Consider the following 283,557-nt stretch of genomic DNA (forward strand, 5'->3'; position numbering starts at 1 on the left):
TGGGGAAAAATAAAGCTTCTTACTTGGTCTGGCTGCTTCTCCCACCTCCTCTGTCCCCAGCCCTCCCCTCCTCCTGTCTCACTCTGCGTCAGCCAGGGGGGACCTCCTGAACTCCGTGCCCCAGTCATGCACCTCTGCCCAGTATGACTCGTGGCTCGCTTCCTCTTATCCTTCGGGTCTCAGTTCTAGTGTCACCGCTCAGAGAGGCCGGGGCCGGCCCCTCATCTAAAAAGCATCCCCTTCCCCCCATTATCCCCTGTCTCAGTGCCCCCGAAAGCCTTAATCGTATTTCGTCACTATGTAAATCTGTTTGTGGACTCTGCCGTCTCCTCCGCTCGATGATGAGCTTGGAGACCACCAGGGAGGACCCATGTCTGCTTCTATCACTGCTGTATGCCCGGAGCCTGGTATATTGTAGGTGCTCAATAAGTGAATGAATAATGAAATGAATGAATCAGATACGAAAGGATCTATAAATGCTTTCTTGGACTAGACGCATCTCTTGGCCAGAGCTAGAAGATCCTGGTTATGGGGAAGCAGCCTCCCACCTCCCGGGTCTTGGACCTCTCCAGCAACCCCCCCTCCTTACGGCAGGGAGGCCGGGGGTACCGGTCTAAGGTGCTCAGAGACAGCCCCGAGTGGTTTTCTGGGAGGGGTGGGGGGGTGGAAAAGCCAATGGAGAGTGAGATGTCCACCTTTCTCTTTGAGGGCTGGGAACCTAGAGCATCAGAGAGGGCTAGGGTTATACCTAAAGACACACAGGAAGTCAGGACAGAGAGCCCCGCCAGGAACACAGGTGAAGAGACAAATGGGGGTTCTCTTGATTAAATGGACTGCGCTGCCCAGGGAGCTGTTGTTGAGAGCAGGGGTGCTGTCACCTGGGCTGGGCCTCTGTGAGGGGTAGGGCTAAGGCCCGACTTCACCCTCTCTGGGTACAAGAGTCTGTGCTCATATGATCCTCTTGGGACGTCCCCACAGCCTGGTCAGGGAGACACGGACACAGGGTGGCTCAGAGACTGGTCTGAGCTCACACAGGTAGTGAACAGCGGAGCTGGGATCACACCGGGGTCTCTCCTGCACAAGGAGAGCTCTTCTGCCCTCCCCCTGCTTCCCTCTCCTTCCCCTCCCCTGTTCCCCCTCCCCACACCTCCCCGCAGGTCCCCCCTGCTTCAGCAGCCCTGAGGCAATCTGCAGAGCGGTCCCCTTGTGATTAGCCGGCACACAGGGAAGCAATCACCAGTCTCACCGGGTGTCTCACCAAGTGTCTGCAGGTGTGGCCGCTTGTGGCCACCGCCCGGCCTCTCCTGCTCAGTGCCTGTTTCCGAAATGTGACCCTGTGGGAAAAGACTGGAGAGCAAGCGGGAGAAAATATCTCCTTTGCAGAAAGGGGCCCAAAGGGACCCTTGTTTTACTAGATTCCTTGACGGTGAAGGTGTTTTTAATATATTTTTAAGGAAAACTGAAGCCCGGGAGAATGGACCTCTCCAGCCCCCCTTACAGCAGGGAGGCCGGGGGTACCTGTCTCAGGTGCTCAGAGACAGCCCCGAGTGGTTTTCCGGGGGATGGAGATGGGAGGAGATGGTGGGGACCGTTTCTAAACGCCCTTCCCTCTTTGGGTCACAGTTACGTCTTTACAGTGAAGGGATCGAGCCTAAGCCAGCAGTGGACGGGCCTCCCAATCAGGAGGCTTAGGCTCTGCGGATGGGCTACAAGATTTCCAGAAGGTGGGTGCTTGGTCTGGGTCTTGGCAGGAAGAAGGATAGGAGCAGCCAGGGTGGCTTGGGGGGGGGCGGGGGGGGGGGGCGGCACTGGCCAGGGCCAAGGCCAGGGAAGCAGGCTGAGAAGGGAGGAGAAGGAGGCCGTTCCGAGGGGAGGGAGGCAGGGGGTGTCGTGGGAAGAGCCCCAGGGCACCAGGGACACCTGGACACCTCCCAGCTCTGTCACTGACTTGCTGGCTGATGTGAGGTCTCTACCCCTTCCTAGGCCTCAGTTTCCCCATCGGCAAAATGGATGGGAAGGGTTTAGACAGGGTGGCCCCTGAGCTCCCGGGGCTCCTTCAGCACCTTCCTTCCCCCCTGGGCAGTGGCCGTCCTGGCTCCAGCGGAGGTTGCTGGTACCACCACATTTCTCAGGGCCCTCCCGCTGCTTGCTGTTCTCTTGGGCCCACTAATCCCCTTAAACCGGTTTCTTCCTGGCTGCTGTCACCATGAGAGTCTTGTGGGGTCCTCCTCTCCCAGGAACAGGGACTTGGCATGGGGCAGGGGGGGTGGGGGGGACGGTCTGGCCTCCTTCGGCCCCCTCACCTGCCAGCGGCCCCCAGGCCATCTGTTCCAGGCTGGGTCCCAACAGAGAGGCCATTCAGCACTCCCTGCCTGTGCCTACCCCCTGCCCCCACCCCCGTCTGAGCAGATGGCCCGGTGGCCACCCCTCCATGCAGACTGGGGAGTCCTGAGGCCCAGCTGGAAGCTGGGGATGGCGGGGTCTGCCCTTCTCTTACAGAATTGGTCAGCACCCTCACGGGGCCCCTGTTGCTACGCACAGCACCCTCCCACCTCACGCTGCCCGGCCCAACCCTCCTCCAACCATTCAGAGAGGGCTAGGCCCTCAGACGGCACCAAGCCAGTCCTCTGGGCCCAGGCTGAGTCACCAGACCCCAGCCTGAGGCCTCACAGCTCCACAGAGGACAAGCGTGACTGGGACCCATATCGCCGGCTCCCGGTGAGTGCCCACTGAGTCTCCACGTTGTAAGAGCACAGGGGTCTCTTGAGGGGCTGGGTGGGGGGTGGTTAGATTCTGGCCCAGGAGGTCTGGGGAAGGGCCCCGGAATCTGCATTCTCGGTCAACCTTCCAGGAAATGCCCAGGTCTCCCAGGGGCTGCCATTCTGTCCTATGCTTTGAGCCTGAATGGCAGTTCAAGGTCTGAGACTCAGGCAAGACAGGACTAATTATCCCCATTCTACCGGTGACGACACTGAGGACCCAAAAGCGTGCAATTTCGCCAGGTAAATTTCACAGACAGCCGGGCCTGGTGCTGAGTACGCATGGCTCCTTAGTTGGTGGCTTCCAGACAACAGTCCCCTGCCATCTCCCCAGGGGAGGGCAGGAATGGCCCTGAGATCATCTCCGCCTCCCCCGCCCCCCAGTTATAACACTTAAAGGCCCCCAGTCCTGGAGAGATGATGATGTCTCCCCTTGTCCCCAGCGCAACCCTAAATAAAATCAGCACTAGACGCTAAAATAACCGTGAGGAAATCTGATAATGACAACAGCCCTTCGGTGCATTTAAAAAAAGATTGCATTCTTGGAATTCATTTGATTTGTGGCCCTGCTTCTGTGGTGCCCAGAGCAATATCCCCATTTCCTGAGATAGCTCTGTGTCCCTGTGCCCCACCCAGTGTGGAGTCTGGGCCAGGAGCCCGTTGGCTGCTGAGAGTCCCCTCTCTTCCCTGGGCCTGGGCCCACCCTGGCTCCTTCTGTGCCTCCAGATTTCCTCCCTCAAAGCTGGAAGGCACCCGCCGGGGGGGTGGGGGGTGGGGGGGTGGGGGACTGCATTTCCAGGAGGGGCCCTAGAGAGGCAGACTTGTGAACGGGGACTTGAAATGTGTACCTCTTCTCTCCTTGACCGCACGGCTTCCCTTCCTGGAAGTGGGGGGTTGCTTTGAAGAAAAGCCCAAGCCTCCCTCCTCACCCCTCTGGGGAAGGGGCCCCTGCCTAGCCCTCTTTAGAGAGGAGAGAGAAACACAGGCCACCCGGCGATGCAGCGCAGAAGCCATTCTCTGCTCTGGGGACACTGGTGTTAGATGGTGCTGAAAAACAGAAGCCGAGAAGCCGGGCGGGACTGCAGAGGCTACAAAAAGCCAGCCACGCTGGGTGCCTTGTAAGGCATTTAACCTCCCTGGACCTCACTCAGGTAAAACAGGAACTAGATCCTAATCTCCCTTTATCCAGGATTATCCAACGAGGAAAAGAAACAGCATATACACGAGTAAGGCATTTAGCACAGAGCCTGACTCTCAGGCAGAATTCAACACCCCGTCCGTATTGTCGCTATGAGCTAGTTTGACATCATAAGAAAGAGCACTGGGACAGGAATCGAGCCACTCAGATTCCAATTCGGGCTCTGCGACTGATGTGTGTGGGTGGCTTTGAACAAATCCGGTAGCCCTCTGGGAGCCTCAGTTTCCCTACGTGTAAAATGAGAGGCTGGGACCAGATGACGCCTCTGACTTTCCATCACTCCATCACTTTCCATAGCTCCTATGCGCGTCCTTCCTGACTCAGTGAAATGTCAGCGTTTCTAGGAAGACTTTCCTGAGACCACCCCCACCCCCACTAAGCTGTGAACCTACTGGTCACCCCTCCAGGCCCACCTCTGGGACTGCATTCCTCCCACTGGCCCCACACAGGAAGAACATGTCCCGGGAGGGGCCCCACACAGGTCGTATCACCTCCACCTCTGGTTTGCAGCCCCAGGGAGAACCGTGAGACTAAGGTGACACTTGGTCAGTTCTCTTGGGCTGATGGTACTCCCTCCACTTTACAGATGGAGACACTGAGGTCCTGGCTATTAAACAACCCACACAACACAGCTCGGGGAGCCTGGGAGTCTCAGAGCCTCAGCCTGATTTTCTGCAGTGATGAGGGCTCCGACAATCATTACAGCAGTGATTACTCCTTAAATTGGTTATTGTTCACTGTTGATGGTGCCAAGTGGCCTTTTTTTTTTTTTCCCCCCTCTTCGCGGTTGGCATTCACCAGCTTGGGGGAGGGGACTGAGCTTGAGGCAAAGTAGAAGGAAAAGACAGCAAAGGAGAGGGAGCAGGAAGGCTGGACAGAGGAGAGGCCAGGGTGGCTGTGGGATTTCTCGCCATCTTCCAGGCAGCCCTGGACCTCTGATGGGGCAGGGAAAGCAGGGTGGGGGCAGGAGGCAGGAGGGTGGTGGTGGGGGGGGGGAGTAGTTCAGAGGTTAGAGGCATGGGGGGAGGGGTTCTAATTCAGGGCCAGGGCAGCCACGCCCACCTCTGCTCTCAGTCTCTCCCTGACTCCCCCACACTTCTAGACTCCCACCACGGGCCAGCACTGTGCTAGGCACAAAGATACAGCCAACAGACACAGTCTTGTCTGGAAGTAACTCTCAGCCAGCCCTGGGCACTTGGAACCTAGCTGCCCAATCCAAATCCGCCATAATGTCCTGAAGGGCACTGCTGGGGTCAGCTGGCTGGGAAGGGGTGGGGGGTTCTGTGTGGCCCAGCCTTGAGTTAGAGATGGGGGGGGAGGCACGTAGGGCGGTTGGGAAAGGTTTCGAGACGAAATGAACCGAGGTGGGAAAAGCATAAGAGAGAGCCAGCACATGAGGATTGGGGCATGATAGGGGGAGAAAGTCCTGGAAGAGGCAACAGCACACAGGACAAGCCCAGGTAGGGGACAGAGTGATGCACAAGAAGGCAACTGGGAGTAGAATCTGGCTCGGTCTGTCTTCTCCACCAGATGGCAAGTTTCTCTGAGGCAAAAATGGAGTTCCGCTTTTCACTCGTTTTATGTGTGTATGTGCATCTGCATGCATTCATTCCTTCATTGTTGTTGGCTGCAACAATTTAAAGTTTATTACGAATCTTGCAAAATAAAGTGGCAGATCTAGGATGGCCTTTACCCTTGGCCGCCATGGACTGTTGCACAGGCTGTGTACTGCAAGGCTCCCTCTGAAATAGGAGTGGCCCTGCTCTACATGTCATTAGTTAGCAGTAATTATTCTGCCCCTGCCTCAGCTTCTGCAATACGCCTGGAGTAAGGTGCTGGGAATACAGTGGTGAGTGAGATAGATAAAGTCTCTGCCCTCAAGGGGCAGGCGGGTAGAAATGTTCAGGGGATACAAGGACTAGGAAGGTGGACTCGGTGCGGCCAGAGCACCAGGAGAAAAGGGAGAGCCAGCACAAGCAGGGCCACACCATCTACAGCGACGAGTCTGGATTTTATCCTAAGCGAGCTCCTAAGCCACGTTTCCCAATCAGCGGTCAACTTTTTCAAAGCTCTCCTGGAAAGACTGACTTGCAGGGGGCACAGCAGAGAGCTGGGGGGACCAGTAAGGAGGAAGGACGGCTGTCCCCGGGGGAGGTGACAATGGCTTGGGTTAGGTTGGCTGGGTGGCATGTTAGGGCAGGTGGCAGCAGCCGAGGGGAAGAGGTCCAGGAGGGGCAAAATGGAGTGCGGTGCTCTTCCCGCCCTCAAGATCCAGAATGATGACAACAAATGTTATTATTGTCGGTGCGAAGCATTTCCGCAGCACCGTTTCTCACCGTGTGAAGCAGACAGGGCGCTGGTAATCCGCCCAGCGTCAGCGGTGTAAACTGAGGCACAGAGAGGCGAGGCGTCCCGCTGAGTTCCCATGGCCTGGAGGAAGCCCGCGGGAACTCTGTCCCTGCCTCAGCCTCCCCACTGGCCCCTACTCTGGCCGGGTCGGAGGCCCTTCCCCACCGCGGGCGGCGGGAGCAGCCCGGCACAGTGGGCTTCTGTTTACTGCCTGGGGCTGAAAACACATGTCAGCAATTGGCAAAACACAGGGAAGCCGCAGCCTAACATGCTTAGATTGGCAAACGCACACTGTACCCTTTTCTTATATGAGGACGTAAAACAATAATTTATTTACGCTCAGAAGCCAGCGCGTTGTCTTCTGCCAAGGCTTCCTGCAAGCCCCTCCTCCGGCCCCACCCCCTCCCCCAGCGAGGGGCTCCCAGAATGCCCTGGGGTCTGAGGATGGTGGAGGGGGGGTGGGGCACTGAGGGGCCAAAGGAGAGCTGCCCTGGGACCCTGCAAGCGAAGGTGCAGAGATATCCTTGAGCGCCTACTGTATGCCGGTCCTTAATTATTTCTCATCGAATCGTCAGACTAATCCCGTGAATTGGAGATGAGAAACCTAGGAGATATGGACCAGGGTTTGAATCCAGGCTCTGCCCCTTATCAGCTAGCCGTTTGGTGAGAGCTCATCTCTAAAGCGGAGACGGTAACAGCCCCTACGTCCTCATGGCTGCTGTGTACTGTGCACGAAGTCTCTTGCGTATAGCAGGTGCTCAATAAATGCTACCGAACCTGGCGAGCCTGGGGTTGCTGTTACCCCTGTGACGAACGGGCAAACAGAGGCCCAGAGAGGCTCTGAAAGTTAATTAAGACCACACAGCTAGGAGTTCACAGAGCCACTGGCAGATGTGTGGCGTTCTGTGGTCTGGGTCCGAAGACTGTCACCAAGCAGTAAATGTACCTGAGGGCTGTACTCGTCATCTCAAATTTACCTAGTGCTGGGAGAGGCCCAGTGTGTCCTAGGCCTGGTGGGGCGAGTTCTAGGATGAGCAGACACAGAGCCGCCATCCCAAAGGACATGGCCTAATGGGGGCAGACAGGTAACAAGAGCCCCCATAACGCAATGTGTTAGGAGCTGTCACCAGGTGCTCCGAGGGCTGGAAGAGACAGCCTTGAGGGGTCACTGATGTAGGGGGCGGGGTGGAGTGGGGGTGCCGGGACAGACTTCCCAGAGTTGGCACACTGCACGGTGGGTGGGAGGAGGGCATTTCTGGCAGACGGCCCAGCCTGGGCAAAGTCTACGAGGGCTGAGCACCCAAGCGTGTGGGGTGTGGCACGGGCTGGTTCTCAGGGTCTGGGCATGGTGGGGAATGTGGAGGCCAGGCCTGGCATGCTGACCCCCACCAACCCAAACAGCCGTGGCATGTCCTTGGCACCGTGTGCTCGGCCGACTCCAGCTCCAGTGCTGCCTGAGCCAAACCCCTTCTCCCAGCCCTGAGGCCAAGGACGCACACAGTCCTTTCCACCCCGTCAATAGCATCCTGGCACTGGGACCCCAGATGGAAAAGGCGAGGCACCAACCGACCCACGGAGGTTACAAAGATCTGGTGTGGGGTGCGAGGGAGGGCCGAAACGTGGGCTTTGGGGCCGACACCCTCGTGGGCTGGAATTCTTGGCGCCTGAAGCCAACCCTTTCGGAGCCTCAAAGCTCCATCTGTAAAATGGGTCACCTCGCAGAGGTGAGCTGGATGCGCAAACCAGGCGTCTTGCACCCACAGGCCGCCCTACGTGTCGGCCTTTTTCCCTCTCTCAGCTCAGAGTGAGCGTGGGACGAGGGGGAGGCGGTGGTGACTGGGGGAGGGGAAGCCCTGGCTCAACCTCCGGGCGGCGGGGCGGGGGAGGGGGGGGGAATCCCCGAGGACAGGGGATCCGCCTCTGAGAGCCCCTCCACCGGGAGCGGAGGGCTGCGGCCAGCCACGCAGGGGTTAACGCACCGCGGGCGCGGGAGAAGGGGCGCGCTGGGTGCGGACTCCGCGGCAGGTGCTTCCTCCGCCCGCCCGGAACCCCCAGCCCGCCTTAGCTCGCGGCCAGGCGCCTGCCCTGCGCCGCTCCCCGGAGCGGTTACGTAACGATGCCGCGCGGCCGCCAGGCTGCTGCGATCCGCCTCGGCAGCGGCCCCGCGAGTATGAATAAACCGATCACTCAAAATGGCAGGCCGGGCTTTATTCGCGTAGCTTGGGGCTGGGGCCCTTCCCGGGGAACAATACACACGGCCCGCCCCTTTGGCCCAACCCCCACCCCACCCGGCCCCGCCCCGCCCCGCCCCCGCAGCCCCTCAGCTCAGAGCCCCTCCGTCGCCCCCCCCAGGTTGGGCGCTCTGGCCCCAAGGACGCCGGCAAAATTGTTCCCGAACCGACCGCCGTGGGTTCCGGGCCCATCTCGTCCGCTTCCCGGATGCGAACTCTGGCAAAGGGAGACTCGTTAGTTCGCTCTACCTGGACAAGCCGAACACTCCCGAAGCGTCGGTTTCTGAGAATACACTTTGCAAACTCTAGAGCCTTGGTTCTCAGACTTTAGCTCCGGTCGGTCGGTCGGTCGGTCGGAATCCACCTGCGGGAATGCAGATTGCCGCCCCGGGGACTCCCTCCCTCCGGAGTTTGCTGTCCGAGGTGGGACCGAGAAGTTGCGTTTCTAACACGTTCCTTGTAGCCCTGCTTTGAGAACCATTTCTCCGGAGGGATTTTTATGAATTAGAACCCGTTGGCCCTTGATGCCCTGGTCCCAAACTTGAAGGACTGCATTGGGGATGGGGTGGCGCACTGCTTTGCAGGAGTCCGGGGGCCATCCTTGCCCGCCCCGGTCAGCAGCAAGGTCAGAGCCATTTGGGGCGCTGGGCTGGACTACCTGGGGTTCTAATCCTGACCTCAGCGCTTTCTAAGGTGTGGCCTCGGGCAAATTATGTAGCTCAGTGGGCCTCAGTTTCCTCATCTAAAATGGGGCTAATAATGGTGCCAACCTCCTGAGATTTATTAAGTACATATAATGTGCCCAGACCAGTGCCTGGCACACAGTCAGTGCTCAAAAGGCTATCTATTGAGATGATGATAAAGCCTTCTGGGGGTATGCAACCCAGGTGGCCCAGCATCCCCTTGGGCTGCAGGCAGGGGAGGCGCTGGCCCCAGCCCTAGCTAGACACCCAAGGCCCTGACCTTCCAGCCCAGAGTGGCTGCTGTAGATTCTCACTGCGACAGTCCTGGGGTCTCCAATCTGCTGCCCCCTATCCACAGAGCAGTTCTTTTTTCCGGCAGGGCTCAGCACTTTGAGAGTCTGACCCGGCCTGAAGCTCTCCTTTGGCTTGCAAAAGTGTCGGCTGTGCCCGCAAGGGATAGTCCCTCCTGAGTTTTTGGGTGTCCTGGGCCTAGGAGACAAGGCCCCCGGACATCCCCCTCACTCCCCCAGCTGGTGGAGGATGACTTTCCTGCAGACAGCCACATGTACCGCCCCCCACTCCAGCCCCCCGCCATTTCCACGTGTTCATTCAGTGCTTATGTCCATGAGCATTTATTGAGCACTTACTGTGAACCAGGCCCTGAGCTCAGGACTTAACACGTAGACGCTCACCTAATCCTCCAAGTACCCTGAAGGTCGTCGTGATTTTCCTCTTTCCGTCTGACAGATGAAGACACGGAAGCTCAGAGAAGCCAAGAAACTTGCATAAGACCCCAGAGCTAGTTAGCAGAGGACCAGGGTCTTGTGCCTACATCTAGGATGGTGTAACTCCCAAGTCCTGCTCAGACCTGGCCTCTGGAGCCTCGGCCCCCTGGAAGCAGGAGAGGGCTGGCTGTGGTCCTCGGGGCCCCCAAGCGGTCCCACCCTTACTTTAGGCCCCATCGCTGAATCCCATCGCTTCCACCCCCATCCTGAAGGGCTGTCTCTCCCACAGGTGAGGAGCTGCCACAGCCAACGGTGTGGCTGGTGGCTGTGAGGATGATTCATAGGAGGGAGGGCGGCCTCCAGGGAATGGGGTGGAGGGAAGGAGGCCTGGCCAGTCTCCCCAGGCTGGGGGCGGGGGGCAGGCAGTGTGGGGGAGGCCTGCCTGATCCCGCAGCTGCTCCTCACGGTCCCCAAAGGGGCGCTCAGCCGGCGACCAGCAGCGGAGAGGAAGCCCCCGGAGGTCTTCTTGCCAGACAGGCTCTGTAACCAGGAAGGAAAATCTGGAGGAAGTGAGGGGAACCAGGAAGGGAAACCGGTAGGCGTTACGAAAGCCTAACTCCTCTGCCTCACTCCCTGGGACAACGGCCCTCCCATCTTGGACCAAAATGGCGCTCCTCATGGCAGCTTTAGCTAACCGTGGCTCGACAGTTTTCGTATCTCAGAGCTCCCTTTTACAGTTTACAAAACACCAGCACCTGCAGAGGCCCTCTCCCTCTCTTCTGCTGGGCTGCTACCAATAATATCAACAATAATGCCTAGTCCTTGCCAAGGGGCTTAACTCCCAGAAACCCCTAGGAAGTAGGCTCTACCCTGGTCTCTATTTTACACACCAGGGAACTGAGGCTCACAGAAATGAAAGCACTGGCCAGTGACCCATACCTAGGATTTGAACCCAGGTCTGTCAGCTCTAACACCCCTGTCCTCAACCACAAGGGCCTCTGACGACAGTCTCTTCCTCTCTGTACCCCGCCCGCTGTCCCCAGGGAGGGGGATCACTGTGAACCCAGTCGCCAGGCCTCGGCCCCAAAGACTAGGCCCAGTGGGCATTCCCCTAGCCCCTCTCCTCCTCTTCCTCCCCGGATGCCCGCCCTAGTCCCTCTGCCGAGTCTTTGAAATCCAGTTGCCTGCACGTTCCTCCCGAGGGATTCACAATCCACAAGTGATTTCTGGCCGCAGGTACAGGCATTTCCTGTGCCCACGCCACCCTCCAGGCACACCCTCACCCACGTGCCACCCAGCTGCACGGGTCACAGTGCGTGTACCTACACGGACACAGGCACCATGAAGGTGCTGTCACCCCTGCTGAGGGTGACCGGGGCAGGCAACCTGAGACCCAGCTGCGCCCAGGCTCCAGTGGGAGGCTGGAGGGGAGTGACCCTCCCCCAGCTGGCTCTCCCCCCCTATCCCCCCGGCCTCCCGGGGGGGGGGGAGGGTGGGGGTTCCACCTTCACGCACACCCTCCCCCACCCTCCTGGGGCTCTGAGGGACAGTTTCACAATGAAAATCACAGTAAGCATGAGAGTAATAGGAATCAGCATTTCCAGCCTGCAAACCTTTCTCCTCTAATGCCACACTTGATGAGCTCCTAGAGGCGGGTATTTTTATGTCCCCGCTTCTCAGGTGCCGCAGAGGGTCAGACAGCTAGGTAGGAGTAGAGCCAGGGCCCTAACCCCCTTTTCTCATCCTCTCTGGCAATGCTCCTCCTCCTGCACTGCGAATAAAGAGGACACCTCCTTGTCAGCAGGCCAAAGCACCTGTTCGTGCCTAGATTTGGGGAGCACTTTACGAACGTTCAGTTCCTGTCTCACAACAGCCCAGCAAAGTGAATTGTGTTTTACGCCCAGTGTAAAGATGAGGTGACAGAGAAGTTAAGAGCAGAATGCCAGTCGAAGGGAACATTCCTGAACTAGATGCAAGTCACTTTAGTAGGAAGGAAGACAGCAAGAGTTTCTAATGGGCGCTTTAAGGACTGCAGATGCCTGGGGTCATGGATAGCTTCTTCTTTCTCCTCCTGCCCATCAAGCCCTTTGCTGGTCACTGTGAACTGTCTCCGTTGCTGCTGTGTGTGCGTCTGACTCCCGAGAGCTATGAGCTCCCCAAGGACAGTGACTGGGTCCTGGTTACCCCCAGAGCCCCAGCACCCGGCACCTTGCCCGGCACACAGGAAGAGCCCAGTCAACACTGCCCCCTTCGTGAGGATGGGGGGACAGCCTGTGCTCCTAGGCTCCCCACTGATGGGCTTGGGAATCGGAAGACAGAATCAAGACACCCAGGGCTCAAAGGTTATCCACATCCTGTGCCACCGAAGGTGCGAATCCCTTCCCTAGCACCCCTCATTAATCCTTCCCTGGCTTCTGCTTGTATGCTTCCAGTGACGGGGTGCTCACTACCACTCAGGCAGCACCTTCCATGTTGGAGATCTTGGGTGATTGTTACAAAATCTCCTATTGATGTAAGGCCCTTGGATATAACAGTGATCACACCAAGGGCAGCACTGGTAGTGTCTCCGTGTCAAGGGGGGGACAATCAGAGGTGACACTGCACACTAGCAAGGCGGGTACCCTCCCTGTGGCGACCCAGAGCCTTGCATGCTGGGAAGACAGAAGAGGCAACAAATGAATTCATCATCCCAGCTTCAGCCAGCTCTGTTAAGGCAGCGAGTTGAGACTGAGTTGTTGGAAAGACGCCTGTCGAGCCTCAAGTCGGGTGGACCTTGGGTCTGTACTTCACCCAACACACTTAGGAACAATCTCGATCTGTAGTTCTGTCCATTCGTTCACTCACTTACCTATTCATTATTGGCCATCACCGGCTGGGTGCAGGGATGGTGGCACCGTGGGCCACAAAGGTGGCTCCGGATCAGAGTCGTTCCCTTGGTAATCAGGACAGCTCACTGTCACTGGGAGCTCTCTATAAACCAGGCCCCGTTCCATTTACTTCCGTGCAAAGGGCACAGCCTCTCCCGCCCATTCCCAGCTCCGGGGAGACAGGTGAGAGTCTGCTTGGCAAACAGTTGGCGCTCAATAAGTGTGTGCTGTTGCTGTTCCACAACAACCCGGGCAGTGCCCGGTATTGGTCACCCCCATTTCGGAGGCGGAGGAAATAAGCCATGTAGAGGTTGAATAACTTGCCAGATGGCTGAGCCAGGGTTTGAACCCCGGCAGGGTACTCCCAGGGCCTGCCTGATTAACCCTTCAGGACCTGGTGCAGAAAGAGCTCAGACCTGGAGTCAAAATGCCCACCTAGCTAGAGACCTGAGGCAACCACTCACCTCTGCCTGCTCTATTTACTTATCTCATGAAATGGAATGTGTCATCAACCTTGCCTTTCTGTTCCCACCCCCACTCCCATCAGATTAAAATGAAGAGATCCAGGCATTTTTCTTAGAAGGCTGCAGGGTGGTGAGACCTGGGGTGGGAGGCACATTACTGGTCACAGGGGGTTGAAATGAGCCAGAAATTGGGGTGGGGGGGAGCGTTGTTTGTAGGAGCCTGGTTCTTTTAAGCTGACAGGCTCCCACAGACCCCAAACCACCCCCCTCACCCTCCCTTACCCCCCACAGGATGCGCAGAGATACAAGGTCTGACAACTGTGCCCCCCAGGACGGGTCCAGGAGCCCCAGATAAGATCTTAGTCCTGTGACAGTGCGGCTTACAGCGACATGGCTGAGGCCGGGCTTTAGGATGAAAAAGGTAGAGGTATATGTGGAGGGGTGGGTGTCATTTGGGGGGGGGGGTCTAGGCTGGAAGCCCAAATCCGAAGTCAATGATCATCATCTGTAAAATGGGATGAATCACGCGGCTGGTATAGGCTGTTGTGAGCATCAACTGAGTTAAGGCTTGTAACTCCTTGCGCACACGGTGCCTGGCAGGGAGCGGGCGCTCAGCAGATGGTGACCATTGTTGTCACTGTGTTCCCTACACACTTGGGTATCTACCAGACAAAGCAGTCCCTTCCATTTTAGACACTGGCCTAGGCCCCAGGGGATACCCCAAGGATATTTAAGACAGCGTGGTCTGCCAACCCGTGGGGGTGTTGATAGTCTCACGAAAGGGGCGCCGGCTTCAGAAACTTGCCAGAAAAGTCTTCCTGGGCGCCGCGGGCCCTCCGCTTTCATTCTCCGGCGCCTTCTCCCGGGGCGTGAGCGCGCCCCCCGCAGGCAGTCCCTAGGAAAGCCTCGGCTGGGGAGCCCCGGAGCCCAGTCGCCCCAACCCCTCTCCCCCTCCCGCCCGGCGGCCACCCTCGGGGGCGAGGCAGCCGGCGCGTGGGAGGGGACGGCGCGCCATTGGCTTGCGCGCGGGACCGAGAGGAGGGACCAGCGCGGGCCGCCAGACTCGGGCAAACCCCGGCCGCGCAGGACGCCGCGCGCAGTCCCGCCCGGCCCTGCCCTGCCCTGCCCTGCCCCGCGCGGGCGGCGCGATGTGAGGCTCCCGAGGGCCCAAGCGTCCCCTGGCTCGCCAGCCCCGCGCAGCGCCGGCGCCAGCATGCGCTAGGAACGTAAGTTCTGTCCCCCGCCGCCGCCTCCGAGCCTGGCACGTTCCCCTCCCGCCGCCGGCCGGTACCTGCGCAGCGCAGCCCAGCCCAGCCCAGCCCAGCGGGGCTTCTGCGGCCGCAGGGTCATGGGGGCCCCGGGCGCGCGACCTGGACGCCCCAGGACCTCTCGGCCCCGGCAGATTCTGCCGCGACTCCAGGGATCCCCTCCCGCCCCCCCCCCCCCCACGAGGCGCAGTCCTCCAGCCCCTTCGGTTCCTTCCCTCTGCCTCGGTTTCCCTGTCTCCCCTGGTTTTCTCCCTCCGCTGTGTCTGCTCCGTTGGACTGTGTATTTCGCCCTTACCTCCCTCCTGTGCTTCGGAGCAAGAGAGAAAGAGCGAAAAGCAGTTTCTGTCTCCCTGAGGTCTGACTGTTGTCCCCGCGCTCGGTTCTCTGTCCCCTCCCCCCCATCGCCATTGTTCCCCGGTCCGAGGAGTGCGCGGCACAAACTTGCGAGTGCCCCTCCTTCTGTCTTCGCCCCCGCAGGGCCGCTGATCGCGGTGGCGGAGTTCCCGCTGGCGGGTCCTACTGGTTCGGCCGGCCGTGGGGACGCCCAACAGCCCGGAGCTCCCCGCCTGGGGTCCCCAGCTCTCAGGCCCGGGTCTCCGAAAGTGGGTGAGTGTCTGGAGCCGGAGATAAAGGACACGTTGGAGGAGGAAGGAGCCAGACCGGGAGAGACCCCCGACTCCCGGCCGGGGAGGTAGGTAGGGGGAGGGGGGAGGGGGAGGAGGCCGAAACCGAAGCCGCGCCTAAGCCCCAGTGGTTGGGTGGGAGGGTCAGGAAAGCACAGGTGGAGACGTCGCCCCCCCCCCCCCCCCCCGGTCTCCCCTAAGTCGCGCGCTCAGCAGGAAGGGGGCACTGTGGGGCCATCGGCCTGGCTCTGCGTGGGCTGGGGCTCCTGCCGCGGACAAAATACTCGCACCCATCCAGGGGGTCTGTCGAGGAACCGCCAGAATCCCGCGCGCATCCCCGGCGCGCCCCGCAGTATCCGGCGCCTGCTTTGCGTCCCCTCGCTCCGCCCTCCCCGCCCCCACCCAGTCCCGGGCTCCCGCCGCCCCCTCGCGGCCCCGGGGGAGCCAGTTTCTCCGCCGCCGCCGGAGCTAGGTGGGCGGGGGCAGGAGCAGGGCGGAGGCCGGGAACCCCGCGGCTCCTCCAGAGCCCAGCGCCCATGGCCAAGGCCGAGTCGGCGGTCCCACCACCGCCCCGCGCTTCCTGGTTGATTTCCTTCAGACAAACTTTTCCTGGTGGGACAGTCCTGCGGGGAGAACGCATCAGGGCCGCAGGGATGCCCACCCCAACTGTGCGGCCTCTTGGACCTACACGTCTGGTGGCCTGTGTGGAGAAGGCCACGGCCCTCTGCAGACCCTCTCTTCCTGCCGCCCAAAGAGCGCAGGGACGGAGAGTGGGTTGGGGTGGGGGGCGTTGGTGGAGTGCCAGGAGGGGACACTGTGCCTTCCTCAGCGGAAGCCTCACCCTCAGCCCAGGAGGAGGAAAGGTGTTTCTCCTTGGGCTGTTAGGAAATAAGGCACTGTGTGTTCTCCAGGTCTCTGTTATCCCATCTATAAAAGGGGCCGTCCGGTCCCTGAGGTCCCCTCTGGCTCCAGTACCCTGGGGATCAGCAGCCCTGGCGTCTTTTTTTCCCGCCCACATGCTGTAGGTTTTATCAATCCTTCCAGATTTGGAGTGGAGGGCTGAGACCCAAAGTCCCTCACCATTGTCTAGCTGTCAACACTTTTGCTGGATCCCTGCCCCCAGGCCCCGCAGTAACTTCTCCAACTCTATACTCAGCCACGGACAACCCTCCTGCCCCTCTGGAGAAAGGCCCTCCCCCTCGCCGGTGTGCCGGGTAGGAGAGCCATGAAATTAGCAGTGACCCCTAGACATACACAGTTCTAGACTCTTCCGTGCTTTCACTTACTGAACAAATTGTGGGCCTGACACCAACGGTGATTTAGTGAACGAAGTGCCAGACACAGTCCCAGGCACTAAGAGGTAGCTGAGAACAAAATGAAGATTCTTTCCCTCACAGAGCTGACACTTAAAGGGTAGAGGAACAAATGATAAAATAAATTAGACGGCGTATTGGGAGGTGAAGGGGGAAAAGTTGAGTGTCAGGGGGTGTCGAGGCGAGGGGTGGGGGTGCTGTTTTACATAAAGGTGGTCAAGGAGGCCTCCCTGAGGAGGTGACTTGTGAGTCAAGGCTTTGAAAGAGTGAACTGTGGGAATAGCTTGGGTAAATAAAGATCCTGCAGAGATCAGCCTGTGCAAAGGCCCTGAGGCAGGAATGTATCTGCCGTATTTGAGAAACCATAAGGAGCCAGCGTGACTGGGGTGGAGAGAGCGGGGTGGGGAAGAGATAGGAGGCAAGGCTGGCTGAAAAGGAATGACGCCTGTCCATTTCGCAGAGGAGGGAAGTGATGCTCAGATGGCTCTGAAGTTACCCCAGGACATGTAGCGGTGGCAGCAGGGCGGGGTGCCCGATGTTCTGACTCCCGGCCTATAATATTTTCACTTCATCCTGCAGCTCAGCTACTCATTGGCCACACTGGTTTGTGTCCCGGCCAGGGTCAGGCCTGGCCAAGAGCTGGAAACATGGAGGGGAGCCACCCAGGCTTAGTAGCTCAAGGGGCTCCATATCCCTGCAATCCATTGCCAAACCCTCTCCAGATTCTCCCTGCTCGTCTGTCGTGAGTGCCTCCGGGCCGCATCTGCCTCCGGACCCAGAGGGAGTCCCTGTTCCCTTCCAATTTCCTTCTTTGGCCGTCCCTTGTAAACACCCCATTCTGTATCCACATGTAGCCCCTTGAAGGGGACTGTTCTGAAGCTGGTATGGTGAAGGGAGAAACTGAGGCAAAGAAGCTGAGTCTCCTAGTCTCAAAATAACAGCAGCAACATTACTAAGCGCTCACTATGGAACAGGTACTGTTCTGGGTGTTTTTGTGCGCCTCCCCATCAGTGGATGGTAGGTGGCCTGATTACACCCATTTAACAGATGAGGAAACGGAGGCCTAGAGAGGTAGTGTCACTGGCCCAACGCCATGCAGGTACACAAGCCTTTTGAGTCTTAACCCACTCCTTTGACACTAAGCCAGAGCCCCCAAACCTGGGGGAGATGGGCAGTCCTGGCTGGCCCATCCGCATCCCGGGAAAAGTACAGGGACCCTTCTGCCTGCCTCCCCCAAGCCACCCAGAGGGCAAATCACCTCTCGCTTCTGGAAAAGTTGGCATCCCTGCAGGGAAGTTACTTTTGCCTCTGTTGTCCTCCCCTCGTAGAGGTTTGGAGAGGGGTGGGAGGGGCGGTGGGGTATTGACGTATGTCCACTGCCCCCTCTCAAGAGCTCTGGCCCCATGGCAGCCGGAAGCCAGGCCGTCCCTAGGATCATGGTCCCGTGGGATCCAGAAGCACTAGCTGCCTTTGAGGGCCCTGACGCGGTCGCCAGGCTGTGGGGGAGGCAGGCCCATTCCCGGCTTGAGAGGACAGAAATTCCCCACGTGCTCTGCCCTTTGTGAGTGACGGTAGGGACAGGGAAGACCCTCTCAGCGACTTCTGAGTGACGATGGGTGGCCGGATGGATGGCCGGCAAGGGCTGAATCCCGCTTGCACACAGCAGCCCTCTCAGGCCCTGGGGTGAGGCCCAGGGATGCCCCCTCCCTGTCCTCTGCTCTCCCACCCTTTCCGACACTGCGGGGAATGTCTATTACTTTTTTCGTCCCTGACGATTTGCAGATGTTTGTTTATGATGAAAGTTGGGGCTTTCCTCTATAATTCTGGAAATCAGGCACCTTCAAAACAAAGAGAACTCGTGGATAAAATATGCGTGTCCCCAAGAGGCCCCCAGGCAGCGGGAGCTCGGGCCTCGTGTGCCGCTGGAGTGTGGATTTAGAAGCCAAATCATGACTGTCACAGCCGGGAGGGCCCCAGAGACCACGCTCCCTTTTTTTTTTGAATGAATTAACCGAATCTCACAGTTGGGCCCTGGTTTTCCCGCGGTGGCACAGTCTTTGGTGACCTCAGCTGTCCTGTCTCCCCGCCAGTGACTCAGGGCTCCGTTGGCAGCTCCCACGTTCCTGGAGGTTCTTGGAAATGGGACGTGGAATCCCTTTCTTGACTCAGGATCTAGGCCTGTCACCGTGGCGGGATTTGCATCATGCTCCCCACCCCCACCCCACCCCCCCCCCCACCGGTTCTACCTGTCACCCTGCTCCCTTGCATCCGCGCTGAGCCCAGTGCTGAGCCCAGGGGTGATGTGGGACATGCGCCAGAGAGATGATACGGCCCTGCCCTCGAATGGCTCACCAGCCACTTGACAGGCGAGGCTGACTGCCTCAGGCCGGCTCGGCCTTTAGAATAACTACACCCTCAAGGGACGCGCTGCCCGTAGTCGGCTTGGCTTTGTGCCTTAGCCCAAAGGCCCCGAGACCCACGAGGACCGCACCTGCACCTTAGCAGTCACTGTGATGATGTCCGTAGGACAGCCGGCATTAGCCAAGCCCCCTTTGTGTCCTGGGGCTTCTTAGTTTTGCTGTAACTTTGCGGACAAGCTGGTAAGTCGGGCCTCATGACCCCCATATCCAGTGCAGGAGAGGTTAATCTGCCCAAAGGCGTAGGGGCTAGTAAGGAACATGGGTCCCTTCATCCCCAAGCCTCTCCCGTACGGCCCTTGAGATGTGAGATTCACTCCGCCTGAAGACCCAGGCTGGGGGCTCTGGGTTGGGGGGTCTTTCGACCCCATCTTGGCCAAGGGGCTGGTGGACTGTCCCAGGAAGGGACGATGGGGTGGATGAATGGGCTCTTTGCTGGGGCTCCCTCCTCACCTCCGCTTCTCTCTGAGCAGGGCCTGGAGGCTCCGCCTCTCACTGCCCCCTCCCCTGGCACTGCCCTGTCCCAGCCCCTGTTTCCAGCTATTTTGCACCCGTGTGATAACAGAACAATGGGCCTCCCCGCGGCCCTGCCCCGGTCCCGCCAGAGCCACAGCGCCTTCACCCAGGGGAGGCTGGACCCCAGGAAGGAAGGAGTTCGGATGCTGGCAACCTGCCAGAGACTTTCAAAGGGAGGTGTGAGGAGGAAGATGGCTTACAGCGTAGTTCTTCCTGGAGGTCAGGTTCTCCAGACATCACCACTGGCCCTGCCCACACACCCCAGCTCCTCGCGACTCGCGGGATGTCTGTTTGAAGTGCGGTTACCTCGGTTCAAGTTTCAACTCTGCCACTTACCCCGAGACGCTTGAATAAGTCACTTGGTTTCCTCGTCTGTAGAATGGGGGTGACGATACAGCCGTCCTCCTAGGGTTGTCATGGGGATTGCAGAGAATTCCTGGTCTGGAAGTCCTCGTCCCCTGCCTCCAGCCCTGGGGTGGGTGCTCTCCGGGGCAGTTCCTCCCAGATGGGGGAGGGACAGGTGTACTGTCTCTTTAGCAGAGGGTCTTGTTCGAAAAGGAAGTGGTTCTTGGCTCTGAGACTCAGCAGCAACTGCCCCGAATCAGCCGGTGGGTGTTCCGGGCCCCAGGCGCCCTTCCTCTCCTCTCCTCTCCCCTCCCCCTGCCGGTCAGGTTTCTAAGCCAGCCCTCATGGGCACAGTCTCCACGCCAGGGACAGCTCTGCAGTCCGGCCGTTTCTATGGAAACCAGGCAGGCTTCTTGGGGAGGCCGTAGGGGGGTTGGGAGAGGTCCTTTTGGACCAGCACGGGAGTGACGCCCCAGGCCCGTCTGACCTGCCGCCAGGGCAGGGCCTTGGCAGCCGCCCCATAAGCAATGTCATTAATTGCTGTCCTGTATGGAGCTCACAGCAGGTGCCAGGCCCCTTGAGTGCCTGTGCTCAGCGTCTCCTCACAACCCTGTGAGCTCAGAAGTAGCAGTGTGGTTTCACCAAGGACGAGATGAAAGCTCAGCGGGGTTGGGAAAGTTTCCTGAGGTCACAGACAAGTAAGAGAAAGAGTTGAGGTTTGAGCCCAAGTTGGCCTAATCGTGCCGTATATTCCCCGCCCCCCCTCCCATTCTCCCCTGGCACTTTGTACCCCTGACAGACCTCTCCCTTCCCGGCCTCCGTGTAGTCATGACCTCTCTGTCTTACCGCCACTGGGAGCTCTTAGGGATGTTCTTCCTGGCCTCAAGACGTCCCTGCACTTGATGCGTGGGGGTGTGTGTGTTCTGCAGGGAGTCAGAGCTTGGCCAGCAGTGGGGGTCTCTCAAACCCTTCCCCAGCTCACTACTCGGTCGCAAATATTTGCGGAGCCCCTCCCATGCCCGGAAGTGTCCCAAGCCCCGCGAGCCAGACCTACAGAAAGCCCCGGCCCGCGGCGCTGGCCGTCTAGCGGTGGCTGCAGCTTTCGTGGAGGTGGAGGCGGCCATCGTGAGGTCTCCCCGCCTGTCCTGACCCCCGCCGCTTCCCGGGCACCCCATGGGCCGGGCCCTTCGCCGAGACATTGGCACCCACTCTCCTGTGTCCTCGGCACCCTGGACCCGCTTGTCCGAGACCACCAGCCAGGAGGAGGTGTCAGATTCAAACCCAGCCCTGCCTGACCGCGAAACCCCTTTCCTGTACTCCTCTGCCACCAGCTCCTGTGTGGCCCGAGGCAGACCCTGCCGTCTCTGGGCCTCAGCTTTCTGCCCTGTCCAGTGTGTGTTTGGAACAGAGCCCCCGCTTGGGCCCTGCCACGTCTAACATAGCGTGATCTTGGGTGTTCTGGGTGGGGTTCGGGAGGCCTGCTTCCCGCAGCCCAACTGTCACTCCTGTGCCGATGAAGGGCCTGCCCGCGTGCCGAGGCCTAGCGGGAAGATGCTTGGACGAGATAACAACCCTGCCTTCAGATCACCGGCTCTCCAGGAGCCCAGGTGCCCATGACGTGACTAGGCCTATGGGCTGGAAGTGACCAGGGGCCGCCCACACTGAGACCCACGGAAGTCGGGAGGGGCTGTGTCCCAGAAAGCTGCCCGGAGGGAGGGGCCGTGCGGCTTTAAAGAACCAGGAGTGTCGGGGTGGGGGGACCGAGAGCAGGGGGGACCCTCCCGGGGGCAGTGGTTCAGAAATGGGAACCACTGTTCAGAAGGACAGCGACTTGCTGGCTTTATTGGGAACTGAGGTCAGAGAGGCCAGCCAGGGGTAGAATGTAGAGGGTCCTGAACTCAGGCTCTAGGGGACTGCAGGCTGCAATGTCCCTGCACCTGTTCCTTGCTTGGCTGGTTGTTCTCCACGCTGCCCCTTCCCTCAGCCTCCCTCGGGCAGCTGGCCTCACCTGGGGGAAGCCCTGGGGGCCCTTCAAAGGCAGCTGGCCCTGGGAAGGAAGCAACCGCCCTATGGGGCAGGCTTTTTCCATTGTGCACGGCTGAATGGCTGAAGGAAGAGAGCGAAGTGGGAGTGTGGGCGGGCAGGGCACTTTGCCCCAGGCCCCCAGGGACTCAGAGGGGTCTGAGTTCCCTTGCCCTATCCTCCAGCGCATGCACGGAGCCAGTGTTCTCATGGCCCCCATTTCCCAGGGGCAGACACTGAGGCTGGGAGAGCTGCAGTGAGCCAGCTGCCCCAAGCCCTACAGCAGGTAAGAGGGCAGAATCGGGATTCGAACGCACATCTGGTTCAGACGCGATGCAGGGGGTACGGCAAAGGAAGGTGCCTTCTGTCCTCACTTAGGTTAAAATGAGACCAGGCTGGGGGCGCCTGGGTGGCTCGGTCGGTTAAGCCTCCGACTCTTGATTTTGGCTCAGGTCATGGTCTCACGGTTCGTGGGATCGAGCCCCATGTCGGGCACCATGCTGACCGCACGGAGCGTGCTTGGGATTTTCTCTCTCTCCCTCTCGCTCTGCCTCTCTCTCTTTTTCTTCCTCTGTCTGTCTCAAAATAAATAAAATCAACATTTAAAAAAAAAGGTGAGGCCAGGCTGAAAAACACCTGGAGTGGGAAGGGAAGCAAGTTCAAGGGCAGATCTGAGGGGGCCGTGTACGTGGCTTGCCTTGGGGGGGTAGGGCCTGTGGAGGGGCTGGCGGGTGTATGGGAGTGATACAGCCCCCCACCTGCCCTCCCCAGGCAGGGCCCTGTGCTGTGGGTGAAGAAGGAACAGAACTTAGTGCTCAGAGGAGTTAGCTGTGCAGAGGCAGGTGCAGGGGATTCTTCTCCCTGGAGATTTCCCTGTCCCTGGGAGGCCCTAGGGCCCTTTGTTGGTGATGAGCTCCTTGCTGGGGGCTGGGCTGGGGGGAGGCCACAGCGGGTCCCACCAGCCCGGGTACCTGATGGCGGTGCCTGTGGATAAAGCCGGCCCCCCCCAAGAGCGGTGCTGATGTCAAATGGAGCCCGGGACACCACGGTCCCCTTTCTGTACCCAGTCCCTGCGGGCTGGCCCCGCCACGCTCCACGGCCCCTGCCTCACAGGTTCAGGCCTGCCGCGCGGAGGGGAGCGTCGTGCACGCTTTGGTGGTGAGGGGTCACCGGGCGGAGGAAGGCAGCTGTCGCTCTGAGCTGGGGTCACTGATGCAGCCCAGGCCTGGTGGGCTTGGCCCGAGGGCCGGCCCTATGGCGCGGGACTGAGGTCCGTTCATAATTGTCAGACTCTGCGAACGGCCCGGCGGTCCTTCAGCAAATGGCTGGCTTGCCAAGCCGGCACGTCTATCCCATGGAATATTACTCTGCCATAAAGAGGAGAAGACCGTTGACTGGCCCAGCAGCTTGGATGGACCTCAAAGGCATCTCATTCATTATGCTGAATGAAAGGGGCCGGTCTCAAATGGTTCTAGTTGCTACGATTCTACGTATATAACACACTGGGAAAAAGAAGAACAGAGCCGGGGTGACGGCCAACAACGGATCCGTGGTGGCCAGGGGCTAGGGGGTGAGGGGAGAGCATGACGCGGGCAGGGGTCCTGACTTCCCGGTGGTAGATGTGTGAATCGACACACGTCCTAAAAATCTATGGAACTGCAAACGACAAAAAATGTCAGTTCTGCAGTATGTAAAGTGAAGAAAGAAAGGCCAGAGGGGAGGCCGGAAGGCAAAGAAGGGGTGAGGGCGGGGCCCCCCGGTGCTTCCTGGGCCGAGGACGGGTGAGGGGGGGGCGAGCCCCGGCTGCCACCAGCGGCGGCTGGCCGGCCCTTGCAGGCTGTCTCGAGCGGGTCCACCTGGCAGCGGGAGGGACACCGGGCTGATTGTAGCCTCTGGGGTCACGAGAAGTGGTGGCCAGCGTTGAGGTGTGGGGACAGTGCCCGGCCCCTGAGGAGCAGTGTGGCTAAACCCTGCTTTCTCGGGCGGGGCTGGTCACCTCTCCGCCAGAGGGCCTTCCTGGCCACCAGCGGCCACCTCCGCGCCCCTCCCCTGCCCCAGGGTGAGTGTGGAGGGAGGGGACGGCATAGCTGTAAGGCCGGGGGGTTGGGCGGGCCCTTGGCCTTGAATGTCACTCACCGGAGGCCATCGGTACCAACTTGTGTGGTTAGCTCCAAACTTGAGGTACTCTGCCATTTCCCTCCTTTACCCGAGTCTGAAGCCACGATATCCACACGCCCCACACTTGGATTCCGTTCTGATGTTGCTTTGTCCGGGTGCTTTATTTTAGGACGCTGAGGACGGCTCTGCCCCTGGCGGCCCCGACCGGGGCCGGGAGGGGGAGACTTGGCTGGTCCCACACACACACCCCTCCGCTGGCAGCCAGACTGGGACCCAGGTCTGAGGCCTGGTCAGGGAGGTCCAGCAAGCCCAGCAGAGGGGCAGGCAACATCTGTGAGAGTGGTTTTGCGGCCTTGCCAGAGGGTAGTTGTGGGCTGGAATAAGGTGGGGTGGGGGGTGGGGGGGGGTGCTGAAGTCACTCAGCCTGTCTCTGTTGAACTTTGCTGAGCTCGAGCTCCTCATCTGTAGAATGGGCGTAAGCAGCCCCCATTGCACGCTGGCGGTTCCCAGCCCAGTGCCAGCCTTCGGAGGCCTTTGCCTCACCGGGGTCTACACCTCTATCTCCTTTGCATAGGTGTGGTGCTGATTGAACCGGAGGACCGGCGGCCAAGTCATCTCCGTGTCTCCCGGACCAGCGCCTGGTAGACGGTAGGCGCTCAAGACCTGGCCGGGGGCGGGGGCGGGGGGGGGCCGTGGAGGATGGCGAGCAGACACGGGGAGGGGAAGAGGCTGGCAGTGCGTGCCCCTGGCAGGGAGGCACACGGGCTTCCACCAGCAATCCCGGCCGTCCTTCCCCTGGCGCCGCTGGGTCCCGGGGTCACCCCACTCCCCTTCTTTCAGCCCTGGCGGCTTGAAGGAGGTCGTGTGGGAGACAGGGAGGGAGTCTGGCTAGGCGGAGGGGTTGTCTGGGCCACAGTTCCGTGGGGGACCTGGACCCCAGGACTCGGGCAGATCACCCCTCGTCTGGCAAGACTGACCCAGACTCCCGATGGCCCCCCACCTCCCGGATGTGGTCTCATCTGGGCCCGAACGCCTTTCCCGGGCGCACACGCTCTGAAAGGCTCCGTCCGGCCTGGTGACCTGGGGTGTACCGTGTGCCTTTAGGCCCGAGAGGCTCACAGAGCGGGAAGGGCTTTAGGAACATCCTCCCCCGCCCATTTTATGAACGAGGAAGCCGAGGCCAGGAAAGGGAGACACTTGCCCCTTTCCTCACGCAGCCGGGTAGTTAAGGAGCCGACTACCAAGCCTGGGCCCTCAGATTTCTTGTTGGTGCTCCCCCTGCTGCCCCACGCTGACGGGGAGGCCTGGCCAGGCCCCGAGGTCCGAACTGGGTGCCCCTGACGTCTGGGGGCCGGGCAGGACCTGTGGCTGAGGCTGGTGTCTCCCCTGGGCCTCCGTAGACAGCGGCTCCAGGACGAGATGGCGGCCAAGCAGCCCCCGCCTCTCATGAAGAAGCACAGCCAGACGGACCTCGTGAGCCGCCTGAAGACCCGCAAGATCCTCGGCGTGGGCGGGGAGGACGACGACGGGGAGGTGCACCGCTCCAAGGTGGGCCGGGGTGGGGGGGCCTTCGGCTGGCCACACCCGGGGGCCCACCTCAACACCCCTTTGGGGAGGCGGGTCCGGCCTGCCATCTGGGAGAAGAGTAGCTGTGGCTACCCCAGGACTTAGCTCATTTTCTCTAGGAACGTAACGGAGATGTCCGGGGAATCGTAACAAAAATGAAGACAGATCGCTAGAATGAATTTCGCACTTATTATGTGCCAGCTACTGCACCGATCGCTTTATAAGCATTATTTAATCTCACTAAAGGGCTGGGGGATGGTTATTAATCCATTTGATAGAGGAGGAAACTGAGGCCCAGAGAGGGCCAGGACTTGCCCAAGGCCATTACCAGTAAGTGGCAGAGCCAGGCTTCAAGCCCGTGTCTAGCCGACCGCTGAGCTTTTGTTCTCACCCACCGTATTTTCAGCTTCCTGTGTAAGCCCCGGTGTCAAGGAGAGGCAGAGGGGGGGTGGCTTCAGTGTGACCTTCCCAGCCTGGGTGACCTTCTGGCTGAGCAGAAGTACCCCGGTGGGTGCCCGGACACACCAGGGGGCTCCGGGAGGGGAGTGAGTGGGCTGGGCATGGCCCTGACCCCTGTTTGTCCACAGATCAGCCAGGTCTTGGGCAATGAAATCAAGTTTGCTGTTCGGGAGCCTCTGGGGCTGAGGTGAGCACTTGAGCGTGAGCTTGGGCCGGGGGCAGGGTTATGGGGAAGGGCCGTGCAAGACCCTGCCGCATCAGCTCTGCCCCGGTGCCCTCGTGCCTGTGGTTCCATCCCGTCTCGTTCCCTCCCCCTAACGCCAGCCATCCCTGGACATCTTGGCTGGAGAGGGGAGGGTCCCCTGGGGCCTGGGCGCAGCAGCAAGGGGCCTGCCTGTGACCCGTCTCTCCCCGTCTCTGCCAGGGTCTGGCAGTTTGCTTCTGCTGTGCTCTTCTCCGGCATCGCCATCATGGTGAGCCCCACCCCCCCGCCCCCGGCCCTGGGTCCGGCTCCCTGTGTCCTGCCTCTGAACCTCTGCTGGGGTTTCCTCCTCTACCCTGGGGGCCCCGCTGCCTCTACCCACATGGTCATCATGCTGAAGCCCTCTAGCTCCCTCCACAGTCCCAGCTCCCGACACTCATTCCCACCTGTACCCGCCTGCTCTGGCACATCCTAGATCCCGTGGTCCACATTCCTGACTCGTTGCCCCTAGAAACCCAGAGCCTTCTGTCCTGACACGGAAGGCTTGGGGCCAATCAAGGTTCTGACAGTGGACTGCCCCAGGGATCTCAGCCCTGCTTCTGGGGGGAAGGAGGGACATGTCCAGAGGATGTTTCAACAGCGACCCCCACCAACTTTGCCCATGAACTTCCCACCAATGTCCACAGGCCCTCGCCTTCCCTGACCAGCTCTATGATGCGGTCTTTGATGGAGCCCAGGTGACCAGCAAGACCCCCATCCGCCTCTATGGCGGTGCCCTCCTCAGTGAGTATTGCTAGGGCAGACTCCGAGGGACGTGATGGGCAGCCGGGGACCAACGGGGACTGAGAGGAGCACGGGGAAGCCTTTCTTTGTGCGTGGGCTCCCCCTCTAAGCACCTGCTGTCCCTCCCTTCAGCTGAGTCTGTCTCTGCTGGGTGTGTGCCGCCATCTCGTGGCCACTGCTGGAATGCACCCGGTGGACACGGGCAAACACCGAATACTTACTGTGTGTAGCTCCCCACCTGGTCATCCAGGTACAGAGGTGAATGAGGCTCGGGCCCTGCCCTCCAGGACCTCACGGCCTAGCGCGGGAGACCAAATCGACACGGGTCTGCAAAACCCCTCCCACCCTCGGGCCTCTCCTTAGAACCATTCTGTTTCCGAATTTGTCACACCCCGTGCCTGGCCGGAAGCTGAGTTAACAGCCTTTAAAGCCTAGCACAGGAGCGTCCCTCCTCTTCTCTAAAACATCCCGCGGTCCCTTTTACCTGCAGAATAGAGGCCCAGCCCCTCCACCTGGCATTCGGGGTGGTCCGCGGGGTGGATCCAGCCTACCTTCCCAGACCCGCCTCCCCCATATCCCACCGTGGGCCCTGGGCTCCGGCCGCATCTCGCGATGCCCAGTCCCCCGTTTCAGAAAGCCTCCGTGCCTTTGCACATGCAGTTTCCCCCAACCTTGTGCTGATTGCACTTGTAGTCATCCTTCAAGGGTCTGCACCAGTGCCAGGGGGCAGGGGCAGGGGCTGGTGGAGGTCGGGGTGGCTTCAAGGACATCACCCATGCAGTGGGAGAGCTAGGGTTATGGGGTTCGGTGGGATGGCGGATGGCTTTAATTTGGGGAGTGTGAATGGGGGTGGGGAAAGTGGAAGTCTGGGTTCCTGGCAAGTCTGCCCAATGGAGGAGGAACGGACCCCTGCCCCAAGGGGCTAGGGCTCAAGACGCCTTCCCCAGTCTGCTCTTTGTCCCCTCTGCCCCAGGCATCTCCCTGATCATGTGGAATGCTCTCTACACGGCTGAGAAAGTGATCATCCGATGGACTCTGCTCACCGAAGCCTGTTACTTTGGGGTCCAGTTCTTGGGTGAGTCTGGAGGTGGGCAGTGAGACAGGGAGGCTGACGGGGTGGGAGGTGTGGGCAGGGTGGCGTGGCCCCTGGCTTTCCAGCTCTTGCTGCCTGGTTTCCAGGAAGTGACAAAATCCATCCGAGGGGGAGGGGCTCACGTGGCCGTGTCTACCTGTGTGTCTGTGCCCCTGTGCTCACCTACCCACACACACCTGTACCTTCTTGAATACACACACACACACACACACACACACAGAGCCACAGCCTCCCCCGTGTACGTGCACCTGCCGCCTCCCATAACCCATCGCTCACTTGTGTACCCAGAGCAGGTGTGATGGCATGTTTGCCCTTGCCCCAGTACCTGCCACGTGGGGGACATCACAACAGACATGTCCGTGAGGGCCAGCAGCTGGAAGGACCCCCCCCAGCTCAGCATGCCATCTTTTTCCTTTTTTAAGTTTATGTATTTATTCTGAGAGCGAGCGTGGGAGGGGGAGAGAGAGAGAGAGAGAGAGAGAGAGAGAGAGAGAGAGAATCCCAAGCAGGCTCTGCACCGGCAGCACAGAGCCCAGTTCGGGGATCGAACTCATGAACGGTGAGATCACGACCTGAGCCGAAACCAAGGGTTGGCCACTTGACTGAGCCGCCTGGGCGCCCGTCAGTATGTCGCCCCGGGTTGAGGGTGAGGCACACCCCTCCGCTGACGTCTGTCCCTTCCCGGTCTTTCTCCCACAGTGATCAGTGCCACGCTCGCAGAGACCGGCCTCGCGTCCCTGGGGATCCTGCTGCTCTTGGCCAGCCGCCTCCTTTTTGTCGTCATCAGCATTTACTACTATTACCAAGTGGGCCGAAAACCCAAGAAAGTCTAGCCACTCGCTGGGCCAGGGGCCCCTGTGTGGCGGGGAGGCCCCGGGGCCTCAGTTTCCCTCTGGCTGCTGGAAGGCAGGAAGGAGCCTGCCCTGTGCCGGGCCTGCCCCCAGGCAGGCGGGGCTGACCGCCTTCCTTTCCTCCCGGGCACCCCCAAATGCTGTGATCTCCTGGGCTTGTTTGGGGAGGGACGGGGCCTCTTGAACCTCTGGCCCTCGCCCCACACAGGAACGCCTCCTTTTCGTGGGTCTCTTGGCCTCCGGATCCCCTGGACAGACACTCACTGGAGAGCTTGAGTCGTGGGGTTTTGGCCTGAGATGGGGCTCTCGCCCCTTCTGCCGGGAGGCCCTTCTCTGGTTTGAGACAGGCTGAGCACTGTCCCCCGGTCCTCCCTACACCCCCGGCCACTCTAGTGCCCGTGTGACTGACCTTGGCTTCCGTGTATGCCTGGAAAAATCCAAGAATTTGACCCCGTGCCCCTATCCCTCCCCACCCATGGGAGCTGCCCCTGCCCCCTAACCGCACACGCCTGCCCTTCCCACAGCCCAGCTACGGGCGGACCGGCAGGGGTGGTGGTCTCTGAGCCGGTGCCTCCCTTCAGCCTCCCTCTGCAGTGGGCCACCTGTCGCCAGAGCCCGGTCCCCAGCCCCAAGCCCGGCCACCGCAGGCTCTCCTAGGGCCTTACTCTAGGCTGCCGTGCCTCCACCCGGCTCCCGGACGCCCCTAGGAGTCCCCTTCCCCCAACTGGCCTGGGTCCAGCCTCACCCCCAGGCCGGCCCTGACAGTGGACGCAGAGAGAGGTGGAACCCCCGTGATGGGGTTTGGAGGTGAAGAAGAGAGAGACGCAGTGGCGTTTCCTCGTCCCTTCGGTCTGCCCAGTTCAGTCCCTTCGCGCACCCTCGCCTTCTCCCCGGGGTGCTGCCCCCAAGACCCAGCGGGGTAGGACTGGGTGCCCTTCAAACTCAGCAGGGGAAATAAATAGAAATATTTCAGCAGGCCACTCCTCTAATGTCGTCCCCACCCCAAGTGCCCTGGAGGAGGCTAACACGCGGTTCCCTCAGAGCTGAGGACACCCTCCCTGCCCCTGCTCGTGTGCCCCCCTTTAGCCCTCACTCCCAGTGCTCTCCTTCCCTGTAGGCCGCAAATGTGCACAGAAGTGGTGGCCCTCACGGTCTGGGGACAGGGGTAGAGAAAGGCAGCCCAGGCCCCAGACACGTTTCTCGTCTTGGGATAGTGTTGGGTAGGACGGGGGGGCGGGCAGGTGCAGCCCAGCTCTGGCTGCTTCCAAGTGAACCTCTGCCTGGGCCCCCTGCCCTGCCCACACCGGGCCCGGCTGTCCCCGAAGCCCAGCTGTAACTACTGTTCCACGCGGAGGGGAGGGGCCTGACGGGTTGGACGCCCACCGCCACCTTGGGGAGTCAGGTGGATGGCCAGTGGGCAGTGCCCTCAGTGCCCTGGGGCCCTGTCGCGTCCTGTATCTGACCCAGGCCTTTTAAGGCTGGGCTGATCCTCTGGAGGGTGATGGGTGGTTTGTCCTAGTCACCGGTGGGTGTGGTGGATCAGTGCTCCTCCCCCCACCCAGGGGCACAGGGGAATAGAAAGCATGGGCTTTGCAGCCTGGGTGAGGCACCTGCCGGGCTGGCCAAGCTGCCTCAGCCTCAGCCGGGGTGGGGGTGGGGCGAGCCGGAGGGCGGCCTGGCCTTGTCCCTTGGGTGGTAATGAGGGCCTGCTGGGATGGTGCTGTCGTGAAATTCTGTGCTGCTTGGACATCGGAGCTGGGCCCAGAGGGACCTAGCAGAGCCCGGCAGACCCGGTCCGGGGATGTAGCGGGGGGATTAAGGCAAGGAGCCATCGCTGGGAGGGAGGCAGTGACAAACAGGGAGGGGGACCCACACATCTCCTGAAGAAGGCCCAGTGTCGGCCCGGCTCCCCATCCTAAAGGTTTGGGAAGACACCCCCCGCCCCCGCTCCACCCACCACCCTTTACCTTTGCCCCTGGAGCCCCGCGCCCTCCGTGCCTCAGCTCCCCCCTTCTGCCCCACCCCCACCCAAGCAAGACCACCTTCTTCACAGCCACTATTTATTCTTCGTTCCTTTTTCTTTTTGTAAGAAACAGTCACAAAAACCAGTGCAAAACCATCAGTGTGGGCGTCCTGTTTTATATTACAAAAACTCCTCTTGATATAGAATATAAAAGGGGGGGTTCACAGGAAATAAACATGATAAATTAGCTCTGCTATCTACTGGAAGGAACATTTACAGGTTTCAAAATAGACTTTCGACACGGGACCCATGGGGAAAGGGAAGAGGGGGCTTCTGGGAGATGGGGGTGCCGGGGCCTCAGCTGGTTCAGGGTATCCTGGCCGGGTCCCTTAGGTATGGAAAGGAGGGACAAGAGCTTCGTAACCCCTCAGATGGGTTCCCTTTTCTAAGAGGCGGCAGCTTCGGAGCCGGAAGGTGGCTTTCAGTCTGGGGTTGTGTGACCAACAGGGTAGGGTTTATCGGCCGTACGTGGACCAGCCCAGTTAGACCTCAGTGCCTGGGAAAGGCTCGGTCGAGCCAGACTGGCACGGACCTTGCCTTTTCATGCTTCAGAATGGCTGCAGGCAGCCTTGCAAATAACGACCAGCCTGGGTCAATGCTACGGACTGCCTGCTTTGTCTTTCCGGCCCCAGTGTGGGCAGTAGACAGATAAGGGGCTCCTTGGCCCCCTTCTGGAAAGCCGTTAGGGATGAGTCTCATATCCGCCCTTGAACCTGCCTCAGCCAGATGTTCCTCCAGGACCCACCCTTCCTCCCCCTGAGGGGATGGACTGGACAGGAGGAGGGGGGTGAGTGCCAGATAGATGCCAGGCCCTCCTTACCTTGAAGGCCCCGGATTCTCCTGGGTGCTGCGGACCAGATGGGGCCCGGAAGTCTGGGATGCCCCTGGCCTAGAGCCGCACAGTTGCCCAGTCAGACCCCGAGTCCCGCCCAGCCAGCTCTTTTTGTCAACCTTAGACAGGCCATTTGCCTCTGCTGGAGCCAAGCACGTGGGTGGGCGGGGCTGGAGAGGGGCATGCCCAAGGCCCCCCTCGGGCTGGGCTGGGGTTCCAGCTGCAGGGTCCCGGGGACGCCCATCGCTAGGGAGCCCACGGCATCATGTGTGGAATTGCCAGGACAGGCTGCTACAGGGACTCTATGGCAAGCCCCAGCTCGGAGACCACGAGGGGGACCTGGGACTAGAGGGGACAGCAGGAGGATGGGAGGGGGAAGGGGAGAGACAAGAGGAGGATCAAAGCCAATCTTTACAGCAGGCACAGAACTGGGGCTGCATCTCTGAAGGGGGCAGGTGGCAGAGCAGAGAAGCACAGGGCTCCAGGCCACAGCTGTCTCTCTCCCACTGGCTGGAAAGCTGGAAGGGAGGCTGGAAGCTGACGCAGGGCCTGGGAGTCAGAACAGGCCCTTCCCAGACCCTGAAGAGGGACGTGGAGAGGAGGTCAGGCGCCACGCCGCCCCTCCCCTTGCCAAGCCCGCGGCAGACATCACCAATCAAGCGTAAGTTGTCGGGCAGACACCAACTAGGATTACGCTGTCCTTTCCCTCGGACCCCAGGCCAAACCCCAGATCCTCTGACCAGCCTCCGGCGGTCACTCCTGATTCACTGGGGTCGAGGGATCTTGTAATACGGTCGCCGACAGCGGTCTAGGATGTAAGGCCTGTATGCGAGGAACTGATCGGTGGGCGCCTGAGTAGGCGTGAGTGAGTCTAGGGGACAACCTCTCCCTGCCCAAGCCTGGAAGAAACACACAGAAATGTGCTACGGACAGTGAAGGGACAGGAAAGCATGTCACAGCTGGAACGAGATGCCTTGGAGCTCTGTAGCCTGCAGAAAACGCATCTGGGGGAAGACGATGTGTGGCCTTAACACTTTGGGAAGGAGAAAGAGAACGTGGGATGCCATGGATGCAGCCAAAGAGAAACAGAGAACCCTAATGTGCAGTGAGCTGATGCTAAAAAGGCAGAGCAGTCCAAAGGCAGAAGGCTGTCTTGGGAGGTAGTAAGCTCCCCGTCCTTGGAGGTATGCAAGAAGACGGTGGCAAAGTCTTGGCAGAGAGCTTGGGGAAGACGTCCAAGCCTCAGTTCTGGGTGGGGAGAGGAGAACCAGATGATCCTGGGGGTTCCTTCCAGCCGGGGAACCACAGAGTTGGTGAACAGGGAAGGGGTTAGGCTTGTGGGCAGAGGTGGGCAGTGTGGCAAAGGGACGGTAGTGTGTGTTTGTGTGTGTGTGTGTCCCTGCAGGCTTAGAAAGAAGTATGGGGGGTGGGGTGGGAGGAGAGCAGGGGCAATAGTCCGTAATTTTCTCAGCTGTGGGCCTGGGAAGTTCCTGACCAGTCTGCTCTCTCTGTCTCGGGAAACCAGGACGCTGAGACTGACAGAGCCCTGGAAGCGGCGAGAGGCAGCCTAGGGATGAGTGGGTTCCAGTTCACAATTGTCACGCACGTGCTGTGTGACTGTGAATGACAAACTGCCCCTCTCTGGGCTTTCCGGATTATTCGATCCAACAGATGGGGGAAGCGAGGACCCTGCCAGCTAGGCCATTTTCAGATCCAGCGTCTGTAGCCCACTCTTGGCCCCAGCCCGAGGCAGGGGCAACTCCATCCTCAGAAGACCAGGGCTTCAGTGTAGGTTCCAAGTCCTCGGGGACACGGTGCCCGAGTCTCCCAGGGGGCCCCTGGGCTTTGTCGATCTGAGAGTTGCTTCTGCCTCTTTGTTGCCTCGATCCTCCCGTTCTTGGCACCTGGAGCTGAGGAGAAGGCCCAGGCCCGGGGCTGCTAGGGGCTGGCGGGGCTGAGGAGGGAACCTGGGCTTGGGGTTCCTTTGGTCTCTAGTCCAGAGTGCTCCCTGGGTTCAAGCGCCGGGGCCCTCGCAGAGAGCCCGGAGTCCAGGCGGGGTACGTCAGTCCATTTTCTTGTCTTCATTTTGTTTTGTTAAAAAAATAGCTATTTTCCTCTGCCCCTTCCTCTGGCCACTCAGGATGGCTTCACCTCCTCCCCTGGGGGCAAGAGGGCAAGGACACCGGGGAGGGGAGGGTGTTGGGTGCCGGGCAGTGGTGGCGGGTGAGGCTTCAGGCTCCAGGTCACGCCCTCTACTGGATGCCCCGGAAGAGACACATGGCAAAGATCATGGCGAAAAGCTGCAGAGGAAGTCGAAGTTGGCTTGTCAGGCTGGCCTCCCAGCCCTGCGCTGGGCTGTCCCACCCCGACGGGAAGCAGCCATCGGCCGTGGGACAGGAAGGGGGCCCACCCATCACTCAGCACCCTCCCGCAGTAGGGGTTCCTGACACTCCTTGGGGGCAAGCCCTCTGCATGGTCCCCTTTGTGCAGTGTAGTCACGGAAAGAAGGGAGCTTTGGACATGGGTTCAAATCCAGCTCCCCTATTTGCCAGCAGCAACCTTGGGCCCAACATGTCCCTTCTCTGGCCTGAGCATGTACTGGAGCTTACCACGTGCCGGGCACATTTCCAAGTGCTTTCCCAAACACCTTTTACAGAGCAGGAGGCAAGACACAGAGAGGTCATGCAACTCACCTAAGGTCACACAGCTGCAAGTGAGGGAGCTGGGGTTTGAGTCTAGGCATTCTGACCCCACAGCCTATGCTCCCAAGTCCCACACACTCCACCTTCTAGCTTACAGGAGGGTGGTAAGATGAAATAGAAGGTGATCAATGACCCAACGAGGCCTGTTCTCTAGTAGATGATTAGTAGAAAGTTACCAGGATCATTATTAATAGGCAAGGGCGATGTAGCCCTTCCCAGAATTGAGAGCACAGTCACGGAACACCTACCTAAGGGCCCTGGGGTGTTGGGGGCAGGCAGAGACCCAGATTCAGGGATGCCCCTCTGACCAGAATGGCCGATGCCCCCACGGTCAGGGCTCTTGCAAGTTGCACAAGGGACAGTCCCTAGAGCCCAGGCTCATGGCCAGATCTCCGGGAGGGGAAGCGAGGCTGGGACAGGGATACAGTTAAGGTCCCTCCTCCCGGAGCAGGGTCCTGCCTCCCATAGGGGGTCACAGCTGGGCTTGGGGGCTGGGGATGAGGAGGACGGCGGATCAAGAATGCAGACATTGTCTAACGAGCCCCCCGCACCCCCCCCCCAGGCAAGCAGTCCCCATCCTCCGCAACCTCCACAACGCCAGGAGCAAGGAGGAAGGACGGCCCGGGGGGGGGGGGGGGGGGGGGGGACGGGGACACGGTTAGCAGCGCCATCTTGCAGAGAAGTAATCTGTGGCTCAGAGGCCCTGTGTGGGGAGAGGCAGAGCCGGGAGTTGAAAAGAGTCCTTCCTGCGCGGGGCACACCCCCGCCATTTCCGCAGTCCCAGCGCAGATTTATCTGCTTCTCGCTCACTGTGTCCTCCCGCGAGAGAACTTCCCCTGGAGCGCTGCTGGCAAGCAGGGGCTCAATCTAGGCTTGCTGAATGAACGGATGAATGAATGAAGGACCCCTCCCGCTCCCCCATCCCCCACCCTGGAAGCTGCTCATGGTGCCGGGCATTCGAGACGTCCCCGAAAGGAGGGACGGGGAGGCTGGGGCTCCGGCCGCCTGACTTCGTTTCCCCGCTGGCCGAGGCCCGGGAGCGGTCCTTCCTGCAGATGGCCAAGCGTGGGCTATACGCGGTCAGTCCAAACTCCAGCAGTATCGTGGGCTTGAGACCCAGGAAGGGGGCGGGGAGAAGGGAGGGGCAGCTCCGCTCCTCGGCTGAGGTGCCCCCTGGTGGCGGCGGCCGGAGTCTGCAGCTGCCTGCCTTTTGACGGGGGTTCCGGGACTGGCGCGAAGGGGTTAATCAAGACCGCCCTTGGGAGGTGGACAAGGCCTCACAGGTCCCGAACCCCCCCCCCCCCCAACAAAGAGCCTGATCTAGAAGCACAAGCCGCAGCCCTTTCCTCAAGGCAGCGGTGTTGATTCTCAGTTACGAGTTCACTCTGGACCTTGGGGGACCTTGGGGGAGGATTAGGCAGAGAGGAACCGCGAGGGGGGCAGTGGGAGGAGGATGGGGGGGGGGTGACTCTCGGAGCCTGCCCACTCACTGCTGGAGACTTGCCAGAGTCCAACAGCGACTCGGGCAGCAGACAGGCACAGCGGGGCCTATACTGTCCCTACAGCAGGGAGCCAATTTGGTCCCAGATTTAGGATGTGGAGGCAGAGGTAGGCTGGGGGGGGGGGGGCGGTGCAGGGCACGGGGGATCTCCCCAAGACCCCGCGTGTGCCTTGCTTCCGGGGGACCCGCGGAAGTGGGGGCCTCTACTTACCTCTATGGCCAGCACCCCTATGGCGAGGGCTCCAGCCAGGTAGACGTAGGTTTCAAAGGTGTTGAGGATCACGGTGTAACAGCCCTGGGAGGGAAGGACCAGAGGTGAAGCCACAGCCGGAGAGACAGTGCAGAATCAGGACCGAGGTACGAAGCCTGGGAACTGGCACGTGACCGGCCCCACGGCTCAGGCAGCAGCAATCCACCGTTTGGTGGGGGTGGGGGGTGGGAGGGGGTGGGAGGCAGGAGGCCTCCCAACAGCAATCTGGCAGCAATACACCGGAGACCCTCGCGACCCTCGAGGTCCCCTCTAAACGGATGAATGCTTTCGCAAGCAGTCCTGGGCATACACGAACTGGGATAGAGGTGGATACAGACACACGGAGAACGTGGGTGTGGTCCTGCTGACGCCCTCGCCTCGGGTCCTCACTGTGCTCCAGCCCACCCCAGGGCCTTTGCACGTGCTGCTCTCACTCTCTGGCTTGGAACACTTTTCCCATGCCAGGAGGATGAGGGTGTAGCACTTTATGTCAAGAGTCACAGCAGCACCCACACTCACAACCTGCCAGGAAGCAGGTAGGGAGCGCTGGGGATAAAGCAGAGAAACAGTGATGCTGTGAGGAGAGAAGACTTAGTATCACCCCGACAGATGGGGAGTATGTACGACTTCCTATTGGTGGTCACCACTCTGGCCTGGAGTCGCGTTCTAGCAAGGTCATCATCTACTGGGAAGCCCCCCAATTTGTTTCCAGCAGGGGAACACGTTCTTGACTTGCTTGGGGGGCCATCTTGACCCAGGGGAGGCTGAGGAATGAGCTGGAGAAGCCGCCTTGGAGGGTCTGACTCATCCCAGTGGGGGAATCTGAGCACTCCTCACAGGTCACCTTCTTTCGGGATTTCTTCATTTCTTTTCATTGGAGCTCAATGGTCAATGGCGGTTGGCTAATTCAACGTCCACAGACAGGGGCCTTCTGCCTTGGCCTCTGGTGGCCACGTAACTGAGTCCCGGCCATCAAGATCTATGCAGATGTCTACCGGGGCTTTCTGGAAGGATGGCGTGCCCCACTTTCCCCTGCTCTGTGTCTTAAACATGGGTGGGGTACCTGGAGCTATGACAGCCATTTTGCCACCGTGGACTGATATGTACAAAGAAAGGCCACAAAGATCACAGAGACCAGGCTTTGACTGACACGACAAAGCCACCAACTTCCAGAACTCTTGCTGTGTGTAAAACACAAAGGGAATTTGCATAAGCCTCTTTAGTTGGGATTTCAAGTCCGTGCATTCAGACGTTTTGCTCACCGACTGTGATGGGGTGCAAGGCAAAGTCAGAAATGCACACCGGGCTTTACGAAGGAGTCCTTCCACAGAGGCTTTTGAAAGGAAGAATGCCCAGGAGGGATATGAGCATCTCAGAAAAGGATCCCAGAAGTCAATCTCGGGGGATCCTTATGAAGCACAGAGAAGAGTCAACATAAAGGGCTAATGCAGCTGCACAGGGACCTCCCCGATGAGCTGATTCCAAAGCCATGCCCAGGAGATGGAAGAAGGTGTCATGATCAAGGATGAGTCCACAAATGGGCAGCCTCTGAGGATAAAGCCCGAAAGGAACAGGCCCCAGCAAAAGCCTCCCTGAATAACTGACAAGTGGCCTTAGGACACAGGTTTGGCTGTGGGCACCAGGAGGCCCAAACAGCAGTGCCTTCAACCGGCCAGAAGTTCATTTGCCTTTCATATTAAATCCCAAGCTCTGGTGGCCCGTCTGCTCCACGGAGTGGTCAGGGGCCCGGGCTCCTCTTGTGATGCTCTGACATCCTGGGGGGCCACCCTCTGCTGCCAGGTCCCAGATGGCTGTCACCAGAGCTCCATTCCAGCCAGAGGGGAGTAGGGGTGGGCACAGTGCCTCCTCTTAAGGACCTAACACAAGATGTACACATCACTTCTGCTCGCCTGCCCTTGGCTGCTGCGAGGTCCCTTGGCCCAGCTGCAGGGCAGTAGGATGTGCTGCCTTTCCCTGGTGGTTATGGGGTCTAATAGACCCCGTCTTTCCGGGGAGAAGGGCCAGCAGTGTGTGCCACAGCATGAGGAATCTGAGGTCCAGAGAGGGTGTCACAGCAGGCGGCAATCCAGGCCCGCCTGACATCAAAGCCTGAAAACCTCCCCCAGGCCCCCCTCCACATCCTAAAGCCTCCCCTCGAGGCTGAGACCCAGCCTCTCGGGGGCCCTCGCTACTCCAAGCTCACAGTGGCCTGACCCCCAGGGCCCTTGTGAATCCTCTGACATGGCACAGGCATGTGCAGGGGACAGGAGCTGAGGTGCTGAGCTCCAAGCTGAATGGCCTCCTGGGTCGGCCAGGGTCAGGCCTCAGTCAGGCCCCTTCGTTGAGGCTCTAAGAAGCTTGCCCTGAGGCCCCCACCCCAGTCCCTTCTAGCTCCTGTCTAGGTTTTATTTTCTTTATAGCAATCATTACCATGTGAAAGTACGACTTAGTTTGCTAGACTGTGAGCCCCACAGGGACAGGGGCCTTGTCTCCTGTACCCTGCTGTGTCCCCTGCATCTGCAACTCTCCCAGGAGATCCTCATCAAAAGCCTAACCAAGGGAGGGGCATGGGGCAGGCACCTGGTTCGTCCCTGCTCCCGTCTCCCACCCCCACCCCACCCCTGCCTTGCCTGGTCTCACACACACACCCCAGGGGCTGGGGGCCCGGTGGGGGGAGAGCACTCGGAGGGAAGGAGGAATCAAGTACAAGGGCACTGTCCGTCTCACAGTGCGGGGGGGGGGGGGGGGGGGGGGGGCAGGGGGAGGTGGGGCAAAGCGGGGCCAGAGAAGCCTCTTCTTCCTGGAAGAAGAGGAAAGGGTTTCTTCCCAGACTGAGATCAAGTCCTTGGGTTGCAAGAGAAGCAGAGTCTGGTAGTTTCCCTGACCTTGGGGATGGGGGGGGGGGAGGAGCCTTGCTCTCTCGGGGTCGGGAGGTGCTTCTAGACAGCACATGTGAGTTTCCCCCAGAATCAGGGCTAAGGAGGGGCCCCCACTATGTAATTCAGGGGCTGACTCCCGACCTGCATTATCGGAAGCTCGGGGAGTGCTCTGCCTAGAACACTGGAAAATTCCTACTCACCCTTTAACCCCAGACAAAACGCCCACCCCTCCGGCCTCTGCTATCGCTGGCCCATCTGTTCCCCTCGTCGTCCTTCCTCTACTTTGGTTGGGCCCCAGGGGCTTGGATGGAGCTTCATCAGCCCCCATTCGGGAGTTGCACATGGCAGCCGACACTTCCAGAGGATTTCTGGGACGACTTCAGACCCTCTGTGCCGATGCGGCCACCTGCCCGGCTCTGGCCATCGCAGCCCCTGCCTCGGGGAGCAGGGCCCGGTACCTGCTTGTTCAGGAACAGGTCTCTTCCCAGAAGGCACTCCTCCCTGCTCAGCAGGACCCCGTCCCGAGTCTGGGGCTCTCTCCGGCAGCAGGCCTCCGGGACCTCGGCACTGTCCAAAGTCAGCAGTCGGAAAACCGATGCGAACCTGAAATCTTCAGGCCCGTTGACCCCACAGCAACCAAACTAGGAGGAGAGCACAGGGACAGGTCTGGTGGGTGGGGGCTGGATCCAGGGGCAGAGATGGGCAGACAGCCACTCCCAAGGCCACCATCAGGCAGGGCGGTAGAGAGGGTCAAGACCAGCTTGGGTTCTATCTGCTCCTCCTGTGTGACCCTGGGAAAGTCACTCGACTTCTCTGAGCCTTCAGCGCCCTCATGTGTCAAGCAGAGGTGGAGGTGGCAATAACAACCCCTACCTCACGAGGCATCAGCACCCAATAAACTCCTGCTGCGATTACCGTCTCTGACAATTACAGTTGTCTGAGGACTCAGGTCAGGGGTAGCAAACAGGTTTCAGCCGGAGCCTGGACTGCATTTGCTGGGCCGTTAGTAAGGGCCCAGAATGCTGTACGGATGCTGAGTCCCAGGCCAAGCCGGGCTCAGTGGGCCGGCCCTGACTGATCACGGATGCAGGCACTTGAGCAAAGTGGGCTCTGGAGGCCAGACACTGGCCGCCCTGGGCATCGTGGCTCTGAATGCTCACGGCATCCCTGGGGGAGTCACTCACCGTGATCATGACGGAGTTCCAGGTGGCAGAGAAGACGTCTGTGTCGTTGTTGCCCTGGTAGTGCTTGGTGAGCTCCTTGGTGAAGAACTCTCGGGTGAGCTGGGGGAAGAGGCAGAGGGCAGGCTAAGACCCCCGCCCAGCAGCGCAGTGCAGCCCCACCCGTTCAGGTCTCTTCAGCTGCTTCCGGAGGGGAGGGAAGGCCTGAGGGCCCAGTGCAGGGGATTCTCCTAACTTGGGGTGGCCCCTTAGTCCCCACTCCAGGGCCTGTGGCCTCCCCGTATCGGCTCACTGGCACGAAAGGGAAGCCTCCCCACACACCCCTCAGCGAGCCCGAGGCCAGGGCATGCTGGGAACCTCTCTCAGCCCTGCGGTCATTTCTCAGATGCAGAGTTTATCCACGATGGGCAGCTTGCCATCCTGAGCTGTCCCCCAGAGCCGGGGGATCCCCTGGGTCCCAGCCCCGGGGTCCCAGCCCCTGAAGACACCACAGTGTGGAGCAGGGAGTCTGCAAATCCAGTTTCCAGAGGTGTCCTTGGAAGTTGCTCCTGCCCTCAAAATATTCTCCTGGGGTCTAACTACCCTCCTTCTTGCTGCAGTGAAGGGGCAGGGCCCTGCGTGGTGCCCAGTCGGAGGCTCCCTTCCCTGCCCACATGGCTGCCTCCTCCTCCTGTCTGTCCCCTGCTTGCCTCCTCCCCTCCCCCAGGCCGGCTTGCGTCTCTTAGCCCCTAACCCCCTCCTTTCCAGGCCCCCTTTGGCTGCAGTGGCTGGTCCTATAGACTCAGGGGAGGGAGCTGGTGCCCCTGGTGGTTGGAGTCCCTGGAATAAGGTGGCTGGTGGGGGCAGTTTGTCCAAACTGGATACTGGCCAGGCCTCCAGCGAAAGTGCTCTGTTCTCCTGCACATCACTGGACCTGGGGGACAGCCTCTCTGACTGTCCTCAGACTGTCAAATGACTACTGCTGGGTACGGTGTGGAATGGAAGGTTCCAGAATCAGGTGTGGGGTTGTATCAGGTGCTTCGGAAGGGCGGAGACTCTTAAGGACCCTCCGATTCTTCCCTCTGGAAAAACTCTTGCAGGAAGAGGGTCACTGGGGTTGTGGGGCCGCGAAGCAGGGCCGGGGCACGTGGGCCCGGACGTACGTTTTCCCTGAAGATGAAGGCCAGGATGGCCGCCGAGAGCTCCGCCAAGAAGATGATGAGGATGAACAGGAAGAACTGCAAAGACAAGAGGCAGGCTCGTGAGCCCTGAGGGCCGTGGGGAGGGGCCCCGGCGGCCGCTGGCGGATGCCCCCTTCCGCTTGTTACACAACTGACGAAATGCACCGGTTTTATAAGACTAAGGAACTTCACCGCCATAGGTGCGACATTTTTTCGTAATAAGCATGCCCACAATCCATCTTTGGGGTCAGCAAGGCTGCAACACAAATACCGAAAAGTAAGCAAACAAATATGCCTTCTGCGCCAACAGCACCGCTTCGACGATATCCCTTGTTCAGCGTTCAGTGTGAGCGATGGCACCGGGTAGCCCCGGAAGGCGGTCCGTGCTGACCTGGTGGGGCCCTGTACCACCCACATGGTACACGCTGTGGAAACCCTGGGTTCCCGGGGGACCCCGGACCGGCTCTCCACACCCTGCCAGCCCCAGCACCCCCTCTCCCTGCCTTGCGGTCTCTCGTTCCCAGGGGCAGAGGGGAGGTGATAGGGATCTTCAGCCATGATAAAGGAGCGAGATGGGAGGCGAGGTGATGCGTCCGTCAACATCCGAGAACCCAGAGCGGGAGGTGGAAGTCTGACGGACCCTTCTCTGCTCTACTCCTTGTATTTCTCGATGTTCCCCAAAGTATCCATAATGCCTCTTGTCTCGGGCCCTCACCCCCTGCACTCCCTGTCCCGGGAAGGCCCCTCCCTTCCTCGCCCACCAGCTCCTCATTTTCCAGACCAGGTGGAGCCCAGCCCCTCGCCGGTGAGAAGCCTCCCCTGTCTCCTGCCTCCCTGACATCACAGGGCCCCGTGGACGTATGTGCACAGCAGCGGCCACCCCCACCCCCCACCCCTCCACTAACATCAGCAGCACAGGCTGTGACTTCGCGTGTTGCGTTCCCGATGCCCGCCAGCACAGGTGTGGGAGCATGGCTATCGGATGAACGAACACGTCCGTGAGTGACCCACTCACCATAATGACCTTGTTATCTGCTACATCTCAGACCCCGGCCATTACGGGCACCGTTTTGGCAGAAGGCTGCTGGCGGAAGAAACGGGAAATGACTTTGCCTCCGTTGCTCGGCATTGCTGGCACCCTTGGCATTTCCAGTCTGTGATCACACAGTGTAGTCCTGCCGTTGTCAACCCACCTAGAGGCCACCAGCAGAGGACCCAGCCCCCAGTGCCCACGGAGACTCAGCTCGAGAATGCCAGAGCAAACCCTTCCTCTTCACTCAGCTGTGCCTTCTGGGCACCACACGACGTCTTCTCTCTCTGCTGGAGGGCATGCTTCAGGACTGGCCTGAGGGATTCTCCCGAACCCTGGGGGTCTGCTTCCGGAAGGTCAGCGGCAGGCTTGCTGGGGTCTGGGGGGCAGAGTTCCCTAACCGGAGGGGAGAGTCACAGAGGGCCTCTTGTGCCCCAGGCTGCGACAGCCACGGTCCATTCTGCAGCCCCACAGCCCCCACTTCCACCAGAGGCTCTGCAGCCCCGTGACAGTGACAGAGGGCCCTGGCGGGGCTCCTGGCACTTCCATTTGGCTGGAGACGCACGGCCATCCGGCTCTATTTCTCGTGGCCACCGCGAGAGCCCCTGCCCTCTTGGTGGAGTTGCTGGAAGTTCTCAAGCTGGCAAGAAGTAGCCCCAGAAACGGTTTCCATCCTCGGCGAGGCGACTGAGCTGGCCCTGGCTATCGATCACAGCTTAGACAGTTATAAAGTATGGATGAGACCGAGCTCGAGCATCGCGCATGCCGTGTGCCCATCGCGCTGGGAGTGTGCTGCCTTCCCGGATGACTTAGCAGGACCTTGCTTAGCTGGTGCAGGCACAGCGTACGGATGCTCAGATGGTGGCTCAGAACCAAGAGGCAGGCACGGCCTTCCTGAGGACACGTGTGGGCGAGTTCTGAAAAAATAATAGTCGCTACCACCTATTGACAGCTCACCGCCTAGGCGCCGCGGATCTTACGTGACTCATTTCTTTGGATGCTCTCGGCAGCCTGGGGAAGCAGATGCTGTGACTGTCCACACCTCCGGCTTACCGAGGGGGGAGACTGGGACCCCGAGGGGGTAGTACTGTGACCAAGCTGGCCCAGCTGGTAGGCGGTGCACCTGGATAAGCGTGGGAACTCTGATTCTAGAACACAGCCTCTGAACACCGTGTCACCACAGACCCTGTAAGAGCCTCTAGGTCTTAAGACTTGACAGATTGCTGGGGCGCCTGGGTGACTCAGTTGGTCGAGCATCCGGCTTCGGCTCAGGTCATGATCTCGCAGTTTGTGGGTTCGAGTCCCGCATCGGGCTCTGTGCTGACAGCTCGGAGCCTGGAGCCTGTTTCTTGATTCTGCGTCTCCCTCTCTCTCTGCCCCTCCCCTGCTTGCACTCTCTCTCCCTCTCAAAAATACACAGCAAAAAAAATTTTTAGGACTTTTCAGATTGCCTGTAGGGTCTCTTGTGGACAACCCAATTCTTTGAGTTTCACATTTATCCAGTGGTTGCGTGTGCTGGGAACAGAGTGAAGCAAGATGCTCATTTTCACAACACCATGGCTGGGAAAGAGGTACCCTCCCCTTCATGTTACATAGGAGGAGTCTAGGTTCAGAGACGTTAAGTAACTGCCCTCAGGTCACACAGCCAGGAAGTAGCAGAGCAGACACTGGAAGGTAGACTTTTCTGACTCCAAAGCCCATGCTCTTATCAGACCTCTAAGACCACTTCCTCTCTGTCCCTTCATTCCGGGGCTATTCACTGAGCACCTGCTTTGTGCCAGGCACGATGCGAGGTACTAGCAAACCACTATGCAGAAGGCAGATGTGGCCCCCAACTTCCTGCAGTGAACGTTGAGCCAAGGTTCATGACTCATGAGATGGAATTTAAGAATGAACCTAGTAACTTGAAGGAGGAAGGGGGCCTGCATATCTCCTTGCCTGGAGCAGGGTTTCATCAAGCGCAGGGACCGAGGGGTGATTTGAGTGTGTGTGAGCAGGTCACCTGAAGCAAAGCAAGGGCTGTGGTGCCACTTCTGCCACTCTGCCTTCCCCGGCATGAAGTAGCTTCCTCTTGCTGAATAGAGTTCCCATCTGGAGGGCCTTCCCCTGGACCTGGCCACGGGGCTTGTCCTGACGCCTCTCCGGGGCTTCCCATCTGGGGGCGAGGCCTTTCCCAGGGCTTCTGAGTTAATCTCACCTCATCCCATTTGCCTAAAGACACATTTGCCAGTAATTCCTGAGCATCAAATGTACACCACTTTGCTTAGGATTTTGGAAACACTAACCGAGGGACGGAAGTGGCAATTTTGCCTACCCGCGAGCACTGCCGGGGTTTTCTAGCCCATCTGCCTACTGGCCCGTCTACTCTCAGTTATGCTGACCAAATTTACACGCTTGATGTGCCATTCAGCTCATTTATCTCTTCTAAATACACTGATTTCTTTTCGCTGTGCTCCTTTCCTAAAATTTAGCAAGCCTTGGTCAGAAAATATTTTAAAAAATTTCTGAATCATTAAATAAATTGGTGAAGAACCGTCCGCAAACGACTCCTAGGTAAGCCACTACGGAAAAGGGATGCCACAAGATGTCCATTACAGGCGGAAACTGTCCCGTTGTATGTGGAAATGCTGTGGAATTGATCAACGGGAGCGACTGGAAACTGTATCTTTAGAGAAATTGATCAGTGGGTGACGCCGTCATTAGGTTCGTGGGTCGGCCGGGGGGGGGGGGTGATGGGGCCCTGGGGTTTCAGACTCAGAGCAGTGGGGGAGGGGCAGCTCAGTTACCCCCACCCCCGGCCTCCTCCTCTGCTGTGGTGGCTGACATCACTTCCTCTTGGTCCTGTTCGTGACAAGTCTTGCCTCCCTTCCTGAAGGTGGAGGAGCGGGGGTCTCAGGATTCTCGAGGGACCCGAGTGGCTACCTGTAGAGAGACTCTGTGCCCCTCTTCAGCGGGAGCCACCGCATGGCCGGTCCAGGTTAGAAAACAGAAGTGGCTCTTCTTAATTTTTAGGTCATGAGGTCGTCAATCTATTTGAAAACCTTCCTGAAGCTGTGGGGTCTGTCCCCAGAAACATGCATGTGCATACAACACACACACACACACACACACACACGGCACATATGTACACGCACACAAAGCCCTAACCTAATATTTTGTACATAATTTTTGGTGAATTTCAGACATGGGAGTCCATTTTAGGTGAGGGGCCCTTCGACTAGCCCTGGTCTGAGAGACAGGGGACCTCCCCCATGGGTCCAAGAGGACCCTGCTTCTTTTGGGGTGCCTGGGTGGCTCAGTCGGTTAAGCGTCCGATTTCGGCTCAGGTTGTGATCTCATGCTTCATGGGTTCGAGCCCTGTGTCGGGCCCTGTGCTGACAGCGCGGAGCCTGGAGCCCGTTTTGGATTCTGTGTCTCCTTCGTCTTTTGCCTCTCCCCCGCTAGCACTCTGTCTCTTTGGGGGTAGGGGGAAGAGTATCCTGCTTCTGACTTGCACTGTGGCCTCAAGCTAATAGGTGCTGGGCTTCAGAGAGAGGAGGAGGAGGGGGGATGGGAAGGGAGGGGGAGTGGGGAAGAAGGGAGGGGAGGGGAGGATTGGAAGATAGGAGGGAAGGGAAGGGGACACAGGGGAAGTAAGGAGAGAGGGGCAGAGACTAGGAGAGGGATAAGGAAAGGCAGCAGGAATAGAAAGCAAGAGATTAAGAAGCAGAGAGACGGAGGCAGAGAAAGATCAAGAAAAGAAAGAGAGGAATGTAGACAGAAAAGGAAGGAAGGAGAAGGTGGCAGAGGAGAGGGGTGGAAGGGGCTAATTTAAGGTTCCAAAGACCAGGCTCTGGCCACAGCTAGGACTCAGCTCTTCCTTGGGGGACTTGGAGTGCACCTCAGTTGGTCTCTGGGCTTGGTCTTCCCCCTTAAGCGCCGGGGACTGATGTATCCATTCACTGGCAGGCTCAGAGGCTGCCACTTCATGGGAGGACTTTTGAGGGCCCCAGCCTGCTCCAGTCCAGCACCCTGGCCTGGTCCCCTGTCTTGAGGTCAAGGATGAGCCCCAGGGGCTGAGGTGAGGGGGGAAAGGGAGGTGGGCCTCACCAGGCACCCATATCCCAGCTCCTTTTAAAGTCCCCTTGGGCTAACCAAGCCAACATTGGCCCCGGCTGGCACTGGAGAAGGTGGCCCGCCAGGGGGCGCCCGCAGGTTTCTTTGTTTCTCTCCAAACGAAAAGTTTGCGGTGTTCAGGCTGCTGTAGGCCAAAGGGACCCAGGGCTCCCAAATCACACATTTCACTGCTGATTTCACTTCCTGTCTGGGATATGGGGAATGTCACCGTGACATGAATAGAGGCCACCCCATCTGTTCTGGTCTGGAGAGGAGGCATTGTGGCAAATCTCTGCTCGCCAAAGCGGCAGGAGCAGATAACCTTGCAAGGAAGCCCTTCTGCCGACCAGCCGCGCCTCCCCGTCGCCGGACTCCTGACCCCTCCATCCACTCACCCACGAGGGGCACCTGCACGCTGACCCATCCACACACAAGCCTCATGGAGAAGGACTGGGCTCAAACTAGAAGCTCTCCAGGCCTGGGCGCCCACTGGACTTCACCGGGGAGGAAGGCCAGGAAAGTAGGTGCAGGCCCAAAGGACCCCCCGCCCACGGGAACACGGAAGGTCAGAGAAACAGAACGTCCACTGCTCGCCTCATTTGGCTCCAACCTATAGCTAAGCCGCCCCCTGATGAGCAAGCGAAGGCATTAAAGCTCAGAGAGGCTTAGAAACTAGGCCCGAGTCACATCATTAGTGAGGGGTCTGAGCAGGGTGTGCGCTCAAACCCAGGCCCGCCGCACGGCCGGCCACATGCCTGCCTGCCTGCCTGCCCCTGTGTGGCCTGCAATAGCCGTTCAGGGACCATTTATTTAACGAATAAAGAGACTTCAGAGATCATATCACCTCTGTTTTAAAAGCGGAAATGCAAACGGCAAGAGACTCATCCAGTAGGTATCTCTCCTCTTTCACCAAGGAGTTATATATGTGAGTTCTCGGAAGCATCATGGTTAATGTTCTCAGTTGACTATGCCTTGGAGAAACCTGGCTGTTCAGACCTGGAGGCCAAGGCCACGCTCCATCTGAGGACAGCCGGCCCACACGGCAGGCATGGGCCCGTCGCAAGGACCAGGCTCCGAAAGCTGGGGCCACCAGTGCGAACAGAACAGGTTGGTGGCCTTCCCACTCCTGGAGGACAGCCTCCTAGGCTCGGACCTGGGTGTGACCTCCGAGTCCTCTGCAGTGTAGACACAGGGCCCCCCACGCTCTGCCCCAGGGCACCCGCGGGTGGGGTGGGGGATGGGGCTACTCACAAACAGCAGCAGACACTTGTTCTCACGGACGGCCCCGCAGCAGCCCAGGAAGCCGAGCAGAAAAAGCAGGCCCCCCATGGCCAGGAGGATGTAGGCGCCCGTGATTAGCAGGGGGTTGGCGGCCACGATCTCCCGGAAGCCGGTGGGGTCCACCATGACCCAGATGCCGATGCCCAGCAGGCAGGCCCCACCCAGCTGCCCTCAGGGCCAGTCAGGAGGGAAGAGAAGAAACAGGCAGACACGGAGGTTAGACACTCCAAACATACACCATCCCTCTGAGCCAGGCCCCAGGGTGGAGCCGGTGAGCCCCAGTGAGCCCCAGAGAACCAGGCGGGAGCCCCATTTGCTGCGCGAACCAGTGTCCCAGCAATGCCTTTCTCTCGTTTGCGTTTTCCTGGATGACCAGACCGTTAGTACATCCTCTAAACCCAATCTCTGACCCACGCCCCGACACAGGCTGCTGAGGACCATGTCACATAGAATTTATTTGCCACTTTTTACATTGCCCTTGAATGTCAGAACTGCTGGATAACGAGGTCCTCTAGTCCAACCCTCTGATTCCAAGAGGGCACCTTGTAGCCCCGCCCACCTGCTGGCAGCCCCCCAGGGCTCTGCTCAGGCCTCTGGCTTCTCCCAAGAGCAGAGCCACACCCTGAGCCCCCGCAGGTTGTCCTAACCCTGCCAAGACCCGGATGAGTGAAAGTCCACTGGTGCCGTCCAGGGCAGGGTCACTGTGAAAGAGAGCTTCCTTTCCGGTCAAGTCTGACTCTTTCTCTCCTCTCTCTCCATTTTGTAGCCATGTCAGCAACTCTCCTGGGTTCCCTCCCTTGCCCATAATCCTGAGGAGCAGGAAACAAGCCTACAGACTTGAATTCCGGGCCCACCTTCCAAGCTCACACGTGGCTCTGGGGAACCTCTGGTCCCAGGGTGTGGCTCTGCTCCTGGGAGAAGCCAGAGGCCTGAGCGCAGCCCTGGGGGGCTGCCAGCAGGTGGGCGGGGCTACAAGGTGCTGGGTTGGCCACCTGAGCACTCCGGGCCTCTCTGTGCCTTAAAGTAGAGAATCCATAGGCTGGATGCTAAGGACGGAGCTAAGCTATGGAGCGCTGGCACATTCCAGGCACTTTCTAAACTAATCGTGCTTAATTTTCACCAAACGCCTGTTGGGGCAGGGAATTAAGATACTGAAGTTCAGAGAGGTGAAGTGTGCTTCTGACCCCACAGCTGGTAAGATGCGGAGCCAGCTTGGAACCCCAGGCCCAGAGAGGTTTCAAATTACATCAGGTGGTTACATCAGCCCAGCGCATCCAGCCCGGATGTCCGCCACTGAGCCTTTGGGGGTCAGGGTGGAGCGGGGGCTCTCTGGCCTGCCCTCTGATCACCCCCATCTCCTCCTTCTCCCTGACTCTCCACAGGGGTCGGATCCCAGGGCGGGAGTCAGGGCTGAGGCCCCAAGCCTTTGTCAGAGACCTGAACCATCCCGGGGGTCATGGGCACAACATCCCTCCTGGGCCGGTGGGCTCTTTGCAGTGGGGTGGGCACTACTGGGGGCTTCTCAGCCAGGAAGTTCTGGCTGGGCAGGTAGATTTGCTTCCAGCACTGGCCCCTGTGCCTGCCCCCAGGACTCAGTCCCGTGTGACTACTTCAAATCAGTCGTCTGTTCCTTCCATCCAGCAGAGGCCCAGGGAGATCCCAGGCATGTTCTAGCAATACTTACAAATATGAAGAAATTGAAAACAAACATCAGATACTTCATGCAGCTCAGACAGTCGCCTTCCATGGTGTTCTACCTACAAAACAGCAAGGCCCCTCAGTTTTCCCACTGGGGGAACCCACCCCTGTCCCTTCCCCATGGGGGTTTCCAGTGGTCAGCCCTGCCCTTGCAGCAGGTGGAGGAAGAGGGAGACTGGTAACGACTTCCTCTCTCAGAGGCTGCTGGGGCCAGAGTTAGGAGTGAGACCTTGGAGAAGCCAGCCCGCCTGGGCTTAAGCCTGATGCCACCATTTATTTGCTCTGTGGTCTTGGGCAAATCACTCTACCTTTCTGAGTCTTGTTCTTTCCAACCTGACAACGGAGATTAAAACCAGAAGCTTCCTCCCAGCAGTATTGTGAGCAGGATACAAATCCAGGCCGCATAAACCTCCTACCACCCCATACACCCTCCAGCCCGAAGGACTGCCCAGGGCTGTTTCATGGTGCCAGTGAGGAGGGGTATCACAGGGGCAAAGGGATGTGGGCACATACCTGGGGGCCCAAGCCCTGTTCCTGGGGCCAAACCCTCCCCACACCCTGACTATTTCCAACCCGACACCTACAGCATCCCACCTACCTAAGGAGCCTTCCCTAGCCCTACCTAAAGGTATGGCCCTGGCAGCGAGTCTCTGAGTACAATTCTGTTCAGCCAGCATTAATTGTGCATCGACTGTGTGCCAGGCACTGGGGCTTGAAAGCCACAAGATGTAGCCCTTCCACATCCCCGAGGGGAGAAGCATCTGCTGTCATGGGTCAGACCTGTATTCAATATTGCCACACTTTCTTCACGACAGCCCCAGGGAGAGACTCTGATTCCCCCGGGGCAGGGATTAGAGGTCCAAGTGACAGGTGAGGAAACTAGGCTCGCAATGGAAATAGCAGGTCCAACGTCCCCCAGCTGGTAAGGGGCAGGGCTGGAGCTGAGCCAGTCCAGAGTCCCTGTTCAGGTGACCCCGGCAGGCGGTCTGTGCTTGTACAACATGACTTGGTGCAAAGGATCCTGGGAGTATGTGTTGGACGTGGACGAATACGGGGAAGATGGTGCTTCGTTACTTTCAACGGTTTCCCATCTTCCCTGCGGAGAGAGCCAGGGTCACTTTTCCTCACCCACAAAGTAAGGTTGACAATTCCTGTCTTAAGTGGTTACTGCGAGGTCTATGATGAATCATATTAATAATAGTAATCACCATTGGGGAGCGCCCGCTGTGTGCTAATATGGCCAAGCGTTTCACATATATTATCTCATTTAATTCTTGTAACAACCAATGAGGTGTGCGCATTGGTTAGGGCAAACTTTCACATTACCTGGCAAGGTGTATGTATGTAATTATCAGAGAGATTAAGGGATTTGCCCAAGGCCACGCAGCTTGTAGGAGGCAATGCTAAGATCTAACGCCAGAGCCCGTGCATGGTGCCTGGCGCACGGTGGGCGCCCAGCAAACCTGCCCCCTCGCTGCCCCAGACCACAATCCAACGCCCTCCCCAGCAAGGAAGGCCAACACCCTCACAGTCCAAGGAACAAAGTGGCCAGGGCCATGCGGCCCATTCCTCTTGGTGACCACAAGACCATGCCCCAAGCTGCATTTTGCTTTAGGCCAGAGGGTTTTTAAAGTGCATTTGAATCCATGGAGACCAAAGCACAGGGGGAACCCTCTGCTGGGGAAGGGCATACAGGAAAGGGTGGCGCCTCGCCTCTCTTCTCGTGGTTTCTGCTGACGTGCCAAGTGTTTGATCTCGGCTGAGCAGTGGCCATGGCACCACTCAGGCACCTGGGAGCCCGTGAGGAAGGTGCTGGATTGGGCGGGCATGAGCCCTGGAGCCCTACGGCTTCCCGGCTGAAATGGCCCACCTCCTGCTGGCTGAACTGCTCGGCCTATTGTGCCAGATAAAAGACAGAACTGAGCAGGGGACACACAGGCAGGGCACTGAGCATCAGAACCAGACGTGCCTTCTTACTTTACTGGGCGGCAGAAACCAACACATCAGGTCACACAACGATAAGCCCATGGCCACTCCAAGAGAAAAATCAGGGAGTGAACCTCCAGGCTCAAAGCCTTTGTCCTTCCAAAGGCGCTCCAAGGGCTTTTCTTAGATTGGGTGAGAGGAAAAGGGAAACACAGGGTTCCTGGGGTCACCTGGCCAGTCTCTACCGCTGCGAATAATGACATTACTGAGCATTTAGTATGTGCAAAGCTCCACCCTAAGCACTGGACGTGTATGAACTCACAACAACGTACGAAACAAGTACGATCATCACCCTAATGATGGGAAACTGAGAGAGGGAAACTGAGAGCATAGAGAGGCTAGGTGACTTGCCTGAGATTGCAGCTAGTGAGTGGTGAAGCCAAGATTTGAACCCCGGCAGTCCAATTTGGATGGAGTGTGTGTGTGCATGTGCGTGGGAGGGGGGATGATTCTTCTTTACTTCACTGAGCTGTGGCCTGAGTTTATGCAGTGTCATCTGCCTCCCAAGCTGGAATCCGGTGACACCATCCACTCTATTCTGTGCATCTTTCAAGTGCCTCCAGCGTCAGTCCTACTCCTGGCCTCATCCTCTCTCAGTCAGATGCTGTCAGTCTTGGCCCCGGCTCCCTACCTCCAGCCACTCCCCTTCCAGCCAGTTGCCTCCAGAGGGACCTTTCCACAAGGCACATCTAGCCACACCACGCCCCTGCGAAGGACCTGGCCTCTCCAGGAGACCAGCCACCCCCTAACTACGGACTGCAAGGTCCTCCAAGGCTCCCAAGGCCACTTTTGGTTCTCCCTTGACTGCCCCGTCGCCAACAATCAAAGGAGCGTCCCCAAAGCTCACTTAGTGCCTCCACTCACGCCGATCTCTTCTGTTGGAACCGCTTTTCCACCTTGTCCCTTCCCGCTTAATCCCTGTTCATCTCTCAAGGCATCACCTCCTTTAGGAAGCCTTCCCTGATTCTCCCCATCCTGTCCCTGCTTTCGCAGGAGCTCCCATGGTCTCTGCTGACCTCCACCCCTGCCCCCACCATGCTGTGTGCCATCATGTCATCAGCCAATGTTCCTGTGAGCTCCCAGAGGCATGGGACAGCAGCCGTGCCCTCCTCCTGGGACACAGCAGGGATTGGTACATGGTTTGGACTGCATGAAAACCCGCCACAGAGCAAACGTTGATTAAACAGCACGTGCAGGAAGCTTGGTGCTGGGCTAAGGGCTTTGCGTGCGTGGGGTCGCTGTGTCCTCTCTACCCCCGATATTTAGAAAGAGGGGGCGTGAGGACTCACACAGCAGCGGGCTCCCAACTCCTGCACCTCCTTTCCTCTCTCTGCTGTGCCCTCTCCAGAGTGAGGACAGTCCCCATGTGACTTCTTTTGATGCCCCATTTGCTCGCCTTTCTCTCTAGATCTTCTTGAGGCCAGAAAGCCCAGAAGGCTGCTTAGCCAGCCTGCCTTCTGACCGGTCCATGCCAGTGCCTGCCAGCTGCCGAAGGTCTTGATCATCATCCTTGACTGTGGGTCGTTTTTGTCACTTCCATCATCCCTGCCTCCAGAGCAGTTCTCCAGGATGCCATCTCCAGGCCAACTCACCAGCCACGCCCCTCCTCCATCTCCAGCCGTCTAGAAGCAGCATCTAACCCGCATCTAAACATAGTGGCCTCTGGAGTCAAACACACCTGGGCTCCAGTCCTGGCTCTTCATCTTTCTACCTCTGTGTCTCTGGTAAGTGACCTACCCTCCGGGAGCCTCAGTTTCCTCATCTGCAAAAATGGGCATGTAGGACCTGCATCGTGGCATGTTGTGAGAGTTAAGTGAGAAGTCCCGTGAAAGGGCTCCCCACTGCACCTGGCCCGGGGCAGAGTGGACTGCTCTCACCATGACCACCCCAGCTCTGCAGCTGGACGTGACCACCGGGCCGCTGTTACTCCTGACCCCAGGATCCCCGGGACAATGACCTGAACCCTAGGCACTGCGGTCCAACCCCCTCTCCCTTCGGCACTAGGCTGACTCAACCCTGCACATGTGCTGAGACCCTGTGCTCTTTGAAAAGGGGCAAGGGGACAGAAAATAGTATTTGTTCAGCACTGACTCCTTGCCAGCCACATGCCACGTCCACGCGGTGGCTGCCCTGACTCAACAGCCCCGTGATGCGGGGAGCGCAAAGACGAGGGCACCGGGGCTCAGGGAAGTGAAGTGACCTGCCCGACATCCCAGAGCTTATACGCACGCCACTCAGCCCACTCCAGATCCTGTGTTCCGCCTGGTCCAGGGGCAGCTTTCAGATAGGGAGAGGGGCAGAAGGAGCCCTGGACTAGGAGTCCAGAGTCCCAATCTCCTGTTCTGCAAGTCACTTCCTTTCTCTGGCCTCAGCATCTTCCTCTGCGAAACGATGGAACAGGAGGTTGATGACTCATCAGTTCCCTCCGTCAGGCTTGAACTGGATGGGCCTTTGGAGGGCAGAAGGAGCGATCCCACTAAAATGCTGAAAGTCTGCAGGAGGCCAGGTTCCAGCAGCCCCTCCCTGGCCCACCCAGGCAACGCTGCTCTCCAGGGCGGGATCTGGCTTCGGCTGGCTCTGGCTTTTTAGCAATTAAGGGGCATAATAAATATGGCAGCTCATAAACAGACTACCTGTATTTATTACGTACGACATTTGGTACAGATCACGTCTACTGGGTAGCTTGCGGAGTGCAGGGCTCCCAAACAAATGCAATGAAGGGAGCGTGTCTCCTGGGAAGAGCCTCTGACAACCTTGAAGGTGAGGCAGGTAGGAAAATAGATGACGTGCGCCGGAGAGCAGACAGAGATACAGAGACCCAGGTCCAGGGCAGGGTATGTGGCCGGAGAGACGGCCTTGGTGCCTGACCAAGGATCAGAAGCCCGGCCCTGCCAGGCTTAGCGGGTGCCCCGGGGCAAGTTCCTAAACTGCATGCATCTAAATTCCCTCGTCTTTAAAATCAGTATAGGGGCGCCTGGGTGGCGCAGTCGGTTAAGCGTCCGACTTCAGCCAGGTCACGATCTCGCGGTCCGTGAGTTCGAGCCCCACGTCAGGCTCTGGGCTGATGGCTCGGAGCCTGGAGCCTGTTTCCGATTCCGTGTCTCCCTCTCTCTCTGCCCCTCCCCCGTTCATGCTCTGTCTCTCTCTGTCCCAAAAATAAATAAACATTTAAAAAAATAAATAAATAAATAAAATCAGTATAAACACAATGCTTCCCTCACAACACATGGAAAATGCTGAGTGCAGGATTCGACACATGGGGGCTAAGATAGCAGGGGCTGGTAACAGCTGGAGCAGCTCAAATTCTTAGCGTGTGCCAAGGACCACGCACAGTCTCAAGCCTCGGGAAGCTCCAGGACAGAGGTAATGCCATCTCCATTTATCAGGTGAGGGAGCTGAGGCTCAGACGGGTGCCATCACTCATCCAAGGTCACAAAGCGCACAAGCGCCCGAGCCAGGACGCGGACCCAGGTCCCTCTTTAATCTGGAGCCACAACTCTCCAACATCATTTCACACCTCCTGCGCCACCTCAGGTCCTACCGCTCAGGGCAATCAGCCTTTGGGGCCATCATCCGCCGCCAGGCTGAAGTCAAAAGGCCACTGCCTGCCAGCTCCACCTGCCACGAGGGGTTTCTGAATGTGGGACACACCTCCTTAGCCAACTGGCCGGACACGAGGGGCGGACCAGGGAGCCTCCAGTCCCCGCCCGGACCTGGCTGTTAGCTCCACTCACCCACAGAGCCTTTTGGAAGTTAAGCGCATCATAGCCCAGTTCCCTAACTTGCCTCAAAGGAGGGTGGGGCACATAGTTTCTAGAAGGGGGGGGGGGGCTGAGAAGAATCTTGAGCCTATGAAGTCCCAGGGCTTAACTGATGTTCAAAAGGCACTTATGAAGGAGACCGGGGGTCCCTCTGCTGAAGGGAAATGACGCACCCTCCCTGGGGCCAGGGCTGACAGGCCCACTGACGTTTCCCCATTCCACGGAGGGGACGGGGACCGGGAGGGCAGAGCACCAGTGTGGGTGGGGGCTGTGGGGTCAGACCGGGCTTGGTCCTTCCGCTTTCCAGCCTCATGGACCTCGGACACGTCGCGTAACTTCTCTGGGCCTTTGCGTTCACGTCGGCAAAATGGGGCCAGAAATGCTGACGTCGTCAAGAAACTGCGCGGCCTGAAGACTGAACGGTATTCTAGAGAGAGCTCTTTATGCCATGCCTGACGCTCCGTGGCTCTGCCCCTTATCTCCTCCCTGCTGCGCAGCCGCGAGGCGGCTCCTCTCGCTGACCCTCCCAGACGCCAATACACCGAGTTCTCAGGACACGGGAGGGTCCTGATGCGGAGGGTTTCTGAACGGGGAGAACGGTTCCCAAACTGGGTTCCCCGGGGCTAGCACTCTCTTAAAGCTATTTTCAGGGTTTCCATGAACACCTCAGGAATCACCCCTCACCCCGGGGCCGGCTCAGGGGTCTGCCCCCAGGGTGAGCATGGGTGGGGAGCCTGCTGCCCTGGATCTCAGGTCACGGTGGCGCCTGTCACGGTGCCCCCTCGCCTGGCCAGCTGAGGGCTCTGGGCTTACAGACAGGCGTGTTATCATTCAACACGACCCCCAGAGGCAACCGACTGTTTCCTGTGCGACGAAACCTGGTGTGTCAGACCTTTCCGACCGGTCGGAAACTTTGCTCCGAGACTCCCCCTTGTGTCACCACTGCTTTAGAATCTGGGGCTGGAATAATTTATGTCACCGGCATTTCCATAAAGAAGTGCTCGGTCATGGGGCGCCTGGGTGGCGCAGTCGGTTAAGCGTCCGACTTCAGCCAGGTCACGATCTCGCGGTCCGTGAGTTCGAGCCCCGCGTCGGGCTCTGGGCTGATGGCTCAGAGCCTGGAGCCTGTTTCCGATTCTGTGTCTCCCTCTCTCTCTCTGCCCCTCCCCTGTTCATGCTCTGTCTCTCTCTATCCCAAAAATAAATAAACGTTGAAAAAAAAAATTTAAAAAAAAAATAAATAAATGTTAAAAAATATATATATAAAGGCTTAGGCTTGTTTTGTTCACTGCCATATTCCTAGTATCCAGAGCTGGGCCTGGCCTGGCGCATAGTGGGGCCTCAATTAGTACGTCGGAAGGAATGAATAGAGGGAAAAAGAAAAGGCAGAGACCGGTACAGATCTGCAAATCAGAGAAGCAGACCAAGACGAGTCAGAAAGAGGGAAAGATGGAGAAAGACAGCGAGAAGTGACACAGGAAGAGACAGACTGAGGAAGAGCTGGAGGGGGGACAGACGGGGGCCAGTGTCGGGGGGACAGGGCAGAGGTGCCCACAGAGGGAGCATCAGGTACTGACTTGTCACCTGGGCAGGTCTTTCGGCGTCAGCAGGTCAGAGTCTCCGGTCAGAGGGGTTCTGGTGTGTTCTTTTATTGGCCCAGCTCGTCCTAGAAGAGAAAATATTCAATTACTATAGGAAGTCAATAAGCAGCAGCCGCGTTCAAGAAGCTGTTTATGAAAACCTGCCCTAAGGACGCACACAGGGCGAGCGCCTTGCTAATCCGGGCCCATCAGCGCTAATGAAAAGCTCTCGGCATCCGGGCCCACTCCAGCTGGGGAGGCCCGCACGGGGTGCCCGCCCTCTGCCCAGACGGCAGCTCCCGGGTCCCCACAGGAGCTGTATGGGGGACCACATCTTTAAGAGCCTTTCAGTTTCCGGCATGGGCTTCGTCTATGCGGATGTACTGCGTGTGGCTGATGAGCTGAGAGGAGGCAGTGGGTGTGGTGGCCCACACGCCTGGATGCCACACGGATGCCACCTGGGCACCTGCGGTGATGTCTCAGCAGAGACTGCCGGCAGGGCCCTGTTCATCAAACTCCCTCCCCAGAAATCCGAACTCCCGAGAGAGAAATCTGATGCCGGAAAGAGTACCTTAGCCTCACATAAGGATTTGCCAGAAGGCTCCTTTAGAGAGCCACATCCCAGCAGTGGAAACGAGGGTTTGGTTTCAGTAGCCAAATGGGCCCGGATGGAGGCTCGTGTTCTACCACACCTGTGGGCACCTCCCCGGCCGGGTCCTGCCCAAGGAGGATGCAGAAAAACGAGGCCGGGGAAGCTTGGGCCTCGGTGGGCGTTCTCGCGGGGAGGAAGGGGGAGATTCGGGGGGGGGGGTCTCAGGCGCCAGTTCAGATTCCATCCCGTTCATATGGGGTGGTGGTTGCAAGATTCCTCTCCATCCATCCGTGCACCTGCTCAGGAGACACGGATTGGCACCTACCACGTGCTGGGTGCCGTGTTAGGAAACGGGGTTGCAGGTAAGCTCACCCTCATCACGGGATGGCGTTAGGGAATGGAGAGACTGGTAAGCTCGCCCCTGTGTTCGGAGGAGGAGATCAGAGGACACAGAGAAAGGGATGACGATGGGGCTGGGGACCCGCAGGAAGGTGAGCTAACTGCCCATTGGCATAACTCCACTGGGGGCAGTAGGGAGGTTTCACGGGGAAAGGGTGGCGCGGGTGAGCAAGTCTTGAGGAAGTGTGGAGGTGAGGCTGGGCAGACGGAGGAAAGGCAAGAGGAGGGGCCTCCCTCCCGAGAGCCCCCTGGTGCCCCTGTTTGGCCTAAACACACACCCACGCGGCAGGCTCATCCACTGCCTGCCTCTGTGTCTGCCGCGAAGCTGTGGGCTACACGCTCACATGCATGAGCTCACTGGGTGCTCCCAACACCCGGAAGGAGCGATCACACCAGCATCGCCATTTGCCGAGAGGAAGCCAAGGCCTGGAGAAGAAACGGCTTGTCCAGCATCACACAGCTAGGAAGGGAGGGAGCCCGCATGCAGACCCAGGAGTCAGGATCGGACCCAGGGCTGGGAGAAAGTACTGTATCCGCCCACGTGTGAGAACACTGAAGCCTCATAGCAGCCGTGCTAAGAGGACTACTGGCCCATTTACAGAAGGAAACTGAGATGTACAGACGTAAGTGGCAAAGCTGAGCATCCTCCCGAGATCCCAGGAGATTCCAGGCAAGATGTCAGAAAAGCCGTGCGGGGGGGCCAGGGAGGGGAGGGGCAGAAGCCCAGCCCCATCTGGCCTAAACGGTGATGAATCCCCTGAAATCGGCCATGGGGGTGAGGGAAGGTTCTGTGTACTCTGCCCCCTAGCCGGCAGGACGCTACCAGCAGGGTGGACACAAGAGGGCTGGCAGGGGGCAGGGAGAAGCCCCCCAAGGCCAGGCAAGGTCCAAGAAGCTCTGGAACTTTGTGGAGGGATGGGTCACTGGGCAAGATAAAGCCAACGCAGGCTCCTTTCTAGAGCTAGGGTCTCTGCGGTCCTGGGGAGAGGGGCTATAATGCAGGCCTGGCCCTGGGGCTCAGGGACATGGGGGAGGAGTCAATCTTCCCCTCCCCTTGTTTCTCCCCTGCCCCAGACCAGCCCTGGTCCCCCACCATCACCATTCCTGCCCAGCCTCCCAGGCTGGCAGCTGCCCTGAGCTCATCTTCCTCTGGACACTGAGGCTGGGACGAGACCCCCGGCTGACACACAAGGCCCACCCAGCGACAAGGAGGAGGCACTGAACTCCGTTTGGCATCTCCCCACCTCTTCTCCACTGGATATCCCCACCCATCGTACGCCGGCTCCTGGGCTGAAACGGGCTTACCCCTCTTTCGAGTTCCAACCGCTCTGAACAACCTCCTGTCTTTGTCCTTCTTGCTCCCCCAGCCCCTGGCCTGGCTCCTGTTTTCGGACACAGCAACGAGCTGCATTAAGGGGAAGCTGGCAAAGGGCAGCCGAGGCGATGACTTCCACACGCACCCCATCGCTGCCGGGACGGCACCTGCCTTGGACAGCTCCCTTGAGACCTTCAGAAAGTCACTACCCTCGCTGAGACGCCAGGCTCTCCTCTGAAAACCGCGCTCCTCAAGTTTGAAGCCAAAGGTGGTTGTAAGAATTCATGATATGAAGTGCATGAAATTAATTGATAGGATTTGGAAACCTGCAAAGCGCTCTTCCCACGGGGGGCTGTTATTATCGGCAGCATCACATATTGGAAATAAGAGGATGCCCAAACCACATCCCCCAGTTATCAGTGGGGGTGGGCATGGGGGAGAACCATGGGCATATGGCTCGGTCAGGACGGATATAAACATCTCTCCCCTAAGTGGCCTCAAATTCAAAATAACTGCTACAATTTTGTGATGACCGACCTAACAATAACTAATATTGAGTGTTATCCATGTAGCAGGCTCTGTTCAGCATTTCTCCTGCATTTTCTTGTGTACCCCCATCTAGGGGGAGGCACCACTATGTTTCTTTTTTTTCTTTCTTTCTTTCTTTCTTTCTTTCTTTCTTTCTTTCTTTCTTTCTTTCTTTCTTTCTTTTTCTTTCTTTCTTTCTTTCCTTTTCTTCCTCCCTCCCTTTCTTCCTGCTTTTTCTTTCTTTCTTTCCTTCCTTTTCTTTCTTTCTTTCTTTCTTTCTTTCTTTCTTTCTTTCTTTTCTTTCCTCCTTTCTTTCTCTTTCCTTCCTTCCTTCCTTCCTCCCCTCCTCCTTCCTTCCTTCTCTTTCTTTCTTTCCTTCCTCCCTCCCTCCTTTCTTCTTTCTTTCTTTCTTTTCTTTCTTTCTTCCCTTTCTTTCTTTCCTTTTCTTCCTCCCTCCCTTTCTTCCTGCTTTTTCTTTCTTTCTTTTTCTTTCTTTCCTTCCTTTTCTTTCTTTCTTTCTTTCTTTCTTTCTTTCTTTCTTTCTTTCTTTCTTTCTTTCTTTCCTTTTCTTCCTCCCTCCCTTTCTTCCTGCTTTTTCTTTCTTTCTTTCCTTCCTTTTCTTTCTTTCTTTCTTTCTTTCTTTCTTTCTTTCTTTCTTTCTTTCTTTCTTTTCTTTCCTCCTTTCTTTCTCTTTCCTTCCTTCCTTCCTTCTCTTTCTTTCTTTCCTTCCTCCCTCCCTCCTTTCTTCTTTCTTTCTTTCTTTTCTTTCTTTCTTCCCTTTCTTTCTTTCCTTTTCTTCCTCCCTCCCTTTCTTCCTGCTTTTTCTTTCTTTCTTTTTCTTTCTTTCCTTCCTTTTCTTTCTTTCTTTCTTTCTTTCTTTCTTTCTTTCTTTCTTTCTTTCTTTCTTTCTTTCTTTCTTTCCTTTTCTTCCTCCCTCCCTTTCTTCCTGCTTTTTCTTTCTTTCTTTTTCTTTCTTTCCTTCCTTTTCTTTCTTTCTTTCTTTCTTTCTTTTTCTTTCTTTCTTTCTTTCTTTCTTTCTTTCTTTCTTTCTTTCTTTCTTCCCTCCTTTCTTTCTTTCTCTTTCCTTCCTTCCTTCCTTCCTTCCTCCCCTCCTCCTTCCTTCCTTCTCTTTCTTTCTTTCCTTCCTCCCTCCCTCCTTTCTTCTCTTTCTCTTTCCTCCTTTCTTCTTTCTTTCTCTTTCCTTCTTTCCTCCCTTCCTCCTTTCTTTCTTCCTTCCTTCCCTTTCTTTTTTTCTTTCCTTCCTCCCTCCCTCCTTTCTTTCTTTCTCTTTCCTCCTTTCTTACTTCTTTCTTTCTCTCTTTCCTTCCTTCCTCCCTTCCTCCTTTTATTCCTTCCTTCTCTCTTTCTTTGTTTTCTTTCTTTCGTTATTTCTTTCCTCCCCCTCCCTTCCTTTCTTTCTTTCTTTCTTTCTTTCCTTCCTCCTTCTTTCCTTCTCTTTCTTTCCCTCTTTCTTCCTCTCTTTCTTTCCTTCCTCCCTCCTTTCTTTCTTTTCTTTCTTTCTTTCTTTCTTTCTTTCTTTCTTTCTTTCTTTCTTTCAGAGAGAAAGAGGAGGAGGGGCAGAGAGACAGAAGGAGAGAGAGAGTCCCAAGCAGGCTCCACGCTGTCAGCACAGAGGCTCCATCTTGAACAGTGAGATCATGACCTGAGTCAAAACCAAGTGTCGGTTGCTTAACTGACTGAGCCACCCAGGTGCCCTGGTAGGTACCATTATTATCCCATTTTATATATGAGGAAGCTGAGACCCAGAATATAAATAACCGGCTTGAGTTTCTTCACATGGCTAGTAAGACATGGCCATGATTCAGGTCCAAGCTGGACTCCAAATCAGAGCTCCTGACAAGGTACCAGCCCATGGAGAGAACACCAGGAAGAGGAAGTTCTATGCCTTAGGCTCCAAAATTTCCAATCCAGGGCTGCTCTATCCTGAATCAGGCAACCAGGCAGACTCCCGGGGAGCCAGCTAGCACCCTCCCCTGTGCCAGCTGGAAGCCTCCTGGGGACGACCCAATCCTGCCATCTCTTGACAGATGGAGGCCCTGAGGCCCAGAGAGGGGCAGAGACGGGTGAGGTCACCCAGCGCCTCGGGGTTCTCCTGTGCAGGCCCCTGCCTGGGCCAGACAGCTTTATTAACCTTGTCCCTCCCACCGCCCCAGATGGCAGCTCAATTCCATCTGCACAGAGCGGGCGGGCCTGGGAGGGGCTCTCTGATTAAGAACAGCTCAGTTCATAAATCACTTTTACTTTCACTGCCCCCAGCCCCCGGGCATACTTTCTGGAGAGAGAGGAGGAGGCAGGTGGAACGGAGGGAAGCCCCACGGGAGGAGGCACAGGCGGGTCCGGGCTGGTGTAGAGCCGAGAAATGTCATCGTGCAAGCACCCCGGCCAGGTGAGGGCTCTGTGGTCCAGGGCGGAGCCTCAGGGTCCCCCGGGAGCCACCGCACCTCCAGCAGCCTGGCTTCCAACCAGCAGGGCTCTGCTGAGGGCTCACCTCCCGAGCCTCCCCGGCTCCTCACCCGTAAGATGGGGGTCCTCAGAGCCATGGCGACCATGTTGGGGGTGGGGGGTGGGCGGGGGAGGGGACTGCTGGAGCTGAAGCACTTTGGTGGCTGTACAACCAGTCCCTTCCTGCAGGCCGGGCCCCTGCCAGTGCCAGCCCTGGGCTGGGTCCAAGGCACAGACACCGGTGGCTCTCCTCCCTCCAGGACCCACTCAAATCTAGTGCCAACCAATAACCCCGCCCTCGGAGAGGCGTGTTCACAGCCGCACCAAGTGCTCTGGGCGGGGAGCACAGGGCAGCGGTGATGCGCTGTGTCATTTGTTCACCTACAGCGATCTCACCTGACCCACACACACCCCATCACGAAAAGCCCTGCAAAACAGACAACCCTGCCGTCAGTCCCCTTTCACGGACGGGCAAACTGAGGCTCCAAGGGGCCTCAGGAAGGTCCCAGAGCCAGAACCGGCACCACGTCTGCCCGACTCTAAGACCCGTGTTTGTTTTCCTTCATCAGGACGTGGGGCAGAGGCTTGTCAGGATAATGACGATTCTTGCCATCAGGTTCAAAGCCGAGGGGGGAGGATTTATTTGCTCGCTGGCTGGGCCTGCTGGGCCTCCTCCCAAGACAGACGGTCTCATAAACAAGCAATTGGCCCGCAATCCTGGCGTGCCTGGTGATGGCACGGACGTGGGGACATGGACACAGCTGAGCGGGGGATAAAATCTAATTAGGCTCCTGGGGGCGGCACCGCGAAGGTTAACCAGGCCGAGCCTGCCATGGATGCAGAGGGATTCTATATAACAGCCTTCCCTGCCCCCAGACTCACTGAATCTGTAAATGCCGAGGGGACGGAGCGTCTGATCTGCACCGTCTGGGAAGGCCCCGTCTCCAGGGTGTGAGTCGAACCAGCTCTGGTCTGGACGCCTGGTCCCTGCCACAACCCCTTCCTCTGTCCCGGACCTCCCGCGGGGCTGTTTCCATCAGAGACCCTTCACAGACCGAAGTGCCTCAGTAAGCGTTACCTCCAAATCCCTCTTTTCACATTGGATGCTGAAGCCCAGAGCAGGGCAGGGTCTTGCCCAAAGTCACACAGCACAGCTGGAGGAGGCAGGAGCTCCCGATTTTAAGCTCTTCCCCCACGCGGGCAGCCTCCTAAGACCGACATGTTAACTTATTTTGGCTTCGGAAAGGATGGGGCACACACTACCTCCTGAACCCTCCCAACCCCCCGGGAGATGGGCACTCCTGCTCTACAAAAGAGGAAACTGAGGCTTAGAGAGATGAAATCGCTGGCCCAAAGTCACACGGTAGGTTGGAGGAATCGTTAGGACAAAGCAAGATTCCTTGTCCTTCTGCGCAGGCTGGCTTCCAGAGGTGTGGCCCTGGGAGCTTTGGGCTGCGGCCACCCAGAGTGACCCTTGCCACAATGCATGCCTCCCATTCCTTCCATGGGCCCCGGCTGGACTGAAGGTGCTCACCCCAGACCCAGGCCTACGGCCCCATCCTCCCGCCTTTGCCCGGAGACCACCTGTTTGCAAAGGCCTCCGGGGACACAGGCTCTGTACTCTCCCACAGGGACTTTCATTTGCCACCGTCAAGGTGCTGAAGGCAAGGCAACCAATTTGAACTTGGGCATGAGCAGAGAGAAGTGGCTACTCTGTATCAGGCCCAGGATTTGGCCTCAGGACACCAGAGTCCAAAGGCTGGGAGGGAGTAGGGCAGGGCAGAGTGAGGACACCGGCCCTCCCCCCAGAGCTCCCGTGTCCTCAGGTCCCTCTGAGCCCCCGGCAAAGTTTCTCTGACAGCCAGCCACTGGCAGTGATCCAGTGATCCAGTGATCCAGGCAAAGGTAGGCGTATGAGGAGGAAAGGAGAGGGTAAGACTTTCCGAGCCAACAAGGAGGTTCCCGGTCCTTGGGCTGCATGCACAACCTTCCGGGTTGTGGCAGGGATACTCAGGTTCTAGGAGATGGTGTGGCTACCAAGGGGATGAGGAAGAAAGCCAGCCTTCCAGCGGTGAGCAGACAGGAGATTTTAACTCTCTGGAAACCTCCTGCCTTTGGAGAGAGCCTGGGGCTGGGGTGGGGGTGGGGGCAGCATCTTTTCTGCCTCCCTTGGAGGTCGGAGATGAAAACTGAATCCAGGAGAGGATGAGCCCCGGTGTCCCCTTGTCAGGAGCGGGCGCTCTGGGTCCTTCGCCACCCACCCCAGCCCTGAGTCACCTTCCAGGACCAGAGAGACCAGGAGGGGCCTGCAGGTCTGGGGTCCTCCCATTGGGCTCACTTCTTGAGGGGCACCCACAGGACAGTGTTGGGGGAAGAACCCATCCTTAGGGTTTTTTTTCTTTTTTTTAGTTTATTTATTTTGAGAGAGAGAAAGAGAGAGAGAGAGAGAGAACGAGTGAGGGAGGGGCAGAGAGAGAGAGAGAGAGAGAGAGAGAGAGAATCCCAAGCAGGCTCCACACCACCAGCAGAGAGCCTAATGTGGGGCTCGAACTCACGAACCTTGAGATCATGACCGGAACTGAAATCAAGAGTCAGACACTTAACCGACTGGGTCACCCAGGCGCCCCACCATCCTTATGGTTTTCTAGCACATCTGTGCCATCGGGAGAGGGAGGGCTCTACACAAAGGAGGTCACCCCCATCTAATAGCCAAAGACACTAGCATCCAGGGGAAGAGGTCCCCCCAAGGGCACACAGCACAGTCAGGGCTGCATGACATCATCCAGACCCCCAGCCTGGGTGCTCCCTGCCACACTGGGGGGCAGCCTGGGCATATGCTGGGGGTGGCCTCAAAACCCCACCTGGGGAAAGCCTACGGGAAGGGTGAATGTGGAGATGGCAGGAGCCACACGACACTGCCTCCATGACTGGAAGGGACAGCGAAGTGGAGCACTGGATGTGTCCTATGAACGTACCGTTGTTGTTGGACCTTTCCCCCCAGACATAAGGCCTCAGTGGCCGGAGCTGTGTCTCCCACTTCCCTTGAGTCCTTTCAGGGGACAAGAGGATACTGGATGGAACACTGTCGACATAATAACTGCTCCTGCTTCACATGCACCAGAGACCATGCTGAGCACTGTTCCAACATCATGTACGATGGGGGAACTATTCCTGAATTACACCAAGGCTCAGAAAAAGTGAGTGAGCTTCCCACAGTGGCCCGGCTGGCAAGGGGCAGAACCGGCTTCAGACCCCAGAAGGCACAGTGCTAAGTGCTAGGGCATCTTCTGTTTGACTACACAAGGCAGAGCGAGTGGCAAAGAGAAGGAACCGGCAGGCAAGAGTCCTGGGTTCAAGTCCAGAAAACTCTGCACAGCCTGCCCTCTCTCTAACCCTGGTATCCTTCCTGTTTCCCAAGGCCACTGCATCTCTAAGCCAAGTGGGGGGGCGTGAGCCCTCATCCCTCCCTTCCCACATTTCATCGCCCCTCAGGGCTGGGAGCTGCAAGAGACCCTTTGAAAGACTTGGAAATCGATCCCAAAATATGCAGGGCTGTTGCTGGGGCAACCTGGCTTGCCACGCTGCCAGATTTAAATATTTAATGGCTTCTCGGGTATTAAGGGGGCCTGGGAACCGGGCGGGAAAGGGCACAGGTCTGAGCTGGGGTGAAGGGGTGGGGGAACCCTGGCAACTCCTGTCAGAGAAGCCCCCCTACGCCTCCCCCCCTCCCCCCTCCCGTGCAGAGAAGGGTGCTGAGGGCTCCTGGCTCTGTAGCTGTCTTTAGTGTCCGACAGGATAGGGCAGATTGTGGCTGGGACCCAAGTAGTGGGTGAGACCCAGAATTCCACTGCTGGGGTGAAGAGGGTAGGTGCCGGAGTGGGGGTTCTCTTTTGCAGGTGGACAAGAGAAACTGACTTTTTTTGCATACTATGCGGTTGGCACTGTGTAAAGTCCTTGCCTTCTCTCCTTTGAGCCTCACTGTAATCCTAGGGGGCAGCCTGTTATTATTCCCAATACAGCTGAGACAGCTGGGATCAGAAAGACGCAGTGACTTGCCCAAGGCCACACAGCTATTAAGTGGCGGACTTGAACCCAAGGCCGTGGGCTCCAAAGCCACTGCTTTCTTCTGCTACATCTACCAGAAGCCAGGCCAGAAACAGTAACAGCTCTCATGTATGAAGCCCATTCTATGGGCCAGGCACTGTGCTAAGGGCTTTACATCTTCTTTTTTTTAATTATTTTTTTAATGTTTATTTATTTTTGAGAGAGAGAGAGAGAGAGAGAGAGAGAGAGAGAGAGAGAGAGAAAATGAGTGGGGGAGGGGCAGAGAGAGAGGGAGACACAGAATCTGAAGCAGGCTCCAGGCTCTGAGCTGTCAGCACAGAGCCCGACGCGGGTCTCAAACCCACAGACCACAAGATCATGACCTGAACTGAAGCTGGATGCTCAACCGACTGAGCCACGCAGGTGCCCCAGGGCTTTACATCTTCTAGCTCACTTAACCCTTCCAACGGCACTGGAAGGCCGGCACTGTTACCCCCATTTTGCAGATGTGACAACTGAGGCCCCAAGAGGGGAAGTAAGTAAGACACCAGGACCACAGGTAAGCAAGCAGAGGAGCCCGGATTCAGGCCTCCACAATCCACTCCGGAGCTGATACTCTTCATCCAGGTCTCCTTACCCCGCATTTAGAAGGGTGTGTAACAAAAACAACAAATTAGTTCGTTAAGATCAAACTTAAGATCTTTTTACCCTGGTGCTCTGTCCACACCCTCCAAAGCTGGCTAGGATGGCAAGAGGAAATTCTCCCAACAACTTAGTGATAAAGATGAGTCAGCTTGAGGTCTGCCTCCACTGGCTTGCTCTACACACAAGACACATGTACACAAACCCACACAGACAGCAAACGCAGACAGAGGCACGCACACATACACTCACGCACAGACACGTGCACACAAATGTACTGACATATACAGACACACACACACATACACACTCATAGATATGGCCACTGGTCACTTTCCTGCCTAATTGAATTAGCCATAGTGTCATGAAAAAGACATCCAAAGTCATCTGGCCCACACCTCTGCCCACGTCAAGAATACTGGAAAGGGGCAAACCAATTTGATCTTCCTCTTAAAGTTCTTCAGTAAGGAGGCTAAATAAACCCCGCCATTTCATTCTGATGTCTCCTCAAGTAGGGAAGTTCCTCCTGGCATCTCAGCAAATTCCATCCTGCTTTACATTAACCACAACACAATTCTTTCCATTAATACCCTGCTTTACAGCTCCCTTCTGTTTTCACACTCTTGCTTAATCCCCACAACCATCCAGCCAGGCAGGCAGGGCAGAGATGATTTGAATTTATCAGGAGTAGGGCCCAGAGTCGTCAAGGAGCTTGCCTGGGACGACACAGCTACTGTTTAAGGCGGGCTTCCCACCTAGGTGTTGTGCCTTCTATTTGGCTGCCGATTTGACCCTTGTTTCAAGGAGGCCAGGCTGCTATCAATGTCCTGTCAATTTCACTGTGCTCCTCTCTGCATTGAGATAAGCTCAGCCTGTGTTCAGTGAGGGGACTTCTCTGGCCCTGGCTCACCTCCCTGCTGTCTACATGATGCCTGGTATAGCATGGAGGGGAGGTCCCTCAAAGCTGGGTTACCCCAAAACCCCACACCCTGAGATGTGCTGGGGCAGATGGGTGAGGCTTACCCCTCCTCACCCACCAGGGTGGGATCCCTGAACTACCCCTCCCCTCTCCACCGCCCCCCTCGCCGCCCCCAGGGCCCAGGAACTGTTGCTGGAGCAGAAACCATGCCTGCCTCCTCCCCGCCAACCTCCTGTCTTTGGGGGTCACTGCCCAAGTTACATTTGCTTGGTAATAAATATTAGAGGCACTGGGTCTTCCCAGGGCAACTGCAACTGATTCCAGTCACCTGGCCCGAATTAAAGAGGCCACAACCCCTTCCCATAAGAGGAATGACTACAGGTATTTGCAGCTCAAGTTCTGGAGGGCCAAGAAAAGACAGAGCTCCTGCCTGACTGAGAAAAGCCTGTGAGGAAATGAATCAAAGGAAAATCTGGGGCAGGGCCTGAGCAGACAGGCAGGAGTCAGAGAGCCCTGTTTTCTTCCCTCCCCATAAAAAAATCAACCCAGCGGCTCCTAGGAGCCCTAAAGAAAGATGCGGGTCAGGGGTGGGGGAGGGAAAGGGCTGGGCTAGAGTGGAGACAGGTAGGGGGGTGGGGGAGGTGCTCAGACAAAGGGGAATGAAGACATAGTCCATCCCTCCACAGAAGCCTGGCCACCAATTCCCACCAAACATCATGATTTCCAGGCCAGAAAAGGTGCTGGCAGTCCTGGCCGGAAGCCTTGGGGATGAGCAAGTATTCAATCTTAGAGCGTGCCAGGAGAAAATTTCTACTTCCTCCTGACAGTATGGTAATCATAAAAAAACAAAACGTCAGGTCCTGGTTTCTCCATCTGTGCAATGGGACAGAAGTCCCCACCTTGCCCTTCCCATGAGCTGGTGCTGGGCAGGATGGGAGGAACCAAGGGAAGGATCTGCCAGGTGCTCACCTAGAGCGGAGGTGGCTACTTTTCCCTTAGAGGGCCAGGCAGTAAATATTTTAGGCTTTGCAGACCTATTGTGTCTGTCACAATGATTCAACCCTGCTTTGTTCGAGAAAGCAGCCACAGAGAGCATGGAAAGGAATGGACATGGCTGTGGGCCAATACAAGTTTATTTACAAAAAAAAAAAAAAAAAAAAAAAAGACCAGGCAGGATTTGGCTCACCAACTGTGGTTTGCGGAGCCCTGACTGACCCTAAGGAATATTTAGGGACTCACCTTGGGTTAAAGCTGCAGATTACAAGTCGATGTGGTTCCCCTGTGGCTCAGGGGGCAGAGAATGGGAGAGAGAACAGAACCAGGTCCCAGAGAACTGGCTTCTAGCCCTGGGTGCAGGCTGTGCAGCCCCTGCCAACTCCCAGCACCTCTCTGAGCCTCAGCAGCTTCTCTGTGCCCGCAAGGACAAAGACGGAAGCACCTCCCCAGGTTATCGAGAGGGTCTGAGGAGCCCCGTGGGGGGTGGTGGGCAGTGCCCTCCGCAATTAGCAAAGCCCGGCTGGGAGACTAACTTCACTGCAGCAGGCAGGGCTCCGGCTGTGGCCCTGGCAGCGGGTGAGGCCCACTTAAGAGTTCCGAGTGGGGCATGCAAGGGTCTGAACAGCACTGGGGGGAGCTTTCCAGCAGGAGGCGCTGAAGGAGCTGGAGCTGGTCCCCCTCTGATACCACGGCCGGACCCTACTGCAACTCATTTAATTTTTGCAATAAGCTATGAAGCGGGCACGATTAGTATGGGGAAATGGAGGCACAGAGATGTGAAGTAACTTGCCCAGAGCTGCACAGCTACTAGGCCGGCATTTAGAACCCAAGCAGTTAGTTCCAGCATCTGGGCTCAGAGGGTGTCTAAAAGGTCTCAGAGCTAGTGGGGCAGACCATGGAATTCTCCAGAATTAAGAAATACACCAGAAAAGAGGGTATGGCATGGGGGGGGGGGGTGGCGGGGGGGAGGCTTGGGAACTAGTCTTTGCTTTGCCAACAGCCAACAGCATGACCTTGAACAAGTTTCTTGTCCTCCTTGGGCTGCTCTGGGGAGGCAGCATGGGGAGTGGCCAAACGCATCAGAGTGACCATCTCTCCCGCTCACTACCTGTGTGGCTTCGGCTTCTCTGAGCCTCTGTGTACCTTGTCATCTTGTGTATGTGAACATCGAAGAGACCACTCTGCCCAAGACACGGGAAAGCATTCAAGAAGCTGGAGCTGCACCATCATCCATTCGGAAGCCATACCTTTTGCTCATCCATCCCGGGCCCTGAGCCAGGCTCACGGCTCCCACTGCCAACACTGAGCAAACCTCCAGGTGTCCTCGGTTCCATTTCTGGGTGGAAAGGATTCAGGTATTGTCCTTTCAGGAATGGAAATGGTGGTCTGAATATTTGACGAGCAGACGCCATCCTTTAAACGTGTAAACACAGCTCAATCTGTAGCCTCCAGAGCTAACAAATGCCCAGGGAATAAAGAAGTCAGGGCTCCAGAAGGCTCAATGAAACAAGAACTCTGGGGGCAAAGGAAGGTGGGTCTCACCCCGGCGGGCACTGGATCACAAGGTGCATGGAGTGTACCTGAGTTTGGCAGTGAAGGCCACGCACCCACTCGAGGACACTGGAATTGCCCCGCAGAGCACAGACAGGAGAGGTGCCAGCCACCCATGTGTCCCCTGCGAGGCCGGGGTGACAATACTCAGAAAAGGGCTATGGGAAAGGGCTTCGGGCCTGGCTCAAGTCAAAGGCACACTGGCACCTTTTTTGCAATTCCTGAGACGTAAGGATAAAAGGTATTGTCTTTAGTCCGGTGATCAGGGTTCAGATTGCAACTTTATGGCCAGCCTGTGCCTCTCCATCCTCCATCTTAGAGTCTTGTCTCTGCCACTGTCTGCTCTCTCTCCCGTCTAGAAGTGACCTCATGTGCACGCGCGCACACACACACACACACACACACACACACACAGCCCATTTCCTGGGGAGGCGGAAGGCTACCTGCTTACGTCAGCTGAAACGCTTCTTTGAAAGCACACCTCGCTGGGGGCCTGGACATAAATCCCTTAGCCCAGCCCTGGAACTGTGACCCCCAGCAGGCGGTGGCCGCAGTTAATTTAGAGGCTCCGCATGTGTGAGCCCTTCTACAAAGCTGGCTTGCCCAAGGCAACCTCAGGTCTGCCCGGGCCCTGCTGGGAGGAGGGGGTCCTGGGGCGCCTCCTTGCTGGGAAAAGGAAGAACCTGGCAGGTGTTTCATTTCCCCCTGGCTGCCCGGTAATTATGAAAGGAAGACTCAGCCAGTTCATGGGGCAGTGACCACATGGGGATTGGGGGTGGGGGGGACACAGAGCAGGCTTTAGAAGGAGGCTGTCCTAGGCTCCAGCGTGACCTTGAGCAAGTCACTTCGTGTCTGAGCCACCAGGCCCTGACCACGTGTGTAGAGCTGGGTCACGTCCAGGGGGACGCACGCAGCAGGGCTATGCTGTAGCTATCACGTGTGTTGGGGGAATGACTCTGAACTTTGCTTGAGGCCATTAACCTCCCCCATCCTCCCCACCACCAGGTGCTTCCTTCCTTGGTGTAATTCTGAATAGCAAATGCTGTTGGAGAAGAGACTCCGTGGGAAACAGTCTTACGTGAGGCATCATATCAGACTTTCTAGGGTAGATAGATGTTCCAGTAAGAGACAAACCCCAAAGAGAACCTGGATCCCGTTATGTGAGTGAGCAGGGGCGAGAGGGGTGGGGCCGAACCACCTCCTCGCTGTGTACCGTGGGGCCGCAGCGCCTCCCCAGTGATGGGTAATCGGGGTGATGCAACGTGGGTGCACCCAGAACCAGGCTCGGCATATAGCGGGGGCTCCGGGAAGGTCCACTCGCATTGCTGGGCTCCAGGCGGCCGGAAATGTCTGCCTGTTCACATGTACCCCAGTGAAGCCTTCCACAACCTTCTGGGTTCCCAGACCACGAAACTAGGACAAAGCCCTTCAACGGTGAGAGAGCCTTACAGGATTACAGCTGACCTGTGTGAACTGGAAATCCCCAGGCTTTTTTCTTTTCCACCCTTCTCTCTGCTACTTTTCAATGACCTCACACCATTTTAAGGTCATGTCTCTCTCTGAAACATGGATTTAGGGATCCTTGGCCCAATTTCACCAGTGATGCTCACAGAAATCTTTCTTCCCAGGTCGCCCTGTCCTGGTCATGCGGTTACAGATGACCGGCTACTCCCAGAGGGGACTGGCCCTCCCCGGCAGTGGCAAGGGTTCAAGTTCATCCCCAAGAACGGTAGGCTGCTTCTCCCTCTACCGCCCATCTTTTTCCCAGCTTCTCCCCCATCAGCGAGGCTCGGCTGACTGGGCCAGGATGGAGGGGGAGGCGGTCAGCTGTTGTCCAGTCAGAGGAGACACAGAGCTAGGTGACAAGCCATCCCTTACCAATAGTAGAGAGCCTGGGCCTGAGGCTGCCACTCGTCCCTTGCCCAGAGACAACTTGACCCAGAGTCAAGAGCTGTGGCTGAAGGAATCCTCTACCCCCTTGTTTACTTATTCCCGTCAACATTTTTTTTTTTTTTTTAAATTTTTTTTTTTTTCAGCGTTTATTTTTTTTATTTTTGGGACAGAGAGAGACAGAGCATGAACGGGGGAGGGGCAGAGAGAGAGGGAGACACAGAATCGGAAACAGGCTCCAGGCTCCGAGCCATCCGCCCAGAGCCTGACGCGGGGCTCGAACTCACGGACCGCGAGATCGTGACCTGGCTGAAGTCGGACGCTTAACCGACTGCGCCACCCAGGCGCCCCTCCCGTCAACATTTATAAGCCCCCTCCCCCATCACTGAGCTCATCTCCACCCACCCTCCTTCTCCCTCAACCCACTACAGCCATACTGGTCTCTTCCACACGGCAAGCACATTCCTACCTCAGGGCCTTTGCACCTACTGGTCCTTCTGCCTGGGACTCTCTTTTCCACATGGCATAATCCCTCATTTCATTCAGGTCTCCGATCAGATTCCTTAGGACGTCCATCGCTGACCACTCCCACCCCCACCTCCCCACCAGCCTAAAATAGTCTCTCCCTCTAGTCACTATCCGACCCTTTGTTGTTGACGCTTATCTCCAACAATGTTTTCTTCCTGTTATTTATCTTCTCTCCCCTTCCTCTGAATGCGGGGGGCGGGGGGGGGGGGGCAGTGACTTTGTTCTGCCTGGTTCATTGCTGAATCCCAATGTCCGGTACAGCACCTGCCACAGTGTGAGTTCTCAGTGGATATTTGGGGAAGGAAGGAAAGAAGGGAGAGAAGAATGAATCTCTGTGTGGGCCTCTTATAAATTTCTGATTTAACCCTTGTTAAAATCTATCGAAAGATGAAGCACCAGCTATAATTTGTGGGACCCAGTAAAAATGAGGAATCTCTTATTCAAAAGTGAAGAATTTCAAGACGGTGGGGCACCTGGGTGGCTCAGTTGGTTAAGCATCCAACTCTTGATTTCGGCTCAGGTCATGATCTTGAGGTTCATGAGTTCAAGCCCCACATCAGGCTCTGCACTCTCAGTGCAGAGTCTGCTTCAGATCCTTTGTCTCCCTCTCTCTCTCTGCCCCTCCCTCACACGCTCTCTCATAAAAATTAAAAAAAAATTTTTTTCAAGATGGCAACAGCAGAGCATTAAGCCAAGTGTGGGGTCTTTTTAAGTATAGCCCCTTCCCCCAGCAACTGCCCAGATTGCATACTGTGACCCTGGCCTTGGGGATGTGTTATTACCATTGCCACTGTGCCATTCAGAGATAAGAGGATCACAATGGTGTAGGGTTTGTCCAACATCACACAGCATTATGCTACGGCTTAGGACCTCACACAAACTCCTGCTTCTCTGTTCTTGCATTGGCTGCAGAAGAAATCTTATTATCCACACACACCTGGAAATCTGGGGACCCAGCCCAGAGAAGAAAGTGAGAGAGCAAAATTGCCTAGAAATCTGTTACCTCACAGGTTCATGATATATATATATCATATACATATATATGTCATATCACATACATATATATGTCATTTTATTTCAAAATATTTCCACAGTTGTTTTTTTAAAAATTTTTTAACATTTTATTTATTTTTGAGACAGAGAGAGAGAGCGCATGAGCAGGGGAGGGGCAGAGAGAGAGCGAGACACAGAATCCGAAGCAGGCTCCAGGCTCTGAGCCGTCAGCACAGAGCCCGACGCGGGGCTCGAACTCACAAACCGCGAGATCATGACCTGAGCTGAAGTCAGACGCTCAACCGACTGAGCCACCCAGGCGCCCCTCCACAGTTGTTTTAATATGAAAATAAGGTATTGTTCTCCAAGTCTTTGAGGAGTATTGGTATTCTCTTAGGACATACTGGGCTGATCCTGAGAGTCTGGGTACCCCCGACTCGGGGAAGAATGCCCCAGGCCCTGCAGGTACCTACCACTCAGTCGAAAGAGCATCATCCAAAGTAGAAGACCCCAGCACAGGCTCGACACCCAGTACCGCCCCAAAAATGCTAGCTTCGTGCCTTCATTCATTCCCTCCCTCCTGCTTGGTCCAAGGGAAACCTCCTGGGGGTGGCCACAGACCCAGATGGCAGGGAGCCTCCCACAGGCCTGCACGGAGACGCCGGACCTCATTATTCCAACAGAGACAGAGGGGAACCCGGGCGAGGCTCGCTCCTCCTGGGGAAATGGGCCTCGGCCTGTTAGCGGGAGGGGAGCGTGTTATGAGCCTGCTCAGCCAGCCAGGTTCACTTGCCACGCTAACTGGAACACGTAATGCTTTGTTAATATAGTCTAATTTGGGGAGGCTGGCGCACTGGGGTCTCTGGGGTCGGGGTACGGTGTGGGGGAGGGGAGCCCCTAATGGTATTGGCAAAGAGGGCTGGGAGAGTGGCTGAAACGCACTTTGGTGTTCGGCACCTGCCTTGCAAAATGACATCTTAATCCAGCATCCAAAGGCTTGAAGTCCATTGTGCGGCTGTGTGTGCGCATGTGTGTTTCTACGTGTATGTGTGTGTATGAGGGTGTATGTGTGTGCATGTGTGTGTGAGCGGTGAATACGGTGGCCAGCGGATATGGGCAACCGTGTGCGTGGGATAGGGGTGTGCAGGGGTGCAGGACTGTGCGGAGGCGGGGAGGGAAGGGAACGCAGCAGCTCTATCACACCTAAAGGCAGAACACAGCGGTCTAATTTCGAGAACGCAAACAAAGACATCTATTTTCCCAGGAATGGCTCACCCAGCCCCTATTAACACTAATTAGGAGGCCTGGGAATTCCCCATAACTTCATAATTACTGTTAACAGACTTCACAGGGGCCGCGAAGGAAATGGAACACCCCTGTCCTGTTTTCACAGCCAAGGTGATGATGGTTCAGGTGGGCACCCCCCCACCACCACCCACAAGGCACGGGGATTCCCCCAGGGGGTGCTGGGTGTTCAGACTGCCCGGGAGGCAGAGGTGGGGGGGGAAGGGGCGCCCTTGTGGGGAAAACTCACTCTGTGGGGGCTGGGGAAATAGAGTTAGGAGCCCAAGGAGGGCATGGACACATGCCACATGAGCCTTAAGCTTTGAGTCTGGAGGTCAAGGAGCAGACAGACCACTCCAGGCCTCAGGCCACCCTCTTAGCCCCTGTCCGTTAAGATGAGCCGTATTTTAAAGGTGGCACCAAAGAGCTGGCAAGACCGCAGCAGTGACTTCACGGTGTCATCAGCAACCCCCCCCCCCCCCCAGCCTGCTGCACCCTGAAGCCAGACGCCTTAGGAAACCACAGTTAAGCCATCATGAGGATCCCTCAGCTGCTCGCCAGCGAGATGGCCACTTCTGCCAGCTGACAGGCGCAGGGACTTCCCAGAAGCAGCCCTGCGGCCCTTCCCGAGAGGCCTCATTCACGCCTACAAAGACCCTCCCCCTGGGCCACCCCCCTCAGCTCTGGCGGTCCTGCCGCAGGCTCTGCAAAGGCCTGTGGGGAAGCAGGCGCCAGCGCTGTCCCGGCGGTCCCCTGCGTCTGCCCCCACTGGCGTGATCTCCCAGCCCCCACCCCCAGGAAGCGCTGTCCGTCCGTCTAGCACTTGGGGCCTGGCTCTGCTTCCAGAAGACAGCTCTTTGTTCTTTGCTGTCTGCCCAGAATCTGAGATTCTCCATGTATTACAGAGCTGAAAGGCTATTTTCTTAATCATGTTAAAAAGGGCTCAAATGGTTTCAAATGCTGACTTTGGGTGCTGTTTCTTTTATGCTTTATACTCAGCTGACTTCTATCCTTTTTCTCATAAGGAACATGCATTATTTGGTATTATTCATTCACAAAGCATCGCGAAAGGGCCACTCAGGCCCTCCCACTCTGATGCCACCAGGTCTCTGCAGGTGCTGCAAGGTGGGGCCGGAATACCTTTGCCCCTGTGGTCAGCCTAGAGTACTTCTTCTCACCCTTCAATGCCCAGCTTCAGATTTCCTCAGCCGTGAAGCCCTCCCTGATTTCTCCAGCCGAGGCAGTGTTTCCTTCTGCTTAGTTCCTCAGTTTGGAGATCAGAAAACAAGGCCCAGGGAGGGGGCAAGGGCCTCGCCAGGCCTCACAGCTAGGTCATGGGTGGTGAGGGCTACGGTGGAATCCAGAAGGGCTTTTCTTTACAGCCTCCAGGGGTTGGGGGGAGGTTGGCACACACCCCGCCCCCCTTGATTCTCAATACCCCCTTCCTTCCCTGGAGCCAGCGCCTGCCCTGTCGGGAGACAGCCTTGACCTCCATCTTTGTTCTCCTCAGGAATGAGCCAGGATGCTCCTCTCTGTGTGCCCCCAGGGGCACAAATCAGTGAGGCATGGGATGAACAGAGAATGGCCTGGTTGTTGTTCCACAAAGGGACGTGTGGACAGGAAGCACTTGGGACCCTTCCTCCCTCTCTGGAGCTCAAGGCTGTCTGAATGGCCACCCCTGCAAGGGCCAGGCCTCCCTGCCCACCCAGCCCCTGCCCTGGCCTCTCCCTGGCTGAGCCGCTGGAGGCCACGCCCCCTGAGCCTGACTCTCAGCTGTGCCCCTGAAGAGCGGCCGTTTCACATACCCGAGCCTTACAGATTACCAGAAATACTAGTATTTCATAAGACAACCTACCATGTATTCAGCATTATTCGGAGCCAGGGCACTGGTTAGGTGTTGTTGTTGTTAAGTTTATTTATTTATTTTGAGAGAGAGAGAGAGACGGTGTAGGAGGGGCAGAGAGAGAGGGAGAGAGAGAATCCCAAGCAGGCTCCACACTTTCATCGCAGAGCCCGATGCAGCACTTGAACTCATGAACCGTGAGATCATGACCTGGGCTGAAGCCAAGAGTCGGATGCTTAACCGACTGAGCTCCCCGCCCCCCCCCCCCCCCCCAGCATCCCTGGTCAGGGGCTTTATATACCCCATGGCTCATCCGCATGACTGCTTACCCTTTCAGTCACCTGTTACCACTCCCATTTCCCATGGGAAATGTGAGGCTCATGGGAAATGAGGCCACTCCCCCAGGGTCAAGAGCTTGAGGTGACTGAGCTGGGACTTAAGTCTGGACCTATGTGGGGGTTATAAGCCTGGCTCCCAAGATAGTTATATGGATTGGATGAGATAATTGCACAGGCTAAGCGTTCCACAGATAATAACGCGTCGAACATTACAGCTTGCCTCATTTTCATTTCATAATGAGAGCCAGCACTGCGGTGACCTGGCCCGGCCAAGAGTCGATAGGCAGGCAGGGCAGACCCCCTCCCCCAACAACCCCCCGCCCTGCCCCGCCCCAGCAGATCCTACCCCTGGAAACCCCAGGGCCCAGATTGCTCCTAGCCAGAGAGTATTATTTGAGAGTAAATATTATTTTACCCTCCAGCTTAATCCAGACCAAGCTTATCTTTCCCACCGAAAAGCCCACAGCCCGCAGCAAGTTAAGCCCTTCGCTGCTTTCCTAACTGCAGGTTTGCAGCTTTGCCGGGGGAACCACCAGATCTCTGGGAAAGCCCGATAAGTGGTCTGGTATTTGGCAGTGGCATCAGAGAGGCTGGCTCTGGGCTGGGCCGTCCGGCTTTCCAAGCCCACGCTGGGTTGGCCGGGCGGGGGGGGGGGGGGGGGGGGTGTCCAAGGGAGAGAAGGCAGCCTGGGGCACATTCCCCTTCTGCGCCCCAGGGCAGATCGAGCTACAGTGCGGGTAGGGGAAGTGAATCGTGGCCTCCTGTTTCATGCTGAGTCCCATTTGGCTAGAAAAGTAACACGGGGATCGGTGGGCTGCCAGGCCCATCCTTCTCCTCCAGTTACACCACGTCTGTTTCTTCCTGCCTCTTCCTTTGAAGCATGGGAAGAACTCATTCAGACCAGAGGCCCTGAGCCTCCCCGTGCCCCAGGTTTCTCTAAGGGGGGGCCCTCTAGATGGCGAGAAGTTCCAGCAGACTCCATGCTGCTGCAGGCTGTTGAAGGGATCCTCAAAAGGTCCAAGGAGCCAGCCTGGGTCAGATCGGCCCCTGGCCAACCCCTGTCTCGCATCCTCCCCACGTGGCTGTCCACCGAAAAGCGCTGGTCGGGCGGACGTAGACCCGAAGGACCCACGTCCAGGCGGGTGGTCTGCGTGGGTCTTGTTGGCAAAACTAGAAACAATGGGTGCAAGTTACAGGAATACGAAGTTTGCCCCGATTACAAAGGGGTGCCACGCAGCTCAGTTGGTTGAGCGTCTGACTTCGGCTCAGGTCATGATCTCACGGTGTGTGGGTTCAAGCCCTGCATCGGGCTCCGTGCTGACAGCTCAGAGCCTGGAGCCTGCTTCGGATTCTGTTTCCCTCTCTGCCCCTCTCCCACTCATGCTCTCTCTCTCTCTCTCTCTCTCTCAAAAAATAAATAAACATTTAAAAAAAAGTTTTTTTTAAGTTGGATTTGAAATCAGACAGGCCCAGGGTTTAAATCTGGCTTCACCCACTTCCTACCTGTGTGACCCGGGGTAAGCGCCTCAACCCCTCTGAACTACAATTTCGTCGGCTGTAAAATGATTCCATCTTGGAGGACGAACCCAAGGATCAAATGACATCAGCAAGCCTGGCACTTACCATGTGATCAGGACAAGCAAGTTTCTTTTAGTCCCGGGGTTAGCGAGCTGGCTGTCGCCACTCGTATTCAAGCAGATGTCAGAGGGTCCTCGTGTAACGTTGGGCACACAGGATTTCCTTCCTGCACTAGACTAAAGATTGCACTCAGTGTCTCCAGGAGATCTCCCAGCTCTAAGAAAACGCACCAGGACGTGGCCTCAGCCGGCTGTGGAAAGGTGGGCGTATCAGTGAGTGGGCACCGTCTCCTCGCGCCTCTGCCAGGATATAAAAAACAGGCATCCACACGTGGTATGTGCTTCCATTTATATGAGATGTCCAGAAACGGCAAAATCTCCAGAGGCAGAGAGGAAACGGCGCGAGCCTGGGGCTGGGGGTGGGAACAGGATCTGATGGCAAGTGAGATACCAGGTTTCTTTTTCGGGGGGTGATGGAAATACTCTCAAAGGACCTTGTAGCGATGTTGCACAACTTCTTACGGTTACTACAAGTCAGTGAATCATGCCTTTAAAATGAGCGAATTTCACAGCAGTGAAAATTATACTTCCGTAAACCTGTTAAGAAACCCCAAACAGTGACACCAGCAACAAAGTCCAGAGGGGCCGACGCACGGTTGGGGGTGATGCCCACACCCTGTGGGAAGCAGTGGCAGCTGAGGCCTGAGGTCACCGCCGGTCTGGGGACTCCTTCTCCACCGGTGGGTTCACAGTGGCGCCCTCTGGTTATTCCTTACCCCGTGGGAGAAACTACTACCCACCCACCAGCTGGCCTCACTAACACCCCGAAGTGAAGCCCCAGTGATACGGGGAGGCAGCTTCTGCAGAAGGATGGGGAACCTGGAAGGGGGCAGCATGAGGGAGGAGGCCTCCAGGAGACAGGCCTCCCAGAAGCCTCCGCAGATCAGTGCTGGAGGGCGGCTCGGGGCATCTTAAAGTTTGGGGTCTCTAAGTTAGGAGGAAAGCCGAAGGCGTGGCTTGGCCTGGTCTGTAAGGCACTGGTGGGTCCACTTGAGGGACGTGGGGACAGAACCAATCACGTGCTGGGCACTGCTATCTGCCGGGGAAGGGCTGACATCTCTCCTGGGGATGTGACACCCTCGGGCCTGCAGATGAGCAGAGAAGACCGGTCTCCGCTCGGGGTCCGCACACTGAGGAGAGATCCGACTTGCTCACGGTTGCTCCTGTGCAAAGCAGGAAAACAACTTTCAAGGCCATCTGAGCACTGCTGTCTGCACTGATAGCGAGCTCTCCGTCGCCAGTAGTATGTAAGCAGAATTCAATGAACACCTCTCAAGGAGTCGAAACAGAGGACTTTGAAACCCCTCCTGGTCCGGCAAGTTGGGGAGGCCAGGAATCCTTGCCGGTCGCTTCCCTCAAGAGTTAAATCTGCACTCAGAGCGAAGCGGAAAGGCCTGAGCCATCCTGAGGGAGGGGGCCTGGCACCTCCTCTACCAGGACCGCACCTCCTCCCAGCGCTCACCACACACCCGCACTGATTGCTGGTTTGGGCTAACGTGATCCTTGAATACACACAGGCCAGGCCAGGCAGCTCAGGGCTCCAAGCGAATGCACTGGGGCCTGAACTACGCCAGAGGCGGGGGCAAGGGAAGCAGAGGCTGCCGGCCCAGAGCTGCTGGTAAGCCGGTCGAATGGGGCCCTGTCTGGCCCTCCAGCCAGACGCGGGTTTCATACTTGCCCACCGTCAGGCATGCAGGGGCCTTGCCTCTCCCCACTTCTGGCCTCCCCAGGGACTCAGGATCCTGGCGGCAGTCTGCAGGTTCCCCCCGCTCAGCCCCAGACTCACCGCAGGATGAGCTCATCAGAGGCCCCTTCCCAAAGGGGAGCCCCAGGCCTGGGAGAGGCCCCGGCTCCCTTTCCTGTGCCTGCCTGGCCTGGCCCTAGGAAGGCAGTGAGGGAGGCTGGGCCTCCAAGGAGAAGGCCGGGCTGGGGGTTTCTCCCGCCACCTCCTCTCCAAGGTGCTGGCACGCCAGCCCTGAGGGGCGGAGGCCAGGCGCCTCCTGACCCAGCCCACCATCGGCCTGGGCCCCTCTCAGGCGCTCCCAGCCTCCACCCAGCTCCACCGTCAGAGGGGCTCTAGGCATGCTGCTGCGTTTCTTGGTGCGGCCACCAGGTCTGGGACCTAGCCGTGCGGACAGAACCGTGGTCTCCTCTCCCTCAGAGATGGCAAACGGACACTCTGGAGTGGAAGGCATGAAGCCCAGACTAATCACAGTGCAAGACAGAGTGTTCCCGAGGTACAAAGAGACGGACAGAAGAGGGCCACCCGGGCTCCAGCATTCAGTAGTGGCTCCCCGGTGTTCGTGTTCTGGCAACAGGGCAGGACTCCTCCAGGACCCAGGGTATCCCCGCCCCACCCTGCTTCCTACTCCCCATCCACCACAGGCTCATCCCTGCCCTCCAGAAGACAGCCCGATACCTGCTGTGGTCCAGAGACCCTTCACCTCAACCACCTGTCTTCCCAGGGTGCAAGTCTTCCCTCCCCCCTGCATAAACCTTTTCACGGCTCTCCAGCACTCCTGGGGAAAACCCAACTCAGAGCACAAGAAGCCCATTGCTGAGCCCTCCCCTCCCCCCCATGCTCCTCCCCCACTCTGCCCCAGCAATACCACTTACAGGTCCTGAACGCTTCTGTTCTATCATGCCTCAGGGACTTTGCATGTGCTGATCCCTCCGCCGGGAATCCACTCCCCTCCCCCAAGTCACACACAGATTTCTTTGTCCACCTCTAAGTAAGTCATTCATAATCCCTATCTACGTGGACTGTGTCACCGTGGGCTGTGTCACCCTGTCTACGTGCCACTGCATCACAGGGCCCTGGACCACTTGCCACCTGCCTGTTGCTCAGTGAGCCTTGAACTTCAGCTTGCATCTCCAGCCCCGGGGGAGCCTGTCAAAGTCTAGACTGCTGGATCTCACCCGCAAATCTCTGATTCATGAGGTCTGGGGAGGGCGTCTGAGATCTGCATTCTAGCAAGTCCCCAGGCAATGCTGAGCTTGCTTGTCTGAGGACCACATCTGAGCCCTCTGAGCTCGATCTTGTCTGATTTTTCTTTCATTTCCAGTCTCTGAACCAATCTGGTTTAGAGTTGGCGTTCGGTACCCAAATGCACGAAAGGTCCCGGTCTATCTGTGGTAGCCAGTGTGGACGGCAGGAGAATTTACTGAGACAAATTTTCCTGATTTGTTTGCTCTGCTGTGGGAGCTCTCTCTCTCTCTCCCTTTTCCCAAGATGGCGGCCAAGTCTTTGGATCCCATGTCTTGGGGGCTGCTGGCTCCCAAGGCCAGGCACAGAGGTTGCTGGGCTAGGAAGACCGTCCACCCTCTGGGCCCTGGAAACTTCTCGGCGGGGCATAGGCTGGAGCCTATGAAGGTGGAGGCGTGTAAGCCTGGGCAGGGGGGCAGGCAGAGGCAGCAGGCCCGGGGAGAGGGTTGTTGAGCATCTCTGGATATCAGCAAGAAGTGGGGGGATCCGAGAACGACAGGCCCGAGTGCTGGAAGAGCCCTCCCACCAGGTGGCAGGACTTCCACGGGGCCACCCTGAGAAGCCCGGGCAAGGCTGGAAGGCTATACACCCAAACTCACCGCTTGGAGTTGCAGCCAAACTCCACTCTTGGGCCCAGGATGGCGTGGAAATGGCCACGGCCCGCTCGCCCTCCCTGGACCTCAAGGCTCGCCAAAGGAGCCTACCCTAAGTGTTCTGGGCCACACAGGCGCCACCAAGACCCCTACAGGACGCTATTAGCGCTATCGTTTTCTAAATGACAACACTGAATTTGACAGAGGCTAAGTAACATGCCCTGGGGGCAAGAATCCTCCCTCCCCAATATGCCTGGGATGGAATGTCCTTCAAATGGGTAGCGGGGGCTCCGTGGCAGATGGTCAGAGCTAAAGAAGTAAAGGCACATGACACATTTGGCACCATCGTGATGCTAAAATTCAAACCTGCTGTGGGTCCACTTAGTGCCAGTGATGCACCAGGCCCCATGCTAGGTCCGGGGCTGTTCCTGATGGAGGGAAGGAGTGTGGCACCAGAGGGCAAGCTGCGGACGTGCAGACTCTCAGGAGGCGGACAGGAATGAGCGAATGTCTTGCCAGGAGCATGTAAGCTCGGGTTGGACTGAGCCTGGGGCTCCCTGACAGAAGAGGGAGCCAGGCCTGCATGCGGCCAGACACAGTGTCGGTGAGTCTGTCCCTCCAAGCCTGGCCTGAAGGTGGCCTGCCCCAGGCCACCTGCCAGGACTCCAGGACCCGGAACGCTGGAGACCCTCAAGACAGAGAGCAAACTGCAGCCAGGATGCCAGGCTATCCCCTGCTCCAGTGGGACCACTGAGGCCTGGACTTCTGGCCTGGACGGCAATTCAACACAACAGCCACCTGATGGCTGTCCTCACCTGACTGCACACTTGTCCCCTGCTCCTGGGGAGAAAAAAAAGGGAGGAGAGTTCCAGACTTGGGAAGCTGCACACTAGGCAAGGGAAGGAACTGGCTGGCGGTGGATGAGGCATTTGCTTTTTAATTTAAATCCTCCTGGATCATTTGAATTTTTAAGGAGCACATATTACTTCTGTAACGATAGCTTTTAAAAATAATTTTTTGTCTGAAAAATGCAAAGCAGTATGCAAAAATCGGTTTGGAAGAGAGAAGTCTATGCAACAAATAGCCTAAGGGGTCATTAAATACATCACCATCATCCTTCTGGTACATTTACCATGTGCCCAGAGCTCGGCTCTGTGTTTTTATCCCCATTATTTAATCTAAGCTCATCACAGCCCTCTGTGTTGGATGCTATTAGTGCTATCATTTTCTAGATGAGGACACTGAATTTGCGAGAGACTAAGTAACATGCCCGAGGTCACCCAGCCCTGGAGCAGGGCTCTAAACTCTCGAGTGTCAGGGAGCAAGCTCCACCCTAGATCAGGGTGCGCGCGCCGTGCTGCCTCCTGAAACTGCAACTGAGAGATTGACAAGCTCAAAAACCATTTGTTTGGAGTCCACTCTGTGACTTGAAAACCACTGCGACTGCCCAGGAACCAAAATCAAAAACAAAGCCAGAGCCTGGTGTCTCCAACCACCTTGGAAACTTGGACCGAGGCTAAGAAAGCATGTATGACGGGGAGCCCACTGCCGCCTGTCCATCTGTCCGTCCACTCACCAGCCACTGACTGAAGGCGCTGCGTGCCCGGCTCTCTGCCGGATCCTGGCAACCGAGGACCCACGTGGGCGAGAGGCCCACGACCACCCAGAAAGGACCAGGTGAGCACAGGGCAGATTGGACCCCTCAGGGCCTTCCAATCTGTAGGCTCTGCTTCCTCTGCAAATTTCCAAAAGCTCTTGCAGTCGGAGATCCAAACAGACATCAACAGGGGAATGAATGAGACACAACCCTGCAATCCGTGCCTGGTGGCAAGCCACTCTTCTTCTCCAAAGCACTTAGTTTGCATAACGCTGAACCAGGGCTTGGCAATCCCAGCGGTCTCTCCGGTCCACGTGTGTTACCAGGCCAGTTAACTGCACTGGGTTCTCTGGCGTTTCACCCAAGCCTTTGCCCCAAGATGGAAAGGGAGAAGGTAGGAAAGATCCGGGAGCCGGGGAGACAGGTGGGATCTCTCCCAGGGTTCCAGCCTGCAGAGCTGAGGGCACCATGCTCGGCGTGAGGTCCCTTGGCCAACGGTGTCGGCGGGGCCAGCTGGAGGTGCGGCAGCCTGAGCTGCTGAGAGCAGGGAGCTTGGGTGTCCCGTTCAGCTCTCAGAGGCCCAGGCACACAGCAGGTGTTCAGGAAATATTTGAGTGAATAAATGTAATTTTGAGGAAGGCAGCTCTCCCCTACGGGAGGGGTGTGACTTGTCCTGATCACTGTATCTGGGGGACATGGACTTAAGCTGCCCAAAGGCACCTACATACCAAAGACTCTACTGAGGATTCCTCCCAGAGTCATAAAACTGAAAATCTAAATAATAAGAACACCCACAGCATGAGTGCTATCACTCAGTACTGACCCTCTGGTGGACAAGCTGGTGAGCGCTTTATCTCCTTTAGTGACCTCATGGAATCTCCACATCCGTCCTGTGAGATGCGTAGTGTCATTATCCCCAATTTACAGATGAGAAAACCGAGGCTCAGAGGGCCAAGGCCATACTACTGGCAGAGCTGGGATCTGCACCGAGGTCTGACTTAGAATTAAAGGTCTAAGGCTGGGAGCCCCCCCCCCCCCCCCCACGCATTTCACAAACGACAAAGTACAGGACAGGGAAGCTGAGGACATCCGTGGCAGGGCTGGGACAGGAACCCAAGTCTTCTGACTTCCAGCCCAGGCTCTGTCGTGACTTGAGAAGTTACAGGTGAATGGGGCGCCTGGGTGGCGCAGTCGGTTAAGCGTCTGACTTCAGCCAGGTCACGATCTCACGGTCCGTGAGTTCGAGCCCCGCGTCAGGCTCTGGGCTGATGGCTCGGAGCCTGGAGCCTGTTTCCGATTCTGTGTCTCCCTCTCTCTCTGCCCCTCCCCCGTTCATGCTCTGTCTCTGTCTGTCCCATAAATAAATAAAAACGTTGAGAAGTTACAGGTGAACACGGTTTCTCTGTTCCATTAAGAACCTTGGAGTTGGGGGGATTCATTACTTTGGGTCCCTTCTTCTGAACGGCCCCTCCGCAACTCCCCTTCCTGAGGATGGAGGGGAAAAAAGGAAAATGGAAGAGCCACTTGACTCCAAACCCGGGCTGTCGTTTAAAGGCGGATTTGAGGATGGCCACGGACCTGCACGCAGCCAAGCCTGGAGGCCAGCAGGGAAGAAGCTGTCCGCGTCCATCCTGTTTCCTGCCTGGCACAGTCTTCCAAGCCCTAGGCTCCCACCTCCAGGCTTTCGCTCTCACTGTTTGCTCCTTCCTGGCATCCTTGCCTGTCCGGTACCCCAATTTTCGAAGCCCAGCTGGAATGCTCTGCATTCCCGGACTCCTCACCACCGTCCCCACCCGGAAGTGACCTCTGGATCACTGGCCTTGGAACCTACAAGCCTTCTTTTATAATTCTGCTCTGGACTCTCTTATTCTCTACTTTGAATGTCTTTGCTCTCATGTCTCTCTCCTTATGACTGGCCGGGAGCCCCTTGAGAGGCTGAATGAGCAAGGTACAACCAGAGTGAAGGCTGGCCAATTCCTTCCGGTTACTTGTGCACCTCCCCCCACTGGGTCTGCACACAGATCTCTAACCGTCACCCCTGTCCCTCTCCAGGACCTATGGCAAGCTGTGTCTTGTAAGTCCTACCGGGTGAGGACCAAGCCATTCTAGAATCTCTGCAGCGTCGGTGGGGGCTTTGGAAAATAGCGTGGAAAATAATTCAACTCGTAGACTTTCACCAAGTTCAACTATGGCTCAGCACTGAACGAAACCCTGGACAAGGGGTGTGGGGGGGATGGGGGGGAAGATACCGGGAGGAAGGGTCCTGCCCTCAGGGGCTCTCCCAGAGGGGAGGGCGGGGACCTTTCAGCTTTGCTCAGTCTCTATCCCTGGCAAGTAGAGCAGGTCCGGCACATGATGAGAACACAATAGTCACTGGCTGAAGAAATGAATTAACACTCATTGACCCAGCAGCACTGAGCACACCATATAAGGCAGGATAGTGCTGAACACTGAGCTGGTCTATGTGGTGAGTCAGAGCTGCAGAATCCACAGGCAAGAGACGGAGAAGAGAGAGAGAGAGAGAGAGACACACACACACACACACACACACACACACACACACACACACACACACACACTGGTGAAGGGCAAGGAGGTTTGTGGTTGACCAAAATCAAGCAAAGGATAGAACACAAAAAGCACTTGGCCACAGTTGTCTGGGAGGCGGCATCATATGCTGTGGTTTTCAATCTTTTTCCTACAGAACAATCTTCTTTCAAATGAGATCATACACCGCACCCTAAATGCATAACAGAGCTGCCACGGTGGACGTCAGCGAAAGCCAAGAGGCCGGCCTGCTCCCATGTTCCCTGGAGCCCCACGGAGGCCCCTGGGTTCCACAGAGATGGGGTCCTTGCTCAGTCAGCCCTGCCTCTCCGCTGAGACGCCTCAGTGCATCTGAGGGCTGGGCTGCAGTTGTTCTGAGAAGGGGGTCTTCATAGGCCCAGGGCTTCTGGGAGCCCATTTGGGGCAAATAAACCCTAAAGTGGCTCAAGAAACTTTCCCCAGCCACGAGGGAGTCGGGGGAGGAAGGAAAAGGTCCTCCCAGCAAGTAGAGGGGAAACCAAGGCAGCAAGATATGGGGTGGCTGAAAGAGTGGGGTGGCTTCTCCAGTGCACAGCAACTCCATATGGGAGGGATGTTCGGGGCCAATCCTTCTGGAACACGAAGCATCACCTGGAAGTACACTGTGTATGTGAGTGCGTGTGAGTGTGGGACTGCAGGTGCATAAATCAGGCTTTCAGATACCAGATCCACAGAAACCCAGGTGCACCTGTCAGAGCAAGGCCACCCTCCTCCTGTAAACTACAGGAGGGACCATTTGGGACAAATCAGCATTCCTGTTTCCTCCATGTCCCCCAGGCCCTGCCATGGCACCAGTAGGCTCACCTCTTGTTTTGTCCCCCTAGCATTCCTTCCTCCTTCTGAAAACAGCACCCGGGTTTTCCCTTTGGGGTTCCAGCCCTCTCCCAATTTCAGGCCAAGGCCCGCCACCCACCCACCCCCCCCCCCGCCCCCCCAACTGATAACACATGCTGCCCCACCGGCCATCGACTCTGACCTAGTCTGGCCAATCAGCACATTCTCTCTTCCCACCCGCCCCCACCCCGGTTTCAGTAATTGGTCAGAGACGGGCACGTGACCTGAGACCAGCCAATAAGCTTCAACTCTGGAACTTCGGCTGGACATCCTGGGAAAAAGAAACTCTCCTTCCACAGCTTGGAAATGAGTGGGATGTCAGTCCTGAGCTGTCTGTTCATCACTGCCCTGCCACCCCACCGGGCCCGGGTGCCAGGGATGGAAACCCACAAGGAAGAAAGCAGAAGGCACAGACATGGGCATCATTTGAACCTTGGATTTGGCTCTGCCTTGGACACCCATAAACACGCCCCAAACTGTCAATATATTGGAAACCAATAAAAAGCTAATAAATCGCTCTGTCTCGCCTAATCAGGTTTGGAGTTGAGGATTGGCTCCCAACTGATGTGGCATCTGACCTCGGTTCAGCCTTTGCCCTGGTCTCCCCTGCAGCCAACCATCATTTCTGGCCCATCACTGGTTCTTGCTGACCTGGGCAGCAGCTCCCACCTTCCCCAGTTGAGCTCATGGGCCCTCAGACGGCCACAGGCCGTCTGCACCCCAGCCTCTCCAGCCCCCTGACTCCCCCTTGGGCTGTGTTTTGGCTGATCTAACGTTGGCCCAGATCCACTCGCTTTGTCCCCTCTCCTCATTGTTCTGCCTCGCTGACCTTGGGTTCTTGTAGGGGAGACACACCCTACACGATGAATGAGGGTCCCGGAATGCAGCCACCCCTGATCTTGGAGCAGGAAGAGTCACCCCGGGGCTTTGGTCCACAGTCTCAGGGAGACCTGCCCTGGGCAGAGGCTGCGGGGAATGCGAAATGCTGCAGCCACTTTGGAAGGCAGTTTGGTGGTCTTTTAAAAAGCCACATATGTTCTCAACCATACAGTTCAGCCAACATGCTCCTAGGTGTTTACCCAACTGGGTACAGCTTAGGCCCATACAAAAACCTGCATATGAATGTATAGCACCTTTGTTCATAATTGCCTAAAATCAGAAGCAACCGGGACAACCTTCAGTAAGTGAATGCATATACAAACTAGGGTACATTCAATGGAATGTTATTCAGCAATAAAAACAAACGAGCCATCAAATCATGAAAAGACATGGAGGAAATTCAAATGCATATTGCTAAGTGAAAGAAGCCAATCTGAAAAGCTACCTTATGATTCCGATTCTATGATGTTCCGGAAAAGGCAAAAGTCTGGGGATGCTCAAAAGATCACCGGTTGCCAGAGGGAGGGAGCAGAGAGGAAGGGGGAAAAAAGGGGTGGGTCATCTTATCGGGCAAGGTGGAGGGTCCCCCAGTATCCATGTTGCCCTTCTTCCTTCGAAATAGAATGGCAATTGGGCAGATGGCCACCCAGAATGAAGCCTGTAATTCCCAGCCTCCTTTGCAGCAAAGCGTGCTGTAGAATGACTGCACTCCGGCCGATGGGGCGTGAATGGAAGCGACATGGGCACCCTCTTAAAGGAAGTGGCACCCTCTCCTTCTGTGGTTTCCTCCTTCTTGCTGAGTAGAACAAAGAAGCTGTCATGGGCCATCGTGGATTACATAGACCAGCAATGGTGAAACCACAAGACAGAGGAAGCTGGGCCTCTAACAATTTTGTGTGGAAAAATCTTCTTAGCTCAGAATTTCACTTAGACGGGGTGCCTGGGTGGTTCAGGTTGTTGAGCATCTGACTTCAGATCAGATCATGATCTCACAGTTCATGAGTTCGAGACTGCTTCGGGCTCTGTGCTGACAGCTCAGAGCCTGGAGCCTGCTTCGGTTTCTGTGTCTCCCTCTCTCTCCACCCATCCCCTGCTCTTGGTCTGTCCCTCTCTCTCTCAAAAATAAATAGGCATTTAAAAAAATGAAAAAAAAAAAACAAACAATTTTACTCAGAGGAAAATCAACCTCTTTCTCATTGAAGGAACTATCATTAGGGGTTTTGTCACACACAACCAAACTCATATCCAGACTAATGCAAGGACCTTCAAGGACTTGTCCTGTGGGTTCTGTATAAAACAGGCAAAACACCTTCATACATTCATCCATTCAACAAATAAAGGCCAGGGATGCCTGGGTGGCTCAGTCGGTTAAGCATCTGACTCTTGATTTTGGCTCAGGTCATGATCTCAGGGTTCATGAGTTTGAGCCCCGCGTTGGGCTCCACATGGACAGTGTGGAGCCTGCTTGGGATTCTCTCTCTGCTTCTCTATTTCTCTCTTAAAAATAAATAAACTTGAAAAAAAGCGGGGGGCAGTTTACAGTGCTGGGACCTGGGGATTCAATTAAGAATGAGGCAGACAAACCCCTGCCCTCATGGACTCCACCTTCTGGCAGGAGACAGACGATAACGAACTCTTTACGGATCGTCATGAGCACAGGAGTACCCTTAGGAACAGTTACCGTCTCTTGAATTCGGAGCTTACTCTGTGTCCATCCTGTTCTAGGCCCTTTTCCTATATTTCATCTTCACAAACCCAGAATGTGGGTGCTCTTCCTTCCTGGTTTGACCGATGGGGAAACTGAGACACAGAAAGGTTGGCGAGACACCTGCCCAAGGTCCACGCAGCCAGTAATTGGTGGTGTCAGAATTCGAACCCAGGTCTGCTGGACTTTAGAGCCTGAGCCACTGGGCTCTCCTGCTCTGGAAGGGTATAAAAGAGGACACTGGTGATAAAGAATGACCAGGTGCCCCTGCTCATGGTTTCTATTAGCGACGACAACAGGCGCAGCGTAGAACCCGGTGCTGAGCAAGCCTGAACTCCCTTACCTGGGTGGCAGGCGTTGGGAGGCCTGGAAAAGTACTGGGCCCGTGTCTAGACGCCAAAGTCAAGGGTTTCAAGTTGCTCTGATGACGGTGTCAGAAGCCCCGGCCACTGCAAGCTCGGGCTGTCCAGGAGATGCCCACCTGTCAGAGACAAGCACATCAATCCTAACTGCCTGGTCCGGGGAGATCTCATCAGCTCCCACTGCCGGACGTGTCTTTTTGTTTGAGATGCTCTCTGGATCCCAAGGGGGCTGTGGGATGGGGCAAAGACAGCAGGAACCTGGGGTCATGCGTCAGGATAGAGGTCCCAGCTGAACTTGCCTGGAAGCGAGACTGAGACACAAAGATATGCATATGCCTGTGTGTGTATGCCCTGCATAAAAATACATAAGCATCACACCCACTGTGTCTAGCACCGTGCCCTTTGCAGAGTGGGGAAGCTCGACAAATGTTTCGCGGTTTGCTTTGATGTGAAACATAAATGTATATGCTGGAGTGAGTGGGTGGGAACTCCACAAGAGTGTGAGTGCATTGGAGGCAAGATCCTTCCTCATGTGAAAATGCATTCTTGGGATGCTCCATCCAGCCAGACCAATGGCCTCATTTTACCAACGAGGAGACTGACATCCAGAGAAGGGCGGGGACTAGTGCAGGGTCACATGGCAAGTTGGTGGCAGAGTGGGGCCTAAACCCTGCGTCTCTCCTGACTCGCCGCTGGGTGTTCTCTGCAAGGATCCACCCTCCTTTGTCGCGGTCAGACTTGCAGCCCGGGTACAGGGCAGGGATCGGCCACATGCCGTCAGGCGGATGCTGGTCACAGGCCAGGGCAGAGAATTGTTTCCTGGCTGTGTTCAAACCCCGACAAGGTGCAAGAGTCAATGCCCACAGTGGTCAGAAGCATGGTCTTTGGAGGCAGGTAGATCATCGCCACATGCTGGGGCAATCTTTTTCCAGAAGTGGACCCTGGGTAAGTTAGGTGTCCACTCAGAGCATCAGTCTCCTCGCCTATAAAACAGGGATAATAATAGCATCTCTCTCCGAGGATTGCAGGCAGTTAACAAGTCTGTGAAGGCCATGCAGAGCATTCGCTCAACAAATGCTAGGGATGTGATGCAGAGGAGAATATTGTCAGGGGCTGCACAGCAAGGTGGAGCACCGGACTGGGGCTTGCTCTGTCCCCCTGGCGAGTCTTCAGACAAAACTCTCAGTTACACCCGGTCATTCATTCCTTCTGTCCCCACCTTCCTCCCTCTTCACTGCCTCTCACAGAGCAGCTCGGGGCCCCAGCCCCGCATATCTGCCTCTCCGGGTGGGCTGCAAGCTCCCCGCGTGCCCCCGGGGGATCCCCACCACCCAGCCCACATTTCAACAGCGAGCAAAATGCAAATGTCATTAGCGCTCTGCAAGCTGGTGAGTGCTAACGCCCCCGGCGGCAGCCCGCTCTGCTCTCGAGAGAACTGGGGAGCGTTCAGGGGTGGGGGAGCGAACTCCCCAGGAGGGGTGGCGTCCCGGCTTTCTCCAAAAGGGGTACGGTAAAGAAACAAATAACTGGCCTCAAGAAACAACGGAGACTGTTTTAGCAGCATGAGGCGCAGCGAGGTCTTCCTCGTGGACTCACGTGGCGCCTGCGGGCCCTGCTTCAGTCCCCATCGGGATGATCGGTGTGTCCCAGCCTCTCTGGGCCTCTTCGCCACACATACTTGAGGACGAGGCTCATCTGGGGGACCCCCAGCCTCTACGTTTCATTTCCACCCCAACCCACCCCCCCTCAAACGTGTTGAAAGAAGCAGACCACCCACCCAATGAACAGACCCCTGGTGGGGCGGGGTGGGGGGGGCGGTCTTCACCCCCAGGAGGACGCAGCTGCAGTGGACCCTCCACCCCCCTGCCCTGAGTCTTGCAGGCAGGGTTCCTGGGCTCCGGTTCCAATGCCACACTAGCTACGCCCAGGCACATGCTCCCCTTTGTGGGGCCTTGGTTTCCCCATCTGTGAAACGGGCTGTTGGGCCCACTGGCAGTCCCTACAATCTCTCACGGTCAGCTGGAAAGCCCGGCTCTAGTAACTTCTGGGCGGAGCTGCCAAAGTAAGGCTGCTCCTCTAATGTCCTGACGACAATGCACGGACGACTCCAGCAGGCACATGAAGCCTTCCTGGAGGAGGGGGCAGGTGTGTGTGTGTGTGTGTGTGTGTGTGTGTGTGGAATTGAGAACAGGGTGCTGTGGGCAGTGGGGCGGGGTGAGCAAGGGCGTCGAGATACCCAAGTGGGGAGCCTTGAGCCAGCGCTGCCTGTCAGGGCGGAACGGGAGATGAGACGGAAAAGTCCTGGGGTCTGGGGTCATTGCTTCCTGTGCATGTCCCCATTTGATCCTAACTGCGCTCTCATTCGCATTTTACCGTTTCACCGGTGAGCGGTTCAGTACCTTGGCAGACACATGACTGTTAAATAGCACAGATTAGATTTGAACCCACAGCTAATTTCAGAGCAGCTCATTTTGACGGCTTGTGGCAGATCCCTGACCTGCACCCGGGCTGCAAGTCTGACCGCGACAAAGGAGGGTGGATCCTTGATCGCCGCGGGCCGCCACCCGCCGTCTAGACCGTTTAAAATGGAATGTGAACTAGAGAAATGTAGGATCATGGGTGTCGTGAACCCATGCAGACGAGCTCGCGGTGGCACCCGCGGGGGAGCAATATTGTGGCTGGGGCGAGGGGAAGGAAGCTCCGTGTATGAACGTGCACACGCTGTCCTTGTGTGTGTCTTTGTTAAGTGATGCTCCAGCCCTGAGTCCAGGCCCAGAAATGCCAGAGGGGCGGGACGTGGCAGAGGGGCCATCGGGGCTGGGGAATGGGTAACTCGAAGGCCCAGGCCATCCCACAGCAGCCCAGGAAGCCCTGCTCTCCAGGCTGTGAGCTGGGCCTGACCTGCATCACTTCCCCTGGCTTCCACAGGCCCAGAGGCCGACCCCCTGCCGCCACGGACAGTGGTACATCCGGCCCTTGGCTGCCTCTCCCTTGGCTCAGGCTGCCTGCTCGGGCCGGGGGCACAGGGCCTACAGATGGAGCCCGGGATACACAAGGGGCTGCCGCCAGCAGGTAGGGAAGCCGGCAACCACACCAGCTGACAGCAGGTCAGCCCTGTTTTCCAGCCCTGGCCCTGTCACTAGCCACTGGCCTTGTGATTGGGACATGTGGCCTGCCTCTCTGAGCCTCAGGGAAATTCCGCTGAGCTGCAGAGATGACCACCTACGGGCAGGTGCATGCAAACGGTAAAGTGCTGTGCCCACCAATGGGGTTGTGGTTCTAAGCCCAGTGGCCAAGATAACCCAGGAAGTAATAGAGAGTCCCTAAGGGAGGCTTGACTGAGAATCCAGCCAACGCCTTTGTGTAACTCCCCTTCTTTCCTCTCCTGGGCCTCAGTTTCCTCACATGTAAAACTGAGGGTCCTGCAGCTCAGATACGGAGTGGTCTACAGCCCCCTGGGGTCTAGCCTCCTTTGCCACGATTGCAATTAACAGCGTATCCGGATTTCATTTGCCAGAAGCCAGAAGGCCATTCACGCAGCAGTCAGCTGAGTACGCGGGGCCCGGGACGGGTACATTTTGATGGAAGGGAAGGGTGACCTGGAAGGAATGGAACAAATCTGGGAAGACAGAAGGAAGCTTGTGGGAAGGAAGGGAGGCGGAGCTGTCGACAGGTGATAGAAACTGGGCAGAGTCTTTCCCTCAGTTTGCGCTGGGCTGGCCCCGGAAGTCACAGAGAAGACGCAAGGATTGTCTTTCCTGAGGCCACAAGCAACAGGAGCATTCACTCATTTGGTGAGCATTAAGGAACACCTGCCGTGTACCTGGGACTCCAGGGGTGCCAGAGATGACTGAGGCACAGACTACACCTTCAAAGAGGCTCACGGTTATCAGGAAGAGAAGTCAATGCCCTTGTCTTCATGGTTCAAGGTGACAAGGAGGGCTCATCACATAGCTCTGAGTTCAGAGGCAGGAGAGGTCCCTCCCTACGTGGGCCCCAGGGAAGGCTTCCTGGAGGAGGGGGCAGATTTAAATATAAGATGACAGGAGGGTGCTGTGGGCAAAGGGGTCAGGGTGAGCAAAGGCATGGGGGTACCCAAGCGTGGGCTGGGTATTCAGGACCATGAGCCAAGGCTTCCTGTTGGGCCAGAGTGGGAAATGAAGCGGGAAGGGAAAGCAGGGGCTCCACGGGTAAGGTCTTTGAACGCCAGGCCAAAGAAGGTGAAATTTGTCCACAGGCAATGGGGAGCCACTGATGGTCATAGAGCAGAGGTGTGCTTCAGGTAGATGAAAAGCAGGAAGGGGCCCAGGCAGTGGAAACAGATGGTGAGGCGATGGACGGACGACGGGCAGAGACCTGTAGAGGTGGTGGGAGGGTAAAGGTATGAGGGAGGTGCGGTTGGGGGCCCCGAAGCTGACAGGCCAGGGAGACAGGTGTGGGAGGAAAGGCGGATCTCCACCCGTAGGGTTTGTCTCCCAGCTCTACCACTGCCACCAACTTGTGGCCTCAGGCAGGTCATTTAACCTCTCGGGGCCTGCTTCCTTCTCTATAAAGTAAAAAACATCGAGCCACTTCACAGAGACGTAGGATTCAACTTGATAACATGAGAAGCGCTTTAGGCACAGAAAGTGATGGTGGGACGCATGCTTTCTAAAACTTAAGCATTTGTGGCTTTTGTTAATGAGTGGTGCCTCTCCCCTGTAAGGACGCTGAAGCTCAAAGTCCAATGGTTGGCTAGAATCGACAGTACTGGGCCTTGAATCACAGGAGAAGCAAGTTATGAGCAAATAAACCTGGGTGACTCAGAGAAGAGTCTTGATTTTAAAATATTGCTAAAGAAAAGGGCCGCTTTATGACTTCTGCACCGTGCGCTTATTAAACCCAAGCTATAAACGTGAACTAATAAGTGAAATGAGTTAAGTTAATGAAAAAAATCAACCTTCAGGACGAATCCATATTACCTAATGGCAGTCCATAAACATAAACATAAAATTTTAAAATACAAGAATGAATTGCAATGCCCAGCAGCTCAAGGAAGCGGCAATTTCTCTCTCTGGAAAATAAAAGCTATTGATTTTAGCTTGGGTTCTCATTGCTCATGAGTGAGTCTTTGAAAAGTCATAAAGGAAGGAATTATTTCAAATTGTTTACTCACTAAGGATCATATGTATTGAATTTAAATCATCTCCGATTCCTAATTAGTACAAACCAAATTAGAATCTAAGTACAGAAGAACTGAAAAGGCCCTTGGAGGCCTCTGAGCTCAGTTTTTTTTTGTTTTACAGACCTGGAATCCAAGGGACAGAGGAGAAGTGACTTGTCCAAGATAACGCAGCAAGTGGGGTAGGAGCCAAGTTAGAATCAGGACTCCTGGTACCCCGGTCAGCATCCTGCTCTGGTCCCTGCAGTCTCTGGGATCAGATCATTAAATCCAGACCTTTCAGGTGTGCTGGGTGTTACCATGGCCTCAGCCCAGGGGGCTCCTACCATAAGAACTTTCTCCCGGCTGCTGGAGTAAAGGACCCTCAAACCCAGGCTAACACTGACAGCAATGTAAGTGCTAAGGCACTGTGAGTATTGACACGTACAGAACCCTCGAGCCCCTGTGCCAACCCAGCTTCAGCAGGGAAGCAGACACATACTGGGGGCCTCGGGTTCTGTCTCGAGAGGGGCCACAGAGCCTCAGGCCCACGGCAGTTCCCCACTATGTCGAGGGGAGGCCGGGGCACAAAGATCTCACTGTATGGTGGGGACAGGAGGGGTCTCTTAACCTAGCCTGGCTCTCTGCCTCTCTCTCTTTCTCACACACACAGACACACACACACACGTGAATGAGCACAACCAGAACCAGGGACTTTCACACACACACACACACACACGCGCGCGCGCGCGCGCGAATGAGCACAACCAGAACCAGGGAGCTTTGCCTGTGGCTCGGGCATGTGTGCATGTGTGTGTGCGCGTGTGTGTTAAGCTTCAGCCCGCACACAATTATGAAGCAGATGTTTAATTACTACCTGGGTGTTATTAATCAACACGATTAATACACAACCCATACCACATAATTACTTTGCAATTACACCAAAACGAAATATTTTATTGCTGAGGGTTTGCTAATTACCTGGCCTTGCCAAAGGACAGGTATAACGGGCAGCAATTTTTCTTCCTTCCTTCCCTCCCTTCTCTGCCTCCCCTGCCCTCACGTTAATCTCCCGGGCTGATGTCCACGGAACAGGGAGCTGAGGCAGGTTGCGGCAATCACGTTCATTTTAATGGGAACCCTAAATCGTCCTGGTCCTTTCCTCTCAGCGCCCCCAGCATGGAAATGCGTATCCTTTCCAGAAATGGCGATGGCCTCCTGCAGGCCTGCAGCCGGGGCGGGGGTTACCTGGGGATAACCTGGGGGGTAGGGGCTCTGCAGGCAGCTGCCTAGAGTTGAATCCTAGTTCGACCAGTTAGCTACCGGCTGTGTGACCCCATCACATTAACTGTGCCTCAGTTTCCCTACATGTAAGGTGGAGAGGGTAACAGTAATTACCTTGGGGTTTGAGTACTGAATGTGATACAGGCATAAAGCACTTAGCACAGCACCTGCCAGAGGAAGACTTTGGTAACACCCATTATTGTTATCATTTACCCAGAAATGGGCCCTCCACAAATCTTCCCAATCACAGGGTCCCCCAAACATTCAGAGTTTTGGATTCCACTCTCTCTCCCTCCCCTCCCCCAACAGCTCAGTCCAAGCTACCTAGACACAGCTCCTCACATTGGCCCTTTCCCACTACTGCTACCTCGAGGGACTTCACTTCCTTAATCCAATCCTTGGTTCTCTCATCTGGCCTGCAGCCATAGCCTCCACAAGGTCTCCCTGCTGCCCCCACCCCATTCCATCCTCCCCTGGGGAGGGAGACAGATCTTCAGAGGTGGAGCTCAGACCAGGCCACTCTCCCACTCAACAGCCTTCTATAGCTCCCCATTGCCTATGCAGCAAGGTCCACTTCCTCCTCTGGCGTTTTAGGACCCAGAAGATCACTAACGACCCAAATTCCCCCTTCATTTCTTAGGGCGTTAGCACAGCATAGCACCTAAATTTCTGATGAAGAATGAATGAATGTCTTGCTAGATTTTAGAGGTACCTGTGTCCACTAAGCTGGGATGTCCTAGAACATTTTGTAAGCCTGCGTTATCTCCACAGACTCCACAGCCTTCACTGTTCATTTCTACACCATCCTGGTCTCCTACTTGCCTTGACAAATGTCCTCCCTAAACCCAGCTGCATTTAGAAACGGTTGATCTCTTAGGACACAGTAACGGCATGTCTCGCTAAGCAAAAAGACTATGTAAGGACCCGCGATGCAGGACTAGCGTGCGGTCCATTTGAGAGATGAGCGTAAGGGGGGATGGTGATAGCCCTGATCATGGATGGCGCACGTTGGAGGAAGAGACAAGGGAGGTGTGCGTGTGTGTGTGCGTGTGTGGGCGTGTTGTGTACATGGTGGCACAAGTGGGGCTGGTGTAGCTACTTCTGAGTGTGCATCGACTCTTTCAGTTACCAAAATATTAAATACGTGGGTCATTCCCTCAATCACTCAATAAACGTAGGATACTGGGTTCTGGAGTCCGAACACTGGTGACAGAATCCTGTCTCTGACTAAGCTGCGTGACTCTGGGCGAATGCCTTCACTTCTTTGAGACCTCAGTTCTTAATCATACAATGGGGCTATTCTAGGGGTGCCTGGGTGGCTCAGTCGGTTAAGCATCCGACTTTGGCTCAGGTCATAGTCTCACCGTTCATGAGTTCGAGCCCTGCATGGGGCTCCGTGCTGACAGCTCGGAGTCTGAAGCCTGCTTCTAATTCTGTGTCTCCTCTCTCTCTGCAACTCCCCTGCTTGCACTGTCTCTCTCTCTCAAAAATAAATAAACATTAAAAAAAATTAGAATGGGGCTATCCTAGCTCCTACTGATAGCATTGCTGTAGATGTAAGGCACACTTTGCTCAGTGCCTGGCATACAGGAAGAGCCAGACCAATGTTAGCCATTTTGTCATTATTATTAATAAGAATAATAAACCCCGGGGGTATAAAAACTCCATTCCCAAAGCAGAATATGGCATCAGAGTACGCGATCAGCAGGTGGAGGAAGGCCTGCAGAAACATTTCAATGGAAGGCAGTAAAGTGATATTTGTTTATCATTCATTCATTCATTCATTCACTCAGCCAACACTCACTGAATGCCTACCGTGTAAGTTGCTGTGTTAGGCACTGGGGAAGGCAGAGGGACTCTGGCGAGGCTGAGTGCGGCTCTGCCCTGGGAGAGGGCAGAGGCGGGGAAAGATCTAACCCACTCCCGGCTATATGCCCGAAGCCTCAGTTGCCTGTCACACCTGGATGCTGGACGAATGGGCAGCGGGTGGAGATGGGGGAGGGGGAGGTAGCACCTGGATGGGAGGGATCAGTTTCACGAGTGGTGGAGACGAGGAGGAAAGGCGCTCCAAACCGAGGGCACAGCCAAGGCATTGGCACGGGGACTTCCACGAGCGTGGCAGGTGTGGGCCACAGCAAACGGGCTATGCTCGGCCCTGGCGGGAAGAGAGAGTGGAGGCGGGTGTGCACCCAGGTGCCACGACAGAAGCCTGGGCCAACAGGGAGCCGACGGAAATTCATGGAGGGGGCAATGGGGACCATCCAAGTCCCGGGTTTTCCTCCTCTGTCTGAAGTTCAAGCCTTGGTATTGGGAGTCTGAAGGCCCCTCCTGGGAAGCTGATGAAAAGGTTTCCAGGGAGTGTGGCATCATCTATTTCTCTTGCCCGGGATTTACATAAAGGTCCCTGCTCAGCCACAAGGCAAAGGCACAGGCACAGCGGTCTAGCCACCAACCTCTGGGTGGCACTGGATGCAGGACCAGCCCAGACGGAAGACAGGCAGCCTGCCCGTTCCAGGTAGACGCAGGGAGGGGCGCACTGCCAGGACGCAGCTGTTTTCCCGCCGAGGCCACCAAGGTGCCGCCTCTCCTCTGCCGGCGGGCACGCGGGCGGTCTGTGATGAAGGCAACAGGGGAGAGAAGCTTCCTTCCACGTTCCGTGGGCCTCCCACGCCCGCTCCCCCTGCCACGATCTGGCCCTTCACTCACACACGTGCACGAACTCATGCTCTCGACAGGGAAGGCTGAATTCGAACGCCACTCATTACGTGACCTTGACGCCTTGTGTGAACATCTCTGAGCCTCAGTTTCCTCATCTGTACAGTGGGGACAGTGACAGTTGTCACTCCCAGAGTGAATCGAGAAGACACAAGGAGATTGCCCAGCACGGCGTCTGGGGCCGAGCGAGCCCTGAGAAGGTATTATTAGTATTACGATTTTAGCTCCAACCACATCCTGGGGAACCCCCAGCCAGGCGGTTTCTTCGGTCCTCTGTGCCATCCCATTGGCAGGGACCCTGGGAAGTGGCTGACCTTCATCCTGGTCCTCACCGAGATGGTGTGACGCCCTCCCCGGGCCCTAGCAACAGCCCCAGCCGTGAAGGGGGACTTTTCTGACCACCCCTGAGCCACACACAGACATAGCTGTGGAGTTGACATTAGTTTTCTGGACAAGCAAGAGATGAGTGATGCTTGCCTCGTGCCATCAGGACCCTCTCCTACATCCCCAGCCTGGAGGCTCTCTCCCTCTCAAATGATTCTCATTGCCGCTGGCTCATCCCGCGTCCCCCACCCCCAAGTCCCATTATGTCCCAGGCTTTGCGGCTCAGCCAGGCGGGGATGGGGAGTTTTACCTGTTAATTTGATTCCTGAGCCCCTGCTGTTTGCCAAGCCTAAGCAGCCCCACAGCAGGCTCAGAAAGGAGGAGGGGAGACAGGAATACGCAGCAAATGGGGAAAACCACATAAGCAGTTGCTAGGGGGCTTCCCTGGGGGGGCGGTGGTCCAATGGGGCCAGGGGAGCCAACCTGGCTGGACCCCAAAGCAGGAAGGGCATCTGGTTCCCAGGGCACCAGCCACCTGCTCACTCTACCCCATTCTTGGTGGGGAAAGGGCAGAACATGTCAAAGATCCCGCTGCTCAGGAGAAGAGCTGAGCCCAGCCAGGTGCGGGTGACCCCTGCTCCCTCAGCCTTCCTTCCCACAGCCGTCAGCCTTTCTTAACACGGCCTCTCCCTAATGAATCTGGAGGCCCCGCTTCCCTGGGCACTGTGTGCCATTTAACCCTCCAATCCTTTCCCATCCTCCCTGCAAGAGGAATTATCATTATCATCCCCATTCCACAGATGTCAAAACTGAGTTTCAAAGAGGTGATGTATCCTCGACACGTCCAACATGGCATGACCATATGACCCCGCAATCCGACTCCTAGGTACGTGCCCAAAAGAATGAAGACGGACTGATCAGACCTGTCGTATACGTTCACAGCAGCCTGAAGGTGGAAAAAGCCCGACTGTTCATCAACGGATGAATGGATAAACAGGCAAATGTGGTATATCCATCTAGTGGAATAGTATTCAGCCAGAAAAAGGAATGCAAAGTATTGATGCGTGTTATTATGGTGTAAATGTACCTCCGGAACACGACGCTAAGTGAAAGAACCCAGACACAAAAGGGCAAATACTACGTGATTCCATTTATATGAAGTATCTAGAATAGGTAAACCCAGATGGACAGAAAGCAAGTGAGTGGTTGCCAAGGGCTGGGACGAGGGGTCCCAGTGTTTACTTTTGGGCTCGAAAGCTCCTTGGGTTCTCGAGCTAGACAGAAATGGTGGCTGCACGACAATGTGAGTGGGCTAAATACTACTGAAGGGTTCACTCTAGTTAATTCTACATTATGTGAATTTCACCTTAATTGAAAAAAACAAAAAGGAAAGTGGGGGGAGAGAGGATGTAACGCGCCAGGGTCACGAGCTGGTTAGTGCGAGTCCAGATTCACACTTGGGTCTTTGTGACTGCAGGCCCTGTGCCCTCAGCCGCCATCTTCCCTTGCCTGCCATGCACTTTTCTACCCCTGGGCCTTTGCTTCTTTGTTGTTGCCTCAGCCAGGAAGGCCCTCCCTCCCCGTTTTTGCTGTCTATACCCTACCCTTGTTCAGTGGCCTTGATTAAAAGCCACTCCTGTACCCGAAACCCTTCCCGATCTCCTTGGACCTCTCTCCACCTTGGAGCCCCGCAGCCCTGTTCCCCTCCCGCCGCAAGCTCCCCCTTCGGCCCCCTGCTAGACTTAGCACCGCACAGGCCTTTCCTTCGCCCCCCCCCCCCCAGCCTCAGAGAGTAACCACACTCACAGGGTCCTTGTCAGGGTTCAACAACATTAATGCCCACAGAGTTCTGCGCTCTGTGCTCGGCGTGCAGTAAGCACTCAATAAACGGGGGGTTGTTAATGGGCCGGGCTCCCTCCTGAGGGGCTGGGGCCTGCTCATTCATCTCTGCTTCGCCGGCCCAGACCCTGCTCCCGAGGGAACTCCTCAAATGACTGGAATGGAAGAGGAGAGGCAGACAAACCCCTCTGACGAGAGGGCCCTTTCCTAACTGTTTTCCAGCAGGGCAGGCAGCCCGTCTTGTTTCACAGTTTATAATAAACACAACCCCATCTCCCCTTGGCCAGGCTGGCTGTGGCACACACCCAGAGCCGGCTGTTCCTGTTAAATGTCTGAGGCTCCTTGGACCAGCCAAGCCCTGACTGAGCCGTGGTGGTTTCCTCCACGAGGCACCTCCATCAGCAGGTTCGGCAGGTCCAGAAAAATCAGAAGTTCCAGCCTCCCGGGACACAGGCCCCTGCCACAGGCTCTCCCCATCAAATCACAGGTCGGTTGCCAAAATTCCAGCTGGCAGGGACACGGACATTCATTAGCCACATACTCGTCAGGCACCTGAGCTGGGGTTGGGGCCGCAGGTGTGAACAGGAGAGCCGCGAGCTTTGAGCCGGAATGCGGGAGTCACGGAGTCACGCAGAACCAGGAGGGATGCGGATCCTGCTGCTCCCTGGCTTTGTGATGCGCTGGACAGGTCGTGTAATCCCTCTGAACCTCAGTTTCCTCATCTGTAAAATGGGAACACTAAGAGGACCTACACCCCTGGCACAAAGTAAAGGCTGCCTCAGCGTAGCGGTTCTAGTTTGTGTTATCATTTCCATTTCACAGACGCAACAACCGAGGCACAGGAAGACCAGGAGGAGTCTGCGAGAGTCACAGAACCCCCGGGCGGAGGCTTTACTCTTCCTAGCAAGTGTGTGTTCCAGATGAGACACACTCAGAACAGCCACTGCTTGGCAAACTGCCCCCGGGTGTGGCACTGGTGAGGGCTCAGCCTGACAGGTGGAAATGCCACCGGCTATGGTTACTCACTCACTTCTGTGTGGACCGTGAGCCCCGCAGAGGGTCAAGGGGGACAGCATGGTGGACGGAAAGAGCACAGGGCTGAGAAGTAAAAGCCCTGGGTTCAGACAGAGGCTCACCCATCTCCTGGCCAGGGGACCCTGGGTAAGTCACGGATCCAGGCTTCTGTCCGTGCAGTTGTCTTGCTTTGAAATGCCATATCCTGCCTCACGAACTCCTATTCATCCTTCAAGACCCAATTCCCATGCTGCCCCCTATACGAAGCCTCCGGCCCCCCTGGGGCAAGGTGGCCGCTACTGGGCTGTGCTCCCACTGCATTTACTCTATCTCTGCAACCTCTCTGAGGGCAGGGAATGCGTCTGGTTTGTTCTCTGCAATGTCCACGCAGCACAGTGCCTGGCATGTAGGAAGAACTCACCTAGTTAGGAATGAGTCTCTATTCCTGCACCCCCTGCACTGGACACTGACCTGAGGCTTATGCATTATTCACTAGGCTTAGAATGCCCAAGCATACAACTCATTCAACTGTGGCTGCCTGCCCAGGACTGGGTCAGTCTTCCGCAAACTTCAACTAAACACGATCTGTCTTGTAATTGGTGCCCTGCTGACCTCCCTGGCTTCAACTAATGAATATGTAATAAGACAAGCATCACGGAAGCACTTTATCAACTAAGGGAATTATACATTTAAGGTATGAGCAGTAAGAATAATTCCACGCACCAGACAGCGCCAACATTTTTAGCACGTTTTGGAAGCTCCTTCGAATCTGCAGTGGAATGTGAATTCGTCGAAGATGGAATGTGAATTCGTCGAAGATGCCAAGAAATTCACTTCAAAGAAAAAAACTAGGTGGCCAAATGAGGAAGTCCCCACACCAGGGAAGGCAAAGAGATGTGGACTTCCCAGATCTCGCCTCTCTGCTTGGCTGTAGAGGGTGGGCCATGGTAAGGATGGGAAGCCCTTCTCCCGCTGACACCCAGAGTGGAAAGAGGGGGCTCTGGGATCAGAGGAATCCAGTCTGGTCATTTGCCAACCCTGAGATCGTGGGCCAGGTCCTTAGACCCCTTACTGTCAGGTGTGGGGGCACAGAGACGTGGAGGGTGATGACGCCCGCCCCACTGCGCGGTGATGACCATCATGTAAGGTGAGGTGGTCAGGCGTGAGGACCGGGCGGGGCACGAGGTCTCAATAAACACTCATTCTCTTCCTTCCCAAAGGATGGAAAGAGGGCGCTTTGGGACCAGTGAAAAAGCACACCACAGACTGGGAGAAGTACTTGCAATGCAAATGTATGATAAAAGACTTGTATCCAGGATATGTAAAGAACTCATACAAATCAATACGAAAACAATAAAACAACCCAGTTGTAAACTGGGCAAGAGAGAGGACAGTTCCCGACAGAAGGCCCCCAGATAGCCAATAAGCATATGGAGAGGTTCCGGCATAATTAGTCACCAGAGAAATGCAAATTAAAAACACACTAAGATGTCACTATCGAGGGGTGCCCGGGTGGCTCAGTCAGTTAAGCGTCTGACTTTTGAGTCCAGCTCAGGTCATGCGCTCACGGGTCTTGAGCCTGGGTCCCAAGTCGGGCTTGGGATTCTCCCTCTCCCTCTCTCTCTGCCCCTCCCCTGCTCACGTGTGCGTGCACACACACTCACTCACACACACACACACACTCTCTCTCTCTCAAAATAAGTATCTTTTAAAAATAATAATAAAAAAAAAAATGAAACGTCACTATTGAGCTATCAGTTGACCAAAATCAGACAGACGGGTGATACCAACTGTGGGGAGGAGGCGGAGCAACTAGAATGTTCCTACGCTGCGGGCAGGACCATCGGATGGCACGGCCACGCCAGGCGGCAGCATCCACAGAGCTAAACTGGTGCCCGCCCGATGCCACTTCAGCACATCCACTCTGTCACGCACCCACGTACCTACAAAAAGATGTGGCCCCTGGGGCGCCTGGGTGGTGCAGTCGGTTAAGCGTCTGACTTCAGCCAGGTCACGATCTTGCGGTCCGTGAGTTCGAGCCCCGCGTCAGGCTCTGGGCTGATGGCTCGGAGCCTGGAGCCTGTTTCCGATTCTGTGTCTCCCTCTCTCTCTGCCCCTCCCCCGTTCATGCTCTGTCTCTCTCTGTCCCAAAAATAAATAAACGTTGGAAAAAAAAAATAATAAAAAAAAAACAAAAAGATGTGGCCCCAAAAGTGTGTCGTAGCCTTATTCATAAGCACCCAGAGTGGGAAACCACTCAGTGCTCGTCCACGTAGGAATGGATAAAAAAAAACTAATCTAGACGGTGGTCACTCAGTGTCATAAGGAAACCACCGAGCTGGGGAGCCTGGGTGGCTCAGTACCTTGAGCGTCCAACTCTTGATTTCTGCCCAAGTCATGATTCCAGGGTCGTGGGATCGAGCCCCACGTTGGGCTCTGCACTGAGAATGGAGGCTGCTTGAGATTCTCTCTCTCTCAACGGGCACCTGGGTGGCTCAGTCGGTTGAAGGTCCGACTTAGGCTTGGGTCATGATCTTGCCGCTCGTGGGTTCGAGCCCCGCGTCCGGCTCTGTGCTGACAGCTCGGAGCCTGGAGCCCGCTTCGGATTCTGTGTCTCCCTCTCTCTCTGCCCCTTGGCCGCTTGCACTTTGTCTCTGTCTCTGTCTCTCTCTCAAAAATAAATAAACATTAAAAAAAGATTCTCTCCCTCTTCTGCTCCCTCCCTGGCTCATGCTCTCTCTAAAAACTTTAAAAAAATTTTTTTAAAAAGAAGAAAACCATTCAGCTGTACTGTCCTTTCTCTTCCCCTCACAGTCATCTGGCTTGCCTGTATGAGTCAGTCAGCCACTCCTGGCCTCATCACCCCATCTGCAAAAAAAAAAAAAAAAAAAAAAAGGGAGGGGGGGGTCATGCTGCCTGGACTCCCCTCCAAGTAGAGAAACATGGTCATACACGGAAAATGCTCTGTGCATCACAGAGCAAACATGCTAAATGCATTCCCAGAATTGCTAGCAGATGTATCTTTGCAAATCAGGCAGAATTGTAGTTACAATGGCGAGGGTGTGGTTTACAAATCAGACTTGGCCCCGGTGCGTTTCTTTGGCGTGAAAGGATCTAAGACAGTGGCCATCGAGCAGAAGTCATCATGGGAAAGGGACAGCCCTGAGTTTGACCTGGGAAGGCACGGAAGCTGGCGTGGTACCTCAGGCTGTCAGGCCAGAGCCGTGCAGGGCTCATTCTTGAAGGAGACAGAGGCGGTGCCTAGCCTGGGGTTTCTGCCAGCCCTTCAAAGGAAGGAGCATTGAAGCTGGAGTCTAAGATCCTGGGCTGGAGGCTGCTTTTGCCCTCATGTGCTGTGACAATGGCCACCTGCTTCCCACCTCTGGGTCTCACTTTCCCCATTTCACAATCGAGGGGAGGGCTAGATCATACTGAGAAACCTTCCAACTCTATCTGTTTATGAACTTACAAATTGCTTAATTCTTTTTTTCTATTTAAAACGAATTTTTTTAATGTTTTACTTAGTTTTGAAGGAGAGAGAGAGACAGAGCACGAGCAGGGGAGGGGCAGAGAGAGAGGGAGACACAGAATCCGAAGCAGGCTCCAGGCTCCGAGCTGTCAGCACAGAGCCCGACACGGGGCTCGAACTCACAGACCACGAGATCATGACCTGAGCCGAAGCCAGACGCTCAACCAGCTGAGCCACCCAGGCGCCCTTCTTAAATTGCTTACTTCTTAAAGTCATCGCATCATGTGGGGGCACCTGGGTGGCTCAGCTGGTTGAGCGTCTGGCTTCGGCTCAGGTCATGATCTCGCGGTCTGTGAGTTCGAGCCCCGTGTCAGGCTCTGGGCTGATGGCTCGGAGCCTGGAGCCTGTTTCCGATTTTGTGTCTCCCTCTCTCTCTGCCCCTCCCCCGTTCATGCTCTGTCTCTCTCTGTCCCCAAAATAAATAAACGTTGAAAAAAAAATTAAAAAAAAAAAATAAATGAAATGTAAAAAAAAAATATTAAAAAAAAAATCGCATCATGTGTCTCCCTGCTTACAACCTTATCTACGGCTTCACATTAGAGTTAGAACAAAATCCAAACTCATGACCGAGCCCTCCTCTCTCTGTCCTTCGACACATGAACCCATTTGTGCCCCAGGGCCTTTGCACACTTTGCCCTCTCAACTCGGATCCCTCCTCTCCCCAGCTCTGCTTGGCCAGCCTTTCCCTGCTTTGTGGCACCAGCTCAGAGGCCCCTCCTCAGATGCCTTCCTTGACCAGATAAAGCAAGCCTCTCTCCCCTGCTATTTCCTCTTCCACCTTCCTACTCATTACAACGTGCAGTCATTTGATGAATTTGTGGCTCCCTTCTAAGTTGCGTGCAGGCGGCTACGGTGTCTGTCACCATTAAACCCTCTGGCCCATACACAGTAGATGCTCGATAAATGTCTGCGCAGTTTCCTAATCCGCCGAGGCAGCGCTCCAGAGCTCCTGCGGCCCTCAGGGGCTCGTGTCAGTTCCCCAAAGGGAAGAGAACGCTTAGGTACTCGGGGCCCCTCAGGAACCGTGGGGCATACCAGGCTCTCTGCAGTCTCGTGTCACTTAATTCTCACTGCAACCCTCGAGACAGAACGAGTAGGGAAACCGAGGCTCCGAGCGGTGCAGAGATGTGCCCGCGGTCACACACCGGGACCCCGGAGGCCTGGGCTTGGAGACAGCCGGCCGTGGGCCACCTGCTGGCATGTGACTCTATCTCTCCAGGCTGTGCTTTCCTTGTCTGTAAAGTGGGGCTAAGATCTCCTGCCCCAAATGCAAGCTGTGGCCTGACCAGGCAGGATAATTAACGTCAAGAGGCGCGAAACGGTCGGCTTCTTCCACCGGAGTCTCTGCCTGCCCCTCGGGGAGGCGGCCAAGGAGTGAACCGGCGCCTTCCGGAGCCAGCTGCCCTGGGCTGGGATCCTGCTCCCCACCCCCCCCCACCCCCCCACCCCCCCACCCCCCATCTCGGAGCTGGGAGCCCTCAGGCGCACACATTATTTCTTTCCTTATTTCACTCCTTTGAACTTCAGTGTTTCCCTCTACAAACTGAGAAGGAAGACTCCCCTCCCCCCAGGACTGTTATGAGCGTTAAGCAAGATCATCGAGAAACAGGGCTTTATTCCATCCAAAGCACTGCGCAAATGCTGCCCGTCTTTTGACGTCTGAGGACACCTAGCTATCGTTCTATCAACCACTCTGGTGAAAACAGAGGCACCCCCCAGGCGAACCCGGCAAGGACACTCAAGGCAGCACTACCCCCCCCCCCCCAGCCCGCAGAGGGAGCCCCCACCACAGGCCAGGCACAGCAGGACGCCCTCTGCAGGCAGGCTAGCACTGAGTCCTGTTTCACTATCAGCCCACTTGATAGACAGGGAGACTGAGTAACCTTGCTCGACGGTCCCTGGCTGTGGAGGCATAATTTTCTTCCCTTGGAGGACTTGCCAAGGCAGCACCTTTGTTTCCTATAGAGTAAACCCCTGCTGACTTGGGACTACACTCACTTTCTTCTTCTTTTTTTTCATGTTTATTTTTGAGAGAGAAAGCGAAAGGGAGAGTGAGAGAGAGAGAGCGAGAGCGAGCGCAGGGGAGGGGCAGAGAGAGAGGGAGACACAGAATCTGAAGCAGGCTCCAGGCTCTGAGCTGTCAGCACAGAGTCCGACGCGGGGCTCGAACCCACAAACCGTGAGATCATGACCTGAGCTGGAGTCGGATGCTTAGCCCACTGAGCCACCCAAGTGCCCCCCGCCCCTCCTTTTTTTAAAGGATTACACTCACTTTTGAGGTAGCCATGCACTCCGGGCAGGTCCTGGCCAGAGGTTCCGGTCCCAGCTTTGCGAGGGGCCGAGGATGGCCACTGTCCCTGAGTGTGGCACCCAGGAGCAGGCACACAGAACAGGGAGGGTGCTTGGGAGGACAGGAGCCAACTCTCGGCCCAGGAGAACCATCCTGACTAGAGATCACCGAGGAAGAAACGAATCATACCCACCTGGCCCCCCCAGACAGACAGTCACCGGCCTGGCCTGCCCTCTGGCTGCTTCCCCCCCCCCGGTAAAGGTCCCCCTAACCTGGAAATGACTCCCCATCACCCTGTCACCCCTTTCCCTGCATGCTCAGTTCTGTGGCTGTGCTGGTCGTGACACTTAGACAAAATTAGCGGGACGGAGAGAAGGCAGGTGGTGGAGGGGTAACAGAAGGGGACTCTCGGGGCAGAGAGACCCCAGGGGATGGGGACAGAGGGAGGCTGGGAGAGGCAGAAGCAGGCTGAATGAGAGGGAGGAAGGGTAAAGGGATTTGCATCCAAGAGAAGACGTGCGGGGGAGACAGAGACTCTGGGACACACGTGGGAGGTCACATGGGAGGGAAAGAGATGGGCCAGAGACCCCAGGAGAAGGGAAATAGGTCCCGTATTTGGCCTTATTCCAGCGAGCGGCTGGGAAGTGGTTTCTCCTCGAAGGAGGCAAGGGAGGCAGCCTTCACGGAGAGGGGACAGGACAGGGAGCCGGGACACCGGGGTCTGAGGTGCTACCGCTCTGCACAGCAGGGCAGCTCCTTAGCGAGGGAAAATGAACAACCGTATCTGTGTGTCCACCAAAAGGTTCACGGCGGTACTGTTCCTAGCAGCCAAAAGCACTGGGAGCCACCCGTCGTCCCGGGTTCTCCGGACCAACAGACCAACGAGAGATACATGTATATGTATATCAAGAGATCTCTTTTAAGGGACCGGCGGACGCGATCGTTGGGCGGGCGAGTCTGGAATCAGGCCAATGGGCTGAAGACTCAGGCAGGAGTCGATGCTGCAGTCTGGAGGCAGGATCCTTTCTTTTCTGGAAAACCTCAGTTTTTGCTCTGAAGGCCCTTCAACGGATTGGACAAGGCCCTCCTCCACACTGAAAGCCAACCGATTGAAAAGGACGTTAGCCACGTCCACAAACACCCGCACAGCAGTGCCTGGGTTGGTGGTTGGGCCGACAACTGGGTGCCGTAGCCTAGCTAAGCGGACACATCAGGTCACCTAATACGATTGCCTGTGGCTGCTGTAGAGAATTACCACCAATTTCGTGGCTTAAAGCAACACGCCCGTATTATCTTACAGTTCGAGAAGACTCTAGGGAGATTCCTTTTCTCTGCCTCCTCCAGAGCCGAGAGGCTACCTGTGTGCCTCACGGCCCATCCCTCCTTGAAGGTCAGCAGTGGCCCCTCCACTCTTTCTCAGGCTGGATCACCCTGACACTTCTGTTCTGTCACCAAATCTCCCGTTGCGTCTTTTTTTTCAACGTTTTTTTTTTGTTTGTTTTTTGATTTTTTTTTTATTTTTGGGACAGAGAGAGACAGAGCACGAACGGGGGAGGGGCAGAGAGAGAGGGAGACACAGAATCGGAAACAGGCTCCAGGCTCCGAGCCATCAGCCCAGAGCCTGACACGGGGCTCGAACTCACGGACTGCGAGATCGTGACCCGGCTGAAGTCGGACGCTTAACCGACTGCGCCACCCAGGCGCCCCTGCACAAAATGATTTTTTTTTTAAATTTTTTTTCAACGTTTTATTTATTTTTGGGACAGAGAGAGACAGAGCATGAACAGGGGAGGGGCAGAGAGAGAGGGAGACACAGGATCGGAAACAGGCTCCAGGCTCCGAGCCATCAGCCCAGAGCCCAACGCGGGGCTCGAACTCACGGACCGCGAGATCGTGACCTGGCTGAAGTCGGACGCTTAACCGACGGCGCCACTCAGGCGCCCCTCCCGTTGCCTCTTTTAAGGACCCATGGGATTAGACCGGCCCACCCGCACGATCTCCCCACTCAAGTTCTTTCACTCCATCCTGTCCACAAAGTCCCTTTGGCCACGTGAGAAAATACATTCCCAGGGCCCAGGGATGAGGACGTAGACATCTTTGGGGGACCTGTTACTCTGCCCACGAGGCCACCCAAATGCGCATCGGTAGTGAGGTGGACGCATTTCGGTGCCGCCACCACCCGGGGGAGTGTGACGCAGCCACAAGAAGAGACGAGACGGCCTGACCCCACCCGGGCTACAGAGTACTCTCCCAGCAGCATCAGGTCCCTGAGAGCGGGCCGGACCCTCCCAGGGAAAGCACGAGAACAACTTGCAGGAAAGAATAAAAAGAATGCAGCTTAGAACTCCAAAGAATGGCGACATCTGACAGAGAATCGGGCTACTCCAGCCCGGACGCTGTGCGCACTGGGCACCTGCAGGCCCGGGTCCTAACTTCCCCGTGATTCTCACCTTCCCGAGTGATCTTCGTGAACGGACCCTGAGACTAGGCGCCACGTGCCGCACACCTACTGCGCGCTAGCTAGGGCCTTCACATACGGCAGTGGCACTGTCGGGGCTCCGCCCGGGGTCCCCTTCTTCCTCGGAAGGCCCGCACCTACCACCCCCACGGGAGCCCTCCGTCCCGCGCACCGGGCGCCAGAAGTGCCTGGAAGCTCACACCTCTCTCCCGGCCACACTCGCGTGGCCCTTAGCCAGTGTCAGAGGGTGTGGGAAGATGAAAAGCCCTTTTGTCAAGTCGAGGCAACTTACGCCCCCGAGTTCCCCTGAGCGGTCAGGCCGGTGCAGCCTCCACAGGACTGCGCCTGGCATTGATGCCTTTCCTGGCTTCCTTTCCTTCCTCATCTGCCCCCACGCCCCAACCCTCTTACCGGCTTCCTCTGGAACTCAGCCCTCCTAATAAACCCTTAATCCACGAATGCTTGGCTCAGTCTTCTTCTGGGGCATCTGGACCATGATACCTATGCTATCCCGTTTAACAGCAACCCTGTGAGGCGAGTGCTGTGATTATTCTCATTTCTCGGATGAGGAAACCGAGGCCGGAGACGGTCAGCAATATGCCCGAGTTACACAGTACATAAGCAGCTGAGCAGGATTTGAACCCACACCAAGCCTGCGTGTCCGAACTCCTCTCTCCATGACATCCCCAACTCTTTGGAGAAAATGAAGGAAGGGGTGCTGGGGAGACGCATTTACTAAAGAATGATGGGTGAAAACACCCTGTGGGGCCTTGGATCTCATGAAAGTTTAAAAAAAAAAAAAAAAAAAAGGATTCATCATCTGCCAACTCGGGCACATACTGTGTGATCTGAAAACCAATCTGTGGGCCTCCCCCCGGGGCTGCTTCCTCCCCTCCCAAGAAGGAACTCGGTGCCTCTCTCCCTCGGAGCTCAGGCAGGGTTCTGTTTTCTCCGGGGAGGAGGGAGGCTCCAGGGGCCGCTGGGGCTGGCGGGTCTTTGTGCCAGAGCAGTGAAGTATAGGCTGGAGATGAGCCAACGGCTCTCAGTTCTGTGCCCCAACCCACCCTGCACCCCCACCTCCCCAAGGGCCCTACTGAAAAGGAGGAAAAGGAATCATAAAAAGCCACCACCCCCCCTTCCCTGTGCTCCTGGCATCTCACAGTTCCTGTCTGGGTTTAAGCTTTGGAAACAAAGGCCGACCCCTGGGCCGCACGTGGCCAGGCAGAGGGGACAGCAGGAGTGAGTGGCCTCCCAGCCGCCACCATAAATTCCTTTTCTGCCCGGTTACTTACCTGCCCAGCAGGCTCCATCTGGGCCGGTCATGGGCAAGCAGCCTCCCTCCTACACGGGTGTGAGCACTTCACTGCGGCTGATCAGGAACGGGGGGAGGTGCGACTTTATTCCCCTGCACGTCCCCAGATCTCCCCAGAGACCCACAGGGTGACTTCGAGGAAGGAGAAACAGAGGCCCAAGTGAGGCGTGTCACAGACCCGGGGTTTGCACGCAGGCCGGAGATGCCAGCACCTCCCAGCTGGGCTGACAATGACCCACAGTGAATTTAGCCATTGCAGGCCAGCTCCTTGAGGTAAGATGATGCTATTCAGCCTTAGGAGCCCAGTCCAGCACAGAAGAGACGATCATTCAACAACTGCTCCCAGGAGTCAAAAGCGGTCATTAAGGAAGGACCGCTGGTGGTGAAGGAAGGGGGGACGAAGGCCCGGAGGTCAGGGAGGGCTTCCTGGAGAAGGAAGGTAACCCCCTTGGCATCAAGGCTGCTAGAGGCGGGGAAGAGTAATTATCCACCCCCCATCGTTTGCTGCCTGCCAGCATGGACCCAGGGGCCTTTGTCTCGAATCTCGAAATGAATCCAGCAAGGTAGTCCTATTATTTCGCTCTACGGATGAAGGAATGGGGCTCAGAGAGGTTAAGTTACTTGCCCAAGGTCACTAAGCCAATAGGAAAGAATGTTAAGATTTGAACCCAGGTCCACGTGTCCAGCCCGGAGCCCGCCCCGTCCCCTGAGTCATGGACAGCCAGGCACAGAAATGAACACAAAGGAACACGCAACATGCTATACAGAATTCAAAGTTGGGAGAGAGTGTTTCTCTTGGAGCAGGAGAGGCAGGCTTCCTGGAGGAGGCACCTTCCAAACACGGAAGCGTTGGGAGGCAGAAAATGGTGGAAGGTCATTCCTGGTAGAGTGGACTGTGTAGGTGAAGGCACAGAGTGGGAGTGCAGAATGGTGTTGGGGAACAGCTTCACTGGATAGATGTCAAAGGGGGCATTGCTGGAAAGCAAAATCCTAAGATTATCCAGGATATTCAGGCCGATGCTCTGCAGAAGGTCTCGAAATAGCCATGAAGACTGGCACTGGGAAGCCCCCGAGGTTCTTAGGATAAGTGAGCGTCTCTGAAGCCAGTGAGGTGGTGTGGAGGCTGTCCACTGAAAGAGGAGACGGGCCGCAGGCTGCCGCAGGGCCGGGGAAAAGCAGGTGCGACCAGGACCCGAGGCAGCGGGGACGGTGAGGGAGCACAGCTCCGGGAGGCCTGGCCACAGCAGACCAACAGCCTCGGGCTGGGGGGCCAGAGGACGGGGTCCCTGAGAGAAAGAGGATGCTACAGAGAGAAACAGAGCTTTCTGGGACAGTGTGGTTTGGGGGAATATGACAGGCATGTTCCAGGCGTATCCAGCCATCGATGTGGACAGAGCAGCTCAGGGGTGGGGAGACTCTTTTGGCACTGGAGGTTGGTCACACTCGAGATGTGGACTTTGACAATCCCTTGGGTAGAGAACTGGAAATAAAAGCTGGGCGGGGGAGGGACAGCAGGAACAGAAGGCAGGGAGGGAAAAAGAAAGAGAGAAAGGGAATGAAGGAACCATCCATCCACCCATCCATCCATTCGTAACACTCGTAACACAGAGGTGCTAAGAGTTGTGCTGGGTACGTAGAGTTGACAGAAGGCCGAAAATATGTGGAGGGAAAGGGGGAAGCTCTGAGGCAGGCTGCCGGACTTCAAATCCCTTGTGCTGGCCACTGAAGGTGGGTGCTAACTTGGGGCACGTGACTTGACCTCTCTGTGCCTCGCTTCCCACCACGGAAGAAGTGAGTATAACGACACATGCGTCGTAAAGTGGGAAGTCGAGCAAGAATACATGTGACACAAGTCAAGCGCTTGGTTGGACAGGTGGCGGGCATCCACCAAACTCAGTAAGGGGAGCGAGCTCCTCCTGCTCTCCTCCTCCCTCACCCCCTTTGATCAGTGGGCTTTTCCCGGCCGCTCCGCCTCACGTGGCCTGGGCAGCCTGGGCACTGGCTCTCCCTCTGCTTTGAATCTCTTATCCCGGATCTTCACTCAGCTCACTCCCTCTTTCCTACAGATCCCTGCTCAGATGTCACTCCTCCCAGACGCCTGCCCAGACTGTCCCAGGCACTGCTGGGACAAGCTCCACGACAACAGAAACGCGGTTCGCCGTTTCCCCAGCACAGAAAATATTGCCCAGCACATAGCGGACATCCACATGCATTCGTGCATGAACGAATAAGTGAGTCAACGAATGACCCAGACACTCGGACTACCCAGATTTCTCCACCAGGACAGGGGGACAGTCAACGGGCTGTGTAAATCAGCGAGCTGACGTCCAGCTCTAGCTCTGTGGGCCTGCTTGTCCCAAAGCCAAGTTCCCCAGGTCTGTCAGGGCTCGGGGCGGGGAGGGGGGACGCTGAAAGCAAAGGGCAAAGAAACGTAACAACACTCAGCAGCTCTAGCGTTCCATGAAGCCCTGACATCTCTCTCCTCTGGGCCACATCTTTTGTCTGAGTCCAGAGCCCTGAGCACACATTATCTTTTCATCAGGTCCTGAGGTAGGAGACAGCCTTTCAACAGGTCTGATGGGGCGGGACAGATCAGGATTCCCAGATGACCTCTCCTGCTTTTCTGCTTCAGCTCTAAGCCAGCGCTCAAACCGGCGTCAGTAGGCCACAGCTCTGTTACCCTAACACGGCAACAGTATGGTGGCATTTATTTTTTTTTTTTTTTTTTAATTTTTTTTTCAACGTTTTTTATTTATTTTTGGGACAGAGAGAGACAGAGCATGAACGGGGGAGGGGCAGAGAGAGAGGGAGACACAGAATCGGAAACAGGCTCCAGGCTCCGAGCCATCAGCCCAGAGCCCGACGCGGGGCTCGAACTCACGGACCGCGAGATCGTGACCTGGCTGAAGTCGGCCGCTTAACCGACTGCGCCACCCAGGCGCCCCGGGTATGGTGGCATTTAACAACAACGACAAACAACTTAATTGTGAGTTAGCTGGCAACATTTAACAAATGGGAAGCATCTCTTTAAAAATCTGAGTCTTCAGGGGCGTCCGGGTGGCTCAGTCGGTTAAGTGTCCAACTTCGGCTCAGGTCATGATTTCGTGGTTCTCTGCTAACATCAAAGAAGGTGATGAACATGAATGTGACTGCAGACCATGGCTGGTATCTCTAACTGGTGCTCAGTCAATATTTCCCCTTCCCTTTCCTGTCTAGCTAAATTGGCCCAGCCACGTACTCTCCAATCAGTAAATAAATGTTGAGTAACACCTTTATGCCAAGTGCCATTCGAGACAGCGGGATGCGGTGGTAAATAAACGGACATGGTCCCGCCCCCCCGTGGCAGTCGCAAACTATTATTAAAGAAGGAATCCGGCAAATCAATTCTGTAATTCCAGTTTGAAATACGTGCCGTGAAGGCAATAAATGGAGTGGAATGAGTGAGGGGAGAAAGGTGTCCCCAGGGAGGTGGGTCTGAGTTAAACACTGAGGGATGAGAGGGGCAGGTGCAGAGGCTGGATAAGTGCTCTAAACAGAAGAACAGCTGGTGCGTGGCCCCCATGCAGAAAAGGGCTCCCACTATTCTAGGAAAATGGGGGATGATATGACCTGGTGAAGAGAAAAGAGGCAGATCATCGAAGGAGTAGAGATTTTTATTCTTAGTGCCGTGGGAGCACAAAATGTGGGGAGAAGCATGGTTGATTCAAACCGCCTTTTTCAAAATGTCTGGGCTATACAACAATAATAAGATACTGCTATAAACTTATGAAAATGGCTAAAATACAAAAAAAAAAAAAAACAAAAAAAAACCCTGATAATACCAAATGCTGGCGAGGATGTAGGGCAACAGAGACTCCCAGCCATTGCTGATGGGAATGCAAACTGGTACAGCCACTTTCGAAGATGGCTTGGTTGTGTCTTACAAAACTGAACCTATTCGGGGGCGCCTGGGTGGCTCAGTCCGTTAAGTGGCCGACTTCGGCTCAGGTCATGATCTCGTGGTTTGTGAGTTTGAGCCCCGCGTCGGGCTCTGTGCTGCAGCTCAGAGCCTGAAGCCTGCTTCAGATTCTCTCTCTCTCTCTCTCTCTCTCTCTGCCTTTCCCCTGTTCACACACTCTCTCTCTCTCAAAAATAAATAAACATTAAAAAAAATTAAAAAAAAAAAACCTTAAACGAAACCTATTCTTACCATACAATCCAGAAATCACGTTCCTTGGTGTTTCTCAAATGACTTAAAATGTGTGTCCCCACAAAAATGGGCACACAAATGTTTACAGGAGCTTTATCCAAGATCATCACCACCGAAAAAAAATGGAAGCAGCCACGATGTCCTTCCATAGGACAAACAAAGATAAACTGTAGCACTCCCATACAATGGAATATTATTCAGCAATTAAAAAAAAAAAAAAAAAAACCAGCTATGAAGCCAGAAAGAGACAGGCAAGAACCTTGAATGCCTATCACTGAGTCAAAGTAGCCAGTCTAAAGAGGCCACATAATGTGTGATTCCAGCTATACAACATTCTGGAAAAGGAAACACCATGGAGATAGAGAAACGATCAGAGGTTAGGTTGGCTGGAAAGACAGGGAGAAATGAAAAGCAGAGGAGCACAAGGAAATTTTAGGGCAGTGAAACTACTCTGTGTGATACAGCAATGATGGACACGTGTCAGCATCCACTCGTCAAAACCATACGATGTACAAGACCAGGAGTGAACTTTAACGTAAACTGTGGATGCTAATTAACGTATCAATTCTGGTTCATCAATCATGACAAATGCTCCACAATAATGTGAGACGGAAGTAACAGGACCAACTGTGTGTGCATATTTTAGGAACGCTCTCTCCTTTTTTTTTTTTTTTTTTTTGATTAAGTTTTTACCCACGTAACGGCTGAGGTGGAGAGCCTGGGTTAGTGGGAGGGGCTGAATGGAAGGAGGAGAGCAGGTGTCCACAGGGGAGATCGAGGTGGCCTCCGGGAGGGTGGTGATGGAGAGGAGGGGGTGGATCCGAGAGTTATTTAGGAGGTAAAATGCACAAAGATCTGATGACGGGCTGCCTGAGGGGATAAAGAAGGGAGCCAGTCAAGGAAGATTCCCTGGCAACGACCTTGACGGTGGGTGGACTGAGGCTCCATCCACGGCGGTTGGGCTGCCGAAGGGGGAACAGGATTGGCGGACGGAAGCTTCGAAGCCAGCAAAGAGCCCGTGGAAAAATCCAGACACTGGGGATGCGGGTCTGGAGTTTCGGCAATAGGTCTAGCTGGAAAGTCGGGGAATCTCCCTCCTATGGAAGTGAGCTCCTGTTTGTGAGTTCAATGCGGCCAGCCTTTCTGGGGCCCCTCCTCAGCGCCGTGGCACTTGACATCTACCCCTGGCGACCTCAGCCCTGCCAAGGCCTCACGGATCTCCCCAGCCCTCCACAGATAGGAGACGACGTCCCAGGCAAATCAGAATTGCCAAAGGCCCTCCAGCCAGCCCACGGCAGGGCCGTCGCGGGGCTCCCAGCTCTTTGCCACCTTCTTTTGCAGGAGCCCACATGCCCTTTCCTCCGTGCACCTGTCTCCAAGTCCCCCGCACACCGGGTCTCACGCACACATGTGAGTTTTCTAGCTGGCGAGGTACCTTTTGTCTTGCTGTGAAACATGGAGATGGGCGTCTAGGGGAATATTCTGAATCACATGCGGTCTAGTAGACCAGGTTTTGAAAGGTGGGTCATTTGACTCCAGGTTCAGGCTGAGGCCGTGATAAAGATGAACAAAGGTGACAAAGGAACCCCTTCCTTTGTTCCAGCGCAGACATGCGAGTCCAGGACTTGGGAGGGACCGCAGGACCAGGGGAGGCTATGACCCAGGGGGTGGGACAGAGATTGGACAGGTCGAATGCAGTGGAAGACAAGCTGAGTGGGGGTCCCGGATGGGGGTGAACCTTTAGCCAAGCTATCAGGAACCCATTCTTTCCAGAAGCTGGCACGCTGGCCAGGCGACAGAGGCAGGGCCGGACAGAGAGCAGGGTGGGTTAACGCCTCCTCTATCCTCATTCCTTGTCTGTTTCCCGCTGACTAAATTATCCCACATCCCCAGAAGACTGGGCCTAGTTTCTGCCTCAGTTCATTTCCCCTTACTTCCCCTTGAGGAGTCTGTCCCCCAAATTCTGGAGATTCCGAGCAGGGCACACCGAAGGCACATAAGACATTCACCATCTAATTCAACCTCCCACCCCATCTCTCCATTTCACAGATGAGGCGACTGAGGCTCAGGGGGCAGTAAGGCACGTTAGGGTCACACAGCTTCCCTGTCAGAACAGAGTCGAGGGCCAAATCTCAGATACCAACTCACTGCTCCCTTCTCTCCCCAGCACTGTCCCCCCCAACGTGAGCTCAGCATCAGAAGTCATTCAAGACAGGAGCCCTCCAAGGGTGAGGCCCCTCCTGAGTCCTCAGATCACTTGACAATGATGCCCGAGGCCTGCTGCTGGTCCTGGTCAGTCTATGGGCTTTCCACACTGGGATCCCTGTCATGTGTTATGTTATCTCGGGGATCTGGAAAAGCAGCCCCGGAGGCTGGAGGTCCCAGGATGGGGGCCTGAGGTCAGATGATGGCAGGCAGCCGGGGAAAGCATCAGGTTGACAGGTAAGATTAAGTGGGAGCAATGCCCTGCGGGGAGGAGTCTCACCGGGCCCACGGGGCCGGTCACCCAGGCAGGGCCCTCACCAAATAAAGGCTCCTGGGCGGGCCAGACAGGGTGCACCCTAGAGTCCAAGCATCTTCAGGTGTGGAAGAAAGAACCTCCCAACCAGGTAAGGCTTGGGCCAGCTGGGCATAGGAGCCTAAGGGATAGGGAGGGGAAAAGGCATCCCGGAGGCACGACACTATGCAGAGAGTAAAATCGCGCCCTTCCCCTGGACCCCCAGGGCAACTCCTCCTGCTCCAGCTGACTCCGGCTCTGCTCAGCATACGAGGACCTGTGTGTGTCCAGCCACAGGCCACGCAGACATGAAGAGGCAGACCTGTGGCACGAAGAAGAGCGAGCTCCGGCTTTCGGAGTCAGGCATTTCTGGTTTAAATCCTGGCTCTACCGCCTGCTTAGCTGTGTGACCTTGGGTAAGTTACTTAACCACTCTGTGCGTCAGTTTCCTCATCTCTAAACAGAGTGAGAGATGAGGCAGGCAAAGCTCTGAGCACACCGTTGGGCACACAGCAAGCTTAGGGGCCAATACTGGGGATTCTCGCAGGCAACAGACACACGGGCAAATCCGAATGCCTGCAATTCGTGTACCAGTGGAGGCAAACTTTCCCTTTCTTCTTCCTTCCTTCCTTCCTTCCTTCCTTCCTTCCTTCCTTCCTTCCTTCCTTTTTCTTTCTTTCTTTCTTTCTTTCTTTCTTTCTTTCTTTCTTTCTTTCTTTCTTTCTTTCTCTCTTTTCTTTCTTTCTTTCTTCTTTCTTTCTCTTTCTTTCTTTCTTTCTTTCTTTCTTTCTTTCTTTCTTTCTTTCTTTCTTTCTTTTTCTTCCTTACTTCCTTCCCTTTCTTTCTTTTTCTTTCTTTCTTTCCTTCTTTCTCTTTCTCTCTCTCTCTCTCTCTCTTTCTCTCTTTCTGTTTTCCCTGCTCCAGAATGAAAACACCCTGATTTCCAAGGCCACCTTGCCTTGTGTGTACTATATGACAGGCCAAGCAAGCACCCCATGCTAGGCTTATTACTGGAAAAACAAGCCTCAGGGTCTCTGTTGTATAAACCAGGGAAGTCTGGGGGTCCATAAAATGGCCTCGTAAAAGAAGCCAAGAGTCCAGGCCCCCGGTGATATGCAAACCCAGACAACGAACTCTGACGTATTTCTCTCAGGCTCAAGTGCCCATCCAGAGATGTTCCGGAAACCTTTAACGAGACAGCCAGCCCCTGACTCCTGTTTCCTGTTCACGTACATCAGGAGGCCCCCACATGTGTGCCCGCATCAGGTCACGCAAGACCAGCCTTGCGCTGGGAGGGGTTCGGCCTCTGCTGGTGCCTGAGAACTCAGCAGTATGGCAAGGGTGACGAGAGGCAACAGGACCCAGAGAGAGGAGTGCGGGGAGGTGATGGAGTCCTGCAGTCCTCCACATAAAACTCCGTTTCCTGGCACGTGGAAGGTGCTGGAAAAACATCAGCACCTACCTGGCTACCTTGAAAGACTCCTTTGGTTTGGAGTCAGAGACTTAAAACCAGGGAACTCTTGGCCCACCTTTGATACTCAGGAGGCACCAAGGGCGCTCAGGTCACAACACCTCTGGCCTGCCAGCGTGGGGCCCGACCGGGGGCCCCCTCAGCACCACTTCTCGAGCTTGGGCACACTCTGCTGTTTCCCTGGCCTTGCTGAACGGCGACAGGTGCTTGGTGCCTGTCTCTAGGACCAGAAAAGATGTCATTAAGGACAGGGGCAGGCAGATGTTGATGTTTCTTTTTTTTTTTTATACATTTTTTTTTTAATGTTTACTTATTTTTAAGACAGAGAGACAGAGCATGAACAGGGGAGGGTCAGAGAGAGAGGGAGACACAGAATCCGAAGCAGGCTCCAGGCTCTGAGCTGTCAGCGCAGAGCCCGACGTGGGGCTTGAACTCATGGACCGCGAGATCACGACCTGAGCAGAAGTCGGACGCTTAACCAACTGAGCCACCCAGGCGCCCCCAATGTTGATTTTTCTATTCCTAGCACCACGAATAGCCTTTGGCACCAGGTGGTCTGTGGCATGAACGAACGAACGAACGAATGAATGAATGAATGAATGAATGATAGCAGTGTCCCCATTGAAACATCAGATGCACAGTTCGCCCCTGAGCAGGCTTCTCCTGAGAGGAAGCAATCATCTCAAGAATCACAGCACAATAAAAACTACCCTACAGGAAGCCTAGCCCGTGTTTACACTGAAGCCTCCTCTCAGTGGGTGCGAGGAGCCGGCCTCCAAATCCCAGGCACAGACCCTTGGGCCCTGGGCTTTATCTCAGGGCTTTCTCCTTCCTCCCATTGTCCCTCCTGGCTTCCCACAGCCCCAGGCCAGAGGCTGGCTTTGTTTGGAGGTCACAGAGCCGCCAGGACTGCCCCAAGACACAAGGTAGAGTAGAATGACCCATTCCCCTCCTGGGGGAACATTCTTTTCAGATCTTTCCCAGGGACCCGCCCCTCACAGCTTGGTTTCTTCAGAGCCACATAGCTCCTGTCCCTGCCCCCTTTCCCAGCTGGCTGGTGGTCAGAGGCTCCCCCCCAGAGGCCAAAAGCTAAGCCAAAGTGGGGAGTAGGCAACACATTTCCACACCGAATAAGTCACCACGACCACAAATTTTGAATGCTAAATAATGACAGCTAGAGGGGGCAAGGAAGGAGGGGCTCTGATCCAACCCTCCCTAGCAGAGGGGGAAGGCCACAAATGAGAGAACGCACAAGCACCCAGAGCCTAGAGATTTCTTAGAACTCAGCTAAACTCAAAGAAACCCAGAGGCCTTAACTCCAGACTCCCACCTGTTGAAGGTGAGGCAGGTTTGACACTGAGGGAAGACCCTGGAAAGGTGGTGGTGGGGTCAGTACCAAACTTAGTGTTTCAGCTCATTCATAGCGGCTCGCCACAGAGCAGAATTCCAGACTGTGTTCTTAGAGCCAGGAAAGAAACGAGCCCCATCGATCCTGGTCTCCCCATGTGAGAAAGATCCAGAGTGGCTGACTCCTTTCTCGTCCTCCTTTCCAGCTACGTGGCCCGAATGGGCTCCTCTAATGGTCACAGAGAGCGAAATAAAATGCTGAAGACAGGGGCACCTGGGTGGCTCAGTTGGTTGAGTGTCCAACTTCGGCTCAGGTCATGATCTCACGGTTCACGAGTTTGAGCCCCATATGGGGCTCTGTGCTGACAGCTCAGAGCCTGGAGCCTGCTTCAGATTCCGGGTTTCCCTCTCTCTCTGCCCCTCCCCCGCTCATGCCCCCCCCCCCAAAAATAAACATTTACAAAAATGCTGAAGACAAAAATATCTCACAGCAATATCAATTCTATTCATCTTGCCCTTAAACCTAAGTTGTGACCTTCCATTTCTGATGACGTAATGAAGGGGGAGAGGATACTAACAGTAGAAGTTCACGTTTCCTGGGGGCCAATGCTACGCCACGATCTCTCGCTAACCCAAACAGCAACTCGTGGAGGATTTCACAGAGATTCAGAAAGGTGAGACACCTGCCCGATGTCACACAGCTAGGGGGTGAAAGAGTGGGTGCTCACACTCAGTTCTGCCTGCTCATGCCCACCCTTAGCTCTTTCCACCCCCTCAACGTGGTCTGGCTGGACATAGTATATATAACCAGTGGGGGAAACCGAGGCCCTGACCAATGATTTCTCTCTCTGCTCTCGGGAGCAGGGTCCTGGTCTTCATTTCGGGCCTGACATTTTCCCAGTTGGGCTGTGTCTCCTCAGGCTGCTGGGAGGTACTCCTCAGACAGCCGAGAAGGTAGCTGTCCCTCACACACTCCTGCTCCCCTTCCAGAGTGAAGGGCTGCGGCTAGGAAGGGGCTGGCCAGCCAAGAACTACATTTCCCATACTGCTTTGCCCTATGTGCCATGTGACTCCTCACCAGTAAGAGTGGGAGTTATTTGAGGAGGAAGCAGATGAGCCGTCTCATGCTTCTCTTCTTCCTTCCCTGGTGATCTTGGAAGACACATGTTGAAGATGGAAAGAAGTAGGGGCCCTAAACACTGTGTGGAAACTGCCCTCCACTTTCACTGAAAAGTTGCTGGGTGACAAATAAATGTGCACTGGGTTAAGCTGAAGAAATTCGTGGTTTACCTCCTGTGACACCCAGCAATACCCCAGCTAATACACTAGTCTCGGGCTCTCAGTTATTACCAACCGTCTCATCCACGACTGTCATTGAGAATGCTGGGGAAGACTCTGGCAACCCCCAGAGCTCAGACAGAAGTTCATTTCATCCGGAAGGCATTTACCGAGTACCTCTTCTACCTGGCCCTGTCTCATCAACATGCCAAAGTTCCCTGGTATCCCCAGCACTCGATACCCCCTGCAACACACAGCTGTGACTTTGTGTCTTCCCTGCCTTTCACAACCAGACTTCTCTAAAAAAAACAAAGGTCATCTCCTCTGCTTGTCACCATTTCCACATCTTCCACTCACTTCTGAACTCCATTTCTCTATTACAGTTGCAGACTGGAGTCTCTTGATTTCTCAGAACCTTGGTTCCTGTATCAAATGGTCTCACCTTTCAGGAGCACAGCCATCCGGACAGCCCGTCTATACCCACCTGACTTATTCTGACCCTCACTACTACCTCGAGGGGATCATTAGTCACCTCATTTCTAGAAATTTCTGCAGACACCTACTGTGTGCTAGACAACATTCCAGAAGAAGATGGGGCAAAGAAGAAACCATTCCTGCCCTTGAGAAGCACTCAGTCCAGTAGGGTAGTATATCCCATTTTTTGGATGACGAAACCAAGGCTCAGAGAAGCTAAGGGTCCAAAACAACACAGCTGAGTGGTGATGCTGGCCCACTGACCCAATACGCAGGAATCATCTGAAAAAGACGATCAATGAAGATAATGTGCTTCAAAAGGTTAAAGCCTTAATATGTGCCTAACTCAGAATTTCCATATGGGGACAGAGAAAAGAAAGAAAACAACCTAGGTTCATTTTCCCTTCCACCTTATTGTATTATCTGTAATGTTCTAATTAAAAGTCAAGTGATCTTAATAATCCCCAATGAGACCTAAGGAAATATCTTGGTCTTAATTTTAGCTCCATGCCGAATAGTCCAACATCATATTAGTCAAAGTTATTCGACCTTCAAAAGTTACAGCCCCTCTCTGGGTGTACAATTAGAGGGCTAACCTAGATGAGCGCTTGGGCTCACTGCAGTCCTCACTGTCTGTAACCCTAGGATATTCTTATTCTCACTTGCTTACCATACATTGGGAGCGGCCTCACCCCTTCACTTGACCCTACCACAAAGTTACCACGTTACGGAGTGCGTCACAAGGTTGAAGTCGTTGATCTTTCATCACAGCCTTATGGAGCACATGTTATCATCTTATAGATGAGGATACCAAGGCACAGAAAGTTTAAGTACTTTGCCCAAAGATGCCCAGCAAGTGAGTGGCCGAACCAGGATTCAAACCAAGCATGTAGCTCTCCAGGGGACTGTGGCCCCTCCCACAGGTGCATCTGTCCATAGCTCCTGTGGAGCGGACATCGGACACATGACCTTGCCCGTTCGCCACAGCTGATTGGACCAGAAAGGACACCTGCACCCAGGGCAGCCAGCCCGACGCTTGACCTCTGGAGGGTAAGGCATGGCCTGGCGTGGAGGGCATTCAGGCTTGCGTGGGGAGGTTCGGGGGGCTGGCGTGTGGAGCTGAACTGAAACCCATGAGGACTCCGGGGTCCCCTCACCTGATGGTTATGGGCAATAAATTAGCAGACGATGCTAGTCAAAGCAGAGAGCAATGAGCCACCTGGAGGGGTCCGGACCAGACAGAGAATTCCACGGATGCTCTTCTGGCTGCAGGAGCTCAGAGATACCCCATTTTTGCCCCTTGGAGTTCCTGTAACCCTGACTGTCTCCCGACAGCAAGCTCAGGTGGCCCTTTGTCCCACGTAGTCCCAAGGAACTTGCTGAAACCAGAACCTCTGAGCAAATCGATTTGCCTTCTCCTTCCAGACACCTTTGCTGGGTCTGAGTGTGCCTTTACAAAACCAATACGCTCATAATAAGTACGCCATTGGCTCAGGCTCTGGACTTTTCTGTAATACAGAGATTTGTGCTGTCACAATATTTACTGTGACAGGATTTGACAAATAGAACAGTGGTGTGAGAGACAGTGTGTATAAAGGGGGTGGGGGGAGATAGAAGGTTAAAAACAACAACAGCAAAAAAAACCTTCCCAGCTCAAGAAAATGGAAAAGGCAGAGTGCATAACAGAGGGGAGAAAAGTCAATTAAATCATGATAATTACTTCCGCTGCCATACCCAAGAGCAGCATGAACGTCTATTAATTAGGATTTCCATGTTGACTGCGGCCATTTGACTTCAATGAGGCTGTCAGTATGCTCAGTAATAACGTTCTCCTGGAGAGAAAATGTGTGAAAATATTTTTACCCTGACAATTAACGGTTTTAAAGAACCCTACACACACACACACACACACACACACACACACACACACACACAGCCAGTTCCCTGAGCCCCTGTGGGGGACATGAAATGTAGCAGGTCTCTGCAGCCCCACCCCCACTCCCGGAAGTCCAGATACCCTAACCTCACTCCTTATAGTTACCAGCTCCTCCCAGGTCTCTAATGAGCCCTAAGACGCTTGATGGGGTGCAAATTCCTACCCAGAAGCAGAGAACAGGAGCCTGAAGGGTAATCTTGTCCAGCCCCTGCTTCTGGAAAGATCGGCCCAAACTACTCAAGAGAAGAGTCTGTCTTAAGGCGACACTGAAGGATGAGGGTTCAGGACAAGTGGACTCCACTCTCAGAACCAGATTCACATCTAGAAGCCAGAAGCATCGGTGGCTTGGATACCAGTGAGTGTTCTGAACAATCCATAAACCTTGGGTCTGAGATGATGATTCTTCCTGTTCAGACAGGCAAAGGAAGGCCTGCAGTGTTTCCTTAACTGTCAGGCCCAACTGTGGACTATCAGGGTCATGAGTGGTGTAAGAGATCAACTGGGCTACTTGGCATATGGGGAGACTTGAGGCTCAGGGTAGGCGGGCAGCGTGCTTTTAGCGGCAGGGCCAGGACTCAGGTCTAGGGCCCAAGCCCTAGTCAGGGCTCTTCTAGTGATCTTATAGGCCAAATAAGGACACAGTATATAGATAAAATAACTACTGTTATATAGTACCTGGCACATGAAAGAAAGTCAGTAAAGAACAGTTAATTTCCTCCTCCCTTCCCCTGCGAGGATGAGAGGTGGACATTGGCTGCCGTGTTCCCCAGCCCCGCGGGATCAGAGAAGGATGGAGGGTGGAGGCGGAGGGTGGATTCTCCAGTTCTGCCCCCGCCAAAGCTCCCTCAAGCCCCTTAGCTTGGTCTGGCTTAATATCATACAGGTGGGGAAAGTGAGGCCCGGATCAATGATTTATCTTTTTTGCCTTCAGGAGCAGGGTCCTCCTTCCTCTGTTGCTTCTCAGAGGAGAGAAGCAGGGAGCGAGGACGGAGATAAACACGGAACGTGGGGCCAGTCACCTTTCAACAGAATCAGTGCCAACCTCCATGCCCGCCCTGATCTGCTGGAAACAGAGAACCCGGGCTGGGGTGTGGGCCCCACTGAATGCTCCGTGGCCAGCTGGTGGGGCTGAGTCAGGAAATCCTCCGGCCCTCAGGCCCCAGGCTCTCCCTGGCCTCAGGGCCGGGGCTGGAGGAAGGTCAGGGTCAGGGCCCAGGAGGGCCTCGTCCTGGAGGATGTATAGAAATAGCGTCTCCTGCACGGGCAGGGCGGCACGGGCCAGGCTCTCGGAGGGAAACGGGCTTTCCTGTCATTCACCATCAGTCCCGTAGCAGCCAAGTTAAACAAGAGACATTGCCCACATCACACACCTAGCCAGAGGCAAAATTTGGATATCCTGACTTGCAGACTAGTGCTCTCCGCTCTCCTAGCCTAATAGATGTTGGAGGCTGAAGAGAGCGACTACGGGCACTCAGCATGGAAACAAGCAGACGTCTGCAGCCAGACTCTCCAGCTGCCCGGATGGGTGATCTCAGCCATGGGACGTCCCTCTCTGGCCTCAGACTTTCCAACTACATAGCAGGAGTGACTGCTGGCACCCCGGGCACCGTTGTCGGGCTGGATGTAAGGAAGCCGCCCCGGGCAAGTGCCGGGACCGTGGCGGCTAAGGGTTCGGACACAGGGCCAGTGGCCTGGGTAGACTAGAGCGCCCGCACCTCATTGCCCAACTGTGAAGTAGATGGGGGCAGGGAACGGCCGCCCCACAGGGGCCGCGCCTGAAGCACCTTGCATGGCCTCTAGCACAGAGTGCCGCGCTGTGGTTGGTGTGGGAGTCCTTCCAAACCTCAGCGGTAGCCTTAGACTGCCCGAGTCTTCCCTCCCCTGTTAGAATTATTCATCCACATCCGCAGGCAGTGACTGCCTGCCCCTGACTTTAGGTCTGACAGGGTGACCCGCTTTGGCCAATGGGATGTCAGAACAGAGGCAGGACTGTCCCTGTGTGGTTGGGAGGGCCCTCTTAAACGCCCTGTTCAACTGCCGTGAGGACGTGTGTCAGTAGCCGCTGACCCTTTAGCCTGGGCCCCAGAATAGCCACACGGCGAGGAGACCACAGGCCCCAGCAGCTGCTGTTCCAAAGAGGAAGAGAGACACGTATGGAGTAGATTCAGACTCAACCTGCAGCCGGAGCCCGGAGCCTGGAGACCGGGCCAGCCCAGCCAAGGTGCAGTTGACCCGCGGCTCTAGAACACGTGGATAAGCATTGCTTTAGGCCACTGAGCTCGGGGTCTTTTGTTCTGTGGCACTATTTTGGTGATAAGTAATACAAATCCCATTTTACTACGAGAGGGACAGAGGTGACGGGACTTGCTCAAGCTCACACTGCTGGGAGACAGCAGAGCCAGGGTGGAAACCTGGGACGGCCCCCTTGGGCGTGCCCTTAGCTGCCTCTCCAGTATGCTGAGACAGTGAGGTTCACCAGGTGCCCCGAGTGTTGCCACGCAGGCCCCGACACCTGCCCGTCTGGCCTCACACCTCCCTCAGAGGGACCTTCCTGAAAGTGACCCCTCAGACTGTGCCCGGGACTGCTAACCACAGCTCTGGCACCAGCATCCCTGCCCCAAACGTCACCCACACCAGAGCCCGGGCACTCTCATGCTTCCCGGGCAGGGACAGAACCGAGGAGAAATGGGAGAAGAGGACAGCTGTGGAAAGGGAAGGCTGCCAGGCTCTGGCTGGCCCGGCCCAGCCCCTGCACCCAGACAGCAAGGCAGCCTGAGAGCCAGATCCTTCCAGTAAATCTACGCTCACTTTGACTTGGAGGCAGAATTCACTGGAGACGGCAGGCTCAGGGAGAGCAGGAAGGGACAGGAGAAGCAGGCAGTCAGCATCGATTTCTCATAGACTCATTCCCCAAGTGATTCTCTGTCAGGGCTGAGTCTCCGAATGTGTGCGGGGCCCTCACCCTCTCTGAGAAGGCAGCTGTTGCCACAGAAAGAACGGGGGGGTTGGCAGTCAGATGGGTTCCAGTCCTGGCCCTGCCTCTTGCTGGCTGCAGGACCGTGAATGAGTTCTTTGGGCCTCAAAATCAAGAGAAAGGACTTAAGATCCATCCCCAGAGTTGCTATGAAGGCTTCATGGGTTATGAGCACCAGGGCCTGGCATAAACTTCAAGGTGGTGGAACACGTCACCTACTATTATTCTCTGGTGTTGGGCTGTGCCAGGGGGCACACACCGCCCTCAACTCCGATGAACTAGAGGATAAGATACACAAGCGCCGAAGACAGGTACAAGCCCAAACATACCCAGCATGGTCTCTTGCCAATTTCGGTCTGGGAAATGCAGGGCATGCACGGAACCCTTCTTAGTCTCACCCACGGCAGACATCACTAATCAATTACAGCACTCTTTGCTGATCAACCCAGAAGGGAGGCTGTGAGCCCAGTGCATTAGCAGGTGCGATCACGGGTTGGAGTCGGCACTAACAGGGAATCCTATTTGCCATTCCTGCTCTAGTCCAGCCCTTTTTTCTCTGCTGCAGCCGCCTGTCTCCTTGATGGTCCTGGGACATGCCATCCCATTCCCACCTGGGTGCCTCTGCTGGCCCATCTGCCTGGCGCACTCCCCCTCCTCCTGATCCATGGCTGGCGGCTCTCACGCTCCACTCTCAACTGTGCCTCCTCAAGGAGAAGTCCTCCCTGATGACTCGGTCTGAAGCGGCTGCACACCCCTCCCTCCACCATGCTGCTCTGTCATCAATCTCTATTTTCCTCAGCACACCTCCCATGAGCTGTGTTCATCTAAGGTATGTATTTATCATCACCCCAGCACCCTCAGGCCTCGAACGATCTCCAGCATCGAGGAGGTGCTCGGTAAATATTTGTGGAGGGACTCCCATCCATCCTCAACAGACCAGACCCCCTTTCACTCACACACACACAGGCACACCAATGACAGCAGAGGTGATGCCTCAGCTGGGCAGGCCTCTGGACCCCACACCCTAGTTCTGAGGGTGCTCCCTCCAGCCCAGCAGCCCCTGGGGAGGGGTGAGGCGGCAGTGCTGCTGGGGAATTACGCCTTTGGGTTTTCCATCTCTTCATTCACTGTCACCTTCTGGAAACGGGGATGGGATTCACCTGTTTTCAGACCTGAGGTGGGTTGAGAAGGACACCGAGCTGACAGAAGGCATGCTCCCGGGCCTTGGCTCACCCTGGTCTGTGCACCCAGTTCGTGTGTCAGGGTAGAAGGTGCGTCCTAGCCGGGCACCTGGAAACCCCCCGCTGTGACATCACAGGCCAGGGTCCAGGTGGGTTTCCATTTCCACACTGGCCCAACCTCAGGCAGACCCCAGTGTGAGGCCCGCTGAGCACTTCTGGCCCTGGGCCTCCTCCCCTCAGGGTCCGCAGAGGAAGTCTCTGCGCCTGCTCTCACCTCCTCTCTCCCCTTCACTCCCTACTCACCGAACCTCCGCACGAGTGACTGCTCCCCCACGACCAGGCCCTGTTCCACCCCAGACCTGATTTCCTGTCTGGAATGTTCTTCTGCCAGCTCTCTGCACGGCCAGGTTCTTGTCATGGTTCAGGCCTTCACACAACCATCACCTCATCAGAGATGCACCTGACCACCCCCCTTACCTCCTGTTATCTTGTTTCATTACCCTTGTATCACTTTCACTTCCTGAAATCTTCCTGCTTAGTCGCTTCCTTTAATTTTCCTCTTTTGTTTCTGCCCATCAGACTTTAAACTCCATCGGGCGGTACCTTGCAAGCCCTCTTCATAGTCTATATCGCCAGTTGGCGGGTGCACGGTAGTCGCTCTGACGAGTGAATGAATGAACGAACGAACGAACGAATGAACGAACAAATGATACTACCCACGACTCCCTGTGGGATCTGGTCCTCGTAGGCGGAACTTCTCTCGGAGGCTGCAGTGCTAACCCAGGCCTGGTGAATGGCATGGGGAACAGACACGTAAGAAGTATCATTCAATGAATGAGCTGTCTTGTCTTCAGGGCCTCAGTTTCCACACTCGTAAAAGGAGGCGTTGGAAGAAATCAATGCTTTTCCACCCCTGTGACTGGAAACCCTCTGGAAGGGGCTCCCACCTGCTCCTTTCCCGCTGTGGGTTTCAAATCGGCAAATGAGCACACTCAAGACGAGGGAACGGAGTTTTCGTGAAGCCGGGTGTCCTCCTGGTAAAGCTCTGTCCCTCCTGTCCTGTCCCGCCCGAGAAAGGGGCAAATCTTTATCCTATGAAATAATGGGATGGGAGATGGTTGCTGTCTTTTCTTTTCTTTCTTTCTTTTTTTTTTTTTTTTAACATCCTCACTCTCCAACAGGAAGAGGCCATCAACCAGATGCAGATGTCAGTCCTGACTTAAAAAAAATTTTTTTTATTGGTAAAGGAAATGAAGTCTGGGACCCTCCACCCTGGTGCTCTGCTGATTGCCACAAACAATGAGGCATTTTCCACCACACAAAGAAGAATTAAACCGCCCGAGGACTTGCTTTTGCTTTTGTCTGTTTCCTATTTTGGGCTTCCTTTGAAAAAGTGGTTTTGCTGCTTTATAAAGTTTGATGATCTCTGAAGGATCTGTCTCCGAGGCCCCATCCCATCTCAGCCTCTGCTCTGCTCAGACCCTTCTCCAGGTCTGGGTGTGCCTGCGCCCCGGGTATGCGGAGCTGGGCTGACGGATCCTGAGGACCCCGGATGGCTCTGCCCTGCGGGGCCTTCCGTGGTGGCCTGTCAGGGGCCACCGTGCCCTCACCCACACGCTCCTTCCTGAGCCTCTCGGTGCCAGGTTTCGCACGTTTTGCAAAAAAGAAAAAAAAAAAAGGGCAAAATAAAAGCACTAAGGCCTGTGCTGGGAGCAGTTGTACAAGCCCCACGTTTAGCCTCATTCAGAAAGACCCAGTGTCTTGTTCAAGGTCACACAGCAAGCAAAGCTAGTTCTTAGAGGTCTTTTCTCCCGGCAGTGCCTGCTGGGTAGAAAGTTCAAGAACCCTCCGGCAGCCTGCCTGGGATGTGAGAAGCCTAAACCTGTCTCCAGTTTACTCACCCTGCGCTCCTGATCCCTGGGTGTCGAGCACTGGGGCAACCCCACAAATGCAAGCGTGTGTGATGATCCCCACATTCCCCTGTGGAAACTGAGGCTCAGAGAGCTTATGTGAGTGCCCGTGATCACGCAGGGAGTCCTGGGCAGACAAGACGGGCAAGGTGCCCACATCCACCCCAAGTGCAGCCTCTTTCCTTTGTGTAGGCCCCCCAGTCACGGCCATTGGGTCCCTGCCCACAGGGCATTCAGCTGGCCTTTCTCTACTCAGGGTCACCTCTCGGGAAACAGTTTGACTGAGCCCGTCTTGCAGAAGAAGAAAGCATCAGGCTGCGGAGGCCAGGAGCGGGCTGGAGGGGCTGCAGAAAACCTGCAAATCTCAGGGCCACTCAGAGAGTAAGGGGACAGCAGCTGCTATGAGGTGAGGGGTTTGTGGGGTATCTGAGAGGGCAGGCCTGGTGCTGGGGGGCTAGGCGGCCGCCTGGCCGTGCTGTCATTTCACTGATTAACCCCCACACACGGAGGACTTATCTCCGTCACAGAGCAAAATAAGGTATTTGTGTCCTGTGTGTGTGCTGACAGGTTCTGGCGCTCCTGGGAACCCCAGAGGCCCCATGGTGCCCGGAGCAGCACGATCACCGGGCTGGGGGCCGCCTGCACCTCTCTCCCTCCCTTAGATCTATCAGTCCCTCCTCCAGCCCGGTGAGGCTACTGTATGAACCTGGCACCTGCCCAATGATAATGCCGCCTGCCTTCCTTCGAGGGATGGGCTTGGTGGGCAGGCCGCGGGAGAAGCCATTCTGCTCCCTGCCGAGCTCCGCAGGCCCCGCGGGGCTTCCTTCTGGGAGCTCCTTCCGTGACCTGGGATTGGCTAGTTCTGAAGGGGGACGAAAGCCAAAGTAACTGCTACCCCACCAAAGACAGATCCTAACTTCCAACCCTAACTTATGACTCACCTTAGGCTGTATGTAGGCTTCAGATGCCACCTTAAACACACACACACACACACACACACACACACACACACACACACACACGCGCACACACGCACCCCTGCCTTCAGGACACCTCATGTCAGGCCACGCTGCTCACCTCCTATGAAGCACGTCCCATTCTGGGCCCCCACTGGGAACCTTTTCCACCAGATCTGCTCTCCACCCTCCAGGAACCAGATTAGGGCGTCACCGTGAAGGCAGTCCACACACCCCCCCCCCCCCGGCCCCACCCTGTGTCCCAGCAGCATGTGACATGCCTTTTATTTCACCTGCATGTTTACCGTCTCCACTGGACTGTCTGCCCTGAGAGCGGAGGAGGCCTCTAGCTTCACCACGGCTTTTACTGTACGTCAGAAACAGAAAATGCCCAGCAAGGAAGGAGAGGACGTAGTAACAGCGATCACAGAACTGAGCCCCCGATATGAGCCAGGCATCTGGCGAAGCCCCTTACAAGCTGGAGCTCATTCCATGGTTACCGTTACCTCCTGGGGGCACTGAGGCCCAGAGAGGTGACGCCACCTGTCTAAAGTCACCCGGCCAGGAAGTGGCCAGCTCTGAACGCAAGCCTGCAGATCTGCAAAAGGACATGCTGGTGAGGCCTGCCTGGTCACAGGGGACAGAAGCCGTCCCAGCCTGGAGGCCTGCCTGGTGGAGACCTGCGACGTTTGTTTTGATTAATATGGGAGAGCAGGGGACTCATCTCCAAGCACGGCCCCGAGCAGTGGCCCCGAGCAGGAGGCTGATGGCAACACATGCTGTTGACGGCCTGCCCACTCACGGGCTCCACTGCGACAGCTGTCATCCGAGGAAGCCAGCTGACCCTCCTATGCTCTTCTGGGGGTTCCAGATTTTACCAACGGCAGCGTCTTCACTAAAGAGCCTGTCACCACACCCACACAGTCCTGTGACCCCGTCACTCAGCACACCTTTGCAGATCCCCAACTTTACTCTGAACTAAAGGGAATGTGGTTTGTTTTTTTAAGTCCATTGATTTATTTTTGAGAGAGAGCCAGTGGGGAAGGGGCAGAGAGAGACAGGGAGAGAGAGAATCCCAAGCAGGCTCCAGGCTGTCAGTACAGAGCCAGACGTGGGGCTTGATCCCATGAACTGTGAGATCAAGAGCGGAGCCCAAACCAAGAATTGGACGCTTACCCGACTGAGCCACCCAGGCGCCCCAAGGAAATGTCTTTTAAAAAGCATAAAATATCGGGGCGCCTGGGTGGCTTGGTTAGCGTCCGACTTCGGCTCAGGTCATGATCTCACGGTCCGTGAGTTCGAGCCCCGCGTCGGGCTCTGTGCTGACAGCTCAGAGCCTGGAGCCTGTTTCAGATTCTGTGTCTCCCTCTCTCTCTGCCCCTCCCCTGTTCATACTCTGTCTCTCTCTGTCTCAAAAATAAATAAACGTTAAAAAAAATAATAAAAAATAAAAAAAAATAAAAAGCATAAAATACAGGGTGGCCAAAATATGGGGTGGCCCGGGCGGCTCAGTCGGTTAAGGGTCCGATTTCGGCTCAGGTCATGATCTCACGGTTCGTGGGTTTGAGTCCCGCATTGGGCTCTCTGCTGTCAGCACAGAGCCCGCTTCGGATCCTCTGTTTCCCTCTCTCTCTGCCCCTCCGCCCTCCCCCCTCAAAAATAAAGAGACATTAAAAAAACTTATAAAAATTAAACAAAATGTATAAAACGCATCAAACATGCCCTCCAGGGGTTTATCCCCAGACTAACAGTGCTTGTATTTCTGATTCTATTTCCAAGGCTCTTCTCACACCCTTTGAATGGTGCTGAGTGCCTAATGGAGGCAGTTGCAAAACCAAAACATCAGATTATGTCAAGAAACATCAACAGAGACACAATCTCCCGGGGGGACAGTAGCCTGTGGAAAAGCAGCAGCTACCCAGGGAGGAGACACAGACACATGCGTGCTCGCTTGTGTGTGTGGCTCAAACTGCAACTTCTGACCCGGCAAGTGGAGGCGTCTTAACTGGGTTTATAGAACAGAAGGTCTGTTATTTTTTTTAGGGATGAGACACGTATTTACCAATTTTTGCCCCCACCTTTTCTTGTCTTAATTTTTTAAAATCTTTAAGTAAGCTTCATGTCAAACGTGGGGCTTGAACTCACACCCCGCGATTAAGAGTCACACGCTCTAGGGGCACCTGGGTGGCTCAGTCGGTTGAGCATCCGACTTCGGCTCAGGTCATGATCTCGCGGTCTGTGGGTTCGAGCCCCACGTCGGGCTCTGGGCTGACGGCTCGGAGCCTGGAGCCTGCTTCGGATTCTGTGTCTCCCTCTCTCTCCGCCCCTCTGCTGGCACTCCATCTCTCTTTCTCTCTCAAAAATAAATAAACATTAAAATTAAAAAAAAAAAAAAAAAGAGTCACATGCTCTACCAACTGAGCCAGCCAGGCGCCCCTGCATGATTCCATTTATGTGAAATATCCCGGATAGGTCAGTGCCTGGAGAGAGAAGGCAGACTGACCGACGAGCTGGGGGAGAGCAGGATGGAGGGAAGCTGCTTTACTGGGCAAGAGGTCTGACTTCGGAATGATGGACGTTTTGCGAACCAGACGGGTGCTTGCACAACACCGGGAATGAACTGGATGGCACCAAGTCCTTCACTTGAAAATGGTTCACGTTACAGGCGCCTGGCTGGCTCCGTCGGCAGAGCATGTGACTCTCGGTCTCGGGGTTGTAATTTCGAGCGCCACTCGGGGTGTAGAGATTACTTAAAAACAAAAACCTTAAAAAAAATAAAGTAAAATGGTTCACTTTATGTTATATGAATTTCACCTCAGTAAATTCCTTTAAAAGGTTTTTTTTAGTACTTTAAATCTTTTCAGGAAACGCCTGAGCTTTCCCGATGATAAAAGGAAGCCGCGTGATACGCAGCAAAGCACTGATTTACGACTCAGGAGCCTGGGTCTGCTCTCCCTTCGAATCCTGGGACTCAAAGCTATCGCTTTTGTGTGCTCTCAGCCTCAGTTTCCCCCTCTGGAACTGAGCCTAGGCAGGTTGTGTGAGGCCCAGCAGGTGCTAGTCAGGACAGTGATTTTGAAAATGTTAATGGTACTAAGTAGACATTTATTGAGGAATCTCGGGCCAGTTACTGTGCTGTATAGTTTTCTCTGTTCATCTCACTTAATCCTCAAAAGGAACCCATTTTACAGAAGAGAAGCCTGAGGTTTAAAGACTAAAACACAGCCAGATTTCAAGCCCTGCCTGCTCTAAGCACAGTACCACACTGCCTCCCCCTGAAGCATACTGTCACCAATGGTTCAGGACAGCTGGCGGATGCTGGACTTGCCACATCTCGAGACGACCCCAGGCACCAACCCACTCCAGATCCGCGAAGCGAACCCCCTCAGCTGCACGCCAGTGTTCAACACAGAGCAAGGAGCTGGGTCATTCTGCCCCACATCTCACCAACCAGCCGCATCTACGGTCCCGGGGCTTTTTGCTTCTCAAATGGCTTCTTTCTTATTTCTTGGCATCCACTGATTTGCATTTCCTTGAGAGCAAACTTCATATTCAAGTCCTTTTGTTACCAAAACAAATGATCAGACACTCTTTTTTATTTTTAATTGTTTTAATGTTTATTTATTTTTGAGAGAGAGAGAGAGAGAGACAGAGGGTGAGCAGGGGAGGGGCAGAGAGAGCGAGGGAGACACAGAATCCGAAGCGGGCTCCAGGCTCTGAGCTGCCAGCACAGAGCCCGATGCAGGGCTCGAACCCACGAACCGGGAGATCGTGACCTGAGCCGAAGTCGGACGCTTAACCGACTGAGCCACCCAGGTGCCCCCATTATCAGACACTCTTCATGTGCCAGTTGCCATGATGGGTTCTAGGAATACAGAACTGAACAGACTTTTGCCCCCAGTTTCAAAGAACTGGCCGTGAAGATAAATGAGAAAATAAATAAGTGTTCTCAATATTATAAACTCCGTGATAGATGTCTGCTCAGGGTATGCTGGGTGTGTGTCAAAGGAGCTCATGGGAAACGCAGCATGGCATAGTGTTAAGAGGGTAGGTCTGAAAAAAAAAAAAAAAGAAGGTAGGTCTTGGGGGCGCCTGGGTGGCTGGGTTGAACATCTGACTCTCAATCAGGACATGATCTCACGGTTTGTGAGACAGAGCCCTGCATCCATTAGTGCAGAGCTTGCTGGGGATTCTCTCTCTCTCTCTCTCTCTGCTCCTCCCTCATGTTCTCTCTCTCTCTCTCTCTCTCTCATAAATCAACAAACATCAAAAAAAGAAGAAGGCAGACCTGGTTCAAATCGTGCTTGTACCATAGCTGAGCTGTGTGACCTTGGGCAAGTCACCTAACCTCTCTGTTCCTTACTTGTATAATGAGGCTAATTGTACCTGGTTTAAAGGGTTGTGCTATGGATTAAATAACTGAGCATAAATGAACATGTGAAGTGCTGAGAACAAGGCCTGCTACATGGCAACTGCTATGTGATTAGCATCAGCTCTTATTGTTATCAGTCTCTTGCCAGTGTAGGGTGTCAGCCAGGGGAGCAGTTAAGGCATGAAGTTCAAGAAAGACACCACAACGGCTCCGAATGCCAAACTAACTCAGGCCTGTTTCTAAGTGAAAGTCCATGTGGAAATACAAGTCTTGTAGGAAGAAACGCAATTACAATTACCACTAACCATGGCGAGGAAGATGTAACCCAGAAGACTGTCCGCAGACCCAGATCCACTGGGAAGTGAGAATATCAATTTCCAAGAAATGTTATAGCCCCCTCCCTGTGTAGTTGCCAGGCCCCAGGGAGTAATTTCATGTTCAAATTGCTTTTTAATCCCATGAGATTGCATCCCCCAGCCCCCGTGGTCTCCAGAGGATGCATTTGGACAATTTCACCTGCTTCTATGCTGCAGAAAAATGTGAAAGCCACAGATCAGGCAATGATCCACGGCGTCCCCTTTCTAGAAAGACAGGTGAAATGAAGAGTAAGCCTCTGGGATGCTGTTATCTAGGCGATCCTTATGTATAAAAAGGTGTAGGATTTTCTGGTCAATTTCCAGTCTCCTCTCCTGTATGGGGTCTGCCCACCTTCACAGCTCTTCTCTGCATCCAGGTTCAGGAATGCCCACTCCTAGGGCAGGAGGAGCCGGGGGCCGAAGCAGGACGGTGGGGGTTTGCAGTCCTCCCTCTGCCTCTTCTAACTGTATGACCTTGGTCAATTTACTTCACCCCTCGGAGCCTCAGTACCCTCATCTGTACAATGGAAATAATATTGCTTTTCTCATGGGTGTTCTGCAGGAGCAGTAAAAATTCAAGCAAAGCACCTGGCACGTAGTGGGAGCTTAAAAAGCAAAAATCCCAACAAAGTTTCCTGAACTGCTAAAATGAAACCTACAAAACAGGTCTACTCTTGGCCCCATTCCAGCTTCGGACCTGCAGGAGGCTGCCTCCCAGGACCAGACCCCAGGGTGAAGCATCTAGGGGACACCTCCAGCTCACGGCTCTGGAAACCAGACAGCCCCACACTGCCCCCACTTCTTGAGCAACTGGAGTCTGGGTCTTCCAATCTGGATCCCACTGGAGGCACCTCAGATTCGATAGCCGCATCCAGCCCACATCAGCCCTCCCTTGGCACACACAGCTCTACACTCCACGGGGTGCTCCCCTCTGTGCCCCAGGGGTCCCAGCACCCTCAATTTACAGGCGGGGAAACGGATGCTCCAAGGCACTGAGTGACTCCCCTGGGACCACCCGGCCAGTAGGTGGTGTAGCCGAGATGCAAACACTCTCATCCACTCAACCTGTGTTCCGCGAACAGGAGCCATCCCAATGGTGCCCTCATGATACTCACAATATCTGAAATATCTCCTTGCACACGACCAGTGCTCATTTGTCCTTAATCTATATCACACCTGTACGATTTGTTACTGAGTCCTATTCTTTCAAATGACTTGAACCAATTTTTTTTTAATTTTTTTTTATTTGACGTTTATTTATTTTTGAGACAGAGAGAGACAGAGCATGAACGGGGGAGGGGCAGAGAGAGAGGGAGACACAGAATCTGAAACAGGCTCCAGGCTCCGAGCTGTCAGCACAGAGCCCGATGCGGGGCTCGAACTCACGGACTGTGAGATCATGACCTGAGCTGAAGTCGGTCGCCCAACCGACTGAGCCACCCAGGCGCCCCTTGAACCAATTTTTTAAAACTCTTTTTTTTTTTTTTGAGAGAAAGAGAGAGAGAAAGAATCTTAAACAGGCTCCACTCTCGGCGTGGAGCCCAACATGGGGTTTCATCCCATGTGACCCTGGGATCACGACCTGAGCCAAAGTCAAGAGTCAGACGCTCAACCGACTGAGCCACCCAGCTGCCCTACCAACTCATTTTTTAAAGCTAACTTTGTCTTAAGTAATACTAACTAGGAGATCACGGGGTTGAGGTGTTAAATATATGTTATCGCATACTCATTTAATTGCTATAAAGCCATTCAAATAAAAAGCATTCTAGTTCACATGAGTTCCACCCAAAATCATCTGGCTTGTCACATGTCGCCAGTCACGGATGCACTTCCTCTCACTCTGGAAGTGTGGAAGGAACCGGCCCCTCGAAGTTATGTTTGATTTAGATCTGCCAAAGACTTCTTAGGTGATGTGGCCAATGTTCCAAGACGTGTTGGATGGAGACTTTGTGGAACCAGAAAGTGTGCTTCCAGCCCCAACACAAGTTAGACGGATTTTTACGGTGGGACAAGTGGCATGAAACGAATAGCTTGGACAAGTTTCTGGAGACATCCAAGCAAGTTGGACGCTGCCTAACGCGAGCATCCCAGGTGTGGTTAAGCAGCTACATGTCTTGGAAAAGCTCTGGATTCTTGGAAACCCACCCCCGACTCCGGAACAGGCCTAGTGCAGGTTTAGCTGACGTGGGCCTGTTATGAACGAGGCAGGCAAATCCGACACGGTGTCCTACTTTCCTTGAAATAAGATAAGCACTCTACATCCAACAGGCACTCAATAATTGTTTATGAACGACCTAAGTCGAACTTCATAAAGTGCAACAACGCTTTAAAGAAGGAAGGTGTACTGGGTTGAATACTGTCCCCTCAAAATTCAGGATCTTCATTGGAACCTCAGACCGTGGCCTTATTTGGAAAAAGGGTCTTTGTAGATATAGTTTAGTAGGATGAGGTCATACTGGCTTAGGGAGGACCCTACATCCAAGGATTGTATCCATATAAGAGGAGAGAACACACAGGAAAATAGACACAGAAGGAAGGTGGTCTCAGGAGGGCGGTGTGTGGGGCAGGGGGGGGTCCCCGAATGGCCAGCAACTGCCAGGAGCAGGAAGAGGTAGGGAGGGGTCTCCCCTAGAGCCTAGAGGGGGCATGGCCCTGCTGGCACTTTGATTTCAGACTTCTGGCCTCCAGAAGTGTAACAGATCACATTTCTGGTGTTCCAAGGCGCTCAGTTTGTGGGTAATTTGTTACAGCGGCCTAGGAAACTAAGACAGAAGGCAAGTCTCAAGGTCCAGAGAGGCCAAGCCACTGAGCTGAGGTCCCACAGGGAGTTAATCTCCAGACTGGGGGGGGGGGGGGGGGGGGCCGGGAGGGGTGAGTAGGGGAGGGAGTGGGGGGGGGTTGATCTTATCTTAGGGGGACCAGTAGCTTCTCAGAAACAGCAGCCAGAACACCAGGGAGGCATCCAGATCCCTCCCCTAAACCATCCCCGATTCAACACTGGGAAAATCCCTGAGACCTTATTTGCCTCGGTGGAAGCGACTCTCCTTTTTTTTTTAACTTGTGCCTCGCACAGAGCTGTATAAAGTAGCCAGAGAGGCCACCTGCCATTAGGCAAGTTTCTCGGTAGGTTCTCACTGGCTTTCCAGACAGATGCACACATCCGCGGCTCCCATTTACAGCTGGCTTCCTACCCTGCCAAGGCACCCCACCCAGGCACTGATCAGACCCAACCTTTAAGACAAGCATGATTTCTTTGGGATGGACCACGCCGGGCTGCCTCAGCCTGTGATCCAGGGGACCCGTTCTCCCTACCAAGACGCCAGACGGGTGCTCCGGATGCACACCCCCCAGGGCAGCACAGTTTTGCTGCTAACCCAGCCCGCCGGGAGAAGGTCTATTATTTCTCCATAGCCCGAAGGCTGGGCTTGTTGCCCACCTCACTTAAACACCCTGCTAGCTCTAACCTCCGTCCCAGAAATCATCAGGGGAGGGGAGTGACAAGGTTCTCATCCCTCCCTCCTGCCCCCACCGCTCACCCCCTTCCTCAGAAATGCAGTCCGCTTATTGTTTTAGGCTGGGGCTTTTAAACGCCTTTGGACTTGAAAAGAAAAATTGCGATCCAAAGCGTGAAGATAAACACAGCACGGCAAGCCTAGGAGCTACCGGAGGGGAGTTCTGGAAGTTCAGATTGTGAAAGATACTCACCCGCTGCGCACGGGCCCACAAATGCCGGTTCAGGGGCTGCGAAGGGCCAGGCTCAGCGCCGAACTGGAGCAAGCCTTCCTTTCCTCCCTCCTTCCCTCCCTCCCTCCCTTCCAACCACAGATACATGTTGAGCTCTTCTATTGCCAGGTACTATGATGTATTCTGGGTCCAAAGGAATTAAAAAAAGAAAAGAAAAAAAAAAAAAAAAAGAACCGATGTGGCCCCTGCCTGGAGGCCCTAAGTGAAGCTAACATCTAGCAGCAGAAAGAGGCAAGGAGGCACATGAAGATGAACAACAATGTAATCTGATAAAGACCGCACAGCAGGCTCTGGGGTGCCAACATTTCATTCTTATTTTCAAGGCTTAATTAATGCAGGTCAAACTTCCATCTAAGTGATGAGAGAATACTGTCGGAAAGGAATTCTGATGGAGGAAGGGTGACGGAGGAGGAATCCTAACTTCTGTTTCCAAAGCTGAGTTCATCATTTCTCTGGCCCCTCTAGCTAGCTGTTTCCCCAACCTCTGAATTCCCATCAGTTTTCTCAGCAGCCCCAACAATCCCCTAGGTACCTCAGCTCCAAGACTCAGAGGCATCGCCATTTCTGCCCTCGCACCATCCAATTCACTCCAAAGGCTTACGGAATCTTCCCATTGCCTCCTATATCTGCCCCTGGTCTCCACCTCTGTGTCCCTGACTCACTTGAGGCCTGCACCCTCTATTGCTTGGACCGCTGCAGTAGCCAAGTTGTTCCAGTCTCTCACAACCTTCAGTCCATCCTCTACACCCTATCATAGCAAAATCCCCTAACCGCTGGCCACCTGATTCAAAGCCGTCAAAGCCTCCCTAAGGCTGAACAATTAAATCCAAGTTCGGCATTCAAGGACGTCTGGCCTCCCCCCCCCCCCCCCCCCCCCCCCCCCCCCCCGTCCTTAACTCTGCCTCCATAAAGCCTTTCTCCACCCCCTCCCACTTTTATCCCCTAAAAGCCTCTCCTTGTGGATTTTGCTCCTGACACCATTCATACCTACTTCGTGCTACAGGCTGTATTCACTCCCTTTATTTTCTTAGGCTGAATCCCTAGGGGGCAGAAGTGTGGTCTTAGAGACCAGCAAACCACTGGTAATGCCTAGCAGGGCCTGGAAAACAGGGCGCACTCCATTAGTGGGTGCTAAATAAAATCACTTCTACTGTTTCTTTCCTCAAACCTGTCCCCACACCGTCCCCTCCCATCAAGGTGCTAGAGTGCCCATTTACCATAGCAACTCAAAATGTTAAAATAACAACATTATTCAGAACAGTGTTTTATATTCATGTTAAAATAATACTGAAAATAATAGGACAACAACAGTAAAAACATGAACAGGTTTGAGCAGACTCGGGGAAGGATTTCCCCTAGTAAAGCCCTCAGTGCACACAGCCCGCCTTCATTTCCTCTTCCTTCCCATTATTTTGGGGACTGGTATGGACCGACTGAGGATTCCTACCTCCCAACGAGATGCCCTAGGGTTCCCCCTGCCAACCTGGAGACACCCCCAGCCACCTCGACCCGGCCCCAGGATCAAGTCCACCCTGACCGAAGCAAGACGTGTGTGTGTGTGTGTGTGTGTGTGTGTGTGTGTGTGTGTGTGTGTGACCAATGCCCACCCCCAAACAGGTCCTTCCAGGGAAGCGGTCCTGACTTGTGTCTCCTGGCTCCCCCTTTCACCCTGTAATCCATTCTCCATGCAGCAGCCAGAGACTTATTTAAAATGCAAATGAGAACCTAGAGCTCCTCGGGCTTAAAAACCCTCTGAACGTTTTTTTTTTTTTTTTTTTTTCATTGCACTTAGAATAAAATCAGAACTCTTCAAAGGCCTACAGCCCCCACCCCAGCGTTCTTTACCCCCTAAGTGTTCTCCCCGTCCCCACCCAGCCACATCCAGCTTTGCTGTCCTGGTCCCTAAGCACAACTCAGAGCTTTGTGTTTGCTGTTCCCTCTCTGGGAGGGGGGTCTGCCCAACCCCGTGCTCCCAAACACTCCCTTTCTTGCCTTTTCTACTCATGAGGGACCTTCCCCCTTCCTAATGAGACAGCTCCAAGACCTAAAGGGGAATTTCAGTAGAAAAGAAGGGAGTGGGGGAACCCTTCTTTAACACTTTACCGGGTGCCAAGAATGAATTACCATTAGGGCTTTTGAATCTAAAGCTGGCTGCTGGGACTGGGTTCAGATCCCGCTTTGACCTCTTACTAGCTGTGTAATCTGGGCAAGTTACTCCATCTTTCTGTGCCTTGGTTTCCCCGTGTACTAAATAGAAACGAAGACAGATGCTCATCTTTGGATGGGCACGAATGAACATGACCTCATAAATGAGGCATTGCCCATGAAGGGCCCCAGACGCACTCAGCAAGTACTGCGGCCTCCAGAGAAGGCCTAGCAGACCGGGCTTGCTTAGAAAGAGTTCGGGGGGCTCTGGCCCCAGGTCATGTGGCAGGAAGGGGCCCAGCCGGCCTCCAATCCAGAAGCCTCCTGCTTTTTGGTCCACCAACCCAGGCACGGGTGGCCCCTGGCACGCACCTTCGAGAGGTGTCCCACCTGCTCCAAACCCAGCTCGGCTCTCCACAGACCTCTTTCCCTTCGTGGCCAGGGACTTCTGAAGCCTTATCATGAAGAGGGGAGGGAGCCCTTTCCACGCAGAGCCACGCCAGAAGTAAAAACCTTCTGTGGGGAGGAAAGCTGGATTCTCCAAAGCCTGGAACCCCGGGAGGTGGCCTGGCCCAGCTCCTTGCTTCAGATAAATAAGGCACCAAAGCCCTGCTACCTGAAGGCAGCCAAGAAGGTCCAGGGAGGTTAAACGGCACTCCCACGGCCACTCAGGGGGCAGTCGGGGCCCTTGGGCGCCTCTGTGTGACTGCCTCATTCTAACACTAGAACCGCCCCGATGACCACTCTACAGGGAGAGAAACGGAGGCTTTGAGCAGGTCAGAGACTCCCCCAAGGTCACGGGGAAACGGGAGCTGGGCCTCAAACCAGCTCCCCCATCCTCTGCACCCAGCCACCACCCTGAGGCCCCCCGACTCATGGAGACACTTGGTTTTCTCCGCCATCCCGCACCCACCCCTGAAGCCGCTGTGCCTTCTCCAGACGCCGCATGTACACTATTTTACTCCACGGGTATTTGCTGGATGCCTTCCGCAGGCCCGGCTCCGTGCTGGCTTCACACACACAAGGCGACAAGGCCAACGTGAGAGCTCACACCCCACTGGAGACACACGTAAACAGACAACTAGTAAGAAGACTGTGAATTGTCCCGAGTTCTGTGGAGGAAGCGAAAAGGGGGCTGTAGGGAAGGATGGCAATCTGCTGTTTTCGTTCAGAAAAAGGCTTTCCGAGGAGGTGACATTCAGTTGATCGTTTCAGCTGATAATTTGGAAACTGTCAGACATACAACACCCCAATGAGCCCCCGTGTACCAATCACGGGGCCCCAACAATCTGCCATTCCTATTTTGATGCTATTTTAAAATGAATAAATGAGCGCGTGCAGTTTAAAAAGTGTCCTATGGGGGGTGGGGTTAGAAGATCTGGCCCCGGCACCACCCTTGCCTGGCGCTGTGACCGTGGGCTGTGGTCGGGCTCCTACAGACTCCACGGCCCCCACGTCCCAGGCCGGGTGCCCGCATGGCAGAGAGCCACGACGGCCTTCAGGAAGTCTACTTTTGCCCCCAGAAGACAGCCTTCTGGGCAGACACTGTGCCTCTATGGCGGGGGGGGGGGGGGGGTCTCTGTAATTAGCCTTGATTTATGATCAAGGCCTGAGAAGTCCCTGCCTGTCCCCACGCCCAGCCCTGGGGATCACCCCTCTCTGGGAGGGGCCACGAGGGGCCTGCGGGATACGTGGCCCAGGCGGGCCCACCAGAAACCTACAAACAGGTGTCACCGAGAATCCTGCTGGGCAGCCCGGGAAGAGGCTCCTTGGGAAAATCAAGCACAAAGGCACTTTGAGCCAAGCTTCCCAACGCGGCAGAAATACAAGGGGATTTAGTTCGGTCAGGAAAAGCCCTGGACAGGTGGCTGTCCTCCCAAACAGAAGGGCTCATCTGCCCTCCGCGCCTGGTCTCTTGACTTAGATGGGCTTTCGCTCTCACAGCGTTTGTATTCAGCTGGAGGCTTAGAGGAAATTCACCTGAGCCAGAGGTGGTTCCAATCCCAGACCCGCCGGATCCATGAGCTCTGGGCCCCCGGCAACTCCTCTTACCTCTTTGCACCTGAGTTTCTCCTCCATGAAAATGGGCCAACGTCGCAATCCCTTCATGTTCATCCTGAAGATGGTGATCCAAAAATGGGCCATGAATCCTAAAGCATGTGCCCCGGGGAAAGACCATGTGGGGAGTATTAGCATACCTGCTAAGTATTCTGATACGGGCAGTGGGTGGCTAAGAGCAGCTCTGAAAACAGCCTGCCCGGGTCCACATCCTAACCCTGCCACTTGCTGACTGTGACCTTGGGCAAGGTTCATCGTCTCCCTGCCTCGGTTTCCTCTTCTGCAGGAAGGAAGTAATAGCAGCAGCTACGTCGTGGGGTTGTTGCGACCACACAGATCATAGCTGGCACATGATAAACCCTCAACCAATGCTACTCCAGATGACACGTGTAGCAACGGTCATCTCTGGGGTTCCCCACTACAGCGCCTCTGGCCCACCGGGGAGCCGTGGCTCATTCATCGCTGTTCTCCATTGCGTGGAGGGGACCTATGGGATTGAAACGAAACAGAGTGGGGGTTGGGGACCCCTAAGGGAAGAACGAACTGGCTGATCCAATAAAGCTGCTAAAGCGGAGCTTGGTGCCGTGCGGTGGTTGTGCTGTTTGGACCATGGGTTTGGGACGTGCAAGGGCAGGGGGGGTGGGGTGCGGGACAGGCTCTTGGGACTGAGAAAATCCTTCTGCCCACCAGACAAGTTTAGTGTGGTTTCCCAAGGGGACAAGGGTTCAGAGAGGTCTGGGGCAAGGCTGGGGAATGCTCCACAGGGCCCCTGGGGAGGGGGCAGCAGGGTCTACGGTCTCACAAGACTTCCATTGTATGCTGTCCCCACTGGCCAGCCCCCACAGTGGCCCAGGCCCTGGGGAGCTCGGCAAGAACAAAAACCAAGGGAGGGGAGGGGTGAGGAGGGGCGGGCCCTGGCTGAGACCAAGGGGGGGGGGAGGGCAGGACGTGCCAAGTCACAAAGGCCTGGGTGGGAGGTGGGCTTCACTGCACGGGCCCCCTACTCAATTCAGTCAGGAGGGGTGTGAGAGACTGGAAAAGCAGAAGGCAGCCAAGCCCAGACAGGGCTGAATAAAAGTCCTTTATTTGTCTTAATATCCCTTGAACGCACAAACTTGAAACCCTAAACCCTCCTTCTTTATTTCTTTTGGATGTGGCTGGGCCTGGCAGAGCTTCTCCCTCTTGCCTGAGCTCCTGACCAAAATTATACCAGTTTCCTGTTTAAAATTCTCCAATTCCACGAGCTTCTGAGATGCTCAGCATCAGCTCCGGGATGGCTGGGGGCAGGGCGGAGGGCGGATGCCCAAGGGAGTCCAGACTCCAGCCCGGTAAGGCGGACACCAAATTGAGGGCCCCAGTGTGGCTTGGCCAGGGTTTGGGATGGATGGGGGAGGGAGACAGCAGTGGTCAGGCTGGGGAAGGGGATGTTCTGGAACTTTCCTGAGACTATATCCTTGTTCTGCTACTTTCCAGGCACGTGACCGTGGGCAAGCCACCTAATCTTTTCCAGTGTTGCTTTCCCCATCTGTAAAGTGAGGACAGTGATGAGAGTATCCTATCAAAAGGCTGTTTGGAGCTTTAAATGGAAGATGCATGGAAACTGTTTACAATAGTGGCTGACCCAGCTGGAGGACTGAGTAAGGGATAGCCATCATTATGATGCTAATGATGGCTCCATATTCGGAGTAATCCTCAGCCCTGGAGTGATTTCCCAAGAGCGCAGTAGGGGAGGGAACTATGCCCCTCTGACCCTCTTCAGTGCCGGCCAGCAACTGAGCACAGGCCTGAAAAGCCTTTCCAGAACTGTGTTCAGACGTTAATAAAGACCTCAGCAAAAAAGGCTCTGTCATCAGCGAAGTCTGGGAAATGCTGGCTTAACCCAGGTTAAATGGGGTCCTTGGTGCGGGCCTCTTCAGGGCCTTTCTTTGACCCAGTGTACATCTTGAAACTCCAGAAAAATTCACACTGGTCCCTAAAACATTCTGCTGCACAGCTGTTTAGGGCCAAGGGTTATCGTTCTGAGTCAGCCACTTAGGGGAAGGCCCGTGTTACTGCACCCTAGGCATGGGAGTATACTCACTCAGTTATCTACCCTCTCCTACCTTCCTGAACCCTATCCCCCCCTTCATTCACATCTGCACTCCACAAACCCTCCCTCAGAACCTCATCCTGTCAGGCCCTGAACGACGCACAGGCTGATAAAGTGATGAGTCTGGCACAGAAACAGTCCTCAATAACCCTTAGTCTCATCAGGGAGGCACTGCAGGGGTGGCCACTCCGTCCCCCATGTTCATTTCTTTCAGATGCTCAGATCCAGAATCTCCTACTCGCTATCCTTCTTGTCCGTCGTCCGTCACATCCATTAGCAAGTCCTACCAGACCTACCCTAAGCTATGCCCCCAATCCAACTACTGCTCGCCGTTTCTAACGACTACTGCACTGGTCCCAGCCCCCATCATCTCTTTCCTGGATGCTGCAGTGGCATCCTCAAGGATCTCCTCGCTTCTACTCTTGCCCTACCAGAGTCTCTTCTCCGTGGGGCTAAATATAACCAGGCGTGCCACTCCCCTGCTTAACACTATCTGACGGCTTCCTCTCACACTTAGACCTGAGCCAAACTCCTTGCTCCATCTTCTAAAGCCTCCCTCCTTCACGGGCTTGCACACCAGTCACTCTGCTCCTCGCTATCCTCCAGCCATGCAGCTTCCCTTTCAGATCTCACCCCAGGGCCTTTGCACTTGCTGGTCCCTCTGCCTGAAATACCCTTCCCCTGGGTCTTCCCACACATATCAGGAATCTGCTTAACTGTCCACCTCTTCGGTGAGGCCTTCCCTGATCACCCTTCCCACAGTAGCTCCTCCCATCCCAACCAGTCACGAGCACACTTCCTGCCTGTTTCCTTCATAGCGTTACCTCCATTTAGACGTTTTGTATTTCATTTGTTTCCTCATTTATTTTCTCTCTCATCACCCTGGACGGTAAAAAGCGCCATGAGGACCAGGGCTTCTTCTCTGTATTGTTCTACTGAACGATGCCTATCCCTAGTAGGTGTTCTGGAAATATTTTCTGGAAGGAGGAATGAAGGAGAAATGTTCAGTAGAGAGCGGTGGGGACAGTCACGGGGCCGTGGCATCACCAAGGTTCTTCGTACTAGTCGGACCGGAAAAACACTCCCCCCGACCGTCACCCCCAGGGCCACCACTCTTAAAGTCAGATCTGAACTCCTCACCACGGGCAGGCTCCTGCCACCCCACCGGCATCACGTCCCCCCTGCTCACTCTGCTCCAGCCACACTGGCCTCCCTAGGCTCCTTGGGCCGGTCTCTGTCCTCACAGCAGCTGCTTCTGTGCTGGGACCACTCTTTCCTCGCTGGCCCACTGCAGGGCAAAGGGCTTGACATCACCCAGCAGATGCCACTCCCAGACCCCTGGGCCTGAAGCTGGCATTAGATGATGTTTACGGTGCCTGCCCCGAAGCCATTCCGCCTGAGTTCAAATCCAGCGTCCCACTGCCCGCCCCAGAAATGGGAGCCCGGTGATTTCTCTAAGCCTCGACTTCCCCCTCCGTAACGTGGGCATAATGATAGTCCTGCCTCCACTCATTCATTCCTTCTGCCAAACAGGAGGGCAGGGGCAGCAGTGGGACACCAGGTAGGCGGCTACGGCACTCACCCACGCGACTCACGGCGGTGGCCGCCTGTGGCACACGGGGGTGCAGATCCGACATACACCAAACCTCCGGAAAGTTCACACTGAGCAAATGCCACCTCCTTCCTCCTGTCACTTCTGGCTGTCTTAGTCCCTGGGGCCCGAGCCCCCATTTCTTGCTCTGGGAGCAGGGAGAAAGGCAGACTCTTACCAGACGCCCTGGAAGAACCCATTGCACTTCCTGGAGTCGGATTAGTTCCCGGGTGGCTTGGGGCCTTAGGATGTGCGGCTGTGGGATGCACCTGTTTTCTTGGTGGGGCCGCGTGGGGCCACCTCCATGCCCTGAGCCCCCTGCAGACTTGCTCCAGGAGCTTGCTGTGGTCTGGAGAGATCTGGGACTGAGCGGAGCCCCTGCCCCTGGACTGCCACAGGTGGATTCGTAGCCACAGCCTGTTACTGGCACCGCCCACGCAGACCCCAGGAGGGAGCCGTGGCTGCACGTGCACCTGTAAGTCCTGTATGTCCTCCGACCCCCTCAGGCGCCCCTCCCTTGCCTCTTCCGCATCGCACCACGTCTCCCTCGCTTGTCTCAGTGTCCGGGCCACCCTTGGCCGTTGTCGGCTCTTACAGGACAGCCAACTGAGACCTCACAGGATGGCAAGGAGGAGGAGAGAACGGAGGCTCCTTGTTTTTGCTAATTTGCTTTGACAGCTGTAATTTCATTTTAATTATTTATGCTCATGCTCCGGAGCTCACTGGCAACTGACCAGAGGTGTGTGTTTTGTGCAGCGAGAAGGCACGGCGTAAGAGACTGGTTTTCAGCTTTTACGTTTTTTTTTTGGCTGATTCGTGGGAAATGGATGTCAGGGTCCTGTGCCCCCACCCCTACGCCTGGGGGCTACTCCACCATCACGGATGAATTCTTCTATTTTCACACCGTGGGGACAGAAAACAAGAACCCAGAGCTCGGCGTCCTGTGGGTTGGCTAAGCCAACGGTCCCTGTTCTTGGCTGGGCTATTCCTCCTTGGATTCCACTGCCACCGTCTCTGGGGTGTGGCCTGCTCACAGGGCCCACGGTGGAACCCCGAACGTCAGGGTAGGGGAAATGTTGGTGACAACTGGTCTTGCCCCCTTGTGGTGTACATGAGGGGAATGATGACCAGAGCAGGACAGGGATATCCCCAGTCACACAGCCACAAGCATACCACAGTCCTCGGCCCCCAAGCTGGCGAAAACCCACCTGCCCCTCCTGTCTGCCCCTGCGCTCCTGCCCTGGCTGGTAGGTTAGAGCAACACCAGGGCATCTATTAACAGGCACATTCCTGGGGGCGCCGGGGTGGCTCAGTCGGTTAAGCGTCTGTATCTCACATCAGTTATCGCCGGACCTGCGATTCTGCCACTGGAGAATCTTCCTCTGGGCCCAAGCATCACCCTCCAGCCTTCCCATGCAGATACCCCAGGAGGGAGTCGTTCCCCGAGGCCACGAGGAGTCTGTCCTTACAACGCTCACATCCACTGAGTACACGGCACGGCCACCATCTGATCGCTCCCAACAACACGGGACAGCAGACGAAGCAAGGCTCACGGTGCCCATTTTACAGACAAGAAACCGCCGGCTCCAAAAGGACACGTCTCCGAAGTCACGTCGTCAGCGAGTTCACAACCCAGATTCTGGACATTCGAGCCCCGCTGGAGCCTGCTGGGGGTGGGTGTCAGGAGACAGGAGAGGAGAGGCGAGGCCGAGGGGCTGGGTGAGTGGGGAGGAGTGGGAGGAGGAGAGGCTCTGGTGGGGCCACCATGGCCACCTTGTTTCCTCCCCACTGTGGCAGCTTGGACGCTCTATTCATTCATTCATTCATTCATTCATTCATTCATTCATTCATCCATTCATTCATCCACTCACTCACTCACTCACTCACCCCATTCCGCACAGCTTCCCGTGGCGAGCTGGTTTGTAGCAGAAGACCTGTCTGTGGCCTGCTCTTTTACAGAGTGACTGTGTGACCTTAGCTATAATTAGCGGGGTGAAAGCGACCTCTCAGGCTTGATGTGAAGGGTTTTTAAGTTCCCTCCTGCGTGTAAAAGCGCCTAGTACAGCACCTGGCACAGTACGTAATCTCAGCTACAACTTTCCAAGGGGGGGGCAGACCCTGGCTGTTTGCTCCTTGTTCATCGGTATCCCATTCTACAGATAAGGAAACTGAGGCTCCGTCAGGTTATCTAGCTCCATATTTCAGCCACTGGCGGCACCACAATTTGAACCCTCTATCTACCTGAGTGCAGATCCCGAGTCTTTGATGCTAACCCCTACTCTGATCTCTACACACACTCACACACACACACACACACACACACACACACACACACACACACGAAGCCCTCGGCTGTTTGGGCTTTAACTCTAGGAAACACTCAGTGGGGGGTGAAGCTGGAGAGGGCTGCAATGTCTCAGACAAAACTTGACTGTCGTTCTTCCTCTTTCTTCCTCTCACTGTGCATCCAGAGGCGGCTCCTGCTCAAGCCCACAAGACGGGGCGCCAGGGCCAGGGGCTCTCTTCTCCCTCCTCTAACGGCTCACGTTCGTTCCCGGATAAGGCAATCAGAGCTCAAGGATTAATGGACGTGGCTCCGGCTTTCGAGTCCCACCCGCTGACAGATCGCCTAATTCCTCCCCCCACCCTGTTCCTGAACCTTGCAGGGAAAAAACACAGGCGGCTTGCTTATCTTAGTGTGGGGTTGCCGTGGAAACTGCATCCCCCGTGAGATGCACTGTCATAACATTTCAGCGCTGTTCGGGACCCTTAAAGACACAGCCTCCTCCTCCTCTTGGGGCCTCCGTCCACAAGCAGTTGTCAGATGCTCGGGGAGGGGGGGCGGGAGGCGAAGAACTAGGAGGAACCCTGGCTTCGGAAATGTTGGCTCGCATCCTTCCAGGGCTTGAGAGCAACTGATGCCTGGCAAGGGAAGGGGCTGCGGGGGAGCTGGAGAACATTCTTCGAGTGGCTTCTGGGCCAGGCAAGGGGCTCTGCTTGGGTTTTTTTGTGATGAATCTCACCAGCTTCCCCACAAAGTTGATATAATGATGACCTCCATTTTACAGAAGAAAAAGCTGAGGCTTGCGGAGGTGAGGTCACTGCAGTGGACTCTGTTGCTGCTCCATGACCCCTCATCCTGGGTTTAGAACTCAAAGTCTCAGGACACCTGGGTGGCTCAGTCGGTTGTGCGCCTGACTCTTGATTTCGACTCAAGCCACGAAACAGAGTCGTGGGATCAAGCCCCACGTTGGGCTCTGGGCTGAGTGCTGAGTGTGGAGCCTGCTTAAGATTTTCTCTCTCTCGGGGCGCCTGGGTGGCTCAGTCAGTTGAGCGTCCGACTTCGGCTCAGGTCATGATCTCACGGCTCGTGAGTTCAAGCCCCGTGTGGGGCTCTGTGCTGACAGCTCGGAGCCTGGAGCCCGCTTCGGATTCTGGGTCTCCCTCTCTCTCTTCCCCTTCCCCACTCACGCTCTGTCTCTGTCTCTCTCAAAAATAAATAAACATTAAAAAAAAATCTTTTTATAAAAGGTTTTTCCTCTCTCTCTTTCTGCCCCCTCCCCAACTCAAGCCCTCTCTCCCAAAACAAACAAACAAAAAAATCCCCTCAAAGTCTCACATGCCAGGAGACCCCTTGTCCCTTGCAAACCGGGAGGGTGGGTCACCTTACCTTCCCCCATTTCCCCAACTCATCTCCCCAACAGACCCGGCATGCCTCCCACCTTCGGGGGGCACTGGCTTCAATGCCTGCTCCTGGGTCTCCTCTTCAGCAGATGCCCGTGGGCCCCTGGAGCTACTGTGCCTGCCAGCAGAGAGCTGGAAGTGTTCTGAGCCACCGGTGGCCCCGAGCCAGGGGCTGGCAGGTGGGGGAGCAGGAAAGCCCAGTTCCCCTGCCTTGACTGGGGGCGAGCTCTGAGCTCCCCCGTGGAGTTGAGCTGAAGCCACCCTCTGTGGGACTTTTCCTGGGAGCCCCTGACTTGGCACACTGGCCTCCCTTAGCGGCAACCCTGGGAGCAGATCCTTAATGCGTCACTTGTCCGGAATCCTCCCTGCAGGCTCTGCTCCTGCGACAGCTGACCTCAGGTCACACAGCAGGCCGCGCTGGGCTCCCCTCACTTCACACCCCCCCCATAAATCCCAGGCTGCCAGCCACATTTGAAGACTGCCTTTCCCCACAGCCACGCCTTCTGCAACCTCAGGGCCTTGGCACATGCTCTTCGTCCACAGTCTGTTCGACGCCCCCTTCCCAGACTGCTCCCCCAAATTGAGGTCCACTTGTCCTTCCAGAGCTGGCTGAGGTGCCAGCCACCAGAAGGGGGCTCGGCGGGGCCCAGGGATGTCACTGTGTCTCCATGGCTCCCACAAGGCTCCACCAAAGCCCCACTCCGGAGAGGGTGTGCCTCGTAACCCAGAGCCAGCTGAGACCCTCTGAGGCCCTGTGCTTCCGTCCCCGCACCCCCACGCCCCACCCACCAGAGGCTGTCACGAGGTGCTCACAGACACCCCATGAGCGAATGAAGGCTCTGTGCCAAGCAGTCGGCCAAGCAAACCCACAGTCCTTACCCGCAGGGCCCGACCCGATCCCCCTGGCTGCCTCCCCACCTCCTTCCACTCACCCCCACCGAGTCTCCTCCAGTCCCGGGGCCCACGCTCCGTGCCCACGCTCCCCTCTGCCTGCAGCTGGTCCCCAGAGGAGCTCTGGGCGTGCGCCCTCCCTTCCTCCGGTCTCTGCTTACATGTTCCCCTCAGAGACATCTCTCTGGCTTCTCCCTCAGCTTCCCCCACCATCGCTCAGCGATCTTCCCACTCCCTTAAATACGTCTTTATTTACACATAATCACTGTATGAGCTAATGATAAATACATAATTATACGCATACAATTAAATATATAATATTTAGACAACATATAAATCAGTTCATACTGACTATGTACCAGGTCTGTTGTTCCCACTAGAGTGTAAAGGTCCACAGGGGGGGACTTGTCCACTGCTGTACCCCAGGACCCAGAACGGTGTCCACAGAACATCGTAAGTGCTCGATGCATATTTCTGAACGAATGCATAAAATGCCAGCCTCTCGCTAACTGCTGAGAAACCGTCCTTCGAGGTAAGTACTGTCACAAATTGAAGCTCCCTTGGGAGAAATGACTCGCCCAAGGCTGCACACACAGCCAAGAGCAGAGGACACCATCCTGAGCTCCACAGCCCTGGGGGCCTGACTGCTGGCCTTGACCTTGAACCTTCTCCGGCAATGCCACGCCCTGCATGCTGTTCCGGAGCCAGTCCCCTTTCCCCGAGCAGAGGCCCAGACCTCAGTGACTGGCTCCTCTGTGGCTGGGACGTACTGGGGACCACGAGGAGGAGACGGTCCACAGAAGAGGTGATGGGGCGCCTCTGAGCACCTCTCGGTGCCCACGAGAAAGAGGTGGGGCCGGGGGCATCATGGGTCATAAAGATTCAGAACAGAAACACACCCACACACCAGCTCCTCGATTTCTGCTGAGGCCTCTGGCCTCCCCACGCTGGGGTCCAGGTAGAAGCTCTCCAACCTCTTCAGGGACCCAACACGTCCACTATTGATTGGTGAAACATACGAGCCAAATTGTGCAAAAGTGTGAATGGAAATCATTATGATGTGTTTCGGGCATACGTCCCTCTTGCCCCCCAAACGTGAGAAGAGCGGGGGCTAAACGTGACTTAGTCCCACTGCTCACAGTCTAGACCCAGGCTGGAGTCTCTCAGAGGCCACCCCTCAAACCAGGCTTTATTTACTGCAATAGGGACCTGAGTAGACTTCACTTTCTGAGAGCCTGGAGAAGGGTCTCTCCCCCTGTGAATAGCTATTCGCAGTGCCACTTTACAGATGAGCAAGCTGAGGCTCACAGAGAGAGGACACAGGATTCTAAACCTCATGAGGTCCCCTTTTGGGGTATCTCACTCTGCTGGACCAGGTTCCTTGGACATCTATCATTCTATCTCCTTTTCTGTTCTCCTACAGCTCAGAGTGAGCATGCGTGCACACAGCAGACAGACACAGCCTCCCGGGACCCTCAGAGCCCAGCAGTGAAGTCACTGCCTGGGTGACTGACTAAAAGCTGTGAGTCTGTGATGTCGGAGGTCTTGGGCTCAGGGACGGAATGAAGACGCCCTCCGATGGGTGTCCTTCTGACAGCCTGGGAAACCCCAAGAGACCCTGTTCCCTGGTGTATGACCCAGCGTCCCTCAGGCCCCCAGATCACTCAGAAAGGGGCATGGGCCTGGGGCAAGGGCTCCAGAAGGAGTCTTTCAGTTCCATGGACCCTGCACAGCCCCACACAGACAAGGATTGGAAGGAGGTGGGCAGGGCTACGGGCTGAGCACAGACTATTATTGATTTCCTCTTCCGACGCTTGCGGTGTCCTGCTGACCGACTACGAAAATAAAAACTCATTTCCTACTGATCTGGGGTCCCTTCTTCTTTTCATTCCACAAATACCACAGTTCTGGGTTGATGGCACATAATCCACCCAGGCCTGGCTCCCGGATCAGCATAACTAATCTTGCAGCCTCCTGCAGAGCACATCTTTCTCTGCCAACCACTCCGAAGGACCCACGGACCTTCACTGCTTCCAAGGCCAGCCTGTCTTTTGTCTCCCGGAATTCCTACAGGCCCCCTGCGAGGTATCGTTGCCAGCCTTTCTCACACGAGGAGGTTGAGGCTCAGAGAGGTTGAGTAACTTGTCGTAGGCCACACAGCAAGTTCACGAAGGAGCATCTATACCGTGGAAAGCTTTTTCCTTAGCAGACAGAAAAGCTAATTGAGCTCTGTTCCTACCAGAAGGCTCCAATTTGGACAGTTTAATCCCAGCGTGGGTTAAAGATGGGAAGAGCCCCATAAAATCTGACTGGGGGTCGTTGCTTTATTCCCCTTGCCCGTGACTTATTTCTGCCGGGAAGTGAGAACCTCAGCTTCTCTGATGATCTCAGCTCTGCCTCGTGTAAACATTTGCAAGCTGTGAAAAGAATTCATTGATGAACTCACGCAACACTCCCTTCTCCCCGGGTGAATGAAACCCAGCGACTGACGTGAGGGTGTTATTGTAAGGTTGCTGCAAGGGGGAAATCTGCACGTCTGTCTTCCTTTGCTGTTCCCCGACTCCGGATGCCCCGCGTGGCTCTAACCGAAAGCTGAGGAGAAAGACCCGCCGCCACGTGGGACTGCGTGGCTCCCATGGTCTGCCCCCCCCCCCCCCCCCCCACCGTGCCCGGGTGCCCTGCACAGCCCTGTCTGCAGAAATGCAAAGGCAGCCAGACGTAAGGGTTCTTCCTTTGACTTGGCCCCTCTCTTCCTCCGAGCAGTGACGAGGTCACGCGTGTAAAATCAACCCTGACACAGGACCACCTTAATCCCATACCCCTTCCTCAGGTACAGGAGAAACAAAGCCACCATGAAGGTGCCACCAGCTCTCCAAACTGGCAGTCACTAGCCGTGTGTGGCTATTTAAATTTAATTAATAAAATTAAACAAATTAAATTGCCAGTCACCCTCTGCCACACTAGCCACACTTTTTTTTAAGTGTATTTATTCATTCTGAGAGAGACAGATCGGTTTGAGAGAGAGAGATCGGGGGAGGGGCAAAGAGAGAGGGAGAGGGAGAGGGAGAGGGAGAGGGAGAGGGAGAGGGAGAGGGAGAGGGAGAGGGAGAGAGAGAGAGAGAGAGAGAGAGAGAGAGAGAGAGAATCCCAAGCAGGTTCCACGCTGATAGCATAGAGCCCGACATGGGGCTTGAACTGTGAGGTCATGACCTGAGCAGAAACCAAGAGTCAGATGCTTAACCGACTGAGCCCCCCCCCAGATCCCCCCACACTAGCCACACTTTAAGTATTCAAGGTGGCAAGTGGCCCTCGTGCTAGACAGCACAAGTACAGGACGTCTCTGTCCTCGCGGAACGTTCCGCAGACCAGCACCGCTGTCAGAGCCAAGGAAGCCGTGACAGACGGTCCTCCGGTGATCACGTTCATCTGGGATTCAGGCTAATCCCTGGCTGCCCTGCTCTCCGAGAGCCTCGACTTGCCAACTGTTCAGAGAGGGTCTCTGGGCCCCCGCAAGACTCCTGGGAAAAGAGGAGAAAAGTCTAGCCAGCCAGCTCCCGTTTTCATATCCTGGATTCTCTGTCTTTTCTCCATCTGTAAAATGGGCTGCTCCGTGCCAGCAAGAGTCGGTGAACAGACCTGGGTGTGGACGAGGCTCCTCGTTGGTCTCCAGTGTGACCACCTGCCCTGTGCTACCATCAGGGGCTTTAAGACTTGCCCGGGGACAGCAGATTGGGTGAGCAGGGACACTGAGGGCTTCCGAGAGCTCCAGAGAGTAGCCTGGGCAAACAAGGGGCAATTACTGATCACCTCAAAAGCATCCCGAAGCAGCTGGAGGAGAGGTCAGCCCGATCCCTGAGGCTAGGATGATATTCACACTTGCTAATATGTAGCCAGTGCATGCTTTGGACTTGGCCAGAGGCTACATGTTGTGTCTTTTAAACCTCACAATGACCCTATGAGATCGGAAATTTATTTCCATTTTTCGGATGAGAAAACTGAGGCACCGGGAAGCTAACAAAGCCAGTCAGTCTGGCTCTCAACCTCTCAAGCCCGCTGCCCCCCTCACCTTGCCCTTCCTCGCTCTCCAAGGGGGTGAGAATATGAGTTGAATGAGTTGCCCAAGGGCATGCAGGTCTTAGAGAGCAAGTGTTGATAACCGTCTGTCAGAGTCCTCTGCTGGCCCGCCCCTGCCCGCTGACCTCGACCATCCCGGTGCTTTAGCACTGGTACCACTGGTCAGCAGACCCACACACCCCCGGGGGCCAAGTTCTGCTTCGCCAGGTCCAGGCGATGACCCCATGCATACAGAGTGAAACAGAGACGGGGCGGGGGAACCTCCGGACAAAGGGACACTAGTAATGGTAGAAGCCACCTTGCCAAAGCCACAAATATCTTGTGGAAAAGACTCGAAGCGGGCGGCAGTGTGCGCCAAAACGCAAACGAGGCATTTGAGGGGAAAAGCTGGCTTTCAGGGAGTGGTGATGGGGCGGGGGGGGGGGGGGGAGGGTGCAGTGCACATTCCACCAGGAGAATTTTTATGTCAGAGAGAAAATAGAACATCTCCTATCTCTCTTCTCTTTCAACAACTGCAGGACAGCAGGGGGGTGGGAAGCTCTATAAGCATTTGCTGAATGAATATATATAAATGAAGAGAACGTATTAAAGGAACGGATGTGGAAAAGCCATAAAAAAAAAAAAAAAGCAGAGAAGAGGAGAAACGCAAAGTCTGGAGTGGGAAGAGGCACACTCAGGCAGGGTGCTTGCTGGGTCTTTGGTGTTTCTGGGTCTCAGCAGTGGGTACTCCTCTATACAATGTATCATTATCGTGATTTCCCTGCAATCACTGTATACATAACTTTTTGCATCTCGTCAACTTGTCATAGAAACATTCACAACAGGAAATATATCAAGCCCCTACGGAACATCTGGATTTGTACACTAGCCTTGCCCATATTTAGACTAGTGCTTTGTTTCATCACCGTGGTTAGGGATGATTAAAATCACCATAGATATATATTTTTTTAATTTTTTTTTAATGTGTATTCATTTTTGAGAGACAGAGAGAGACAGAGCATGAGCAGGGAAGGGGCAGAGAGAGAGGGAGACACAGAATCCAAAGCAGGCTCCAGGCTCGGAGCTGTCAGCACAGAGCCCGACGCGGGGCTCGAACCCATGAACTGCGAGATTATGACCTGAGCCGGAGTCAGACGCTCAACCAACTGAGCCACCCAGGTGGCCCTCACCATAGATATTTTTAACGGCACCTTTTATTTATACAGCACTCCACGTTTTTATATTATTTACTACTCACATTATTGGGTTTAAACTTAGAACGAGTGCAGCGGTCCTGGGGCGGAAAATGCTAGAAACCGGAAGATCTGCCCTTCACTCATGACTCTGCCTCTTACCAGCTGCAAGACCCTGAAGAAGCCACTGCACTTCCCAGAGCCTTGGTTTTCCAACTGGGAAAAATGGGAGAATACACTTGGGTTGACTATCTTGTCAGGTGGCTGTTCGTTTATCCTCATTGACTAGCCAAGTATTCACTGAGCAACTGCTGTGTGCCATGCACAGTCCTCAGGGCTGGGGACCCGGCAGTGGACACGGCAGAAGCAGTGGCTGCCTTCACAGAGTCTGCTGTCCAGGGATAGAGAGAGCGGACAAAGAAAATCACAGTAGTGCCTCCTACACAGAGATGAATATGAGAAGTGACAGCACAGGGTCCCCGAGACACCTGATGGTAAGGGGTTCAACAGGTTTGAGGGGCAGAGCTGGGGGCATGAATGCCTAAACACATTCTCATAATCTGTGGTCTTGTTAGAAAGGTAATGGCATGACACGATTGTTGTAAATACAGGAAATAAAAAGGCTTCAGAGAAAATGGGGTAAAAGCAAGACCGTGAGCCAGGACCACGAGCCCGCCAGTATGCATGGGACAAAATCCTGCCATATGCGGGCACTGGTTGGCGATCAGCTGTTGCCCTGGGCTCCAGAGTCTTCCCACAGCCTCCCCAGCCCGACCCCATGCCCCAGCAGCGAGGGTGGAGGACGTCTGGCCCCGTGTGACCACCACCGTCCACTCCGGCTGGTCAGGGCAGGCACCCACTTGTCCTTAAAGAGTTGGCTTTGTGCTCCTGACGCCAAGGACAGGGTTCCTAAACTGCACCCCAATCTCTCCCCACAAGCCACCAAAGCAGGCTGTGCCCTGACCCCTGCTCTCCCACCCAAGCCGCTGCAGCTGAGCCAGGCCATGGCTCGGGGTCCGAGGGGCAAGGTAGCTGCTTGAACAGCCAGGAAAAGCGTGTTGTCGAGGAACAGCCTACGTGACCGCAGCTGCAGGGGAAAGAGCTTGGAGCCAGTGAACACAGTGCTGGCCCAGACTGCGAGCGGGAGGAGGCGGAACCTTGAGGCCCCGTGGAGGATGCCAGGATTCACCCTGGGGGCGCTGGAAACGAAAGAGGGGCGAGCCAGGACCAGGGGTGCAAGCCCCAGAGGGCGCTCTGGCCGAGACGGGAGCGGCCTCAGCGGGGCATTGTGGGATCGGGCAAGTCCTCAGAAATGGCGAGGCTACCTCCCGGCTCTACATGGGCTGTGACTACTTTTTTCCAGTCTGTGGCTTCCCGTTCGTTTTCTTAACAGTGTCTATCGACGAGCAAAAGTTTTACAATTTAGGGAAGTCCCATGTATCAAAATTTCCTTTTATGGTTACTGTGGTTAATGTCCCGTCTAAGAAATCTTTCCCTATCACAAGGCCACGAAAATATCCTCTGAAGTTTTCTTCTAAAAATTATAAAGAATTCCCTTCACTCAGTAATAAAAAGAGACAATCTGACAAAAACTGGGGCAAAAGGACTGGACGGATATCTCACAAAAGAAGATACTCGAACGGCAATCAGCCCACGGAAAGGTGCTCAATTTCACCCAGTAAGCGAGTGCGAATTAAAACCGTAATAAGATAACACCACACAGCTATAGAGTGGCCAAAATTAAAAAGCTGCCAGTGGGGCCCCTGAGTGGCTCAGTCACGGTTTAGCACCCGACTCTTGATTTCAGCTCAGGTCATGATCCAGGGTCATGGGATAGAGCCCTGTGTTGTCTTAGATTGCCCCTCCTTCTCATTCTCTCTCTAAAAAAAAAAAAATATATATATATATATATATATATATATGTATGTATATATGTATATGTATGTGCGTATATATATATATATATATGTATATGTGTGTGTGTGTGTGTGTGTATATATATATATAATATATATATATATATATATATATATATATATATATATATATAAATAGGGGCACCTGGTTGGGTGTCCAACTTTGGCTCAGGTCATGATCTCATGGTCCAGGAGTTCAAGCCCTGAGTCAGGTTCTGTGCTGACAGCTCAGAGCCTGGAGCCTGAAGCCTGCTTCAGATTCTGTGTCTCCCTCTTTCTCTGCCCCTCCCCTGCTCTTTCTCTCTCTCTCTCCCTCACTCTTGCTCTCTCTGTCAAAAATAAACATTAAAAAATTTTTAAATAAAGATTAAAAAATAAAATAAAAAATAAATTAAAACTTTTTAAAAATAAAAAATAAAAATAAAAAGTTGCCCATGACCATACTACATATTGAACAAGTTGCAGGAGACCCAGGACTCTCACACGTGGCTGGTGGAGATATAAGGGGGAACGACCATTTTAGAAAACATCTTGGCAGTTTCTTGTAAGTTAAACACATACCTACCCTATGATGTGATCATTCCACATCATTCCACTCCTAGGTACTCATTCAAAAGGAAAAAAAAAAAGCATGTGTCCACACCAAGGCTTTACTCAAATGTTCATAGTAAGCTGATCATCTAGTAACCCAAGATTGGGAACATCCAAATGCCCAGCAAAGGATGAATGGATGAGCAAATCCTTATATGTATGTATACAGATATGCAGAAGATCTAACCCTATGCAGCCATGAAAAGTCAGGAGCTATTCATGCAGGCAACAACATGGATGAATGTTGGAATTATTATTATCATTATTATTATTATTTGAGAGAGAGAGAGAGAGAGAGTGCAAGCAGTAGATGGAGAGAGAGAGAGAACCTTAAGCAAGCTCCACACTCAGCGTGGAGCCAGCCCACAAGCCGGCGCTCAATTTCACAAACCTGAAATCATGACCTAAGCCAAAATCAAGAGCCGGACGCTCAACTGACTGAGCCACCCAGGCGCCCCTAATCTCAGAAACATTAAGCTGAGTGAAGGAAGCCAGACACAAGAGTACACACTGCAGTCGCAGTCCATTTTTAGGAAGTTCTAGAACAGGCAGAGCTAATCTATAGCGAGACAAAGCAGATCCACGGTTGCCCGGGAAGGAGCCTGAGGGAACTTACTGGGCGAATGGAATCGTTGTCTACATCGCTGGGAATGTGGATTGCATGGGTATACACGTGATGAAAACGGGGTAGACGCTTACGATCTGCGTATCAGTTGTACCACAATAAAGTCTGTAGTTCTTTGGGGAAAAAAGAAAAATAATTGTTTGTATGTGTCCACGTAAGTACGTCGACCCAGGCGATATATGGAGGTGTTGAATCCCTATATTGTATACCTGCAACTAACATAGACTGTATGTTAACTAACTGGAATTAACATAAAATCTGTAAAAAAAAAAAAAAAAGCATGTTGACTATTTTATTTAAGATGTGTATTTATTTATTTAGTTGAAACATATTTGACACATAACATCGTGTAAATGTAAAGTATGTAACATGTTGATCTAATACATTTTATACTATAATATGATTATTTTCTACCAATAGCACTTTTATCAGTCACATAATTATCATTTCTTTTTTGCAATGGGAATAATTAAGATCTAGTCTCAGGGCATCTGGATGACTTCAGCTCAGGTCATGATCTCACGGTTCATGGGTTCGAGCCCCGCGTCGGGCTCTGTGCTGACAGCTCAGAGCCTGGAGCCTGATTCAGATTCTGTCTCCCTCTCTCTTTGCCTCTCCCCTGCTCATGCTCTGTCTCTCTCTGTCCAAAATAAATAAATATTTTAAAAAAATATTTTTTTAATGGGAAAATTGAAGGGTGCCTGGGTGGCTCAGTCAGTTAAGCGTCCGACTTTGGCTCAGGTCATGATCTCACAGTTCGTGAGTTCGAGCTCCGCGTCAGGCTCTGTGCTGACAGCTCAGAGCCTGGAGCCTGCTTTGGATTCTGGGTCTCCCTCTCTCTCTGCCCCTCCTCTGCTCATGCTTTCTCTCTCTCTCTCTCTCTCGAAATAAACTTAAAACAAAAGAAAGATCTAGTCTCTTAGCCAGTTTGTGGATTATAATACAACCTTGTTGTCTATATTCACTATTCTGTGCATTAGATCTCCAGGATTTATTTGTCTACTAGTTGTAAGTTTGTACCCTTAAATGACATTTCTTCTATTCTTCCATTTATAAAAAGCTCTGCTGTCTGGCGTTGTTACCAAACATGCCAGGGATGTGGGAGGAGACAGGCATGCACAGGCTGCTGGAAGGTTCCATTCATTCATCATCCAACAAAGATCTGTCGACCCCTACTGTGTGCTATTACAGCCTCTGAACAACAAAGGTGGAGAAGATAGTGTCCCATCCATCAAAGGGCCAACAGTCCTGTGTGTGTGTGTGTGTGTGTGTGTGTGTGTGTGTGTCTCACTTCTCTAGACATTAGCCTCATGTTTTACAATGACCAACAAAAAGTGTTACAGTATTTTAAAAAAATGGGGCGCCTGGGTGGCTCAGTTGGTTAAGCCTCCAACTTTGGCTCCGGTCCTGATCTCTCAGTCCACGAGTTTGAGCCCCACATCGGGCTCTGTGCTGACAGCCCGGAGCCTGGAGCCTGCTTCAGATGCTGTGTCTCCCTCTCTCCGTTTACACTCTGTCTCTCTCCTTCTCAAAAATGAATAAACATTAAAAATATTAAACAAACAAACAGCAGCCACTCGTCTACCTCTTGGTTCCCCCAGGGCCTTGGCAGCTGCAACATCTGCACCTGCATCAAGGAGGCCCCGTGGTGCAAGCCAGGTGAGGCAGGGAAGGGTCTCTAGGTGGACTCTGGTGGCCGTGGGCCAGCCTCCAGCAAGGTCCAACATGCAGACGCCAGCAGTTCCCCAAGCCTTCGCCAGGCTTTACGGACCCTTCGCTGCAGACGGCACGGCCGGCTGGAGCTTCCGGCGCAGCATGCACGATGACTGAGCCACCAGGTTCTGGCTGTTCTTGCTGCCCTTTGCACAAACCCCTAGAGCATCACATTTCCTACATGTGTGTGATAAGCCTGTCCTATGTCAACCGCTCTCCCTTAAAGGGACAGAAGGAATAAACTGACCGACCATCCCTAAAAAGTAGGCATTCCAGACAGGCTCAAGGACCCACAGGTACTTTGAGACTCCTCACCAATGTCCCCACTCTCATTCCAGCCCCAGGGCGCTGGCAGGTTGCAGGGATTTATTTCACCCCATCCCGCCCCCGTCTACAGGAGGGTTTTGATGGTGGACACAGAAGTCCCCAAGCCGGTGCTCACGGCTGCCATCCGCAGGGACAAGGGCCCTTCTGGAGAGAAAAGCATTGTGGTCCCCATTTTACAAGTGGGGAAACTGAAACTCAGAAATGACATGACGTGATCAAGGCTGCACAGCTTCCCACTTGGCAAGAACGGGATTCCAGGTCATGTCACGTCATGTGATTTTCTCCTTAACAAACCATAGCATCACAAAGGAAATGCCTGGTTTGCTGCTATGAATATGTGTTGGAATGAATGAATGAATGAATGAATGGGTGGGTAGATGGCTGGATGCATGGAGGAAACAGGAGGAGTCAGGAAACACACCCAGCTTCAGAGGGCATTGGCACAGGGCTCAAGATTATTCCCTGACTCAACCTTCCCACTCTCCCCGGAGCCCTTGCTGGGTTCAGCATCTGGGTGAAAGGGTCCCAGATAATCCAGGTTCTGCAGGCCTAGAGCTGAAGAATAAGCAAGACCATCCAAAAGTCTGGCTGCAGCCCCTGTGTGCGTGTGTGTGCGTGTGTGGGGGTTTGGGGGGAATGGTGGGGAGAGGAAGGGAGGACACGGCTGGGGTGAGGGAATCTGCAGGAAGGAAGGAGTGTGCACAGGCAAGGACACGTGGGTGGTAAGTGGGAGCGGGGGTGGGTGTGGGGGGAGGTATGTGCAGGGATGTGAAAGTGTTGCACGGATGGGCGTGTGCAGGCGTGTGAGTAGGTAGGTGGGTTGGCAGGTGCACGGGAAGGTGAGCATGAAGGCCGAGGGTGCAGGAGGCGTGCATGTGCCCTCTGAAGCTGTTGAAGGCAGTCTGGGTCTTAACGAGGTGTGCCCCATTCGCTCCCTAGGGGGACTGATTGTAGCCACAGCCCTGATCCCAAAGGCTCCCAGCCTAGGAAGGTCACTGCCCTCCATTAACCCTTCTCTGGATCTGTCCCAGCTGGCTTGCCCATTCCCTCCTGCCCACAGCAGGTCAAAGAGGAGCCCTCACCGAATACAAAAAGGGCACAGTGCTTTTTCTTAGGACGGCCAGGCCCGAGGAGGCTCTAGACAGTTCTGAAATTTCTACTCTCTCCCTCACCCCATTTCAGAATCCTGGGGGGAAAGGGCTGGTCTTACGTCGCATGAGCTGGGGCAAACTGAGGACATAGCCAAAAGGGACACTGAGGTGGGAAGGGAGAGGGTTGAGGAGGAACAAAGCTGGAAGCGACGTGAGCACAAAGGAGGCTTCTCTCTGCCGAGAAGAGCCCAGGGGTCAGTCCCTGGGCTCCCAAGACGGACACACTCGGTCTGCAGCCACGGCAAGGCCCACAGTGGCCAGACCAGGTCCTCCCTTGGCTCAGAAGGACCTGGAGCCTGGGCTGAGCCTCACACTGCCCAGACTTGACCTGATGGCATCCAGTCGACCTCTGCAAGGATGTCTGGTGTGTGGGCCCAGGGACCCCAAGTGTCTCCCATGCCCTCTGGCCACTGGACAGGCGGCCACTGCCATCTCTTTGGGACAGTCAAGACCAGCCCTGCCCTTGGTCAAGCTGACCTCAGCAGTGAGGATTCTGAGAACCACAGACCACAGGACTGAGGGAAAGTCTCAGCTGCCTGGTTCGCCAGTATACTCCCAGGAATGTATTCCCAGTGGATTCCTAGGGGGTGCACGGTGATGCTTCGTGGAAAAGAGTGAACAAAGGAGTGGACTGACAAACGCTGGGCGGCTGGCACGGAAAACATCCTCAGAGACCAAGTGGGCCTTCCCTCTCCCCTGTCCCACAGGTGAGAAAACTGAGGCCCGGAGAGGAGATGTGAGTTTTTCATCACAGACACACTGCTGAGGCTGACGCGAGGCCCGGCCATCCACCGCAGGGCCCCCACCTCCCTTCTGAGGGCTGGTTTCCATTGATCGGTAGTGCCCACCTCGCCTGGATCTGGGGTCCCATGAAGGTGTCACGGTTGATCAGTGATGTCTGCCGTGAAAAGGGGATGGAGGAGAGACTGCATCTGCCTCACGTTCGCTCCTCCCGGCCTCAAGCAAAGAGGAGATGAGGGAGAAAGTGCCCTCTCTCCGTAAGAGAGGCCATGGTTTGGGGTGCCTGGGTGGCGCAGTCGGTTGAGCGTCCGACTTCAGCCCGGGTCACGATCTCGCGGTCCGTGAGTTCGAGCCCCGCGTCGGGCTCTGGGCTGATGGCTCGGAGCCTGGAGCCTGCTTCCGATTCTGTGTCTCCCTCTCTCTCTGCCCCTCCCCCGTTCATGTTCTGTCTCTCTCTGTCCCCCAAAAAATAAATAAACGTTGAAGAGAGGCCATGGTTTGCCCACTCAGTCCCTTACCACAGGAGGCCTCGCAGCCCAGCTAGCTAGGGCACCTGGGTGACCCTGGGCCATCTCTTCTGTCTGTGGTGGCCTCCTCCTCCGGCTCAAAACCAGAAATGATATGGCCCAACCCACAGTTCTAGCTCTTCCTCCTCCCCCTTCCGCAGTGCTAAGCGCTAGCCCACCAGAAGACTCCATGCCACCAGGAGGTCCCTTGGTTCACACCTGCTCGGCTTGGTGCCCCTCCCTCTGCCTGGGTTACCGTTTCTGCAGGGGGACAAATTCCTTCAAGGCTCAGGACGAGTGGCAGTCCCTATGCCCGGCCTGCTCCCAGAGAGCCCCTCATACACCATGCCCCAACCCCCTGCAGGTCTTAAAGCAACTGCTTCCTCCAGTAGAGCTCCATTGTTCTTGGTCCACACACCTCCTTCACGGGGAGACATGGTGCTCCCCGCCCCCCCCCCCCCCAGCACCTCAACCAGGGCTCAAATACAGTACGTGCTCAATAAATGCACGGTGAATTACACAGACACCTTTGCCCAACCTCCTCTTCTGGAGCTCGCAGAAAGACCACAAGGAGTTGCAAGAAAGAAAAAGGAGGGCTGTGGGAGGCAGGCGGCGGGGAGCCACAGCGTGATCTGTTAGCAGCCGGAGAGGAGAGAGAATGAATTCATTTCCTCTCTGTAGGTAATGTGCCTGTAAATATTCACAAACCACGCAAGTTCTCGTAGGCTTCCCATTAAAGATAAATGCATAAATAAACCAGCCTACCCAGGGGCTCTGCACACAGGCTGTCGTTCCTGTGCTAGAATAGCAGGGTGACTATTTATTTAGCTGCACCTCCACCCCCCACCCCCACCCCCCCGCACACAGCAGTCCAGAGGGTGCCCAGAAGCGGGTGACCCAAAGAGGAAGCGCAGGGCTCAGCAGGGGGTGGGGCTGGTCACTCCAGAGCTGAAGTGGCTTTGCCTACAAGGCCTGAGGGTTGTTGATCCAGCAGCCCGGAGGCCAGAACAGGTGGCCGCATTGGCCAGGCAGGGTTTGACTTGACAAAGGGTCCTCCCCATTCCCCCACCTTGAACACCCGAACACCCATGGAGGGTCCAGAGGTCACACACAGAGAGGCCTCTGTGCTCCAAGGGGATCCCGAGCCTAGGAGATGACAAATGCCTCCTTGAAATGCTAGAAATGTATGACATATGGAGAGGGAGCACAGAAGGTCCCAGACAGATAGGCTATTCAAGGGCCAGCGTCCCCTGGGCAGGGGTCCTTGTCAGGGTAGAAGTCATCCGTCCAACAACCAGGGCCCCTCGTAAGGTACCCACAGTCCCCTCTCAGCATCTTTTCCGAGCACCCCAGGGAAGGGTAAGCGGACAGACAGTGGCAGGAAGCAGGCTCAAGGTGTGTGTGTCGGGGGGGAGTGGTTCTCCCTCCTCAACGGACAGTGCAAACTCCTGCGGCCCAAAGCCCAGTCCTGTTAACACGCTCGGGCTATGAACCAAACCCAGGAAGGCTCGGTCAATCTGGACTCACCTAACCAAGGCCCAGAATGACAGTGGCAAACTTTTGCCTAGCACTTGCCTGAGGGATGGGCTCCGTTGCTTCTGATCTTCCTGGCAGCCCTAGGAGGCACGTGACTATGATGAGCCCCATTTTACAGATGGGAAAATGGAGGCCCAGATATATCGTCTCATAGGGAATGGGGGCGGAGTCAGGAGTCCCACCCGACATTCCGGCCCTGGGGTCTACACACAAAACCACTAGTGCACCCAGGAGGGAGGTCAGCAAAGTAGAAAGAAGCTGGGTGCGGGATCTCAGGATCCGGGTACGTTTGATAATCTGAGAGGAGGGGATTTTATGTGCCATTAAAAAATACATACATATTTATTAAATATATTATATTATATACTTATGTTTGTTTTATTGATTTATACTCATTATAACTTGTTTGTATTTATTATATATTATATTAATATATTTATTTATATTGATACATTTATTGTATATTGATATATATTGTATTTTATATATATATATATATATATATATATATATATATATATATATATATATATAAGGGCCTGGTGTGCAGCCCACCTACATCATTAACTCACTGAATCTCAAAAGCAGCTCTGCAACGAAAGGTTGTTATGCCCAATTCACAGATGAAGAAACTGAGGCTCATGAAGCTTAACGGTCTTCTTCCAGGCCAGGATTCGAATCTGGGCCAACTCATCACAGCCATTTCTGCTGACTCCAGGACGAGCTCCTCCACTAGCTGGAGTGACTTGGACCAAGTCCTTTACCTGGCAGACTCAACTTCCACATCTGTAAAATGGTGCCTTCCTGAGCCCCACCCAGCCCAGGCGGCCGGAAGAAGGGGTTGGCAGTGGACGTGATGGACCAGCGCACACAACCACACCGCAGGCTCTGAAGCCCAAGTACTGGCTGCAAGTGGAGGACTGACATTTACAACAGCGGGTCCCGACGCCCCACAGGATGCTCTGCCAGCAAAGAAATTCAATTATGGTCATTATGGTGCACTTAGGAAAACCAGGGAGCAGGCTAATACATTTTAGAAAGATTTGCAACAACAGAGGTTGAATCAAAACGAGTTTTCTACTTAACCCTCAGTTAAACAGAAAATCCATTTAACCACAAGGCAACACGGTCTTTCCACTCTGCAGTCAATCGCTTTGTGTTTTATACTGTCTGCCGTTCAGATTTATATTTTTATCACCCTGAAGCTGCCTCAGAATAAAAAATAAGTTCGCTGATGGAGAGAAAGATGCCATAAACCTGTGTGGGTTTGCAGCCCTGGGTCAACACCCTCAACCCCATTTGCTTCCCCAGATACGGCAGGGAGAAGGAAATGCTTATATGCATCACTGCTGAAGACATTGGTAGGGTCTGTCGCAGCAGCTCCATGGGCCCAAGCGAGAGTGCTAACTCACACCTCCCACCTTCCTCTTCTCCCCCCTACTGAGAGCAAACCAAACATCTGCAGTCATTGGAAGCTTCCAGAAAGAGGCTGGGGAAGGGATGTTCTTAGAGTGAACTACAGGGGCTGGATTCTTTGGGCTCCAAGGGTGCTAAGCCACAGAACAGTGGAGACCAGAGTTGGCCAGAAGGCGTGCTCAAGAGAAGGGACAGATTCAAGCTTCTTTTCCATGAAGTGGGAAAGAAAACATACCAGCCAGATAGTTCTGTCTGTATCAAAGAAAGCAGCATTGACTACGTACACGCGAAGACACTCCAGGTATAGAGTCAGCAGATAAAATACAGGGTGCTCCGGTAAGTTTGAATTTCACGTAAACAACAAGTAATCTTTTTTAGCTTATGCCCCAAATATTACGTTTGGCTACTATTGATGGGATAAACTTAAACCAAAAAATTCTTCATTGTCTATTGGAAGTTCGAAGAAACTGGGCAGCCTGTCGCTTTATTTGCTAGACCCAGGAACCCCTTCCAGGAGGCATGCAGCTCCTGTGGAAGCAAGGCCAGTGGAAGCAAGCCAGGGGCCCCTAGCCCAGGGCTGTCCAGGGACAAGTCCACATAGCTGTTGTGCAGCAGGGCGATGGAGAGCGAAGAAAAGCAGGAAAGCCCAGCTGACCGGCTTTCTGGAGGCCCCTCTGCTGAACACACGCCTGAGCGTGAACAAAAGCAGGAAACAAATGGACCCCTTGTCCCTGAGAGGGGGACTGGATGATTTCTCTTCCCTCCTTTCCCAAGCTCTGTAACGTTGTTTTATTGTCTTAACAATAACAGCATGTGCGTGTACACAAAGCGTTCGACTTTTCTTATCTTTGAGAGTAATCGGGTGGTTCGATCAGATTTCAAGCTCACTGAAGCCGAGGGCTGGGAATTTTTCATCTCTATATTGGAGTGGATGCTTAGTGAATGACAGAGGGAGGGAAAGAGGTGATGAGGGGAGGGAAGGAGAGGAGGATTTCTGAGGGCCAGGGGACCTCCCAGGCCACAGGAGCCAGCTCTACGGCCCCCAGGGCTTCTCGATACCTCCTGGGTGGGGAGGTTTCCACAGGGAAGGCCTGGGTGCTGTTTGGACAGCAGGCAGCACAAAGCCCGGCCTCTGGTCTGAGGTCTCTGGCTCCCCAGCATGGGGACACACTGCAGCACACAGGAGACAGGCCTGGGGAGCTTCTCCCAGAGACAGAAAGCAGATTCTGTACCCCCGGCTCTGCCCCAGCTCTCTCGTGGGACACACTTGCCTCTTGGTTCAAGTTCAGTTTAAGCAGATGTTGTGTTCCTAAGAAGCCCTGTCTTTGAAGTCTGGGAGAAAATCGCAGCTCCAAAGGGACATTTTCTACCTAAAAGGCTCTCTGGGGAGTCTCGGCAGAAATAAAAACCAAAAGCCTCGGATTTTTATCTCTTGGTAGTTACGAGATTTTTCATTAGAAGGCTGCCTCCACAGACTGCTCCGAGGGAGAGAAAGAGAAGGAGAGTGAGGGAGGGAGGGCAGGGATCCCACTGAGCAGGGCCGGCCATGTCCCCAGGAGGGATGCAGGCTCACATCCAACCGGGGCAACCTGTCACCATAAGGATGGAGTTTTCGGTGCCCAACTCTCCCGCACACTAGACACCATACAGAGACAGTTCTCAGGATCCGGATGGCTTTCAGAACTCCAGCCAAATAAACCTATGGACCCAGGTTCTGTCCTGCCTCCCGCCTCAGCGTATCCTGGACATTAGAAGGCCTGTCTGCCCCTCTCCCACCTGGATACTACTGGTCATACAGCAGGACCAGCCACAGCGTCTCCTCCAAAGGATCTTCTGAGAATGTTCTGTCTCCTCCGCCTCTCCCAACCCCCACACCCTGCAACACCTTCTCTGGAAACATCTCCCTATGGTGTCCCAGGGGTGGGGCAGTGGGAGAGGTGGGTGCAGGGTGTAGGCAATTAGGGGATGAGCTGTCTGTAGGGTATTTAAAAACAAACATGAAACTGACTAAAAGCGGATCATTCTAAATAATGTCAGTGATAAATCGCTCTGCCTTGGAAAAAAGTCTTTGAGGTTCTAAACAACTGCGGCAGTCCTGCTGAGTTCCTTTTCTTTCCCAAGAAGTTTTACTCATTACTTTTCATCCCCGTAACTTATTTTTTTTTTTATAATTGGAAATTTGTACCCCTAAATCCCCTTCACCTATTTTGCCCATTCCCCCTAACTCCTCCCTTCTGGCAATCTCTAGTTTGTTCTCTGTATTTATGAGTCTGTTTCTGTTTTTTGTTTATTTGTTCGTTCATTTGTTTTGTCTTCTAGACTCTGCATATAAGAGAGACCATGCGGTGTTTACCTCCCTCTGACGTATTGCACTTAGCGTGGTATCCTCTAGGTCCGTCCATGTTGTTGCAGATGGCAAGATCTCATTCTTTTTATGGCTGAGTGATATTCCATTGTATGTATGTGCGCGCGCGTGTGTGTGTGTATGACATATATATATATGTCATACACACACACACACACACACACATATCACCACATCCTCTTTATCCATTCGTCAGTCAGCAGACACTTGGGTTGCCTCCATATATACCTTGGCTATAGTAAATAATGCTGCAATAAACATAGATACATATATCTTTTCAAGTTAGTGTTGTGTTTTCTTTGGGCAAATACACAGTAGCGGAATTACTGGATCACATGGTATTTCTATTAATAACTTTCTAAGGAACCTCCATACTGTTTTCCACAATGGCTGCACCAGTTTGCATTCCCACCAATAGTGCATGAGAGTTCCCTTTTTCTCCATATCCCCATGTGTCCATTGGCCACCTGTATGTCTTCTTTGGAAAAATGCCTGCTCAGGTCCTCTGCCCAGAATATTTGCTTTTCTGGTGTCCACTTTTATAAATTCTTTATATATTTTGGATATTAACCCTTTATCAAATACAGTAAAACCTTGGTGTGCGAGCATAATTCATTCCAGAAACATGCTTATGATCCATGGCACTTGTATATCAAACTGAATGTCAAGAACCATTGGCTCATTTGTGATCATGTGACGTCTGGCGTCATGTACTACTTGTACTGCAAGGCATCGCTCGTTTATCAAGTTAAAATTTGTTATAAATGTTTGCTCGTCTTGCAGAACTCTCGCAGAACAAGTTACTCACAATCCAAGGTTTTACTGTATGTAATCTGCAAATATCTTTTCTCATTCAGGAGGTTGCCTTGTCATTTTACTGATGGTTTTCTTTGCCGTGCAAAAGCTTTTTATTTTCGTGTAGTCCCAATAATCTATTTTTGTTTTTTTTCCCCCCTGCCTGAGGAGACATATCCATAAAAAAGTTGGTAAGGCTGATATCAGAGAGATCACTGCCTATGTTTTCCTCTAGTTTTATGATTTCAGGTCTCACGTTTAGGTCTCTAATCCCTTTTGAATTTATCTTTGTGTGTGGCATAAGAAAGTGGCCCAGTTTCATTCTTTTGCATGTAATTGTTCGGTTTTCCCAGCATTATTTATTGAAGAGACTGTCTTTTTCCCATTGTATATTCTTGCCTCCTTTGTCATAGATTAATTGACCACATGAGTGTGGGTTTATTTTCAGGCTCTCTATTCTGTTCCATTGATCTATTTATTTGTCTATTTTTGTGCCAGTACCATACTTTTTTGACTATGGTTTTAAGGTATACCTTGAAACCTAGGATTGTGATACCTCCAGTTTGTTCTTTCCTAAGATTGCTTTGGCAGTTTGGGGTCTTTCGTGGTCCCATACAAATTTTAGAATTATTTGTTCTAGTTCTGTGAAAAACACTATTGGTATTTTGATAGAGATTGCATTAAATCTGTAGACTGCCTTGGGTAGTATGGACATATAACATTAATTCTACCAATCCATGAGCATGGTATATCTTGCCATTTGTTTGTGTCGCCTTCGATATCTTTTGTCAGTGTCCTAGGTGAGTTTTAGTAATATGTATGTAAGCTTCACAAGAGCAAACTTTTATTACTTAAAGTTTAATAAACATTGTACTACATGGAAGCTAGTTCAAAGAATACCACTTGTGTAGCCAGACCCAATGCAAATGGGACTCCGCGAAGCATGTTCATTTCAAGAATAAGGATTCAGAATCCAAGCCATTCTCCAAACCGTGTGGAGTTTACTTTTTTGGAACTTTCCTCAAGCATTTCTTTCTTTTTTCGAAATACCCATTAATGTAACTAAAAAGTGTGAACCCATTACTTTTTCCTTTTCTGTGCTAAGATGTTTGTCAACTGGCTTGGTTACACATATGAAGTTCTGTGAAAGGTAAGTTTTGCCATCTGTGTTTCTTTTCCGGCCATTGTTAGAATTGATTTTATTTCATCATTATTGCCAAAAATAATTTCGTTGCATAGAGGAGGCAGGTATCAGAATACCATCTTCCTTGAATGTCAAGTACCCTAGGCAGACCTGCTGCACCTGTTAATATATAAATATATATACTTATAATATATATGATATTATAATTATATATTATAATTTATATATAATTATATATTATATATTTTTATAATTTTATATATAATTTTTTATAATTTTATTATATAATTTTTATATAATTATATATATTATAACTTATAATATATAAATATAACAGACCTGCTGCACCTGTTATATTTTATGTCAGGCACTGACAGTTTTACAGTGCTTTCCTTCAGAGCAGGCACCCAGGACTTGCTCTTGGAGCTGGCTTCTCATCCTCATTCCGTGCCACTCAACAGCTCCCAGCACACTGTGAAAATAAGATCTGTCTTCCCCAGTGTCCAGGATGGGCTGCCTCCGGGCAGCTCCAGGTAGCCACCAGTGGGCACCTTCCCCAGGTCTCCAAAGACCCTGCATCCCCCATCATCTTCTCCATCTACACTCCATCACTCCCTAGATGATCTCGTGAAGGCCCAGGGTTTGAAATACTCTCTATAAACTATGATTTACAAATTTGTCTCTCCAACCCTGACCTCACCCCTGAACTTCAGGTTTGTAAATCCACCCACTTCCTGCCAACTCCCTTTGGATGGCTACTAAATATCTCAACTTAAAATGCCCCAAAACAGAACTCAGTAGGTTTCCCTCCCTGTCCACCAAAGCCTAGCCCACCCAGGCTCCTGTCTACAGGCATCTGGCCTCTGGTCATCCTGGACTCTTCCCCTACCCCATCCAACCCATTAGTGACTCTGTCAGCTTTTTGTTGTTGTTGTTAGTGTTCTTTAATGTTTATTTATTTTTTTGGGAGACACAGAGTGTGAGTGGGGGAGGGGCAGAGAGAGAGGGAGACACGGAATCTGAAGCAGGCTCCAGGCTCTGAGCCGTCAGCACAGAGCCCGACGCAAAGCTTGAACCCATGAACCGTGAGATCATGACCTGAGCCAAAGTCGGACGCTTAACCAACTGAGCCACCCAGGAGCCCCAGCTCTACTTTCAAAATGGATCCTGAATGTTTGGGCTTCTAAGCACCATTTGGTCTTTCCCGACCACTTCATCTTGTGCCTGGATTCTGACATCAGCCTCCATGCTGGTCTCCCTGTCCCCTACAGCCTGTTCTCTACCCAGCAGCCAGAGTGGTCTTGGTAACATGTAAATTTCACCCTGTCTCTTCCGTGTTTACTGGCTTCCCATCACACTTAGAATCAAAATCCAAAGCCCTCACCCTGGCTGGCAGCTCCTCTCCTTCCATGCCACCCTCACTCCAGCACCCTGGCCTCCTTGCCGACACTCCCACATGCCTAATGGCCCTTACTTTTGCCATTCCTTTCACCAGGAAGGCTCTTCCTGCAGACGAAATCAGGGCTTCACTACCTTCAGGTCTCTGCTCAAATGACATCTGCTCAGAAAAGGCCTTCCAAGTGCCTCTTAGCCAAAACAGCAAACCCTTGGCCGCTCCCCGTCCCTTCCTGCACCTGATATTGCCTGACATTCGGTTTATTTGTTTGGTCTCTCTCTCTCTCTCTGTCCCCAAAAGGAAAACAAGCTCCATGAGGGCAGAGACTTTGCTGTTTTGTTCACTACAATATTCCCAGCATGTAGAGCAGTACCTAAGTACACAATAGGGGCTCAATACATACTTGTTGAGTCAATGAATGTGGGCTCACCTTTGCCATTTGCCATCAGGTATTGCTGTCACCATAGCCATTCTGCAGATATGGAAACTGAGAATCAGAGAACGGACGGGGTTTACGTCACAATCCCTCAGACAGCGACAGATCCACCACCAAAATGTGGGCTCCACAGAACAGGAAATCAACAGAGAAAATAAAACCAAGAGCTGGTTCTCTGAGCAGACCGATAAAATTGGCAAACCTCTAGCCAGGCTAAGAAAAAAAGAGAGATGATACAAATTATAAAATTATGGAAGAGGGGACATCACCTTAGTTCCCATGAACATTAGAAGGATAAGAAAAGAATACAGTTAATAATTCTGGGTCCATAAATTCAGTAACTTAGATGAAAGAGACCAAGTCCTGGAAAGACACAACCTGCCCAAACTCCTACAAGAACAGACCACCTAAATAGGCCTATATCTACTAAATAAATTGAATCCAGAATTAATAACCTTCCAAAACAGAACACAGGCCAGATGCATTCACTGGTGAATTCTACCAAACATATGAGGAAGGAACTGTACCAGTTCTCAACAGTTTCTTCTAGAAGATAAAAGCAGACGGAATGCATGCTAACTCATTCTACGAAGCCAGCAGTAACCTAATACCAAAACCAGACAAAGAAAAGAAAACTGTGACCAAAAGCTACATACGGAGGCTCAGAGCAGCTTTTGTTCATAACTGCCAAAACTCAGAAGCAACCAAATGTCCTTCAGGAGGTGAATGGATAAATAAACTCAGGTGCATCCAGATACTGAAATATTATTCAACGTTACAAAGGAAAGTCTGACACCCGCTACAACACGGAGGACATTACGTGAAGTGAAATATGCTGGGGACACACACAGACACACAAAACCCAAAATAACCCCAAAAGACAAATGCTGTATGATTCCATTCACATAATAAGGTCCTCAGAGTAGTCAAACTCACAGAGACAGAAAGAAGAGTGGGGTAGCAAGGGGCTGGGAGGAAAGGGGAATGGGGAGTTAGTGTTTAATGGGTGTAGAGTTTCAGCTTCAAAGGATGAGACGAGTTAAGGGATGGATCGTGGGGGTGGCTGCACGACAGTGTGAATGTATTTCATACCACTGAAGGGCACACTTCAAAACGGTCAAAACAGTACATTTTATGTTATCTGTATTTACCAAAATAAAAAAAAAAAAATGGGGGGGGTGGGAATGAGCTACCAAGTCATGAGAAGACATGGGGGAAGCTCACACGCGTATTTCAGAGTGAAAAAAGCCAATCTGAGAAGGCGACACCCTGTATGATTCCAACTGTAGGACATTCTGGAAAAGGCAAAACTATGGAGACCGTAAAAAGATCAGTGGCTTCGTGGGGAAGGAAGGATGAATGGGCAGAGCACAGAGGATCTGAAGGGCGGTGAAGCCATTCCGTAAGATACCACAGTGGTGGATACGTGTCATTCTACATTTGACCAAACCCACAGAATGAATGTATGACACCAGCAGAACTGTAATGCCAACTATGGGCTTTGGGTGATGATAACGTGTCAACGGAGGTCCATCGGTGTAATGCAGGTACCACTGCGGTATGGGGTTGTCAGTAGTGGGGAGGTTGTACGTGTGCAGAGAGGGGGAGTATGAGAACTCTGTGCTTTCCCTCAATGTTGCTGTGAACCTAACACTGCCCTAGAAGATAAAGTCTGTTAAAAAAAAAAAAAAGGTTTCAGAGTCCAGAGTGCAATCTCCTTCCTCGATCCCACTGTGCCTTTCTTTCATAACACAACCCTACCCTTCCCCAGGAATGGGGACACTGTGGCGGGCCCCAAAGCACAGGGCATGGCATCATTCATTTCTTCTCGCATCAGCAGCTCTGTCTGCACAGGTCGTGAAACGACTCCCAGCTAACAGACGGCACTGCCAGCCGATTTGGACTCTTCCCTTTATTTTTAGGCCATTAATTAAAATCTATCATTTCACGCTTTTAACTAATAAAAGAGGCAGCTGGGTGCAGCAGCAGATCACCAGATCAGGCCCATCTCTAACACACCACAGCTGTGTGACCTTGGGCAAGTCATTTCCCTTCCTCTGTTGCTGACATGCGTCTGAAAATGGTGTTCCTGCTTCCTCCCTCCTTACCACACCTGGATATTTGAAAGCGCTTCAGCTGTGATTCACAATGTGAGTCTATGTCATTAAAAAAATAAATAAATCCTCCTAAAGAGCATGTTCTGCTCGGTTTTGCTGCATGAACAGAAAAGCAGCAGAAAAGACTGGCTCCGTCTTTAGATGAGGAAAACAAACACTTGTTAGTACCTCCCCACGATGTCAAGGAGCAGTCGCCCCCCCCCCCCCCCCCCCCCCCCCCCGAGCGGATGGTGTGCCTGGCCCGGCTCTCGTAGCCAACCGTGTATGGAGCGCGTCCCAGAGAGAGGCTTCCCTGGCTTTGTCTCCTTTCAGGGACGAAGTTGTGTATGGCCCAGGGGTGAACCTTCCTGTGTAAATTTAAAACAACTTGAAAAAGAAAGGAAGGAAAAGGTTTGGGATGGAAAGTATCCTCGATGGCAGAAAAAGACCAGGTTGCTGTCATGAGTCACATGTGGACACAGGGCTGGCTTGGGGCCAGAAAGTTCTGGCAGACATTGGGCTGAGTGAGCAGGAAGCTGGGGTGGTGAGAACCTGTCATCCTGTCCCCTCACATACATGTCCCAGCCAGAGAGTGAGGGGGAAGCCAGCGGGGGGAGAAGAGGCATGGGGACTGGTGCCCCATCCTGGGCTGAAACCCAAGGCTTGCACCCCATCTGTCAGAACTGCAGAAAAATGAACAGTTCAGGGGTTCAGATGGCACCGGTAATGATACCCACCCTTTCTGGAATGTGGACTCCTTCCCAGGGGGTGGGCTACGTACCTGATAGCCATCATCTCCTCTAATCTTGACCATGAAGCCTGCAATTACAATGACTATCTTCACATAACAGGAGAGTAATAGAGTTCATTTGCCCAAGCCAGTAAGTAGCGAAACAATAGCTCTCAAGTTCATCTACTGCCAAAGCTATGCTCTCCCTCCTGCATTAAACTGCACCATGATTTATAAATACCAGATGGAAAATGTGATGTAGATGGCAAGAGCGCATCCCTTTTCTACCTGGTCAACGAAAAGATGGGAGCTTGAATCCAACCGGGATGCAGAAATCATTGGACCCAATGCCATCTCGGCTGCGGGAATAGAAATAAAAGGTCTGGACTGAGGGAGGTGATGGTCCTGCCCACCTTGGCTGGAGTCAGAACACGGCCGGAGCTCCGGCCTTGGCTCTGAGGGCTGAACTATAAAAGTGCCAAGTTCAGGCTAGAGTCCCCCCCAGAGGAAGGTCAAGGGAACAAGAAGTCAAGAGTCCACTAAGACCTGCATCCTCAGAGGGAGGCAGAGGTAGCCATGACCTCTCGGCAGCAGAGGGGAGGTGTGTGACAAGGGACAAGGATGTGGGACGGCAGCCTGGAGGGAAGGGGATGATGCTTCTTCTCTGCAGGCCCACAAAGCAGATTAGGGGCAAGCAGATGAAGGGTACAAGAAAGTACATTTCAACTCAGCAGAAAAAGACACTCTGACCCATCACAGCCGGCCCGGGGCAGCCCGAGGCAGCAGAGGCCACGGTGGAGGCCGTTTGCCCCAATCCCCCAGAGACAGTTGGGCAGATTCTCATAAGCACTTGCCAGGAACTTTGGGGTACAGATTCTGCCAAGCACTCAGTCGCCTTTAAGCCCCTTCTAGCCTTTGCAGAGCTGACCTGTTGACCCTCGCTCGCAGCAGACGGTACTGACCCTCCTTATAGAGGTTTAGTGTGGTCCTGCAACTTGTCCAGGGTCACACAGTGGAGCAGAGCTGTGACTAGTACCCAGATCTTCCCCAAAATCACCCTGGGGGTGGGCAGGAGGTTAATGGAGCTCACCTGGACCACTGGCTTCCACTCTCACCTTTGGCTTCTCCAAGACCTTCCGAGGACTGGGGAGGATGGGAACATCTCCCTTACCAACTTCCCTCAATTCCATCATGACCTCTTTACCCCGATAACTGTGGCTTTGCGTCTGGACCGCATCCCGGCCACCCTGCACTGCCCTACATCATTCTGGCAGTCTCCCAACTGGCCTCCCTAACTATGCCTCAACTTCCTCTAAAGACCAGGGACACTAGGGTGGGCATTAGAATCACCAGGGAGCTTAGAACATACTAAGACTCCCGGGGCGCCTGGGTGGTTCAGTCGGTTAAGCGGCCGACTTCGGCTCAGGTCATGATCTCGTGATCCGTGAGTTCGAGCCCCGTGTCGGGCTCTGTGCTGACCGCTCAGAGCCTGGAGCCTGTTTCAGATTCTGTGTCTCCCTCTCTCTCTGCCCCTTCCCCGTTCATGCTCTGTCTCTCTCTGTCTCAAAAATAAATAAACGTTAAAAAAAAAAAATTAAAAAAAAAAAAGAAAGAACATACTAAGGCTCCTCCAAAAGTTACACATAAACATATAGTGATCAGGCGCCCGGGTGGCTCAGTCAGTTAAGTATGTGACTCTTGGTCACGGCTCAGGTCAAGATCTCACGATCTGTGAGATCGCGCCCTGCTTCAGCTGGCAGCTCAGAGCCTGCTTGGGATTCTCTCTCTTCCTCTCTCTCTGCCCCTCCCCGACTCATGCTCTTTCTCAAAATAAATAAAGAAATTTAAGGAAAAAAAAAGCTATAGTGGGGCACCTGGGTGGCTCAGTCGGTTGAGTGTCTGACTTTGGTTCAGGTCATGATCTCACGGCTTGTGAGTTTGAGCCCCATGTCTGGCTCTGTGGTGAGAGCTCAGAGCCTGGAGCCTGCTTCGAATTCTGTGTTTCCCCCTCTCTCTCTCTGCCCCTCTCCCACTCGCTCTGTCTCTCTCTCTAAAAAAGAAATAAAAACATAAAAAAAAAATTTTTTAAAAAGCTATAGTAATCGAAACAGCATGATACAGGTTTAAGGACAGACACATTGACCAATGGAACAGAACCAAGAGAAACAAACCTATCTATCTATGGCAAACTGGTTTTCAATGAGAGTGCAGAGACTATTCAATGGGGAAAGAAATAGTCATTTCAACAAGTGGTGCTGGGATAACTGGATGACCACATGCCAAAGAATGGAGCTGGACCCTTACCTCACACTATGTACCCAAATTAACTCAAAATGGATCAGTGATCTAAATATAATATAAATATCAGAGCTAAAACCATAAAACTCCTAGAAGAAAAATCAGGGGTGAATCGTCATGGCCTGTGGCACTGGATTTTTAGGTATGATAGCAAAAGTATGAGCAACAAAAAAAAAAAAAGCAGATAAACTGGAGTCCGGGTACAGGTTCTCCTAGGGAAGCCAGGCTTATGTCACCCCCTCCCTGCCACCTGCTTCCTGCTGTCAGATCTCAGCAGGAGGCAGATCCCCATGCTTCCTAGCAATTGCCTTCACTGGCTCCCTCAGCCTGCTGCAGAGGGCTGGCTGGGGAGATTAAAACCATCAGTGGGGGCGCCTGGGTGGCGCAGTCGGTTAAGCATCCGACTTCAGCCAGGTCACGATCTCGCGGTCCGTGAGTTCGAGCCCTGCGTCGGGCTCTGGGCTGATGGCTCAGAGCCTGGAGCCTGTTTCCAATTCTGTGTCTCCCTCTCTCTCTGCCCCTCGCCCGTTCATGCTCTGTCTCTCTCTGTCCCAAAAATAAATAAACGTTGAAAAAAAAAATTAAAAAAAAACAAAAAAAAACAAAAAAAACCATCAGTGGGCTTCCTGTTCTCCCGGAGCTCTGAACTCTGTGCAAGGCTGGGTGGAAAACACAGGAGGAGGACCGCCGTGAGCGCCACGGGGTGATGCTGCGTGTCGTGCAGGGTGCCTCGTGGGTGCTGTGGGTACCTCTGTGGGTGCTACGGGGAGACACAGAGGTTGTACGGGTGCTGTCAGTGGCACCCTGGGAAGCCACGGTGGTGCTGTGGGGTGTGGTGTAGACCTCTATTGGTGTGGAAGGGTCCCGCATGGGGTGTCTTTGAGGGCACCATGGGTGCTGTGGGGTGCTGCGGCAAACACGTCGTCCTTGGGGCAGGGGCCCCGTGCTTAGGTCTTAATATGACTGCTTTTTAGACATGAAACCTGGAGTAATTTACAACTTCTCTGAATCCCAGCTATCCTCACCTATATAAAGCTTACTAATATCTGCCCCTTGGGGCACAGGAGGGATCAACGATTATCTACAGAAAGCATCCAGTAAATGTCACCAGGAGTGAAGTATAAACCATGGGATAAAGGCTCAGGAAGAACTGTTCACACCCAAGGTGGCCCCACGCCCCCAGGGTGTCAGAACAGAGAGCTGACACAACCCAGGCCCCATTCTCGGCCCTTTTTTAGACCACGCGCAGAAAGAGGTATGTGTCTCCAGGGTAACCTCACTGTTTGGTCCCAAACACTGGGCTCTTACGTCCCAAGAGCCTGAGCCTCTTCAAGGAGGTCACCTTGGAAGGCCACACCATCCCAGGGGGCTTGCTGTTCAAAGCAAGCAGGAGTGTCCTGCTGGCGGTTTCCTGGGCATGCTATTTGCCCATTTTATAGATGAGAAAACTGAGACTCTGGAGACAAAATCACTCACCCGGAGTCAAAGAGCTACCCAAGAGCGGAGCTGGGACCCAGGTTCCATCAGTCTGGCCCCAAACCCCAGCAGACACTTCCCACAACAGCACACACCTGTCTGCCCGTTGCTTATGGTCGTCTTTGTATTTTCCCTGTGACTCCACAACATGTATCTGTTTCCCAGCTAACGAGGGGGGCAAGGCTACATCACTCTGCTCCCTTGCAAACTTCTTGAAGGTAAACCAAGAACAAAAGCACCCCTGCTGCTTTTTTCTGTACTTAAAGAGATTCTCTCCTCTCAGACACGGAGCCCCATGGCTTCCCCTGATAGAGAAACATCCCTAGCAGATAGGTCCTGGGGAAGTTAAGCTTTTTCCGACTCGCTTCAGCGCCTTCTCCTGATTAAGAAAAGCGTGCGGGATCCTGGCTCTGAGATAAGGCAATGGCTTCCTGTGGGGGGCAGGGCAGGCTGCCAGGAGGCTCACAGTTGAGATTATGGCCCAGGCAGCTGGCAGGACAGGGTGGGCCGCAAGGCGCACGGGACTTCCGCTCCTACGCCACCGTTGTCTGGGGCCCCGCCTGACCTGGCTTTATCTGCCTCTGGGAGCCAGCCACCGTGCCTTGGATCCTGGCCTGAAACATCCCGGCCAGCCTGCGGCTCACTCCAGAAGTGATCGGGTGAGCTCAGAGGCCAGCGGAATATCAGATCAGTGTCTAGGAAAGTGGCCGAGTGCTTCCCAACCACAGCACCAGAAGCAGCTGGAATTGCAAATGCCATCACACGGTTGGGTGCAGGACTCCCCAGGGTGTACCCCCCATCGACTCTCTCGCAGCAGCTTTGGGGTGTGAAGGCAGGGGGAGGGGTGTGTAGGGGAGGCTTCCGTACCTCCCTCATTTCATCTTCTCCCCAGAACAACCCCATGGATAGACGTTATGCTCCCCTTTTAGAGATCAGAAAAACAGGACCTGCAGAGACTTCATGATGAGCCCAAGGATTAAAAGCAAAAAAAACCACCACCACCACCACCACCACAACAACAACAACAAAAACCCTCTAGGCTAAGGAAACCAATCATTTTTATGTCCTTTCAAGAAATCCAATTTCCAGGGGTGATTTGGCTTAAAGGATTTTGTTAACCTTAAGACTCAAGTCACAGAGTCACTCAAAGGAAAACATACAAGAATTGTATGTTGAATTGTATTTGAAGAGGGCTCCAAATCTCAGCCACAGCTCACTCGCTGCTGTGTGACTTTGAGCAAGTCACTTAACGTCTCTGAGGCCCGATTCTCTGCTCCCTAAGATGGAGGTGATTTTAGTGCCAAGAACACAGAGCCACTGAGAGACTGAATGCTGGTGCTTAGCACTGCGCCTGGCAGGCAGAAGCCCTCAGTCAGGGCTTCCGTTGTTGATCTGACGACGCTTCCGATCGGCCGGGACCCAAACTCAGTCCAGTGGCACCTCAGACTCTGTGGTCTTTCCACTGAGGGTCTGAGGCACATCCTTTGGCCAAACCTGGCAGTCAAATCTCCCCAGAGCTTTCCAACGCCCTTCCTCTCCGCAGCCCTCCCAACCCCCGACTCCCTTTCTGCCTCTCTGCTGCTTCACCACACCCATCACTTCCTCAGGTCCAGCCCTGGGCTGGGAGCCTCAGAAACTGAGGCCGCGAGGGCTGGAACAGAGTTTCAAGCCACTGCTGCCCATTTTACTGGAGGGAAAATGAGGCCCCATGAACGAAATGGCTTATCAGGGCCCTTGAGGCACTACGGCGGCACAGACTGGGCCAGAGGACAGATGTCCTGGCTCTTCATTCAGGAACCTTCCATCAGGCCACCCGGCCCATCACCAGTTCTGGGATCGTGGGCAGCCCCAGAAGCTCCCAGAAACCAAGAAGCAGACCAAAGACTCTTCCATTCTCAGTTCCCTCCTGGAGGGTGAACTGTATCCAAGAGTCCTGAGATGGACGGTGGGGATGAGGGAGTCATTCCAGAAAGTTCTCTCCTTCTCACAATCCCAAGATCATGATGCCTTCCCTTAGAGGGCTCACTGCCTCCCATGCTTCAACCCTCACTTCCTCAGACGACCCCGAGGAGCAACCGTGACGGGTGGCCGCCTCATGGGGCAGCAGCCAGCCCCAGTGAGACCCCACCTCAGCACCTGCCTCTCTCTCCTCACGCTTCAGGTGTCCTCCCCAACCCTGAAAAATGTCTGGGGTGGGGACAAGAGGGAAGCCGCCCTTTGCTTGCCCTTGTACCCCAGCATCAGCGGAAGGCTCTCTCACTGAGCAGTGGAGGGTTTGTGGGGTGGGAAGAGCAGAGGAGAGAAGATCAGACTCTCATGAGAGTAAGACGCCGCCATGTTGCCACATCGTACCTCTTCCAATTGGTGTCTGTTCCTTCCAGGAGGGTCGGGATCCTCTTGAGGTCTCTCTCTGATGGCTTCGGGATGAACTGTGGAAGGAGAAGAGAGAGACCTAAATTTTCAAAAGGCAACGGCTCGTGGGCCATGCGGCTGCTGGGGGCGGCCTCAGTTCAGGTGCGCACGTAGCCGCCGAGGTCCTGCTCTTCTCCCCAGAACAGCCCCGTGAACAACCCCTTCTGTCTCTGCAGGCACAGAAGTGGCCAGAGAGACAGAACTCAGCCCCACCGAGGCTTCCAGGATGGCGTCCCCAGAGCCTACCGACTGGAGCCCGTTTTCGGCCTTCCAAAGTCAGCCCAGGAGCCTGGACAACGGGCACGTGAGGACATCACACACGCTAACCACAACATCGCATCGCATTTCTTTGCTCCTAGCTACATTACCAATCTGCTGTGGAAACTCCGTTTTCCTCAGGCGGAAAAAAAAAAAAAAAAAAGAAAAAAAAAGGCTTTCTGAGTAATTTTGAAAACGTGAGAGACAATTAATCACTGCTTAATGAATGCAGGCTTTTTGGGGCAGACCAATACTTTCAGGATCTGGGATCCGTGAAGAGATAAATAATAGAGAGGACAGGTCTTTGGTAGTGAAAAAAAACAACTCAGCCCCAGCGTGCAGGGGCCAGAAGTCCGGCCTCTCCCCCACTTCCTCTGTCAGTTTGACGAAGAGTCCCCAGGTCACAGGACAAGGATCAAATTCGCCATGTCCAGGCCACATACCTGCCAGCCAAGGCTGAGGCCAGTCCCGGGGGGGGGGGGGGTGGGTGGGGGGTGGGGGGCGGGGACCGGCTTGTGCACACGCACGGCTGAGGAACAAAAGAGCAAAACTTACAGCAGAGACGGGATAGCCGAGCCCCCTGACCCCCAAACCTCCCAGACTCCTTCCGCTCTCAAGGACCAGCCCACACAGTAGAAGGCCTGGTCAAATTTCGTGTTGTCTCAGATGATGACAACAATCCCGAAACCCTCTACAATCCTGTGGGACAGTATCCCCACTTTGGGGACGAGGGCCATGAACCCAGAGGAGTCAGATAACTTGGCCAAGGTTTTAAGGGCGAGACGGGGCAGAGCCAGGACTAGAAGCCAGGTCCATGGGAGGTCAAACCTGGTATAGCGGGAGAGCAATGAATTCTGGGTCTACGCCACAGATCCCAGCTCCATGCATCTCATGCATGGATGAGGTTCCCAGAACTCCCCGCGAACTGATGGGGAACAGGGCTTGGCCAGAGGATGTGGCCTCATTTGGGCCATCTTTGCCTCAGATGCCCACCCAGGCAGAGTTGGCCCTGGGAACCTCACGTATCATGGACCAGACCGAGGCTACAATCGGAAGAATCCATGATCTGTATGCATGCACATACACATGTACGTCCACAGACACAGACATACGGGGAGGGATATGGAAGTATATGCATATATTTTCCACTTGTAATTACGAAAGTGAAAGTTCTTCCTTATCCGTTCATTGCAAAACGTCTGTAACATGACCTGGTAGGCTTTACTCCCTGTAATCACAAGTGTGTGGGAGCATGCGCCCGTGTGGGCCCACGGGACCCTGCACACATGGGACCTTGCCGCCCACGGTTTCCACCCCCCCGCTAACAGGACCACCACGTCTACGTATGGCTCTAAGGATATCTAGATCTTCCTGAGTTTTCTTCACAGCTGCTCAGTGTCTCTTAGCAGGTGCGGACAGTACCTTCTTTACCTGCCCCACCTTCCGTATAGGGCATGTTTCCATTTCCAGCCATTGCAAGCTTGTGGCCGTGATCCCTTGCCTGCTTACATCACCGTGTGGGAATGCTGGTACAAGTCCGCAGCCCGGACGCCTGGACGTGGGATGGCTGGGCCGGGGCTCTGGACGTGGCCACATGTTGAATCGATTCTGACAAACAGCCTTCCCCGAACACTGGATCAACTCCCCTCCAATAGCAGGGCAGAAAGAGCTCCTTTTCTTGGATGCAGATTTGAACCCAGGGTTCTGCTGCCTGTAGAGTTTCTTTTCCCATCACCTCCCAGATGGCTGGGAGGCCAAGTACCCTGGACAAAGGGAGGAATTTATTTCTTGGCCCCCGCAGATGGCCACTGTTCCTCTGCCTGGGGACATGTCTGAGGAACTCGCGCCCACCTGAGCCGGGAACTACATTTACGGGCTCAGAACTGATAATGAGCTTTTATGAGCTCTGGGGACCATGGGGAACACGTATTAATGTCAAGTGTGCCCATCAGCCACGCAGCCCAGGTGAATGTCACCCATTAACGAAATTAAAGGCTGCAGCCCCATCAGGAAGAAGCTGCGGGCTGCCTGTCAGGCAGTGTGGGCAGGGCCTGTCAATAATAAAATTACTTTACGGGCTTTGCACTCCTGAGCCTGAAGCTGTCTCCCTCTCCGATGGAATTCTGCCTTCCTGCAGTCTGAGAAGAGATTAGTTTATTACCAGTCTGCCAGGAAAGGCAAAATCCAGCACTAATCCTAATTCCCATTTAAGCAAATCTGCATTATGTGAAGGAAACCAGCTGGGCTTGGAATTTCTTCCCCCCTCCATCCCCTGAGATCTCATTCCATCCCCCTCCTCTCCACAGGAGAGGGGGGGTCACCACAGATGTCAGAGCAGGAGCCCTCCTGGGACCAGGGAAAGAATCCCATGGTTTCGGGCCAAGAGGGGGACGGGCCTGGGTGACAAGAGGCTGCGTTGAAAGTTGCTGGTGCTCGCCCTTGACCTGGCTGTCTCAGGCTCTGGGAAGAAAAAGCCACCACCCTCCCGGCCCCAGACTTGCTCCTTCTTTGAACAAAGATGCCTTGAAATCCTGAGTCCACTTCTGACTAGCTCCGTCACCTTGAGCACGTGACCACCCGACTTCAGGCTGCAACTCCTCATCCGGGAAACAGCTAACAACAGCCGACCCCTCATATGATGGTGTGAGGGTTACACGGAAAATGTACCCACGGGACACCAGAGATCCTGGCACACAGCACCCTACTTCCTGAATTAAGACTCATCGGGGGCACCTGGGTGGCTCAGTCCTTAAGCATATCTGACTTGGGCTCAGGTCATGATCTCACGGTTCCTGAGTTTGAGTCCCACATGGGGTGAACTCAAGCCCTACTTTGGGTGAGCACGAGTCCTGCTTTGGGTGAGCCCTGCTTTCTCTCTCTCTCTCTCTCTCTCTCTCTCTCTCCCCCCCTTATGGGATTCTCTCTCTGCCCCTTGCTCACTGGCGCCCTCCCTCCCTCCCTCCCTCTCTCTCTCTCTCTCTCAAAAAAAAAGACTCCAGTTATAATCACACCATTATTTTACTGCCTAATTTAGTTAATCATAACATGGCCCTTTTCCTATGATGCATCCTGGTTTCAGAGACCTTAAAACATAAAAAATCAAATAAAATCCACAAAATACAGAGCTCAATCAAGGGCAGCGAACATAATATTATTAGCCAAGTTCCCCCCACTCTCTTAAGGTCTAGCTCAAAACTCAGATCTTCTTTCTTCCAAACAAAGCAAAGCTGTTCTGCGTGAGGGAAACCAGCCCTCGATTTGTAAGAAAAAGCCTGAGAGCTACTTCAGTGTCCTCGATGAGACCCAGTGTCCTGGATGAAGAGACTTTAATATCTACCTTGATGTTTCCCGCTCTATTTTTATTTTTTTTTTTATTTTTTTTTCAACATTTATTTATTTTTGGGACAGAGAGAGACAGAGCATGAATGGGGGAGGGGCAGAGAGAGAGGGAGACACAGAATCGGAAACAGGCTCCAGGCTCTGAGCCATCAGCCCAGAGCCTGACGTGGGGCTCGAACTCCCGGACCGTGAGATCGTGACCTGGCTGAAGTCGGACGCTTAACCGACTGCGCCACCCAGGCGCCCCTCCCGCTCTATTTTTAAATTGAGACGGAACATACATACACACGGGTGCACGCGCCATGAGGACACAGCCTACTGACTTTTCACAAACGGAGCACCTTGCATAACCGACACTGAGATCAGAGACTCCTATTTTCCCGCCATTGTTTCTCTTCCATCCCAGGTCTCCCAAGTCGCCCGTGACCCTCCTCTGCCATTGCCCCTGACTGCCCCTGCCTGTCCCTGCCTGGCTGAGCCTTATCGCTGCCTATCTGCTTACCGCAAACGGGCTCCTGGCTGGTCCACTAGCATGTGGCCTTGTTCCCTCCAACCTGCCCTCTGGCCTGCTGTCAGACTGAGCCCATTCATGCGTCTCTCTCTTGCATTGGTGGGTCCCCTGGCTCCCCTTTGCCAACACATGGGGCCTTTGCTCATCTGAGCCCCAGTTGCCTTTCCCGGCCCATCCGCGGGTCCACACCAATATGCACAAGACCCCACAGTGAAACTGAACTCACCTGGACCCACACACCCCACCAACCTCCCTGCTCTTCATTCTGCCTGGAAGTCCCTTTTTCCTTTTATAACCCTGAAGTACACCTCCCCTCCCACTCCCCAAACCACCTGGCAAACTCCTACTCATCCTTCAAAACCTTCCTTCGGTATCTCCTCGGAGAAACCTTCCCAGACCTCCACCGGCACAATTAGTCACTGCTCTCTGGGCTCTGATAACCATTTATGTGTAGAGGCGGTAAAGTCGAAGTCAGCATCACACGCAGCACAGTATACAGTTTGTTCCGTATGATTTTTCTCATCTACCAGACTATGAGTTAAGGATGGGGACAGTATCTTACTCCCTGTGGGGTCTCAGCTCCTGACTCAGCAAATAACAGCTGGATGGGTGGACAGCTGCTAGGATGGACAGAAGGATGGATAGATGGATGGATGGATGAGTAGAGAATGGATCTATAAAAAGCACTTGAATAGTGGGAACGAGGAACCAGGTTATGGTTGGTTGCAGGGGTGGATGGATACTAGCAGGGATGGAAAGACGAATGGACAGATGGACGCATCATGGACGGATAGATGATAGCAAGGACAGATGAACACAGGGACAGACAGAAGGGCAGGTAGAAGGTGGATGGATCCATAAAAGAATGGGTTAAATAAACCGTGGGAAGACAGAACGGTGTTCATGGGAGGAAGAAGGGGAATGGACGAGTCCACCGCTTGTATCACTTTCTCGGGACCCTGAGGGGCTGAGCCTCTTGCAGCCATGGACGGTGCCTTGCTTTCGTCCTCCAGAGTTTACGGATCAGAGCAGTGGGCACCGGCAGCCCCCAGCTCCTCCCCATCTCACCTCACCGCTCCAGCCGTGGACTCGCAAGGTGAGGCCTCAGGAATGAGGGGTCCGAGTGACCTCTTGCCTTGGTCTTGAGCCAGGTGGTGAAGACCAGTGTCACAAGGAGATCAAAGCTTCCCGATGTCTGAGCCCAGCCCCGGCCTGCAGGGCGGGTGGTGTGCCCGCCGTGTGCCAGGTCTGTGATAGGCCAGCCGCTTGGTTTGGAGTGGATGGACGGCTGCTGATACCCTGCTCCTTTGCAAAGCTGCCACTTGGGGACCCTAAAACGGCCGAAGGGCCGGGCTAAGCGGACAGGACAGCAGCATTTGGAGGGCTACCTTACCCGTGAGTGGGCTTCCGTGGGAACCAATCCGCCACCAGAGCCTGCCGTCTGTCTGCAACGAGGGGCAGGACTGGTGGTAGGTGGGGAGCCCTCGGTGGTCCAGAGATCAGGCTTTCATGTCCCACAGGCCCGGGTTTGAATCTGTTTCACCACTTGCCACCCGGGTGACCTTGGAAAAGCTCCTCGTCCCTCTAAACCCCAGGTTACATGCCTGCAAAAGTGTGGACCATCAGAGTCCCACCTCACCGGCCTGAGCTGGGGATCAGACGAGTTAACGGATTCCCAAGAGTAAGCGATTCCCACGGTGCCCGGCCCAGGCAAGTAAGTGCTTGACGCACAGAGGACCCGGGAATTACGTCATACAGAATCTGCCGCCACTTTCTGTAAAACGGTAGTGCCCGTGAAAAGTAGTGCCAGGTTACGCTCTTCAGGCCCTCCCGTCTCTCCCTCGGGGGTCTGCACAAAGAACAGATGAAGTCTACGCACCGTACCCACCCTAACGCTTAGCTCACGGCAGCTGGACTTGCTAACGTTTTACACCTTAAGCCCCCGTGTTGAAGATCGCTGATTCAGAGTTGACGTCCTAGAATCCCAAGTTAGTAGGATTCTAGAGGAGGTGGAAAGCTGGGATGTCTTCCTGGAAGAAGAAGCAATGAAAGAAGGGAGGGAGGGTGGGAGGGAGGTGATCAGCCCAAAGAGGAGTCTTTCTCTGGCTTCAAGGGAGAGCAATGCCTCTCTCCCTTGCTGTGTACTCAGCTCACCGTCTTTCCCTTTCTTCCCAACCCCCTCCCCACCCCCTCTCTGCCTCTCTCTTCCTCTGCCTGCCCCCCATGTTAGCCACCCTACACCTCTACCTGGCCCCTAGGTGGAACAGACATCCTTCTGAGCCCTGGGACCACAAAGACTTTTGGTCTTGTGCCCCAAGAAGGGGCAGCATCCTCAGTGAGACCCTGAGGCCGCCCGGGGCCCCTCTCCCCACACGGATGCCAGGCCACAGGATCCAGGCTGGGCCACTGCCAGCCAGATGCATCGCTTGTTGACAGATAACAGCGCCGCAGTTTATGGCTCCATAGCCAAGCCAGGGCTTTGTTTTGCTTTGTTTTAAATTAACAATGCAGGGGGTTGATGTGGAGGTGGGGGAGAGGGAGAGGAGCCAAGACATGTTCAGGATGAGTTCCCGCTGGGTCCTGTGACTCCAGGATCCACCCGCCCACAGCCCTTAACGAAGCTGCCCTGCCCGCTTTAGCTTAGGTCTCTACCTCCTCCCCACCTGCCCCCGTCTCCCTGGGAGAGTGGGGGAGGGAGAGCGTGGGGGAGGGAGGGCGCTTCCGCTTCTCTGTGCCACCAGCCCTGTCATTGGGCCCCACCACCCTCTGTTCCCATAATGAGACCCAGAATGGGCCTGCTAATTGTGCCCCAGGGTCACAGTGGGGCTGAGGCAAGCCCTGACATCCTCAGAAAGATTGGGATTTTTTTTTCTTGGGGAGCGGGGGGGCCCCCATCTTGCGTGAAACTGGGCATAGAGCGGTAGACCCCGGCACCGCTGGCGAGGGTCTCTGGGGGGCCTGCCCGGTGGGCGAGGGACTCCCAATCGGAGCCCGTTAGCTCTGGGTGGCTTGGGGACGGTGGTAGGACCAGGGAGGAGGGCATGTGCAACCCCGTAAATTAACACATTGAGCCGCTTATTCTCTGTGCAACCATCCCTAGTAACCGGCTCCTCTGTCTCCACGTCCCCATCAGGTCTGGGGGTTCCTGAAGACGGACGGCACGGGCCAACCAGGGTCTCCGGTGCCCTCCCCAGGAGCACCTGCGGGAGACAGACACCTCTGTGATGCTCAGCTGCGCATGAAGAATGTGGGGCCTCCGGGAGCCTGAGACCCCTTGTCCCCAGTGGCCACAGCCTTGCACTTGCGAACCCCTTCGTCCTGTCAGGGAGCATCTTCTTTTCACCGGAAGGAGGCAAGACCAGAGCTGTCCATCCACCGCAGCTCTCTTTCCTTTTGATTTTCGCTCTTCCTCCTACGCTCTTCCCATTTCTCAGATGGGGAAAAGTGAGCCTGAGCCACAGCGGCTTGATGTGGCTGAACATGGGTGCATTGTTCAGAGACGGGAAAACAGAAGGCGTAAGCGATTCTCTCGACAATGTCTGCCAAGTGAGGCTCACCCGTTCTCACGAGGGGGTCCCCACAGACCCTCCCGGCAAGCGCCCAGCATCCTGGACCTGGCCATTTGGGTGCCAAAGGGACCCGGAGGAGGAACCTAGTGGTTCAAGGGACCCATCTCTGATGATGGAGCCCGGCCTGCCTGCCTCGGTTCCACTGTGCCATCTGCATGAATGAGAAATGAAAGATGTGAACTTTATAACTCTCCCACCAAGCGGCTCGTGTCCTCCTCACTAGCTAAGGAAGGAGATGATGCTCAGGGAGGTCCAGCCGTTTGTCTACAGAGCTGAACCCGGCCAAGGGGAGACGAGAGCCCACGATTTTGTTTGCAGCCAAAGTCCCCGGAGCCCCCTGGCTGAGGCCAGCCTGCGCTGGGCTGTCCCCACGGGGTCTGTCCTCCCGAGGACGCATCTGAGACGTTCTCAGGCCAAAGATACCTGGGCTTTCAAAGATTTCCAAAACAGCCCAGTGCTTCTAGTACGTGGCCCAAGAATAGCAGATGCCGTCTTGGCGCTGAAGTTGACTTTGCTATGAATGGTGTCTCAACATGTTCCAGACCTTGAACTCGACATGGGTCCACGGTGTGGTCTCACACACACAGGAGTGCCTGTCCGAGGATATGCCGCCCCGGAGAGAAGCAGTTTTAAAAAGCCACACGACGGTAATCGAGATGTTTCCAAACTGGCCACCCTGCAGCTAGTAAGGAAGCCAAAAGCTAAGAACTCATAACTGGAGCTGAGGGAAGGGGCCAGCCCCACAACCAGCAGCCGCTTTCCTCCGAGAAACACGGGGGCTCCGGGCCTCGTAATTCAGACTTTATAGTCCACTGGGTTGCGGTGGGATCTGGGGAAAAGGGCATCTCACGTCTCTGTAATTCTCCCCGACTCAAGTCCATGTAAATACATTCTAATGCAGAAAAAGTGTCTGCGGGAGGTAAGACCACAGAGCCATTAGCATTTTGATGGGTTTCCCCAACACATGGAACAAGAGTGGTTTAAAATTCATAGCGTGGAAATTAATCCGGGTCAGGCCTCTCCCTCCCCAGCTTGAGGTGGCCCAGAACTCTTTACCCCTTTTGATTAGGGAAGAAAGTTAGGAAGTCAGTCAGTCCTACAGTGAAGACACAAGACGGTTTTCTAGACTGAACGTGGAAAGCCCCCTAAACACAATGATTCCACAGAATCGGCGATAAGGGCAGAGAAAAAGATCTGACACGGCTTAGGCGTGGAGTCCTTCCGGCCGAGCCCGGGAGAGAAGTCCCGCTTACTCCTAACAGCACATGAGTCTCTCTCGCCACTGACAAAGGCCAGGCCTCTTACCACCCATCCCGGAAGAATGTGCCACAGAGTAGGTGCTTAGAGGAGAAGGATCAGGAAGACAGGAAACTCAGCAAATCCCTGATCTCAAGAAGTTCAGGAGAGAGGGTGGGCGGGGAGAAATTGACAAATCCAAGAAAATGTGCAGGGAGACCAGTCCAGCTGCCCTGGCACCTGCCCTGAGGAGGTGGCAAATCTGGGGCATTCCTGGTCCTTCCTCAAAACTTCCTTCTGAAAATAGATATGCGGTACTATTATGCAGAAGGCAAGATGCACAGTTTTCCAGAGTGTGGTCCAAGAGAGCATACAGATGTTGTTAACCTAAATGACCCCCAACTTGGAAACCAGGCGAGGAGAGGAGGGTCTTTGTTCAAGCATTGATTAGTAGGCCCACCAAGGATTCTTTAATGACCTAGAGGATTGTAGAGAAATGTAACCTTGACTCATGTAAAGCGGTGTGAGAACTTGTAATAGATTAGATTTTTTTTTTCGGTCTGATAGAGAAGATAACCCCAAAGGTTATGATTTTTATTGTAGATTTGTAGGAGATCTCATAGGATTTCTGAATTTTAGAAAATTATACTTTGATGGTACATACCCAATTAAACACACACACACACACACACTGCACAGGGAAAAAACGGGAAAGAAATATAGCAAAATCTTACCAATGGGTATCTTTTGGTCGTTGGCATATGTACGCGAGTGAGTTCCATAATCAGAAAAAAAGTGATGTTACTTTTAAAATGCAGAAACACCCACCGGTCTGTGATTCCTCTAGCAGGAGCTGGTGCACAGCGTTTGCCCTAAGGCGCTTTATGTGGATTATCTCACTAAGGCCTCCCCACTGCCTTATGAGAAAGGTACTATGACCCCATTCTACAGATGTGAGGAAATGGATACACAGGAAGTTAGCCTCAGGTCACAGGTACAGGCAGTAAGAGCCAATCTAAACCCCAGGCAGCGAGGCCCCGGAGGCCGCCTGTGTAACCACCCTGCCAGACCTCTGCCTCCCAAGGGGAAGAGGAAGGAATAAACACATCTGCCGGGCCGTCGAGGTCAGGCGTGGAGAAGACGGTGCTCCCACCCCCTCCCAGGGCTCGCAGTGTGCTGGGAAGCCGGGCGCAGGCCTCTCCAGCCTCGAATTGAATTCGCATGTGTCTCTCCCACACTTGCAGGCTGGGAACCGGTCTTCTCCGGTCTTGGGCCTCCCATCGTCTTGGGAAGGGGCACACTGGGGGCGGGGCAAATGAAAGCCCTCACCTCTCAACCTGCCCTACAGCATGGCCTCCAGTGAAACCGGTTTCTGTGCTCTAACAGCCGCTAATTAACAGTTCCCTCCATCGCTCTCTTCACCCACACAGTTGCTGCAGAACAGCTTCGTTACCTAGATCATAAAGCGAAGGGCAGAAGGGCAGCCACGCTTCAGCAAAGACAGGGTTCATTGTGTAGAAAAGGACCTCTAGGAGACCTGGAGGCCGTGGGTGCTGCCTCCAAGTCACCGCGTGACCTTGGGCAAGTCACCAAGCCTCCCTGGGCCACATCACATCGCCTTTAAAAGGGGCAGGGAGACCCATTGTGCTCTGATGCCCCAGATGTTTGGCCAGCGTAGGTCTTGCTTTCGCCGCCGGGGTGTTTTACATGCCGTGGGCGTGAAGCCACACCAGGGACCCGCGCCTACTGATTCTCACTAAAGCTCTTCATGTGGCAGGTCACTGCCGACTAAGCCTGTGTGGAAATTAGGTTTTGAGGGAGGAACACCATGTGATCTCCGAAAACCAAACTGGGGTGGGGGCGCTGCAAAAGGCAGAATGCAGGGAGTGGGGACAGATTTAAATAGGGCCCTTGAGAGACCCCCAAAACCACCACATCTGTGGACACGGAATGGTCACAATTTGTTAGTTTGTTTGTTTAGGTCAAATCGTTTCCCTAGGTGTCCAAACACCTGCAAATTCAGGCAGGATTATTTGGGTAAATACTGTGTTTGCAAAGCTTCCAAATAAAAAGCCCCATTTTCCTTGATTTAACAGTAAATATCTATCCAGCCTTTACCCATGGCTGTGAGGAAGGTAGGAGAGAGGATAATTCAGAAATGTCAGCTGCTAAATAAGTGTCAATATTGAAAGACACGTCTCTAGGTGATTAATTAAGATCAATGAGCAAAAGAAACACAGGCGAGCTCTTACAAAGACAGAAAATGATTCTGCTAACGAAAGTAATTTTAGCAGACGTGGTTACTTCTGATTCCTGGATGAGTTACTATCCCTTTCAGGCTCTACGGTTTCATTATCTATCACCCAATGGCCTGTGATTCTCAAAATGGGTTTCCCAGGGCATCAGAAGCTGCCAACGTGGAGAGAGAACTTGGGGAGGATGGCACAGCCCCTATGACTCCTCCAACAGGGCCGTTCCATGCTGAGTGATTTCTTGCAGGCTCCGTGTGGAACTTTCTTTGAGTTCTACGGCTACAAGTTGAATGCCACTAGACTAAATCATCCCAGGTCCTTTTCACTTTAGTATCTATAGTGCCCAAGATGGTACCTTGGTTAAGAACCCCAAGGCAGGGGCGCCTGGGTGGCTCAGTTGGTGAAGCATCCGACTTCGGCTCAGGTCATGATCTCAGGGTTCGTGAGTTCCAGCCCCGCGTTGATTCTGTGTCTTCCTCTCTCTCTGCCCCTCCCCCACTCATGCTCTGTCTCTCTCTCAAAAATAAGTAAACATTAAAAGAAGAAAGGAAGTACAAGCCATACTGGTAGCCAATTTTTTTTTTTTTTTTTTTTTTTTAACGTAAAGGCATCATGGCAACCTATGTGCAACATCACTTGGGGATAGAATGCCTCCAATTTTGTAACGGGGGACCCTCTGTGCCAGGCAACGAGCCCCCATCCCTAGCCAAAGGGTCTGCCAAGACAGATCCTAAAACCACCATAAGAACTGGCAGGGCCTGAAGAGGGGCGCTTGCATTGTCCCAGGTACTTTTGTTCGCTCAGTCCCCATAGCAACCTCATGCAATAGGGGTTGATCTTCTCTCCACTTTGCATGGGAGAACCCTGAGCATCGGAGAAGTTGGGTAACATGTCCAGGCCCACAGGCTCCTAAGGCAGGATTCAACCACAGCACCCTGCCTCTTAATCACTTAGAAAGCCACAGAATGGAAGGGGACCCGGGGACCAACTGGTCCCTCGCATCCATTTTAGAATGGGTGACTGGGGCCCAGAGAGGGTAAAGGGACTCGACTAACGTACAAACAAGGCGTTGGTGGCAAAGCAGGATTAAAACTCAGACTCCCTCCTGAAGTCTCGTCTGCCCACTCTGCCGTTAGGCCACTCGGGACAGCATGGCTTGGTGGTCAAAGCTTCGCTCGAGTGCAAGACCCTGCTCTGCCACCCATACACCCTGTGACACCCCGCTCGTCGCGCCCCTAAAACGGGCATGGCATTCACACTTGACCTGCAGGGCTGTTGCAAGGGGTGCAGTAGGACAGTGTGTGTATGTGGTATGTTCTCAATGAATTCTAGCTCTCTGTCGATAGAAGCCGGGGCAGGGACAGAAGAGGACACAGAATGAAATGGACCCTTTTCTTTTTTTTTTTTCCTTTAAGTAGGCTTCATGCCCAGCACAGAGCTCACCACCCTGAGATCAAGACCTGAGCTGAGATCGAGAGTCGGACGCTTAACCAAATGAGCCACCAGGCGCCCCTGAAAGTGGATCCTCTGGGTGGATTCCGAGCGGGAAACACAGGGTCTCTGTCCTGATCCCACCACCCCTCCCCCATTAGCAGCATCAAACTAACCACTGCCCCCATTTCCTCAGTCACCTCTGCGGGGGGGACATCTGGGAGAATTAAGAGGAACAAGTCCAAGTGAGATGCCACGACATGATGTCTCCCTTAAGTCAAGAGTGAATCATCCTCTTGAACTTTCTATTTTCTCCTGACCTTGTGTTAATTCCTAGTTCAAAATAAAATGATGTCTCTTCAGTACCAGGAAAAGGCTACAAAGTAATTTCAGGTCAGCACGCAGTCTGGGTAATGAGACTGAATCCATTCAACTGCACAGTCAGGGAAGTGAAGATGTGGAAAGAGCCTTATCTCAGAGCATCTGAAATACGGCATTAAAAAATGATGATCTCTCTAAGAGTAAACCGGTAGCCTTGCCTCTGCTGGGAGGCAGGAAACCGAGGCCCAGAGAGGCTGAGCGACTTGGCCCCTGTCGCACAGCCACGGAGCCGGTTGGTAAAAGAGGCAGGCAGGGTGAGAACCAGGTCTCCCGACCTCATGGCTCTGCTGACACTCAGGGGTGCGGGTGCAGGGGGAGGGGGAGCGAGAGAGCCGGAGAGGGGCACAGAGGCAGGGGAGTCTGGGTGTGAGTACAAGTGCACACAGTTGAGAAAGCATGAGCCCCTGAGGCCGGGGGGGAAACCTCTGGGCCACCTGAAGTCCCGCCGACACTTCAAGTCGCTGTGAGAAGAGCGTGAACAAGCGTGCGCGAGGCTGAGTGAGCGAGAGGGATGCGAGAGGGGGTGTGCAAGAGGAAATCGGCGTGCTGGAGAGAGCGAACAAGAGGGAAAACATTTGGGCCATTTTCAAATTCCCACAGTCGAATAAATCAAAACAGACTGTTCTGAGACAATGAGGCCGTTTCAAACCACATCCTTTACACTAAAGTCAACTCCAAATGGCCCACTTGGTGGTTTCTCATGGCCAGAAAAGCAGCGCCGGTAATACGCCCAACCGGATAGCTAGGATCCTCGAACCTAGGGATGAGCCAGGTAGGGTTAACGCCCAGTTTCCAGACAGGGCTCCTGAAGCCAGGACAGCGCAAGTCCCTTGGTCCCCACACCCCGCTGCCCGGGTGATTTCTGGGAGGCGGCAGAGTCCGGGAGACCCATGCCCCTGAGGAAGGGCTGCCCTGGCTGCCGCGGGCGGACAGACGAGGAAGGAGCAACGAGCGAAGACGGAATGTTCTGGGCGCCAGCTGCCCCACAAGGCAAAGCAGTTGCCCGCCTGTCCCAGAGCGCCCAGCAGTATTTGCTGCGATCAGCACCTCGCTGCGCGCCTGGCCCTGACCGGCCGGAGGAAGGCCCTGCCCTTCCAAGCAAGTGGGGAGCTGGTGCACGGCGCTGGGCCAGGCAGGAGGACAATGCCAAGGCCCCAGAGAACGGCCCATCTCCCATCTTCCCATCTCCCAGCCCAACATCTGCAAAGGGAACGCCGTGGCCACACCTGGAGTCCACCAAGCCCCCCCTCCCAGCAGCAGGAGGGGACGGCCCCAGGCCAGCTGGGGCCGTGGACAGATGTGGCTCTGTAAGCATCCGTGGCCACCAGGCGGGCCGTGCATTCTCTAACCATGCGCTTGTCCTAACCTCAGAACATTCCTTAGACGCGGGTGTTACTCTTCCCGCTTTACCAAGGGGTAAATTGAGGCCCAGAGAGACTAAGTAACAGCCAAAAGTCACCAAGATGGTAAATTTAGACACAGTCAGAATTGCATGCCAGCACGACCAGGTCCTTCTAACTCACCCATCACTTGCAAAGCTCTTCTCTCTGAGGGGGGTTGGGAGGCCCAGAGGGCAGCATTTTCTCATGGGTTCCAAATGCAAATCCCAGCCAAAACCCTGCTCGCCGCAGCCCGCTCTTGCTAGCTAGGGGCGCAGACTCTCCGAGAGTCCCCCTCGTCAAGGAAAGCAGAACCTAGACTTGTATGCTCCACCTCTCAGTACTTCCTTCAACTCGTTAGAATCCTCATGTTTTCTGTTGCGTTAACGGAATTCTCAAAAATGAAACAGAGGGGCGCCGGGGTGGCTCCGTAGGTTAAGCGTCCGACTCTTCGGCTCAGGTCTTAATGTCACCGTTCGTGAGTTTGAGCCCCACATCGGGCTCCGTGCTGACAGCGCGGAGCCTGCTTGGGATTCTCTCTCTGCCCCTCCCCCACTCGCGCACACACGCGCGCAGAAATATTTAAGACATAAATAAAACTGCAATGTAACATCTACACAGAAAAGTACACACCATCTGAAGCAAAGAGCTCGATAAACGTCTACAAACTACACATACCTACAAGAGTACCAACCAGAATAAGGGAACAAACCAACAAGCACCCAGAAGCCCTCGTGCCCTTCCAGGCACTCCCCAACTGCTGCCCGAAGGTCATCACTATTGTGCCTTCTAACGCCACGGGCTTCGCTTGGCCAACCTTGAACCTCATATAAACAGAACTGCGCCGTGTAGACTCTTTCACATCTGGTGTCTTTTCCTCCACGCCGGGATTCTGAGATTCTTCCAAGTGACTGTCAGCAGCAGGAGACCATTTTCTGCTGCATCGTACTCCACCGGGGGCCTATATTCATTCTTTCTGTAGACATCTGGATGTTTCCGGGAATTGCCTGCCATGGACGGGGACGTCGTGAACATTCTCATACACGACCTTTGGGGAGCATTCATATGCACTGCTATGGGATAGATGCCTAAGGGTGGCATTGTTGGGTCACACAGTCTGTGTCTACTCAACTTTGGTTACGTTTCCCAATATGTCTTTTTTTTTTAATTTTTAAAACTGTTTATTTTTGAGAGAGAGAGAGAGAGAGAGAGAGAGAGAGAAACAGAGCGTGGGTGGGAGGGGCAGAGAGAGAGAGAGAGGGGGAGACACAGAATCCGAGGCAGGCTCCAGGCTCGGAGCTGTCAGCACAGGACCCCACGCGGGGCTCGAACTCATGAACAGTGAGATCATGAACCTGAGCCGGGGTCAGATGCTCAACCGACTGAGCCATCCAGGCGCCCCTCCCAATATGTCAATGTTGGGTCCATTCTGCGTTTTAGACATTGTTCACCTTACGCAAAACACACCCGCAGCTCAGTTGTGGTCTACAGGGCCACTGTTTTGCACCTTTGGTCTGTGTGCTTTGCTCACTGTAGCCACTGGCCAGGCCATCCTCCTTCACAGCATCCTGACACCTCACAAATTAATGTAAGAGTGGGGGCAAATTCTAATACCCCCCTACACTGAGGGGTGACACGAGGCCTAAAGAGTGTGTCCGCGGCTGTCCATCAGTGAGACCTCCTCTACCAGGACGAAGTCACATTAAAGTCCCGTCAGCAGCCTCTTCAAAATACACACGCCGGGTGACTGGACTAGTCCAGCCTCCCTGTACCACCCCAACTTGCTGAGCACGGACACACGCAGGAATAATTATTTTAAAATCTAGCCCAACTGAGAACCAGCGGCTTGGGTCACACAGCAACAAAGCTAAGGATAGCAGGGCGCCCAGGTTCCCCGATTCCTAGGCTCTCTCCTGCCCCCCAGGGTTCTCCAAACCTCCCCGTGTGCCAGCATTCCGCCTGTTTCCAATCACAGCCGACAAGAATGGATCCTGGCACTCCTTCCAGCCCCACCCTTCTACAGGGCTCAAGCGGGTCCCACCAGTCAGTCAGAGTTGGGATCTGGGATGACAATTTTTTGCTATCCGGGGACCACACATCATGTCGCTCCTGCTACTCAGGGCTGGCCTCGGGAACCCTTGCTGCTTTAAGTGGCTCAGCCTTCCTGCAACTCAGGATGGTTCTAGGGAAACAGAAAAGCCCAAGCCCAAAAGCCCTGGCCTCATTCTTTGGCTTGTTTGAATCTGATTCCCACACTAACCCTGCTAAGCCACCCGTGAAAATAATTTGTCTCTGGGCCAGTGTGGTTTTGCTTGGTTTTGGTTCTCGCCCTGGGTTTGAGAGACGGCAGACGAGCCCAGAGAGGGCTAGTGCCTTGCCCGAGGTCACACAGCGAGCCTGCGCCAAAGCTAGAACTTGAACCACCTCCCCATTTCTAACTTGGGGGGTGGGGCTCTTTCTCTCTACTCCAGGGGACCTTTCCCAAACAAGTAGGAACCACCAGAAAAGGCAGAAACGCACGACGGTCACCTCTTTCAGCTCTTACCTGCTAAGCAGTAAACGGTGGGGACAGTGCCCAGACTGGCTGCCGGCAGGGATCTCAGCACGCAGACAAGAGCCTCGGCCAAGAGCAGGCCAGGCGTTGTTCTCCTGCTGGTCCCTGGGCTATAAGAAAGAGATTTTCCCCAATGCTGCTGAGACTGGTGATCTGACCTCGCCGAGAGTTGCCCTTTTCCGAAGCGGTAATACACAAACCCAGGGAGGGGCTACCGCGCGGCGGTGTTTCCCGCAGCCCAGGAGGCCTCCCTTGTCTGACTGCTTTCGTCTTTATTAACATTTGCAGAAGAACTCACAGTGCCTTTGGCTGCAAATGAGAACCAAGCAATCTCATTTTCTCCCCTCAACTAGGCCACGTGGCTCCTTCCTGTTCTTTCCCCAACACTCACGCGAAAATTCAAAACAAAGGGCCAGGGGGTGGGGGCTAAAAAATACTAAAACGTTCCTTAACATCTGCAAATCTGTCCTTTGAGGCCATTTTTAGCAAAATGTGCCTGAAACTGGGTCCGCAGCTTGTGTCAACACAGTACTTCCTCGGGAACAGCTCTGTCTGCACCTCTAGTCTTTACCTTCTATGGAGATTGGGGGGTTGGGGGGCGGGGGCGGCAGAGGCCGGCACCCCGTCCGCGTCCGGGAAGTGAAGGTGGGACTCCAGAAATGGATGCCGTGCCGGACACCCCCTAGCTTCGGCCAACACCTTCCTTGGCGGTCTGGCTCACCGCTTCCCAAACTCCCGGGGACTCGCTGCCGGCGGGCGGCAAGCACATGCTCGCGGGGAGGCGTGTCCCGCGCTCTGCTCGGCACTGCGCATGTCCGCTGGGCTCCTTCCGCCTTCCGCCAACCTCACCGCTATTATTCCGGGTCCACGGAAGGAAAAGGAAGAATCGGGCTCGCCCCGCCTGGTTCTTCACAAACCAGAAAGTGGCAGGGCCAGGATCCACCCAGGGTGGGCTGGACCCCAGGCCCCCAGGCCCCCAGCTCTAAACATTGCTCCACGTGGCTCTCTTCCCATTACCCACCGAACTGGTGGGGACAGGCCTGGCCCCAATCCTGTTTCTCCTCAGCCCAAAGGTACAGTCATCCAGTCCTCCGCGATGCCGTAAGGCACAGGTACAGGCCCTGCGGAACCCATGGTGGTGGTGGTGGTGGGGGGGGCTGCTTCTGTTCGTAGCCTCCTGCTAACTGACAGGAGGGACAAAGAAGACAGATGTGGGCTAAGAAGATGACCTGTCTTCCCTACAGGAGGCTCTCATAAGAATAGTGTCTTCGAAGGAGCATCTCTGGATCAGTGCCTGAGTCGGTTCCTGGGAATTAGGTAGCCTTAGGAGTGTGAGGGCAGGATGTCCAGGGTCAGCAAGAAAGGGCCTCCGAGAGGGTTTGATGGCAGGAAAGGAGGATGAGCTGGGCGCTGGAGAGGCTGTTTCCTTCCCCACTCTCTGGTGGAGGGGGACCACACCTGAGTCACCTGTACCAGGGGTTAGGGGTCCTCTGGGTGTGGCCAGGAGAGCAGAAACCCTGTGTGCCCAGAAGGACGGACAGAGGGGTCCTGAGCCTAGGGAGGAGCTGGGGAGAGGAAAGGACTAGGCAAGAGGACCCAGCCCCAGCCAGAGAGTTCCTTGTGGTGGCTACAGCTCGGGGCTTAAAGACCCAGAAGAGGGGCACCTGGGTGGCTCTGTCGGTTAAGCATCTGAGTTTTGCTTTCAGCTCGCGTCGTGATCTCACAGTTCCTGGGTCTAAGCCCCACTATCGGGCTCCATGCTGACAGCACAGAGCCTACTGGGGATTCTCTCTTTCCCTCTCTCTCTCTGCCCCTCCCCTGTTTGTGCTCTTTCTCTCTCCAAATAAATGAGTAAATAAATGAACTTAAAAAAAAGAAGAGGAAGACCTATTAGAGTTTCTGTTGTTCAGAGCTGCCCAAGTGGCTACCTACCCTCCGTCTCAACTCTTCAGTAAAATTCCAGTGCACAGACAAGAAAAGACAGAAGGCAGGAAGGAACGCCTACTTTCTGCATTCTGCAGACCTCACCGCCACACCCCCCTTTGCTTGGGAAAGGCCAGGCCTCGAGGGAAGGTGCAGACAAACCCTCCAGTCTCTCATATCCTCCTCCGCCCCCTGGGAAATCTAGGCAATTCCATAATGTCTGCCCCTCGGGCTTCCCTTCCATGAAATGGGGGTTTGCTGGGCCTCGGATGACAGCGTTTGAAGTGTGCGTACTTGGAAAAATTCTGCTGTGCTTCTGGAGAGACAAGAGAAGGGAAGAAAACCCAGCTGGCAGATCGCCCCACACCCGGCACCAGGCGAAGCACCTGATCCGGCCTGTGCTGTCCTTGTTTTCCAGATGACAAAACAGAGGCTCAGTTAGGATAAAAATAAGAAGAATAAGAATAAAGGAAATCCAAAAAACAAACAAGCCAAACAGCTTGCCAAAGATCACGTAGCTGCCGACAGCCAGGATTTGAACTCAGATCTACGGGACCCGAAAGCCACTTCCGCACCGCTCCCGTTCAAATGCCACGTGGATGCTACGGCTGCCTTTGGAACCCTACCTTCCAAAACAGTGGTTAATTTTAATCCCGTACATTTAGACCCAAAAGACATGCATGAACTCACGCACACACCTTCAAATATATTATTAGCATTATTATTGTTTTGCCAAAGACGTTCTGTCAGGGAGCTCTTTCTCTCTTTGCACACACGTGTACCTCTCAAACAGGTTTGAGTAGACCTTTGCGAGGGGTTGGGCTATTTAGAAACAAAAATTGCCCATCATTTCAATTCAATTACATAGCAACCACCTTTTTAAAAGAATATTTTTATTGGAGCTCATTGTTTAGCAAATCGTCAGACACTTTCTTTCTTCCAACTACTTGGAGAAGGAAGAATTATCAAATGAAGGGAAGGAAATGTTATGCATATCATCCCAGCTGCTGAAAAGAATGCCGATGGATTTTCCTCTTGCACTCTTCATTTATTTAAACAACACCCCGCTTCTATCAACAACCACGCCTCGGCTTCCTGAGTGCTTTTCTCCAGGGGATTCGAGGCTTTTGGTCATATTCCCCACTGGAGACTCTGAGGGGAGGACGTAGAGTCAGAAGGAGACCCAAAAATAAAGCAGCACCCACACCAGAATGTGGATGGGATGTCAGGAGTCCGCGGTGGGAGGAGAGCCAGTCAGAGCCAAAGTAGGACTAGACCCCAGACTCTGACTCTGGACTTCCAGTCCAGTGCTCTCCTGGTCTCTCCCGTTGGGGGACAGTGGGGATGGGTGGTTGGGCTTCAGTCCAGGTTCCTGGTGCCCTGAACCTGCATGCCGGTTCCGTGGCAATGCATCTCCTGAGATGCATCAGACTCTGAACTTGGCCCCCAGTGTCCCTCTCTGGGCTCTGGGCGGGGGGGGGGGGGGGGGGGGGGGGGCGGGGGAAGAGCCCTGGGCAGCTCCCACCCGTGGCCCCAGCTCTAGCCCCTCTGAAGTGAGACCTCCAGCTCATCTAGCCCCTGGAAGAGCCAGCAGGCAGCGGGCTCCCACTTCCCCAGCAAGAAGCCACTGGAAAAGAAAATACAACAACAACAAAAAGCCCTTTGATCTGCCACGGATGGCCTCATCCAACCCTGGCGGAAGGTGGAGGTCACCCTCTGTCATGACCTGCTGGCCTCTCTCCTATAGGTCCCGTCCGAAGGGCCCAGGGCTCTTCCACAGACCCCGCCTAGCCTGGCCTCCTGGACCCTGTAAGATGAAAGGGTCACAGTGACATCTGTGAGGACCAAGTGAGGGTGGGCAGGAGGCAGAAAGAGGCCAGAGAGGGCCAAGCAACTATGGGAGAGAGAAGACAGCCATTGACCCAGCTGGCCACTCTGCAACAGGTGTTCTCAACAGACTGTCTGCTTGGTAGGGTGTCAGGAAAGCAGGGGGGGGGGGGGGGTGCGAGAGGACCGTTTCAGTTCATCAGTGGGGAATCAGGCAAAAACATTCATGGCGGCCCATGCAGTGGAACCCAAGACATCCCTCACAGTGAGAGCTGCGCCTCTCCCATACCCCCAAGGTCCAGCCTGGAGACTCACTACAGCTTCAGGGGACGGTTCTGTTCACTCTGGTGGCCCTCCTCAAGCACCCCCTTCTCTCTCTTGGCCTGAAGGCAGGCTGGAAATATCCAGACGCCGATGTTCTAGGAGGAACCCTCAACCAATGAGAGAACAGAAGCTGGTGACCACTCACTGGGATGATTCTGAGCGTGCTCCCCCCCAGTCACTGGCAGGGTCCCCGGTTGCCCACAGCAGTAGGCTACTCAGTACATTTTTTTATTAGCTCTCCTCCCCTCCCTGCCCCCTCCCCTTTCTGGGACCAGCCTCATACACCCATAAACGAACTGCACCCAAATCTTTGCTCAGGGACACCCAGCTAAAACAAGGCAGAAGTGCACGCACTGATACAGAACAAGTGGAAACACGCAGGACGCAGAGCATCAGGGACAGAACCCCACCGGGACCATAAAATGAAGGGTGCCGTGCACACAGATGTGCTCATTTACCTCGAGGACAATTCGAGAGAGGCAAGAGGCTGGTGACTTTGGTTGTCCCTCGGTGAGGAGACTGGATTAAGCCTGAGAGTTACTTTCCATCGAATATACTTTTATTGTAGTTCCCTTATTCTCTTATTATGTTTACTCTGATTTTTTTTTTCCCAGTCTTTCACCAGTAAAACATGACTATTTTCAAAGAGCTTCTGAGAACTCCTAGAAAATCAAATACATGAACTATGGAGGAGCGAAAACCCTGGAAGTGATCATCGCCCTCACTTCCTGAGACCTGCTTACTTCCTTCACGCCCCACCGTGGCCTCGGCCTCCTTCTTAGCCCCGGTGCAGGATGAAACGTCCCGATCCCCTCATAGGGTTGGCAGTGGCCACTGGACAAGCGATCGGGGCTGGAAGGCACCAAGGGCCAAGAGAGAGGCCTCTGAGACCCCTGGATCCTGGTTTTCTCCCCGTTCGGGCTGTGGAGACACAAGCTGGTTCCAGCAGGGGAGACCCCAGTGTCCCACAGAGGAGCACGGCCAGTAGACAGACCCACTAACGCTTGAGGGGAGGCTTGAGGTTCAGACCACCTGGGTTTGCACTTCTATACCCCTGCTTACCAGCTGTGGGACCTTGGGCAAGTGACTTAACCTCTCAGTGCCCCAGTTTCCTCAGCCACAAAAATGGGGACAATCCTAGTACTGAATTAAAAGGTATTATGGGCTAAACCGTGTTCCCTCCCAAATTCATGTGTAGAGGCCCTAACCCCCAATACCTCTGACCGTGATTGTATTTGGAGATGGGGGGGGGGGGTCTTTAAAGTGGTAATGAAGTTAAAATAAGGCTGTCGCCGTGGGTCCTAATCCAATCTGACTAGTGCCCTTAGGGAGAAGGGGAGATTTGGACACCCAGGAGACGGCAGGTGCATATGCGCAGAGAAAGGCCACCCGAGGACCCAAGTAGGCAGCCATCTGCAAGCCAAGGAGAGAGACCTCAGAACTCATCAAACGTGCTGACTCCTGGGTCGTGAACTTCTAGCCTCTCCAAAACTGTAAGAAAATAAGTTTGACACGAATCAATTTATTTCGTCCTCACAACAACTCAATAAATTAGGTGTTACTTTTGGTCCCATTTTACGGATGAGAAAATGAGGCACAGAGAGGCTGAGTTATGTGCCCCAAGGCTGCAGAGTTAGTAAGTGGTAGAGCTGGGACTGTAAACCCTTATTCTATTGGATGAGATCAGACCCGTAAGGGCCTGGCACACTGCACGTGATCCGTACACGTTAGCTGTGCCCATCATCCAAAACAACCTGGAAGAGACTGATTGCAGAGGAGGCCATGGAGGGAGGCACCCCCTCAGCGCCTGCCAGGTTCCCAGGCGGGGGCCAGGTGTCTGGGATGCAGCGTTGAGCAATGGCGGGTGGGGGGGGATGGGGTGGGTGGCGGTACATAAAGAGCAGCCCTGTGCCAGTGGGCACAAGGAAAGGAAGCGAGGCAGCAAGGGCTGTGAGAAAGCCTTTGAACACAATTGAGAATCCACTGGAGGGGCATGAGCAAGGTGGCTAAGATGATCACATTACACAACAGATGTTTGTCCTAACAAAGTGTGGAAGTCGGGCTTCCGTAAATTGAGTTTTATTTTTAAGGCAGTAGGGAGCAATGGGAATCTGAGAGCTAATTTGTCTGTAAATTGAATGAGGGGCCTGTGATCCAGCTGGCATTTTCATAGATCCGGCTGCCTCGAGTGAGGTGCACCTGTTCGGTAAAAGTCCTGAAGGAGGGGTGCCTGGCTGGCTCAGTTGGTAGAACATTTGATTCCTGATGTCGGGGTGGTGAGTTCGAGACCCATGTCAGAAGTAGACTTTACTGGAGGGGGACGCCTGGGTGGCTCAGTCGGTTGAGCGTCCGACTTCGGCTCAGGTCACGATCTCGCGGTTCGCGGGTTCGAGCCCCGCGTCGGGCTCTGTGCTGACGGCTCGGGGGCTGGAGCCTGCTTCAGATTCTGTGTCTCCCTCTCTCTGCCCCTTCCCTGCTCATGCTCTGTCTCTCTCTGTCTCTCAAAGATGAATAAACGTTAAAGAAATAAAATAAAAACAAAGAAGTAAGAGTTTACTTGGCAAAAAGGTCCTGGTGGACTGGCTTGGTAGGGGCGGTGGGAGGACATGGCGAAGTGGGGCAGTGTGTCCACTGGCCATGGGAACACCTGACACCGTAAATGTGGCTCTCCCCACCAGGCCATCACACAGCGTGGGGTGACCACAACCTCCTAGGCTCCCCTGCCCTGCCCTTTCCGCATGCTCCAAGCCTTAACTTGTGCTAGCTCCATGAGGAGGGCTGTGCTGCCCCTGCTCCCAGGTAGAAATGTCCTTCCTGAGTTTTTCTTGGCAGCTAAGACCCTTCACTGGGTTTATTCTCATGGCACCCCCAGTGCTCCCACATAAGAGGGGCTTATGGCTAGAGGCCTCAGTGCATTGCAAGGAAGGATGTGATCATTCACTCATTCATTCAGCATGTACATCCTGAGCATCTATTCAACCCCAGGCACCGAGCTACACTCTATGGGGCCTCTGCCTTTATTCCACTGATGGAAACCAATGATAAAATAATGAGAATAATCCTAACATTCACTGAATACTGTTCAAGTGTCACATTCAATCCTAGGAGATACACTTCATGCATTTTAGTCTCATCTTCATAACACTCTACGCGGTACAATGGTGGCACAGAGAAGTCAAGGAATTTGTCAAAGGCCATGGCACGTGGCTGAACTGGGATTTGAACCCAGGCCCTTATGTTCAGAAGCTGTACTCCGAACCTTTGGTGGGGTGTTGCTTCCTCTGCCTTCATTGTACAGGGACAGGCTTCATCTCTGAACCCTCGACCACATCAGCTGAGCCCCCAAACCCTCTGGGGCTCCTGTGGGACCAGCTCCAGAGCAGAAAGCTGTCCGCTCATCGCCCCCCACCCCCCACCCAGGCCCCCTCCTCAGGCAGAGATGCCCAGACATTGCCCCTGGGGAGAACAGCCCAGCTTGCAGAAGTCACAGTGATTTCCGGTGCTGCCAGTGAGCCCAGGATAAATACCAAGCGGGAACAATTCATCTCCGCGAGATATTCTTAACCTGGAAGGGCCTGGAAAAGACAGGCAACTCCAGAAAGGTGGGCTGCAAGAACATAGATGGTGCTTCTCATTCAGCCACTTCGAATCATTTTTTCTAGAAAACATTCTGCCTGCGACTGGTTACAATTGATATACGTCCCTGTTCCTTGAGTCCAGACTGAACACCCGGCACCCCTCCAGGCCTGTCCGGAGGGAGGGAGGGAGGGAGGACAAACGGACAACGGCATCTGGCAGGTGCTTGTCTGCCAATAAAGTGTGTTTTAATGCAAACACTGACCTCCTCTGTGCTCACCACTAGGCTGCGAGGCGGCTATAAATCCCCACCTTATTGATAAGAAAGCTGAAATACCGAGCTGAGTACCGAGCTCAATTTACCAACTGCTCGCCAGTTGGATAGTTGTGGGAACCTTGGCAAATTATTTAACCTCTTTGTGTTGGTTTTCTTGGTTGTCAAATGGGGCAATAGTAGGACCCACCTATTATGGGGTGGATGGGGTACCCGAAAAATAGATAACGTTCCTAACCCCTGGTACCTGCACATGAGTCCTTATTCGTCCTTATTCAGAAATATAGGGTCTTTCCAGATGTGAATAAGTCAGGATGAGGTCATTAGACCCTAATCCAATATGGCCGGTGTCCTCAGAAGGAGAGAAAGGATAGGCACAGGAGGACACTGCGTGATGACAGGGACATACTGGGTGATGTGTCCATAAGCCACGGGACACCAAAGATTGCCAACAGCCACCAGAACCTAAGTAGGAACAAGAAAGGACCCTCCCCCTAGAGCCCTGCCAATACCTTAATTTGGGGCTTATAGCCCCCAGAGCTGTGAGAGAATAAATTGTCTGTTTGCTTCAAGCTCCCATCTGTGGTACCCTGTCACGGGAGCCCCAGGAAACCAGCTGCCTCTCGGGACTCCCGAGCTGGTCCAAGGCCCTGCTCCAAGTGTCCCAGGTGAGAGGCTGTCGACGCTAGGCCAAGGGACGGGAGCTAATGAGGTGTCGGGGGGGGGGAGGGGGGAACCTCGCAAAGCCCAACTCCCAGGCCCAAGTGGCCTTCATGCCTGCCAGTGCCTCTCAGGGGTCAGCCTGCCTCCCTAGCATCTTGGTGGCTGCTTTGGCGGAAGGCCACGCTCCTCAGCCCCCAGATGCAAGTTTCCGCTGTGTCTTGCGGGGGCGGGGGGTCCTCGGGCCCCCTCAGAATCCCGTCTGGAGGAGCCACTCTCTTCCCACCCAAAAGCTATTCCTTTGAGGGGGACAGTTAAGCCCCATTATTCTGGAGGTGTTTACGTCTTGGCTGGAGAAGTGCTTCATTCCCCTGCGGGCTAAAACCCACATGAGCGCCCGAGCCTGCTCTGCTGGAGGGGGCCCTAAATGTCAGGCACCAGGTGGTGGTGGGGGGGGGCTGCTCCCCAGGAGGCTGAGGTTCACCGCCAGGGAGAACAGCACCGCCGGGGAGAGCGCCACAATCCGTCCCAGCCCGAGAGACAGCAGCACGGGAGGGGGCTCTCCGCGGCACCCCAGACCCGGCGCCCACGAGGCAATTGGTCTCCAAAAGACGGGCCCAAGTCCAAGGGCCAGAGCTCCAAATTCTTCTCCCATTTCCAATGGAAGCCGTGTTAGTTCAACACGAGAGCAGAGGCTGAGGCCGCCGGGGGTGGGAGCCCAGCGCCCGCACATCCCGGAGTGGGGGGTCACGGGCCGGGGTGCTGGGCCGGCCTCTAGCCTCTCCTCAGGTGCTGACCCTTGGCCGAAGGCAACTCTTCCTTCTCACGCAAGCGGGAGATCAGAGAGATGCAAACATGTTGACCCCCTACTACGTGCCACGGCCTGGTTAGCTTGCGGCTTCTCAAATACTGCCCGTGTTGCAGAGGAGAAAAATGGAGGCTCAGAAAAAATAAAGAAGCACGAAGTGGAAGAGGCAGGATTCAAACCTGGGTCTGGCCATCTTCCTGCTGGCAGAAAATCAGGGCTGGAAGCCCCCTCTCGTTCCCTGCCCAATCCCACAAGGAGCGAGAGGACCAGCACGGGTGGGACAGGAACCACAGGTAACCCTGTGTGCCATGGGGGACGCGGTGGCGGGGGGTTGGGGGGGAGGCGGTCAAGGGGGACTTCAAAGCTTGCCTACACAGCCTTCCCAAAGCAATACGGGGACCAAACGTCTACAGCCGTCGCCACGAATATCTAGAACAATGACTTCTCTCACCTCAAGCCCCCCTGCCACTTCTCCCTCAGCGTCCAGATAGTTCCTGCAGTCTTGCCCCCCTACCCCACCCCACTCCACCCCACCCCACCCCATTAGCATAGGGGAGGAGGAGACAGGAGCAAAGGTAGGTTCTGGAAGATCCTGGAAGGAGTTCTCAGGGCAGGAGATTTCAGTAAGCTGAAGGAGGCCATGGGAGCACAGGGCTGATTAAAGATCAAGGCCCCAGCCTGGTGCCCTTGCCGAACACTCCCTTGCAAGTCCCTTGGCCTCTCTGGGCGTGACCTCCCTCCAGCGGATCCTGGGCACTCTGTGATCTGCCCTGTGATCATTTCCATGCACACGATCTGTAATCTATAAAGAGCGGCGCGAACGAGGGAACGGAAGCTTCCGTGTTTTGAGGGCCAACTACATGCTAGGTGTCTGTTAAAAGCCTTCAACGCGTCATCTCAATCCTCAAAGCACTCTCCTCGGGAAGCGTGAATGTGGAGTTAGTGCTCGGCCGATATCCGGCCACTTGCTGGCATCCGGAGCCTCCCTTGCAGCTGGTTCGGGGCCACGCGACAGGTGACACGGGTCACCTTCTGGCTGAGGCAGTTGGGCGTCAGCGTGCCTTTCCCACTTCTCTCCTCCCCTGGGCAGTAACTACGGATGCGAGAGATTCCAGAAGGTGCGGCTACAGAGACAGTGGAGTCACCATCAGCCTGGGTGCCTGGGTAAGCGCATGGAGCCGAGATCCGCGCCACACAAGGCACATGAGAGGGAATTACACCTGCAGGGTCAGGCCACTGAGTCTGGCATCGTACCTGTGCTATAGCCGCTGATACTTAGCTCAATGGTGTTATTGTCCCTACTCTGCTGCTTCTCACAGATAAGGAAACCAAAGCCATAGAGCCAGGAAGCGTCAGAAGCAAGGTTCAAACTCACATCTGTGACTCCAACGCGCATCCTCTTCCAGGAACCTTTTGTTGCTTAGTAAGGTCATCGCCCTCTTGTAAGCAGCAGTTGTCCCCCAAAGCTTCTCCCCCTCACTGTCCCTAGATTGGTTGGGAAATCCACACAGGATGAAAAGAGGGAATCGCATAAGGCACTGAGCCTGGAAGATGGGCAAACGCAGGGAGGAGAGGGCCTGAAGGAATCTTAAAGGTAGCTTTCCTGGGGCTTTGGAGCTCACAGGAGGTTCTGATACAAGACGAAGTATCACACCGTGGTTCGGAGCGCTGGATGGGCAATCAGATCGACGTAGGTTCACATCTCAGCACGACCACCTGCTCATTCGGTTTTTCTGAGCCTTGCTTTGTAATCTGTACAACGGGGACAATATCTAACCCAACCTCATGGGTGGAGGTGAGACGAAGCGTTGTCTCTCCCAAAATGTGTGCCACCACGAAGACCATCCCTGGGGTGGCTCAGAGCACCAGCTTCGCTGGAGGGGGCGAGGGGGCGTGTGGAGGAGGCTGCCCCCGCCAGGGCTGCTAATTAAGCCCGGGACACACACCCGGCCCGGTCTGTGTCACCACAGCAGACCAAGGGGCAGAATCCAAAGAGGGAAGGGTCAGCCAGACCTAATGCAACATAGCAGAGAAGCCCAGATTATTTATTGTACATTCAAAAGTGTCTCCTAGCAAGATGGCCTTTGATTTGGGTGAATCTGGGAGTTGTTTATCAGCTTAAACTCATTATCTGCACATATGGTCTTCATACTATGGCTGAGGGCGGGAAACAAAGGATGGAAGGGAAGGGATGGGCAAATTCTAGCTGATGAAATATCATCCCTCAAGTGCCAGAAACCAGGATATTTTCAGTGACGTCAAACTGGGCTTCCTGCCATGGGGACGGAACACACTCTCTCTCTCTCACACACACACACACATACACCAAGCCACAGAATATCAGAGCTGGAAAGAATCAACATTGTCCCCTCCCCTTTCACATAAGGACAGTGATGACAGGGAACATTTGTTGAGCAGTGACCACATGCAGGGCACGGTCCTAAGTCTCCTACACGTTTTATCTCATTGCCTCGTCACAACAATCTGATGAGATATTAGTAGTCCCATTTTGCAGATCAGGAAACTGAGGCACCAAAGGTTGAACGGCCTACGGTCACACAGCTGATCACTAGGAGAAAGCCAACATTCAAACCCGGGCAGCCCAACCACCACGCAATGCTACCTCTGAAGAGATGGCAACACAGGCTCAGAGAGGGGCAGTGACTCGCTGAGGTCACACAGCTCCATTTGCAACAGAATCAGGGCTCAAACACAAGTCTCTCTAGTTACAGTTCAGTGACCTTTCCACACCACCCTGTTGCCTCTCAGCACCTGCCCGCGTGCACACAACCAGGGAACACGTTTTTTTGCGCATCTCTGAGTTGTTCGATTCACTAATTACACCAGCAACCTTGGGAGCGGACGAGGGGCCAGGGCTGACCTGAAAATAAGTGCGGACGGGAAAGACGTACTTCGCCAGCTGCGCACATGGGGGCTCTCCATCCCTTTCTCTCTTTTTAAAAAGACGTTCATTATCTGCACACCCCCGCCGGATTTGGGTCCAAGATGCCAGCTCGTACAGCAGGAGGAGCCCAAGCTGGCAGGTTTGCCTAATGGGATCAGGTTGCAGAAATACTCGATCGACCGATCATCTGCTCCGGGGGACCAGAGTGCTGGTTTCCAAGGCCCCCTCCCTTCGCTGTGTACCAGCTGAGCACGAACAAATGTTCCTGATTTTCCTTCTCTTGACTAATGAAATAGGCCAGAAGAGCAAGCCCTCTGGAAAGAGGGGTCCCTAAAAGGGGCGGCCCAGCCACCAACATTTGCTCTTCTCAGGGAAGGGGAGTGAGGGCTGGACAAGCATCCGGAGAATGGCAACACGTGAGCTCTCAGATAGACTCGGGGCTCCCAGCAGGCACAGGTCACTGGCATTACCTTCTCTGTCCAAAACAGCAATCTGATGGAGGATGGGAGCCTGGTTCGTTGTGTCGTGCAGGGGAGAGGAGGGCTGGGGCAAGACAGCAGGAGAGATGCCCTCCACTGGACTGGAGGCAAGGCAATGAGCTGCCTTCTGCCCTAAAAGGTTACACCCTCCTGCCTTTAAGCTGTAAGCCAGCCCAGAGCCTCCTGGGCCCACACGTTCATTTCACAGACCGGGAAAGCACATTCGAGAGGGAAAGTGACTCGCCCAAAGTAGCACTGATGATCTAGAAAAGTTGGATTTCAAAGCAGCCCCCCTCCGAGATCCCAAACCTTGCTGCTTCCTCGCTTTCTTACTCCCTCCCACAGGGGGACATCATCCCTTGCCTCGACACCCCCTTCCCCACCTGTCCCTTCCCAGCGCCCCGTGTTCCAGCCCACCCTCAGACCATTAAAACCTCATTCAGTATACTCAGTAGCTCTTTCCAGGCCGACATGGAATTTTCTTAAAGGTGGAGGGACTACTTACTTCCTCGATGACCCAAAGTATCCTGCCTCCAACTCCAGATGAACTTCTGCTTCTAGAAAATGCCCTGATAGACTGCCATTTCAGCCTCGGGTTGGGTAAAGAGGTCCCGAGGTGCAGTGTTTGAATGGATTTAGGGACCGGGAGATAAGGAGACCAGATTTCCAAGACTTACAATTTTGCTGAATCAGAGATCTTGGAGTTTACACTGGGTCCACACGTGATATGCTAAATCCAAACACAAACATCAGCAAGCAGCCTTGGAGTCTCAAGTCCCTCTTCTCCTTAGGGCAGGTGGGGTGGGTTGTGGGTGGGGCACAGAAAGAAGGGGGACAACACAGGAGCTGCAGGCCAACCGGGGGCCCCAAGGCCAGGGCCGCTGTGGGCAGGCTTTCTTCTGCAGAAAAACAAGAGCCACTAACAACAAAACAAAATGAAAAATTCCTTTTGTTTTCTGGCCCCGTGGAATGTCTTGAAGACATATCCAGAGACATGGGCTTCTCCACCCTTTCCTCTGTCTCCTCCCCCCACCCCGTCTGTTCAAAATAATCATGCTGATCTTTCTTTCCGGCACCTCCGTCCTACGGTATTTCGGTAACATCCAGCAAAAACACCGGCTGGGCTATATGGAAAGCAAGAACCTCAACTAAACTCTCTTTCGGGGACCGCCCCATCTCTATCACCTTTGCAGGGGACTCTGGGGACAGGGGAGGGGAGGCGGCTGTCCAATGCGCGCACATTTCTAGCCAAGAGAAAAATGAAAACGTCCCATGGCCAGTATTAGGCCACTGTAGTTCTTTGATCTGCTCATTTGTACCCTCTTGAGGTGTAGAGAAGGGGCAGGAAATTAGAGAGAGATAAGGCAACGGTCCCTCCAGGGTCCCTTCAATGTGGAACAGCCCCGCACATGACAGAGACCCAGATGCCAGCAGCCTTCTCGCTTCCCGTGGCCTGGGCACAGATACGCAGACTCAACACACAGGAGCCCTGAGGTAAGAAAACGGGACACCCAGCAGGTTTCCACCAACTGTGAAATGACCAGATGAATGTGGCCTGTAGACTCAGACGCAGGCGAGAGGGACTCCTGTCCACCGCTGAGAAATTCCCACTTCAGCTCGGACTGCTAAAATCTTTAAGGGGCCCTCATCACCCCAGTACTGTGCCACCGGGCTTACTTGCGCCCACAGAGAGGCTGGATAAGACCCCCCAGGCAGCCCACACCAGGGAGGGATCTGGCCGCATCCGGGAAACAAAGGTATAACTTTTACAAAAAGGGTGCATTCAGCAATATGGGGTTCTGACTCCAAAGAAACCTCACAAGTTTACCCTCTTCTCCTCTTTCTCTACACCAATTCGCTCTTAGTGTAAAGTTTCTCTCCGTTTGTGTTTTTCTGGGGGTGAATGTTTTTTTTTCACCCATACACCCTGCGTGATCCCCAAGATCACGCACCTCCTGACTACCACCGAGCTTTTCAGCACACGGTGCACCCCAGCTTCACGCTCGGGCCTCTCCCCCGCCGCCTGGCCCGGCCCGGGGTGCTCCTCCGCGCGGGCCCCCGGGTGTGTTGGAGGGTCTGTGGTTCCAGGTCCCCGATTTCGGTGCGTTTGTCTAGCAGGAACCAGGACTCTCGCCTTCCTGTGGGCGAAAGGGTCGGGGAATGGCTCCCCCTGGCGGGGGCCACCTCACTTCAATCCAGCGGGGATCCAAAGCTGGCGCGAGCCCGCCCGAGCCGAGAATCCCTCCCGGAGGATTCCTAGCACCCCCCCCCCCCCCCCCTAAATCTGGATGTGCCAGAGGCTCGGACCCACCGCGCCCCCACCGAGTCTGTGCTTCGCTTCCCCCAAACCGCGCACACCGCGTACCGGATGAGGGGGACCCGGGAGGAAAGCTTGGAGCCCCCGCCCCGCCCCGCCCCGCTGTTGGGACCCCAAAGGCGGCTCGTGCTCCGTGCCCTGGCTGGGCCGGACAATCTTCCCGGCCCCGGTCCGCGCTCCTAATCCCCAGTCCCCACCTGATCTCCTACCGAGTGGCGTGGCGCGTACCCCCCCCCCCCGCCCTCGGGACGCAGCCCCCGCTGAGACCCCCAACCTTGTTAATCACACCTGCCACCCGCCCCCCCCCCCATCCTCCTGGCACCCTCCACTCACCCACCCAGAGCGCCCAGCGCCGACTGGGGCTGCACCTGTCCGGGGGGGGGAAGCCTCTAGTCCGCGGATTCCCGGGCAGGGATCCGGGGCGGGGATCGGGGTGAGCACGTCTCCCCGGTCTCCTCCCCAAGCTGGTTGAAGTACAACTTGGTTTCTGGGCTTCCCCCCGGACCGTTCTGGGATCCCTCCCGCATGCCATCCCCACCCCGGACCGTGCCCAACAGTCGCCCGGGGAGCGCGCGTGGGGTCTCCAAGTCCCCGGGGGCGCAGCAGGGGGGCGCGCGGAGGGCACGGAGGTGCGGACCTCCCTACCTTCCAGCAGCCGCAGCGGGACCCCACGCCAACTCCAGCCGGCGGCCGCGGGGGAAACTTTCCCCGGGCGGAGAGGCGCGCTTGCAACTTGTTCGGCGCCGGCTGCCTTCCTGGCGGCGGCGGCGGCGGCGGCGTGTCCGGGGACCGGCTGGCGCGCGGCGACGGTGGCGCTGGCTCGGGGCTCGGGGCCGGGGCTCCGGCGGCCTCGCACGGCTCCGCTGCGGATCGCTCGGCGCTGCGTCCACCCCGCAGCCTGGAGCCCGCGAGACGCCGGCGGCAGCTGCAGCCGCCCGCCCGCCCGCCGGCCCCACCTCCCAGCCACCGCTCCGTCCCTCCCTCTCCCCCGCGCTCCCTCCCCTCCCCAAACCTCCTCCCCGCCAGTCTCCAGTCGCCGCCGCCACCGCTGCCGTGGCGGCCGCCGAGAAGGCACGTCTCCTCAGGCGGGCTGCCCCTCGCCTCCTCCCTGCCTCGGTCTCCGCCTGCGTTGCAGCATCCAGGCCTCGCCCCAGGGGCCACCCTCAACCCCGCTCCGGTCCTTCATCCCCTGCCCGCCTCCGCGCTCGGCTCAGGGGCCCTCGCTTCGTCTGAATTCGGGAGATCGGCTGGGGAAGTGGGGAGAGCGGCATGCCAGACCCGGAGTATTTTGTATTTTTCCCCCGGGGAAACTTGCACGCTGCCCCCCCCCCCCGCCCCCCATAACCGACTGCAGGGTTAGAGGCAGGATGACTGTCCCTCCGGACCTTGCTGCTTCTCCTGGGCTTCCTGCTGTCCTGGAGTACCTGTTGAAAGCCAAGGGGATTCACCCTCCCTAGGGCTGCTTTGGACTGTTGCAGATAACGGAGGCCCCTGGCGGGGGTGAGGAGGGGGCGGGGCTGACCCCAGACCCAATGCAAATGACTTGATTGCGAGAGGCCAGACCTGTGTCTCCGATCTCTGGACTTATCTTTTCATCTTTGTTCTGCGGTCACAGCCACACAGCCCCTCCGCAGCCCCTGACACATGACTTCACTGAGACACTTAACCTCTGAACCTCCCCGGTGAAGCGGCACCCCCCCCACCCCCACCCCCAGCCCCAGACAAAACGCGCAGGCAAGGAGATCAAAGGGGACAACCCAAGTGAAAGTGCTTGGTAACCACCCCCGCCCCCAGGAGAGGGGCTCTGGATGCCCACCCCTCTACCCTGGGGAGCTCTTTTTTGAGTTCCAACTCTGAAGCTGCCGCACTCGCACTCGGGGCGTGAGGGCCCTGGAGTAAGCTCTGAAGCCCATTGGTCAACTGATTCCCCCTAAGGAGTGCGTGACTGATAGGCTTTGAACCTATTACAGTCTTGAACATGAATGTTGGTAATGCTGGGCCACGGGGCAGAGTTTCCAGGGGCAGGAAAGCACTGTCTTTCCTCGTCCACTTCCCTGGAGAAGGATACATCCCTCCAAGGACTTCCAGGATGTCTGGTCCTTTCAACCTGTTCACCAAGTCTCTGGATAAGACTGACGAGGGTCTAATAGAGTAGAGGTGCGACTGGGGAAAATAAAACCAGGATCCACCTTTTCAAAGGGACGCAGAGTGAGTAATGCTTAACCCAAGGGGAGAAGATCTCTAATAGCCCAATTTCTGTAAAACAAAGACAAGGAAAACTCTAAAGGGATTCAGCCTCCACGTTCACCCCTTCAGCTGCCAAAACAGGGTTGGGGGAGGCTGACCCTTCGTGCTGAGAAACCCCACAGGCTCTGCGTTTATGGAATGCTGTTGGAAGGGGCTGTCTGTGTGGGCCTCCTTGGACGCGAGGCGCCACATAAATTTAAAGAGGAAAAAGGCTGAGTCTCTAGTGAGGGTGCGGGGGCCTGGGAAGTGCAGGCCAGAGACAGCAGGAGGGATGGATAGAGTGTGTGAGGGTCTGGGGGGATTGGCAGAAGCAGGCAGAGAACAGTGAGGGCAGAGCCGGCCGCTTGGACAACTGAGACACCCAGCTGGGAGGAGAGCTCCAGTCCCAAGTGAGAGTTTCCCAGACCACAGCCATGCTCCCGCCTGCACGGAGTATCTGTGCACCAGATAAGGCGGTTTGCCTAATAGCTTTCTTTAAATCAACTCTCGTTTTGTTATTTTGTTTTTACATAAATGTGCTTGTTTTTACAAAGAAATGTTATACCATTACCATAAATGGAAAGCCAGCATCGCATTACTAGAAATAGAAGGTCCCATAAAAATAAATACAATGAAAATAAAACAGTGTTATTAAATTCTAACAATGTATATTTAACCGCCATCAAAAAAAAATTCCAACAAAATACTGCTGCCTGAGGAGGTGCTGAGCCCAAGGCCCCACTCTCTTGTAAAGGGAGATTAACAAGGGCTCGAAAGGTGTTAAAGACACATGAGCAACAAACTGAGACTCCAAGTTGTGATCAAAAGGGTTGAAAGAGAACAGGAAAGGGACCCCCCCCCCCCCTCCCGGGCGCACACACAGAATTCCAGCTCCTCACAGGCCAGCAGGGATGTTGAAGGCCCACGGATGAACGCCTTCAGTCTTCTCGAAGGCCTCTGATGCCCCACCATCAGGAAACACGATCCTGAGTGTCCAGGCAAAAAGCAGTTGTTAGCCAAAGAACCCCCAAGAGCTGAGTTCCGGACAAGAGGAGGTGATCTTGGTTTTGTAAGAAGTGGGCCTCTCCTCCATAGGGTGACCCTGGGGCAGCCACTCCCTTCTCTGGCCTCAGTGTCTCCACCTGTACAGTGAGAGGTTTGGACAAATGGTCTCTGGGATCCCCTTTGCTACTCTTTGATGAGAGCAAAACAGGAACCAGGCCACGGCTTATCAGGAAATGGAGAAGGAGAGAGTTTCACCGGGGAGGGAGGTGGGGAGGAGGAGGCTCGGAGAGGGAGAAAATGTTGAGGAGGGGTAAGGACGAGGGTCAGCACTCCTCAGGAGGGAGCGAACGGGGTGTCAAGGCCACTGTTGACTGACTGGAGTCTCACAAACCCAGAAGTGGCCCAGCCTAGAAGGTTCTAGATTCCCCATTTACTCATTCTGGAAGGAGCCTTGTAGAGAATCCAGTGTAATCCAACCACTTCCTGCTACAGATGGAGAAACTGAGGAAGAACCACAGACTAGATCCTGGTCATGGTTGGAGAGCTGGGTGTCGAACCAAGGCCCTTTCAACTCTCCCCGCCCCCCCCCACCCCCGGCCGTATTTGGGGTTCTAGTAGAAATGGTTCTTCTGAACATATTCAGCTCTCCTCCAAGGGGCTCTTAGACTTTGTTTTTCTCTGACATCTGGAAAAAACGTTGAGCTGGCTTGAAAGACCCAAAGTCGCCAGAGTGCGGCCAGCGCTGGGCAGCCCATGTCACTGGACAGGGGATTCCTGGAGCGAAGCATCCGCACACCTGCACCCTGGGGACACTAATGCAGAGCAAACAGCCCCAAACCAGGAGTCCACAGGCCCAAGTTCCAGGAGTCCACAGGCCCTGGCTTCCGTGTTCCCATTTGTCAAATGACACATCTAGGTGCGATCAGTGGGTTTCCAGTTAGACTTACAGTCCTGTCCCAAGTGCCTAAGGAGTGTTGGGCGGAGAGGGGGAGGTCTCCCTCCCAGCTTTCACCAGAAACACGTTCCCTTTTCATCTGTGTTGTATGATGGTGTCTCACATGAGACTTCAAGGAGAAAGTGTCCTTCACTTACAAAGAATTTGAAATCACTAGAAGGGGTGACCTCTCGCTCCTAACCTTTATAAATTTACGGCCGGTTAGACTCTGAGCTTCTCAAGGACAGGGACCCTGCCTTGTCCACGTCTGGCTCTCCAGGACTTTTTAAAGTCAGCGCTCAGAGGGATGTTAGGAGCCAGTTCCTAACCATGCCACCTTGGGCCAGCCACTGTGACCCTCTGAGCCTCAGCTGATACATTTTTAAATGGGAATTGTAACCACATCTCTGGCATTGGATGGCGGTGAGATTCTCAGGGAAAGCTCTCAGCACAGCCCCTGGCACATAATAAGTGCTCAATAAAAGGCAGCCGAATGTAGGAAATGGGTGAATGGAGGATGCTGGAAGCCCCGGTTGCTTTCCCCAGGAGGCATCTTCAATCTCACAACCCAGCATTTCCAAAGCAGTCTGCATTTTAAATATTTAATCATTGCCCCCCTGAGGTTTTTTTTTTTTCTGAATTGTTTCTTCTCATATGTAATCTGCAATCATTTCCCCCCAAATGACAGTTCATTAAATGTTGCACCGAGCCTGATTGAATTTGTTTCTCTTTGCAATGATTTTCATAGAATAAATTTGAAAATCCTAGGAACGTCCTTTGGGGGGTTGAAGAATATCCCTCCGACAAGCTGCCCCAGGCCACAGCCAGCCTCTAGGAGTGTCGTCAGCCAAGGGCTTGCCAGGCCAAGGTCCTCCTTCCCCCGCCCCAGGAATGCAGCTGGCTAGGAGCTAGAAGAAAGGAGTGGGTACTGACTCTCTCCTCACCACCCTCTGGGGGGGGGTGGGGAGGGGGGAAGACGTAGATTCTAAATGGCTATGCTGGGAGGGACCTGGGGCAGAGCTTCTTGGGTGCTTCCTAGCCCGGCTTTCCAGAAAACAGCTCCCTGGAATAGATCCCACCAGATAGGGAGACTGCTGAACCCTCATCATCTGCCTTCATTTTTTTTTGTTGTTGTTGTTGTTAATTAAATGATAGTCATATACAATACTAATAATTACCATCCATCCGGGAGTGTTTTCTAGTGTGGAAGCTCAGGTTGTGAGGGCAGGTAAACCCAGGTTCCAGGCCTGGTTTCTTGGTTCATCAGCTGTGTGGCTTTGGGCAAGGCACTTCCCCTCTCTGTGCTTTTAGACTCCTAATCTTTAACAGGAGGAAAGTGCACCGTGCCAAGCACTGTGACAAGGACTTTCGAACACGGCTCACTTAAGCTTTCTAAGGACTCCATTAGGTAGGGGTGGCTAGGGAGCCTGTTTTTACAGAGACAGAAACCAGAGATCCACCCGAGATCACCCAATAAACAAAGAACTGAAGTTGAAGCCTTTTCTCCTTTCACTTCCTTTCTCTTTTCGCCTCCAGCTGTGGGTTGGGGTGAGGCTCAGAAGTCCTGGGGCCAGCCTGGCATTGAACTTTCCGGCCATGTGGCCTTGGCCAAGCTGAGCCTTCCTCGTCTTCCTCTTCTCAAGGGGAATGATAGCACCTACCTCCCCCCCCCCCCCCCCGCCCCGTTCCCCGCCACGCCGGGTCACCTATAAACACCGGAGGAGAGGACGTCTGCAAAGGAGGCTTTGGCAACCAGAAAGCACATCACAGGGGCACCTGCGGCTCAGTCTGTGGAGCACCTGACTCTTGATTTTGGCTCAGGTCACGATCCCAGGGTTGTGGGATTGGATTGAGCCCTGTGTCGGGCTCTGTGCTGAGCATGGAACCTGCTTGGGATTCTCTCTCTCTCTCTCTCTCTCTCTCTCTCTCTTAAAAACAAAACCCACGGCACATACCCAATGTATTTTATTTATTTATTTTTTGAATCACCTTTATCATCCACATAGAGCTGCTGAGATCACATCTGTGAACTGCCTCCATACCTGGGCGCCCAAACCTGCTTAAGAAGAAAGAATGCGTTGGTCCCCGCCCTCATTTGGACGATTGACAGGGAGCAGTCGATACAACCAGCAAATTTTTAAATTTAAGACAGCTTGTGCAACCCTCCTCCACAGACAAAAGTGCTGAGGTCAAGCTGCGGTTGGGCAGGGGCGACCCGTCCCAGATCTGCCAGCACGGTTTGCCTTTAGAGTTTAGGGAAGTTTGGGTCCTGCTTTTCCCAAGTCAGTGTTCTGCTGGCCAAACGTCTTGCCTCATTGTTTGCGCTCCAAGCTTTGGTCGCTGGAAGATACCCCCTCTGCCCTGTGAGCTCTTAGTTCCTACCTCTCTGCTCCAACCCAAAGCCTCTTGGGCCCACCCTTCTATGCTCTTGTGCAAACAACCCCCACAGAGGAGGAACAGGAAGGCAGGATACCTGCAGGAGTTGCCCTGGGGGAAGCCATAGGGTTGGGTCCACGGCCAAAGGCCCTCCTGCCCTGGAGCAGCAGACGCCCTGTCTGGGTCGCTAAATCCAGCCATGAAAGTAAAGGTTCCACTCAGCTTCCTTGCAGTGCCCAAACGTCACCGCCCTTGGACTCTGGGATGGACAAACCTGGGCTGAAAGGTCAGCTCACCGTGACCCTGGGCAAGTCACCGAGTCTGCCTGAGACTCAGCTTCCTCCTCTGCGAAATGGACATAAGAGCGGCCTCACGGGGGGGACCGGGAAGGTTAATTGAAGTAACACGTGGAAAGCGCTTGCCGAGGGCACACAGCATGGGGAGGACTGTTGCACCTACCTCCCTTGCAGACCAAGCCTCACCCATACATGAGGCTTGGAGAGCCTGCGGTGTGCTCCAGGGGAGGCAAAGTTACAAAGGCCGCAGGCCAAGAACTCTACTGAGCTCCCACTAAGTCCCCAGCGCCTTGCTCAGCACGGTGTCTGTGTTAGTTCCTCTCAACAACCCCTTGAGGAAGCACCTGCTACTGTCCCCATTTACAGAGGGGAAACCTGAGGCTCAGAGGTCATTACTTGTCACTCTGCTGGTGAGCGCGAACCCTACAGCAGGCATATTCCAGAGCCCAAGATTCTGTATCCCGAGTCATGCTACCTCGTGCCCATTATCTCTGTGTTCGTTCAAATAACCCTGAGGTTATTGGTATCGTCCCCATTTTACAGATGAGCAAAGTGACGAAGTCAGGTTCAGATTGAGTCAGGTTCGGAGTGACTCACAGAGCCGTGCAAGAGTGGGGGGTGGGTGGGTAGGGGAGATCCCAGATACACTGCGATGGCCGGGACTTATATACCTTATATTACAGAGCACTTGCCACGCACCAGGTAACCTGCTAAGTACTTTCTGACGATTCACTACTGTCATCATCCCCGTTTCACAGGTGGGAAAACTGAGGACATAATGGTTGAGGACTTTGACAAATGTTGCTTAGCTAAGAGGCAGAGCTGAGATTCAAACTTGAGGAATCTGGCTCCAGGACCCACATCTATACGTGTGTGTGTGTGTGTGTGTGTGTGTGTGTGTGTGTGTGTGGTGAGAGAGAGAGAGAGAGAGAGAGAGAGAGTCAGGGGATGTGAGTGTTGGTGTGTGCGTGTGCATGTGTGTGCTTGTATATATCTACGCTGATTAATGGCGTCTCTATTTTTCTTTTCAGAGTGAGGCTGATTCATTCACTTACCCAGATGAATGTTCACATCTCGACTGACTTATTTAATGAGAACAAGTTCATGTGCCAACATGAGAACTGACCCTCAAGCCCCTTCCGCCGAAAGAATTTGGAACGTATCTCGTTCCTGAGTTAACAAGCCCTGGATGAGGATCGCTTGTTTTGCACAGCGATGCCTGCTGGCCTCGGCTAGCGTTCTGACAAGGGGTGGGGGGGGGGTGTGAGAACTCGTGAGGGAAGATGGGGAAGAAGGACCCCCACAGGGGAGCCAGAGGAGAGTGTGGCACAGTTTATCAAAAGTGATTTTACCCCACCGGCCGTCTTTGCGGACGAGGAAGCCCACGGATGGCAGCGGGGCAGTGGCTCAGCCAAGTTCATCGGCTGATTTACAGCGGAACTGGGGCCAAGGCCCGTTTGTCCAGCTGTCTACGTCTCTCCTAGTTCGTCTTCTTCTTCCCGGGTTTCCTCCCTCTCCGCCACTGCCTGCCTGATTCCTTGCTTTTTATTCCAAATATGTAAGTCTCTAATAAACCTACAGACAGGCTGATGCCTGATTTATCCCCAGTTACAGAGGAACCAGAGCCAATTATAAGGTGGATAAAAGGCCCCATGTGCAGTTTTTAGAAATGCTTCCCCAGTACAAACAGCTTAACTCTGTAAAGCTCCCCCAGAATGTTTGCTTAGTGGCTCCATTTTTTAAGAGGCTGACCTTTGCTACAAGACCTTGGGTCCGCTCAGATGATTGCAACATCGCAGGTGGTGGCTCCCCACTGAGTGTGCACGAACCAGCCACTTTGGGACAGCCTTGCCCGGTGTTTAGCGCTCAGGGTCTGGCACCTGGTAGGGGCTCCATAAATACCTAGTGAATGAAGGCATGAATCAGATAATCAATAAGGGTTAGCTTTAGCAAAACAGAATGAGGAGATTAAATCCTCTGAAGGGAGAAACTATCAAATAGCATATCCTCCCTGGCCAAAAAGATCTTGTTATTCTGATCAGAGCTCCCTGTTACCAGAGAGACTGTGCTGCATTTGGGGGCACGATCCCCCAAAGTAGAGGTTCTGTCCTTCCAGTCCATACCTTAGAGTTTCACCTGTGTGCCAGCAACTATGCTGGGTAAACACTGGGCGTATAATAGTGAATCCGACAGATGTGGCCCTGCTTTTATGGCGCTCACAGATCACAGGGGAAGGCTGTCTACATTGGGATTTACTAGGCATTCAGCTGCCCTGGGAAGACAGAAGTGAGCCCAAGGCAGGGAAAGACCCCTGAGACCCCACTTATGGGAACAGTGGGTAATTCTCCCCTCCTGAGGGGCCCAGCCGAGGAAAGGAACTGCAGTTTATCGGAGATAAAAAACCCCGAACAATCCATACCCTATTTTCTATAGTCCGGAGCCACTGCCCCTAAAACAAACTAACTAACGAGAACTCAAGGGACCAGTTAAGCCCCAGGACAGCTCTCTGGAGCCCCGAGTACACCCAACACCTGGAGGCCGTCTGGGGGGCTGGGGTCAGGGGTTGACCACGCTGAACATCAGCAAGTCAAGATTCTACTTCCAGCCTTGCTGGCGATGGGCCAGTGATGCGCTCGTGGCCTGGACGAGCCCCTGCCCTTTCTGAGTTGTCGAGGTTGCGTGAGATGAGCCCTGAGTCCCTTCCAGCTCAGACCTTCTGCGGCTCTATGAAGTGCCTCTCTTTTCCCTGTCCTCCCTGCCCCTCCACCTGGCGTCCTTCCACTTAGGATCATGATGTGCCCGGGTTGTCCTGCGTAACTCTCAGTAGTGTGCACCCGCCCTCAAAAGCAAGCTTCCTGGAGAAGGACTGGCCACAGGGCGCACAAAGACTCGGCCGACCCCAGGCTGGGAGGGGACCGCAGCTTATGTTATTAGGCCCAGAAGTGAAAAGGCAAAATACCAGTGCCGGTGGTCTATGGGGAGCAGGTGGGCACGGGGCTCAGGTAGACCCTGCCTCTCCACACTTGGCCTTCCTGTGGCTTGCCAGAGATGGTGATCCAGGCTCTTTCTCTGTGTCATCCATAGGGGAGCCCACTTCTACGAGGTGTTTCCCCACAGAGCACCCCACCCCTACACAGACCCCTGGGAACCAGGGTGGAATACTGGTCAGAGGTCAGGCCTGCGTTTGCCCTTGCTGTTTTCAGAGTAAAAGCCAAAGTTCAGACAATGACCTACCAGGCCCAGCCTCATCCTTCCCCTACCCATTGCCTTATATCATCTCCCATCTTCCACCTTGCTTACTATGCTACAGCCATAGGGGCTCTTGGCCATTCCTCCAACACCAGTATGCCAGACACGTTTGCACCCCAGGGCCTTTGCACTCGCTGTTCCCACTCCCTGGACGCTTGCCCTGGATAGCAACATGACTCACAGTCTCATCTCTCCCAAGGCTCCCCATAAAGGTCACCTTTGCAGCAAGGATTACCCTGCCCACCCCATTTAAAATTGGAATCCTAATACCACTAATCCTGCCCTCGTTTTCATAGGACTTGGAGTCTTCTAAGGTTCTCTCTCATGCGTTCATTCATTCTGTTAGCGGATAAGCTTGTTGTGGATGGAGGTCACTGTTTTGTTCACTGCTAGATCCCTGTACCTGGAACGATGCCCGGCACAAAGAAGACACAGGATGGGGAATGAACGAACGGATGGTTACCTCGGACTGGGGCTCATTGAGAGCCGAGGCAGTGTTGGCCCTGACTGGGGACTTCCCGGTGCTAAGCCCAGTGCTAGGCACCGGAAGCCAGTTAGCTGCTCCATCACTGAGCTGCCATCAGTACGACAGGAGCTCACAGTTATTCAGCACTCACAAGGCCAGGGGCTGTTCTCAGTGCTTTGGATTTACGAAACCATTTAATTGCTGCAACTACCCTCAGTGCTGGGGCCTGATATCAGCCCCACGTCCAGAGGGGGCACAGAACACTGAAGTGGGTTTCCCAAAGTCTCAGTGTTGGCAGGTGGCAGAGCGGGGCTTGGGTTCAGGGGCCTGGGCTGCCCTCAGGGAGCCCACAGACTGATGGAGGGGACAGACACCACTTTGGTGACTTGTGCGGAGACCAAAGGACAGTCCAGGCAGGCCAAGGAAGCAAAGAGGAGACCCTGATACCAAATACAACCAGAGAAGCCAAGAAAGGCTTTGCATGAAAAGCGACGCTTCATCGGCTTTTAAGGGATGTATAGGAGTCCGCCAGCAGATGAAAGGGGGATGAGGTCCCGCGTCAAAGGGAGGAGGGTATGAAACAGCCTGAGAACCTTCTGGGGATTGCGAGGGATTCATAATGATGAAATCATGGGATGCCCATGGCAGAGGGCGTGGGAAGCCAAGCCAGAGAAGTAGGTAGCAACCCGTGAGTGCTAAGCTAAAGAATTTGGCTTTATGAGTTTTGGAGGCCAGGGGCTCAAGTCGGGTAGTGAATTCATTCATTCATTCAACAAACATTTTTAAAATGTTTGCTATGGAACAGGCACAGTCCCACGTCTGGGACCTGCATTTGGAGCTCACTTCTAGGAGATAGGAAAGGTGGCTGGCTCAAATCCTGACTCACAGCAGAGGTTCTATGGGTGACCGCTAATGGAATGAATGAATGAATGAATGAATGAATGAACGAACTTCATTCCTCTACCCACCTCTCTAGGCATGAAAATGAAACATGGCATAGAAGCTTTGAGCCCTATTCCTCCAAGCACCCACTCCTCTGCCCACCCCCTACAAAGGAATGACAAAAAGAGAGACCCATTAGGACCTGGGTAGACTTCCAGAGACCATCACCAAGGGCAAACGCCTCTCCCCTGCTCAGGTTCATCACTGGCCCTGGTGCTCCTCACAGAGGACGACAACCTGACCCTCGCCTCCTAGTGCCCCTTCTCCCTGCCTGGGCTCAAGTCCCCAGGACAGTAAATCGCAGGACAGAAAAGACAGGACAGGCAAGCTTGCTTGTTTGTGGGAAGGTTCATTTTCTTCTTATTATTAAATGTTTATTTATTTTTTACAGAGAGAGAAAGAGAGAGACAGAGCGCAAGCAGGGGAGGGGCAGAGAGAGAGGGAGACACAGAACCCGAAACAGGCTCCAGGCTCTGGGCCGTCAGCTCAGAGCCCGACGTGGGGCTCGAACCCACAAACCGCGAGATGGTGATTTGATCTGAAGGCAGCCGCTTAACCAACTGAGCCCCCCAGGTGTCCCTGTGGGAGGGTTCATTTTCAAGCGGGACTTAGAAACGGGATTTATTTTCTTTAAATCTCCCGCCTGCCCTTTTGCTTCAATTTCCTCTCGTTCATCTTTTGTTTACAGAGGTCTGTTTGAGCCTCCCGGGGACACACGGAGAGGCCCCCCGAGAGGCAGGCAGGCGGGCAGATGTTTACCGTGTGCCTAGCGCATGCAGGGCAGCATCCTAAGAAGTCACGTCAGAGGGCAGGCCCGGAGAACGAGTGCGACCGCCAGCAATGGTCTCAGCCAGGAGCTCTGTTCCCAGCTCTATGCGTGTCAGCTCACTGAATCCACAGACAGCTCTTATCAGCCACTCCTACGATTACAGTCCATTTCACAGAAGAGGACCCTATGGCTCTGAAGGGAGGGTTACTTGTCCAGGGCACAGTGCCCTCGACCATGACTCTGTGACAGGACAGAAGGCCCATGCCTGGGTCTGGGGTGGGAGCGGGTGGTTAGTAGCAGGTGTGACAGGGACTATCTATGTGCACCTGCTCACAGCATAAGCAGAGCCTGCTCATGGACAAGGTGCGTGTGGTTGTTTCAAAATATGTCCCCAAGTCCCTTCAAAGGTAGAGCCTAATTCCCTTTCCTTGGAGCGTGAGCCTGACTTAGTGATTCCTTGTAACAAATAGAACGTGACAGAAGTGACTACGTGTGACTTCTGGGACTAGATCACGAAAGGCATTTCAGCTTCCTCTTTCCTTCCTCTCTCTGTCTGTCTCTGTCGGTCTCTCTCATGACTCACTCTTGGGAAGCCAGCTTGCACGAGAAGAGGTCCATGTGGTGAGGAACTGAGGCCAACAGCCACACGGGTCTGCCATCTTGGAAACAGGTCCCCCAGCCTCAGTCCCGCTTTCAGATGACCACAGCCCCAGCTGACCTCTTGACCACAAGTTCACAAGATGCCCCAAACCAAACAACCTGGCCAAACATCATGAGTCCCCGACCCACAGAACTGTGTGAGAGATTCTTTTATGCCTCTAACCGTGGGGCTGATTTGTTTTTGCAGCCCTGGATAATTAACGGAGGGCGGGCTGGCCTTGGGAGGGAGATGCTCCCGGGACCTTAGGGCGAGGAGGGCAGAGGAGGGGGCTCCATGGAGGACGGCTGTCCCTCGAGTGGATGCGTTGGATGTAAAGGGACTATGATGATGATGATTCCTGCGGGGGGGGGGGGGGGGGTGGTTGCATACACTTGCTGAGCTTCTCCTGCTTTACTGGTATCGTCTCCATAACAGCCCTGTGTAGTGAGGATTCTTCGTCACCCTCTACTTAAAGATAAGGAGACAGAGGCTCAGAGGGGTCAAACGTGCTCCCTGAGGTCACAGAGTCCATGCAGAACAGTCAGGACTTGGCCAGGGGCAGGCTGAACCCAAAGCTTGTGCCCTCAACCACTATGCTGCCTTGAGACGGGAAAGCGTGGTCTTCAGAGGGATCTCAGGGTGGGGGAACGTGAGAGAGGGCCAGGTGGGTTGGTAGCAGTCTGCTGCTGCGGAAAGAAAGAGCTGGAAGTACTGGGGGGCTTAGCAGGCTTCCAAGTCCAGCCATGAGCAAAGGCCGTGTGGATGGTCACGACAGGGACAGGGACACCTTCCCACCGTGCTAAATGGCCCCAGGAAGTAGGTGGCTCGGGTTCACAATGTGTGCCGTTGCTGCGGGAGCTTAGGGTTGGCCCATTTGACGGGGTAAAGCCAGGCCGGCCCCCAACTACAGTGAAATACTACGGAAATGCATTTCCCCCTCATGGGATAGCTCCAACATGAACACGCTTCTTCTAAAGCTTTTCCACCAAAGTCACTGCTATTTGAAAATGAGTCCCCGGGATCGTCGGGGTCTAGCCAGGAGGAAGGGGCAGGCAAATACGGACACGGTCCACCCAGGGCCTTCAAGGAGGACCTGGGAGGAGCACCATGCCTTCCACTCACCGTCTTTTGGTCAGAACCCGTTCAGCGGCCATGTCCAGGTGCAGAGAAGGACGGGAAATGCAGTCCAGCTCGGGAGCCACCTGCAGTCACGAACATACGGAGGAAAAGGACACAGGTTCGGGGAGCCACCAGCAGCCTCTGCAACAGGGGGATACTGGATGGGGCTTGACCCAACAGGCAGGAGACTGTAAGCTGAATCCAGACTGACCCCCTTTTTAACCTTTGAAAGGTAATGGACATCTTCGAGAACCTTGAGAACACCCCCCAGAAAAATATGCCTACACGTAACTGTGATGGACTGAATACCCCTGTCCCCTTCCCCTTCCCCACCAAAGGCCTATGCCGAAGCCCTCATTTCCAACGGAAGGGGAGCCTTTGGGAGGTAATTAGGGGGTGAAGTCTTGAGGGTGGCACCCCTGTGAGGGGGTTGGTGCTCTTCCAAGAAGAGAAAGAGACCCGGAGCTTCCTCTTTCCACCACGTGAGGATACAGTGAAAAAGCAGCCATTTGCAAATCAGGAAGAGGGTCCTCACCAGACGCCAAATCTGCGGGGACCTTGACCTTGGACTTCCCAGCGTCCAGAACTGTGAAAAATAAACGTTCCGTTGTTTAAGCCACCCAGTCGATGGTATTTTGTTATAGCTGCCCGAGCGGACTAAGACAATAATTTTGCATACAAGTTCAGGAGCTTTACCAAGCCTTTGGCACCCATGCACTTCAGGTTAACAATTCCCGGATTAGAAACGGTTTATAAATGTATTAATCGTTGCCATTGAGGTCTGAGCTTCCCAGCAGCCAAAGCAAAAGGGGGATAGTGGGTTCTATAGCTCTCATTTGTCTCAGGGGTTGGGGCGGGGGGCAGGGAGAGAATTACCAAATCCTTTGAAAAAGAAAAATCTCTTTCCTGGCACCATCGTCTGGGAGAAATGTATCTTTGGGCGGGAAAATAGTATCCCTTATTTTGCCACTAGGCTGGAGCGCGGGTTGCCTGGGAATCCCAACCTGGCAAGATGGCAACGCCACCTTGAAATGCAAAACACGCCCAGCCTCCTTTCCCCAGGGACGCGCTGTCTTCCGCCCCGGGGCGTAAATGCGGCTCAGAGTTTTGAGGCAGGTTGCTAAACAGACGCACACGACATATGGAAGACCCCGGGGGTGCAGCCGCCACCGGGAACCGCTCCCAGCCGCCAACCTGCTGCCGCCGCCACCGCCGCGCCTGGCGGTCCCCACCCCACAGCCCAGACCCACATCCTGCCTGGCTGCCCTGCGAAGGAGACCGGGGGCAGGGTCGGGGTGACCTTTCCGGGAGCGGACAAGGGTCATCTCCAGGGCCTTCGCGCGGCCCGGGGACAGGCGTCCCTGGGGGGGGGGGGGGGGGGGGGCGGGACCGGGAGGGGCAGGGGGCGGGGAGTCCGCCTCCCGCTCAGCCCCGCCCGCCCCCTCCCTCCCCCTCCCCCCTTCCCCTCCCCTGCCCCCCTGCCCAGCTCGCCTTTACTGACTCCGGTTTCTTTATTTCCTTTCCGGGGTCCTTCTCATTGTTTTCTCCCTTTCTCTGCCGGTGTCTGTCACCTGGAGCTCTCTCCGTGTTACTGTCGTGCTGATGGGGACTCGGCCCCATCTGTGTCCTACCAGCCCGTCGTCGTCGTCCTGTGGTGTCTGTTTCTCCCCGTATCTGCCTCGCTTCTCCTCCTCTTACTTCCTGGCTCTTTCTGGCCCTTTCCCTTCGTCTGTCCACCCCCCTCTCTGTGAGTCTGCCCGTGTCCGTTCTTCTGTCTTTTGTGAGTACTTTCTCTGACCTGACACTGACTCCCTTCCTTTCCTCCTCTCTGGTTTCTCCGTCCAGCCGCCCCAGTCCTTCCCTCCGTCCCTTCCTCCCCCTTCTTCCCCCCTGCCCTTTTCCCCCTCTTTCCCTCCTCCCCTTCCTTCCTCGCTTCCCTCCCTCCTTCCTCCCTATCCCCCCTCCATTCCCCCTTCCCTCCCTCTCCCTCTCCTCCACACCCCACTTCTTCTCCTCCTCTTCCCTTACTCCCTCCCCCTTTTCCCCTCCCTCCCCTCCCCCCTCCCCTCCCTCCCCTCCGTGCCTTTCTCCTACCCCTGTCCTCCCTCTTCTCCCCTCCCCTTCCTCCCTCCCAACACCCTAATCCCACCTACCCTCCCTCCTTCCCTCTCCCTCCCGCCTCCTCCCTCCCATCTCCTGCTTTCCTCCTCCCTCCTTCCCTCCCTCTCCTCCTCGCAGAATTTTGGCTGTGCATCTCCCTCTCTTCTACTGGTGTCAGTCTCTGTATCCATGCCTGTCACTCCATCTTCCTCTCCTGAATCTCCCAGGGGTGGGGGCTGGGGCCCAGAGAACCCTGATGTGAAGCACAAGGACGGTTAATCAATTCCGAACCCTGAATCTGGGCCTTACACATCCCCCCTTCCCCACAGGTCACTCTGGTCTCTGGGACACCCCCTCGCCACCCTCCGTCCCTCCACCCAGCACGTGCACACAGAGTGGCCCCGGAGCCCAGCCTGGCTGCAGGCCTGGCCGTGGTCCTGGCTCTACTCCGCTCCTGGCCGGAGTGCCTGGTTGCCATGGTTACCGCAGCTCTCCTCAGAGGCCACAAGGGACCGCTGGCGCTGGTGGCTTGGGTTAACCGGGACCAGAAACACCTCCCTGGCTCCCGTGCCCCGCCTCAACTGGCCTCTCTCCCTGTTTCCAAGGGATTCCAGCCTGGAGAACCCACCATAATTCTCTGGGAGGCCGTACAAAAGGACATTTCTGGCGGTACATTCAAAAAGAGAAGTTAGACCCACAGCTCCCTCATTTCAGCTGGATTCACGACCAGGACACCGTTAGCCAAATGTGGATCAAAGCTGCTGAATCCCTGGTAACGCTCATTCACCCATGCACGCGTTCATTCATTCAAATATCTGGAGGTACAGGGCTGGATAAAGACAGGTGTCTACCTTTGAGCACCCCACACAGATGACAGGGACAGAGGACTCCGGAAACGTCAACCTGCCCGAGTCTAGGGCATCTAAGAGGTCCCCCAGAGGACAGGGTAATGGTTCGCCCTAGAAGGTGAATAGGGGTAGGAGAAAGAGAATGACTGGGATTTGAGTACAAATGGTGTAGCGTGTGCAAAGGCACTGGGGTGGCGAGAATGCCACAGTGCGGGTCCCGGTGAGCTCCATGAGGGCGGTAGCCTCCGTGCCTGATTCAGTGTCTGGCAGAATAAAAAGTACACGAATGCTCAGGGAGAGAATGAATGAATGAGTGAATGAATGAGTGAATGGATGAGTGAATGGATGAGCGAGCTGCAAGAGGTTCCTTGGAGGCCGGAGCACAAGGCGCTTGAAGGGGGTCAGGGGAGAAGAACTGGACAGATGTTTCGGGGCGGGTTTTATCGAAGGCCCTTCTGCCCAGGCCACAGAGTTGGGACTTCATGCCCCCGCCAGCTAGGGGCTTCGTTTGTTTGTTTACTTCTTAAAGCACCATCACTCTGGCAGCTGTTTGCAAGACAAACGGGAGTTTGAAGTTGTGAGGTTGACTCGTCCAGGGCTGAACTGTTGATTTTCCTCCCCCCCCCCTTCCAGCCCCCACTAAAGCTGCACGAAGCAGGAGGAACCATGGCCTTCTCTCTCCAGTTGATGGCAACTCCATCCTTCCAGTTGGTCAGGCCAAAACCCCTGACATCATGCTCGACTCATCTCTTTCTGTCACCCCTGCATCTGAGATGTCAACAAATCCTGTTAGCTGCACTTGCAAAACGTGCCTGGAATCCAACCACTTCTCGCCACCCCCACCCCCACCATCCCGGTCCAAGACACCGTCACCTCTTGTCTGGGATATTCGACAGCCCCTAACCTTCCATTTCCCCCTCTTCTTACCTCCCCCCTACCCTAAGTCTCCTCTTGTGCAGCAGCCAGAGCGATCCTGTTAAAATGTAAGTCAGACCTTGTCACTCTTTAGCTCAAAACTGAGATGACTCCGTCTCAGGCTGGGTAAAAGCTGAAGTCTGTCCTGGCCCAAGGGCCCTGAGGGATCTACCCTCTAGCCCATCCCGTCTCTGATTTCCTCTCCTACAAGTCTGCACCCTCTCACGTACTACGCTCTGGTCTCCTTACTTTTCTTCAAACACTTCAGGCAACTGCTTGCCTCAGGGCCTTTGCACTGGCGCTTCCCACTGCCTGGCACACTCTGCCCCCAGATGGCCTCCTTACCTTCACAACCACTCCCCGCACATCTTCATTCAAAAGTCATCTTCTCGGTGAGCCCTGCCTGGTCACTGTATTAGTTTCCTGGGGCTCCCGCTACAAAGTGGCACAAACGAGGTGGCTTAAACAACAGAAATCTGTTGTCTCCCAGTTCTGGGAGCTACAAGTCCTAGACCTAGGTGTTGGCAGGGTTCGTTTTTTCTGAGGGCCGGGAGGGAGAGCCTTGTTCCGTGGTCATCTCTAGCTGTGGGTGCTTTGTTGGCCATCTTCCCTATTCTTGGCTTGTGGCTCTCTGGCTTCCTCTTCACGTGGTGTTCTCCCCACGTGTATGTCTTGGGTCCAGATTTCCTCTTTCCATGAGGATGCAGGGGAGGGGGTGGGGGTGGCCCACCCCACTCTACCCCAGGACGACCTCATTTGAACTAAACAAATCACAGCGAGGTCACATTCTGTGGTACCAGGGTACCCACAAATTTTGGCAAATGAAATTTGTGGGGGAGACACAATTCTACCCATAACAGCCCCCAAATTTAAAATTGTTCTCTGATCTTCCCAATCCAGTCTCTATATATGTCCTTTTTTTAAAAAAAAAATTTTTTTTAACGTTTATTTATTTTTGAGACGGAGAGAGACAGAGCATGAACGGGAGAGGGTCAGAGAGAGGGAGACACAGAATCGGAAACAGGCTCCAGGCTCTGAGCTGTCAGCACAGAGCCCGACGCGGGGCTCAAACTCACGGACTGCGAGATCGTGACCTGAGCCGAAGTCGGCCGCCTAACCGACTGAGCCACCCAGGCGCCCCTATGTCCCTTTTTTTTTTTTTAAAGTTTATTTATTTATTTTGAGAGAGACAGAGAGCAGACTCCCTGCTGTCAGCTCAGAGCCCGGCATGGGGCTTGAACCCATGAAACGGCGAGATCATGACCTGAGCGGAAACCAAGAGTCAGACGCTTAACTGACTGAGCCACCCAGGCACCCCTTTATGTGTTTTATGTGGGGTGATCATCATCTCACATCTGCATAACTTACCTGTGGTGGTTATTTACCCCCCACCCCCACCCCCAAGCGAATAGAAGCTCCACGAACACAGGACTTGTTTTGTTCCCTGAACTATGCCAAGGGCCTAGAACATGCTGGACCCACCCATCCTGGGATCTGTTGAAACGGTACTGACAGGAGCCTGGGGGGCGCCATTCAGGAGAACCGTCCTGGCACCTGCAGCCCAGACAGAGGCCACGCAGAAGGGACGACAAGCAGGGCATAAATTGGGGGAATATTTTGGAGTTCAAGTTCATAGGATTTGGTGGCTTTAAGGGATTTTAAAGAATTCAAGAGGCTGGGGGTGGCACAGGTAAACATGGAAGACATTCCAGATTTTTCTAAGCGCAGTTCTTACAGCAGGCAGTGTGGGTCGGCTTCCCCGGATCGTGCCCCACTGCCGTCTTGCCACCGTGAGGGGAAAGTCAAGAGGCTCAGAGAGGCTGGTGTCTCTGACTGCCATAATGTTGTCATGACATTAACCCAATACCAGCCATCCCCCGCTCCAGACATTCTGGTTTGTGAAAGGCGTAAACCCCTACAGGCTTAACCTCCTGTCGACTGATGTGGCACATTCTCAGAGGGGCCCTCTCTGTCTCCCTCTTTGGAGGGAAGTTGGAAAGCTTAAAAAATAATGTTCCCAGACTCCCTTGCGGCTGGGATTCTCGGGAATGAGGCTCTGCAGGTCACTGTGCCTGCGTGACAGGTGGAGAGAACAAGAAAGGTGGCCGCCCGGCTGCAGCCCTGGTGACCCAAGTGACTGGCCACCAGCCTCACAGGGGTGGCAGCCGTGGGGACAGCCAGCAGGTCTGAATCCCGGCGATGGTTACGGCCTTCCCATCCCAGGTTCCCAGCCGCCCCCTGACCAAGAGCCCTCCCCACAATTTTGCCAACGCCCAATTCCCTGTTTTAATTCGCTTGCTGCTCAGGGTTCAGAGAGTTTTCCACTCCCCGCCCCAAACCCTCACAGCCCCATCCTGTGTCACCTCCCTCACTGTCCTCTCCTAGTCTCCCCGCCCGCAGCCTGGAGAATTCTTTCCGGCTGGCAGCATGGGTGGAGGTCATCTTTTTCTCTCTCCTCCTCTCTCTAGATCTACCAACCCAGAACTTGAGCACCTCCCACCCTTCTGAGCCTTTTGAGGTCCGGAGTCCATCCAATTTTGTTCTCAGCTATCTCCAGGCCTTCCTGGGGGAGGAAGTCGACTCCTCTGGGGGGGGGGCTTGTTCTGAAGGCCCCAAGATAGACGCTCCTCCACATTCCCCATGTCTAGACCGATCTTTCCCCAAAGTATCTTCTGTGTGAGGCATGTGAGCGGGATTCTTCGAGGAGAACCGAGATGATGGCTTTCCATTGTGCGTCGGAGAGTGGAAACAGGGCAGGCTCTGAATCTAGAGAGTTCCGGGTGTAGCTTACGGCCACGCCGCTTACCGTGGGAGAATGACTGCGCCACTCTGAACCTCAGTTTCCTCTTCTGGGACAGGATACCTCCCACCCAGGAAGGCTGCCCTGGTGAATGAGGCGAGGCGCGGCGGGTGCTGGACAAGCGGTGGCTGTGGGGGAGGGACACCATCGCCAGCCGCACCTCTTCTAACCACGGCCCGGCCAGCCAGGCTGACTTGGTGAGCCGAAAGCAAGTGGGCCCCGGGGAACACAGGGACCCTTCCCCTCAGTTCCGATCATGCCTCTGGGGCTCTTGGGTTTCAATATGCAACGCCACGGAGCTGCTTTGCTACCCGAGACAACGTCCCGTCACTGAAGGACTAACAGGCATTTCCAAAGCCAATTTTCACCCAGGCGGCTGGTTCCCGAGGACGGAGGCTGGGCCCAAATTGGGCCTGGAGGACGCGGAGGAGACAGACTGATTGTCGCAATAATAACAGTAATAACTGAGACCTGGGCGGCTCACCGTGTGCCAGACACGGCTCTAAGCGTTTTGCGTTTTTCTCAGTTCATCCTCAAAACCGGCCGAAGAGGTGGGCTCTACAGCATTCCTATTGTGCATCGCGGGAAGCTGAGGCTCACGGCCCCTCCACGGCCCCAGGCAGCCTCACCCATCCATGGCTAGCCTCTCCTGACTCTGGTCAAGTCCTGGCTCTCCCCGAGCCCGCGACGGCTTCCATCGAACATCCACTTCTGGGCTCGGGTCTGTCCCGTGTCCCCCTTGCCTCCTGTGGGCAGAGGGCCAGAGGGCATCAGGCACAGCAGCTGATGGGTGGAAGGCACCAGAGCAGTTTCTGCCCTTTGGGGGCAGGCTGGGTCCCTGCTCTGAGCAAAACAGGGGGGTTTCTTTTCAGCTATTTCCTTCCAGAGGATTCCTGCTTACCCTGATCCGTCTCTCAGAGGGAGAAGGCAAAGGGTGGAGGGGAGGTGCAGCCCAGACGAACAGGAGGGTCAGAGGTGCCTTTCAGGGCCACGCCCCTGGCTGGCCAAATGCTTTCATTCATTCACTCATTCACTCACTCACTCTTTTTTTCCTTCTTTCTTTCAACAAGTTGTTATTGACTGCCTTTAGGTAGGTCAGGCATTATTCTGGGTACAGTGATCTGGTGGTGAATAACAAAACAAAGTCCCTGACCTCATGGAGTTTCCCATCTAGGGAGGGAGACAGACAATAAATACACAAGCCAGTATTTATAGAATGTAATGTCAGGTGCTGTGATGGTAAGAGAAGCAGGGTAAGGGGATAAAGAATGAGAGAGAGTGGTGATTAAACCAGGAGGTCCCTGGGGCACCTGGGTGGCTCAGTCGGTTAAACATCTGACTTTGGCTCAGGTCATGATCTCGCAGTCCGGGGGTTCGAGCCCTGCATCGGGCTCTGTGCTGACAGCTCAGAGCCTGGAGCCTGCTTTGGATTCTGTGTCTCCCTCTCTCTCTGCCCCTCCCCCAATCTTGCTCCCCCACCCCCCCCCAAAAATAAATAAACATTAAACAATGTTTAATGGGAGTCCAGGAGGACCTCTCTGGGAGATGACACTTGAACAGAGACCCACATGAGGCAAGAGAGCATCATGTCCGTGAGGACGCGAGTCCAGGCTGGGGGAAACATGCATACAGGGGTCCCAGGAGAAGAATGTGTTTGGTGTGCTGGAAGGGAGTGAGCGGGGCAACAGATCCTGCAGGCCCTCTGAGGCCAGGAAGAACGCTCTGGCTTTCACCTCCGGTGGGAAGTTTGAGGAAGGGAATTCCATGGTGTGATTTGCCGTGGGCAGAACAGAAGGGCTCAGACTGTAAGAGCTTGCAAGGAAAAGGGGAATTAACTTCTGAAAAAGACTTATAGAAAGTGCTGTATGAGGCTATATATTATTATTATATAATATTATATATAGGTACAATATATAATATTGTATTTTTATTTTATATGGGTACAATATATAATTTTGTTATATATGGTACAATATATAATATTATATATTTTGTTATATATGGGTACAATATATAATATTAATATATATATAATATATAACAATTATAATATATATAATATATAACAATTTCTATATTATTGTTACCCATTTTACAGAAGAAGAAACTGAGGCTTCGAGTGGTAACTAACTTGCCCAAGGTCAACCACTAGCACACGGTGGAGCCAGTCTGTTACCAGAGCCTGGTCTCAGCATCACTAAGGATTGGAGATTCAGCAAAGTCACATCCAAGTCTTGGCCCCATCACTTATTCATTGTGACTCTGGGTGACTAACTTCCCATGGTTCCTTTTCGGCGTCTATAAAATAGAGGTGTGGCAGATGGCCTCAAAGTCGGCCCCCGTGGTCCTGCCCCTGGTGTTTGAGGTCTCGTGCACACCTCTCTGCTGTGTAACTTGCTCCTAACCAATAGAATACAGCAACATCGAGGGACGTCATTCCTCTGGTTAGGTTACAAAAGCTTGTGAGGAGACTCTCTTGCCTTCTGGGCTTGCCAACGTTGATGAAGCCCGTGGCCATGTGGGATGGGCCTACGTGGTAAAGAACTGAGGACGGCCTCTGGCCACAGCCCACGGAGAACTCGCCTCTGCCAACAGCTACCGATGAGCTGGGAAGTGGATCCTCACACGGCCGAGCCTTCAGATGAGACTGCGGCCCCAGCAGACAGCTTAGCTGCAGCCTGAGGGACCTTGGAGCAGAGGGTCCAGCAAAACCAGGCCCAGGTTCCTGACCCACAGAAGGTGTGGGACAATAAATGTGCTGCTAAGATTTGGAGTAATTTGTTACATGGCAATAGATAAACTAATAAAACAGGCAATACGTGTGCCTACCACCGATGGTTATTTGAGGGAACCAAACCCAATGTTTTGTGTAAGACATGTAACCTCGTGCCTGACACAAAGTGAGTTTTTTTTTAAAAAAATTTTTTTGGGGTGCCTGGGTGGCTCAGTCGGTTGAGTGGCCGACTTCGGCTCAGGTCATGATCTCGCGGTCCGTGAGTTCGAGCCCTGTGTCGGGCTCTGTGCTGACAGCTCAGAGCCTGGAGCCTGGAGCCTAAAAAAAAATTTTTTTAAAAATTAAAAAATTTTTTTTAACGTTTTATTTATTTTTGAGACTGGGAGAGACAGAGCATGAACAGGGGAGGGTCAGAGAGAGGGAGACACAGAATCTGAAACAGGCTCCAGGCTCTGAGCTGTCAGCACAGAGCCCGACGCGGGGCTCGAACTCACGGACCGCGAGATCGTGACCTGAGCCAAAGTCGGACGCTTAGCCGACTGAGCCACCCAGGCGCCCCACAAAGTGAGTTTTAAAAGTAACTGTTTGCACTTTAATAATAAAGCCCTCCCCGAGGGCAAAGGGGAAGGCTGCACTCCCTGAACGCAGGGTCTGAGCAATGCCTGGGGCTTGCTAGGATGTGGAACTAGAAAGGCCAGGCGTAGACCACCTGCTCCAAGGTCAGGGCTGTCCCTGGCTGGTTCACTCTGCCCCTGCAGGGTGTCCTGGGCCTCCTGACGTCCATGACGTGGCAGGGCCTGTGCTGAGCCATGGCTTTGTTTGCACACTTCGCCTTCAGAGTGACCTCAAGATTTGCACTCTTGCTGTCCGTGTGCACCTCCAGACGCCCACCCTTCTTAGAGAAGCGACCTCCTTCCCAAATCCCAGAGAGGAAGGGGTTAGTGGGCAAGAGGAGGGCCCAGTGCAGACAGAGGCTCAAGGGTGGGCTCGGCCAGGCCTGTCCTTTGGGGAGCAGCCCCTCCGTGCCAGAGGCGTCCAGGCAGCAAGCGGGCCCTGGGGCTCTTGACCCTGGCTCCGGCATTTTGTCCATGGAGGCAGGGCTGTCCTGCCTGGGTTTCCCCTGCCCGCCCCCCCCAACTCCCCATGCAGGAGGCAGCCTCCAGCCTGAGTCACTGGCTCCAAAGGCCTCATGACCATGACCATTCCTCTTGAGGACATCACGAGTCAGCCATCTGTCCACTCTCTCAGAGGCAGGACATGCCATATCCAGGCGTCTGCACTATCCCCTGACCTCCCCATCGCACCCCTGGGCGGGTAAAGCGTCTCAAGACGCCTCTGTTTCTGCGTCTCTCTCTCCCTCACCTCTCCTCTGGGCATTTCTGTCTGTCTGGGTCCCCTCCACCCCGCTATTGCTTCATCACTCTCCCCGTGCCCTCCTTGGCTTCAGGAAGGCTCCCTCCACACGTGTCATGCTTCTTAACACTGCCCTGAGCTTTCCCACCACCCTCAGCCCACTGCCACCGCCACACGGTCAAGTCCTGGCTCAAGGGCCACCTCCTCCATGAAGCCCACCCTCGTTACCTCTTCACCCCCTCCCCTGAAACTGATAGCTGACTCCCATGAAGTCCCAGGATTTGACCTCTCTCTTTCGATCTCGTGTCATGTGATTTGTGCGCAGGCCCACACTCCCCTCTCCTCCCCCCTCATCTGCTTCCACACCGGGCTCAGCCATCCTCAAGGGCAATGAAGAACGTCAGACCTGGCTTAGGTCGGTGTTCAGGAAGCCTTGAAAGGGAGGTGGGGAGAAGGAAGGAGGCAGAGGAGGCAGATATGAACATAAAGATGCCAAATGAATTTATTAAGTGTTTCTTATGTGCCAGGTTTTTGCTGGGTGCTCCCCAGGACAGAATGACCAGCTCGCTCAGAGAGCTAGGGAAATGAAAGCCGGTAGGAAATGTAATTGCGATCAAGTGCCATGGAAAGGCGAGACCAGGGCTGTGGGGGTCCACGGGGCACATTCCTTACCCTGGACTTGGGGGTCTGGCAAGGCTTCCTAGAGAATGTTGTGCTAGGTTGGCACTTAAGGGCCAAGTTAGCAAGGTGAAGAGGGAAGGAACAGTGTGGTGGACCAAAGGAACCATCAATGGAGAGGCTCAGAGGCAGGGAGGGCAGGGTGGGTGGATGGATGGGAGGGTGAGTGTGGTGAATGAATGGTTGGATGGGGGCATGACTGAGTGCATGAGTGGGTGCCTCAATGGATCCAAGAATGCGTGGAAGATTCGAGAATGCACCACCTGCCTGGCCAGCCATAGGGTCAGAGCGGCTACCTCTAGCAGGAGGCAAGGGGGCGGGTCTTGGGTCAGGCCATCATCCTCTGGCCCTTTGATCTGAATCACAGGCCTACACTAATGACCGCTGCCCCCACCCCTGGCCACAGGGACCAGACCCTTTGGCCTGACCCCCTTCCGTGCCTCTCCTGGGGATCCTGGAGGTTGGGTTATTTATAGATGATAACCTTTCTGCCCTCACCCCCAGGCAGACACTTGCCTCTCCGCGGCCATTTCCTTCCATTCTTCTGCCCTGTGTGGGGGGAGGCCACAACCCCCAGTCCACACAGCCCTCCTCTCCATTCTTCTTATCTCCCTCCTGGCGGGTTTCCTGCCCAAGGAGATAGGGAGCAAAAGGCAGGCCCTCCTGGGAAGGTTTGTGATAGTGGGAGTGAGGCTCTGGGGGGCTTCAGGGCGGGGCAAGCCTCTGGGGGCTGCTCTGGGGGGACCCGGGGTAGGGCGGACTGCCCAGGTCCAGAGGGGTCCCCATGCAGCCAGGTGGGGGCGGGGGGGGGGGCGCCTGCACATGGGACTAGGATGGTGATGACGAAGCCTGTGGCCTCTGCCTAGTCTGCATCTCTGAGTGAGTCACAGCCTCCCTCAGCCTCAGTTTCCCCATCTGTGAAATAGGTCCCAGAGCTGGGGTTAAGGGAAACAGTGGAAGTCACCGTAGGGGAGGACGGTTACCTTGTGGTGTTAAAACTGAGAATCCTTTGAGGAGCTCTGTGGGGCGAGGAAAGGGGGTGCTGGCCAGGCCTGCAGGACGCGGGCAGGGCACGGGTCTGGTGGGAGAGTGGGTGTAGCTCAAACCTGCCGAGCTCAGGTCTGGCGCTCCCTCCCCTGGGCCTGGGAACGGCTTGGGAAGGCCTGCCTCTGGCCTCCCGCCTCTGGCTTCCCGGAAAGACCTGGGCGCCCTCCCCACTCCCACCCCTAACACCTCCCCCGGCCACCCACACAGATACAGGCACGTAGAGATGCACTCAGAGATACACATACAGAGACAAACACACACACACACACACACACACACACACATAGAAGCACACACAGACACACACACGGGCACACACAGCAGGGTTGGAGGGGCTCCCTCCCACGGTCCTCTTGCAGCAGGCGGGGGAAGGTGCACAGAGACCCCCCAACCCCACCCGATCCTGGGCTTCCGCTAAGAGCCTGATACGCCCCTTCCTCGGAGAGAAGGGCCTGGGACCAACCCGGCTGTGACTTTAAGGACCATGGGGTGAGGAGGTGGCAGGGCTGACATCCATGAAGGAGCCCGCGTGGTGGCTTCAGGCAGCGGGGGGACATTTGTCCCGAGAAGACCCCAACAGGGACCAGCCGCCCTCGGGGGCCAGGAGCAGCAGGGGAGGGGACAGGATAGAGCAGAAGTGCTGGCTGTGTCAGCCTCTCTCAGGAAGAGACCTTTACCGCCACCGTGAAAGTGGGGGAGACGGGTCCAGGCGGAGAGGTGCTGTGAGGAGGAAACGTTTGCAACCGGAATGTCCGGATCCGGACCGGGTCTGCTTGACTCGGCTTGTCCTCTAGCCATCACCTGCTGCCCCAGGTCGTTGGAGGCTGCTGCTCCCGGGCCTCCCAGCCCGTCTGTCACGGGGCTGAGAGTCCTGCCCCTGAAATGGTTCTGCCGCATGGCGAGATGCGCGTTGGCGGGTCCTATAGCTCCTGTCCCCATCCTCCTCCCTGATCCCAGGGACTGTTCCAGAACCAACACTCTGGGTAGCTAGCCTGCTCCAAATACACCCGTGGCTCCCCGTTGCCTACCCAGCCAGAACCACTGTGCTTAGCCGGTTCTCTCGGTCATGTCGTAGTGACATCACGGCCCCCTGTGCCAGCCCGTGTCCCTTCCACCACGCCTTGCCCCTCACGAGAAGCACATGAAGCTCCCTTGTCCTCCGGCCTGGAAGGCCATCCCCCCCGCCCCCCACCCCCCGCACTTCACCTTCATTTCCTGTGGAGCCGTGACTCTGTGACCACCCCGCACTGCAGGTCCCAGCACCGCACACACGCCTCTGTGCATTTCCTCCACGCGCAGACACGGAGGGGGTCAGTACCCCCGCTGGAGGGGTGCCCTTCTCATCTCTGTGTCCCCGCTGCCAGCTCCGGCCCGACAGACGGAGGGAAAGCAGTGTACAAACTGGGTGGCCTTAAGACAGACCCAGCCAGGGGCCCTGGCTCAGCTGCTCCTCCCTGGACGTTCTCAGTTTCCTTATCTGTAAAATGGGAACAATATCAGCATCTCTCATGTCCGTTTGCTGCGATGATTGAATGGCAGGCCTAATTGGGTGGCACCACACCTGGAGATGTTTTGGAAATGGACCGGGACATTCTGGATTGTCATGACGAGGGGAGCAGGTGGGGAGCCCGGCTGTGTTTAGTGGGCAGTGGACTGGGGAAGGCAGGCCGTGAGAAAAGAGTGGGGCTGTCGTGCCCAGCGAGGAACCGTTCCATAACCCGCATGACTGCCACATGTCCTGCTGGGCATTCGTGCAGGGGAGAAAAGATGTGCATAATTATATGAGCCTCGACTTTGACTCTGCTTTACGCAGAATGAAAAGCATTTTTGCACAGCTAACAACATTTTTTTTATTTAAGTGATTGCTACACCCAATGCGGGGCTCCAACTCACCACCCTGAGCTGAACGGTCACGTGCTCCTCCGAATGAGCCAGTCAGGCGCCCCGAACAGGTTGAATATACACTGAATTTTCCAGAGGTGTCGCTAACTAAGGACAAAAACAAGAGAAGTCTGCATTTAGTTCTATTCAAAACGTGCCAAGAACTGCTCGCAGGTTTGGACGGTGACACCGCTGGAGTATTGGGGTCCCCGCTCTGTGGCCCACGCTCCTGTGCGTCTGTGGCCGTCACCCTTGTGGTGGGTCCGCGCGGCACCTTGAGCTCGTGACCGCTTCGTGATGTCTCCTGGAACAGCTGGCCCTGAGCACTTGGATGTTCAAGCAGATTTTATTTCATCCAAAGTTCTTTATGCTTCTCCTTTATATTCTAGTTGGGGCATTACATAGGGCTATTTAAAAAATTACGTTGTGGGGGCGCCTGGGTGGCGCAGTCGGTTAAGCGTCCGACTTCAGCCAGGTCACGATCTCGCGGTCCGTGGGTTCGAGCCCCGCGTCGGGCTCTGGGCTGATGGCTCGGAGCCTGGAGCCTGTTTCCGATTCTGTGTCTCCCTCTCTCTCTGCCCCTCCCCCGTTCATGCTGTGTCTCTCTCTGTCCCAAAAATAAATAAATGTTGAAAAAAATTTTAAAAAAAAAAAATAAATAAAATAAAATAAAATAAAAAATTACGTTGTGTAGATAGGTTACGGTATCCGTGGGAGTCATTTCAGAGTATTAACGAGGATACGACATATTTTTAACATAAAAAGAAGGTGTCAGGTATGACGGGGTTGAGAACCAGTGTTGCACGAAGTTGTGAGAATTTGGACGATATTGCCAGGGGCTCAGCACACATTTGAGGGGTGAATGAATGAATGGATGACCAGAGACACGTCGTTGAGGGAGGCTCTCTGATACCCCTCATGTTACCTCTTGCTCGGGCCCACCTGGGCCTGTCTGCTCTCAGTTCCAGAACCTTCCATGGAGCCAGCTGAGCACAAGGCTTTTTTTTTTGGTTCCGGGAGCCAGCTCCTCTGTGGGTCATGAAATTGCTCAGGATAACATTAGCCTTGTCTTCGGGACCCCAGAACAGAGGGCTCTTGGATTTGACAGCCCAGCCAGAAACGGATCAGGCCCTCTGGCCCAGCTCCTCGGGCTTTCACAACCTCCCGGGATGCGAGCGGGAAATCCTGCCCAGGTCCAGGCAGAAGGGAAGGGAAGGGAAGGGAAGGGCGGAGACCAAGGTTCTCGGTGTCTTACTCCTTCCTGCTGGGAATAAAAACCATCACACTGGCTTCACACTCATTTATTTCCGCATTTTCTCCTTCTAGATGATACACGATGTCAAGAGAGCTCCAAGCGGTGCGGGACTGTGGAATTCCCTGTTCTCTCTTCCTGACCAGAAGCGGGCCTCTGGCATCGTTAATAATGTAGCACGGGCCTTTCCCCGTGTTTTTGCTGAACATCCAATCCACCTGCTTGTTTTGTTTCTGTTACAAAACCCAGATCGTATCCCAGCTACTCTTCCTCAATTTTTTTTTTTTAACGTTTACTTTATTATTTTTGAGAAAGAGAGAGAACACACAAGCTGGGGAAGGGCAGAGAGGGAGACAGAGGATCCGAGGCAGGCTTCCGTGCGACAGCAGGGAGCCTGGAGCGGAGCTCGAGCTCACAAACCGTGAGATCGTCACCTGAGCCAAAGCCAGACGCTTAACCAACTGAGCCACCCAGGCGCCCCTGTTCTACAACTTGCTTTTACGCCAGATAATGCGTTGAGGACACCTTTCCAAGGCAGCACATGCAAAGCAACTACCAGTCATTTTGTGGATGCATCTTTGTTTACTTGGCCTTGAACCGTTTTGTTAAACTTTTTTTTTCCCCCCTGGAGGAAATACATGCATGTGCTTCAAAAGCAATAAAAAGTGAATTTCTCTATAGTGGCTCTCTGGGATAGAGGGAGGCTGATAGTTGGAACAGGGGACAAGCCCACAGACAGATGCAAGTTTTAATAATGTCCTGACTCTTCTCTTGGGTGATCACGCCCTGAGTATTTATATAAATACACAAACAAAGGAGAATCATTCATGACCCCATGACAAGAGGGTGTCATGCAGGAAGGATTATGGCTAATCTAATTGGACCTGCAGGTCTAGGTCCAACGTAGGAAAAAACAAACAAACAAAAAACAAACCAAACCCCCCTGGAATTTCACTCAGAAAAGGGAAGTTGCACCTTCCACCAAGATTGCCGAGAGTAGAGGGTGTCAGCCGGGACCTGCCAGGGGCTCTCTGGCCTTTGGGTGAGAATCCCCAGCCCAGAGGGAAGCAGCCAGAACTGCGTGCAGAGAACATAATCCCGACGCCTGGGTCCAGCTGTGCCTGAAGCCCGACACGCTGACCTTTTCAATACACGAGTAAAGAGATCCCTGCTATTGCTTCATCCAGCTCGATGTGCCTTGCTGTCACTGGCAATCGACAGAATCCTGAGCATTTTCTTCAGCATATGTCTTCTCGGCGCAGTTCAGGAAAGGTTTGAAAGAGGAGGTGAGACCCGAGCTGAGCAAGTCTGGAAGGATGATGAGTGGGCCCTGGTCAAAGGCACAAAGGGAGAAAGGTGGGGGGGGGTCCCAGAAATGAGCAGAGGCAGAGAGGCGGAAAAAAAAGCAAACTGTTTAAGTTTGGGGTTTCTCGAAAGTATGGTGGGAAGGGGGCTCCGGGGAAGAAGCCCACCCCACGGGGGTAAGAAGTGGGAGCCCCAGCCTCGGATGTTCGGACTCGGCATGGTAGAGAAGGAAGAAAACGAACCGGGGTGTCAGGAAGTCCGCTTGGAGGCCAAGACTCGAGTCCAAACCCAGGACTCTTTTTACCTCCGAGAGGGTGATGGCGGGAAGCAGAAAATAAACTCTGAGCCCGGAGAGGAAAAGCGGGAAAGCAATTCCCTGGGCTCCGGTCAATGCCTGATCCTGCATAAGAAACAGTCTTTGGAAGCCAGCGCGGCCTCCAGATGGCTTGGGGACCCCACGAGGCACGTGGACACCCACCAGCTTTTCTCAGTCGGACCTGCGGAGCCTCTGCTCAGGCCAGAGATGGCCGGAGGGTCTGTTGTCCCTGGACCAGGCGGTGGATCACGATTCACTCCGTGCAGGGCGCCAATCCAATGAGCCGTCACAATCATTTTGTGAGGGAAGTGCCCCTGTCTTCTCCGTTCTACAGACGGGGAAACTAAAGCAGCGTCTAAGGTCACACAGCCAGTTAAGTGGCAGAGCTGAGATTTGAACCCAGGCAGGCTGGCTCTGCCCGTGCTGTCAGCCCCTGTCCAACGGGAGGCTCGGATGTCTGAGGGCCCGGACCCAGCAGCACTCTTCCCCTCGGCCTCGTCTGCATCCTAAAAACACGGCAGGAACGGTTGTTTGTGGGCTCAGGGAAGGTCCGGCACCCTTCTTCTCTGCTGTCCCTGTGGGGGGCTTGGAGCTCTGGGACAGAGGTGGGAGCAAAGAGGACACATCCCTCGGATCCTTCACCTTACCTTGGAAATTCTCGACGCAAGGACCCGTCGCCAACATAGGGAAGAGGTCCAGATCGTGGGAGTAGTTCAGAATCGTGAAAATCATAATGGTAGCACACACACACACACACACACACACACACACACACACATCAACTGGCTAGGACCCATAGACCCTGTCTTTGAGCAATGGTGAGGTCAGGTCTGAGCTCACAGGCAGGGCAGGTAGCTTTTAAAAACCCAAGTCTTACAGTTTTGTTGTTGTTGTTGTTTTGTTTTGTTTTCTTCTGTTTTTGCTTCGTTTTTGTTTTTTGTTTTGTTTTGTTTTCTAGAGAGAGAGAGAGAGAGAGAGAGCGAGAGGGAGAAGAGGGGCAGAGGGAGAGAGACGATCTCAGGCACGCTCCACACTCAATGCAGAGCCTGATGCAGGGGTGGATCCCATGACCCTGGGATCGTGACGTGAGCTGAAATCAAGAGTCGGACCCTCAACCCACTGAGCCACCCAGGCGACCCTCGCAGCTCTTCATAGGAGGGGACCAGGTCCAGTGTCACGAAGGCAGGGTGGGCAGCCGAGAGCAGGCTTTGGCATCAGCCAGCCCTGGGTTGTGGGTTCGAGTTCCAACACTGCTGTCACCCTGGGAGCCGTGGGCAAGCCCTTTCACCTCGCGTCTTCAAATGGGAATAAGAAAGGTAGTCGCCTCAAGGGAACCCATCCAGTGTGATGAGTAAAGGTTGATAAAGATGATAACCCAGGGCCTCGCACACGAGGGGTACTCCGTAAGTGTTTTATTGAATTGAATGAAGTGAGCGACGTGCTTTGGTGACCAGAAAACATTTTATGGTATGAGGTTAAGTAACGAAAAAAGAATCCAGACTGCAACGCTCGCTCTATATCGAATGGGGACCCGGAAACTTTATATCTGAGTGCGGACAAGGATTGCAGGGCCAGGGAAAACAAGGACAGCGATTGTGGAGGGTGGGGGAGGCTTGGGACCGCGGTTTGTTTGCCACGAATGGGGTCTGTGTGGTGCCGGCATGGAGAGGAGGCCTCCCCCCGGGTGCAGCGCCCGCCGTGTGCCATCATCCAGCCTCAGAATTCATCCTCCCAGGAATCTGCGATGCGGGGCTTCGAGACCCCATTTTGCAGATGAGAGAGTCGAGGCCAGGTGAGTCTGGACGTGCTCCAGCAGCAGGGCCAGGGCTAACTCAGACCTGCGGCCTCTCGGCTGTCCTCCCTGTGAAAATCCCACCGGAGGTCAGACAGCGGGGCGACTCCTTTGCAAGACACGGCGTGCGCTGTGGAGCCCCGAAGACATCTGGTTTCTGGATCTTGGGACCCCCCCCCAACCCTCAGGCCAAGGGGAGGAGGGGAGGAGGCTTGCAGGGGAATCTTTTTATCCCCCCACCTTGCCCTCCTCCCTCAGCAACCTCGTCCCAACCTCCGCAAAGCCCAGGTGGCCGTTCAGGACTCAGCAGCTGGCCCAGCACCTGCGGCTGGCGACCAGCCAAGCTGAGCCCCCACCCACCTACTCCCCGCCCAATTCCTCCCTATCCCCAGCCCCCAAGCCCCAGCTCCCAGCCTGGGGCAGCTCTCCACTCATCGCCTGAGGTGGTACTGGCTCCCCCCACCCCAAAGGAGGCGGCACGGGGTGGGGGGCAGCCTGACGGGAGAAGCAGACGGCGGCCTAATGGGGCTCCGGGGAAGGGAGATGTCAAGCGTGGGGAGAGCCGATGGCATGAACAGACCCTAAGGGCAAACAGGGCCGCGGCAGGGGCAAAATGTAGGACTGCGGGCTGGTGTGGGTGCCCTGTGGGGCCCCCACCCCCTTCACTTCAGTGACACGACGTCCTAGTTCAGGCAGGGGTTAGCTGAGATGTTAATAACCACAACGGAAAGAATAATGGTCGTTGCCATCTACTGATGCTTGCCGGGCAGGTGATAAGTTTCCTCTGCTTAGCCTTGGGCTTCACAATAACCCTCTGAGGTAGGGACTCGGTTGTTGCCATTTTGTCTTGGGGAATCAGAGAGGTTAAGTCATTAGCCAGAGGCCACACAGCCTCTAGGGATCCATAGCCCGCTCCCCTCCCTTGATCTCAAGGGCCCTGTGACTCTCCAACTTCAGTGTCCAGCAAATCACTTGAGATGCTGGTAAAAATGCAGGCTCCTGGGCCCCACCTTGACGCGCCAAATCAGAATGCAAGGGGGGGGTGAGGTTCTGGAAACCGTGTTTTTGACGAGGGCCCCAGGTGGTTCTTGCCATCAGGCGTGTCTGGAAAATCTTGCACTAGGGCTGCGGAAGGAACCTACCCAGAGAGCACTAGGAAGCACCCAGATGGCAACATGTGGTTTCTGAAACTGCATGACGTGCGGGAGGAGGGAGGGCAGAGGGAGGAGGGCTCGCTCTCTCGACACCTCAGAGAGGGTGGATGGGAGGTCGTGCCCGGCCTATGGAGGTAGGGGGCCTTTTCATCCCTGCTTCCCTTCCCAGAGCCCCCTTCGTCCAGCAGCCTGGATGGAAGGAGGGATCAAACTCTTCATCTCAAAGGCCCCGACAGGGCGCCTGGGTGGCTCAGTCGATTAAACGTCCGACTTCAGCCTCAGATCATGATCTCGTGGGTCGGTTTGTGGGTTTGAGCCCCGTGTTGGGCTCGTGCTGGCAACCCGGAACCTGCTTGGGATTCTGTCTCCCTCTCTCTCTGCCCCTCCTTGATTCACACTTTCTCTCTCTCTTTCGAAATTAATAAATGAACTTGAAAAAAATAAAAGGGGGGGGCTGACAAGTGGGTCTGTCAGCCTTGAGGTGAGGCCTGGTGGAGGGCGGCACCCTCCCCGCGCCTCTCCCTGGGGTCACGCTCTTCCCGGATGACCTTCCCAGGCTCCTGCTTGCCCCCTCCCCAGCTCCCCCTCCCCCATTGCCCGGGACTCCCAGACTCACTGTAGCTACGGTTTCACCCTCCGCACAAGGACACGACAGGCTCCAAACCCTGGCTCCCTCACCGCTATATGACAAGCGGGGTGCCGTGTGACCCCCACCTGACCAGACAGGAGACTGAGGCCCTGAAAGATGGGCTGCATGTGCACTGCATGAGGGTGCCCAACTCTCGAGGAGCGGGGGGGGGGGCGCTGGGATCCGGGCCGACAGACCCCGGTCACAGGCCCTGGCTTCATGCCGCAGGTTTTTCTACTTCCGGGGCATTTTTCTACTTGGCGTGAGGGCACCAGGTGGGCAGGTCCATTTTGCAGGAAGAGGCTGAGATTCGCCCCGGGGCACCTGGTTGCCAGGTCCCAGGCATCTGGGCCCCGGGACCCTCTCTGTTCTAATGCACCGGTCGTTTCAAATTGCTTTATCCACTGAACTCTTTTTTCAAATCTTACATACAGTAACAAACAACAAGAACACTAGCCAACAAGGTTTGGGCACTTCCCATGTGCCAGGCTCTGTGTTAAGCACTTCACGTGAATTTCCTACTTTGACCCTAAAAATAACCTCATGGATAGTTACTATTATTATTGGCAATTTATAGACGCAGAAACCAAAGCCTAGTAAGTCAGGTAAAAATGGCATCGTTGCTCTGGCTGCACACCTCTGACCTCCAGGGGTTCCTCAGAGCACAGCTGAAAACCGGGGCACAGGTAATCTGCAACATTCCTGGAGCTGTGGCAGCCATCTTGTGACCATGAGGCAAAAGCCAAGCGGAGAGTTGAGAAGCCAGCCGAGAGCCCTACTTCCACGGAGCCACCGAGTTTGCCAACTCTCCAACTGCTCATTCCGGGTGAGACAATACATTTCTTGCCGGTCCAGCTCTTTTCTCTGGTCTTTCTACCACATGCAGGCGAAGCTTGCCAGTTGAGAAGCTCCGTGAGGTCTGCGATGCAGTTGCCTGGAGCCACACCGTGGCCAGAGACGATGGAAGGCTATTGCCCCGGTGGGTTGCTGTGGGACCCCAGCCTCCTCTCCATCAGGAGGCTCTGTCTCTTCCAGCCAGGAGGCGCAAATCCAGCCTCAGACCTTTCTAGACAAAGCGGCTGTCGGGAAAGTCTTCCTATAATAGAGCCTCGGTGTTTATCCCTCGCGAAAAGACGTTCCGCCCAAGGTGAGCGGTGGAGGGACCGTGACATGTGCCCTCTAACCAGGACCAAACGTGAGTCTGTGCTGGGTCCCTGGCAGCTTTACCCCGAGAGCTTCTATTGCTGTCCATGGTCTGCTGTTTATGCAGCCAGGAGTTGCTGTGGATTCCTCGGGGTCTCGGAAGGAAACAGAAATCCTATCAGCTAGGACTTGGAGGAAGACCAAATGAAGGGGCCTCACAGAGGTGCAGACAAGGAGTGTGTCCTGAGGCACCCTTGAACGAATAACAGCAGGAGGCCATGACCGCCCTCATCCTGAAGGCGTGAGGGGCGAGAGCCCCGCCAGGACTGGGGTGTGGGGGCCCCGCCACCAATGCAGGAGCTGAAGCAGCAGAACCCAGGCGGAAACACCCCAAACCCTCTCTCCTCCCATTTGGGTCTCCTCTCAGCCTCTCCCGACCATCATCAAGAATACGGGAGCCTGGGATGACATCCCTAGAGGTCAGCCTCCTGAGGCATGGAGGGCAGAGCGTGGGTGGAGGGGGGTGCCAGGGGGAGGGGCGGGCAGGAGTTCCCTCCGCGTGTTCCAGAACTTCCCCCGCGGAGCAGAGGGAGACCACGCCCCTCGAGCCTGGTCGGTTCTGATAATGCAGGATCCCAGTTCGGAGGCCACTGGGCAGGCTGGGCTGCCTTACAGCAAAGTAGGGAGAGCCCCAGGGGCGAGGGAGGCAAGGAGCCAGCGACCCCGCCAGACAGGCACCGGAGGGGTCCTCGGGAAGGGCCCTTGCGAATCAATGGCAAATGATGAAAAATGCAGGCAGATAAATAACTTAAAAGACCCAGCCTTGCCGGAAGCGGTTTCTGATCTCAGCTTGGCTGCTGGACAGCCAGGCGGGCAGGCTCTATTTTTAATCAGGGGCCGTTGGGCAGAGACAACCGGTTCCTTTGGGTGGCTTGGGAAGAAGGCTCTGCCTGTGTCTTCCCTATGGGACTGCTTTTGCCTTGTCCCCGGGAGCCCCTCGTCTCCAACCCCAGCACGGGAAAGGTCACCGGCAGCCCCCACTGTGGAGACAAGAGAGGTGGAGACCCTGGATCCGGATCTCAGAAAGAGATGTGTTGAAGCTCCTGCTCTGGCGCTTAAGTTACGTGTTTGGGGGCAGCTTGTTCAATCTTGTCGCGTCTCAGTCGCCCCCTCTGTGAAATGGGATAACAGTAGCACCAACTCCTGAGGCATCGATGCAGCCGTGTCTGTGCCGGGCTCGGCACACAGCGCCTGCAGGGGAAGCGCCCCACGGATGGGAAAGGGAGCTGAGCTGCAATTTGGGAGGAAGGCCGCCTGGGTCCACATCCCAGCTCTACAGAGCCTGCCTAGGCTTCGGTGTCCTTGCCTGTAGGATGCACGGCTTGGCTGCGTCCGCCCTCTGCAACTGACACGAGGGTTAGGTGACACGATACCCAGATGGCGCCAGACCGATAGTAAGTGCTAGACAGATGGCAGCGGTTGTGGTTGTTGTCATTGTCTCAGGAATATTGGGACCAAAGAACAAATAACCAGAGTCACTGCTATAGAGCGGGGTCTGAGCGGGGGAGGAGGCTGCTGGACACACACACACACACGCACACATGCACACACACACAGTGGAATATTATTCAGCCCCTGAGATGAAAGAAATCCCATCTTCGGTCATGTGGATGGAAGAACCCGCAGGGCATGCTGGTGAGTGAAATACGCCGGATGGAGAAAGACAGATACACATGCTGTCACTTCCTTCTGGAATCTTTTATGTAAAAAAGTTAAACTCCTTGGGGCGCCCGGGTGGCCCCGTCGGTTCAGCATCCGACTTCAGCTCAGGTCACGATCTCGCAGTTTGTGAGTTCGAGCCCCGCACCTGGCTCTGTGCTGCCAGCTCAGAGCCTGGAGCCTGCTTCGGATTCTGTCTCACTCTCTGTCTCTGCCCCCTTCCCTGTTCGCACTCTGTCTCTCAAAAATAAATAAACGTTAAAAAAAAAATTAATAGTTAAAAAAAGTTAAACTCCTGGAAACAGGGAGTAGACAAGTAGACAAGGGCCTGGGGAGGGTAGGGGAGAGAGGGCAAGGTCGGGCCAAGGGTACGAGTCTCAGCTGTGCGATGAGGAAGGTCTGAGGAGCTCACGGACACCACGGTGGCTACAGTTGAGAATCCCGTGTCGTATCATTGAAACTTGCTGAGAGATTAGGACTCAAAGGCCCTCACTGGAACGAACAGGGGGGAGCGAAAAGCATGGCACACAAGGGGTCGTGCTCGGGCCCGGTGGGCACGCTGCCCCAAGATGCCATAGGGAGGGAGGAACAGACTCACTCTCCCCCCTCCCCCCCTGCAAGGGCCTGCATTTCCTAGTTGGTGACGCACATGTGGGGTAGTGTGAGCTGTTACACGATGCCTCTCCCAGCCGGCAGGGTTCCCTGGAGGACGGGAGACCATGTCTCCGTCCCCCCATCTCCCGTATCCGGGTTCTGGACTGGTGGAATCCAATCGGTGCTCCATAGGACAGTTGCACATCTGTGCATTGTGTTACTGCTTACAAAGCATATCCACGCCCGTTATCACCTCTCAACCCTACAGCCCGAATCCTCAGTCTACCCCCATTTTACCCACTCAACCGGCCCAGGCGACTTGTCTCGGGCCACACAGCTGGTGGGGATATAAGCAGACTCCCATCACACCTTGGATGGTCCTGTCCTCTGAAATGCTAGCTGAAGTGGTGTGGGCTTTTTGTTTGTTTTTGAATGCTTACAGTGTCTCAGACCGTGACCATCCATCATCCGATTTGATTCTCATAATAGCCTCGTAAGGGAAGTGTTACTATTGTCCCCGTTTGATAGGTGTGGATGCTGAAATCCTACTGTAGTGTTACTTGCCCAGGTCACCCAGCCACTGGGGCAGAGCCCTGACTTGGAGCCCAGTCCGCTCCCGAGAACCTTCCAGAGTCTTCAGAGTTCACACCCTCAACCACCACACTCTGCTGACCACCATTTTCTCTTCCCGACTCCAAAGCTGATTTGGTGACGATGCCGCAGCCCTTCCTCCAAGATGTCCGTCCTGCTTGTCCCGCTACCTCATGCCATGCCCAGGACAAAGCGAGGCAGAAGGGTGGACACTGAGAGGTGAAATGACATGATCAGGGTCAGCACGACAGTTGGGCAGCAGAACCAGGATTAGAATAAGGTCTGTTGGATTCCAGAGCCTGAACATCTGTCATATAATATTGCCTTCAATCATAGTTTTAAATGTTTATTTTCCAGAGAGAGAGAGAGATTGAGAGTAGGAGAGGGGCAGAGACAGAGGGGGAAAGAGGATCCGAAGCGGGCTCTGTGCTGACAGCAGCCAGCCCCATGTGGGACTCGAACTCATGAACCGTGAGATCATGACCTGAGCCTAAGTCCAACGCTCAACCGACTGAGCCACTGAGGCACCCCTGCCTTCAATCATATTTAATTAACTTTGTATTTAATTTAATGTACTTATATTTCATAGTAGAGTGCTTATAGGTCATTAATTTCTCATTTATGGCTCTTACCCACTACATTGTAATTAAGGCTTTGTTTGTTGCAGTTAAGGATTCAATAGATCCCGTGTATATGGTGCTTAATGCACATGGTTCCTACAAAGAACGGGGACTCTCCAAGTATCTCTGAGCCCCTCTTGAGCAAAGACTGGGTTTCAACTGCCTCTTTAGCTGTGGAGCCCAGCCTAGTGCCCAGTACAGTGTTGATACTCGGAGCAATGAACGAAATAAATGAAGAGCGGGGGAGCTGAGCATCCAGCCACCTTCTCGAACTTCCTTTGCTGATATCCAGGGCTTCCTCCTTTACATCACAACCTCAAAGATCTGAGGTTGCAGGAACACCGAGTGGTACAGCAGTACAACCTAGGATTCGTGTGAACTGCCAAGGGGTGGACTGTATATAGCAAGGTGGCTGAGCATGTGAGCTCTGGACCCGGCTTGCCTGGGTTCACATTCTGACTCTACCACATTAGTTATGGGACCTCAGGCAAGTCACTTAGCCTCTCCCGTTAGCAGAAGCGGTTGCCACAGGCAAGGCTCGGGATGGGCGTCACCGCCACCTGGGTGAAGGCATCTTGGGCTCCACCAATGGGCAAGGCAGATGCAATCAGTGCCTTAATGCCTCTCCTCCCTCAGACTCCCCTTGCGGCCAGCTTTGTACTCTTGCCTGGCCAAACGCATAAAGCCTTGTTAATAATGAATAGGCCCCTGTCTGCCTTACTTAACACTGAGCTCCAAGCAGATGCACAGTCCTTTATAAATGATCCGGTCCAGCTGATTAGGCCCCACGGGGCGCATTCCTGCAGCCAGCCTCTTGTTCCCCATAATGGAATCATAATGTTAATGTGATTTCAATTAGGGCTACGTTACAGAACACAGGTGCTAGAGTGAGCCTGCGGGCCGGGAGGCCTCCCCAGGGACTCATTTTCCTGGGAAAGGTACGTGTGTTTCCAAGGCCTCCGCCAAACTCAGGAAAAAGCAAGTCACTGTGGCTGAAAGGAAGCTGTGAAAACAGACAAGAGATATCCAAGCTCTTTGGGGGCCCTGGCCCTGTGTTTCTTATTCAAATTTGACTAGTGTGTAGGCTCCTTTTATAGGAGAAAACATGTCTTGGGGACCTCTGAGGTTCACAGGCCCTTAGGCCCCAATTTGAGAAATTGAGGCCCAAGGTCTAAAATATTACTCTGGTAAAATGTCTTTCCATCATAAATTATCGCTGTAAAAGGAGACAGTCTTGTTCATGTGTAAGGGGGTTCACTACGTGCCAGATAGAATCCTTAGTATTTTATGTGTATGAACTCATTTTTTAGATTTTATCATCAAAACGCAAGCATGTGGACATTTTTTGAAAAATTTCGTGGGATGCAAGGATTCCTAAGAATACATTTCCAGGCTCCAGTCTGGGAAACCCCGATCTGAAGCAGCCAGTCCAGATGGGACCTTGAAGCGCACAGGGGGGCCAATTCTCGTTCTCCAGATGAGGAAGCAGAGAGCCGGACAGGGGAAGGGACTTGCTCAAGCTCTCCCAGTAAGGCAACGGACAGAAGGAGACAGAACCAGTGTCTCCTGACTCCCAGCCCTAGTGCCTTCCACCATGCTCATTGTGGAGAAGGCACAGAGGAAAACAAAACAAACAAAAACAAATCCAAATCCCACTGTCCAGGAATCTCCATCACCAAGATTCTAGATATCCTTCCAGTCTTTTTTTCTGTAAACATACATGCACTTTATAGCATAAAATGGGATGATAATGAATAGACTCTTGCAATCTGGTGTTCTTCCCTGCCTAAATATATCATGTCAGCTGGGCAGCACTGGGGCATTTATTTCTCAGGCCATGTCATTAATGACCCCCTAGGTTCAGGGTGGCCTTTCTTGAAAGCCTCATCTTGCCCAGGTTGTCCCCTGGCTCCTGTGCTCCAAACACTGAACATGATTTGCATTTCTCTGATCAAGTCATATAAAGGATGGATGGATGGTCCTAGAATGGAAAGATGGATGGAAGGATGGATGAATGGATGGATGGATGGATGGGTGAAAAGTCTGTCTTCTCCTTCCCTAAGTAAGGATGGAGGAAAGGAAGCAAGAAAGTGGCAGGAGTATCCAAAGGTCTTAGTGACTGGAGACAAGACTCAAAGTCTGCCTGTCACCCAAGCCTTTGGCCATAGCCCAAATGTCAACTAGGTTTAATAACTTAGCCGTCCACTGCCTGCCTGTAGGCTGACTTAAGGTTATGCCCCTGAAATAAGCAGAGATGTCCTTTGGAGCATCTGAAGGATGCTGGTCAGAAAACTGTCTGGTCAGAAAACTCCCCTTGACCAGAAAGGCCCCCCCAGAGCCATAAAGCTTCTCCTTGCAGAAGAGAAGCGCTGAGCCCCTCTTTCACTGACAGCAAAGATCATGGTGACCTGAGTGTCTCAGAAAGTAATGCCCCAGAGCCGCCCAGCTGGCCCTAGCCTCAGGCTCTGAGGGGCCTCCTCAGACTCACCCAAATGAAGTCTCGGAATAACCCCCACCCAGCTGCCCAGGCTGGATTACAGGAGGAATGGGGAGCTGGACAGGCTTGGAGAGGAGCCCAGAACCCTTGGAGCACCAGTGCCAGCAGGGACTCATGGATTCTTCCAGGCCACCCCACCCCTTGCATAAACGGAGACACCGAGGCTGGAGAGGGTGGTGGTTCCCAAGGTGCCCCATGGGCCAATCAATGGGCTTAAATGCAGGTCCCAGGCACTAGGGCTCACTCCTCATCCTCGCTGCCACCGGACCCTGTTATCTACTCCTTGGCTGAGTGTGTGGCACCAGTCAGGAGCTCCAGGATCTCTCCGTGGGAGCATGGCAGGCACGGTCTCTTGTTTATAATCAGAAACTGATGCTCCTCTCACGGCAACCCCTGTAATGTTCCAGGTTGAATCAATATCCAGGATTCCTGGAAGCCGACAGAATTCCCCAGCCATGCCACTGAAGGAAGGAAGTGGGACAGGTGTCTTCACGTCGTGAGCCCCTGGTTATTACCACTGGGACTCTGACCTGAGGAGGGGGGTGACGATGGCATGGCGTTCCATGACCGGCAGGTGCGGCCGTGCCCAGTGGTAGCTAACTCACACCAAGAGGCCCATCCCAGTGTGCCTGCGGTGCTGGTGTTGGCATCTCCCCTCACCAGCTGTGTGGCCTTTCTGTCTACACTGAATGGATGATGGGGCAAGGGACACCAAGAAGGGGTGGCCTGCAAAAAAAGAGGAAAATGGGGCATGTATTTCGGGCCCTAGAGGCCAAGGGAAGAGAGTTTTCCAAAACGCAGGGATTTTCAATAGCAGACTGGAGGCCTATTTACTCTCCTTAACCCAAAGGTCACCGAGAACGACAATGAATTTGGAGAAGAAGAAAAAGAGAACAAGACCTCCATCTTTTATTAAACCATAAAGTATACTTGCTAAATGCTATAAAATGGGATCTCAAACAAGAGCCGTAACAGTCGCAGGAGGAAGCGGGCGTCCCTCCAGCTGGCACAGTGGGAGGCCTGTGGATGACAGGGGTCTGGGCTGAGTTCAGGCCGTGGAGGCGTCAGTCACCACCCAGAGGCAGGTGCAATGCCACAGGGCAGTGTGGGGGCAGGGAGGGAGTTTGCTGACTCGCCTCCTTCTCCGCCCAGCACCTCACACTGCCCAGCACAGGCGGAGAGGGAGGGAGACAGATAGAAATTGCAGATCGCAGGCACGCCTGGGTGGCTCAGTCGGCTGAGCGTCCGACTTCGACTCAGGTTATGATCTCGTGGTTCGTGAGTTCGAGACCCATGTCGGGCTCTGTGCTGACGGCTCGGAGTCTGGAGCCTGCTTCGGATTCTGTGCCTCCCTCTCTCTCTCTGCCCCTCTCCTGCTTGCACTCTGTTTCTCTCTCAAAAATAAATAAACACTAAAAAAAAAAAAAAAAAAAAAAAAAAGAAATTGCAGATTGTAGCTCTGGAGCCCCACAGCCTAGAGGTCTTTGCTGAGAGTCTTGGAAAGCTGAGCATGGAAACTGGGGGGCTATGTGCCCGGAAAGGAAATGAAGGATTTAGTAAGAGTGTGTTGGCGAGTACGCACCCCAGTCACTCCCCAGAAGCCCTGCCCCGCTTTCTTAGCATCATTCTTCAACGAATGGCTGGGTCTGTTCCAAGGTGAACGATGATCACAAAGGAAGCATCAGGGGACTGAAAAACAAACAAACAAAAAAACCCAAAAAATGGAAGTGGAGGTAAAGAGCATAAGCAAAAGGAAAACTAGCTTACATCACGGGAGGAATTATTATAAAGAAAAACAAAAGCTGAGGGAACGTTCAAGCGCACAGCTCTCCATGGACTCTAAGAGACTGCAGGTGGTTTGAGCTCTCCGACTGAGCTAAGAGATGCCCAGGGTTCCTTAAAGAGATTGCAAGGCCATGGGCAGAAAGAGACTGAATTGGTGGCACTCGGGAAAGAACTGGAAGCCACAGAGAAAACTACTTGGAAATTAAAAAGCATAATGAAAACAACCTGACTCAGAATAAACAGAGACCTAGAACAGAGAGAGGCACGTAGTGAACACCTGCAGAAAACCCCACCAAAATAAGTGGAAAGGAAACAATAAACATATAAAAATAGTATACTATTTTTCCTAGGGTTGTTGTCATGAAGTCCTACAAACTGGATGTCTTAAAGCAACAGAAATGTATTCTTTCTGTTATGGAGTCCAGAAGTTCGAAGTCTAGGTGGTAACAGTCTTGGCTCCTCCTGAGGGATCCGAAGGAGAATTTGTTCCACAGCTCTCTCTTAGCTCCCATGATGCTTGGCGACCCCTGGCTTGTGGCTGCAGCCCTCCCAGCTGCCTCCATTGTCACATGTATTCTTCTCTCAGGGTCCCCTCTTCTTACAAGGACGCCATGTTGGATGAAGGGCCCGCTCTAGTTCGATATGGTCTCATTTTAACTAATCGCATCTGCAACAACCCTATTTTCCAATACAGTCACATTCTGAGGTACCAAGGTTCAGGACGTCAACATATCTTTGGGGAGACACAACTCAGCCCATAACAAGTAGTTATAAGAGAGACTGAAAGACATAGAGGACAGACCAGAGAGATACAACGTTTGCGGTGTTTCTGACAAGAGAAATGGAACAAACAGAAGAAAGATGAAAAATATTCAGATATAATGGGGACAAATTTTCCCAAAATAAAAATCTGAATGTAGAGGTACAAAATAGATTCGGGACCATCCGTATAAGGCATGATATTCTAACTTCTAATGAAGTTCCTGAACTTCAAGGCCAAAGAGAATTATATGAGATTCCAGGCAAAAGCCTGTCTTGAGTCTTGAGTCACACAATGGGAGAAATCAGGCTGGCTGCAGACCTCTCCAGACATATACTGTGCCAGGGTCAGTGAGCAACATTTACGGGGTCCTGAAGGACAGAAATTGTGACCCAAGGAATTTATACTCCTATATCTTCCCTTCAACTAGGAAGGCTATAGACAGACATTCCCAAGCAACCAAGAGCTTTGGGAATGAGTATCTCTTATTCCTTCTTTTTTTTGTGTGTAAGTTTATTTATTTATTTTGGGAGAGAGAGCGAGAGAGCGAGCACAAGAGATTGTAAGCAGGGGTGGGGCAGAGAGAGAGGGAGAGAAAGAATTCCAAGCAGCCTCCACACTGTTAGCATAGAACCTGATGTAGGGCTCAATCCCATGAACTGTGAGATCACGACCTGAGCCGAAACCAAGAGTCAGACACTTAACCGACTGAGCCACCCAAGTGCCCCCATCTTGCTCCTTCTTGAAACAGACAGCCGAGCAATAAAATCTAGCCAGCAAAGGATTTCTTAAAATAAATAGTTCAGAATGGAGAAAGCAGGGTAAACATATTGGTGATAAGCACTGAATCCATTTAAATATAGAAATTGAAATCTTTGCAAATTTGGAGTATTAAGCACAGTGTAAATGTTGTAAACATCAACAATAAATAGTAATATGACTAACAAAAATTGGGATATGGAAAGCAGAAAGTAAGAGAAAGTATAATGTGCTGATTTCCTCATTTTTCACAGCCAGAATCAAAAGATATTCAGAATAAAGTTGGGAAAATGACATTTAAAAAATAATATAGTTGGGGTGCTTGGGTGGCTCAGTCAGTTGAGCGTCCGACTTTGGCTCAGGTCATGATCTCGCGGTCTGTGAGTTCGAGCCCCACGTCGGGCTCTGTGCTGACAGCTCGGAGCCTGGAGCCGGCTTCGGATTCTGTGTCTCCCTCTCTTTCTGCCCCTCCCCCACTCATCCTCTGTCTCTCTCTCTCTCTCTCTCTCTCTCTCTCTGTCAAAAATAAACATTAAAAAAATTTTTTAAATAATATAATCATTCTAATCTCATAATTAATATTTTATATAATCATGTGTCTTATCTTTAAAGACCTGATAGAAACTAATATCACCAGCTATGAAAAATAATTTTATCTGAAATGTAGCAGTTTCTTCTGTCTCAATTTTCCGACTTCTGATTAAGCTTTTTTTTTTTTTGCAGTAATCACAGATTTACAGAAAAGTCGCAATATACATTTCCCCCAGCTTTCCTTAATGTTCATGTCTTGCATAACCATGCCATATTTGTCCAAATGTGGATGCTGACACTGACATTGGTACAAGACCGTTAACAAAAGCACCTCTTTTATTTGGACTTCACCAAATTTCCTACTAATCTCCTTTCTCTGCTCCCAGATCGAATCCAGAAAAGCACAGTCCGTTTAGTTCTCATGCCTCCTTAGTCTCCTCCAATATGGGACTGTTTCCCAGTCCTTCCTTGTCTTTCATGACCTTGGCATTTTTAAAGAGTGATGCTCAGGTGTTTTGCACACTGTCCTTCAATTTGAGTTTGTCTGATGTTTTCTCGTGATCAGAATAGACGATAAATTTGGGGGAAAAATACTAAAAAGGTACAAGCGCCTTTTTCATGTCATATCAGTAGGTCCATGAGAGCAACATGACTTATGACTGGTGACATTAACCGTATCACTTGATTAAGGCGGGGTCTGCCAGGTTTCTCTGAAAAGTAACTGTTTTTCCCCTTCCATACTCTATTTTGACAGAAGTGGGTCGCTCAGTCCAGCCCTTACTCAAGGGGAGAGGAATTAACATCCACCTTCTAGAGGAAAGAGTATGGAAGAATTTGTGGAAATATACTAAAACCACCACAGTAATTAATAAATATTTTTGAGAGATACTTCGGGGACATTCATCTGCATTAAGTATTAGTCTTGTGTTCGCATGATAATTTCCAATTGCCCTCGTTCATCCTACATTTATTATTTTTCATTCTCGATGAGGAAGATTTGTCCTTTCTCCTGCATTTATTTATCTAGTCAATCATTTGTTTATGTCAGTATGGACTCATGAATATTTATTTTATTCTCTGGGTTATAATCGATCCTATCATTATCTATTTTGTTGCCCAAATCATTCCAGGCTTGGAATTTGGCAGCTTTACCAGGGTGGCTCCAGGGTCCTTTTTCTTTTCTTTCTTTTAGGTACTGTGACAGTACCATGCAGGATAGTTTCACTGCCCTGAAAACCCCGTGTGCTACACCTATTCACCCTCCGTCCCCCAGACCCAGGCAACCCCTGGCCTTTTTGTTGTCTCCATAGTTATGCCTTGTCCAGAATGTCAGATGGCTGGAACCATATAGTACACAGCCTTTCAGACTGGCTTCTCTCACTTAGCAACACGCATTTAAGGTTCCCATACGTCTCTTCGTAGCGAGCTAGCTCACCTCTTTTTATTACTGAATAACATCCCACTGTCTGGCTGTGCCTCAGTTTCTTTATCCTTCCCCCTATCCAGTCACCTATTAGAACATATCGGTTGCTTCCGAGTTTTGCAGATCACGCTCTAAACACTCGGGCGCGGGTTTTTATGTGGACACAAATTTCAAATAAATTGGGTAAATGCTTAAGAACACAATTGCTGGGTCATGTGGTCAGACTCTGTTTAGCTTTGTTGGAAACCACAAGACACTGTCTTCCGAGATGGTTGTAACCTGTGAACTCCCACCGGCAACGGGAGTCCCCGATACTCGAAATCCTCACCAGCATTTGGTGTTGACAGCGTCTTAGCTTTTAGCCATTCCTTTTATATTTTTTTTAAGTTAGTTAGTTATTTAGTTCGTTAGTTTATTTATTTATTTATTTATTTATTTATTTATTTATTTATTTTTGAGAGAGAGAGAGAGAGAGAGGGTGAGAGAATCCCAAGCCGGGGCCATGCTGTCAGCGCAGAGCCCGACGTGGGGCTCGATCTCACAAAACCGTGAGATCGTGACCTGAGCTGAAATCACGAGTTGGATGCCTAAGGGACCGAGCCGTCCAAGCGTCCCGGAGTTTAGCCACTCGGATAGGTGTGTGTCCCAGCATCTCATCATTGTGTTAATTGTCAGTTCCCTCATGACTTGTGGCATTGAACATCCTGCGTCCTCTTGACGTGCTTCCGGTTTGGGGGTGGTTTTGTTTTCTGTCTGGAAGTACTTTCTTACCTCCCGGTACTATATGATGCTCCAAGCTCATCTTGTATCATCTGTTTCAGCTTTAGAAGCAGCCATGCCTGCAGAGATCCCTGGCTCCTTTCACGGGAGAATGGTATTTAGAGATCAAGGTCTGGGTGCGAGGCGTGATTATTGCTATTGGGGTGGCACTGCCTCCGGGTCCCCTCAGCAGACAGAACTAGGAAATATATGTATACACACATAACGATATTTATTTCTGTATCTATCTGTGTGTGTATAATGTATATGTATAACGCACACGAGTTACACGTGTAGAATACATATAATAAACGTGTGTTCATACTGACATCTGGAGTGTCATCTAGGATTACAGCATTCTTTCCAGCCTCCCCACCTTACTGATTTGTAACTTCTTTCTCTGGCAGTGGAAACCCTGACTCTGATAATCTAGAATATACATACTTATTTGTTCAGCTCTAGTATACATGTAAAGTAGTTTTAGAACGGTTCACCTGGACTCCCTGAAAACAAATTAACGAGAACAGAGTATCTACGTACAATGTTTCCTCTTTAGCTTTTTAGTATCTAGTCAAAACACTATTTAAAAAATTAGGCCATTTTTTTTCCCCCCACTGGATTCATTTTTATACAGTTAAAGTCAAGTAAAATTAAATTCCATATTTTTTACTTAAAAATAGAATATCTGTTATCCCATATTATTACAGTACAGCTCTTTATTTTTCTACTATCTATCCACTCTTCTATCCATGTATATGCATAAAAGCATGTCTGGAATTGTATTAACCAAATGTTAGTAACAGTTGCCTCTGAGTGATAGAATTTGGGATGCTTTTGTTTTGCATTATTTGGGTCCATTGTTCTGTAATTAACGTTTACATCAGCATGTAGAGCATTTTTACAGAAAATGAAAAATTGTTCTCTAAGACCAGGGAGAAAATGGTCCACAGGTGGAACACTACTAAGGGGTAAAATTCCTATTTGACTTAGTAGCTAGAAAATCATTTTTGAGCCCGATGAGAGCCATCGCTTGGGAAGAGCGAGGGGCAGGAGCCAGACCGGATGGGTAGAGGAATAGATCAAAGGCACGGACGAGGCAAGCAATGAAGTTCAGTCCTTCTCCAATGTGTAGCATTTTTAGGAACTGTCTTGTTAGAACATATTCCTGAGCCCAGGGGTTTAATTCAGAAGGCCTGGGGTAGAGCAGAGAACTTGCTTTTCCACCAAGCTCACAGCTGCTGCTCAGGCTGCTGGTCCTCACGCTACACTGAGCTGCCCAGATGTAGACAAGTGTTTTGAGAAGCACGATTGGCCTGGAAGGAGGCAGGAGAGGACAGTGGAGGAAAGTTGCTTTGTGTGGATTATTTCGCTGATGATGTCTGGTTTTTATACCCACCTAGTAATACGTAAACAAAAAGATAGAGAATTATAAAAAGAAACAGACAAGTCAACAACCTTGGTGAGAGATATTTTTAAGATGTATTTTAGAGGGAGAAAGGGACGGGGGGGGGGTGGGGAGAGAGAGAGAGAGAGACAGAGAGAGAGAGAGAGAGAGAGAGAGAGAGAGAGAGGATCCCAAGCAGACTCCACACTCAGTGCAGAGCCCAATGCGGGGCTCGATCTCACAACCCTGGGATCGTGACCTGCGCTGAAATCAAGAGTCCAACCCTCAACCGACTGAGCCACCCAGGTGTCCCTTGGTGGGAGGTTTTAACACACCTTCTCCAGTAGCTTTTAGAACACGGTGGCAAAAAAGAAAAAAACAAACAAAAAACCCCGAGCCAGTGATTATGTAGGTGATACGAATAACACGATTAATAAGCAATGCCTGACATACAGAAAAATACATCAAATAATGACAGAATTATTTTCAAGGGCACGTGGAATTTTCCAGAAGGATTCTTTTGGGCCATAAAATAAGTTTCAGCAAATTTCCACAGATTGAACACAAGAGTCCAGTCTGCTCTTTGACCGCCATGACCCCCATGATGACAATAGCCACAGAACTCCCAATGTTTAGAATTTATGTAATACACTTTGACTTTCTTAACTTTTATTTGAAAGTAATTTTAAGTTTACAAAAAAGTTGCAAACATAAAACTGTACAAAAAAGCACCTCGTATACCCTTTGCCCAGATCCACTTACTGTAAGCATTTCACCCCCCATGTGTTCTATCATCTCCCCGCCACTCTCCCAACACACACCGCACACAAAATTTTTTTCTAAGTTCTCAGCTGAGAGAGATACTGCTTGCCAGCCATGTGACTGAGTCCCTTGGAAGTGAATCAGTCAGTCGTCAGCTGAGCTGCCCGAGCACCCAGATGGAGCAAAGATGAGCTAGATTATAGATTTGTGAGTTAAATATTGTTTTATGCCAGTGAGTCTTGGGCGTTTTGTTACACAGCAGCATGAACTGGAATAGACATTGTGGGGCTTGGGAGCTCCCAAGGTATACAAGGGCATTGTGAGTACTTTGAGGGCCCACTGAGGCTCCTGAATTTCCAGTGGGACCAGTCCCCCCCCACCCCACCCCCCACCCCCGCGAGGTGATCTCCTCCTGCTCTCCTGGTGCAGGTAAAGAGAAAGCCGGGAACTAACTCATCCAAGACTGGAATTTTGTCGGCAAGTGCCAAAGATAGATGGAAGAGGGGAATTCAGGAATTGGCAAGAGTGTCTTTGACATGGTGGGTCATGGTAGATTAGATTCCAAGTTGGATCCCGAAGGAAAGGGAGGTAGAAGGCGGTTACCAGAAAGGAAGCAAATGGAAGGGTGTGATGGTTAATTTTAGGAGTCAGTTTGGCTGGCAGCAGGTTGCCCAAATATTTGGTTACCATTATTTCTGCGTGAGTCTATACAGGTATTTCTGGATAGAGCTGGCATTTGAACCAGTGCGGTCAGTAGAGCAATGCCCTCCCCAGTGAGGGTGGGAATCATCCCATCCACTGAGCGGGCCACCGCTGAGTATCTTCCAGATTGCCGCCTTCCCTGACCTCTCTCAGTACCCTCCTCTGTTTGCTCTGCCTCCCCTCTGCTCACCTCAATTTTCTCTGTCTCTCCCGGCCCACCCCTTCCACCACACCATCTGGCTCCCTGAGGGCTGGCTCGGTGCTTTGTAACCCACCCCCCCCCCCCTCCATCCCCAGCACTTAGTCTGACACATCCTGAGGCCCAGAAAACCTTTGCGTGTGGACACGAGGAACGGATGGACCGGCGTCCGGACGGACGGGTGGTGATGGTACTGGTCGTCCCACACCCTCTGCCTTGTCATTTCCACCCCACTTTCCAGAAGGTAAAAATGGGAAGCCAGAGAGGTTAAGAGGCCTGCCGGGGTCACACAGCAGAGCAGCTCTGGCGGCTGAGGCTGTAGCAGAAACGAGATCAAGGGCGAGGTGGGTGGGGGGCCCGTTGGAAAGAAGCCCAAGAATCTCAGCTCTCCGATGGGCCAGGACCTCGCTGGACCCGGGCAGACGCCCCTCTTCTGCCATCTTCCCCCTCCCTCAGGCTGCAGGGAGCAGCCCAGGGCCCGGGTGGCTGCCCCAGAACATTTGGCAGCCTGTTAACTTAATCCTCGCCCAGCTGGGGGCAGGGGTGGGGGGCTGGCTGTCACCTCATTTCCGAAGCAGCTACAGGCTGCTGGGGAAACAGCTGGGCCGGCCCAGCTGTATTTCCCCCTCTCCCCCGCCCCCCTGCAAGTCAAAGGGAAAGGACAATTAAAAGAAAACCCAGGGGTGGGAAGGCAGTTTTCCAAAGCCCAGGTTGGGGCCCCGCCCTGGGAGGGGGAGGCACCCTGAGGAAATCCCGCCTTAAATGGATGCTTATTCTAATGGGAGGTGAAGGGAGAGGGGCCCAGACTGATCCTGGGGGTGGGGAGGGTTAAGAGAGGGGCGAAGATGCAGGGTCTGTGTCCACAGATGGGCCTTCGTGAGCTTCCGGGGGACTGCCCTTGAGTGGCCAAGGTGCAGGAGGCAGACGGCAAGCCCTGAGGTGGCCGGTGCTGAGGCTGCCTTCTCCGGGAGGCGGGGCATTCCTACCTTCCTTCCTTCACCCACACCTCCAACATCCCCTGAGTCCCCGTGACACTCCCTGCTGGGGTTAGGGCCGGGCAAACCAATCAGCCCCTGCCCATGCCCTTAGGCGACGGGGGAGACCCACAACTAGCAGTCTGTGCTAAGGGGGTGGGGCAGGGGCTGGGACAGCCAGACGACAGAGAATACAGGACCGTGAGTGGGCCCAGGGACACAGGACAGAGAGCCTTCCCACGAATGTCCCAGACTTTGGGACCCAGCGTCCTGGGGAAAGGGTCCTCTGGGGCCCACCCTCACCTCCAGGCCATGGTCTGGAGGGGGCGGCCACATTCCCAGCATCTGGAAACAGTAGACACTGGGAGCCCTTCCCTCAGCTTCTCTGCCCAGGATGCATCCCGTGGTCCTTGACGGAGCTGAGGACCTTCCCGATGCCTGTCAGACCCTAACGTTCTTCAGGGCAAGCTCACTCCTGCCCTCCCACCTGCTCCCTCGCACAGCCCACAGCGCCTTACCGAGACCCTGAAGGGTATTCAAGCTCAAAGTTGAAATGCTTCATTCATTTGCTCCTTCCTTCCTTCCTTCCTTCCTTCCGTCCTTCCTTCCGTCCTTCCTTCCATAAACCTTCATGGAGCATCTCCTCCGTGTCAGGCACTGGTCTGGGTGCACAGGTGGGGATAATCGCCACAATCTTCGAATACTCTAATTGCTTCCGACTTTTCTCTTCCTTCGAAGACGGAGGGGTGCACCTGTGCCAGCGGGTGACGTACGGGCTCTCTGTCACCCCTTCCTCACCGCTGGTCTGTGAGTCCCAGCTTTGTGAGTGACTACACAGGGAACACCCAGACGGGGCACCCCCACCCGCCAGCAATGCCAAGTCAGCTGGAGCGAGGGGCCCCCCTTCGGTCCCTCCCCACTCTCAAGGAGGCTGGTGTGAGCGGGAGGCGGATGACGAGATAGGCCTCCCCCAACCATCCGGTGCCGCTCAGCCTGGGGGCCCCAGCCACGGGCCCCTGCCGCAGCCCAGACCCAGAGCCTCCACTGATCAGAAGTCTTGCTGAGTGTGTGGCCGTGGCCCGGGGTGGGGGGGGGCGCTGGCACTGCCCGTGTCCCAGGCCCTCTTAGGGGTCCCATCTGCCCCTGCTCAGCAGCTAGGGGAGCAGCGCACTCAGGAGAAAGAATGCCGGGTGGGAGTCAGGAGTCAAGGGTCCCAGACCCGGCCCCCGCCCCCCAGCCCCACCTGCTTTGTCAGTTCAAAGCCCCATCACCTCCGTCTCTCTCACATCTGTGGAAGGAAAGAGTTTGACCCAGAGAATCCTGAAGCCCTGCGGGATCTGTGGCTCAGTTTCCCCATCTGGATGGGATGGGGTGCCTTGCTACTAACTGTACCCCTGGGACGAGATAGGATGGCGTTTCCTATGAGTGCGGATTCAGGGGAGCCTGGGACTTTGGAGGGTGAAACTGGGGAAGGGGGGTGTGGGAGGCTTACTTCTCACTGACATCCTTCCAGATTACCCACATTTCTCTATCCGTGTATACTAGCAATTAAAACCTAAATTAAAAAAAAAATTAAACTTAAGCCTTTCCACATGGTCCCTTCTTCTAGGGACTGTGATTCTGCTCATGACTCTCCTGGAGCCTGCCTTGCGGGTGACGCTGACTCAGGACCTGGCACATGGCAGGAGTTTCCACTGTCACCCTCTGCATTCGCTCCCGGGAACGTGGATTTGCCGGCCTCCCCACCCCGGACCTGCTGGAGTCAGGCCCCTGGGAGCACAGAGACCCCACTCGATGCATCTCAGCAGCCCCCTCCCCGCCCAACGCCATGCATGTGCTCCCACACACATGGATGCACATGCATAAGACATGCACATACATACACACACGCATATACAGACACACATAGACATACACACACACACACACACACACACACACACAGAGCCCACAAGAACCACAGACACAGATATGCATGCAGACGCATACACATAACTCCCGCCCCGCCCGCTGGGGTGCTTTACACATCCCTTAGTCAGTGATTAAGACACATTTACTAAATAATAAATGAGTGCAAACTCTCAGATCCAGGAAGCCAGAGGGCGGCTGGGCCCTGCCCGTCTGCAGCCTCCCTGGCCCCCAAGGTGCCTGCAGTCTGCCAGAGGGAGAGACCATGCAGAGTGGGGGTGCCCCGCTGCCTCTAATGGGCCCCCCCACCCTCTGTCTGGCAGGCTCGCGAGCACTCTGGGTCCAAACCGGCCGGTCCACACATACGGAGGCCAGCGAGCCTGCAGCCCTGTCCTCTGTGGTCTGGCCCACCCAGCCCAGCTGGGCTGCTCCCTGGCTCAACTTGAACTTGGCTCTTTCCAGATGCAGCATGGTTCACAGGGAGGAGCCGGCAGCCCACACTCGTGCTGTCTGGAGTCGTCAGTCGCCTCTTGGGAGTCTGGTCACACACTCACTGGAGAAGGGAAGGGCTCCCTCCCTCCCTCGAGTTGGGTTGAGGGGTTGAGGGTTGGAGGGAGGCTGTGCTGAGCCCTCAAATGTTGGGGCTCAGATGGCTTATTGAAAACAAGACTCAGTCCTGGCCCAGAGCACTCCGCCCCCTGCACCTGAACCCCACGGCCACTGCTTCCTCCTGGGGCACAGGTGGAAGGTTCGAGAGGGAAGTTGTAGGCATCAAGGTTCCAAATCAGAGCCCGGGTGGGGAGGTACGCCTGAGAGCTGTGCCCACCTCTGGCAGACCCTTTAGCAATTACCTCGTGTAGCAGCTCACAGTCTAGGGTTTCGTACACCCAGTAATGTATCCTACAATAAAAGGGAGGTTGTCTGACAAGATTACCATTGTTAGGCCTTATTTCATAAAAGAAACGGCACTCTTCGGTGCCGAAAATGTAAGGGGAAGGTGGGCCCGATCTCAAGATAGTGGAGGGTTCTCTCCATGGAAAGCACTGCGCTCTCGGGAAATCTCCATCCACAGGGCTAGTTTTCCTTTCTCAGCGACAAAGACCTCGTCGCTCCGGTAGGAGAACAGCGCCGGTAGGCAAGGTGGTGTTTGGAATGGTGTGGAAACTGTGCAACCTGAGGCCCAGAAAGAAGTGATGAGTTCGAGGTTCTATGGTAAGTGGATGGCAGAGTGACCCCAAATCTGGGGCTGTTTCCACAAGGATGACTTCTTCTTTTTTAATGTGTATTTGTTTTTGAGAGAGACAGAGAGAGAGAGAGAGAGAGAGAGAGTGCATGCGTGTGTGAGTGAGCGGGGGAGGTGCAGAGAGAGAGGGGACAGAGGATTCGAAGTGGTCTCTGTGCTCACAGCAGAGAGCCTGATGCGGGGCTTGAACTCGTGAACTATGAGATCATGACCTGAGCCAAAGCTGGACACTTAACCGACTGAGCCACCCAGATGCCCCCACGATGCTGATGTCTTAAAGCTAGGTGAGCTCCAAGGACCTGGGGAGAGGGGCCCTGGTGCCTGTTGGAGGCCAAGGGGTGACTGCAGAGAGCCCTGGAGGATGGGGGGCCTGGGGCCCCCGTCTCCTCAGCTTCCTGCAGTCTCTCGGGCCCCACCCCAGAGCCAGGCTCTAGGCTGTGGCTTCAAACTCTTGCCTCCTGCCCAACTGCCAACTGTTCCCTCTGGGAATGCTCTGTGCCCTCGGCTGCCAGCGTTCCTGACATGACGTTTCTCTGGTGCCGGGAGGAAAAGGGCCACATGGTCCCCATATGCCACCGGGGTGGGAAGTTTACACTGAACAGCTGAGCTGGCTTCTCCTTGTTCCCTCAGCAGACTTCCCTGCCTCTCTGCCCTTTGTCTTCCTCGGGGGACCTCCCGCTCCCGACCAAGAAGGAGATAAAATGGCATGTTTTAGCATTTGCAGGGCCGCCTGACTTTCCGACGCTTGTCCACATGCACTGGTTTCGATTAAGCAAACACGCACGCTCTAAAATCAAACAGAAATCAAACAGGCACATATCCTTCGCCAGTACCTGCAGGGCCAGGTAAAGGTGAGCTCCTCAGAGAATGGCCAGACGTCCGTCTCCCCATCCATTTCTCCACCCCATCACCCACCATCCGTCCATCTCTCCATTTTTGCATCCCTCTCCCTTCCCTTTACCCATCCTTCTCTATATTCATCTCTCCCTCTCTCCCTCTCCACCTCTGCATCCCTCCTCAATCTCTCTATCCCTCCATTCCTCCCTTCCCTCTCTATCTTTCCATCTCTTCATCCATCCTTCTCTCCTCAGTCCTTCCACTCATCATTCCACCCCATTATCCCTTCATCCAGCCAATCAGGAGTCTTTCCCTCTCTCCCTCCATGCCATTACTCATCTGTCTTACCATCCATCCATCCTTCCATCCGCCATCCAATCAACCATCCATTCATCCGTCCATCCACCATCCAATCATCCATCCATCCGTCCATCCACCATCCAATCAACCATCCATCCATCCATCCATCCGCCATCCAATCAACCATCCATCCAGCCGCCCAGCCGCCATCCAATCAACCATCCATCCATCCATCCATCCACCATCCAATCAACCATCCGTCCATCCATCCGCCATCCAATCAACCATCCATCCATCCATCTGCCATCCAATCAACCATCTGTCCATCCGCCATCCAATCAACCATCCATCCATCCGTCTATCCGCCATCCAATCAACCATCCATCCGTCCATCCACCATCCAATCAACCATCTGTCCATCCATCCGCCATCCAATCAACCATCCGTCCATCCGCCATCCAATCAACCATCCATCCATCCATCCATCCGCCATCCAATCAACCATCCATCCATCCATCCACCATCCATCCATCCATCCATCCGTCCATCTGCCATCCAATCAACCATCCATCCATCCATCCATCCGTCCATCTGCCATCCAATCAACCATCCATTCATCCGTCCATCCGCCATCCAATCAACCTTCCATCCATCCGTCCATCCACCATCCAATCAACCATCCATCCATCCATCCATCCATCCGCCATCCAATCAACCATCCATCCAGCCGTCCATCCGCCATCCAATCAACCATCCATCCATCCATCCGTCCATCTGCCATCCAATCAACCATCCATCCAGCCGTCCATCCGCCATCCAATCAACCATCCATCCAGCCGCCCAGCCGCCATCCAATCAACCATCCATCCATCCATCCATCCACCATCCAATCAACCATCCGTCCATCCATCCGCCATCCAATCAACCATCCGTCCATCCATCTGCCATCCAATCAACCATCCGTCCATCCGCCATCCAATCAACCATCCATCCATCCGTCTATCCGCCATCCAATCAACCATCCATCCGTCCATCCACCATCCAATCAACCATCCATCCGTCCATCTGCCATCCAATCAACCATCCATCCATCCATCCATCCATCCATCCATCCGTCCATCTGCCATCCAATCAACCATCCATCTGCTATCCATCCAACCACCCACCCCCTCTCTGTGCCTCCCTCAATCTCTGCATCTCTTATCCCTCCATCCACTTTTCCCCCTCCACCCCTTCTCTCATCTGTCCACCTCTCCATCCCTCCCTCCGCTTATTGAGCGCTCTCCGTGAACCAGGCCCTACCACTGCAGGCTGCATACTTGATATCCCAATAAGCGTTTGCTGACTGAACCTAATGGTGCCCCCGCCTTCTGGGGCTTACCCTACCATGACAGTGAAGTCCACAACTAACTCCAGTTCTGCAGTTGGGAGTGGTCTGTGCTTGGGAAGCCGATGGACAGAAGAGAAGCATCTGAAGGACCAGCTTTCATGAGTCCTTACGGTGAGCCAGGAGCCTTACAGACCCACTCTTTTTTCCCTCTTTGCAGTTCTGGGAGGATGATAAGATTTATCCCCATGCTATCAACTAAGGAACCAGGCCCAGAGGCTCTGGGGCAGGAAGGAAATCTGAGTGCACCTCGGCCCCACCATCAGTTCCACTTTGGGGATCCAACTTGTGGTGCCCTTTCTGGTTTCACTGGAAATCCCTCCTCCAGCAAATCCTGTGCTCCACCAAATACCACACCACAAGGCTTGACGTGTTTGCCCCTGCTTCTTCCCCTGGAATACTCTAGTCTCCTTCTCCCAGAAGAAATCCTACCCACTCTCCAATATTCATCTCCAAGGATGCCTCCCTCAGGAGATCTTCCAAGATTACGCCTAGCTCTACCCCCTTCGGCAAAGAATTAACCATTTCCTTTCTTCCCACAAAACTTTTTTTGCTACCCCCTTTCACACACACTGCATTGTCTTCCTTGTCTGAAGATGTGTCGAGTGAGGGGACTGTGTGTCTGTTTTATCCCTCTGAGCTCCTTAAGTGGGTTGGGGACCTGCCGTCCGAGTCGCCTTGCCACCCGCCCCTCCCCAACATACACATATAACCTAATACCAGAGCATGTACAGTGGGCAAGCAATATCGTTGAATCAGATCGATGACTAGGGGTGATAGCATGTAAATTTACCAGCCAGCAGAGCAGGGAAATGAACCAGTCGGAAAGCTAAGAACCCACAGAGCATCATCCCTGTCTGCAAACTCCTTTCTCCCAGCACCTCCTGACCTGATCTCTGCCTCAGCGTGGAAAAGAGGCTGAGATGTGTTGAGTTCCTGGGGCGGCTGGAGGGAAGGACACCGGCTGTGAACTTGGGGAAGCCCGGGTCTGATCAGATCATACCTGGCGCCTCCTTCCCTGGCCTTCCCTGGCCTGGACCAGCCCTGTCCAGGCCATAGAGGCATGTGTAAGGGAGAAGGAGGATCTGGGAGTCAAATAAGAGCCAATGTGTGATGAGGGGTCCACGTGCTTCAGGGGCTGGGACTTGACCTGCACTATCTCGTTCAACCCAAACCACCCACACCGTTTTGCAGACAGGAAAATGAGGCCCCGGAAGACGTGACAACTTCCCCCCATGACTTCCCAGCCAGTGAGCATACAGCAGCGGGGTTCCTGGGACCCAGCGCTCTCAAGATAGCCCACTCTTCTGCCCGTGGCTCTGGAGTGGGCCAAGAGGGAAACGGGGCATAGGTGAAAGGTTGGCCCTCTGGTCAAACCTTCTTCAACAGAAGAAAGTTTGGCCCTCTGGGGACCTCAACACCTAGGATAAGAGCAGAGACAACGGCAGTGGGGTCCACTTCCTTGGTACTGTTCTGTGCCGTTTCCCAAACTGAGTATTGTCACGGCCATTTGACAGATGAAACAGCTGAGGCTCAGAGAGGCTGACTTGTGCCATGTTGCACGGCTGGGCAGCGGCCAAACTGCGGCCTGACTCCAGTGGTGTTGGCTCCCTCCATTACCTTTGCTGTTTCTCGTGAATCACTGTGCCCCCGACCACACGGGCAGAGCCCGGTGATCTCAGGACAGGTTCTGGCACCAGGGCCCTGGCCAGGAGGGCAGTCCTCGGTCAGCATGGAAGAGAAATGCAGGCTTTTTCCGGGGGACTCCCGGTCCTTAAAGGCCCGAGCTTCATCAGGAGGCCCCGCCGTGGCAAGCGGGAGCCACTGTCCCTGCCAGGCTTTGGGGCCCAAGGTCCTTGATCAGAGTAACGTGCTTCTGTGGCCACCTTCCCCAGGAGGACTGGAAGGAATCAGGAAATCCCAGCTTAGGCATTGACACATGCCCAGGGCCTGCCCAGAGTGGGCCCAAGAAAGTATTGCCGTCATGCCTGTCTGCAGACGTGAACGGGGAGAGGAGAGAAGTTCTGGGGGGAAGAGGGTGAGAGGGGAGGGAAGCAGCCAGGGAGAAACAGAGCGGAGACCCAGCATTTGTGTTTCTTCTGAGGGACCCAGAGACTTCGCTTTCGTGGCTTCTTCTATTCCACAACCTCCAGATGCTTTTCTGCCCCCTTAGACCCTGCAGCGTCTGGCAGGGAAAAAGAAAGGAAACAAGGCTGGCGAGACCTGGAGGCCGGAGGCCGTTTCCCTGCCTTTGGAGTCTCTCCTCCCACGCTGACCCAGAAGGGAGGCAAAGTCAGCAAATCCACGGGCTCACCCGCCCCAGCCCCACAGCCACCCCCTCCCCCTCCCCACGGGCTGCCTGCAGTCACCGGGCAGGAAAGCCCTGGAAAAATAATGGCAGGGATGCCATCCGCTGGGAGGCAGGAAACCCCAGCTCTCAGGCCAGGGCCGGGAGGCTGTCAGCCGACCCGGAAGGTCTCGTCTGGTCTCACGACAGCCCTGTGAGCAGGAGTCACTGCCCCCCACTGGACTGATGGGAAGACCGAGGCCCGGCAAGATTGCACAGCTGGCGAGCTGTGCGGCTGGGACCCGAGCGTGCTCCTTCAGAGCCTCCCGCCCAGCGGCAGGGGTGGGGGGCAGGTGCAAGTTGCTCTGTCAAGTTCCCTCAAAGTGATTCTGTTGTTTGTTCCCGGCCACCTACGATGAAAGCCCTCTGCCCAGGAGGTCTGGCTGATTCTACTGGACCATCTCTGAGGTTTCCTGGGGAATCCCATTTCGTGTCAACCCGGGGCCCTCGCTGAAAGCCCCTCTGGTCGCTGCAGGGGATTCTCTGAGCACATAGTTTTGTGTGGACAACGTGGAACTTCACCAGGTCAGCCCCTCCCAGGCTTTGCAACGCGGGAGAGAACTCAGGCCCACGGTCACTGGCAGGCGGCTGCAGAGTGACCACCTATGGAGGTGCCCGGTCCTTATAATACATCCATGCAGGATGACCAAGATGATGCTGGCGGTCCCAATACATGTGACAGGTTTCAGTGGGTGCCACATTCAGGAGCCATGGCTTCCGAAAGGCCGTTTATCGCAGCCCTGTAAGGGATTCAGGCTGGCTTTGGGGGCAGATGTGATTGGAGCTCGGGGCTAAGAAAGCCCTCCCCGGGGTCTCCCCACGAGTCCCGGGCCTGTCTCCACGGGGAACAGGGGGATGGGAGGCCTGGTATCCCCTGTTGAGAAGGTATCCTTTGTATGTCATCCCTTGTAGGTGAGCTGTGATTTCTGATGGACTCACGTGTAAGTGTCTTTGGTTTGGGCTGAGCCTCCAACCCAGCTCTCTGTGGCACCCATAGCACAATCGTGCCGGGACGCTCCTGCTGAGTCCCGAGTCCCCTGCCCCCCTCCCCCGGCCCCCAATCTGTCTGAGGGCAGAAAATGTCCTCCGGCCATGAAGCTCCATGAACTGTTTGACAGCCAGAAGCCCAGGTAGGAAGGGGCATCTGAGCCCGGAAGGAGGGGAGGGGAGAGGGGAAAGGAGGATGGTAGCCCCCCCCCCCCGTTCCACCCCAGCTGTTCAAACATCCAAGCCCCTTCCCTCTTCCTTCCAAAGTCCCTGGTCAGCACTCAGCCCCGGATCGCAGCCGCCTGGGTCCCCGCAGTAAACACCTCGCAGAGGTTTCCTCCAGCGGACAGGAGGCTTCTCTCTAACCCTCACGGGCCGGAAGGCCACCAGCTCTAGGGGAGCCACCAGGGCTGGGCGGGGCAGGGAACGGAGTGGATGACCCTGCTGAGCTCAGAGGCAAGCACAGGAAGGAGCGTGGGAGGAGGTGAGAGGCCACATGCCGGCCGCAGCCCACACCGACCCCTGTCACTCTCTCCATGCTCCCACCTCCAGCCCTCGTCCACGCTGACCCCTCCTATCTCTCCTCGGTTCTGCCCCCTGCAAGTTCCCCCATAAAGTGCTTCCAGATGGAAAGCGTCTCTCCCCGCCTCTCTGGCCCCGTGGCACCTTGTCTCCTGCGGCCCCACTCAGGTTCTGCCTTATGGATGTTTGGATGAGGGCCACACCTGTCTTCCTGCAACCCTTGAGGCCCAGATGTGAGCCGAGTCCTGCCGTGTGGTCCCCAGAGGGTACCCACCTCAGCGGCTTGGGGAGGAGCAAGGAGAACCGACGTTTACTAATTTACTACTGAGCTTGCTCGTACTGGGCTTACCCCTTAATCCTGACACAAACACAGCGACTTCAGGGCTTGCTGTCCACCTTTTCCGGACGGGGCACCCACCGCAAACACCGCCGTGCTTATGATTTACATTTTCGAATAGTCCTGGGACACGGAGACGTCATGGATCTTTCTATGTTGATCTTATATGCTCACGTCTCTTGTTAATCCTAAATCAGTTGACCTTTGAACAACACGGGTTTGAGCCGCGCGGGTCCACTTAGGCGCGGATTGTTTTCTTTCCCATCAGTACAGTGCAGGACTGTAAGCGTATTTTCTCTTCCTTACGATTTTCTCAATAATCTGTCCTCCAGCTTACTTTATTGTAGAAATACAGTGTTTAATGCACATCCCAGACAAAATACATATGCGAATCGACCGTTTGTGGTCTCAGGAAGGCTTCCAGTCAACAGTAAGCTGTAAGTAGTTCACTTTGGGGGGGGGAGGGGGAGTCAAAAATTATATGCAGATTTTTGACCGCAGGGGCGGCCGGGACACAGAGCCCCTGTGTGGTACAAAACCCAACTGCACCGTGTCTGCGAATACTTTGGGGCTGTCCATGAAACAGCCACATCATTTGCAAATACTTATTTTTCTTTGCTTCCAATGTTTATATCCTTTCATCTCGAAACATTTTTTCCTTTACCTTCTTTTCTGTCTTGCTGCGCTCGCTGGGACCTCCAATGTAGCAGTAACTAAAAGTGAGATGAGCAAGCGTGTTTGTCTTCTGCCCGATTTTAAAGCAAATGTTTCCAGTCATTCTTTTTTTTGGTTCTGAAGTTCATTTGTTTATTTTGAGAGACACAGAGACAGCACGAGCAGGAGCGAGGCAGAGAGAGAGAGAGAGAGAGAGAGAGAGAGAGCATCCCAAGCAGGCTCCACGCTGCCAGCACAGAGCCCGGCGCGGGGCTCAAACTCACGAACCACGAGGTCATGAACTGAGCCGAGAAACCAAGAGTCGGACGCTTAACCGACGGAGACACCCAGGCGCCCCCTTCCAACATTCTTCTTATTGGTGATAGGGTTTGTGATAGGCCAAAGAAAAATTTCTTCTCTTCCTACTGTTCTGAGAGTTCTTTCACAAACGGACGTTGAAAGTTATCGAGTTCTGTCTCTGTATCCGTGGAGCTTGTCGTGTAATGTGCTACATTACATTAATCTTGTTTCCGAAGTCAAACCAACTTTGCGTTCCTGGGATACGCTGAATATGACCTGAGGTGTTGACATTTTTGTTCCTTAGAAGATTCGGTTTGCTAGCACTTTATCCGGAGTTTGGCCTCTATGTTCATTAGTGAGGTACTTTGCTTTGTCATTGTGCTGTATCCGGCTCGCGTTTCCAGGTTTTCCTCCTCTCACAAAAATGAGCTGGGGATTATCTTCATTTTTCCGACCCCTGGAATATTTTGTGTAAGACTGGAATTATCTGAAACTTGACTGTTTGGTGGAACTTGCCTGTAACTGAGCCTGGTATTTTCCACGGTGGAGAATCTGAAACTTTGGGTTTGATTTCCTTTGTGGTTCTAGGACTATTCAAATTAGGGGTCGAGGCGCCTGGGTGGATCAGTCATTAAGCGTCCGACTTTGACTCAGGCCATGATCTCGTGGTTTGTGAGTTCGAGCCCCTCGTGGGGCTCTGTGCTGACAGCTCAGGGCCTGGAGCCTGCTTCAGATTCTGTGTCTCCCTCTCTGCTCCTCCCCTGCTCATGCTCTGTCTCTCTCTCTCTCTCTCTCAAGAATAAATAAACATTAAGAAAAAAAATTAGGGATCCCATGTGAACTCTAGAGGACACCACTTTACATCATATTTCTTCTGGTGTCAAATTTTAAGTTTTATTTTTCTAAGCATTCATGTATTTGGAGAAAGTTGATAGTATCTTCTGATTATTTTAGCGGCTTAATTGATATATAATGGACATAAATTAACTTTACATATACAACACACACAATTTGATGAGTTTTGAGATACATATACATCCGTGAAACCATCACTGCTTTCATGACAGTGAACGTATCTCTCATTTTCCAGAAGTTTCCTCATACCTTTTGATAATTGCTTCCTGCCCCTCCCCAACCTTCCCTCCAGGTAACGAATGACCTGCTTTACGTCCCTATACATTCGTTTGCATTTTCTAGAATTTTATGAAATGGGATCACACAATATACACCTTTTTACTCAGCGTAATTATTTGGAGGTTCATCTAATTTGCTATCATATCAATATTTATTCTTTCTTATTGCTGAGTAATAGTCCAGTGCATGAACATACCAGAATTTGTTTCTCTTTTCAGTTCTCAGTGGACATTTAGGTTGTTACTAGTTTGGGCTACTATAAACAAAGCAGCCATGAACATTGATGTATACATTTTTGAATCACACATATGCCCTTACTTCTGGTAAATAGAAGTAGGCTGGGTGGGTCGTAGAGCTGGTATGTAGTTAACTTTTTTTTTTTAACGTTTTTTTATTTTTGAGACAGAGAGAGACAGAGCATGAACGGGGGAAGGTCAGAGAGAGGGAGACACAGAATCTGAAACAGGCTCCAGGCTCTGAGCTGTCAGCACAGAGCTCGACGCGGGGCTCGAACTCACGGACCGCGAGATCATGACCTGAGCCGAAGTCGGATGCTTAACCGACTGAGCCACCCAGGCGCCCCTGTAGTTAACTTTTTAAGTAAACTGTCACACTGTTTTCCAGAGTGGTTGGCCCATTCTACATTCCCGCCAGGAGCGTATGAGAGTTCTAACCTATTCTCCCCAACACTTCGTATGGTCAGTCTTTTACATTTTACAGGTGTAAAATGGTATCCCCTTGTGGTTAACATTTCCCTGTTTGGCTAATGACATTGGGCATCTTTTCATTTGCTACTTGACATCTGTATTGTATATTTCCCTTGGGGAAGTATCTGTTCAAATGTTTTGCCCATTTCTAATTTTTACTTGTAGAGTTTTAAGAATTCTCTATGTAGTCTAGATAGACGTCCTTTCTCAGATATGTGATTAGCCAACATTTTCTTCCTGTTGGTGAATTATCTTTTCATTCTCTTAACAATGCCTTCTAAAGAGCAAAAGTTCTTTAATTTAAAAAATTTTTTTAAGTTTATTTATTTATTTTGAGAGAGAGAGAGAGAGAGAGCACAAGCGAGCAGGGGAGGGGCAAAGAGAGAGGGGGAGAGAGAGAGAATCTCAAGCAGGCCCTGTGCCCAGCATAGAGCCCAGCGTGGGGCTCAAACTCATGAACTGTGAGATCATGACCTGAGCCGAAACCAAGAGTCGGGTGCTTAACCAACTGAGTTGGTGCCCCAAAAGTTCTTAATTTTGATGAAGTCCAGTTTTCCAGTTTTTTCTTTAATAGCCCAAGGCCACACATATCTTCTGTTGTTTTTTTCCAGAAATGGTAAAATTCTATATATTTTACATTTAGGTCTGTTATCCATTTTGAGCAAGTTTTTATATACAGTGTGGGGTTTGGATCAAAGTTAGTTTTTAAAATATGGACATTCCATTGTTCCAGCCCCATGTGTTGACAAGACTTCTGTTAGGACTTTGTTAAATAAACATTTAAGTGGAGCACAGGGTGCCAGATGATGAGCCAAGATTCAACAACAAACCACAGAAGAAATTTGGGGCGCCTGGGTGGCTCAGTCGGTTAAATGTCCAACTTCGGCTCAGGTCATGATCTCGCGGTCTGTGAGTTCAAGTCCCACGTCGGGCTCTGTGCTGACAGCTCAGAGCCTGGAGCCTGTTTCAGATTCTGTGTCTCCCTCTCTCTCTCTGACCCTCCCCCGTTCATGCTCTGTCTCTCTCTGTCTCAAAAATAAATAAATGTTTTAAAAAAAAGTTTAAAAAAAGAAATAGAGACAATTTATTATTCACAGGTCCTGGAGGAGGTACCTGGCATGCCCCAAGGGGAGGTCCAAGCAGGGTGTAGACAGAGCGAGAAAGGCAAAACCTGGGGCACTTGCCTTTCTTGAAGCGGGTGGAGTGCATTGGAGGCATTGGAGGCTAAGATAGAATGGTCAATTCAAATCAAAAGAGTGGGGTGTTGCTGAACTCCATGGGGGTCTTAGTTCATCTGGGGGCATGCAAGGGAAAGGCCCTGGGGGGCAAGAGAGACCAACCATACTGACCATCACAAGGACAGTGGCAAAAGTCACATCAGGATTTGCATGTGACTCTGTGGGCTGTCATCTAGAGCACATACTTGCCCTAGGGGACTAATGTCAGTTCAAGGTCTCTGCAGGCCAAATGACATCAATGATGAGGCAGCAATACCATGGAGTAAGGCAGTTAAACTCTCAGCAACTCTCCCTTCTCCACTGAATTGCCTTGTACCTTTGTCCCAAATCAACAAACCATTTATGTGTGGGTCTAGTTCAAGACCATTTGTTCCATTGATCCATTTGTTCATTCTGATGCTAACACCACACTGTTTTGATCACCATAGCTTTATACTGAGACTTGAGGCCACGTGGTATAATTCCCCCAACTTTGTTCTTTTTCAAAATTGTTTTCAGTTATTCTAGCTTGTTTGTATGTCCAAGTGAATGTTAGAATCAGCTTGATAATTTCTACAAAGACAGCTTGCCAGGATTTTGATTGGGATTCAGTTGAATCTACAGATCGATACGGGGAGGACTGACATCTCAATAATACGGAGCCTTCCAATCCATAAACAGAGTATATCTCTCCATTTATTTAGATCTTCTTTACCATCTCTAAGTAATATTTTATAGTTTTCAGTATACAGGTTTTTCACATCTTTTCTCAGATTGATCCCTAAGTATTTCATATCTTTTGATATGATTGTAAATGGCATTTTGTTTCAATTGCCTATTGTGACTAGAATCTAAAACTAGAATTGGTTTTTGTATATTAATCTTATATCCTGCCACTTTTCTTAATTCATTTAATTATAGCAGTGTTTTTGTAAATTCCAGAGGATTTGTTGCATAGATCATAATGTCATCTGCAAACTAAAGACAGCTTTACTTCTTTATTTCTAATGATGATGTCTTTTTTTTTTTCTTGCCTGAATGCACCAGCCAGAACCTCCAGTAGCATGTTGAATTGAAATGGTGAGAGTAAACATCTTTGACTTATTCCTGATCTTGGAGGAAAAATATTCAGCTTTATGATCATTAACTATGATGTTAGTTGTAGAGGTTTGTTTTTTTGTTTTGTTTTGTTTTGTTTCTTTTGAGAGAGTGAAACAGAGCATGAGTGGGGGAGGGGCAGAGAGTGAGGGAGACACAGAATCTGAAGCAGGTTCCAGGCTCTGAGCTGTCAGCACAGAGCCTGATGTGGGGCTTGAACCCACAAGGTATGCGATCATGACCTGAGCTGAAGTCAGAAGCTTAACTGAC

General features: G+C 54.3%; 2 protein-coding genes and 3 long non-coding RNA genes across 14 annotated transcripts; 3 read left to right on the forward strand and 2 right to left on the reverse strand.

Annotated features, from left to right (window-relative positions):
- The first annotated feature begins 2,684 nt into the window (after positions 1-2,684).
- Positions 2,685-30,974, forward strand: TP53I11 (tumor protein p53 inducible protein 11). 5 transcript variants are annotated; one of them, XM_086677616.1, is made up of 10 exons: positions 14,331-14,502; positions 15,022-15,235; positions 21,966-22,066; positions 24,473-24,546; positions 25,299-25,446; positions 26,052-26,110; positions 26,348-26,396; positions 26,812-26,908; positions 27,882-27,983; positions 28,701-30,974. In XM_086677616.1, exons 5-10 carry the CDS (start codon positions 25,318-25,320, stop codon positions 28,832-28,834), a joined length of 570 nt encoding a protein of 189 aa, XP_086533742.1. In that variant the 5' UTR covers positions 14,331-14,502; positions 15,022-15,235; positions 21,966-22,066; positions 24,473-24,546; positions 25,299-25,317; the 3' UTR covers positions 28,835-30,974. The 5 variants fall into 5 exon arrangements, with proteins under 5 accessions (XP_086533745.1, XP_086533742.1, XP_086533743.1 ...); XM_086677617.1 differs by having other exon boundaries at positions 22,008-22,066; XM_086677615.1 differs by lacking the exon at positions 21,966-22,066.
- Positions 30,975-32,563: 1,589 nt separating this feature from the next.
- On the reverse strand, positions 32,564-217,204 carry TSPAN18 (tetraspanin 18). 4 transcript variants are annotated; one of them, XM_086677621.1, is made up of 10 exons: positions 216,928-217,204; positions 184,220-184,296; positions 56,816-56,897; positions 49,471-49,543; positions 47,757-47,951; positions 41,363-41,437; positions 40,224-40,322; positions 39,498-39,680; positions 36,122-36,205; positions 32,564-34,007 (listed from the first exon to the last, which is right to left on the reverse strand). In XM_086677621.1, exons 4-10 carry the CDS (start codon positions 49,531-49,533, stop codon positions 33,960-33,962), a joined length of 747 nt encoding a protein of 248 aa, XP_086533747.1. In that variant the 5' UTR covers positions 49,534-49,543; positions 56,816-56,897; positions 184,220-184,296; positions 216,928-217,204; the 3' UTR covers positions 32,564-33,959. The 4 variants fall into 4 exon arrangements, with proteins under 4 accessions (XP_086533747.1, XP_086533746.1, XP_086533748.1 ...); XM_086677620.1 differs by having other exon boundaries at positions 56,809-56,897; XM_086677622.1 differs by lacking the exon at positions 216,928-217,204 and adding an exon at positions 201,181-201,760 and having other exon boundaries at positions 56,809-56,897.
- LOC147576533 (uncharacterized) lies at positions 128,596-130,998 on the forward strand. Its single transcript, XR_015240877.1, has 2 exons — positions 128,596-129,215; positions 130,147-130,998. It is a non-coding gene; the product is annotated as an uncharacterized LOC147576533 (long non-coding RNA).
- Positions 215,200-224,730, forward strand: LOC147576534 (uncharacterized). The gene is made up of 2 exons (XR_015240881.1): positions 215,200-215,459; positions 224,151-224,730. It is a non-coding gene; the product is annotated as an uncharacterized LOC147576534 (long non-coding RNA).
- LOC147576535 (uncharacterized) lies at positions 222,397-231,308 on the reverse strand. Of its 3 annotated transcripts, XR_015240878.1 has the most exons (5): positions 231,181-231,308; positions 230,840-230,890; positions 230,308-230,387; positions 224,872-225,021; positions 222,397-222,503 (listed from the first exon to the last, which is right to left on the reverse strand). It is a non-coding gene; the product is annotated as an uncharacterized LOC147576535 (long non-coding RNA). The 3 variants fall into 3 exon arrangements; XR_015240880.1 differs by lacking the exon at positions 224,872-225,021; XR_015240879.1 differs by lacking the exons at positions 222,397-222,503; positions 224,872-225,021 and adding an exon at positions 229,603-229,650.
- Between the last annotated feature and the right edge of the window lie 52,249 nt (positions 231,309-283,557).

This window comes from Puma concolor, chromosome D1 (assembly GCF_028749965.1).
Source record: "Puma concolor isolate L17-30 chromosome D1, mPumCon1.1.hap2, whole genome shotgun sequence".
Lineage (NCBI taxonomy): Eukaryota > Metazoa > Chordata > Mammalia > Carnivora > Felidae > Puma > Puma concolor.

Bases quoted from the DNA above. Each gene is read 5' to 3' on its own strand.
- TSPAN18 (XM_086677621.1), bottom strand. From the start codon at position 49,533: ATGGAAGGCGACTGTCTGAGCTGCATGAAGTATCTGATGTTTGTTTTC. The intron at 40,323-41,362 runs GTACGTCCGGGC...CTCTTCCCCCAG, and splicing joins CCTTCATCTTCAGGGAAAAC to CTCACCCGAGAGTTCTTCAC. The intron at 36,206-39,497 runs GTACCGGGCCCT...CTTCCCTCCCAG, and splicing joins ACCTGTTCCTGAACAAGCAG to GGCTGTTACACCGTGATCCT.
- TP53I11 (XM_086677619.1), top strand. From the start codon at position 25,318: ATGGCGGCCAAGCAGCCCCCGCCTCTCATGAAGAAGCACAGCCAGACG. The intron at 25,447-26,051 runs GTGGGCCGGGGT...GTTTGTCCACAG, and splicing joins GGGAGGTGCACCGCTCCAAG to ATCAGCCAGGTCTTGGGCAA. The intron at 26,111-26,347 runs GTGAGCACTTGA...CGTCTCTGCCAG, and splicing joins CGGGAGCCTCTGGGGCTGAG to GGTCTGGCAGTTTGCTTCTG.